Here is a 257,752-nt window from a genome sequence, read left to right on the forward strand (position 1 = left end):
TAACAAAGGGGGCGTTACAAATGATTTTGATTTTCTCACTCCATCATTCCTTCTACATTTATTATTTGGTGTAATGGAATTGGAAACCCTGGTGGCATAGTGGCTAAGTGTTATGGCTGCTAACCAAGAGGTCAGCAGTTTGAATCCACCAGGCGCTCCTTAGAAACTCTATGGTGTGGTTCTACTCTGTCCTATAGGGTCGCTATGAGTCGGAATCAACTCGACGGTAGTGGGTTTGGTTTTTTTGGTTTGGTAATGAAATTAGAAAAATAACCAAAACCCATTGCCGTTCAGTCATTTCCGACTCATAGCCACCCTATAGGACAGAGTAGAACTGTCCCACAGGGTTTCCAAGGAGCAGCTGGTGCATTCGAACTGCTGACCTTTTGGTTGGCAGCCAAGCTCTTAACCACCGTGCCACCAGGGATCCAGAAGAATCACAGTGTATGCTAATCCTACTGGATGAAAATTTTATGAGAAATTTACGTAAATCCTAAAGCATCTCCACACAAATTTTTATTGATTGAAGAGAGGGAACGCAGTAACTACAGTGGAAAAGCCTGGCAAACACCACCGTAACCAAGTGGTCAAGGTTAGAAAAATATTATGTATATAATATTCATATATACATATATATACACGTAACGTGTGTGTGTGTGTATATGTATGGAGCCCTGGTAGTGCAGCGGTTAAAGCAGTTGACTGCTAACCAAAAGGTCAGCGGTTCAAAACCACCAGCCGCTCCATGGGAGAAAGATGTGGCATTCCTCTTCTGTAGAGATTTATGGCCTCGGAAACCCTATGGGGTTGATATGAATCAGAATCGACTGGATGGCAGTGGGTATATATACATATATTCAGTAAAACCTGCAAGAGCCAGAACCTGTGTAAGGCAGAAATCTGTCAGAGAAGGAAAACTCAAATATTTTCCACTAATAGAGAGCAATGGAGAAGTGGTAAGACTGCACCCTGTCAAAGGTGGAAAACTTGCAAGACCTAGAAAAGCAAGGTAGTCCAGGCAAGTTCCAGCTCTCACAGGTTTCACTGTGTGCGTGTGTGTGTGCGCGCGCACGCGTGTGCGTATAAAATGTATGTATTTTATGTATGTAGAGAGAGAGAGAGAAGCAATTTCTCCACCCGTAAAGTAAAAATGAGAATTAAAGTTTGAAAGACCTGAAGTAACAATGTGAGCTATTAAATTTTTTAAATAAATACTTCATGCGTAAGTCCTTTCAGGGTGGATTCATTTTATGTAAATAATACCGTTACTTACCATTTCACATGCGTAGACAGACTCATGGAAATATCTAAGAAGATAGTAATGATGGGAGAAGCTGATAGTGTGAAAGAAGAAAGGGAACAACACAAATTTAGTAAGATTCACTATTTAAAAAAAAAAAATGTGTAAGAACATACATTGATGTGTATATGTAACTTTATCCCAGTTTATAAAACATTTCTTTTGTGACTCGAACAAGAGATTCGAACATAAAAGAATTTGGTAGACTTTTTATACCAAACAAGCAAACAAAACCAACGACCACAAAAACCCACCGAACTCTAACCCTATTCCAGTCCAACACAGTGGATTCTCCCAACCTACTAAATGCAGTTTTTTCATAAGGGCCCGCGCTGCAATCCGTCGAGCTGCCTCTCCAATCATATTCTCCCAAGTACAAAATTTTAAATAAATGATTAATCTACCAAAGAATTTTTTAGAAAGATAGGCAGGTTATCAATTGCAAAGCTGCCCAAATCATCCTTCTGAGCCCAAACTTGCCCACATTGCAGAAGATGGAGCCTAAGGAGGGTGTTTCCCTTTCCTAGAGGAGTGAAGCTACTTGCCCAGCCCACAGCTTTCTATTCCCCAGCTACTGGGGTAGGCTCTTAATGCTGCAGAGCGAGCAGGAAAGGGTTTTCTCCTTTGCAAGCAGTTGTCTTTTTCCTGGCAAACAAACCAGGTGCCAGAAACTTTACCCAGACTGGGAGGGAAAGAGATTAGAGGAAGCAGAAGAGGGAGGGCAACTAATGAAGAAAATAGAATCAGAGGGAAAAGTGCAAGATGGTGTCAAAATGGCTACAATTCGAAACAATTTCAGGAAATCTACTTGTTTTTCAAAGCATGTAAAGCCTCTCCAAATTCTGAAAAGGCGTAAGCCTGCGTGGAAGTGTATTTCCTCAGTATTGTAGTTCTCTCATCCAACTGTGGAAAAACAGAAAAGAGATCTTCCCACTCAGGAGTCACAAAAGTATGCGCACTGTGTGCACACAGTGGACTGCTGGGTTTAATTTATTTGTACTAAACAGAAACCATTCTCTCAAGTTACCACCAAACCCCAGGGACTCCTCACCGGCGTGTTTCCCAGCACTTACGTCATTTCGTGCTTTCATTGCACCTGCTTCTTTCTATTTGTCCCACATTCCTCTCCCTTTCACCTGAGCAACTGATGGACCTCCCCCAAGTTCCTTAATTAACCCTGATTTTATCTTGCAGCTATCAGAAAAGAACAAAGTCAGTTGGGGTCATCCCTTCAAGGTTGAGAAGCCTGAGCCGCCCACCTGCTCCTGCTCGTCAAAATAAGATCTGCCAAGTGCTGAGTTGCTTGAAAATGTCCTGTTAAGTCATTTAAAGATGTAGTTCTGCGTGTATCTAGCAAAGCATAGCCTTAATTTGAGACATACTCCTTGTCACAATGACAGAACCTCTCCATATAGTCTTTTTCTTTACTAGAAAATAAACTCCCATCTGAAAATGTCATTATTATCCATATTTCTTATGGATATTTCCATATTTCTTACTTCCTTAACAAACAGAGAATTCTTTCATGCAACCAACCATGGAATCTTGTGCTTAGTAAGGGCTGTTTTAAAGTGAACAGGTCACTTGGACCTGCAGCGTCTTATACCAGTTGCCCCTGAGTCAACTACAACCATGGCAACCCCATGTCTGTCAAAGTAGAACTGTGCTCCATAGGGTTTTAAATGGCTGATTATTCAAAAGTAGATTGCCTGCTCTGTCTTTCTTCTGTGTGGACTCGAACTTCCAACTTTTTGGTTAGCAGGCAAATGCATTACCATTTGTATTACTCAGGGACCTCCAGTGCCTTATGACAAGTTTCTATCCTCTCCTTCCTCGGTAAGCAGCTGGGATTACAGAATGAGTGTTTTAAGAGTTTCAGGTCCAAGAACTAGGCTGTCAATCTATACCAAACACCAAAAAACCAAACTGGTTGCTGTCAAGTCAATTCTGACTCATAGAGACCCTATAGGACAGAGTAGAAGTGCCACATAGGGTTTCCAAGGAGTGGCTGGTGGATTCCAACTGCCGACCTTTTGGTTAGCAGCCAAGCTCTTACCTACTGTACCACCAGGGCTGCTCATCAATCTATACATGTCCAATGACTTCTCCGGACATTTCCATCTAATCTATTTGCCTTAAAATCCCATACCACTTATCTGTCAGTTTGTTGTACTCTGGTGGCTTGCATGTTGCTATGATGCTGGAAGCTATGCCACCAGTATTTCAAATACCAACAGGGTCACCCATATTGGACAGGTTTCAGCAGAGCTTCCAGACTAAGACAGACTAGGAAGAAAGCCCTAATAATCTACTTCTAAAAATCAACCAACGAAAACCCTATGGATCACAACAGAATATTGTCTGATTTAGTGTTGGAAGTCACTAGTGGAAGGCACTCAAAATACACAGTGGTCACAGCAATGGGCTTAAGCATACCAGCAATCGTGACAATGCAGCAGGACTGGACAAGGTTTTGTTATATGGTACATAGGGCTGCCATGAGTTAGAGCCGACTTGATAGCAACTAACAACAACATCTTTTGAATAATCTAGGACACAATATTACCCTAAATTTAAGGCCTGAATAAATGCCTTAGTAAATGGTGCCTTTGCCTTACACCAGTCTCCGGTTGTTAAAAATTTTTATCACATTCTTCAAAATAAACTCCAGAGAATCATTTTCATGAAATGAGTTTAACATCATTTATAAAGTTCTTACTGTGTCTCTGAGAATTGCCCTGCACTTACGACAGTGAGCTCAGTTTGGCCGGTGTCTGCAGAGGCAGAAACATTCCAAGTGTCTTGCTCCCTGGGGCCCTTTGTTGTGTCCAGCTCAGTAAGGACAGACACAGGCTTCCACGGTGGGTCCACTTGATTCAGACGAGGCAGGTAAGTCACAACTTCTTTTGGCCTCAGTTTCCTTGTATGAAATTTAGAGAGTTCACTACATGATCCCTTAATTCCCTAAGGGTCTAAATCCTCCAGATCTGTGACTATGACCAGGACGCTGCAAGATGACTTGATAACAGTTGGCCCAGTTCACACTCTTAGACACTTTGTAGCTCACAGAGCCTTCTCACACAGCCTACCTCCTAGAAGTTTCATGACACCCCATGAGGTAGCCAGCACAGAAATGTTATCCTCATTTTGCTAATATTGACACTGAGGCCCAAGGTGTCACAATCAGTAATAAGCAAGACCAAAACTCAAACCCCAACCTCAGGTTGTTTTGTTTTGTTTTCTTACTGTACTTTAGATGAAAGTTTACAGAGCAAACTAGTTTCTCATTAAACAACATACACATCGTTTTGTGACATTCGTTGCTGACCCCACGACATGTCAACACTCTCCCCTTCTTGACCTTGGGTTCCCCGTTACCAGCTTTCCTGTCCCTTCCTGCCTTCTTGTCCTTACTCCTGGGCTGGTGTGCCCCTTTAGTTCTCGTTTTTCTTTCTTTCTTTTTTTTTAACGGGCCTGTCTAACCTTTGACTGAGGGGTGAACCTCCAGGGTGACCTCATTACTGAGCTATAAGTGTAGCTGGGGGCCATACTCTCAGGGTTTCTCCAGTCTCTGTCAGACCAGTAAGTCTGGTCTTTTGTGTATGAGTTAGAGTTTTGTTCTACATTTATCTGCAGCTCTGCCCCAGACCCTCTATTGTGATCTCTGTCAGAGCAGTCAGTGCCAACGTCAGGTTTTTAGATTTCCATTCTGGTGCCCTTTCTACTCTACAGTGATGCTCCTCATAAAGTTTCTAAATATAATCACCAAACTGATTGTATGAGAAATTCTCATTCTCTATCCATGCTTCCACTTAAGTTCACCCAGACAGACTCACACGCAGGTGCCCTCGCTCCAGCACTGTGTCCTGGGCAGAAGTGAATATTATTTCCCTTAGGGAATGTGACGGTCTGGCAATGAGTGTTCATCCACTTAAGAAATGTTTGTGAACCACAAACACTGCAATATTCAGGGCTCTGTGATAGGTACTTCATTGGCTCATAGATTCCCCTCCCACCTCCGGGAGTTGAAGTCCTAGTGGAACAATGGGGTATACTTAAATAAGCTACTCTAGAGGATGGAAAGTCTAAGGATGAGGCACAAAGTCCCATGGGAACTTTCTCCGGGAGAATCAGAAGAGCCTTCACAGAGGAGATGTCATTTTAACAGAGCCTTGAAAATGAGCTAAAACTCTGACATGAGCAGCAGAGAGCAAAGCCATTCTAAGAGGATTCTTGAGCAGTGGCATGGGAGCAGACAATCAGGGGCACCCTGGTGGCATAATGGTTAGGACCTGTGGCTGCTAAGCAAAGGTTAGCAGTTTGAATCCACCAGCTGCTCCTTAGAAACCTTACGGGACAGCTCTACTCTGTCCTTATAGAGTCACTATGAGTCAGATTCCACGGCAGCAAGTTTGGTTTTTGTTTTTTTAGGAGACGGGAGTCCCTCGGTAGGGCAAATGGTTACAAGCTTGGCATGGTGGAATTTGGAGGTTCGATCCCATCCAGAGGTGACTTAGAAAAAAGGCCTGGTGACCCACCTCTGAAAAATCAGTCACTGAAAACCCTATGGAGCACAATTCTAGTCTGATGCACATGGGATCGCCGTGAGTCAGGATCACCAGGAGTCGGGATTGAATCTACACCAACTGGTTAGAAGGACAGAAACATGCCTGAGGGCAACAGTAAGAAATAAAGTTGGAAGGATAATTTGAGGCCAAGTCAAGATGGGTCATGAATATGAACAAGGCCAAGGAGGTTGACCTCGGTTTTGTCAATGGTAAGGAGATGCTGGAAATCTTGCTAGTGCTTATCAAAATGTTTTTTAAAAGAAACCACACCCTTTTCAGTTTCCTGGTTTAGAAAATAAGAGCTATTTCTAGGAGGCCTTCCTTACTAACAGCAAGTGATTACTGACTGCATTTCAAAAGATTAATCTCTTAGAATTTCTTGTTCTCTCTGATATAAAACCTATGAGAAAATTATCTCACCAAAAGAGAGATAATTCTTAAAGGTCATTGTTTTTATTCTAAAAGTGTTTATGATTAAGACAAGTAGCTTCCACCAAGAGCACCAGAATCCTGCTAGTTCTTAGAGGGTGCCATCAAATAGACATTAAAACAAAATAAGACATACCCATGAGATTTAAAAAAAATACTAAAGTCCAACAATTTTCTCGTGGTTAGCTTGTGTATAGAGGGTATTATTTAGGAACATTTCTCCAAGGCCTTATTCATATTCGGTTTCCAAATAAAATTCTGGTCTATTTAACAATCTACTCAAGTTAAATGGGAACTGATGAGCAGCATTGAATCGTAAGGAGCCTCTGGGTGGTACAAACAGATAATGCACTCACCTGCTAAGTGAAAGATTGTAGGTTCAAGTCCATGCAGAGGTGCTTTGGAAGAAAGGCCTGGTGAACCACTTCCAAAAAAAAATCAGCCATTGAAAACTCTGTGGAGTGTAGTTCTACTCTGGTGCACACAGAGTCACCATGAATCTGAATTGACTCGATGGCAACTGGTCTATTGAACCCTGAAGAGCCAGAGCTGGGAGAATACTGCAGAAAGTATTCATTTCCAACTCTTTCAATTCACAGACAAGGAAGCTGAAGCCCAGAGACGTGCAGTGATTGGTCTGAGGCTCGACAGCTACTTATTAGAACAGAAATAAGTTTCAGAGGTCTGATTCATGAAGAAATACATAGTATTTGATATGTGCCAGGCACTGCTTTAATTCCATGTTTCTCAAACAAGGTGCACAGGAAGTACCTGGAGATCTTGTCAAAGTGCAGATTCCGATTCAGAAAGTCTCGGGTGGGGCCTGAGATTCTGCATTTCTGATAAGTTCCCAAGTATAGCTGATGGTACTGGTCTGAAGATAATACTTTGAGTAGTAGGGTTCTAAGAGTGTGTAAAACCTTAACACTTTTATTCTCCAAAATAACCTTGTGATACAGGTACTGCAACTATCCCAGTTTTACAGAGGAGGAAACTAAAGCACAGAAAAGTTAAGTGATTTCCCTAAGGTCACGCAGCCAAGATTTGCACCCAGATGGCCTAATGCTTAGCCTGTGCCCCTAACAGTTACTCTACCTTGGATTCTTGAAAACAAAGAAAACAAAACAAAATCCGTTGTCGTCGAGTCGGTTCTGACTCATAGCGATCCTACAGGACAGACTAGAACTGCCCCATAGGACTTCCAAGGAGCAGCTGATGGATTCGAACTGCCAACCTTTTGGTTAGCAGCCAAGCTCTTAACCTCTGAGCCACAAAGGCTCCTCTTAAAAACAATCCATGATAATCTCCATGCTTAGCCATCTCAGTTTTCAAGGAAGTTTTCAATGACCATTAAGTATGCATTTTACTGACTGCATGTTCAATACATAGTCATTAAAATAATAATCTTGTAAAAAATTTGGAAAAGTGCTTATGGAATAGTATTAAGTAAAAATATCAGAATATTTTGCCACATATACATACAGAATATACCTGCCGACCAGGCCAGGACTTCTGAATCAACCAGCTTCATCGCTCAAGTAGGAACAAACCAACTGAGCACCCCAATAGCAGGACAGGTTTGCTTTTCTCTTTTTCTTCCCTCTCACCAGAAACCATTCCAAGGAAAACCTCACAACAAACATTTTAGAAAGTAGAGTCTTGATGGAGCAAAGGCCTGGGAGAGAACAAGTCACAGTACTTGGGAGCAGCCAGCCTGCAGCCCTCAGCATTCACAGCTCTTGTTCGTTCATTCAGCAAGTGTTTACTGGGAACCTACCGTGTGCCATGTACCATACTAGGTCCTAGAATACAAAACAGACAAAAGCCCCTGCCCTTGTGAAGATTACATTCTAGTGGGGAAAGGCTGACAATAAAAAAATAAGCATAATAAATAATTGTATGGTATAGTGCTTTACTAGATGATCAGTGTTACAGGAAAAGATTAGAGCAAGGCAGGGGGATCAGAAAAGCTGGCAGGATGAGAAGGGCAGATTGCTGTGTTAAGCAGGGTCATGAGGGTGGCCTCACCAAGGAGGGAACATTGGAGAAAGGCCTTGAAGTAAGGGAGTTAATTACACACATGTCTGAGAAAGAACATTCCAGGCAGATAGGACATTGGATGAAAAGGCCCTAAAATGGAAATACATCTGGAATGTTTAAGGAACAGCAAAGAGACCATTTTACTTGAAGGGGGTGAGTGATGGGGAAAGTAATAGGAGAGGAAGTCAGATGGGTAATGGGTGGGGAAGGGATGGATTGTGTACAGCCTTACAGACGTGAGAAGGGCTTTGGCCTTTATTCTGCGGGAAATAGGGAGCCACTGAAGTGCTTAGAGCAGAGAAGTGACAAAATCTGACTGATACATTAAAGAACCTGTCTCGCTAACCTATGGAGAAAATACTGTAGAAGAGCAAGGATAGAAGCTTGGAGACCAGTTAAAAGGCAATTACAGAGATCACAATAGAGAGTCCCCAACAGAGTGGGAGAAAAAATATAGAAAGAAAATCAAATTCATGAAAAAAGACCAGACTTACTGGCCTGATAGAGATCGTGGCCCTCAGACACCCCCTCTGACTTGCAACTGCAGCCATCGTGGAAGCCACCTTCCAGCCAAGCAATAGACAGGCCTATAAAATAAACACTAACATCCGAAAAGAACACGCTTCATAGAACAAACAATTATATAAGACCAAAAGGGCAACATTTGCCCAAAAGTAAAGATGAGAAGGCAGGACGGGGTAGGAAAACTAGACAAGAGGGAACGGGGAACCCAGGGTGGAAATGGGGACAGTGCTGACAGTGTGGGGATTGTAACCCATGACATGGAACACTTTGTGTACAATTTGTTGAATGGGAAACTAATTTGCTCTGCAAACTTTCACCTAAGACACAATAAAATATTTTTTTAAAGATTGTTATTATAATCCACGCAGAGGATGTCGGTGTCAGACTAATGTGGTAGCCATGGACATGATGAAAAGTGCTGAAATTCTTGGTATCAGGGTTCCTCAAAGGATTAGATGTGGAGTGAGAGAGAAAGAGAGGAGTCTGGGATGTCTCCAAGGTATTTGGTCTGAGCACCTGGAATAATGAAGCTGTCCTAACTGAGATGTAAAAGACTGCAAGGGAAGTCCATTTGGGAGAAAGATCCAGTCAGTTTTAGACATGTTAAGGTGGAAATGCAGAGATGTAGACTAGATGGTTGGATAAATGAGTCTGGAATGTAGGGACAGGAATGAGCTGGAGATCTACATATGGGAGCCATCAGCATATGAAGCAGGAGACCAGATGAGATTTCCAAGGGAGTGCTTAAGGTAGAGAAAAACAGGAGCTCTAAGATCTGAGCCCTAGAGGTGTCAGTGAAAAAGGAAGGAACCAGTAAGTGTCTGGGAAGAAGCAGCCAGTAAGGTAGTAGAAAAGGGTGGTGCCATGGATGTCTAGATAAGAAAGTGTTAGGCTGAGGAGGAAGTGATCAGTTGTGTCAAATGCTGCTGAAAGGTCAAACAAATGAAGACTGCGACTGAGCATCGGATTTAGCAAGGTGGAGGTAGGTCATGGGTCACCCTAACAAATGTCGGGTTTAGCTAGGTGGAGGTAGGTCATGGGTCACCCTAACGAATGTCGGGTTTAGCTAGGTGGAGGTAGGTCATGGGTCACCCTAACAAATGTTGGGTTTAGCTAGGTGGAGGTCATGGGTGACCTTAACGACTATTGGATTTAGGGAGGTGAAGGTCATAGGTGATCCAGGGAGTGAGGAAAGGAATTTCTTTACCTAACGGGAAGAAAAGGAAAACCTCAGTGATAAAAAGAGGAAAGGAGTACAGTGCCTGGCGTTAAACCTTTAGGAAAAGGCGTAGAGGAAGCAACAGCGCCATTGGCATTTAAGGGACAAACTTATGTAAAGCAGGCATAGATGTTTCTGAGTGTGTACATAAGCCTTGATTTTCTTGTGACTCAACAGATTATGCTGCTAACTTACTAACTCTTTGTTCTCTTTCAACTCTGCCCTAAATAAAGCTTAATCTTTTAAGTGGAAGAAAAAAATAAAAGGTCACCTACGAGCTGTTAAGCCATCGCTCAATATGAAACCTGGACTCAATTCATTACATGAAAGGGATGCTTGCAACATTCTTCTTCCATTTGAGATTCATTGCTCCAACAGTGGATTTTGTTTTTGATATTGTTGCCACACCTTTGGAACAATATTGGGAAATTCACACTGTCCTTTCTCAGTATTCAGCCCAAAGAGGACAAACTTCTGCATTCAAGGCCAAACTTGCTCTTTCTATCATCACACACTCCATCTCCCGTAAAATCTTCTCCCATCACCAGCATTCCTGCCAAGCCACCCATTTAGAACTGTCTCTTTCTTTTTCACAGAAAGCCATATGTGGAATGCAGATGAGATGATATTCTTAAACCCATCAGAATAATTCATCTTTTTTATTTCAAAAATGGATGATCTGCCTCAAAAATTCCTGGACAGTACCCTCTAACTCATTAACAATTTACCAAATGCTGATTTCTCTACTTAAACCAGAAAATAAAATATATTTGGGGGGAAGCCTCTATTTATATCATTTATCTTCTGCTTTGGTACAACTTGATGGGAAGAACTATCATTAACTTTCATGATTAAAAATAGGAAATTTTCAGTAAGACCTCTTTATTTCAAATCCTGTTCCTTTGAAGATAATGGTAATTCGACCTTGACTGAAGATTACCTTTGCAGCATGTTTGAAAAAGGGGCATTGCAAAGCAAATTAATAACATTAATAATGCTCAGGAAGGATATTTAACCCATTCAAAACATACAGTGTTTCAAATATTATCTGTTTGTTAAAGGAGACCCGTCTGTGACACTATTAGTATAGAAAGGCAGGATATAGTTTATGGATAATGGCTATCCATTTATAAGTTCACTATATCATTCCCACTGTTTTTCTAAACTTAGGAGGTTTTGTCATAATCACTTATCTACACATACATAGTCACCTACAGCCATGCAAGTATACACAAACAACCTACCAACCCACTTACTGTATTTGCCAACACCCACAGCCCACCAGCAAGTCAAAGTTTCCCAGGTGAGAAGAAAAAGCAGAAATCCTGGGTCCTTTCTTTTCGGGCACAATAACAGTTCCCTCTAAACTTGAGTGGTAAATGGACCACACCCCAAACTGCTTTTACCTAATTATGTAATTACAATTTCAGCCATGTAAAATTAAAAGAAAAAAAATGTTATTTCTTGGGTTGACTAAGGAGTAACCTATAAAAGAGATTTGCCTCTTTTCCATGTCTGTAGAATTCATCACAGAGCAGAAAAGATCAGAATCTGTGCTTCACTGAGGACAATACACGAAGATTCATTTACTAAACTCAAAATAAATAATATGCTTTCTTAAAATACTATTTTTTAGATGTTGGGTTGTATAAGAAACCAGCAGAAAATGAAATTTGAAGGCAGCTTCTCACAAGATATAAGTATGTGAGGCATATATTAAGAATCTTACCGGCCCAGGACCAGCAGATGATAAAATATGACAGATTGGCTGGCATTATCTTCCCCCATTCTGGGTGCTTGTCTCATGCAATCTGCTCCCACGGGGCTGAGCCATTGCCTTGTTCTAAAAACATCAACCACACACACACCACCTCCGATCCTGGAAACTAAAGAACTCTGCACTGTGGTAAACATTTGTTCTCTGAAGTTTTCTTAACTAAACTTTCAGTATTCATCTTTATCACATGTTAAGAATGTACTCAATATACAACATTCAGAAAATTTCCTCCATTGCTATCCACGATAGTTCAAAAATATTTGTTCAACAAACATCTATTGAGCACCTGCTATGTGCCTTGCACTGCAGCAGCTATTAAAGATGTAAAGCTGAATCAGAGACTGATCTTCTCCTAAATGAGATGGGCATGTACATTAAAAAAAACAACGTTGCGTCAACAAACTATGGCTTATGAGCCAAATCCATTCTGCCATCTGTTTTTGTAAATAAAGTTTTATTGGAACACAATATAGGTCACAAATATGATACTAACAGCACAATAGGAGAAAAGAAGGAAACGTGATTCATTCTGAGATTGAGGAAAGTCATGTTAAACAGGTTATGTTTGATCTGGGCTCTTAAGGATGAAAAGGAATTCACTGAGGAAGAAGGGCAGAAAGAACAGTCCAGACACAACAAAGCACTGAGACCTATTTGGGAAACCGAAAGCCTAGATTGACAAAGGTGTGAACACAGAGAAAATCAGACTAGAATGATGAGTTGGGCAGGAAAGGTCTTGGATGCCATGCTTTTATTTTATACTAAAAACAATAAGGAACCATGAAATATTTTTAATGAATGAGGAACAATCAAATCCACGCTGTATAAAAATAAGTAGGGCAGTTTGTAGGATGGATTGAAACAGCAAGAAAATGAAGACTTGAAGTAGAGCTGTGGCAGCACGAAGAGAGAGAGTACAAGAGCTATCCCAGAGATAAGAGGAGCAGGACTCAGAGACTTTTGGGTATGAGAAGTGAAGAGAGAGGAGCATAGGACAAATCCAGTGATTCCAATTACAATGAGAGGGAAAGATACTTCTGTGATCTGAAAATGGGAGTAGAGAAGGAGGAGCAAACTTGAGTGAAGAAATGAGCTCAGCATTGGCGATTTTGTGGGTTGCCTAAGAGAAGTAGAGGAGAGGGCTGGTGGTGGAGGTCAAGAAATGCTAAGGCCACGAATCATCAAAGCTGAAGTTAACGTCAGCAGCATGATATCAGGAAACAGAGACAGGAGAGAAACAGTGGCCTGGGAGTCAATGGATGTGACAGAGAGACCTGGATATTGATATGCTATGACAACTTGTGTGGAAAAGCATAATCCAGCTTAAAGGAATATACCTCGGGGCAGGTGTTTTTACTTAACTAACTGAAGAGCCATCCCCAACCCTTCTCCCTAAAGCCAGACACTAGTATTTCCAGTGTTCCTATTAGCTAGAGGTAGCAATGGTGGCAATGGAGATAATGGGAACTCTGCTGGGAGCCTTCTGTGAAAACGCTTGCTTCTCTAATAAAAGGAAGAGACGTAGTTGGTGAGTTCTCCTTCTTTCTGCCTTCAATGCAAAGATGATTGCCTAGAGCTTCTTGGAGCCAGCTTGTCACCCACGAGGTAACAAAAAGCTAATACATTAATGATGGTAAGGTGGAAAGATAGAAAGCCTCACTTTCAAGCCCTGGGCTAAGGGGAGCTTTTAGACAAGGCTCAAAGAAACGCAGGATCATCAGAGGAAACTCAGGCTTCAAACGAATCAAGGAGGAGAAGGTTTATTCTAGGGGAAGGTTGAGGATGTGACGGTTCCCTGCTGTTTTCCACACCCAGCACAATGCCTGGTACATAGTAGATACACACCACTCATTTGCAGAACCAATAAGCACTGAGTAGATGGCATAGTAGAAAGGTTTGAAGAAAGGCCAGAGGGTGGACTTTGTCAAAGGAAAGAGCTGAGCAGGCTGGGGATATGGCAGAGCACTTTGTCCCCTACACAGAGGTCTCTGACCACAGTGAGGAGGGCAGAAGGTGCTACCTCGAGAGGAAAAGGGAAAGGCAGGCTAATTCTGTGCTCTCTGCAATTTAAGGCCCAAGATCTCGGAGAAGAAAAGACACAAATATTGCTTGAACAGAAAACAATCTTAAGTCAATATATTGGCCTGGGCACTTTTTTCAGGTCCACTGGTAGCGGCGGTTTTCAATGCCTACATTTCTGGAGATCTACATCGTAGGTGTTTCAGTGGTAGAATTCTCACCTTCCATACGGGAGACCCAGGTTCGATTCCCACCAATGCACCCCATGTGCAGCTACCACCTGTCCATCAGTGGAGGCTTGCATGTTGGTAAGATGCTGAGCAGGTTTCAGGGGAGCTTTCAGACTAAGACAGATTAGCAAGAAAGGCCTGGCAATCTACTTCTGAAAATTAGCCAATGAAAATCCTGTGGATCACAGTGGTCCCATCCCCAACAAATCATGGGGATGGCATAGGACTGGGCACCATTTTGCTCCATCGTGCAAGGGGTTGCCATGAGTCAGGGACCTGCTCAGCGGCAGCTAACAACAACATCATTAATACCGTGAAAGAGCACAGACTCAACCTCAGAAACCCACACCTCTAAAGCCCACCCAGGACCTCTTCAGAGGACACAAGTCATCTCATAAAGCAATGTTTATTCAGGCTGACTCATTGGAAAGCCATGAATTCACCCCAGAACATCTGACCTCCTGTTCTTCAGGCCTGGCAGTACGGAAATCTCAGAATGCCTGACTGTGGCTGTGTTTAATCTATAAGAACCTATTCTAATGGCAGGGAGCTGGGCACTGGACAAGAAGAAACCAGCCAGCTGCAGGGTTCTGGGCAAGCAGTCATTAAGGAAGTGGTGCTGCTTTCTGGGTAGAGAAAGATGGCCCAGCAGCGGGAGAAGGCTCGTGGTTGGAGAAACTCTGCCACCTGAAAAGCATTCGTAGAATTTCCCACAAAACGCACAACCTCTGAAACTTTACTGCAGCTTCATTTCCCCCTTGCATAGCCTCCTCCCTGCATGGTTCCTTCCTGAACTTCCACCTCCCTGAACAAATTCAATACAGAAAATAAATCCAATGATACCTTATGTGGTCTTTGTACAAATAGCAGCCAAAACATATATATTGAAAATACATGCATAAACCAGGATCACACAGAGAAGGAAATAAAGGAAATTTGTCATCAGGTGTTTAAGGCATCTGCACCATGTGGGCTCTGCTCTGTTTCCAGTATTGAGACTATATTCTATCATTTAGATAATATCTTAATGCTCCGCTTAAGGAAGAACGGCGTTTTCAAATGTTACTTTCTTACATACAATTCCAAGAAAATCCTGTGAAATTACTAGAGGAATTTATCTAATTTTCAATAAAACAAGTATATACTCCAGTCAAGCCGCATTTAACACTTTGGTCTACTTTAGTGAGCCTCCTCACACTTAGCCTAGTGGGAATGAAGCCCTAACAAGATACAGCACCACCTATTGACCTCACTCTAAAAATACAGTCGGGTGGTCCATCTTAGCACATTGAGGCTTACAGGCTGTAATGACCTTCAGATTCATAGTTTATTTCATATCAACTGATCTTTAACATCTTAACAGATTTAATAGAAGCAAGATGGGGCCTATATAAAACAACTATAAATAGAAGAAAAGTGAGGACTACATAAAACAACTATAAAACACTATCAAGGCATTCTGCCTTACCCAATTCCTTTAGTGCGATTTCTTACATCTGGATTGCATGAAATCTTGTTATATATTGTGTTCACCCACTGGCTTATTAAATTCATATTTACTGAGCACCTACATGTGCCAGTCCATGTATGTAGAACTAGAACTACAGTGATAAACAAGACTGACCTGGCCCCTTGCTCCCTGGAACTTACAACTTTTCCAGATTCTGACCATTTCCCATCACCTCCACCATGAAAACCTTCATCAAAGCCATGGTGACCCTCCCTTCACTCTAACTCCTCCCCAATCTCTTCTCCACAGAGACCTAGAGCAAGTCCTTTAAAACATAAGGGAAGACCCTATCCCCTCTACTTTGGCACCCTAAACCTCCTTGACCTGTTTTATTTTTCTCCCTAGCATGTATCATCACCGTGCTTCTGTCAGTTTGTCATACTACGATGGCTTGTGTGTGGCTGTGATGCTGGAAGCTATGCCACCAGTATTTCAAATACCAGCAAGGTCATCCATGCTGGACAGGTTTCCATGGAGCTTCCAGACTAAGACAGACTAGGAAGAAGGACCTGAAAACATTGGCCAGTGAAAACCTTATGAATAGCAGTGCAACACTCTCTGACATAGTGCTGGAAGATGAGCCCCTTAGGTTGGTAGGCACTCAAAATATGACTGGGGAAGAGCTGCCTCCTCATAATAGAGTCAACCTTAATGACATGGATGGAGTAAAGCTTTTGGGACCTTCATTTGCTGGTGTGGTAAGACTCAAAATGAGAAGAAACCGCTTCAAACATCAATTAATAATTGCAACATGGAATGTACAAAGTATGAATCTAGGAAAATTGGAAGTTGTCAAAAATTAAATGGAAGACATAAAGGTCAATATCCTAGGCATTAAAAAAGTGAGCTGCAATTGACTGGTACTGGCCCTTTTGAATCAAACATGTGGTCTATTATGCTGGGAATAACAAGTTGAAGAGGAATGGCATTATATTCATTGTCAAAAAGAACATTTCAAGGTCTATCCTGAGGTACAGTGCTGTTGGTGATAATATCCATATACCTACAAGAAAGACCAGTTACTACGATTATTATTTGAATTTATACACCAACCACTAACGCCAAAGACAAGGAAACTGAAGATTTTTACCAACTTCTGCAGTCTGAAATTGATCAAACATGGAATTATGATGCCTCAATAACTACTGATGATTGGAATGTAAAAGTTGTAAACAAAGAATAAGGATCTGTAGTTGGAAAATATGGCCTTGGTGATAGAAACGATGCTGGAGATAGCATGATAGAATTTTGCGAGACCAGCGACTTCTTCATTGTAAATACCTTTTTTCAACAACATAAACGGCCACTATACACTAGGCTTCACTGAATGGAAAACACAGGAATGAAATCAACTACGTGTGTGGAAAGAGACAATGGAAAACTCAATATCTTCAGTCAGAACAAGATCGGGGGCCAACCACGGAACAGACCATCAATTGCTCCTACGCAGGTTTAAGCTGAAGCTGAAGGAAATTCAAACAAGTCCACGAGAACCAAAATATAACCTTGAGTATATGCCACCTGAATTTAGAGACCATCTCGAGAATAGATTTGACGCACTGAACACTAATAACCGAAGACCAGAGGAGTTGTTGGATGACATCAAGGACATCATACACGAAGAAAACAGAAGGTTGTTAAAAAGACAAGAAAGAAAAGAAAAGGCCAAAATGGATTTCAGAAGAGTGTCTGAAGTTGGCTTTTGGATGTAGAGTAGCTAAAGCAACACCGAAAGATTCTATCGGCAAAATATTGAGGGGCACAGGAAGTATCAAAAGAAGATATAAGGAATACACAGAGTCACTGTACCAAAAAAATTGGTCAGTGTTCAACTTTTCAAGAGGTAGCATATGACCAAGAACCGATGGTATTAAAGGAATAAGTCTAAGCTGTATTGAAGACATGGGCAAAAAAAAAAGGCTCTAGGAATTGAAGGAATACCAACTGAGATGTTTCAAAAAACAGATGCAGTGCAGGAGGTGCTCACTCATCCAGGTCAAGAAATTTGGGAGACAGCTACTAGGCCAACCAGCTGGAAGAGGGCCAAGGAAGGTGATCCAACAGAATTAATGCCTTTGAATTATGGTGTTGGCAAAGAATATTGACTATATCATGGGCTGCCAGAAAAAACAACAAATCTGTCTAGGAAGAAGTACAGCGAGAATGTTCATTGGAAATACAGATGGAGAGACTTCGTCTCACTTACTTTGAACATGTTATCAGGAAGGACTAGTCCCTAGAGAAGGACACCATGCTTGGTAAAGTAGAGGGTCAGCAAAAAAGAGGAGGACTCTCAATGTGATGGCTTGACACCATGGCTGCAACAGTGGGCTCACACATGGCAATGATTGTGACTACGGCACAGGAACGGGACAGAGTTTCATTCTGTTGTACATAGGGTTGCTATGAGTTGGAGCCAACTGACTCAACAACACCTAGTAACAACAACAGCACATATCCCCATCTGACATATTATATGTAGGTATATGCCTGTTTGTTGTTGTCTTCACCCACTAGAATGCAAGTTCCAAGAGGACAGGGGCTGTGTTTTGTTTACTCTAGAATCTGCAGAGCCTAGAAGAGTGCATGGCACATATTTGTCAAATAAAATCTCACTTGCTTCTCCTGTGGATCTCTCTCACTTTCCAGAGTCCTGGATCCTGCGGACGGGGAAGGAATAAGATATGAGAAACCGTCACATCAATCCCCTGGTCTAAAACAAAGAAGAGCATGTCCCATGTACGTTTGGGGGCAGGGTCTGCTCCATAGGTGTACAACTTGTGCAATCACACAGAGCTCTCCACTCAGCAGGGCCCATGCTGGGTTTAATGCTGTGCAGTCACCAACTTGAAATTCTTACTAATTTTTGAACAAAAGGCCCTGCATTTTCCACTGGGCCCCATAAATTATGAAGCTGATGTCGGGAGTGAGGGGGATTGTGGTAAGAGATGTGTGAGTAAAATAGCCTATTGAGAACATCCACTGAAAGATGGACCATTTTCACAGCCACCAACTATTCCATCACTCATAACTGAAGGAAGGGAGCTTAGCCCCAAGGCACATAAGATTTTACTACCTTCAGACTAGGATGGAGTCCCTGGATGGTGCAAATGGTTAACGCGCCCAGGTGATTACTGAAAGGCTGGAGGTTCAAGTTCACCCAAAGGAGCATGGGAAGAAAGGCCTGGAGATCTACTTCCGAAAACTCAGCCATTGAAAACTCTGTGAAGCACAGTTCAGCTCTGACACACTGGGGTTGCGGTGAGTCAGAGATGACTCTATGGACACCGGTATTTTTCTTTTTTTTTTTTTTTCAGACTAGGACAACGTAACCCATTAGTGAGTCATGGGGTCCTTCCTGACAGTTCTTTCCTCTGCACCTCCTCTCAACTCATATCCCCCTTTCCCCAGGCCACGTGCTGAAATTCCCCACTAGCAGACTCAAGGTCAACACGTGCCCGCAGAGAGAAGCAGTATCACATTAACATGGATAAAACTGCAACATTAACTACTGTCTACCTCAAATTTAAAATAAACTGCAGAGCGGGAAGAGAAGAAAATGGTTTGTGATTTTAGCATCTGATGTTGATGAGCGGGAAGAGAAGGTACTTGGCCCAGGAAAAAGTGAATATTTAGGCGTGTGTGATGCAAAAGCAAGAAGCAGAGGGAAATGGTAGGGAGGAGAAGTAAAACATCTGAAGCCTTAAATGACTGCTTTGTCCCAGCTCAGGATACCAACAAATGGCTGCTTGTGCTTTCCTGGGCGTAGGCGAGAGGCGTGGTAAACAGAAAGGACAAGTAAGTTCAGTGAGTGTTCCAGACGCCCCCTGCTGGCTCTTGACAGACATGTCCTCCGTGCATAGTGCTAGCAAGACTTCTGAGGGTTTTTGCAGAATGATGAGTACACACCCAAATGTGCACGATTCCTGGGAGTAGGGAGAACGGCAACATGTAGGTAAGGATCACTTTCTAAATTATTTCTCTCAACAGTGTAATTACTGGTGATCCACATAAAAACGTCAAGGGAAAAAGCTCAGCTCCTGTTTTCAGAGAAAGGTTAGAATGACGTCATAAAAGGCATCATCTCTTGAGATTCTTAAATACATACCGACTAGACACCAGCAGTCTACAGTCATGGAACAGAAAAACGTGGAACTCTTAAGATGTCTGCCACTCTGTTTCTCCTCTCCCTCCCTGAGTGAAGGCAGTTATGAGAGGTTGGCAGACAAAAACCTACCTTCTACTACGTTCAGAGGAGCTGCCAGTAAAGTCGCTAGTCACCCCTCCTTCAGTTCTATTATGCATAAGGTAAAAACGACATTTCATTTTCATTAGATCCAAGGAAACTATCTGGAGAGAATTTTGCAGAAAACTGTTTAAAACCCCTTAAGATGGAACCAGAAAAAGATACATAGACTTTTACATGACACAGGGATTCATTTTCATTTCCTTCCTCAAGTTTTCTAGAACTTCTGGAAAAAAAAATGTTTCATTTGCTTACTTTTCTCTCTAAAAAGCATAGTTTTATAAACCCAAAGTGGTATTGCCTCACTACAAAACTTGAGGAAATAAAGGCATAAAGAGACGATGCTTCTAGAACAAGACCAGTTTTTAAATATATAGGTAGACTGACAAGTCTATAGCTGCCAAAAAGCCCTCCTCCCATTGCTAGCATAAAAATATCAAGAAACTAGGTAAAACTGCCTTTGAAATGTTCGCTTTTGAACTTCACTCCTTCCTGAGCCGTAATCATCCCAGCTGCATCCATCCCAATTCTTCTGCAATACTGACCTAACCATCTAGTCAATCAATCAATCAATCAACCTGAATTTATCAGATGTTTACCAGGCACCCAAAAAAGGTATCATTCAGGCTCCTTGTCTTCAAATTTATACCACAGAGAAAGCACAATTAAGTACTAAACAATATGTACAACTGCTTTGGGGATCCAAAGGAGGGAAAAGTCCAAGGTAGGTGGGAGTTTACTAGATAAAGACAGACTTGAATTTGATCTTGAAGGATAGGAAGGATTCAGCAAGTGGGGGAGGAGGGAATTAGAAGGGGGAGAAAAGCGTTCTGAGAAAGACACACAGAGACAAGGACAGATACAGAAGAGAGATGTTTGAGCCCAGCTAACACTTTGAATACTGAAGAGACATTGTTTGTATCAACAGTGAGCACAAACTATGCCTTTCCCAGGCAAAAATATAAAGGTAACATCTAAAAGAGTAAAGAAATTTCTACTGACAGGGCACCATCTAGAAAGTTTGGAGATATGTTTTATTAGACTTGTTAATCTGGAAGTCTCAATTTTCACACCCCAGTGAAGTAGAAAGCAGGCAGGCCACAAGCAAAAACCCCCAGGTGAAGCTATGTGATCAAAGCTCTTTAAAGCAATACAGGCAGTCCCCAGGTTATGAACATCAGATGTAAAGAGCTGGTAGTTACCAACCAACCCCAGTAAAACCCATTATATTAAAAATTCAAGGGACATACAAAGATTCGTAACAAAAAACAGGCACTGTTTTGCAATGCACATCAAAATATTATTGTTATTATAACTGTATTTTCATGTTAAAGATGTTTTAGTGAATGTGGGACTATTTCTTTAATGTTTTTTATGCATAGAAAGGTACAGTATATACTATATACTAAGACAAACAATTGACTGACGTTAGATATGAACCGTACCTAACTGTCCTGGCTTACATACAAATTCAACTTAAAGACAGATTTAGGAACAGAACTCACTCATAATCCAGGGACTGCCTGTGGTTACTTTTATTATTATTGTATTATTAGTATGAACTATATTGTTATGTTTAAGATGTTTTAGTGTGTTTGAAAGTATTTTTAAGTGTTTTTTATGCATAAAAAAAATACTATGTACTAAGACAAACATTTGACTAACTGATGCTAAATAAAAACCATATGTACCCATTTCAACTCACCTACAAATTTGACTTAAAGGCAAACTTACGAATGGATCTCATTCGTAACCCGGGGACTGCCTAAGGTTCTCAACCTTAGCTACTCCTAAGTTTGCAAAACTCCCGATGTCCAGATACACCAAGACTAATTGCATCAGAACCTTTGGGGGTGGGACTCGGGCATCTGAATTTTTTTTTAATTCCAGCAGTGAGCAAAACAAAAGTCTTTAATTTTGATGAAGTTCAATTTATCTAATTTGTCTTTTGTTACTCGTGCTTTTGGTGTCTTATCTAAGAACCAACTTTGAAAAACTAAATCCCAAAGCTTTACCTCTATGTTTTCTTATAAGAATTTTATGGTTTTAGTTCTCATATTTAGGTCATTGATCTATTTGAGTTAATTTTCATAAACAGTGTACAGTATGGGTCCATTGTCATTCTTTTGCATGTGGAGACCCTGTTGTCCCAGCACCATTTGTTGAATAGACTTGGCACCCTTAACAAATATCAGTTGACCAGAGATGTATGGGTTTATTTCTGGACTCTCAATTCTATTGCCTTGGTCTATATGTCTATCCTTATTCCACTACCACACTGCCTTGATTGCTGTAGTTTTATAATAGGTTTTGAAATTGGGATATGTGAGTCCTCCTACTTTGTTCTTCTTTTTTCAAGATTGCTTTGTCTATTTGGGGCCCCTTGAAATTCCATATGAATTTGAGAATTGGCTTTCCCATTTCTGCAAAAAAGGCTGTTGGGATTTTGACAGGGATCGCGTTGAATCTATAGATCACTTTGGGTAGTACTGAGGCGTAGGAGCTTTGCTATCCAACTTTGGAAGAGTGCCTGAGATTCTTTCAGTTCTGTCATGATTTTCTTTTACTCAGAGGAATTCAATATTCACCCCAAGAAGGGAGAATTTGAGAGACTCACCATTTCAAAACTGAGGAGTGGTTTATCGCTAGGGAAAGTAGTGTAAAAACATCTTCCTCTGCCTCTTTCCTTTTCCCATCACAATCAAACTACTTCTGAACTAAATCACTCTCATATCAGGGGAGACAGACTAAGCTTGAGTAAACAAGTTTTAGTTAGAATATGAATCATCTTGGACCTCAGCCTAATTCCTAACCAAAACAAAGAGGAGAAAACTAGGTAGGGAAGGAGGGTTTAACCCCTGAAATCTTTGCACTATTTGGGAACAAATTTATTCTTTATTATCTATTAATAAGGGGAAAGAATCCTGTACAAACTGCATTTCAGGGTAACCAAAGGTGCATGGGAGGAAGTTTCTCTTTATAAAAATGTATACTAGCTAACCCATAAGAATCAATGATAGAATTGGAATATGACCATTTAGCAACTTCTAATGAATTAATGGAGCCCTGGTGGCACAGTGGTTAAGAGTTTGGCTACTAACCAAAAGACTGGCAGTTCAAATCCACCAGCTGCTCCTTGGAAACCCTATGGGGCAGTTCTACTCTGTCCTACAGGGTCACTATGAGTCAGAATTGACTTGACAGCAATGGATTTGGTTTTGATTTTTAGAATGAACTGATGAATCAAGGCAATGATCATCAAGGGCTGCTTGCATGACAAAAAGAGAGAAGAACTAGACGTTTTGTTTCCCCGGATGGAAGTATACACCACCACCTATGCAGTACTTATGCCGAAAACTCAAGCCTAAATCTTTAGATATAACCATCAGTTTTAAGGAAATACAAAGAACAGAGGAACATGTTCGATATCACAGGGAAGCAATCAACAAAATCCAGCCTGTGGGAAATTCTACCAGATAAACCGCCCAGCTTCTTCAATAGATAAATTGCAAGGAAAAATAATGTACAGAGAAACCTACAGATTAAAAAAAATTTAAGAGACACCCCAACCAACTATAACATATGGACCTGCTGAAGATTCTGATTGAAACAAATCAAGTATAAGTTTTAATTTTTATGATTAAAATCAGGGAAATCGGACTGGATACTCGATAACATCAAGGAATTGATGGTACATATTTAGATGTGATTATGGTATTGTGGTTTTTTGGTTTTTTTTTTTAGGATTCCTTATCTTTTAAAGATATATACTGGAATGTTTATAAATATTTATATATGATATATATATGTATACTCTGTCCTATAGGGTCGCTATGAGTCAGAATCGACTCGATGGCACTGGGTTTTTTGGGTTATTTGTAGATATTTATAAATATCTATGAATATATATATTTATATATAAAGATGGAGCCCTGGTGATGCAGTGGTTAAAGAGCTATGGCTGCTAACCAAAAGACTGGCAGTTCAAATCCACCAGTGGCTCTTTGGGAACCCTATGAAGCAGTTCTAGTCTGTCCTGTAGGGTTGCTATGAGTCAGAATCGGCTCGATGGCAATGGGTTTTAGATACATAAAGATACGTGTACCAATTTTTATATACTATCTGTGATTTGCATCAAATTAATTCAGTGGAGGGAGAGGGGAATGAGGGCTTTATTTTTAAGAATAGCACAACCATATTTTTAAAAAAATAAATAAAATCAAAAAATATTTTTAAAAATATCTTCATGGTTTTCCTTATGGTTAGTGCTTCCTATACACATTATCACTGAGTACTGGTATCCAAAGGCCTACTCAGAGTAGGAAGCATTTAAAAGCCCTTGACAGTGGGTGTAGTAACAGTGATGGTGATGATAACTAACATCTATTGACAACCTATACATTTGACTACAGCCAATCAGGAAAATGCTCAACCAGAAGAAAACTGGTGCCATCATACTGGAAAGAACAGAAAGATGAGAAAAGAGTCACTTGCTATTAGTTACTCACATTTGTCTCCCTCAGTTCACTGTAAGCAGCTAAAGACGAGAGGGCCAGATTCTGGCACAATGCCTAGTACATAGCAGCATCATGGAACCTAAGTGAGAAAGGACAGAAAAAATAGAAATACAGAGGGAGAGGGTGCTCCCGGTATCTGAAGCGGGAAGAAGAAAGCTAAGGTAAATCTACTGGCCTAGGTGGGGAAGGGTAAGGGTAAAAGGCACCGCTCCATCTACACCAAGCCAGATGAAAACCAACCAGAGAAAACCAAGTGGATAGGAAGGGGTTCTACCACCCATCTGTCAGTTTGTCATACTGTGGTGGTTTACATGTTTCTACGATGCTTGAAGCTATGCCACCAGCATTTCAAATACCAGCAGGGTCAACCATGGAGGACAAGTTCCAGAGGAGCTTCCAGACTAAGACAGACTGGGAGGAAAGGCCTGGCAATCTACCTCCAAAAATTAGTCAATGAAAACCATAAACCCTATGAATCATAACAGAATATTGTCTGATACAGTGCTGAAAGATGAGCCCCTTGGATTGGAAGGAGCTGCACTGTAACTACAACAGCCTCAAACATACCAGTGATCGTGAAGTTGACACAGGACCTGACTTTTCATTCTGTTATACATGGGGCCGCCGTGAGTCAGAGCGGACTCAATGGCAACTAACAACAACAGTGGGAAAGGGATTAGGAAATCAACAGGAATTAGGTGATGTCATTTGTGACTTTAAGCTAATTTAGTCTCTCTCCGTGCAAGCATCGCGCGTCCCCCCCCAGGCTGAGTCTGGGAATCTTTGAGCCTTGAAGAAAACCAAGCTCTTATCCGCCAGGGCCAACAAGGAGCTAGAGATCCTAAGAGGTCTTGAAACCAGTCAACCAAAGAGAGGACTCTGGCATTTCCTGCTGGGAACTTCCAATCTCTGCATCAATGTTTACTTCTCACCGGGCAAGAAAAAAGTACATAAGGAGCTTTTGGGAGGGAGGGTGAAAACAGGCAATCAGTAGCAGTGTGGGAAGAATAAACATTGCTGTGACAAAGTGATAGTGGAAAAGGTAGAGCATATCAAGCAGAAAGGTTTCCATATACACGTCCTGAAAACCTGCATGTATCTAAACCTCAGTTCCAAATCGTTCTGCAACAATTCAGTGCATGAGCGCAGCCATATAACAACTTCACAAAGCCTGATTCCTAGCACCTCCACAACTCAGCCATGAAGCAAAATCATCTGAAACCACTTTAAGCTTCAGTTCATTACTGGCATTCTTACCCCTGGATTCCTTGTTGCTCTCTCCAACCGTGGCCATAAGCACCAAAAAGAGCTTCTGATGAGACACTGGGGCTTTGGGGATAAATCACAGTCAACTGGGCTGAACACACAGCCACAGTGCACAGATTTTCTTGCAGCTTGTTTTCAAGACCTGCCGAACACCCCAGACAAACCTGCAATTGGCACCCCTGCTTGGGAAGAGCTTGGCTATGTTTCAACTGTCTTGTTTTCACACAGATAAAGGGATCTTGAACAATGCTTCCAATGTCATCTGCAGAAATATACTTTCCCTTTAGTTCAAGGGCAGAATTCTCCATCCTCTTCTCATTGCAAATGGTGTTGGATGTGAACTTGAAAAAGAAATATTCCCTCCCTGTTTTTTTTCCTTCTCTCCATTCTCATTGCAATATCCCACAGAAATGATCAGGCCTTCCCCGATCTCTGCTACACACACACGTACATTTTGTTAGGGTCCATCTTTGAGAACCACCACTCATCTGTCAGTTTGTCATATTGTGGTGGCTTGTGTGTTGCTGTGATGCTGAAGGCCATGTCATTGGTATTTCAAATACCAGCAGGGTCAGTGTCATGGATTGAATCGTGTCCCCAAAAAATGTATGTCAACTTGATAAGGCCATGATTCCCAAGATTGTGTGGTTGTCCTCCATTTTGTGATTGATGTAATTTACCTGTGTGTTGTAAATCCTCATCTCTGCCTGTCGTTAAAGAGGCAAGATTAGATTATGTTAAAGAGGATTAGGGTGGGATGTAACACCCCTACTTAGGTCACATCCCTGATCCAATGTAAAGGGAGTTTCCCTGGGGTGTGGCCTGCATCACCTTTAATCTTAGAAGAGATGAAAGAGAAGTGACCAGTGAGTTGGGGACCTCGGACCAGCAAGAAAGCAGCACCAGGATCAGAGAAGATCATTTGGACCCAGGGTTCCTGCTCAGAGAAGCCCTAGCACAATGAAGACTGATAACAAGGACCTTCCTCCAGAACTGACAGAGAGAGAAAGCCTTCCCCTAAGTGCTGGGGTCTGAATTTGGACTTCTAGCCTCCTAAACTGTGAGAGAATACATCTGTGTTTGTTAAGGCCGTCCACTTGTGGTATTTCTGTTATAGCGGCACTAGATAACTCAGACAGTCACCCATGGTGGATATGTTTCAGCAGAGCTTCCAGACTAAGACTAGAAAGAAAGATCTGAGATCTATTTCCAAAAATTAGCCAATGAAAACATTATAGAGCACAACAGATCATTGTCCAACTAATTTTGAACACATCATTAAAAAAAAAAAAAAAAACCCTGTTGCCATTGAGTCAATTCTGACTGATAGTGACCTTATAGGACAGGGTAGAACTTGTCCCCTAAGGTTTCCAAAGCTGTCAATCTTTATGGAAGCAGACTGCTACATCTTTCTCCTGTGGAACGGCTGGTTGGTTTGAACCACCAACACTTCCGTTAGCAGCCAAGTGTTTAACCACTTCACCACCACAGCTGCTTTTCTTTTTTTTTTTTAAGAGAGAATCAATCACTAGAGAAGGACATCATGTTTGGTGAAGTAGAGGGCCAGCGAAGGCAAAGGAAACCTTCAGTGAGATGGATTGGTACAATAGCCTCAATGATGGCTCGAACATGCCAGCAATCATGAGGATGATGCAGAACCAGGCAGCATTTTCTTTTGTTGTACATAAGGTCGCCGTGAGTCGGAAATGGACTCAACGGCAACCAACAACAACAGCTTTGAGAATCCACAGAGACCTCCTAACAAAACTCTCTCATGACTTCTCGCGGTGTTGTTACACAGGTTTTATTGGAGAATGAGATGTATTGGATTTAGGCAGACAACAAATTACAAAGGGCATCAGCAGAAGATGTGCAGATGAGTGAACAGAAAATAAGTACCATTAAAAGGGAAACCTCAGCACTTACTAAGATTCAGAATTAGCATCTTTCTGTCTTTTTTTTTTTTTTTTTAGGTTCAGGAATTGAGGCAAACCTGGTGGAACTCTCTGGAGAAAATGTTGTTCATCAGAGTTGTCCTTCATCAGGCCAAAAAGCTGGACCTTTGTACCCCTGCTTTGCTCAATCGCTGAGTGTAGGCTGCCAGGGGAGACATGATCTCAGGCGAGGTGAGGCAGCTCTCACACATGAATCCGTAGGAACTGAGTGCCAAAGGCCATCTGCTGACCTCACACTCCCAGCTGGGCAGCAGGTTCCCCCTGAGGGGGGGTGGGATACAGGTGGTGCACAACTGTGGCTACCCCAGAAACCGTTATAGATTAAAAGAGACTAAAGAGACATCAACCAAAGGTATATATAGGACTCCTGATTCTAACAAGCAACCATAAAAAAACACTTTTGAGATAAGTGGGGGAAATGAATATAGATGAGGCATTAAATAATATTAAGGAATTATTCATAATTTTGTTGGGTGTGATAATAGTGTAGTTATGTTAGAAAATGTCTTTATCTGTTAGCAATACATCCTGAAGTTTTTATAGTGATTGTTATGGATTGAATTGTGCCCCCCCCAAAAAAGATATATTGAAGTCCTAGCCCCTGTACCTGTCAATGTGACCTGTTTGTAAATAGGATCTTTGAAGATGTTATCAGCTAGGTTAACATGAGGTCATACTGGAGCAGGGTGGGTTCGAATCCAATGAGAGTGGTGTCCTTATAAAAGAGGAGAAGAGACACAAAGACAGAGAGACAGGAAATACAGTCATGTGTTGATGAAAACAGATGTAGCTGTAAGCCAAAGAATGCCAGAAGCTAGGAGAGGGCCACCTTGAGCAACCACATGCTGTGGGGAAACTGCATGGATTAGAACCCAAAACCTATTCTAGAATACCTGATCATATAAATGGAAAATTAGCTGATCCAAAGAGGTCCTACCTCCATCCTTCCTTGACTACACGACTCCAGCAAGTTGCCTTCCCTCTAGAATCTCATTTTTCTCATCCATAAGTTAGAAATGATTACACCTCCCACTTCACAAGCTGTTGTGAGGACTGAACAAGATTGTGGGTGAGAAAGCACCTTGTACGCTATTAAACGTCAACACCTGTAAATCCTTTCCTTCTCTCTGGGCAGCTTCTTTCCCATTCCTCACAGGGACCCCTGCAAATGTAGGCTATTCACCTTAGGATACTTGTCCAGTTCCCACACCCCTCTCTCTGCAGAGACCCTGGCTCCAACTTCTTTGAGAAATAGGAGCTATCAAGCCCCCTCAACTTCCCCACTGTGATGTCTTTGCCATGTGTCAACTTGGCTACATGTCCTGGTGACAGTGAGCCACAGAGAGTTAAGTGGGAGGTTTTGGAGGGTAGCAGGGAAGAGGGAACCGTTTTGTAGCTCTCACACACATCACAGTTGCTGATCTGCTGACTCGCCTAGGTGAGAAGCCGCAGCTGGAGCCACAATTGTCCCACCTTCCCCTGGCTCCTCCTTCCGCTTCTCTGACTCCCAGGCCAGGTGTGTGTTTAGCTCCATGACGGAGGGACCAGGCTTCTGCAGAGCACCTACACCATCAAGGTCAGAGGCAACCAGAACCAACATGGGATTCAGTCTGTTCTTGTGGGCTTCAGCCCATGCTTGTGAGGTCCAGCCCACTCTCGCTCTCCCCCACTTTCCATCCGTCTTCCATTCATGACTGTGTGCTCTCTGACTTCAAGCTCCAGCCTCAGACAGACACGGGACCACAGCTTTACAGAGCCTGCTGAACCAGCTCCCACATTGGCATAAGACCAAATCCCTTTATATATAGCTGCTAGTGGTTCTGCTACCCTGGTTGAACCCTGGTGAATACACCCACACACTCACCTCCATCTCATGCATATTTCTAACTTTTCTCAGAAGAGCCATCCAGAGCATGACCTCATTCTCTTCCAGTTCTTCCCAGGATTTGCCCATACCTTCTTCCTTTTATTCTAACTTGGTCAAAAGCCACAAAGCTGCCTAGGTTTCTCACAAGTTTAAAAGAAAGTCCCCTTCCTTAAAGATTGCCATCTTTTCTGAAGGCCAGTGTAGCAGGGTGTACCAAAGCCTTTCTAAAATGAGCATATCCACCACCTTTCCCTACTCCCTTTCTACGATTTATTGAAAGAAATGATCTTGGATGTATACAAAGGACTGTTATGTCAGTTTTACTTATAATAGCAAAATATTTAGAAAGAAAAAAAATGCCCAGCAATAAGGGACTGATTAAATTGTATTATAGCCATATAGTGGATTTTTATGCAGCTGTTAGAAATGGTACAGGAAAGGACAAATTGCAAGGAGCAGGCCTGTCACGAGAGAAAGAAAACACTCATGAAAAAAAAGGCTTAATTAATGTGTGTAATTATGAGAATATGAATGTCAAAAAGAATAACAATTACAATTGAATGACATGCATTGAATCTACAAAAACCCAACCAACCAATCAGTTGCCATGAAGCCCATTCCAACTCATGGAGTAGAACTGGGCTTCACAGGGTTTTCCATGGCTGAGTATTTTCAGAAGTAGATAACCAGGCCTTTCTTTTGAAGTACCTCTGGGTGGACTCCAACTTCCAACCTTTCGGTTAGCAGCTGAGTGTATTAACCATTTGCACCCCCCAAACCAATCTATAAAAAATCCAAAACATACTGTTGAAAAAAGATAAAGCCAGGTGTCGGGGGGACTCATTTGTCACCATCTGAAGAAGCTATTAAACCAAATTATTATTTTTTTAATTGATAAAAGGAAAGAATTAAGCATTTATCTTGTCTTTCTAGTATAAAATATAGGACAGCATAGTCAAATGGCCCTAGTTGATGACGGGAAGCTCTGCTTTGAGGAGAATGCTAGCTGATTAATACAGAAGGGATAATAGAATAAATTATGGCTAGGAGCTAACCAATAGGTCCACAGTTCAGATCCACCAGCGGCTTCTTAGAAACCCTACAGGGCAGTTCTACTCTGTGCTGTAAGGCCACTATAAGTTGGAATCGACTCGATGGCAACAGGTTTGGTTTTTGGTTTAGTGAAATTATTGATTCATTTTTTAACAAATGAATGAATTGGTTGACCGTTGAGTAATGGAGTTAAAAACATTAGTTGAATGGTTGATGAGGGACTTGACATTCCTCTGGTGCTGGAGGAATACCACGTAGGTTCTTCCTGGCCATAGCTGGGGAATATCACTGTCCATCAGAGCCATCAGGCTTCTGTTCCCCCAATGTCTCTTCATGGCATGTATATGACGTGCACAACAGCACTTCTGACATATAAAAAAAAAAAACATATGCTAGCCAAAAATCCTCTCTCCACACCTTTAATTCAAAATAAATTCCAGACCTAAACATAAAACAATAAAACTTCTGGAAGAAAACACTGGGGAAAATCTTCATAACCTTGGGTAAGGCAAAAAAAGTGTGAACCATTAAAAATAATAATGATAAATTGGACTTCATGAAAATTAAAAATTTATCCTCTTCATATGACATTATTTTAAAAAAAAAGAAAAGGCTGGGAGAAAATATTCACAATACATGTTTCAGACAAAGGACTTACATACAGAATATCTGAAGAATCCTTACAACTCAGCAGCAAGAAAATAAACAACCCAATTTTTTAAATAGGCAAAAGTTTTGAAAACACTTTTATAAAAGAAGACATATGAATGGCCAATAAGTACATGAAAGATGTTCAACATCATTGCAAATTAAAACCACAATGAGATACCACAGTACACCCACTAATGGTTAAAATTAAAAAGACTGGCAATATCAAATGTTAGGATGTGGAGTAACTGGAACTCTCATACTTTGCTGGTGGGAATGTAAAATGGTACAGCTACTTTGGAAAACATTTTGGCAGTTTCTTAAAAAGTTAAACATATACTAACCATGTGAACCAGTAATTCTATTCCTAGGTATCTACCTAAGAGAAATAATTTGTTCACACAAAGATAAGCATATAAATATCTATAGCAGCTTTATTCATAATAGCTAAAACCTAAAACAACTCAAGTGTTCCTCAAAAGGTCAATGGTTAACAAATTGTAGTATATCTTTAAAACTGAAAACTATCCCAAAATAAAAAGAACCAAACTCCTGATACACATAATAATATGGATGAATCTCAAAAACATACTGAATAAAAGAGTACCTTCTCTATGATTCCATTTGTCTGATCTCTAGAAAAGGAAAAGCTAATTTATGGTGACAGTAAATAGACCAGGGATTTCCTGGACCAAGGATGGGAGATACTGACTGAAAAGAGAACAAGGAAATTTTGGATGGGAATGTTATACATCTTGATGTTGTGGCAAGTACAAAGATACTCTTTTTTAAAATATTTTATTGATTTTTGGTAAAAGTTTACACAAGTTAGATCCCTATTTGACAATTTCTGCTCAGTATTGAGTTCTGTTTGTTCCATTTCTAGTACTCTAGTATCCCTGCCCCTTATCTTCTCATCTTTGCTTTTGAGAACTTATTGCCCCTTGGTCTCATACTGATGGGTTTTGGTTTTTTGGGTTTTTTTGGAGTGCAGACAGCCCATTTTATTTTTCATAAAGGAAGAAATGCCCAAAGGTGAATGATGGATGAGTCTTAAAACTTTTTCAAACTTTTTACACAGTTTTATATTGACAGATACTAGTCAGAACTTACCAAAATATATGCATAAAATGGGTATATTTTATTGTATGTAAACTATTCCTAATTAAAGCCGATTAAAAAAAAAAACTCACTAAATAACAAACCAGAACAAAAAACGCTCATGACCTAGTCTTATTCTATGAATAAGGATGGATTTAGCATTAGGTGGACAATTAGTATAGCTTACCACATTTTTTTTTTTACCACATTAACAAAGGAGAAAAATATATGATCATCTTTAGAAAAATCATTTGATAAAAATTCAGCAATCATTTTTTTTTTTTAAATTAACAATCTAGAGCTTAAAGGGAATATCCTTATCCTGATAAAAGGGATTCACAAAAAACCTGCAGTAAGTTTTTAGTTAGTATTAGCTGTGTTATACACATACAGGTGCTATCAGTTTATGGCTAATGTGACTTGCTGTACAATTCAGAAGATGTTCGTTAAGCCCCCTAGATGCCAGCTCTGGGCTGTAAAATGATATAATTCATAGATCCTGACCACACAGATAATAAAAACCCAGTTCAGAAGTTTCAAACATAGTCACTAAAGAAACAAACTCAGTTTGTAAGTAGGACTACATGATTCAGCACAGAGTACAAGGCACAGAGCAGAAACTTAATAAAGGTTTGTTTAATGGAGAAAAAAAAAAGAATCATACTCATTTTAAATGCAAAGCAATATGATTAATACCAAATGAACGATGTCTTTAATTCATTAACAAATATTTAAAGAGTGCAAATCATTATGATTGTTCCTGGGATTGTTACAATAAACAAGAGAGCTAAGAAGGCTATATTTTTTTTAATGAAATCATGTAATGTTCCAAAGATTTAATTTGCCATACAAGAGAGATAAAATTGTCTCTTTAATTATGTTTTATTCTCTATATTTTACTTTTCTCATTCAAGAATTATATTATTAAGCAGGTTTTCCCAAAAGTACAGTCTTGTGAAAAATTCAGCACTTTATTAAGGACTGAGAATCTTCACAGCAAAAGAAGAAAACATCTTCTTTTTGATTTAGGATATCAAATAAATTATTAAGACCCATAAAAATATTTTCTCAGAAGAACAACAAAAAGGGTAAAACAGAAAGCAATTGATCTTGCAACAAAATGGGGGTAAATTGGCAACATATAAGTCAGCCTCTCATACCAGAGCACAGCTTAAATCAAAGCAAATTGACAGCTTGGGTATGTTGCAAATGAAACCAGACTTGAGTAATCGTGTTGTTAATCCTCTCCAGCATCTCCGTCCTTTGAGTCTCTCCTCTCTTAGTATAGCATAACTACCGGGCTCCGATCATTTTGCGTTTATCTTTCCTTCTGGCTGCTGCCTCTCAGCACTTGGTGAAACTGCTCTCTGTAAGGTCACCAACAGTCCCATAACTGGCCAGCGGCCTTTTTTTGGCCTAACCCGTAAGTTGTTTCATAGCTGACACTCCTAATACCCTTCTCCTCATTTAGCTTTTGTGATACTTGTATTTTTTACTACTCCTTCTTCTTCTAACATGACAATCCCCCTCAGTCTCCTTCTCTCTCCCAGAAGGAACCTCAAGGCACCCCATGGCTGCAGTCATCTTAGACAACAATGGCACAAACTCTGAGCCAACCCATCTTGATTCAAATCCAGGCTCCGCCACATACTAGCCATGTGACTATGAGCAGTGACTAGCCATGTGACTACCTCAGTTGACTCACCTGTAAAGTGGAGATAATAACAATATACCACACAGGATCATGGTGAGAATTAAGTAGTCAATACAAGTAAATGACCTAGAAGAGGACCTGGCACATAGGAAACATCTGAGAAGTGTTGGCTGCTCTTATTAACTCACAAAAGAGGAAATCTGAACGGTCATTCTGCTTACAGCTGCAGAGACAGCTTGTAGAACATGTCTGACATGCTGAGCACTCAGCTACATGCCTCTGAAAAGAAGGGTGCCTGGAAGAAGCAGTATTCAGGATTCAAAAACGATGAAGGACTCAAAACCTGGAAAGGAATTAAGAATAAGTTAGACAAGAGGCCCTGGTGGCACAGACATTAAGCGCTCGGCTGCTAACCGAAAGGTTAGCAGTTCAAACTTCTCATTTCGAAGCGGCTCTGCAGGAGAAAACACCTGGCCATCTGCTTCCATAAAGACTACAGCCTAGGAAACCCTAAAGGGCAGTTCTACTCTGTCACAGAAGGTTGCTGAGAGTCGGAATCAACTCCATTGCACCAAACAACAATGATGCTGAAGCTGAAAGAGATTTCAGTTTAACGAATATATTTGTAGGAAGGTAAGAAACAGTCTAACGGTAAATCATGTATTAAATTTTATGTTAATAAATTTATTTTTAAAAAAGAATGAGTCAGATAAAGGCAGTGAAGAGTGGAAGAGGTTATTGTCTTACAATTAATCCAGTAGTTCTGACAGATAAAAGTAAAATCTCCCTCCTAAAGTTATAAGGAAACCATATGAACTATCTAAAATCATTTAACCCATGCCCAGGTAGCATAGTGGTTAAAGCATTCGGCTGCTAACCAAAAGGTCTGTGGTTCAAACCCACCAGCCACTCCACAGGAGAAAGATGTAGCAGTCTGCTATCAAGATTTACAGCCTTGGAAACCCCACGGGGCAGTTCTACTCTGTCCTATAGGGTCACTGTGAGTTGGAATCAACTTGACAGCACTGGGTTTGGTAAAATCATTTAAAAGAAAATTAAAAGAAACAGCCATAAAGAGAAATGAAATCCTGATAGATGCAACAACATGGATGAACCTGAAAACACTATGCTGAGTGAAATAAGCCAGTCACAAAAGGACAAATATTACATTTTTTTTTATATGAAATGTCTAGAATAGGCAAATGTATAGAGACCAAAGTTTGTTAGTGGTTACCAGGGTCAGAAGGGGGCGGAAAGTGAGAGTCGTTGTTTGGAAAACACTGAGTTTCTGTTAATGGTGATGGAATAATCGGAAACAGATAGTAGTGATGATTGCAAAACTTGATGGATATAATCAATGTCGCTGAATTGTCCAGGAGCCCTGAGAGTGTAGTGGGTAAGCGCTATCTATGGCTGCTAACCAGAAGATCAGCAGTTAGAATCCACCAGCCATTCCTTGAAAACCCTGTGGGGCAATTCTACTCTGCCTTATAGGGTCACCATGAGTTGGAATCAACTCAATGGCAATGGGTTTGGGTTTGGGTTTTGAATTGTACATGTAAAAACTTGACAAATGTTTTGTTATATATTTTTTACCCCAATAAAACAATTAGAAAAAAATAAAATAGGAAGTTAAAAACAGAGTGAAATGTCTGAGAACCTTCTAGTCTCCATATGCTATCTCCTGACTGAATACTTGTGTTGGGTCAGCAGCAGTGAATACATATGCTCCAGTGACAGCCACACTTGTAGGAAGACTAAATGGGAAAAGTCACTCATAAAAACCATTTGAAAAAAAAAAGCTTGGACACCACTGCCTGATAGCCAGTCCACATGTCATCCAAAGTCTTTTGGCTTTGGTAACGTTTGAAAGATCATTTGATTTGAATAAGATGCACTTAGAATTTTGTCTTTTTGTTTATTAGCTGCCATTGATCCGGCCCTGACTCATGGGGACACCATACACAATGTAATGAAACATTGTCGGTCCTATACCATCCCCATGATCGATTGCAGTTTGGGCTGTTGTGATCCATAGAATTTTTTCATTGGCTGATTTTTGGAAGTAGATAGCCAGTCCTTTCTTCTCAGTTCAGAACCTCCCCTGAAATCTGTTTAGCATCACCGCAACCCACATCCCTCCACTGACAGATAGTTGCTGCAAATGAGGTAAATTGGCCAGGAGTCTAACCCAGGTCTCAAGCATGGGGGTGAGAATTCTACCACTGAATTACCAGTGCCTCACATTTGAAATAGGTAATTATTTTTATTTCAAGAATCGAATGACCCAACCAGAGCCCTATCCTAATTTCTAGAAAGTAGCACAGAAATGTGTTTAAATAAAACTTGCTAACCACAAGAGTCAAAGCAGCATAGTGAGAGTAGCACTGCTAAGTCAGAAGACTCAGCTCTTTTCAGGGTCCCCTACGACTGTGTAAGCCTCAGTTCCCTCGTTTGTAAAAAGACGTAGGGGTAATACATAGAAGAATTGCTCTGAACAAACCATGGTACATTCACACAATAGAATACCATGCAACGGTAATGAACAATGATGAATCTGTGAAGCATCTCACAACATGGAAGAATCTGGAGGGCATTATGCTGAGTGAAATAAGTCAATCACAAAAGGACAACTACTGTATAAGGCCGCAATTACAAAAACTCAAGGAAAGGTTTACACACAGAAAGAAACAATCTTTGATGGTTATGAGGGAGGGCAAGGGTAAGAAGGGAAAAACACTAACTAGATAGTAGATAAGTGGTAACTTCAGTGAAGGGTAAGACAGTACATAATACTGGGAAAGTCAACACAACTTAACCAAATCAAAGTCATAGAAGCTTCACAGACACATCCAAACCCCCTGAGGGACTGTTACTGGTCTGAGGGCTAGGGACCATGGTCTCAGGGGACATCTAGCTCAATTGGCATAACACAGTTTGTAAAGAAAATGTTCTACATCTGACTGTGGTATTGTCTGGGGTCATGAAAAGCCTTCGAGAAGCCATCTAAGATATATCTGCTGGTCCCAGCCCAGTTGGAGCAAAGGAGAATGAAGAAAACCAAAGACACAAGAGAAAGATTAGTCCAAAGGAATAATGGACCACCACCACCACAACCTCCGCCAGTCTGAGCCCAGAACAACTAAATGGTGCTTGGCTACCAGCACTGATGACTCTGTCAGGGATCACAATAGAGGGTCCTGGACAGAACTAGAGAAAAATGTAGAACAAAATTCAAATTCACCAAAAAAAAAGACCAGACTTGCTGTTCTGACAGAGACTGGAGAAACCCCAAGAATATGGCCCCCGGACACCTTTTTAACTCAGTACTGAAGTCACTCCTGAGGTTCACCCTTCAGCCAAAGATTAGACAGGTCTACAGGGCAAACAATAACACAGGTGAGGAATGCACCTCATAGTTCAATCATGTATATGTGACTAAATGAGCACACCAGCCCAAAAGCAAAGATGAGAAGGCAGGAAGGGACAGGAAAACTGAATGAATGGAAACAGGGAACCCGAGGTGAAGGGGAAAGTGTTGACACATCACAGGGTTGGTAATCGATGTCACAAAACAATTTGTGTGTTAATTGTTTAATGAGAAACTAAGTTGCTTTGTAAACTACCACCTAAAGCTCAATTTAAAAAAAAGCAAAAAATAAATAAATCTGTGCTCTGCCTTACACACACACACACATCTCATTGTTAAGAACAAATGTTTTAGAGCTCTACATAGTAGGAGAGGAACTGCCTTATTAAGCTAAACAAAATATTCTGTTACACCCTTTAAAAAGACCTGGGTGCCTCTCTGACAGTGTTGCCCAGTGTGGTCTGCACTCCCCCCCTTAGTGACACCACTGCATTGGGGCTACAGAAGCTGAGATAAGGCTCTTCCCCTAGAGCCAACAGACAGACAGCCTTCCTCAAGAACTACTGCTCTGAATTTGGACTTCTAGCTTCCTAAAACAAGCCCATGACAGCCAAAGTACAACCTTGAATATATCCCGCTTGAATTTAGAGACCATCTCAAGAATAGATTTGATGCACAGAACACTAATGACCGAACTCCAGAAGAGTCGTGGGATGACATGAAAGACATCATACATGAAGAAAGGAAAACGTTATTAAAAAGACAGGAAAGAAAGAAAAGACCAAAATGGTTGTCAGAAGAGACTCTGAAACTTGCTCTTGAGTGCAGAGTAACTAAAGCAAATGGAAGAAATGATGAAGTACAAGAGCTGAATAGAAGATTTCAAAGGGCAGCTCAAAAAAGCAAAGCGAAGTATTATGAAACATGCAAAGACCTAAAGTTAGAAAAACAAAAGGGAAAAGCATGCTTGGTATTCCTGAAGCAGAAAGAACTGAAGAGGAAATTCAAGCCTCGAGTTGTAATACTGAAGGATTCTGTGGGCAAAATATGTAATGACACAGGAAGCATCAAATAAAGATGGGAGGAATACACAGAGTCTCTGTACCAGAAAGACTTTGTCAATGTTCAACTATTTCAGGAGGTGGCATATAATCAGAATCAGTGGTACTGAAGGAAGAAGTCGAAGCTGCACTGAAGGCATTGGTGAAAAACAAGCCTCCAAGAATTGAGGCGATACCAGTTGAGATGCTTCAACAAACAGATGCACCCTGGAAATGGTTGTTCATCTATGCCGGAAAATTTGAAAGAGAGCTACCTGGCCACCTGACGACTGGAAGAGATCTATATCTGTGCCCATTACAAAGAAAAGCAATCCAATGGAATGCGGAAATTATTGAACAATATCATTAATACCACGTGCAAGCAAAATTCTGCTGAAGATAATTCAAAAACAGCTGCAACCATACGTCAACAGGAAACTACCAGAAATTAAACCTGGATTTAGAAGAGGACATGAAACAAGAGATATCATTGCTAATGCCAGATGGATCTTGGCCAAAAGCAGAGAATGCCAGAAAGAATTTCCTGTTTTTTGTAAATGCATTCAACTGTGTAGATCATAAAAAATTATGAATAACATTTCAAAGAATGGGAATTCCAGAACAATTGTGCTCATGCGAAACCTGTACATAGACCAAGAGGCAGTCATTCAAACAAAACAATGGGACACTGCATGGTTTAAAATCAGAAAGGTGTGCGTAGAGGTTGTATCTTTTAACCATACTTATTAAATCTGTATGCTGAGCAAATAATCAGAGAAGTTGGACTACACAAAGAAGAACGAGGCATCAGAATTGGAGGAAGATTCATTAAATCTGTATGCTGAGCAAATAAAGAAGTTGGACTACACAAAGAAGAATGAGGCATCAGAATTGGAGGAAGATTCAATATGCAGATCACACAACCTTGCTTGCTGAATGTAAAGAGGACTTGAAACACTGTTGAAGATCAAAGACTACAGCCTTCAGTATGGATTACATCTCAACATAAAGAAAACAAAAATCCTCAAAACTGGAACAATAAGCAACATCATGATAAACAGAGAAAAGATTGAAGTTGTCAAGGATTTCATTTTACTTGGATCCACAATCAATGTCCATAGGAGCAGCAGTTAAGAAATCAAATAATGTATTGCATTGGGCAAATCTGCTGCAAACCTCTTTAAAATCTTAAAAAGCAAAAATTTCACTTTGATGACTAAGGTGCAACTGACTCAAACCATGGTATTTTCAATCACCTCACATGCACACAAAAGCTGGACAATGAAAAAGGAAGACAAAGAAGAGCTGACACATTTAGTTTATGGCGTTGGTGAAGAACATTGAATATACTGTGAACTGCCAGAAGAATGAACAAATCTATCCTGGAGGAAGTACAACTAGAATGCTCCTTAGAAACCAGAATGGTGAGACTTCATCTCCCTTACTTTGGATGTTATCAAGAGATACCAATCCCTGGAGAAGGACATCATGCCTGGTAAAGTAGAAGGTCAGCAAAAAAGAGGAAGGCCCTCAATGAGAAAGACTGACACAGTGGCTCCAACAATGGACTCATAGTAACGGTTGTGGGGATTGCTCAGGAATGGGCAGTGTTTCATTTTGTTATACATGGGGTAGCTATGAGTCAGAGCCATCTCGAGGGCACCGAACAACCCAACAACAAACTGCGAGCAAATAAATTCCTATTCTTTAAAGCTACCCACTTGTGGTATTTCTGTTACAGCAGCACAAAGAAACTAAGACACTGGCGCTTTATTGGACTAACCCAAAAATCCCCATCAATGAACAAAAAATTAGTTTTTAGTTTACATTAATCGACTACCAAATGATCAATATTTTTCACTATGTACCTACCCAAGTTAGCTGTGATTACACACTTGGCTTCTCTGGGTTTTTTTTTTTTTTTTCCTCACCTGTACTTAGATCTCTAAGGTCCTTTTTGACTTCAGGTTTCTGTGATGATATGGTTACAATACTAGCTGTGGAAATGAAAAAAAAAAAAAAAATCAAGGACAAGAGAAGAAAGAGAGGTGTGTATATAGTGCCAAGAAGGAGCCAAGAGCATATTTCTCATGTGTATAATTTTCTACTTTCTCCATGAATCTTCTTTAGATTTTGGGAGTGCAAGTAATATGTGCCACAAAATCCAGCCCTTCATTATGTTTTAGGCCACACTGTTACCTCTAACTGTAGCATATATGTAGGTTCTCACTTGCCTCCACGCATCCTCATCTGGCCACAAGCTCCTAAGAGTAGAACTATATATTTCTGCATCAGCGCTGCCAAAGCCCAATATGTTCTCACAGATATTCAATATATGTTTATGAGTTGAAATGGTGAACACTGATTTCCATATACTTCTGCCAAGAAATTTTTCCACACACTTTTATTTTCATCTGTTTTTTTGTTTGTTTAGTATGTTTTGTAGGAGGAAAAAAGTAGTGGCATTTTGGGGCTTGAATTATTTTCTCCCAGTTTGGAAATATTTATATTTAGAAAACTGGTATATTAAGGTAAACTACCCAAAACTAGGATAGGGTGATAAATAGACCCAAAATTTTAGTGGCTTAACCCACCCAGAGGCACCTCGGAAGACAGGCCTCGTGATCTACTCCCAAAAGGTCACAGCTTTGAAAACTCTATGGAGCAGTTCTGCTCTGTACACATGGGGTCATCACGAGTCACAGAAACTAACAACTCCAGGACCCTTTTGTTTGCCTTGCATCTACTAGGTAGAAAGAGAAGGATTGTAGAGGGGGCAACGCCCATCTCTCCTGAGCCCCAGCCCAGAACTAACTCCACTGGTGAAAACATGGTCACATGGCCACGCCTAAATGCGAAGGAGGCTGGTGTCTTAGTTGCATAATGCTGCTGTAACAGAAATATCACAACTGGTGACTTTAACAAACAGAGATCTATTTTCTCAAAGTTTAGGAGGCTATTGTTTTAGGTGCCATCAAGTTGGTTCTGACTCAAAGCGACCCTTTGTACAACAGAACAAAACACTGCCCCATCCTGTACCACCCTCAGTTGGTATTTCGTCAGTTCCTGGAACCTTGTTTTCTTCCTGTGCCCTCAGTGCAGCTTGGACCTCTTCCTTCAGTACCATTGGCTCCTGCTCATATGCTACCTCCTGAAATCACTGAACATTGACCAATTCTTTTTGGTATCGTGATTCTGTATAGTCCCTCCATCTTCTTTTGATGCTTCCTGCATTGTTTGATATTTTCCCCATAGAATCCTTCAATATTGCAACCTGAGACTTGAATTTTTTCTTTAGTTTTCAGCTTGAGAAATGCCAAGCGTGTTCTTCTCATTTGATTTCCTAACTCCAGGTCTTTGCACACGTCATTATAATATTTTACTTTGTCTTCTCAAGCTGCCCTTTGAAATCTTCTGTTTAGCCCTTTTACTTCCTCATTTCTTCCATTTATTTTAGCTACTCGACATTCAAAAGAAAGTTTCAGAGGCTACAAGTCCAAATCTGTGATGCCAGCTCTGGGGGAAGGCTCTCTGTCTGCTTTGGTTTCTTGACTCTTTTCTGTTTCTATTCCTAGGTTTCTTAGAGATCACTTTGTGCGTATCTTCCCCTTTGGGCTTCCTGCTTGCTGCTTAATCTACTCCTTTATATCTGAAAATAGATTGAATTAGAACACACCCTACCCTAATACTGCCTCATGAACATGACAAAGAGAACTCATTCCCAAAAGGAATTGTAACCACAGGTATGGGGATTAAGATTTACAACACATAATTTGGGGGGACACAATTCAGTCTGTAACAGCTGTAGCCACGTGGCCAGCTACAGCATCACTAACATGGAACAAAGAATAGATTTCGTTAGACAGATAGTAGTCTGTGCCAGAAATGGGCAGTAAAAATTGAAGTAGCCTAAATCAGCTTCTTTGAAGAGTGCTGTTGTGTGTCATAGAGTCCATTCTGACCCACAGCAACCCTAAAGGAGAGAGTAGAACTACCCCTACAGGGTTTCCTAGGCTGAAATCTTTATGGGAGCAGATCACCAAGTCTTTTCTCCCATGGAGCAGCTGGTAAGTTCAAACCACAGATCTTTTGGTTAGCAGTGGACAGCTTAACTATTGCGCCGCCAAGGCTCCATTCTTGAAAGAGTAAATTACATTAATTCCTCTCCTTCCACTTATTGTTAATTGGGGAATTTTTTAAATACAGAAAAATACAAAGAATAGTATAATCAACACCTATAGTCCCACAACCAAAAAATGATTATTAACTTTTTGTCATGTTTGCTTTATATCAACTTTATAGATAAATGTGAAGTGCCCTTCCGTCTCCACTCCCTGCCCCAATTCCTGTATAGCCTTTCAATCCATTTTCTATGCTTTACATAAGACGTGGTGTATATCCATAAACACTATATATTATAGCTTCACATTGTGTGTTCTTTGAACTTATCTAACTGATATTATACCATAAATATCATTCTGCAACATGTTTTATTCTGAACCTTTTCTTGTTGGTATCTAGTCATATAAATACACGTAGATTCTATTGTGTGATTATTTCTCTGTTTCCTTTTCGTTTCCATCTTTTCACTGTTTCAAACAACGAACAGGCTTATCCATTTCCCCTGAGTGCGCTGTACAAGGGTTTCCTCAGACTATACACTAAAAGTAGAACTCTGGGTGGTAAAGTATACATATTTTCAACTCAACAGGGTATTAGACAGATTAGACAAACTGCTGTGAGAAACAATCCCAGTATTTTAATACAATGTTAAGTTTATTTCTCACCAATGTCACTGTTCATTGAGGCTTGAATTATTCTCCAGTAGTTTTCTTCCAAGTCATTACTAAGGGATCCAGTTCCCTTTAGCTTCACCATTCCCGAGACCCTCTTCGGAGCCTTCCCCTGGGTCTCCTGAATTCAGCTGGCCAAAGAGCAAGAGACAGATGGAGGCGTTGTCTATTATGTTAATATTTTACTGACCACAACCAAGCTGTATGATCTCCAACCTAGCTGGCAGAGGAGAACTGCCATCTCTCTGTGAATTCTAGAACAGAAGAGAGTTTTGGTGAGCATCTAGTCTTGTTTTTCTCAAGTTTGGCAACATTAGAATCAACTGGGAAACTTTTTTCTAAATTTGCATTCCCAGTAGGCACCCAGGAACAATTAAATCAGAATTGAGAGGACAAACCCAGGTATCAGTTTTTTTAAAGCTTTCCAGGTAATTTCAATATGCAGCTAAAGTTGAGACTAACTGATCTACATGCTACCAAAATGTTTCCCCTAAAGCGTCTAAACCAATTTGCATTGTCATCAGCAGTTTATACCGATATATTTTTCCCGTATCATCGATAATCAAATTTCTCTATTTTTGCCAGGATAAGAAGTATAATGTGTCATTGTTTTAATTATCATCTCTCTGATGTTATGATTGAGAATCATTTTACATTTATTGATCATTTGCATTTTCTCTTCAGTGAATGTCCTGCCATACCCTGTCTATTGTTTTATTAGATTTTTTAACTTTGCTAATTTACTTACTGACTTTTTAAAAATGTGCTCTAGATAACAAGCTTTTGTTAACAGTAACTGAAAACATCTCCCTGACTGACTCTTAACTTTTATCTTTGTTAATGGTGTCTTTTGACAGTAAAATTTTAAATTTTTTGGTATAACCAAATTTACCTTTTTTTTTTTTTCCTTTATAGTTTTGACCTTTGTGTCTTTGGTAAATACTTCCCTACCCTTAGATATTCTCCTAATAGCTTTAAATAGATTTTCTTGTAATAGTTTTAAAGTTTTGTTTTTCACATTTAGATCTTTAATTCATCTGGAATTTAGTTTTTAAATAATGTGAAATAGATTTTTTTCCCCCCATGGGAAAGCCAATTTGCCAATGGCATTTACTGATAGTTCATCCTTTCCTCATTGATATGTGATGGCCTGATATTTAGGAGCCCTGGTGATAGACTGGAAACCCTGGTGCCGTAGGGGTTAAGAGCTATGGCTGCTAACCAAAAGGTTGGCAGTTTGAACACACCAGGTGCTCCTTGGAAACCCTATGAGGCAGTTCTACTCTGTCCTATAGGGTCGCTATGAGTTGGGATCGACTTGATGGCAATGGGTTTGGTTTTTTTGTTTTGGTGGTACAGTGGTTAAAGCACTCAGCTGCTAACTGAAAGGTTAGTGGTTCGAACCCACCAGCCGCTCCTCAGGAGAAAGACGTGGCAGTCAGCTTCCGTAAAGATTACAGCCTAGAAAACCCTATGGGGCAGTTCTATTCTGACACGTGGGGTTGCTATGAGTTGGAATTGACTTGATGGCAATGGGTTTTTGGTAAGCCAAATTCCTATCAAAATGATCTATTTCTAGATCTAGTCTATTCTTCACCAATAACATGCTGTGTTATTTACGTAGCTTTTATTTTTAGTAATAAGTAGTCATATCTGATAAATTCCCATCTCCTTCCTCTTTTCCAGAATTGTCTTAGCTAAAGCCAAAGTTTTTAGAATCGGTTTATCAAGTTCCACACAAATCATAGTGGGATTTTGATTGGAATTGAGTCGTACTTATAATTTAACTTATAGAGAATTGGCATGTTTTTATCAAGCATTCCTTTCCATAAATACTTTACATCCCTTCACTTCTTCAGCTTTTCTTATACGTCCTTCAATAAATTTTTCAAATGTTCCCCATAAAGGTTTTGCAATGGAAGATATTTTGTGAAGCTAAAGCTAACGAGTAACAGGTTTAAGGTAGAAATTGAGATTTCCTCTGGATCATCTCAACACGAATAAAACTATCTTGACTATTTAAACTGGAAATTCATTTTAATGGACCACTCTAGAAGACAACGGATATGTGCAGTATAATCTGTGCAGTAATATTTAGTATTTTTTTTTTTCACTCGTATAAGGGATCCCTGGCGGCACAGTAGTTAAGAGCCCGGCTGCTAACCAAAAAGTCTGCAGTTTGAATCCACCAGCCACTCCTTGGAAACCCTATGGGGCAGTTCTACTCTGTCCTATAGGGTAGCTATGAGTTGGTTTAAAGGATCAAAATGCAGGCTACCCTACTGTTCATTGAAACTCAATAGGCTAGAGTCATAGGAGTCTGAAAGGCATGCTTTGTAAAAAGTTGCTCAACACTATACCAGTTGCATTGAGTCAATTCTGACTCATGGCAACCCCATAAGCGTTAGAGTAGAACTGTTATCCATAGGATTTTCAATGGTTGATGTTTTGGAAGTAAATCACCAGGCCTTTCTTCCAAGGTATCTCTGGGTAGACTTGAACCTCTAATCTTTCAGTTAGCAGTTGAGCATGTTTATTGTTTGCACTACCCAGGGACTCCTGCTCAACCCTAGGTCTGGGAAAGTATCCTTTTCAAATAGACTGCTGGTTGTTTACTGCCTGAAAAAGTGACTATGGGCACTTGGACTCCAGAAAGTGACTACGTGATCTTACCCGTCTCTGGAACTCCTTTGCGCTCCTCTCAGGTACGTACTGTCCACTTCTCCCGTCTCCATTTTCTTCCAATTCCACACATTCACACTAAGGTATAACTAACTAGGTTAACACCTCATCCCATGGCTTGTTTTATTTCAACTGAGATAGAAACAAAAAGTAAGCTACTGAAGAATGAAATGGCAGATAAAAGCCAGACCACCAACTCACCGTATTAGTGAGTTCAGGCCACTAAAATTAAAACTGATCTATATCAATGACCTAAAAGTAACCATAGCAGGATGAGGGAAATTTGTGTGTGAGAGTGTGAAGAAATGACCGAAAATAATGATTTCCGTGTGGCAGGGGACAGTGAAATTGGGGTCACCTACTCTAGAGGTCCTCTGAAATGTGAATCAGCCACATGAGATAAAGGGGAGTTTACTGTCCTAAGGGCCACTCAGGAAGGATTTCTTAGAAGGGAGTCATTATATAGATTCTCCGAAGGAGAGAAAGACCTTCCAGTTACCTTCTAAGAAGGAAGACAATACAAGTTAAGGTAGTGCTTGTAAGAGCACTATGAAGTGTCCTGAACTACAATGTCTGTGTATTTGCCATCTGTGTTAAAGTACTGTAATCCTTAGAAGTGGTCAGCAGTAAAATCCTGAAAATTAAAAAAGTCTGCAGGCTGCCTTTGAAGACATCAGGGAAGATAGGAGAGCTCCCCGACATAGTCTTAGAAAATGAGAATTGGTGAAGAGGAAACACCCATATTAAATTCTTTATTGTTGCAGGAGAAAAAGTGCACTATGGAAAATTACTGTCTGCATGAAGAGTGTGATTTAATCTTCAGGAAGCCAAACCGCATAATAATAAGATGTTTCCCAAGACAGCCTTCCTACATACAAGGCCTCTCCTTTTAAGCTCTGCCATTTTAGTTGGCTAGGAGTCTATGTTTGGGCAAATTGAATTAATGATGGTGCTAATAATGCTTTTTTTTACATAGCGTATGAGCTTCCTATTGCTGCCATAACAAATTACCACAAAATTAGCAACTTAACACAAAACAAATTTATTATCTCATCGTTCTGTAGGTCAGAAGTCTGATGGGCTTAGCTGATTCTCTGCTGCGTATCTCACAAGACCAAAATCAAAGTATCACCTGGCCTGGACTCTTATCTGGAGACTCTGGGGAACAATCTGTTGCCAAGCTTGTTCAGGTCTCTATTGTCTGGCTGGCCAGCTGCAGGAGCCACCTTTACCTCCTAGAGGCCTCTCGCAGTCCTTATGCACGAACACCTGGCAGTCCTTATGCACGAACACCTGGCTCTCTACATCTCAGAATCAGCAGTGGGGCATCAAATCCTTTGTACACTTGGAATCTCTCTGAATTCTCCTTTTGCTACATCTCTTTTGCCTCCAGCAGAGAACATCCTCTGCTTTTAAGGGCTCATGTTATTAGATTGGTCCCACTCAGACAATCCAGGCTAATCGTCCTATTTTAAGGTCTATTCATTTAATTACAGCTGCAAAGTCTCTTTTGCCATATAACATAACATTTACGAATTCTAAACATTTGGGCGTGGACATATTTGGAGAGCCATTCTGCCTACTGTTGTTGTGGTGATGGTGGTGGTGGTTAGTTGCCATGGGGTTGATTCAGACTCATGCTGACCCCATGTGTGCAGAGTAGAACTGCTCTATAGGGCTTTCAAGGCTGTGACCTTTTGGAAGCAGATTGCCAGGCCTGTCTTCCAAGTAGCCTCTGGGTGGGTTCGAACTGCCAACCTTTTGTCTGGTATGGAGTGCTTAACAATTTGTGCCACCCAGGGACTATTCTGCTTACTACATGGTATGTTTTATTTATGTACTGGACCCTGTCTCGGGTTCTTTATATACATGAGTTGACCTAATCCTCACAAAAACCCTATAATTTGTCACTGTTAATATCATAACCAACCAATCACAACCAAGGATGGGGAAACCAAGGCAAAAAAGGTTAAATAACTTGCCCAGTATCACACAGTTAGCAAGGGGCACTGCTGAGCTTCAGACCCAGGAAGCCTTGCTCCCAAGTCTGTACTCTTTCCCACCACAGGCCCCCCACCCCATATGACTGCTTCTGCCACCAAGAGCACGTGTTCTCACCATGTGTCAGAGGACCCAAGGATGGTTCTGATTGCTGAAACCATTTTGGGCTCAGCCAATACAAATTCATCACTGGTTTTTTCTTTTTATGGAGTCCCTGGGTGGTGCAAACAGATAACATGTTTGGCTGCTAATCAAAAGATTGGAAGTTCAAAACCACCGAGAGGCACCTCAGAAGAAAGACCTGACAATCTACTTCAGAAAAATCAACCATTGAAAGCCCTATGGAGCACAGCTGTACTCTGACACACATGGGGTCACCATGAGTCAGAATTGACTCGACAGCAGCACACAGAAGAAATCCCTGGCAATCTGCTTCGGTAAAGATTATAGCCAAGAAAACTCTATTGCGTTGCCATGAGTCAGAATCAACTCAATGGCAATGGGTTTGGTTTTGGTTTGGTTTTAAGGCTGGAGGAGTTGGGGAGAAAGGGGAGTAGTGACTGCTAATGGGTATGGAGTTTCTTTTGGGGGATGATGAAAATGCTCTAAAATTGATTGTGGCAATGATTGCACAACTCTGTGACTATACTAAAAACCACTCAATTATACATTTTAAACAGGCTCATTGTATGGTATATGAATTATATCTCAATAAAGTTGCCTTTAAAAAGAGAGAGAAGGAGACTACAATGTCTCATATGCCCTAGTCTCAGAAATCACACACTATCACTTCCTGCACATTCTGCTTGTTAGAAGTAAATCTCAACAGGGAATCATTCTCTGGGAAGTAGTGAATTTTTGTCTATGATGATGGGAAAATTGGCATTAATGAAGGATAATGGTCACATAACTTGACTAATGTAACTGATATCACTAAGCTGTACACCATAAAAAAAAAAAAGGAGGTAGGCAAAATGACAAATATAGTGTTATATATAATTTTACAACAGCAGCAGCCAAAAAAAAAAAAAGATTGTATTTGTTGTTACTACTTAGGTACAACTAAATACCTCTTGGGATTAGTTTTCTTGATTTGAAGGTTTAAGGTAATGGCTTCATGGGTCTCTCCTGTCAGCTGGCCTAATGTTGTTTTAGAGTTTTTGTTCTACCTCCTAGTTTGGTGAATAGTGCCTGGGGTTTTAAAAGCTTGCCCGCAGCCACCCAAGGCACAACAATTGGCCTCTGCTTACTCAGAGCAGCACAGGAAGAAGACCCAGAAATCAGAGAAGGAAATAGACTACAGGTGTAATTGCCTCCATGAACTACTACCTCCTTTGCCATGAGAGCAGAAGAAATGGTAGTGCCCAGCTACCATTACCAAACGTTTTGATCAAGGAGCGAATAGATGGATCTTGATCAAAAGGAAGAAAAATGTGGAACAGAACATCTAATTCTGATGGAAACCAGACTTACTGGACCCATTGAGACTGGGGGAATCCCAAATCTATTGCTCTGAAATAATCTTTAAGCCTCAAACTGAAACTATCCCACAAAGTCATCTTTAAACTACACTTCAGCTCAATGAATAATGTCTCCTTGGAACATTGCCCTCTTTTGAAGAATTAAATATATGAGATCAAATTGTCAACAGTAACCCTGAAGCACAGATGAGAACTTTAAGGGGCAGAGAGTCTAAGTTAAAGGTGGTGAAACAACATGGGTAGAGATAATGAGAATGGTGACAAAATGTGAAGAATGCAACCAATGTCAATGAACTATACATGTAGAAATTGTTGAATGGGTGTATGTTTTGTTGCGTATATTTTCACTAAAAAAAAAAAAAGTGAGTCTCTAAGTTCAGCCTACCCTCAAGGGGAGGAAAATCAAGCTCCACCTCTTGAAAGAAGGAGTATCAAATAATTTGTGGACATATTTTGAAACTACCACATGTTTCTCCAGACACTATCTAATTTTCTATAGGATTATCTACCTATCGACTAGGCTATTTTACAACTTCATCGAGATGATCAGGAGCTGATGGTACTGAAGGAAGAGGCTCAAGCTGCACTTAATGCACTGGTGAAAAACAAGGCTCCAGAAATTGACAGAATACCAATTGGAAGTGCTCACTCATCTATGCTAAGAAATTTTGGAAGACAGCTACCTGGCCAACCAACTGGAAGATATTCATGTTTATGCCTATTCCCAAGAAAGGCAATCCAACTGAATTCGGAAGTATCATTAATACCACACGCAAATAAAATTTTGCTGAAGATCATTCAAAGTAGCTGCAGCAGTATATCAACAGGGAATGCCCAGAAATTCAAGCCGGATTAAGAAGAGGGCATGGAACCAGGGGTATCATTGCTGATGTCAGATGGATCCTGGGTGAAAGCAGAGAATACCAGAAGGATGTTTACCTGTGTTTTATTAACTATGCAAAGGCATCCCACTGTATAGATCATAACAAATTATGGATAACATTGAGAAGAATGGAAATTTCAGAACACTTAATTGTGCTCATGAGGAACCTGTACATAGATCAAGAGGCAACTATTTGAACAGAACAAGGGGATATTGCATGGTTTAAAATCAGGAAAGGTGTGTGTCAGGGTTGCATCCTTTCCCCAATTTATTCAATCTGTATGCTAAGCAAATAATCCGAGAAGCTGGACTATATGAAGAAGAACAGGGCATCAGGATTGGAGGAAGACTCATTAACAACCTGCATTATGCAGATGACACAACCTTGCTTACTGAAAGTGAAGAGGACTTGAAGCACTTACTGATGAAGATCAAAGACCACAGCCTTCCGTATGGATTACACCTCAACATAAAAAAAAAAAAAAATCCTCACACCTGGACCAATAAGCAACATCACGACGAACAGAGAAAAGATTGACGTTGTCAAAGATTTCATTCTACTTGGATCCACAATCAACACCCATGGAAGCAGCAGTCAAGAAATCAAAAGACATGTTGCATTGGGAAAATCTGCTGCAAAAGACCTCTTTAAAGTGTTAAACAGCAAAGATGTCACCTTGAAAAATAAGGTGCACCTGACCCAAGCCATGGTGTTTTCAATCACTTCATATGCATTTGAAAGCTGGACAATAAATAAGGAAGAACTGAGAAGAATTTACGCCTTTGAATTGTGGTATTGATGACGAATATTGAATATAACATGGACTGACAAAAGAATGAACAAACTACGTCTCGGCTACTTTGGACAGAGTATCAGGATGGATCGGTCCCCAGAGAAGGACATCATGCTTGGTAATGTCTAGCATCAGCGAAAAAGAGGAAGACCCTCAATGAGATGGATTGGCACAGTGGCTGCAATGACGGACTCAAGCATAACGATTGTGAGGACAACGCAGGACCCGGCAGTGTTTCGTTCTGTTGTACATAGGGTTGCTATGAGTCAGAACCAACTTGATGGCACCTAACAACAACAACATGGGGGTAAAAGTTAAGTTGTAAAAAGCTGTTAGTAAGGCAACTGTTCCTGTTGTAGCAATTCAGATGAATTTGTTCATAGAGATACAATTAATTCTACCCTGTAGAAAGGATAACCCCAAATATTACATTTTGTTGCCCTGTAGGATGCTAACCAGTTTTACCTCTATTGATAACTTAATTTCAGCATTCCTGATTGCCTATATATCTCTATTCTTCCCATTCTTCTTTGAATTGGTTGTAACACTTTACTGGTTCTTTCATAAATTAATGAATTGAACACAATCCCTGATACATATTCATTTTATATTTGCATAATTCTTTCAACTTTTTAAAAATTATACTTTAGCATTATGATTCATGCATCTACACTGCTTTCTGTTAAAATGAGAAGATAAATACTCTCAGTACAGTGTTACATAGAATATCAGAATGATCAACCCAATAAAACAACCCACTACCATTAAGTGCATTCCGTCTCATATCGACCCCATAGCGTTTCCAAGGCTGTAGATCTTTACTGAAGCAGACTGCCATATATTTCTCCCACAGAGTCGGTGGTGGTTTCAAACCACCGACCTCTTGTTTAGCAGCGATCACTTTAACCACTGAGCCACCAGGGCTCCTTAACATGACCAAGAGGTCACAAATTACCAAGTTCTTCTATTCCTAAACTCTATACAATGTGTAGCACATATTTTAGAGTCAAGCATAATATGAGAGTTCATCAGATGTTTGGGATGGTGGAGCTGATGATTAAAAATATATATATATGACACCCATGTCAGGATCTCAAGCTCTGAAAGAAAAGGTGACTTACCCGAATTGTTGTGATACCTATAATTTACTTTAAAATGCTTCAGCATAAACAGGGTGAGACATTTGTGCGTACATGTGTTAGCTTTCGCCTATATTCAAGAAGCAACTGGTTGCCCCAGTCAGGCATGTGTACTCCAGGTGTGGTAAGCAAACATTTAAGCAAAAGGATACACTGACAGTGACGGTATAAGAGCTTTTGTTATATTTATCTCTGAGAAACTACAGAGATTTGGCTTATCAGAAAATGCGGTTATAAACGGTCTTTTAGCAGTGAAACTAGTTGTTCAAGAACTAGAAAAAATTGTTTCCACCTATTCATGAACAAGGTATGGAAATCCAGCTAGCCCCATATCTGCACACCTAATGATAGTGCTTGATTTTTAAATGGTCCCAAGTTTAGCCACTGGGCAAAGATTTTTGGACACCTGACTTCAATTAGCTGATGAGCTGGATCCTGAATGTTGCTTCATTTGCCTCAGGTAAAACTTTTACACAAGGTGCTGTTGGCACACCTAAAAGGACAAAGAACTGATGGAACGACTGTTTTGTGCCCACTGATTAATAAATCCCTGTGTGTGTGGTTGAAATTGGTCTAAGACTTGCTATCATTGTAAAGTGACAGAAATATAGTAGGGAGGAGACCTGGAGCCATCACTACCAGTAATTATTGGAGGCTACCACTATTTATCACATACACATCTGGTAAGTGGCAAGAACGATTCAAAATCGTGTTCATCTGACATCAGAGTCTGTGTTCATTTCCCTACCTACACTGCCTTTCAGAATTATTGTTATTAGATTGTTTTATTATTGCTATTAACTATTATTACCTATTATTAATGAGTCTTTCTATATCTTTATTTTGTGCAAGGTCAATATATGAAAATCTAGATTTTTCCAAAAGAGAAATAATACAGTAAGATTTTGGGATTCTTATTTTGAAAAAGGCCTTGTAAAAGCTGATCCCTTTCAAAAGAAAGCTCTTTGGGTTCACATAAATGTGATCGAACTTATGAAAAATTAATACACAGAGAAAATGAGCAAAGGCAAAGAAGTAAGGAAAGACAGTGTGTTCAAAGAAGAATGAGTTATCCAATTTGTAAGGTACATATAGGCAAGTGCCAGAGATTAGACAGGAAAGGTAATTACAGTTGTTTATGTATGAAACTCATGTATGACTGTCTCATTAAGCCACATCTGTTTAGTCTCAGAAGTATCTAATCAAAAGCACAGAGGCAAATCCAATTAAGAAAGTATTGATGAGTAATGAAGTTTTTTTAAATACTTTTCATTGTTCTAACTCGCTATAAACAGCAAAAAATCTGAATTTACAGCTCAAAATATTTAAAAAATATTTTTACAAGTTTGTAGCTACTACCTAGATCAAAATATAGAACATTCCCAGCAACCCAAAAGGCTTCTTCACGTCCCTCAGTTAGTACTCCCCACCAAAAGGAAACCCACCATTCTGACTTCTGTCGTCACAGGTTGTGTTTGCCTGTTTGTTCCTGAACTCCGTATAGATGGAATCACACAGTATGTATTGTTTTGTTTCTCCCTTCATTCAATCACTCAACAATATGTCTGTCAGATTCATCTATGTTGCTTCAAGTAGCAGTAGTTTATTTTTTTAGTATTCTTCCATCCAGCTGCTGATGGACATAAGGGTTGTTTCCAGTTTGGAACTACAGTGAAACCTGTGAGAGCTGGAACTCAGCTGGACTGCCTTGGTTTTTTCCAAGTCTCACAGGTTTTTTGCCTTTGACAGGATGCAGCCTTACTACTTTTCTATCCTCATTTTAGTGGTGATTTAGGAAACAATGCTGGAATCATTATTGCCTGTCCTTGAGCATAGAGAACATGACCCAGCTACAGCTGGATTCGCAAGGACTCACAAGGACACATCAACTGGGCCCTGAGGTATTAAGGCAATTGCTAGGATAACCTTGGAAAATATCTTCTAGGGAACTTTTCACATAAGGCAATCAAACAGAACACAAAAGATTTTCCACAGTTATCTTTTTCTATTAGGGTTTAGTGAATAGAAAATTTGTGGGACTAACAAAGACCCTCCTGACTGTTGTTATTGAAACCTATACCAATGATTCTTAGTGGAACAGGCTGCCCGGCCATGGCATGAACAGGACCTACACCATTTTTCTGTATTTTAAACTTATCCTTGATTGTTCAGTTCCTTTTTCCTTGTTGAAATTTTCCTAATGACTACTGTGCTTTTCAGACTGTGAAAACAAATTATATAAGAAAGTCTTAGGACTACCGAAACCATCCCAGGAGGACAGTCACCCCCCGGGCAGATGAGATAATACCTTGGGACCATGAACCCCTGAACCACCCCAGGAGAGAATGACATTCCACAAATTCCTGAAACCCATGATTTTGCCCTACAAACCTTTCAGCCTATCTCCAGTATGGGGAGACAGGCTTTGGAAGAGATCATTGCCCCCTGTCCCCTGTGTATCGATGCACGTTAAAGTTCTTGCTACTCACCTCACCCCGTCTCAGGAATTGGCTATCTGCGGCAGGCTGCTCTGACCCGCGAAATTGCAGTACCATTAGGAAAGACAATTCAAAATGTAGAACCGCAGTTTCTAGCCAATCTGTGAAAAGGTAAAGCTTTTAATGGTTTTGCCCACTTGGAATGCGAATATCGAAGCCCTGGTGGCCCAGTGGTTAAGAGTTTGGCAGCTAACCAAAAGGTCAGCAGTTCAAATTCACCAACCGCTCCTTGGAAACCCTATGAGGCAGTTCTAGGCTGTCCTATAGGGTCGCTATGAGTCGGAAGCAACTCGATGTCAATGGGCTTGGTTTGGTTTAATGTTAATATATACTGATGACTGTCAGTTTTCCCGTTCTTGCCTATTCTGTAATATTCCTTGGACTCGGGCAGACACGGCTCTAGCAGCATGCTTGTCAGATTTCCCACATTCGTCTGTTCTGTAACATTTCCTTGGAAACCCTGATGGCGTAGTGGTTAAGTGCTACGGCTGCTAACCAAAATGTCAGCAGTTCAAATCCACCAGGCACTCCTTGGAAACTCCATGGAGCAGTGCCACTCTATTCTGTAGGGTCGCTGTGAGTCGGAATCAACTCGAGGGCAAAGAGTTTTTTTGGTTTGGGTAACATTTCCTAGGATTTGGGCAGACATTAGCTCTGGCAGCATGCTTGTCAGTGTCCCACTTTTGCCTTTTTGAATATACGTGGAATAAAACTTTCTTGTTGCTTTACTAAACTTTGTGATGTTTTTACCCTACAACAGTGGAATATTTGAGTTTTCCTTCTCTGACAGGTTTCCACCTTACACAGTTTCCAGCTGTCACAGATTTTACTGTATTACAAGTAAAGCTGCAACGACATTCTTTTACACGGCTTTTACTGATAAGCAGTGATTTCTTATACGGTAAAACCTGTGTCAGTCTTTTTCATTTTAACCATTCTGGTGGGGATGTAGTGGTATCTCATTTTGGTTTCCATTTGCATTTACCTGATGATGCTGAATAGTTTTTCAAGTGCTTGCTGGATATTTAAATATCTTCTTATGTGAAATGTCTGTTCAGGTAATTATTGAAGGCTGTTTATATTTATCAAAAATAACTGAATTGACTCACAGCATTGGTTTACTGCGTTAAAAGGATTGAGACCATAGTCTCAGGGGACAACTTAGTCAACTGATATAACATAGTTCACAAAGATAATATTCTCCATCCTAATTTCGTGTGTAGCGTCTCAAGCCTTAAAAGTTTACAAGCGGCCATCTAAGATACAACTACTGGTCTCTACTCATATGGAGCAAAAGAGAATAAAGGAAATCAAAGGTTCAGAACTAGTCCACAGGACAGACTAATAACCCATATAGACCACAGCCTCCTCTAACATGAGACCAGAAGCATTCGATGGTGTCTGGCTACCACTACCAACGGTTCTGACCAGGGACACAATAGAAGTTCCCATATAGAATGGAAGAAAAATATAGAACAAAACTCAGATTTCTAAAAAAGGCCAGACCTACTAGAGGAACCCCCAAGACTCTCACCCTAAGATACCCTGTGTATTTGGAATAGAAGTTGTTTCTTCAGGTCACATTTCGGCCAAATAATAGATTGGCTTATAAAATAGGTGATATCACCATGAGGAACATGTTCCCTTAAATAATTAACTGTATGAGACCAAATGGTCAACATTTACCCGGAAGCAAAGATGAGAAGTCAAGGAAGGGAAGGGAAGCTAGGTCAATGGAAACAGAACAAACAGAATGGAAATCATGAGAATGCTGACACATTGTAAAAATTGTAACCAATGGCATGGAAAAAAAAAAGAAACTAATTGATCTAGGTGAGTTCATAACACACATCTAGTAAGTGGCAAAAACAATTCAAATCAAGTCCATTTGACATAAAAATCTAGGCTTATTCCTCTACCTTACACTGCCTCTCAGAATTGCTGTTTTTATTATTGCGATTAACTATTATAGGTAGCCCTGGTGGCACAACATTTAAAACGCTTGGCTGCTAATGTAAGGTTGACAGCTCTCCCTGGAGAGGCTGCGGGGCGATCAGAACTCTTATGCTGGTGGGAATGCAAAATGATACTACCATTTGGGAAAACGATATATGTATCTATATATATGTATATTATATATATATACCCATGTTCATTGCAGCATTATACACAATAGCAAAAAGATGGAAACAACCTAGATGCCTATCAACAGATGAATGCATAAACAAACTGTGGCACATGCATACAATGGAGTATTACACAATGATAAAGAAGCACCTCATAACGTGGATGAATCTGGAGGGCATTATGGAATGCCTATGGTTATAATCCCATTTGGGAATGGGTTGTCTTTGTTATGTTAATGAGGCAGGATTAGTGTATAGTATGTCTTAAATCAATCTCTTTTGAGATATAAAAGAGATTAAACAATGTAGAGAAGCAGAGATGGGGAAGAGTCATGCCAAGTCACGTGAAGATCGGAAGAGATAAGGATGTTCCTCTAGAGTCAACAAAGAGAGAAAGACTCCCCCTAGAGCCAGCACGCTGAATTCGGACTTCTACCCTCTCCTAAACTGTGAGAAAATAGATTTCTGTTTGTGAAAGGCACCCACTTATGCTATTTCTATTTTAGCAGCACTAGATAACTTTTTTTTATAACTGGAGCAAATATAAATGACTAAAGAGATATTTTGGTTGCTGGGTGAGGCATGAGGAGACCTTTCTCCATGACCCCAAATTTTCAGTAAAAGCGGTACTACACCCTTCTCCTTGATTTCTTAATTACTTTGATGGGGAGGATCAAGGAAAAGAACAACTGTGTCCTACTTTTGGTCCATGCAAGAGGGAATTTTACGAAACAGCTGCAAGAGAAAAAGCAGAAAATAAGTTTCAGACAGAAATCAGAGCCAGAGGTACCATGAGATCATAAGATTTCAAAAATTGCCTAGAATTTTGAAGGTGAGCTTTAGACTTAAGTATGGGGTGGGGGAAGCAGAAGAGGCCAAATTCACCTAGATCTCAAATGTTAGGGATTCCCCAGTTGACATGGATTGTTGTTGTCATTAGGAGCCATTAAGTCAGTTCCGACTCATAGCGACCCTATGTACAACAGAATGAAATACTGCCCAGTCCTGAGTTATTCTCACAATTTGTATGCTTGAGCCCATTGTTGCAGGTACTGTGTCAATACATCTTGTTGAGGGTCTTCCTCTTTTTCTCTGACCCTCTAATTTGCCAAGCATGATGTCCTTCTCCAGGGATTGATCCCTCCTGAGAACATGTCCAAACTAGGGGAAATGAAATCTCCCCATCCTTGCTTCTAATGAGCATTCTGGTTGTACTTCTTCCAAGACAGGTTTGTTAGTTCTTTTGGCAGTCCGTGGTATAGTCAATATTCTTTGCCAACACCATAATTCAAAGGTGTCAGCTCTTCAGTCTTCTTTATCATCCAGCTTTCAGATATGTATGAGGGGATTGAAAACACCATGGCTTGGGTCAGGCGCACCCTAGGCTTCAAGGTGACGTCGTTGCTGTTTAACACTTTAAAGAGGTCTTTTGCAATAGATTTGCCGAGTGTAACACGTCTTTCAATTTCTTTGATCTTCATGAGTAAGTGCTTCAAGTCCTCTTCACTTTCGGCAAAGTATGCCATCTGCATAATGCAGGTTGTTAATAAGCCTTCCTCCAATCCTGATTCCCCATTTTTCTTCACACAGTCGAGTTTCTCAGATTATTTGCTCAGTTTACAGATTGTGTAGGTATGGTGAAAGGATGCAACCCTGATGCACACCTTTCTTGACATTAAACCATGCAGTATCCCCTTGTTCTCTTCTCTTGATCTACATACAGGTTCCTCATGAGCACAATGAAGTGTTCTGGAATTCCCATTCTTTTCAATGTTATCCATGGATTAAAAAAAAATGATAATTAGATAAAACAGCACTCATTGCCATTTTGTCAAACAATTAAAGACAATTGGAGCTAAATTTTTTTAATAAATTAATAAATATTTTTAAAAGCTGACTACAGTGTAATGGGTCACTTTTGTGTGGCCTTTCTAGCTGTAGTCTTGTAACTCCCACCCAAGCGATTGGGCAGGACTGTGTGATAGAGTAATTGTGGCCCGCCAAAGGGTTTGGTCAGCTTTGGCATCCTGCTGGGCTTGAAATGAGCCACCCCAGAGGCAAGAAAGGGAGAATCCCACCATCAACAAGGAAGAATAGCCAGGAGCAGAGAGCACATCCGTTGGACCCAGGATCACTGCTCTGAGGTGCCCCCGGAATAAGGAGGCTGAGAGAAAAAGTGAGCTGTAACCCTGAAGACAGTGAGAAGTGGTGGCAGGATAGACTGAACGAAAAAGCTGAGTGCCTGGGGGTGCCTCTGGGGACTTACTGGCAGGGGCTAAAAGAGCTTAGTAACGCTTGCCTGAGCAGGGCAGAGGCCTAGGGCCAGAGAGAGGTGTATCTACAAGCACAGCTGAAAAGAGGCTGTCCTGATGAAAGAACTGTATCCTGAGCATTCCTGAACCTGAATTGTAACCTGTTACTCCCCTAACAAACCCCACAATCTTGAGTATTGTCTGTGAGTTCTGTGTGGCCATTGCAATGAATTATTAAACCCAGCAGAGAAGTAGAGAGTGCCGTGTGAGGGACGGTTGGTGTCAGAATTGGTAAAGATGTTGGGGAGAGGAGACATGTCTGACTTCTGCCTCATAGGAATCAGTCTCGGGCTGTTGATCTTGATTCTGCTTCCCTCTCGTGAAGTTAGAGGAGGTCAGACTCTGCCCCCACACTGTTTTTACACTGTGTTTATACACTTACCAGGCAAAAGAACACATATTAGTGAAGAAATTTAGAGTAGTCCACTAAGGAGAAAAATGCAATACTTTTTTGAGTGTTGGGAAGGGTTTTCATGGTGGTGATGCTAAGCATTAAAAACTAGCACTCTGTATAGGATGGAATGACTACATAGGTCTGTGTGTGGTTGCTTAAGGTCTGGTTTCTCAAGATTACACAAAGTTTATTGTCATTTATTAGCCTCAGCTAATCAGAACCAGTCATAATGAAACACAACATTCATTTTTTATATCTCCTAGACAGATGCTGTTGTAAGTGGAAAATTTTCCTTTTACAGTGTCAATATGTTGCCACTCCAAATATTAAAATCATTTAACTCAGTCAAAATGTGTGCCTTCGAACTGGACTAATCCAAAAACTAAGAAGTTTCCTGAACACAACCAAACACTTTGAGTGACAGAGTAGCAGGGGCGGGGGTCTGGGAACCATGGTTCCAGGGGACATCTTGGTCAATTGGCATAACAAAGTGTATTAAGAAAACATCCTGTATCCCACTTTGGTGAGTGGCATCTGGGGTCTTAGAAGCTACCAAGTGGCCATCTAAGATGCATCAATTTGTCTCAACCCACCTGGAGCAAAGGAGAATGAAGAACACCAAAGACACAAGGAAAATATGAGCCCAAAAGAAAGAAAGGGCCACATAAACCAGAGACTCCATCAGCCTGAGACCGGAAGAACTAGATGGTGCCTGACTACCACCAATGACTGCCCTGACAGGGAACACAACAGAGAATCCCTGACAGAGCAGGAGGGATGCAGGTCTGGGATGCAGACCTCAAATTCTAGTAAAAAGACCAGACTTAATGGTCTGACTAAGACTGGAGGAACCCCAGAGGTCATGGACCCCAGACTCTCTGTTAGTCCAAAACTAAAACTATTCCCAAAGCCAACTGTTCAGACAAAGATTAGACTGCGCTATAAGACATTCTGCAAGGAAACCCTGGTGGCGTAGAGGTTAAGAGCCACGGCTGCTAACCAAAGGGTCAGCAGTTCAAATCTGCCAGGCACTCCTTGGAAACTCTATGGGGCAGTTCTACTCTGTCCTGTAGGGTCGCTATGAGTCGGAATTGACTCGAAGGCACTGGGTGTTTTGGGTTTATAAGACATTAAATGATACTGATAAGGAGTGTGCTTCTTAGCTCAAGTAGACACAGGTGGGCAGCTTCTGTCTGAAGACGAGATGAGAAAGCAGAGGGGGACAGGAGCTGGTTGAATGGACATGGGAAAACAGGGTGGAGAGAAGGAGTGTAATGTCACATTGTAGGGAGAGCAGCTAGGCTCACATAACAACTGACTTAATTGTAAACTTTCACTTAAAGCACTATCTGTATATATACACACACACACGTGTGTGTGTGTGTGTGTGTGTGCCTCCCACCACGCAGCACACCAATTGCCTCTGTGAGGCCTATCTGTCATATTCCCTGACCTTGAACCCTTCCTCTAACTTGCCTTCTGGGTAGACTTCCACGTGCACTTCTCCAGTACCAGGCACAAAAACAATTCCTGGTTTAACAGTTGGTAGATTTAAGTAACTTAGCAACAGGTCTACCTAACGTGAATACCACTCTGTTCCTGTATACCAATTCTTGTGATTAGACTTCATTCATTCAACACACACCAACAGAGTTCCCGCTCTTCATGAAGCAGTGTGCCAGGCATTGGGGATTCAACAGAAAACAAGATATGTTTCCTGGCCTCATGAATCTCAGTCAGGTGGGGGAGACAGACAAGTAAACAAAAAACAAAATCATTTAATGGGGATCGTAATGGGCACTGTTGTTGTTCTGTGTCATCATTCCTACTCATAGTGACCCTATAGGACAAAGTAGAACTGCCCCACAGAGTTTCCTAGGCTGAAATCTTCGCAAGAGCAGATTGCCAGGTCTTTTATCCTGCTGAGCAGCTGGTAGGTTTGAACCACGAACTTTTAGGTTAACAGCCGAGCACTTAACAACTGTGCCACCAGGGCTCCTTATAATGGGCATGTTGTTGTTGTGGTGTGCCGTCAAGTCGATTCTGATTCATATTGCATAGGGGATGACAAAGCTGGGCGTGGTCAAATCTAGCAAGTGAGATTAAGAAATGCTCAGAGAGGAGGTGATCCTTGAGTATAGTGTTGAAACTACTTACCCCCCACACAGTCAGGCTACAAACCTAGATATGATCCTTGATTCCTTCCTTCTCTCGTATCTCTCCCTCTCCACTCTCACCCCTCATACACAGACATCCAAACCATCAGCAACCTTTGTTGTCTCTACCTCTAATATCCGTATCTCTCCATCCCCTACGCTACAACACTAATTAAGATGTATCTGTTCTCGCCTGGACTATGGCAACAGCCTCCCAAATGATCTTCTGATTACATTCTTACCTATTTACCTACCTACCTATCAGTTTCTGAGTCAATTCTGACTCCGGGCAACTTCATGTGTTGCAGGGTAGAACTGCTCCATAGGGTATAAAAGGCTGTGACCTTTCAGGTGCCTCTGGATGGGTTTGAACCACCCTTTCAGTTTGTAGTTGAGTGCTTAACCATTTGCACCACCCAGGGACTCCTGATTACATACTTATCCACCTAAAACTCTGTTCTTTACATTGCTGCCGAAGTGAAGTTTTAAAATCATAAATTTGATCATGTCACTTCTGTGCTTTAAACTTTTCAATGACTTCCCATTACTATTTGAAAAACCCGGATCTCTTATAGTGACCAACAAGGTCTACATAATCCTGCCCCTTCCTGTTCCATGTTGCTCATCCATCACTCACTATTCTCTGCTGGCCTTGTCTACGTTCCTCACACATTTTGAGTTCACTCCTGCCTCAGGGCCATCATACTGTCTGTTCCCTCTACCTGGAACACTCGTCCTTAAATCTTCACATACCTGGCTCCTTCTCGTCTTTTAGCTCTCAGGTCTTCAGAAAGGCCTTCCCTGTACACCCATCTAAAGAAGCTCTCTTTACCCTTTGTCATGTACTCTGTTCCTGTCTTCATAGCACTTATTCACTATCTCAGATTATCTTGTTTATGAATTAATTTACTTTTTTAATTTCTGTTTGTCCTCAGTAGAAGCAAGTGCTTCGTCTGTTTCATTCACTGTTGAATTCTTAGTCCCTGGAAGAGTGTCTGGCCCGTGGTAAGTGCTCAGTAAACATTTGTAAATATGTGTTGAGTAAAGAAGGAAAGATGAAAAAGAAAGTACTGAGGACATTGTAATTGCCTGCCCAACATTCATTCCCCTTCTCTTGAGGGCCAACCCAATTTCAGAATGAATATCCACATCTACCCAAGAATGCCTGTGTACTTTCAGAGCATCTAATTCCATCCCTGACTCTAAGGGTGAGCCAGGTAGCTCAGGCCTAATCTAAACTGTGTAATCCTATCTTCTGACCGAAGTTATTGAACCTAATTTCAGCCCATGAGATTGAGGGTTACGCTTGCAGGGGGATTCTCAGAAAGAGATTGTCTTGTTCTTCTGAGAGACTTACTGACAACCACCTCTCCTACCCACACACCCCACCACCCCCCAATGTGGACCAGGAAGCAGGTAACCCAGAGGTTGTCAGCAGCCATCTTGTAACACAACAGAGAGCCAGCTTTAGGATGAAGGTGATACAAGGGAAGACAGAAAAGAAAGAATCTGGATCTTCAGTGATGTCACTGAGCCACAGAATCAGAAAGCCCTGAAGCCTGCTCCACCATTTATATAAGTCAATAAATTCCCTTTATGAGTTAAGGCAGTTTGAGTTGGGCTTTGTGTAACTTACAACTGACCACATCCCAATAAAGAAAGGAAAAGGCATTCTAGGTAAAAGGAGCAGTGTGAGCAAAGGTAGAGAAAAATGGAACAGTGTGAACCTTCGCAGAGCTGCAGGCCATTCACTATTCTGTAGACAGTGGGGCAAGGTGGGCGTCAACTTGCTTCCATTCTTATTTTAGACAGGGCACTAGAAGATTAGAAATGCGTGAGGCAAAAGACAGAGAAATGAGTCAGAAGACCAGGAAAGGAATTGTGAGAACCTGAACAAAGACATTGAGAATAAGGACTTAAAAAAAAAATAATTCACTGAAATAGGGGATACAAATTAATGAGTTCCATTTCTGACAGGTTGGGATTCAGGGGCGTGGGATGTACAACTGTTGTCTGGCAGACACAATAATAGCCCACACAGTGCTTTTAAACTCTTTAAATTAACTGATTTTTTGTGATTAAATATTTCACATAAAAATCCAAATTTACCCCTCTCAAAAAAAAAAAAAAATTTTTTTTTTTTTCTTTAGAAATCAGATCTGACCTCAGTGGGTATTCCCATATAGTAAATTTAAATTGTTCATGTCCCCTTCTGTTCACCATAATCACACCTCTCCCTATTATCCTACACCCAGCCTGCTCTATCTGGCCCCCTCAAGTACCTGAGTTTGCAACCCCTCATATTTATACAATTGATGTCATGGAGTAAGTAACACCACCTGAAACAAGTTTCCATCACTCCCATGTATCTCATTTTCTAGGTAGATTTTTAGTAGCATCTGGAGCTATCTTTTATCACCCTGTTAGTGTACTCCCCAACACCAAACTCTCTGGTTACCATGCTCCACCACCTGGCCACACTTCCCTTCTTCTATAGCAGGTCTTGCTGCTGAGTCCCTATCCCAAAAGGAGTGGCTCCATTCCAGGTCCCACCGCCTATAAGCTCTGAGCTCTCATCTAGCATTTTTCCTTTCCTTTATCTCTTCTCCTCCTCCTCCTTCCAATAGGAGAGAAGTAGGCTCTAGGAAAGGATAGGTCAGAAGCAGGTCAGCCTAGGCAGAGCAAAGTTGGTTAAACTGGGGGAAGCTGAAGTTTACAGCCTTCCAGATCCATCTGCTTATACAAGGGCTGCCCTTCGGTGTTTTAAGTGAAATTGTACAGTAGGCAGTCTTATCACATTTCCACTTTCCTTTCTTAATCTCTGTCACTTCCACCTCCACCACCACCACAAAACACATACACACAGGGCACCCTCCTATCGGCCAAACTTTCCCATCCACCAAAACCTCCTCCCCTTCTCCAAAATGGCCTCTTTTTCTTTCCCCAACCATATTGCCAAGTGTCATGGATTGAATCGTGTCCCCCAAAAATATGTGTATCAATTTGGCCAGGCCATGATTCCCAGTATTGTGCGATTGTCTATTTGGTGACTAATATAATTTTCCTATGTGTTGTAAATCCTACCTCTATGATGTTAATAAGGTGGCAGTTATGTGAACAAGATTGGATTGTGTCTTGAACCAATCTCTTTTGAGATATAAAAGAGATAAGAGGGCAGAGAGACAAGGGGACCTCATACCACCAAGAAAGCAGGCGCAGGACCCGGGGTTCCTGTGTGGAGAAGTTCCTAGTCCAGGAAAACATTGATGGCAAGGACCTTCCTCCAGAGCCAACAGAGAAAGCCTTCCCCTAGAGCTAACGCCCTGAATTTGGACTTCTGGCCTACTAGACTGTGAGAGAATAAACTTTGATTTATTGAAGCCATCCATTTGCGGTATTTCTGTTAAACAGGCACTAGACAACTAAGACACCAAGTATTTTCCTTTTATTATTTTTCTCTCTTTTTTGAGTGTTCAACACCACTAAGCTTAACACCTAAAGAAGTAAACTTCACTCACGCAACAGTTAAGCTTGAAAACTCAGTACAGGAGTCCCCCCCTTTTCCACAGGGGATACATTCAGATCCCTATGGATGCCTGAAACCAAGGATAGTAGTGAAATATATATACTATGTTTTGTCCTATACGTACATACCTATGATAAGGTTTAATTTGTAAATTGGCACAGTAAGAGATTAACAACAATAACTAATAATAAAATAGAACAATTATAACAATATACTGTAATAAAAGTTACATGAATGTGGTCCCTGCGTGAGATGGAGCAAGAAGGCACCGGATTTCGTTACTACTCATTTAACATTCTCAGACCGCGGTTGACTGAGGGAAGGTGAAACCAAGAATAAAGGGGTGCAGGGGGGCCCTACTGTAAAGTAATTTGAAATGAAAAGTGAGTAAAATTGAGCCCTGTCAAGGAATCTGGCATTTTGAAAGAGAAGCTTGTTAAACCAGATGATTAATAGAAAATGTGTGCTTTTGGAGACTTACATTCAAATGCATTTCTGAGCAGTCACTGAACAACTTACTAAGGGGCCACTCTCAGCCTTTTATCTCATGCCCAACTTGTTTCAAGAAGAAAAATGACTTCTCTGATTGCTGGAGTTGTGCTCGCCCTAGATTATCTGCACAGAGAGGCTGATGTATCTTTTTCATCTGAAAACGTGCTGTTCTCATTAGCAATAATGTCCGTTTCAGGCCTGCTCATGAACACGAAGGAAACAGAAGCTCTTCACTTCCTTTCCCTTCACTTTCCCTTGAGTTATTGCTTCCTCTTCTGGCTTTCAGAGTTATAATTGAGTCTTATAAAGCAAAATGTGTCTTCCGCACACTGGCCACAATCGTGCTTATATTTAGAACAGCTTTCTCTTTCTTCGTCTATTACCTATAATATCTTATGAGTCTTATTGATTTTTAAAAGGGCATTGCCAACAGGATTGTTTTGGTGATGGTAGTATAATTAGAGACAACATGACAACATTAAAGAAAAAATGTTAAAATAATAATAATAAAATCTAAATCCCAACACCCTCACATACTATCTCCATTTTTTCATATGACTTCACTCTAAGTAAACATATTATTTTGTATTCTCTTATTATCACTTACTACAATAAGAAAAATATCTCTACATGGTGCAGGGTGACTAAAGGTGGCCAGAATTCATACCAAGACCTATTTAAACTTCATTCATTTATCAATACAACATCAAGCTTTATGGAATTCGAAAAATCATAGCTATTCCTTTAATTGGCAACTTATTCATATTCGAAACATTAAAAAGACAGGAAAGAAAGAAAGGACCCAAATGGATATCAGAAGGGACTCTGAAACTTGCTCTTGAACGTCGAGTTGTTGTTGTTGTTAGGTGCAGTTGAATTGGTTCCGACTGATAGCGACCCTATGTACCACAGAACAAAACGCTGCCCGGTCCCGCGCCATCCTTAATCGTTGTTATGCTTGACCCCATTGTTGCAACCACTGTGTCAATCCATCTCATTGAGGGTCTTCCTCTTTTCCACTGACCCTGTACTTCACCAAGCATGATGTCCTTCTCCAGGAACTGATCTCTCCTGACAAAATGTCCAAAATATGTAAGATGCAGTCTCGCCATCCTTGATTCTAAGGAGCATTCTGGCCGCACTTCTTCCAAGACAGATTTGTTTGTTGTTTTGGCAGTCCATGGTATATTCAATATTCTTCCCGACACCACAATACAAAGGCATCAATTCTTCTTCAGTCTTCCTTATTCATTGTTCAGCTTTCGCATACATATGATGTGGTTGAAAATACCATGGCTCGGGTCAAGTACACCTTAGTCTTCAAAGTGACATCTTTGCTTTTCAGCACTTTAAAGAGGTTCTTTGCAGCAGATTTGCTCAATGCAATGTATCTTTTGATTTTTTGACTGCTGCTTCCACGGGTGTTGACAGTGGATCCAAGTAAAATGAAATCCTTGACAACCTCAATCTTTTCTTCATTTATCATGATGTTCCTTATGGGTCCAATTGTGAAGATTTTTGCTTTTTATGTTGTGATGTAATCCATACTGAAGGCTTTGGTCTTTGATCTTCATCAGTAAGTGCTTAAAGTCCTCTTCACTTTCAGCAAAAAAGGCTGTGTCATCTGCATAACGCAGGTTGTTAATGAGTCTTTCTCCAATCCTGATGTCCCATTCTTCTTCATATAGCCCAGCTTCTCGGATTATTTGCTCAATATACAGACTGAATAGATTGAACGTTGAGTAGCTAAAGTGAAAGGAAGAAAGGATGAAGTAAAAGAGCAGAACAGATTTCAAAGGGCAGTTCCAGCAATCAAACTAAAGTATTATAATGACACGTGCTAAGACCTGGAGATAGAAAACCAAAAGAGAAGAAAACATTTGGCATTTCTCAAGATGAAAGAACCGAAGAAAAAATTCAAGCCTCTAGTCCCAAAATTGAAGAATTCTACAAGGAAAGTATTAAACGACTCAGGAAGCATCAAAAGAAGATGAAAGGACTACACGGAGTAACAATACCAAAAAGAATTGGTCAATATTCAACCATTTCAGGAGGTAGCATATGATCAGGAACCAATGGTACTGATGGAAGAAGCTCAAACTGCACTGAAGGCATTGGTGAAAAACAAGGCTCCAGAAATTGACAGAATACCAATTGAGATGTTTCAACAAACTGATGCAGCACTGGAAGTGCTCACTTGTCTATGCCAAAAATTTGGAAGAGAGTTACCTGGCCAAATGACTGGAAGAGATCCATGTTTATGCCTATTCCCAAGAAAGGTGATCCAACCAAATGTAGAAATTATCAAACAATATCATTAATATCACTCGCAAGTAAAATTTTGCTGAAGATCATTCAAAAGCAATTGCAACAGTTTATCAACAGGGAACTGCCAGAAATTCAAGCCAGATTCAGAAGAGGGTGTGGAACCAGAGATATCATTCCTGATGCCAGATGGATCCTGGCTGAAAGCATAGAATACCAGAAAGATGCTTACCTGAGTTTTATTGACTATGTAAAGGCATTCGACTGTGTGGATCATAACAAATTACAGGTAACATTTCCAAGAATGGGAATTCCTGAACACTTAAAACTGTGCTTATGAGGAACCTGTACATAGATCAAGAGGCAGTCGTTTGAGCCGAACAAGGCGTTTAAAGTAAGGAAATGTGTATATCAGGGTTGTATCCTTTCAACATACCTATTCAATCTGTATGCTAAACAAATAATGTGAGAAGCTGGACTCTATGAAGAAGAACGGGGCCTTGGGATTGGAGAAAGGTTCATTAACAATGTGCATCATGCAGATGACACAACCTTGTTTGCTGAAAGTGAAGAAGACTTGAAACACTGATGAAGATCAAAGACCAGAGCCTTCAGTATGGATTACATCACAACATAAAAAGCAAAAATCTTCACAACTGGACCCATAAGGAACATCATGATAAATGAGGAAAATATTGAGTTTGTCAAGGATTTCATTTTACTTGGATGCACTGTCAGCACCCATGGAAGCAGCAGTCAAGAAATCAAAAGACGCATTGCATTGGGAAAATCTTTTGCAAAAGACCTCTTTAAAGTGTTGAAAAGCAAAGATGTCACCTTGAAGACTAAGGTGTGCTTGACCCAAGCCATGGTGTTTTCAATCACCTCATATGCATGAGAAAGCTGCACAGTGAATAAAGAAGACCAAAGAAGAATTGACGCCTTCAAATTGTGGTGTCCGTGAAGAATATTGAACACAACTATTGACTGCCAAAAGAACAAACAAATCTGTCTTGGAAGAAGTACAACCAGAATGCTCCTTAGAATCAAGGATGGAGAGACTTCTTCTCACATACTTTGGTTATGTTATCGGGAGAGTTCAGTCCCTGGAGAAGGAGGACATCATGCTTCGTAAAGAATAGGGCCATGGAAAAAGAGGAAGACCCTCGACGAGATGGGATGACGGTGGCTGCAACAATGGGCTCAACCATAACAATGACTGAGAGCTTGGCACAGGACCAGGCAGTGTTTTGTTCTGTTGTATGTAGGGCTGCTAAGAGTCAGAACCCCCTGGACTGCATCTAACAACAACAAAGAGAGAATGTAACCTTTAACTCTTTGCTTTCCAACTCTTGTAGAAAGCTCAGGCTTTAGACATAGTTCAAGAATGACTCTATATTCTACCCGTCATCAAGCAAGTCCCTGAGTTATGCTGCCTAACTTGGATCTTACTGCTTTCACCGAAATTTGCTCTGTGTTAAGCGCTTGGTATACATCACGGAATGCTGTTAGAATTGGCCATATAGTTTAAATGGCGATATATGAAAATACGTGTAACTTCAAAAGTCAACTCACTGTGAGATGACTCTTTTTTGCTTACAAGAAAAGATTTTTAGTTGCTAACGAATATACTATTAGGAAACCACAAATGGTTTAGTCTGAGTGGATTGTCAAGCCTGAGACAGAAAACATACTAGAAATCATGAGTTTATGCTTTAAAAAAAAACTGCCATTGATCCCAACTGATAGCGACCCTATAGGACAGAGAAGAACTACTCCATAGGGTTTCCAAGGCTGTAATCTTTACAGATTCCTCAGAGCAGCTGGCGGATTTGAAATGCTAACCTTGCGGTTAGCAGCCACGTGCTTTAACTACTGTGCCAACAGGGTTCCTGAGTTTATACTAATACCTTCAGTTCTAATACAATTCCACAGGTTGTTGCCTGCCTTCCCACTGTCCGTATTGGAACCTTTCCATATTTGTATCTCCATTCTTACATAGTCAACAGCAATGGGTTTGGTTTTGGTTTTAGTCTTACATAGTGAGAACACTAGCTCCCAACAAAATGAATTGACAGTATTTACTCCTTTGCTCAATTCTAAAATATACACAAAATTGCTTTAGAATTCCTATTCCCATACTACTATTAAAAAAAATTACTAAGAGAAACTTAAGATTTGTTCGCAGTTCTTTTTTTCTTTACACTCAGAGTATATAGTCAATCTATTGTATTCAAAAGTTACTTGGATTTGTTCTTTTTTTTCCACCTTCAATGTGCTCATGATAGTAATTTAAAAATGTAGTAGGATTTATTTGCTTCTATTTACTTCCAGTCTTTGGGATTTCTTTATCCCCATCCTTGCTGATATATTTTTATTTTGAAATATGTAGAACATTAACATAATCCCAAAATCAAAATTACATTAAAAGGTATGATCAGAGAAATATTACTCCCCTCTTGATATTTTCCACCCAGTTTCCTGCCTCCTCCCCATACACTTCTTGTAGGTAATCAATTTCACTAGGATTTGATTTGTGAAAATAAGCAGATATATGCATGATTTCTATTTCTCCTTCTCACTTACACAAAGGTAGCATACTATTTATACACTTTTGCAAACTTCTCTTTTCACTTAACAATATATCCTAGAAATCACTCCATGTCAGGTCATAGATAACCTCCTTGTTCTTTTATACAACTGTACAGAAGTCCCTGTGTGTATGTACCAAAGCCTATTCAACCAGTCTTCTGTGTCTGGGTATTGAAGAAGCTTCCAATACTTGCAGTTAGAGATAATTCTGCAATGCATCATCTTGTGCATGTATTTTTGTATTGTTTAAGGCATTTTTTCATGGTGGGTTTCTAGAAGTGGATTGGCCAGTTAGTTAGATACTGTGAAATTCCTCTTTATAAAGGTTGTGGCGTTTACCTTCCCAGGAGCAATGTTTCTGAGGAAACAGAAACACTGTGAGCAGCCTCGCGAACAGAGTGTATGATCAAGCTTTCCAATCTTTGCCGATTGAAGGACAAATGGTGTCTCAATGTATTTTTAATTTGTATTTTTTTAATGAGTGAGGGTGAACATCCTTTCATATTTTTAGAGGCTATTTTCATGAGTAGATTCTCCTCATAAAAACTTGAAACACTATGGATAAAGCGTAAGTCCCTTCTAACCATCACCCACAATTTGGTCCCCTTTCCCCATAGCCACATATAACTACTCTGATAGCTTTGGCGTACATTCTTCCAGTTTTTACCTAATGGCTTTACATAGGAATATATGTCCCTGTAGAAAACACACTGTATCCTTTTGTAGGTTTTAAGTTTTTTCCCTTACTATTTCAATATATCATACTGTAAATGTCTACCTTCAGCTTAACTTTTAACTCAGTAATATTCTCTGTAGATTTATTTACATTAGTACATGTAACATCTACTTCATTTTTTTCAAATGCTGTATAATATGACAGACAGCACCACTATTTACTTTGGATATTATCCAAAATGGTTGTCACTTATGTTGTTTCACTGCTTTTGATCGGAATTATTTAAATGTTTCTTTAATTTTAAATAAGTAAATGGACTTAGGTGATTAGTAATAAACCTTTGTTTTTTAATGTCATTTTAGCTGATAGATAAAAATCGATATTTATTGTAGAAAAGTTGGTGTAAAATACAAGGACAAAAAGGTTAAAACACCCATAACCCCACCAAAATGACTAAAAAAAAAAAAAAAAAAATGTAGCAAAGATTTTGGTGACTTATAGATACTTCTTTGCTACTTACTACTGGGTGACTTTAGGCAAGTTAGTTAACCTCTCTAAGCTTTAGGTTCCTCACCTATAAAATAGAGATAATAAACCTACCTTCCAGAGGTTTTGTAAAATTAAGTGAACCAATATTTAGCTTAATGTTTAGCACTATATTCTACAACTGTTGTTGTTGTTCTTAGGTGTCATTCAGTCAGTTTCGACTCACAGCGACTGTATATACAACAGAACAAAACACTGACTGGTCCTGTGCCAGCCTCACAATCGTTGCTGTGTTTGAGCCTCACAATCGTTGCTATGTTTGAGCCACTGTGTCAATCCAACTTGTTGAAGGTCTTCCTCTTTTTCACTGATGCTCTACTTTACCAAGCATGATGTCCTTCTCCAGGAACTGGTTCCTCCTGATAACATGCCCAAAGTACATGAGACAAAGTCCCGTCATCCTCACTTCTAGGGAGCATTCTGGCTCTACTTCTTTCAAGACAGATTTGTTCATTCTTCTGGCAGTCCATAGTATATTCAACGTTCCTCTCCCGCATCATACTTCAAAGGCATCAATTCTTCTTCCATTTTCCTTATTCATACAGTCTATATCTATACTATATCCTGTATCATGGGGAAATGGATAACCAAATTATGGTATATCCAAAGAACGGGAATTTATGCAGCCCTTAAAAATAACAACTATACAAGCAAAAATTTAGAGATTAAATTTTAATAGTGATTACCAGAGGCTGGTGGGAGGGGGGAAGGAGCAATCATTGTTTAGGAAGCATTGAGTTTCTGTTGACGGTAATGGAAAATTTGGGAATGGACATTGGTGGTGGTTGCACGAAATGAGTGATGTAACTGATGTCACTGAACTGTACATGTGAAAAACATTGAAATGCCAAATGTATTATATATATTTTTACAACAATACAAAATAAATAATGAGGTAGACTTACACGTAATGGCTTGGAAATATTTTCAGATTCAAATTAAAAATGGCACATAGTATTTTCATGTTTTTAAAATGTACACACATATATATGTTGTGTGCATAAAAACAGTGTATATAGTGTGATACATATATGTAGCAAAAGTCTGGAAAGCTATCTACCTGAAAAGCCAACCAAAGTGTTAAGTATGGTTTGAGAAGACTGTACAGAAAGAAATGAAAAAGGGGATTCTACTTGTTACTCTTTGTACTTCTGTACTTTGTGAATTTGTTACAGAGAAATGCATTATTTTGCAATTAAGAAGCCAGCAAATAGTTTTCTAATCTAAAGAAAAATGATCATTTTTAATAGACTTTATTTTTTAGAGAAGTTTTAGGTTAACTGAAAAACTGTGCAGAAACTAGAGTTACCATATACTACTCCCTCTCCCCCCCGCACACTGTTTCTCTTATTATTAATACCTTACACTCCTTGGTATATTTGTTACAATTGATGAACTAATATTGATACATTATTATTAAGTAAAGTCCATTCAAGTTCACTATGTTGTACAGTCCAATGGGTTTTGACGAAAGCATAAGGTCCTATGTCCACCATCACGGTATCACACAGAATAGTTTCATTGCTAAATTCAAAAATCAGTGCTAAGTCATCATCTTATTTTAACATAGCAGTAGATTGACACAGTTGACACTGTGTCTTCGCCTGGCTTCCAAAACACCAACACTCCAGGCTTTCCTCTTCTCCCCAGGGTCACTCCTTCTCAGACACTTTGACTGGCTCCTCCTCAGCCCCCCGCCTTTTGGTGATGGAGTACTCCAGGCTCAGTCTTTGGACCTCTTATTTTCTCTATCTACCCTCATTCCCTCTATCTGTTGACAACTTGCCAATTTTATCTCCAGCCCAAAACTGTCTCCTGAACTTTAGATCCATATATCTAACAATCTTTTTTATGTTTCATTTTGTTTCAAAATTTAATGGTTTTTTTGGCCTTATTTGGTAAAAATTATTACAACACAACATTTGGCAACTCAACATTTTTTAGGTGTACAATTTAGTGATATTTGTTACATTAGTCATGTTGTGGAACCCTCACCCTACCCAACTGCCTTTTCAAAGTCTCTACTTGGGTATCTAATAGATATCTCAATATGTCCAAAACCAAGTCCTTGATTTTCTTCCTAAAACTTAATCCTCCCTGACGTCCTCCATCTCAATAAACGGCAACTCTATTCTTCCATTTGCTCAGACAAAAAAAACTTGACTCTCTTTGTCCCATATCCTACATCTAATCTATCATCAAATACTGTTGGCTCTACCTTCAAAATATATCCAGAATGGATCACTTCCCACCACCTCCTCTATCATCTTACACCTGGATAACTACAAAAGCCTCCTAACTTCTTTCCTTTCTTACCTAGATTACTGCCCAGAGTCATCTCATGCCTATGCAAATGGATGCCAGCATAAGCCTTTTTTAAATGTCAGCTGACGTCATTCTTCTACTCAGAACCTTCCAGTGACTTTTCATGTCACTCACAGCAAAAGCCAAAGTCCTAACAATGGTTTATCAGATTCTACAGCACCTGTCTGCACCACCCCACACCTATCCCGCCTCATCTCCCCTCATTCACTTCACTTGAACAGCTCCCTGCTCTTCCTCAAACAAACTTCTGCCTCAGGGCCTTGGCACCAGCTGTTCCCTCAGCCTGCAATGCCCTCCCCTGAGAAGGCCACATGACTTGCTGTCTCAACTCTTTCAAACATCACCTTCTCAGTGAGGCCTTTCCTGACATCTTCTTTAAAACTACAACCATGACCATCACCTCCAATTGCTATCTCCTTTCCCTGCTTTATTGTTCTTCATAGCACTTATCATAGTGTGTATGCCTCTAAAGAACTATGTAATTTACTTATTTATGACATTTATCAGTCTCTCTGTCATGGATTAAATTGTGTCCCCCAAAATATGTGTTGTAAATGCTAAACCCTTATATACGTGGATGTAATCCCATCTGGGAATAGGGTTTTCTTTATGTTAATAAGGCTATATCAATGTAGGTTGTGTCTGAAGCCAACCATTTTTGAGATATAAAAGTAGCAGCTTAGGCACAGAAGCAAGCACAGATGGAGGGGACGCTACATCCCACATAAAGATGGCCAAGGCATAGAAGCTGAAAAGAGACAAGGACCTTCCCCTAGAGCAAAAAGAGAGAGAAAGCCTTCTGCTAGAGCCAGTGCCCTGAATTCAGACTTCCAGCCTCTTAAACGGTGAAAAAATAGATTTCTGTTTGTTAAAGCCACCCACTTGTGCTATTTCTGTTATAGCAGCACCAAGAAACTAAGGCACCCCCCTCATGAAAATGTAAGCTCCATGAGGACAGGACTTTATTTTTGGGGGGGGGGGGTCTGGGTTGTTAAATGCTGGATTCCCAGCGTGTGGAACAGGGTCTGACATATAGGAGGCAGCAGCTGCTGAGATGCAGGGGAGCCCAGAGTAGCGGCAGGCAAATGAACTCAAGAGATTTCTTTATCCATGCAAAAAAAATTTTAATAAAGAACAAAACCTTTGAAAAATCAAAATACACTCAACTTATTCTATTTGAATTCGGATCAGTGTATCAAAGTAAAATTCAAACAAAAGAGCATCTCTTCAGGACTCCCAGTCATGGCTTCTGCAACACATCTGTATTGTCCCTGAAACAGGGAAAAAGGAATACAAGTAATAGAAAAGGTTAGATGCTTCTATTTTAAAGGCTTTTGTAAGAGTTTTGTTTTACTAAGAGGAAGCCATTTCAGTTGAATTGATTGCAGTTTCTCAGTTTTCTATTGAGATGAAATTTCCCAGGCCTTTGAATTCAGTGCACATAAAACCCATCTGTTTTTATGAGCTGGTGGGGTTTTTTTGCAGTTTTTAAAACTAGCCTATGCGGTTTTCAAACATTACATATCATTTGTAAAAAAAAATGATAATAGTAAGCAAAGAATACGCATTGCTAAAGTTTATTTTAAGCCCCTAAAAAGTGAAACGTGGAAAATTTCATTGCTAGATATGTAATGCAACGATCTAAATTTACGTCTGTGTTTTTCATTGAGGCATTCATTATTTGTACAAAGGCCTGGATGTCCAAGCTAAGTTTTCAAGAAAGATCTTGGACAAAAACAGATCTATAATTTCTGTGATTTTTATTCTCCTAAATAATTTTTACCATATATTTTATATATTATATAAATTGTATATATATAGTACATATATATTTACTACATATCTATACATTTAGTATGTATATATATATGTATATTTAGTATATTATATAGGGAGTTGGAAACCGTGGTGGCCTACTGGTTAAGTGCCATGGCAGCTAACCAAGAGGTCAGCGGTTCGAATCCACCAGTCGCTCCTTGGAAACTCTATGGGGCAGTTCTGCTCTGTCCTATAGGGTCGCTATGGGTCGGAATTGACTCGACGGCAGTGGGTTTTTTGGGTTTGGTGTAGGGAGTTACTGAGTTATACACAGTGGTTGTCCAGTGTTTTGATCTGAATGAAAATCATTCCACATATTAATCCTGAGCATTTGCATTACTTTCAGCAAAGTAAGTTAGAGGGAAAAAGGAAATAAAAAGGAAATTTCTTTTGTGTAACGTTTTCATATTCTGCCGAAAGAAGAAATACCAAAATATCCGGTACCGAAAAAAAATCTTGAACTTCTTAATCTTTAACTTCTATTTTTAAAAGTTGTGAATTGCTTGTTTCAAATTCCAAAGGTTGAGAAAGCACAAAATAAATCTTGAACGATACCTTAGAAAATTTTATTCCCTTGAAGGAGAATGGTATTGTTGCAGTCACAGTTTCTGAAAAATACAAAAAGTTATTAGTCATTATTAGGTGATTTTTCTTTGGTTTTTGTTTATTTATTCATTCATTCATTCATTTTTGGTAGCATGGAGTACACCTTTCACACTTTTCCTGCTGGCAGAGACAGAGCTGGTGAATCTTTTACCCTGGCTACTAACTCTCATGGAAACCCTGGTGGCGTAGTAATTAAGTACTACAGCTGCTAACCAAAGGGTCAGCAGTTTGAATCCACCAGTCACTCATTGGAAACTCTGTGGAGTAGTTCTACTCTGTCCTATAGGGTCGCTATAAGTCGGAATCGACTTGCCAGCACTGGGTTTGTTTGTTTTTGTTTTTTGCTAACTCTCATGTGCTTCCTCAGGCCTTCAGAGACTTTCTCTACCAGCCTGTACCTCCCTATTATGGTCTGTCTTATAGATGCCCATTGCTGTCGAGTGGATTCCAACTCATAGCAACCGCATAGGACAGAGCAGAACTGCCCCCAAAGGGTTTCCAAGGCTGTAATTTTTACAGAAGCAGTCTGCCACATCTTTCTCCTGTGGAGTGGCTGGGGGCTTCTAGCCAAGCGCTGAACCACTGGGCCACCAGGGCTTCTGATGTCTCCTAGATTGACCTGCTGATTTCCTTGACAGCATGTGTCACAATCTGAATCTATCTTATTCATTACTTAGTTATGATTTGTTTTCTCCACTAGTCTGTGAGCTCCGTGAGGGCAGGGGTTTTGCTTTGGTAACACTTGGCTCCAGGACCAGTTGCATAATTTGCAAGGCCCCATGCAAAACCAAAATGTGGGGCCCTGCAAAACGAAAATGTGAGGCCCCTTGTTCAAAAAGCAGGGGACCCAGTCAAAAACTGCGCAAAGAACTTAAATAGACATTTCACCAAGAAGGTTATTCAAATGGTCAACAAGCACATGAAAAGATGCTCAAAGTCATTAGAGAGATGCAAATCAAAACCACAAGGAGATAAAATCTCATCCCCATTAGAATGGCAATGATAAAAAAAAAAAAAAAAACTAGGTGTTGGTGAGGTTGTGGAAAAACAGGAACCCTCATCCTGCTGGGGGATTAAATATTGTAGGTAGAATTATAAATTGGTACAGCCGTTGTGTAAAACTGTATGGTGGTTTCTCAAAAAGTTGAACATATTACTTAGCAATTCCACTCTTAGGTATATACTGAAAAGACCTGAAAGCAGAGATTCAAACAGATACTTATACACCAGTGTTCATTGCAGCACTGTTCACAATTGCCTAAAGGTGAAAACAACTAAAATGCCCATCAACTGATGTGATATATATATATATACAATGGAATATTACTCAGCCATAAAGAGGAACGAAGTCCTACTGCATGCAACAACATGGATGAACCTAGAGGACCTTATGCTGAGTGAAATGCATGAGACACAAAAGGACAAATATTATACGTCATCACTCATATAAAATAAGCAAATACATAGAAACCACAAGTAGTGGTTACCAGGGACAGGAAGGAAGGGGAAAATGGGGTTTTTTGCTTAGAATGCATTGAACGTATGTTAAGGATGGTGGGATGATTTTGGAAAAAGATATCAAGAACGGTTGCACAAGTTGAAGAAGTTAATGTCACTGAAGTGTGCATGTAGAAATTGATGAAATGGTGTATGTTGTGTTGTGTGTATCACTATAACAAAAAAAAGCAGGAGAAAAGTTACATTAAATGTACTAAACAATACCCAGTTTCTTTTCTTCCACATGGTGTTTTTTATTCACTATTTAATATAATTCTAAGTAAAGAAAAATTAAAACTAAAATATCAGTAAGAATTTTACCATTTATATATTGTTCATACTATGCAATATAAACATAGGCAGTAGCCCCGTCTCCCCCCATCTGTGGTTTCGCTTTCCGAGGTTTCAGTTACTGCAATCAACCGTAGCCTGAAAATCCCACTCCTTCCTGCTCCGTCTCACCGGGGAACCACATTCACATAACTTTTATTACAGTATATTGTTATAATTGTTCTGTTTTATTACAGTTATTACTGTTGATCTCTTACTGTGCCTAACTTATAAATTAAAGTTTATCATGGGTATGTATGTATAGGTCAAAATATAGTATATATAGGGTTCTGTACTATCCAAGGTTTCAGGCATCCATGGGGATCTTGGAATGTATCCCTTGTGGATAAGGGGAGACTACTGTATCAGAATTGACTCGACGGCAACCGGTTTGGTTTTGGTTTACCGTATGTTTATATTATGTAATGCCCATTTTAAATGCAAATATTAGAGCATATAATTCTTATATGCAGAATCAGTAATATCACACAATTTGTATTTTGTGGCTCATCCCCAGAGGGTACCTTGAGCGAGCCAGAAAAGATTAACACAAGCCAGACTCAGGAAGTTTCAAAGGAAGAAGAGAGAATGCCTGTTATGGAGAAAATTGTGTCCACCAAAAATATGTGTTGTAAATCCTGACCCCTGTACCTGTGGTTATGATCCCATTTGGGAATAGGTTTTCTTTGCTATATTAATGAGACCATATTAGTGTAGGGTGTGTCTTAAATCAATCTCTTTTGAGATAAAAAAAAAAGCAGATTAAGCAAGCAAACACAGTTGGGAGGAAGATAGATGCCACACCACATGAGATCTCCAAGGAACCAACAAACAGAAGCTGAAAAGAGACAAGGACCTTCCCCCAGAGCCAGCAGAGACAGAAAGCCTTCCCCTAGAACCAGAGCCCTGAATTCGAACTTTAGCCCCTAAAAAGTGAGAAAATTAATTTCTGTTTGTTAAAGCCACCCACTTGTGGTATTTCTATTATAGCAGCACTAGGTAACTAAGACAGGGCCCCAGGCATAGAATAGCCAGAGGCTATTCCTATGTCCTTGGACATAAGGATGATCACAAGGTGAGTGAAGACAGTAATAGGTCACCTCACTACTTGGTGCATCTGTGCAAGGTGGAACCTGACAGCTGCCAGGTTCCCTCTCTCACCAGCTGCCCTGTCAGGGAGAAGGGAAGTCAAATCAGGCATCTCCCCTTCCCAAAGGCCGCCTCCCATGGGTGACCCTCAAAGGTATTACAACCTCTGTGCTAGGATGTGTTAGGTACCTATCTCAGAGGTGAGGGAGAATCTGCCTTCATCTAGTCACCTGGGTGCTGCCAGCCTGGGGTGGGGATGGCAACTACCATGCCCCACCTCAGACACTGCAGGACACCCACCCCTGACCCCAGCTCTCCCAGCAGAAGACAACAGGGCTTGCTGGACAGGGGTGGGGAGGGGGATGCCAGGCAGAGCCCACGGCATTAGGGAGTTGATGAGTGAGCAGCCAAGAACCTATCCAAGGTAGGGAAGTGATAGGAGACGAGACTGTGGGTAAACTGAGGCTCCAAGACCCTGGTGCATGCCCCATTGTCCCTTCAGATTTCACTGACAAAACACAAGTTCAAAGATAAAATTATTAAGAATTTCAGGACAGGGAGGCACAGCCAAGATGGCGGAATAGACAGATGCTTCCGGGGAGCCCTCTTTACAACAAAGACCTGAAAAAACAAGTGAAACAAGTATATTTGCAACAAGCTGGGAGCCCTGAGCATCAAAGACAGGCTTAGACAACGAACTGAGGGGCAGGAGGAGGAAGAGGCCGTTCAGAAGTGGAGAGGAGTTACAGGACCTGAATCGTGGGGAGCCCTCAGGCACCATTCCTGGAGCGGCCGCAGCAGCTGTGGTGGGCTGGGACTAGCATTCGGCCGTACTTTCCTCAGGGAGAAGCAGCCAGCCACACAGCCCACTCACACCTCCGGAACCTGAGGAGAATGGTGCTCTCAGCAAAAGCTAAGTACTTGCGTATATTTTACTGTACCCCCCTCACCCCCAAGCCAGCTTCAGTGGCTGAATCCCTAGGCCTGAGATAGACCCTGGTGAACACCTACAGCCATCCTCCTAGCCTTGGAGAAGGAAAAAATTTGCAATAGGGGGGGAAAGATAATTTGCTAGCTCCATTAACTGGGGGAGCTCAGGACGGAAGCAGCTCCTGTCCAGGCACGAACTGTCCGTGGACCTTGAGTGCCTTTCCCTTCTGCATGAACCTGTGTGGGCCTATTTCGGGAAACTAGGCCCTTGTTGGCAAACTCCAACCGTTTCAGCTGTGCTGTGGAGAGGTGGGCGTTTGGTGTTTGACATTGCATTGCCTATTAAACAAGGTCCTCACCTGCCCACATCAGGGACCTAAGGACTGGTAGTTCCACTCAGGTCACCCAGCCACCCGTGACAGGGGTTCAAAGATAACTGGTACCTCCCAGTCCTTACAACCAAAAACTTTGGGTGCCCATGATCCCTCTGTAGAATCCACCCACCAGCATGCTCTAGGAAACAGAGATGTGATTTCCTCTGAGACACTTGGGGGTCAGTTCTCAGCCCCCTGCCTTGTTCAGAGCATAACCCCCTGATGCAATCAGATACGGGTATATACGCCAATCACCCCTGCCCCTCTAAGACTGTAGGACAGAGCCTGTACCACACACTTGATATCAGATACCTGGAAACCTGAGCTGAATTCATACAAGAAAACTGAATGGACTCCTAGACTGATATACCTGATAACAGCTCTAGCCAGCTGGGGACAGGACACCAGAGCTCCAAAGGCAAAAACAATCAAGCTAGCTCACTCAAGCAACCCACAAGGGTATATGAAAACAAAACAAACCAAGCAGCTATGACACAGTAAGCAAGTATAAATTAATACAATAAGTTATAGATAGCTCAGAGACAACAGTCAATATCAAGTCACATAAAGAAACAGGCCATGATCACCTCAAAAGACTCTCAAAACAAAGAATCCAGGGATCTTCTAGATGAAAGTGCATTCCTGGAATTACCAGATGCAGAATACAATGTTTAATATACAGAACCCTTCAAGACATCAGGAAGGAAATGAGGCAATACACAGAACAAGCCAAGGAACACACAAAAGCAACTGAAAAAATTAGAAAGATTATTCAGGAACATAATGAAAAGTTTAATAAGCTGGAAAATCCATAGACAGCAATCAGAAATTCAGAAGATTAACAATAAAATTACAGAATTAGACAATTCAATGGAAAGTCAGAGGAGCAGAATTGAGCAAGTAGAAGCTAGAATTTCTGAATCTGAAGATAAATCGCTTGGCACTAATATACTTGAAGAAAAATCAGGTAAAAGAATTTTAAAAAATGAAGAAACCTTAAGAATCATGTGGGACTCTATCAAGAGAAATAACCTATGAGTGATTGGAGTACCAGAACAGGGAGGGATAACAGAAAATACAGAGAAAATTGTTGAAGATTTGTTGGCAGAAAACTTCCCTAATATTGTGAAAGATGAGAAGATATCTATCCAAGATGCTCATCGAACTCCACATAAGGTAGATATTAAAAGAAAGTCACCAAGACATATTATAATCAAACGCGCCAAAACCAAAGATAAAGAGAGAATTATAAGAGCAGCGAGGGATAAACGAAAAGTCACCTACAAAGGAGAACCAATAAGAATAAACTCAGACTACTCGGCAGAAACCATGCAGGCAAGAAGGCAATGGGATGACATATTTAAAAAATTGAAGAAAAAAAATTGCTTGCCAAGAATTATATATCCATCTAAACTGTCTCTTAAATATGAAGGTGAAATTAAGACATGTCCAGATAAAAACAAGTTTAGGGAATTCGTAAAAACCAAACCAAAACTACAAGAAATACTAAAGGGAGTTCTTTGGTCAGAAAATCAATAATATCAGGTATCAACCCAAGACTAGAACACTGGGCAGAGCAACCAGAAGTCAACCCAGACAGGGAAATCCAAAAAAAAGCAAAGCAAGATTATAAAAAAAAAAAAGCCCAAAACAAGGTAACAGCGATGTTATTATATATGACAACATTAAAATAATAAAGAGGGACTAAGAAATGTAATCATACACCTTCAATATGGAGAGGAAGATACGGCGATACAAAGAAATAAAAGTTAGTTTTAAATTTAGAAAAATAGGGGTAAATAATAAGGTAACCACAAAGGAGACAAACTATTCTACTCATCAAAATAAAATACAAGGGAAAAATACAGACTCAGCAGAAACAAAATCAACAACAACAAATATGAGGAAAGGGCAATATATAAAGAAAATCTACTCAGCACATAAAATCAAGTGGGAAAAAGAAACTGTCAACACACAAAAAAAGACATCAAAATGATAGCACTAAATTCATACCTATGCATAATTACCCTGAATGTAAATCGACTAAATGCACCAATAAAGAGACAGAGTGGCAGAATGGATTAGAAAACAAGATCCATTTATATGCTGCCTACAAGAGACACACCTTAGACTTAGAGACACAAACAAACTAAAACTCAAAGGATGGAAAAAATACATCAAGCAAACAACAATCAAAAAAGAGCAGGAGTGGCAATATTAATTTCTGACAAAATAGACTTTAAAGTTAAATCCATCAGAACGGATAAGGAAGGACACTATATAATGATTAAAGGGACAACACACCAAGAAGATATAACCATATTAAATATTTATGCACCCAATGGCAGGGCTGCAATATACATAAAACAAACTCTATCAGCATTGAAAAGTGAGATAGACAGCTCCGCAATACTAGGACGAGACTTCAACACACCACTTTCAGTGAAGGACAGGACATCCAGAAAGAAGCTCAATAAAGACACGGAAGATCTAAATGCCACAATCAACCAACTTGACCTCGTAGACACATACAGAACACTCCACCCAAAAGCAACCAACTATACTTTCTTTTCTAGTGCACATGGAACATTCTCTAGAATAGACCACATATTAGGTCATAAAGCAAGCCTTAGCAGAATCCAAAATATTGAAATATTACAAAGCATCTTCTCTGACCGTAAGGCCATAAAAGTGGAAACCAATAACAGGAAAAGCAGGAAAAAGAAATCAAACACTTGGGAACTGAACAATACCCTGCTCAAAAAAAGACTGATTATAGAAGACATGAAGGATGGAATAAAGAAATTCAGAGAATCCAATAAGAATGAAAACACTCCCTATCAGAACCTTTGGGACACAGCAAAAGCTGTGCTCAGAGGCCAACTTATATCAATAAATGCACACATCCAAAAAGAAGAAAGGGCCAAAATCAAAGAATTATCCCTACAACTTGAACAAATAGAAAGAGAGCAACAAAAGAAACCCACAGGCACCAGAAGAAAACAAATAATAAAAATTAGAGCTGAACTAAATGAAATAGAAAACAGAAAAACAATTCAAAGAATTAACAAGACCAAAAACTGATTTTTTGAAAAAAATCAACAAAATTGATAAACCACTGGCCAAACTGACAAAAGAAAAACAGGAGAGGAAGCAAATAACCCAAATAAGAAATGAGACAGGCAATATTACAACAGACCCAACTGAAATTAAAAGAATCATATCAGATTACTATGAAAAGCTATACTCAAACAAATTTGAAAACCTAGAAGAAATGGATGAATTCCTAGAAACACACTACCTACCTAAACTAACACAAACAGAGGTAGAACAACTAAATAGACCCATAACAAAAGAAGAGATTGAAAAGGTAAACGAAAAACTCCCAACAAAAAAAAGCCCTGGCCCACACGGCTTCACTGCAGAGTTCTACCAAACTTTCAGAGAAGAGTTAACACCACTACTACTAAAGGCATTTCAGAGCATAGAAAAGGACGGACTACTACCAAACTCATTCTATGAAGCCACCATCTCCCTGATACCAAAACCAGGTAAAGACACCACAAGAAAAGAAAATTATAGACCTATATCCCTCATGAATGTAGATGCAAAGATCCTCAACAAAATTCTAGCCAATAGAATTAAAGAGCATATCAAAAAAATAATTCACCATGACCAAGTGGGATTCATACCAGGTATGCAGGGATGGTTCAACATTAGAAAAACAATTAATGTAACCCACCACATAAATAAAACAAAAGACAAGAATCACATGATTTTATCAATTGATGCAGAAAAAGCATTTGACAAAGTTAAACACTCATTCATGATAAAAACTCTCAGCAAAATAGCAATAGAAGGAAAATTCCTCAACATAATAAAAGGCATCTTTATACAAAGCCAACAGCCAACATCACCCTAAATGGAGAGAACCTGAAAACATTCCTACTGAGATCAGGAACCAGACAAGGATGCCCTTTATCACCGCTCTTATTCCACATTGTGCTGGAAGTCCTAGCCAGAGCAATTAGGCTAGATAAAGAAATAAAGGGCATCCACATTGGCAAGGAAGAAGCAAAAGTATCTCTATTTGCAGATAACATGATCTTATACACAGAAAACTCTAAGGAATCCTCCAAAAACCTACTGAAACTAATAGAAGAGTTCAGCAGAGTATTCGGATACAAGATAAACATACAAAAATCAGTTGGACTCCTCTACACCAACAAAAAGAACATCCAAGAGGAAATCACCAAATCAACGCCATTTACAGCAGCCCCCAAGAAGATAAAATACTTAGGAATAAATCTTACCAGAGATGTAAAAGACTTATACAAAAAAAACTACAGTACACTTCTACAAGAAACCAAAAGAGACTTACATAAGTGGAGAAACATACCTTGCTCATGGATAGGAAGACTTAACATTATAAAAATGTCTATTCTACCAAAAGCGATCTATACATTTAATGCAATTCTGATCCAAATCCCAACGAGATTCTTTAATGAGATGGAGAAACAAATTACCAACTTCATATGGAAGGGAAAGAGGCCCTGGATAAATAAGGCATTGCTGAAAAAGAACAAAGTGGGAGGCCTTACTTTACCTGATTTTAGAACCTATCATACCTCCACGGTAGTCAAAATAGCCTGGTACTGGTACAACAACAGATCTATGGACCAATGGAACAGAATTGAGAATCCAGATATAAATCCATCCACATATAAGCAGTTGATATTTGACGAAGGCCCCAAAAGAGTTAAATGGGGAAAAGACAGTCTTTTTAACAAATGGTGCTGGCATAACTGGATATCCATCTGCCAAAAACAAGACCCATACCTCACTCCATGCACAAAAACTAACTCAAAATGGATCAAAGACCTAAGTATAAAATCTAAAACGATAAAGATCACGGAAGAAAAAATACGGACAACGTTAGGAGCCCTAATACATGCCATAAACAGTATATAAAACATTATAAAGAATGTAGAAGAAAAACTAGATAACTGGGAGCTCCTAAAAATCAAACACCTATGCTCATCCAAAGATTTCACCAAAAGAGTAAAAAGACTACCTGCAGACTGAGAAAAAGTTTTTAGCTATGACGTTTCTGATCAGCGCCTGATCTCTAAAATCTACATGATACTGCAAAATCTCAACTGCAAAAAGACCAAGAACCCAATTAAAAAATGGGCAAAAGATATGAATAGACACTTCACTAAAGAAGACATTCAGGTAGCTAACAGATACATGAGGAAATGTTCACAATCATGAGCCATTAGAGAAATGTAGATCAATACTAAAATGAGATTTCATCTCACTCCAACAAGGCTGGCATTAATCCAAAAAACACAAAATAATAAATGTTTGGAGAGGCTGTGGAGAGATTGGAACACTTATACACTGCTGGTAGTAATGTAAAATGGTACAACCACTTTGGAAATCGATTTGGCACTTCCTTAAAAAGCTAGAAATAGAACTACCATACGATCCAGCAATCCCACTTCTTGGAATATATCCTAGAGAAATAACAGCCTTTACATGAACAATAAGTGTGTGCCCATGTTTGTTGCAGCACTGTTTACAATAGCAGGGAGATGGAGGCAGCCAGAGTGCCCATCGACAGATGAATGGATGGATGGATTGTGGTATATCCACACGATGGAACTCTATGCGTCGGTGAAGAACAATGAGGAGTCTGTGGGGCATTTCATGGCATGGAGGAACCTGGAGGGCATTGTGCTGGGTGGGATTGGTCGGTTGCAGGAGGACAGGTGTTTTATAGGACCACTATTGTAAAAGCTTGGGAAATAGTTTAAACTGAGAGGGGAACATTCTTTTGTGGTTGCGGGGGCGGGGGAGGGTGGGTGAGGGGCATTCGCTGATTGGATTGTGGATAGGAACTGCTTTGGGTAAGGGGAGGGATAGCATGCAGTGCAGGGGAGGTCAGCATAATTGGACTGAACCAGGAGCAGGGAAGTTTCCTGAATGAGCTGAGTGCTTCGAGGGCCAGCGTAGCAGGGGCAGGGGTCTGGGGACCATGGTTTCAGGGGACATCTAAGTCAACTGGCATAATAAAATCTATTAAGAATGCATTCTGCATCCCACTTTGAAGAGTGGCGTCTGGGGTCTTAAATGCTGGCAAGCAGCCATCTAAGATGCATCAATTGGTCTCAACCCACCCGGATCAAAGGAGAATGAAGAACACCAAGGACACAAGGTGATTGCAGGCCCGGGAGACAGAGGGGGCCACGGGAACCAGAGACTGTATCATCCTGAGACTGGAGGAACTCGATGGTGCCTGGCTGCAACCGATGGCTACCCTGACAGGGAACACAACAGAGAACCCCTGGGGGAGCAGAAGAGCATGGGATGCAGACCCCAAATTCTCATATGACCAGACTTAATGGTCTGACTGAGACTGGAGGGACCCCTGTGGTCGTGGGCCCCAGACCTTCTGTTGGCCCAGGACGGGAGCCATTCCCAAGGCCAGCTCTTCGGACACGGACTGGACTGGACAGTGGGTTGGAGGCGGATGTTGGTGGGGAGTGAGCTTCTTGGAACAGTGGACACTTGAGACTATGTTGGCACCTCCTGCCTGGAGGGGAGATGAGAGAGGGTGGAGGGGGTTAGAAGCTGGCGAAATGGACATGAAAAGAGAGAGTGGACGGAGAGAGCGGGCTGTCTCATTAGGGGGAGAGTAACTGGGAGTGTGTAGCAAGGTGTATATGGGTTTTTGTGTGAGAGAATGACTTGATTTGTAAACTTTCACTTAAAGCACAATAAAAATTATTTAAAAAAAAAATGAAGAATTTCAGGACAGCAGTCACAGAGCATTAAACCCAAGTGTGGGGCCCTTCTGAGTATGGGGCCTTATGTGACTGCACTGGTCAAATGCCCCTGAAGCCAACCCTGTCGACTTAGTGAGAGGGATAGAGATGGGTGAGACTGGAGGGCCTGAGAAAGAAACAAGGGTAACTCCCAGGTTTCTACTTTGAGAGACTGCCCAACTGCTTGGTTGAGTGGGAAGAAAGCACTCTAACTTCTTCTGTAAAGGATACTTTTTTTCAATTGTTTTATCTCTCTTGGAAAGTTCATATTTTTGTCACTTATCCCATTCTGTTCTTAGAGGCATTTCAGGAAAACAAGAGGGAACCAAGGCAGGACCAGGGAAAAGGAGAACTGAACAATTTCTTATGCCATTCCCTGCTCTTCCCAAAGTGCATCCTTATGGTTCACTTGTGGTCCAGTCCAGTTCTCCTGATAACTATGAGGGATGCAAGACGTAGGCCTCAGATGGCCTCAAAATGGGCATTTGCTGGCAAGTTATCCATACATACAGGAGCAACATGTAGTAAAGAGAGGTAGTTAGGTGGAGTTTGAGATCTTGGAAGGAGGACTAACAGGCTTGGTAAGTTTTAGAGGCCTTTGATATATTCATAAATGTAGGAGGGAGTAGTGGTTCAGTGGTAAAATTCTTGCCTTCCATGTGGGAGACCCAGGTTCAATTACTGGCCAATACACTTCAAGTGCAGCCGCCACCCATCTGTCTACTTGAGACTTGTGTGTTGCTATGATCCTAAGACAGACTAGGAAGAAAGGCCTGGCAATCCACTCCCAAAAAATCAGCCAATGAAAACCCTATAGATCACAATGGTCCAGTCTTGTTGTGCATGGGGTCACCATGAGCTGGGGACCAACTCAATGGCAGTTAGCAATAATGACATTCATAAATGTGGTTTTGAAGGGAAAAAATATATATATATATGTGTGTAAGAAGTGATAAGATTATGTGTGATTTTTATTTGTTCGTATTTCCTAATATTATATCCTAAAGATGCATTACTTTTGTAACAACAAAAAAAGGACAGTTATTTTTAAAATAGCAAGGTATGGTATTTCCAAGTTTGTCTCCCAAATATCAGGGGTCTTTTGGTACAGTACATCAATGATTCTTAAATAGGAATGTCACCTGGACATTTTCTCCTAAGCTCTGGGCCCACATACAACTCTCCACCGAACATATTTATTTGAATGTCTCAATATTACGTTGAACTCAACGTGCCTAATCTCAGAGAATGGTGCTTCGATACATCCAGTCACCGTCCCTTAAGTGGTTCTTGTTTTAATCTAGTCCTTGCCTGTCAAATCCAATTACTCAACATGTCCACCAATTCTATCTCCCAATATACTCTCCTCCTTCCTCCCTTCTACTCCCAGGGCCACCATCTTAGTTCAGTTCTCTCAGTCTCTCACACAGCCTCCTCACTATTCTCCTCCTTCCTCCCCAGTTTCCTGCCTCAGCCCACCCTGCCTCTTTTTATATGAACACTAACCCAAAACCAAACCCACTGCCGTGGAGTCCATCGAACAAAAAGGAACCCTATAGGGCAGAGTAGAACTGCTCCATAGGGTTTCCAAGGCTATAAATCTTTATGGGGAGCCATGGTGGCACAGTGGTAAAGAGCTTGGCTGCTAACCAACAAAAAGACTGGCAGTTTGAATTCACCAGCTGCTCCCTGGAAACCCTATGGAGCAGTTCTACACTGTTCTAGGGTCACTATAAGTCAGAATCGACCAGAGGGCAACAGGTCTGGGTGGTTCTTTTTGGAAATCTTTACAGCAGCAGACTGCCACATCTTTGTCCTGTGGAGCAGCTGGTGGGTTCAAGCTGCCAATCTTTCGGTTAGCAACCCAGTGCTTTAACCACTCGGTTAACAGGGCTTGTTGGTAAGGACGACAACCAAAAAAACCAAACCCGTTGCCATGGAGTCGATTCCCAGTCATAGCGACCGTACAGAACAGAGTAGAACTCCCCCATAGGGTTTCCAAGAAGCAGCTGGTAGATTTGAATTGCCAACCTTTGGTTAGCAGCCGAGCTCTTAACCACCGCGACACCAGGGCTCCGCTATGAACACTAGTTATCAGTAAAAAATAGAAATCTCACTTGGCCCTCCCTGCCCACTGGCTACAGGAGGGATCCCAAGGTTTTGCAGCAAAACTCACATGCTTGTCCCTGCTCCCTTTTCTAAGCTCGTCTCCAGCAATTTCCCACAAGCACATTCTGCTCCAGCTACAAAAAAAAAAAATACCCTCCAAATAAACCATGCTCTTTCATGACTAGATGGTTGTGCATATGCTGTTTCCTCTCACGGGAATGCCCTTCCTCCTCACTCTCTGTCTGATGTTCTCAGATTCAAGGCTGTAATAAAATACCCTCTGCAGTCTTATCTGAGTTTTCCTGTCAGTCAGTTGATAACTACGTAATTAAAAGGGACGATGGTGCTTGGTGGTAGAATTCTCACCTTCTATTTATGCAGGAGATCCAGATTCAATTTCCAGCCAATGCGCCTCATGCGCAGCCACCGCCCCCTGTCAGTGGAAGCTTGCGTGTTGCTATGATGTTAAACAGGTTTCAGCAGAGCTACCAGACAAAGACAGACTAGAAAGAAAGGCCTGGCAATCTATTTCTGAAAATCAGCCAGTGAAAGCCCTTTGTATCACAACTAATCAGATCTGCAGTTGATCATGGGGATAGTGCAGGACCGGGCACTCTTTTCTTCCATTGTGCATGGGGTCACCATGAGTCAGGGGTGACTCCGTGGCAGCTAACAACATGTTATTACTCATAACAGTAAAAAGAATCAGAAGGAAATTAAATGTCCAGTAGGAGAATGGTTAAGTAAACCAGAACATACTCGTTAAATGAAATAGGGAAGATAAAAATGAAGGTTAATAAAATATAAAGCAACACAAATATGCTTAATAGTTAACCAAATCTATTGACTGTTCTGAACAGGGACACGATAGAAGAACTTGGATAGAATGGAAGAAAAATGTAGAACAAGACTCAAATTCCTAAAAAAGGCCAGACTTACTGGACCGATAGACACTAGAAGAACCCCTGAGACTATCACCCTAAGATACCCTTTGAACTTAGAACTGAAGCTATTTCTGGAGGTCACCTTTCAGCCAAATAAAAGATTGGCTTATAAAATAAACAATACTACCCATGAGTAATGCCCTCCCTTAAACAGTCAACTGTATGAGATCAAACTGTCAACATTTATCCAAAAGCAAAGATGAGAAGGCAAGAAGGAGAGGGGAAACTAAATTGATGGAAACAAAACAAACAGATGGAAATAATGAGAATGTTGACACATTGTGAAAATTGTATCCAATGGCGTGGAACACAATAAATTTTTTTAAATAGTTAACCAATAAAGCAAGATTCAAAAATAGATTATTTAGAAAGATTTTTAAAATATTGGTAAAAAAAATTAAGTGAAAAAAGTCAAGGTGTGGGATAGAGTGTAAAACATGCTAACTCCTCTGTAAAAAGTGGGGGAAAATAAGGCTTTGTACCCATATTTACTACATATGCATAAAGAAACTCTGGAAAGATATCTTAACAACTACTGACAAAGGTTGGATATTAGGCAGACGAGAGGAAGAAGATGTTACACTGTGCACTGTTTATGCTCCGATTTTTAACCACATGGATTAGCTCTTCAAATAATTAAACAAATTAATTTTTTTTAATTGTAGTATAGTATATTTATAACTACATAAACAATATTTATACATAAAACATACCAAAAGGTTTTAGAAGGAAATATACCAAAATGGTTTTAGAAATATGATTCTATGACTTTTTATGGCCTACAGTTTCCAGCTTTTGGTAATGTGATAGTATGATATTTATAATCTTTTTAAACTATTTAAAATTACTAGTTTCAAAATTATTTAAGACTTTAAACCAAAAATATCCCCTGAAGTCTTCCTAAAACCAAGCAATAGTTTAGCTTAACCAGTAAAGAATATCTGCCTTGGGCATTATCCTCTTAAGATCTATTGACAATAGTAATTGGAAAGATTAGATAGAAACCTTAGGGGGCAGCGAGTTTGCATTAAGGGGGGAAAATAACTCAGAAAAGAAGGGTGAGAATGGTTGCACAACTTGAAGAATGTAATCAATGTCAATGAATTTTACGTGTATGTCATGGATTGAACTGTGTCCCCCCAAAATATGTGTCAACTTGTTTAGGCCATGATTCCCAGTATTGTGTGATAGTCTTCCATTTTGTGATTGTAAGTTTATGTTAAAGACAATTAGGGTGGGATTGTAACACCCTTACTAAGGTCACATCCCTGATCCAGTGTAAAGGAAGGTTCGCTGGAGTATGGCCTGCACCACCTTTTATCTTACAAAAGATAAAAGGAAAGGGAAGAGAGCAGAGAGGGAAGACCTCATACCACCAAGAAAGAAGCACCAGGAGCACAATGAGTCCTTTGGACCAAGAGTTCCTGTGAGGAGAAGCTCCTCGTCTAGGGGAAAATTGATGAGAAGGACCATCCTCCAGAGCCAACAAAGAGAGGAAGCCTTGCCCTGGAGCTGACACCCTGAATTTAGACTTCTGGCCTACTAGACTGTGAGAAAATAAATTACTCTTTATTAAAGCCATCCACTTGCGGTATTTCTGTTATACCGGCACTAGATAACTGAGACAATGTAGAAACTTGAATTGGTATATGTTTTTGCTGTATACAGTCTCAACAAAAACAAAAAATAAAATAAATTATTTTTTTAATAGAAAAAGTATGTTTAAGAAAAAAATTCATGGGTCTGGAACAAGTGATCTTTAAAGTCCTAAACTCTGAAATTTTATGATTCTGTGGGAATAATTACAATGTGGAGTGAAAAAAATGGGAAGTTGTTGGAAGAAACCAATATACCTGCATAGAAATATTTGGTGAGTTTTAATAAAAAGTAATTAATGTAATATTTAGAAAAAGAGACCTATAAGCAAGGGTAAATGTAAAATACTAATCTGAACAATATAAAAAATTTAATATCCCTTCAAACACACTCAAATAAGTGTCATCTTAATAACAACTTAATAACATAATTGTAAAATATTGTATAAGCTGCTGAAAGTCCTAAAAACTTTGGTTGGAATGAAGAATTATTATCAGAAAAGGAACTTCACATTTTCAGTGTATTTAAATTTCATAACATTCTCTTAAGGAATTATGTTACGTTTGAAGAGTAACATGAATGCTTACCTCCCTTCAGAGCTCTGCAAAAAGAATAATCATCCTCAGATCCTCGACAAACAACTTCTTTGCGCTTTGGTAAGCTTATGGAGTTGAAAGATATGTAGAGATTGAAATACAATTTTTTTATGTCTCTCCCTCAAAAAGAAAAAAAAAGTTCCATTAGCCCCTCAAATAAGAGATTTTTTTATGCATAATACTAATATGTATTGGAATCGACTCGACGGCACTGGATTTTATTGTACACTTAAAATGTGCCATGTGTAAGGGTAAATATAAACTGAAAAGAAGAAAAAATATTAATTTTCCCTGATGCACAAAAGGAAAGAAGTCTCCCCTCCCCCTTCCCTTTTCCTTAGAGCATTTACTTCAGAAATCTTGTAATCGTAAATTTTTTCTTTGCCTGTTTTGGGGAATCCTCTTGAAAGAGTTAAATAAGCTTCTTGCCAGTTGTACAATCCAGGAGTGTTTCCTCAAGACCTGGGAGCCATCTCTTTAAAATGTAATCAGTGAGAAAGACAGCTTTCCTATCTCCCAGTCTCTGTGAGAGGGTCAGTTGTACTCCAAGCTGTAAAACCACCTCCCTTCGTAAAGGTATGAAGAGTTTTTTTTTTTTTTATGGGTAAAAGCAATTAACAAACACTGGAGGCTTCCCCAACAACCAGGTGTATTTAAGGTAAACAATGTTTAGCAAATGGTGCTATCAAGTCCCTTTATCTCAGGACTAGGTTTTGGTTGAAGAGTCCGTGGATAGCACAAAAGATTAAGCACTCAACTACTAACTGAGCAGTTGGTGGTTTGAACGCACGCAGAGATACCTCAGAAGAAATACCTGGTAATTTGCTTCCGAAAGGTCATAGCCTTGAAAATCTTATGGAGCGCATTTCTACTCTGCGATACATAAGTTACCATGAGTCAGAATCAACTCATTTACCTGGGGAACATCTATGAAATGGGTTGCATCTACTTGGCTGTATAAAGGGTGATATTTCTTTCTGTCTTTGCAATCTCTTTAGCAGATTTTCTGTGATGCATCACACTCTGGTTCGATACTTACTCAATAATTGTTTTCAGTCTCTTCTACTTTTGTGGAGAGATTTTCTGGGTTGGGAACAGATTTGGTTTTTAGCTGTAGAAGCAGAAGGAAGAAAGAAGAGAGAAGAAGCAAAGAGAGGAGGCAGGGAACCTCCTGAAAGAACTATAATTCGAGTCAAGAACTCTTACAGTGAAGACAGTGAAAAGCCCAGAAGGGGTCTGGAGGCAGAGGCAGTAGTGACAGCAGAAACCTGCTGCTAGGAATGCAGCTAAGAGAGCTGAACGAAACTGCTACACTGGCTATGACCTGGGTCAGTTAGCAATGGAGAGTCCGACAGCAGGGAAGCCAAAGGCAGAGAGACCTGTCCTGAGAGACCTGAGAGGAGACTTATCCTCAGCGGGTTTAGAGAAGGCCTGCACCACTGAGAGCGGGTGTGAATGGCAGAGAGAAGGGCCTGCTTGCTTGCACAGCCAAGACAAGCTGAGAAAGTTGTCCCGCACTGAAGAAGGGAGACCTGTGCTTTCTCCTTCAGGGGAGCCTTCCAGGCTTTGCCTACATGCTTCCTGATCCTGATCCTGGGTTACTGTATCCTGTTACTTCCTTAATAAACTACTGAACTCTAAGTATGGTATATAGCTCTATGTGGCCATTGCAACAAATTATCAAACCCAGGAGAAGTAGAGACTGCCATGGGGAGGACAGCTAGTGTCAGAATTGGTAAAAAGTTTGGAGAGTGGAGGTATGTCTGACCTCCACCTCACAGGAATCGGCTTTGTGCTGATGGCAATTTTCATTATTCCCCCTGAAGTTAGACAAGTTCTGTCTCTACTCACACCATTTTACAACATTCTCCCTGGCTTTAAGTACCACATACGGTGTGTTATAGATTGAGTTGTTTCCTTCAAAACTTTATGTTGAAGTCCTAACTCCTGGTACCTGTGCATGTGACCTTGTTTGGAAGTAGAGTCTTTGAAGATGTTATCTATTAACGTGAGATCATATTGGAGTAGGGTGGGTCTGATTCATTCTGAGTTGTGTCTTATAAAAGAGAAGAGTTACAGACAGAGAAAGGAGAGCCATGTGAAGATGCACCTACAAGCCAAGGAACTCCTGGGGCTACCAGAAGCTGGGAGAGACAAGACAGGATCTTCCCCTAAAGCCATCAGAGGAAACATGGTCCTGCCAACACTCTGAATTCTGACTACTAGCCTCCAGAACTGTGGGACAATAAATTTATGTTCTTATAAGCCACCTAGTTTGTGGCATTTTCATATGGCAGCCCTAGGTAACTAATTAAAAAAAAGGTAACTAACATGGTGATAATTTCCAAAGTCCTTTAGTCCTGATTTTCTCCTGATCATCTGTCCCATTTGTCATTCAACATCTCTACACAATGTTGTTCAATTACCTTACCCAGCATTTCCAAAACTGATTTCCTCCTCTTCATCACAAATCTGCAGGTCTTCATTACTCTGAACCTGAAGTACTACGAAAGTTCCTAACTTGTCTCCACTTCTCTACCTTCAGGGTGGAGTGTGGAGAAGAAGTCATGGGGTCTATTTCAAACAGTAGTCCCATGGCCCACCCCACAACTTCTGCCTGAACTTCTCCGAAAGTATAGAAGTTGAAGGAACTGTTTTCACAAAGAATTTCTTGACACATAGGGTCCCAAGACAGCACTGTGGTGGTGTCCATCTGATGCATGACAAGGGACCTTCTTTCCATTTTTCATGAAGCTCAAATATAGTTAAGTACATTTTAAATTATATAAAGTGTTTCAAACGTGGCAGGCCAACTCTAAGGTGGCCCGCATTGACCCCTGCCTCTTGGTATTCAAAATGTACAATCCACTCTTCTTGAGGGTGGTCTGGACATTAGTAGCTTGCTTCCAACCAATAGAATATGGCAAAGGTAATAGAAGGTCTCTTCCGTGATTAGGCTACGTAAAATAATTATTTCCATCTTGCTAACAGACTCTCTCTCTTGCTGGCTTTAATGAAGCAAGCAGCCATATTGGAAAGGCCCACATGGTAAGGAACTGAGTGAGGGTTGGCTAACAACCAGCAAGGAACTGGATTCTGCCAACAACCACATAAGCATAAAAGCAAATCATTCCCCAGTTGAGCATCCAGAAGAGACCCCAGCCCTGCGCAACACCTTGATTACAGTAGTGGGAGACCCTGAAGCAGATCCATCTGGGCCAGCCCCAGACTACTGACCTACAGAAATTAAGAGATAATAAATGTCTTGTTTTATGCCATTAAGATTCTGATAATTTGCTACCTAACAATAAATAACTATTACAAGTACTTTTGGAACAGAATTATCGCGAATATTTCTTGAACTCTTTTAGGTGATCTACAAAATCAAAAATTGGACTTACTTGGAACGTAGTAAACATGCAAATGTCCTTTGCTTGCCTTCAATGTTATACAGGGTGTAAGATTCAGTAAAATAGGGTATTTCAGGTTATCTAAATAAGATAAAGATAATGTCAATAAATCATTATAAAGCATTTCTAATAAGCACAGTATTCTGAATATCAGTCCCCAAAAGACACCTTTAGTGACTGTAATGAGAAAAATTAAAAATGGTTAAAAATATCTCTCCAAAACATATTTTAATAGAATTGCTTGCTTCATTTTGGGACATTTAACCTATCTTTTTCTCCACTGAAGGAGTCACAGTAACACAGTGATTAAGCTCTCAGCTGCTAACCAAAAGGTCAGTGATTCTAACCCACCAGCCACTCCATGGAAGAAAGACATGGCAGTTTACTTCCGTAAAGACTTACAGCCTTGGAAACCCTATGGGGCAGTTCTACTCTGTTCTGTAGCGCTACAGTGAGTTGGAATCAATCCAATGACAATGGTTTTGGTTTGATTCCTCCACTGCACCCCTTTTCTCCACTCTTTTTTACCTTTCTTGTATGTTCCATTGGTCCAAAATAGAAAATACACATTGAATAATCAGAGATCCAGTTGGAATATATGGCCTTGGTGATAGAAGTGATGCCAGAGATTGAATGATAGAATTTTGCAAGACCAAGGACTTCTTCATTACAAATACATTTTTCAACAACGTAAACAGTGACTATACACATGGACCTCGACAGATGGAACATACTGGAACCAAATCAACTACATCTGTGTAAAGAGACAATGGAAAAGCTCAATATCATTGGTTAGAACAAGGCCAGGGGCTGACTGAAACAGACCATCAATTGCTCATATGCAACTTCAAGGTGAAGCTGAAGAAAATTAGAACGAGTCCACAAAAGCCAAAGTACGACCTTGAGTATATCCCACCTGAATTTAGAGATCATTTCAAGAATAGATTTGACCCATTGAACACTAATGACAGAAGACCAGACGAGTTGTAGAATGACAACAAGGACATCATACGTAAAGAAAGCAAGAGGTCATAAAAAGATAGGGAAGAAAGAAAAGACCAAAATGGATGTCAGAAGAGACTCTGAAACTTGCTCTTGAATGTCAAGTAGCTAAAGCTAAAGGAAGATATGATGAAGTAAAAGAGCTAAACAGAGGACTTCAAAGGGTGGCTCAAGAAAACAAAGTATTATAACATGTGCCAACACCTGGAGTTAGAAAACCAAAGGGAAGAACACACTTGGCATTTCTCAAGCTGGAAGAACTGAAGAAAAAACTCAAGCCTCAAGTTGAAACACTGAAGTACTCTACAGGGAAAATATTACACTACCCAAGAAGCATCAAAAGCAGATGGAAAGAATACACAGTCACTGTAACAAAAAGAATTGGTCGATGTTCAACCATTTCAAGAGGTAGCATATGATAAGGAACTGATGGTACTGAAGGAAGAGGTCCAAGCTGCACTGAAGGCATTGGCGAAAAACAAGGTTCCAGAAATTGACAGAATACCAATCGAGATGTTTCAACAAACAGATGCAGTGCTGGAATCGCTCACTTGTCTATGCCACTAAATTTGGAAGATAGTTATCTGGCGAAACAACTGGAAGAGATCCATATTTGTGCCCATTCCAAAGAAAGGTGATCCAACAGAATGTGGAAATTATCAAACAATATCATTAATATCACATGCAAGTAAAATTTTGCTGAAGATCATTCAAAAATGGCTGCAACAGTATGTTGACATGGAACTGCCAGAAATTCAAGCTGGATTCAGAAGAGGATGTGGAACCAGGGATATCATTGCTGATGTCAGATGGATCCTGGCTGAAAGCAGAGAATACCAGAAGGATGTTTACCTGTGTTTTATTGACTATGCAAAGCATTCGACTGTGTGGATCATAACAAATTATGGATAACATTGCAAAGAATGTGAATTCCAAAACAATTGTGCTCATGAGGAACCTGTATGTAAATTAAGATGCAGTTGTTCGAACAGGACAAGGGGATGCTGTGTGGTTTAAAGTCGGGAGAGGTGTGTGTCGGAGTTATATCCTTTTGCAATACCTGTTCAATCTGTATGCTGAGCAGATAATCTGAGAGGCTGGACTGTATGAAGAAGAATGGGGCATCAGGATTGGAGGAAGACTCATTAACAACCTGAGTTATGCAGATGAGACTACCTTGCTTTCTGAAAGTGAGGAGAACTTGAAGCACTTACTAATGAAGATTAAAGACTACAGCCTTCAGTATGGATTACACCTCAGTATAAAGAAGACAAAAATCCTCACAACTGGACCAATAAGCCACATTGTGATGAATGGAGAAAAGATTGAAGTTGTCAAGGATTTCATTTTACTTGGATCCACAATCAACACCCATGGTAGCAGCAGTCAGGAAATCAAGAGATGCACTGAATTGGTCAAAAGACCTGCAAAAGACCTCTCTAAAGTTTTTAAAAGCAAAGATGTCAACTTGAAGACTAAGGTTTGCCTGACTCAAGCCATGGTGTTTTCAATTGCCTCATACGCACGTGAAAACTGGACAACGAATTAGGGAGACCGAAGAAAAATCGATGTCTTGAATCCTGGTATTGTTGAAGAATATTGAATATACTGTGGACTGCCAAAAGAACAAACAAATCTGTCTTGGAAGAAGTACAGCCAGAATGTTCCTTAGAAGCCAGGATGGCACGACTACATCTCACATGCTTTGGACATGTTATCAGGAGGGATCAGTCCCCGGAGAAGGATATCATGCTGGTAAAGTAGAAAGTCATCAAAAAAGAGGAAGACCCTCAACAAGATGGATTGACACAGTGGCTGCAACAATGGTCTCAAGCATAACGATCGTGAAGACGGCACAGAATCAGGCAGTGTTCCATTCTCTTGTACAAGGGGTTGCTATGAGTCGGAACCGACTTGATCACTTCATAGTTTATGACCAAAAAAAGTGGGAGGGGGGAGAATAAAAACAAAAACCTTAAATGTCCAAAAGTAATTAAATAAACAAGTTACGGCACACCTATTTATTGAAGTAATATGCAGTCATTAAGAAAGAATTTTTCAGATTTGTCCAGAGGACTAATGGACCACAACTACCACAGCCTCCACCAACCTGAGCCTGGAAGAACTAGATGGTGCCTGGCTACCACCACGGACTGCTCTGACGGGGATCACAATAGAGGGTCCCAGGCAGGGCTGGAGAAAATTTAGAACAAAATTCTAACTCACAAAAGAAGACCAGGCTTACGGGTCTGACAGAGACTGGAGAAAGCCTGAGAGTATGGCACCTGCACACCCTTTTAACTCAGTACTGAAGTGACTCCTGAGGTTCACCCTTCAACCAAAGATTAGACAGGCCTATAAAACAAACAATAATACATGTAGTTCAACCATGTATACAAAAATAAATGGGCACACCAGCCCAGGGGCAAGGACAAGAAGGTAGGAGAGGACAGGAAAACTGGATGAATGGAAATGGGGAACCCAGTGTCAAGAAGGGAGGGTGTTGACATGAAGCAGGGTTGGCAACCAATGTTATACAACAGCATGTGGATGAGTTGTTTAATGAGAAACTGATTTGCTCTGAGAACTTTCACCTAAAACACAATTAACAAAAAAAAGAGAGAATAATTTTAGGATATTTAGTTACACAGATGTTCACGGTGTATTATTAAGTTTTTAAAAGCTGGTCACCCAACCCAAAAACATCCAGTGCCGACGAGTTGATTCCAGCTAATGGCGACCCTATAGGACAGAGTAGAACTGCCTAATAGAGTTTCCAAGGAGTGCCTGGTGGATTTGAACTGCCAACCTTTTGGCTAGCAGCTGTAGCACTTAACCACTACGCCACCCACCCAGAGGCACCTCTGAAAAAAGACCTCACAATCTGCTTCCAAAAGATCACAGCCTTGAAAACCCTACGGAGCAGTTCGACTTTGCACACGTGGGGTTGCTATAAGTTGGAATTGACTCAATGACGACTCATTTGGTTTGGTTTTTTATGGGTGGCCAGTGTTGGGCCAGGCACCAGAATAAATCATGCTGGTGTAGGGATAGGGAGTAGGGAATAGAAGTATAAGACTTGGGCCTTGCGTTAGGAAGCCTGTGATTTTTCTGGGTAGACAAGAACAACACACATAAAATAATTAGACGTAAGATCCAAAACAGTATATGACAATGTACGGCATGTAATTTTAAGTAACATCGTTCATTTGCAGGGGGTAGGGAGCTCATGGAAAATAGTTTTATTACTTTGAAGCTATCATGAATACAGTAAGGTTCTAGTTTTGTTTTATTAAATACAGAAGATGGTGACCAGGTTCTGCAAATGCACAGAACAATAGCCTCCAATTTCTCCTGCAGTCACAAAGATCATCATCGCTAATCCATCATGGCACTTTTTCCCACTGAGCTCAGCCTTGGAATCCTTCTTAACCCAACATTGAAGGCAACTGCAGATGGCACTGGAAATAACACCACTGCCACACTGAGTATGGGCAGTGAATGCTGCCGGATGTCAAGAGGGGAAAAGATGAGCGTTGGCTAGAGTTGAACCATCATAACACCGCATTAATTATAACACCTCTTTAATGGAGTTTTCTTCACATAAATATGTAATTCCTTCTGACAGGAACATCCTTGCCTTCATCAGTTTGGAAACTCCTCCTCCTTCAAAATGTGTTCAACGGAGACATGGTCTCGGGAACATCTAGCTCAACTGGCGTAATATAGTTTATAAAGGAAATGTTCTACATCCTAACTTGGTGAGTAGCTTCTGGGGTCTTAAAAGCTTGTGAGCGGCCATGAAGACACTCCACTGGTCTCACCCTGCCTGGAGCAAGAGAGAATGAAGAAAACCAAAGACACAAGGGAAAGATTAGCCCAAAGGACTAATGGACTACAGCTACCACAGCCTCCACCAGACTGAGTTCAGCACAACTAGATGATGCCCAGCTGCCACCACCGACTGCTCTAACACGGATCCCAATAGAGGGTCCCAGACAGAGCTGGAGGAGAATGTAGAACAAAATCCTAACTCACAAAATTGAGAAGACCAGACTTACTGGTCTGACAGAGACTAGAGAAATTCTGAGAGTATGGTCCCTGGACTGCCTTTTAACTCAGTACTGAAGTCACTACTGAGGTTCACCCTTCAGCCAAAGATGAGACAGGCCCATAGAACAAATCAAGACTAAATGGGTAGACCAGCTCAGGCGCAGGGACAAGAAGGCAGGAGGGGACAGGAAAGCTGGTAACAGAGAACCCAAGGTCGAGAAAGGGAGAGTATTGACATGTCAGGGGAGTGGCAACCAATGTCACAAAACAATATGTGTATTAATTGTTTTATGAGAAACTAATTTGCTCTGTAACCTTCGTCTAAAATACAAAAGAAAAAAAAAATGTGTTCAAATATCATCAGCTCTGGTAGGCCTTCCCTGAATCCTTCACAACTCCCCATCCCCACAGTCACAAACACGCTATCGTTCATAGTACTTGTTCATTCTTTATTATAATAAATCTTTATTTATAAATCTTTATTATAGTTGTTTTCAAGTCTGTCTTTTTCATAAGAATATAACATGCCTCCAGGGCAGGAAGCATGTCTTATTAATTCTTTCACAGTACTGGGCACAAGGTGGATAATTAAAGTGGGTTCATTCATTTGCATCTGGTATCTGTTGTTGTTAGCTGCCATGGAGTCTGCCCCTGACTCGTGGCAACCCGAATCACAACAGGATCAGACGGTTATGATCCATGGGGTTTACACAGACTAGTTTTTTTGGAAGTAGATCACCAGGCCTTTCTTCCCAGTCCGTCTTATACTGAAAGCTCTACTGACCTGTTCAGCATCATAGCAATGCACAAGCCTCCACTGACAGACGGGTATTGGCTGACCATGAGATGCACTGGCCAGGAATTGAACCCAGGTCACCTGCATGGAAGGCGAGAATTCTACCACTGAACCACCACTGCCCCCAATCTGGCATTTACTAGGTGCCTTTAAACTTTGTTTTAGGCACTAGAGAAACAATAAGCAAGACAGTCGTGGGACCTACCCTTGAGAAATATACTCTCTAGTGAGGAAATAAACTAGGATAATGGGATAAAGCATGAGTGTGTGATGGGGAGGGAGGAGCAGGGAGAAGGTAGAGACAGTTCACCTGTTACTCGGTAAGTGAGTGAGGGGGGAAAAAACAGGCTTGAAGATGTTGGGGGAAGAGCATTTAAATCAGAAAAACTAGTCGTAGGTGCAAAGGCTCAGAGGTGAGAATGACTTTGATGTGTTCAAGAAAAAAAAAATGCCAGTGGGAATGGAAAATAATGAGTTGGGGGAGAATCACAGGTACCAGACAGGTAAGCAGGTGGGCAGGTAGTCAGGGCCATAGCATGAGGGGCATGGAGGCCTTGGTATAAAGTTGGGGTTTTTCCCTACTAGCAGTGAAAAGCCACTGGAGGGTTTTAAGCATAGGGGGCCACACTATCTGATTTATGTACATTTTGAAAAGACCACTCTGGCCTCTCTGCGGAGTACACATTGTATGGAGTCAAGAATTGAAGCAGAGAGAGGCAATTCAAGAGGCTGTTGCAGAAACCAGGAGCCCTGGTGGCACAGTGATCAAGAGTTCAGCAGCTAACGGAAAGGTTGGCAGTTTGAATCCATCAGCTGCTCCTTGAAAACCCTATGGGGCAGTTCTACTCTGTCCTATAGGGTCATTATGTGTCAGAATTGACTCAACAGCAACGGGTTTGGTTTGGTTTTGCAGAAACCAGAGGAGAGATTAAGGTATGATCAATAACAGACATAGATGGATTCTATCAACAACACTCTGGAGATAATGAAAACAGGAATTACTGATAATTGGATGTAGGGGGCTGAGGAAAAGAGATCATTAAAGGAGATGGGGCCTGGCTTGGGGCCTGAGAAATTAGGTGGAAGATGAGATGGAAAAGACTGAGGCAGGAATAGGCTTGAAAAGGTATAGATCAAGAGTTCAAGCTCAAGATGGCTATTAGACCCCTCCACGGCCACAGAGAGCTTGTACAATAAATGAATGAATCCTAGCAATTTGTAGTTATGCCTCCTGCTCCACATATATAAAACGAAAGCTAGAGTTTCTGAGGGTACGGACTGTATCTTACTAAACCTTCGCATTCTCAGCATTCCTTAGCATAATGATTAAACATAATGTCCATTCAATAAAAACTTGTTAAACTGAGTTAAATTGAACAGACTTGACCATGCTCCATGATGCAGAGAGAACTTTTGACCGGCCTCCAAGGGTTTGCAAGAAACAGAAGGAAGGGTAAGGATGTTTCAGGTTAGAGGAAATATAAGTACAATAGAGAGGCGGGTAAAGAGGCTGGCCTGCTTGTAGTGGAGGGACATGCCACATCCTAAGATAAACAGGCACAGGAGGGAAGACTAAGGGCAGTGGTGGTTCAGTGGTAGAATTCTTGCCTTCCTTGCGGGAGATCCGGGTTCAATTCCAGCCCGTGCACCTCAAGCACAGCTACCACTCGTCTTATCGGTGGAGGCCTGTGTGTTGCTATGATGCTGAACAGGCTTCAGCGGAGCTTTCAGACTAATACAGAGGAGGAGAAAAAGGCCCGGCGATCTACTTGTGAAAATCAGTCAGTGATAACCCTAGCGATAGCAGCAGTCCAGCCCCTTTGTGCATGAAACCACCATGACTTGAGGACAGCTAACACCAATAAAAGGGATGACCATGCTGATACCTCACATCCAGTCTATCAGCAAATCCTGTCAGCTCCGTGTCCACCATAGTTCCAGAATTTACTCCTTCTTATCACCTCCATCACTATCACTCTGGTCCAAGCCACCATGATCTCTCACCCGGATTACTGCAATAGCCTCCCAAGAAGTCTCCCGCTTCCACTCTTGCCACCTTACAGATTATTATCAACACAGGGACCAGACCAAGCTTCGCCCACAGCAAAAGACGAGTCCTCACCCTGACCTGCAAGGCCCTCATGCCCTTCTCCATTGCTTCTATGACCTCATCTTCTCCTGACCTCTCCTCACTCACTCCACTGCAGGCACCCTGGCCTCCTTGCTATTCTTCCAACACGCCAGAGATGTTCCTGCCTAAGGCCTTTTGGGCTTACTTTTTCCTATGCTCCTTCCCCCCGATTATCATCAGCACGACTCACTTCCTCAACCATTCCTGGTCCTCGCAAATGTTTCCTTCTTGGTGAAACCTTCCCAGACCATCCTAATTCAAAATGCAACCACCATCTCCTCCATCTCTGGACTTGTATGCCCTCCTCTTCTTTATTTTTCTCTCAGTCTTTACCAACATCTGACATGCTGAATATTTTGCTATTATGTAATATTATACAAACTTCACAAGGACATGGACTTTTGTTTTTGTTGTTCACTGTTGTATCCTCCGTGCCTAGAATAGGCAAATACTAGGTGTTCAGTAAATATTGGTTTACATAATTAATCCATTAGTTCCTGGGGTTTATGGGCTATCTACGGAAAAAAAAAAAAAATCAAAACTGAGTCTGCCTACTCTGGAATGCCGCAAGGCACTGTAGACTGACTCACACACCCACATTTTCAGCCTTTTCAAAGTTGGGGAATCAAAACAGCCAAGTCTTGCCGTTTCTGTACATGCCCAGTAGCTTGGCCAAATGGAAATTTACCTCTCCTTTTTAATGGAAATCATCCTCACCCTCAGGATTGAGTAAGGGGTTGCTGTTGTGCTTCCCACGCTGGGTGCCTTTCGGCTGGGCCAGACGGTATTCTCCAAGGTGCAGAAGCAGTGATACGGCCATGGGGATGGCAGCGAGCAGAGGTTTGCTGCAGCCAGGTATTCCATCTGCTCCCGCCGTCCCCAGCTCAGCGAGGCAGCAGCAAAGAACCACCAGGATTTCTCCGCGTCAGACAGAAAATGTAAGATTCTCCTCCAGAAAATCAACTCAAAAGACAAATCGAGTTACGGTTACTAAAGGATTAAAAAAAAAAAACAAAAAAAAACAAAACCCGTTGCTGTTGAGTCAATTCCGACTCATAGCGACCCTATAGGACAGAGCAGAACTGCCCCATAGAGTTTCCAAGAGGCGCCTGCCGGATTCGAACTGCCGACTCTTTGATTAGCAGCCGTAGCACTTAACCACTATGCCACCAGGGTTCCCAAAGGATTCAAAGCTAAGTAATAATATGAAGTATTATGTCAAGAAAGGCCAAACGAACAGTGTAGCACCAAGCAAGTGGTCTAATCAACACATGGTAGGTAAGGGCTAAAGAAGGAGAGAGAACCGTAGCCTGTCTGGACTGAAGGGTCTTTCTCAAAAAGGAGGACTATAAGCTTATCTTGTTGGATGGAAAGGTCCCTGGGTGGCGCACACAGTTGCCCTCAACTATTGACATAAAGGTTGGAAGTCTGAACCCACCCAGTGGTGCCCTGGAAGAAAGGCCTCCTGATCTGCTTTCGGTAAAGACTAAAGCCAAAAAAAAAAAAAGCACCCTATCAAGCAGTTCTACTCTGTAACACATGGGGTCACCATGAGCTAGGAGCAACTTGCCGGCAACAGGTTTGGTTTGGTTTTTGTCTGAGAGATAGACAAATTGAGAGGGAATTTAGCGCAAGCCACAAAGAAAACTACAGGTGTGGAATTGGTCACACACCTAAGCCTTGTTCTCACACCCATGTAATTACACTAATCCCCCAGAAGTAACTTTTTACCAGTATTTCCCAGAGTGTGTTCTGTAGGAGAGGCAACACACCACATATACACACAAAAATTTAATAAATTGGAATTTTGGGGGGTTAATAGATTTCTCTGGAGCCCTAGTTAAGTGGTTAAGAGCTGGGCTGCTAACCAAAAGTTGGCAGTTCAAATCCACCAGCTGCTCCTTGGAAACCCAATGGGGAAGTTCTACTCTGTCCTATAGGGCCTCTACAAGTCAGAATCACTCCACGGCAACAGTTTTGTGTGTGTGTGTGTCTGTGTGTCTGTGTGTGTCTGTGTGAATAAGTCTCTTTATTGCAGAATTTTTCAGAACTCAAGAGTACATTTGTAAATCTATCCCAAATACTTAGGCCATGGATCCTTTTTTCCCAAGAGTATCAAATAACTAGTATTTTGAGAAGCATCAGTTTAAACCTTCCTGGTATTGCTAGTGGATAGAAAAGGCCAGCCAACCCATGGAGAGCAACTCAGTGGAAATTACCCAACTAAAACAATGGTCAGGCCCTGAAACTGTACCTTCAGACCAGCCAAAATCTGATGCTGACAAGGGGGAAAACAGTGATACAAACAGTTAAAAGCTAGGTATGGCTAATTAAAAAAAAAAAAAAAAAAAAAGCCACTATTTGTTGTTTCTGTATGTCCTGTGCTAAAACTTCACCTCCCTCCAATCATTACAAAGGCAGTTCTAAAATCATTTTCATTTTACAGCTAAGAAAGCTGAGGCATAAAGAGACACTTTGCTCAAGGTCACACAGCCATTAGATCACACATCAGCTTACATCTGATACACAGGTAAATTAGTAACAGACATCTTATGTTGATTTAAGAAAAAAAAAAACCTGTTGCCGTCGAGTCAGTTCTGACTCATAATAACCCTATAGAACAGAGTAGAACTGTCCCACAGGGTTTCCAAGGAGAGGCTGGTGGATTTGAACTGTTGACCTTTTGGTTAGCAGCCAAGCTCTTAACCACTGCATCGCTATACAGGAAACCAAATATTAACCATAAAAAGCCTGACCCAAACTGCAAAAGCCTGCCAGAAACTGCTCTACAGCAATGTAAATTTGTCTTATCCTGCTAGAAAACGATAATCGTCAAACCCTTACCTCCTAATTTAAATCTCAGAAAGCCTCATGACTGCAGGTGGGTACCAAACCCAGTGCTGTCGAATCGATTCCGACTCATGGTGACCCTATAGGACAGAGTAGAACTGCCCCCTAGAGTTTCCAAGGAGTGCCTGGCGGATTCGAACCGCTAACCCTTTGGGTAGCAGCCGTAGCACTTAACAACTACGCCACCAGAGGGCCTAATTACTAACAGCAGGCCAGAAGTAAATTGATGTCAGTTGACCCCAATAAAAGTGGGAAGGCAGAGTTTATGAAAACACATTAACATTAGCCAATAGTTGCTATTCTATATATCTCTTTATAAGCCTCTTTGTGCCTAGCTTCTTCGAACCATTTCCTTTTTCTAGAATCAAAATGGTCTCCCTATAATGCATATAGAATAACTGTTCAGAATAAGCCTGATGTTCAAATTTGAGGGAGTTTTGATTATTTTTAACATATCCAATTAGGAATATAACTCCAAGAGTCCTAAAAAAAAATCGCAGCCCGGAGCAGAAACCAATCCCAGGAGGTGGCTAGGATTTGATTTTATTTACTCAAAAGGAAGAACCAATAAGTCTTGGGGCTTGGGCAAAAACTCAGAAGCAGGCAGTTCTACTGAAACTAGGAAAAATCCGAAACCGGGCTGAAGGTAGAGCTAGCTAACCACAGGAAACAACAGAAGCATTTGAAGGTCAACACAACACAGTTTAGAGACAGTTACCAACCATGACTTTTCCTGTCAGCAGCAGCTGGAACGCGCGGTTGTTTCCTGTGTCTGGCCAACAGCAAACTCCGGTTCCTGTGAAAACTCACCGTTGAAATAGCTGAAACCATTTGTTGCTGCTGGTTTACTTACCACAGTAGGTGTACCAAACACTTAAATCGGAGGAGTTGCAGACCCAACGTTGCTCCCCGGGTTCGGGAAAGATGGAAGAAAAGAGGGTGGAAAAAAGCACAAATGGGAACATGACTGAATTATCTCCAAAACTTTAAAAGTGAAAGGAAGATTGGTAACTAATCATCAGACTCTTCTCTTGCTGTAAGCGGAGAAGATTTAGTCATCAGTCATGTGATTTCTGAGTTCCTATTTGACCATTTCCTCTTTTTGTGTGTGTGCACATGTGTGTTTTAATTATTTGAGCACTTCCTGTGGTGGAAGAAATGAAAGCTTATTAGAATTTGCTCTTTTTGAACACTTGATGCAAATGAAAGTGACTGGAGCTTTAAAACAAAACAAAACATTTCCCAGTCAACAGTAACAAAACCAGTCCTAGGTCTCCTGTAGAGTCTCAACGGTGCTCCTTTTCCAATTGCAATACTATTCTCTCCAAGAATTCTTTATACAACAACTTCTCACGGTCCAGAAACCTGGATCTAGAGAGCTGAACTGAACAGTCTCATGCAAACTATTTCTGCTCAGCAACAGGTTTAGCCACAGGGCAGGGTAAGGCTGGATAAGACCCCAGACATGGGACACTTGCTGTAGTGTGCTCTGAGGGTGTGGAATTTATCAGTCGTCTGCCCCTATAGGGTCACTACGAGTCGGAATCGGAATCCGCTTGACGGCTGCCCCTACCAGCTTTAAGAATGTACTCATCTACAGCAAATACAGCCCAAGGCAATGTTTTGAGTCCTCATAATGGCCATTATTTTGTATGCAATATGCATTTCATTTCAAACCTTTCACTCCATTTTAGAAAAGTAGCTGATCCTTTATATGCTTTGCTACTTGAAATTCCTTTATAGGATATAGTTTTGAGGTTAAAAAAATTAGTAGCCAAAAATGGCATAACTCTATATCTAGTTGGGGCCTAAAAATCGAAAGTTAAGAGGAAATTAATCATATGATGGTAAAAGGTACAGATCTGTGCCAGCCACTCTTCCATTTCTAAAAAAGGCAAAAACCTAGAATGTAGTCTCAAAATATCATTGCCAACTAAAAGGAACCAGGACTCCTTGGGGAAACAGCTGATTCCATGTCTGGGGCAGAATATGTATAAGATGAGCCTAGAACATTTTATCATATTAGATAGCCAATTCGAAGAGGGCCCCATTGACCAAAGATGGGTGTATCAGTTTCCTATTGCTGCTGTAACAAACTTAGTGGCTTAGTACAATGCAAATATATTCTCTTATCAAGTCCCCGAGAGCCAAAATACGACCTTTAGTATATCCCACCTGAATTTAGACGTCAACTCAAGAATAGATTTGACGCATTGAACACTAATGACCGAAGACCAAACAAGAAATGACATCAAGGATATCAGACGTGAAGAAAGCAAGAGGTAATTGAAAAGAAAGAAAAGACCAAGACGGGTGTCAGAGGAGACTCTGAAACTTGCTCTCGAACGTTGAGCAGCTAAAGCAAAAGGAAGAAATGATGAAGTAAAATAACTGAACACAAGATTTCAAAGGGTGGCTTGAGAAGACAAAGTAAAGTATTATAAGGACATGTGCAAAGAGCTGGAGATGGAAAACCAAAAGGGAAGAACACGCTCAGCGTTTCTCAAGCTAAAAGAACTGAAGAAAAAATTCAAGCCTCAAGTTTCGATAGTGAAGGATTCCACGGGGAAAATATTAAATGACACAGGAAGCATCAAAAGAAGATGGAAGGAATACACAGGGTCATTATACCAAAAAGAATTAGTCGAGGTTCAACCATTTCAAGAGGTAGCATATGATCAGGATCCGATGGTACTGAAGGAAGAAGTCCAAGCTGCACTGAAGGCTTTGGCAAAAACAAGGCTCTAGGAATTGACAGAATATTAATTGAGGTGTTTCACCAAAAGGATGCAGTGCTGGAAGTGCTCACTCGTCTATGCCAAGAAATTTGAAAGACAGCTACCTGGCCAACGGACTGGAAGAGATCCATATTTATGCCTATTCCCAAGAAAGGTGATCCAACTGAATGCAGAACTTATAGGACAATATCATTAATACCACACACAAGCAAAATTTTGCTGAAGATCATTCAAAAGCGGCTGTAGCAGTATATTGACAGGGAACTGCCAGAAATTCAAGCCGGATACAGAAGAGGACGTGGAACCAGGGATATCATTGCTGATGTCAGATGGATCCTGGCTGAAAGCAGAGAATACCAGAAGGATGTTTATCTGTGTCTTATTGACTACAAGGCATGCAACTGTGGGGATCATAACAAATTATGGATAACATTGCGAAGAATGCGAATTCCAAAACAATTGTGCTCATGAGGAACCTGCACATAGATCAAGAGGCAGATGTTCAGACAGAACAAGGGGATGCCGAGTGGTTTAAAGTCAGGAAAGGTGTGCATCAAGGTTATATCCTTTCACCACGCCTACTCAATCTGTTTTGGAATCGACTTGATTGCAGTGGGTTTGGTTTTGGGTCTTATTCAACCTGTATGCTGAGCAAATAATCCAAAAGGCTAGACTATATGAAGAAGAACCGGGCATCAGGATTGGAGGAAAACTCATTAACAACCTGCGTTATACAGATGACACAACCTTGCTTGCTGGAAGTGAAGAGGACTTGAAGCACTTACTAATAAAGATTAAAGACCACAGCCTTCAGCATGGATTACACCTCAACATAAAGAAAACAAAAGTCCTCACAACTGGACCAATAAGCAACATCATGATAAACAGAGAAAAGATTGAAGTTGTCCAGGATTTCATTGTACTTGGCTCCACAATCAACACCCTTGGAAGCAGAAGTCAAGAAATCAAAAGACGCATTGCATTGGGTAAATCTGCTGCAAAATACCTCTTTAAAGTGCTGAAAAACAAAGATGTCACCTTGAAGACTAAGGTGCACCTGACCCAAGCCATGGTATTTTCAATTGCATCATATGCATGTGAAAGCTGGACAATGAATACAGAAGACCAAAGAAGAACTGATGCCTTTGAATTGTGGTGCTGGCAAAGAATATTGAATATACCATGGACTGCCAAAAGAATGAACTAATCTGTCTTGGAAGAAGTACAACCAGAATGCTCCTTAGAATCAAGGATGGTGAGACTGCGTCTTACATACTTCGGACATGTTGTCGGGAGGGATAGTCCGTGGAGAAGGACATCAGGGTCAGTGGAAAAGAGGAAGACCCTCAACGAGATGGATTGACGCAGTGGCTGCAACAATAGGCTAAAGCATAAGAACAATTGTAAGAATGGCGCAGGACTGGGCAGTGTTTCGTTCTGTGGTACGTAGGGTCGCTATGAGTCAGAATCAACTCAGTTGCGCCTAACAACAACAAATTCTTTTATACCTCTGGAGGTCAGAAGTCAAAAATGAGTTTCACTAAAGTTATCAGAGCTGGTTACTTCTAGAGACTCAGGGGAGAATTTTTTCCTTTCCTTTATCAGCTTTTAGTGGCCACCTACATTCCTTGTCTTATAGTCCGTTCCTCCTTCTTCAAGGCACATCATTCCAATCTCTACTTCCACCATCCTATCACCTTTTCCTCTAATCTCTTGTCTCCCTCTTACGAGGACTCCTGTAATTAATTACACTGATCTACTAGTATAATCCAGGATAATCTTCCCACCTCAAGATCCTTAACTTAATCACATCTGCAAAGTTCCTTTTGCCATATAAGGGGCCAGAGATTTAAACACGAACATCTTGGGGGGCCATTATCCAGCCTACCACAGTGGTGGTGCGGTGGTTAAGAGCTATGGCCGCTAACCAAAAGATCGGCAGTTCAAATCCACCAGCTACTCCTTGGAAACCCTGTGGGGCAGTTCTACTCTGTCCTATAGGGTCACTATTCGGAATCTACTCAACAGCAATGGGTTAATAATAACTGCAATGAATTAAGACACACCGAATACGTTTAAATTCACAAGCGCACAGTAATTTTTTAAAAGTCTAATTGGTCATTGTCAGATGATCTTAGGAAACCTATCCTATTTTGAAAACTGATAAATAAAGGGAGAGAATCAAGCATTTATCCTGACTTTTCTACACAAATTGAACTATTAAGCAATCAAACAGTAGAGAGGGGAAAGTTTTTCTTACTTTCTTGTACTCTTCTACCTATAGAAGTATTCCACCTGATAAATAAAAAAGGGATAATAGAATACAACCATTTTGCAACACCTAGTGAATTAACTAAAAAAAAAACAAAAATTTTTTTTTTGTTGTTTTTAGTGAATCAGGCAATCTAGGCATTGAGCCTCCAGGGTTGCTATCATCACAAAGAGAAAGATAAAAAGACCTCTGAACCTCCCGATGGAGGAACATCGTGGTAGCTCGTCTCCAAGATACTCCCAATGATCCTTAAAAAAAATTGTGTAGTCCCCTCCCACAGTGAATGAAGCTGACTGTGTAACCAATAAAATATTGTATGATAACAGGGTAGTCATAAAATGTATTGTGGCTTTCAGCTTGCTCTCCTTTGGATCACCTGCTCTGGGAGAAACAAGCAGCCCTAAAGAGTGATCCACATAGTGAGAAACTGAGGCCTCCAGCCAAAAGCCAGCACCAACTTGGCTGTTGTGACCCCTCTTGGAAGCATGTCCTCCTGCCTCAGTCAAGCCTTTAGATAGCAGCAACACAAGCATCTTGGCTACTGCCTCATCCGATACCCTGAGCTAGAACCTCCCAGCTAAGCCACTCCTGAATACCTCACCTATACTCATTGTGCAATACTATAAGTGTTTATTGTTGTTTTAAACCTCTAAGTTCTTAGGGTAATTTGTTATTAAGCAATAGGTAGCTAAAACAAACAATATCATCTATGAAGTAGCCTTGTCCAGAGTAATCAAGCCTGAATCTCAGAAAGCCTCAAGATACAACTACAAATTTACTGGAGATACAGAAGTCAGAGGAACACGTTAAACAATACCATAGGAATGCAATCAGAAAAGTCTAGATCATAAGATCTAAAGAACAAACAACTCAAGTTTCTTCATTTGCGAGGAAAACACACACACACAGAGTAAAGAAATAGAGGGCCCATAGATCGGAAGAGTCTTAAAAGACATTTCAAAATCGCAATGCGTAAACCATATTTGGATGGTGAAATGGTTGTGTGTCAGTGGTCTGGCTGTTATGATGTAGTTTGGCAGCTATGTAATGATATAATCATCTGTATGATGAGCTCTGATATAATCACCTCCATGGTAAGATTGGCTATGAAGCAGCCAATCCGCTGAAAAGGAGTTTCCTTGGAGGTGTGGCCTGCATCCAATATATCTGGACTTTCTGGCAAAGCTTGCTGGCTTTTGCTCTGCTTTGGATCCTGCATTCAGCTTGTCATCATCTGACCTCCGGTTCTTGAAACTTGAGCCTGCGGCTTGCTGTCTTACCTGATGATCTTGGAGTCATCAGCCTCTGCAGCCTGTGAGCCAGAAGCCTGCCATCTGACCTGCCAATTTGGGGTTTGTCAGCCCCTCCAGGTACATGAGTGAGGAGAAGCCTCCAGCCTGGCACCTGACCTGCAGACTTGGAACTTTCCAGGCTCTACAACCATGTGAGCCAATTCCTTGATGGAAATCTGTCTCTCTCTCTCTAAATATACATATATATACATACACATATATATATATACACACACACACTGTGATGGTTAAGATTGTGTGTCAGCTTGGTTGGGCCATGATTCTCAGTGTTTATATGTGATCACTCCCATGATGGGATCTGCTGTGAGTAGCCAATCAGTTGAAAGGGAGTTTTCTTGGGGGTGTGGCCTCCATCCGAATATAAGCAGACGTTCTGCCTTTTTGCTCACTCTGGATCCTGCAGCTGCCTCCTGTTCACCTGACCTCAGGTTCTTGGGACTTGAGCTATCAGCTTATCTGCTGATCTTAGGATTCATCCATTTTCACAGCCTGCGAGCAAAGCCCTGCTCTCCAACCTGCTGATCTTGGGTTCCCCAGCTCCTACAGCTATGTGAATCAGGAGAAGCCTCTATCCTTATGCACAGACTTGGGATGTTCCAGCCTCTACAATCCCATGAGCCATTTCTTTGATATAAATCTCTCAGTATATATTTATACAATTTACTGGTTTTGCTTCTCTAGAGACCCAGCCTAATATATATATATATATGTTAAAAAAAAAAAAAAAAAAAAAACCCGTTGCTGTCGAGTTGATTTCAACTCATAGTGACCCTATAGCTGCCTCATAGAGTTTCCAAGGAGCACCTGGTAGAGCAATGGACTGCTTTTGTGTGGCCATTCTCTCCATGGTCTTGTAACTCCTACCCAAGTGACTGGGTGGGACTGTGCAAATAGGATAATTGTGGCCCACCAAAGGGACTGGCCAGTTTTGCCATTCCAGACGTGGGAAAAAGAGGATCCTACCACCATCAAGGAAGAACAGCCAGGAGCAGAAAGCACATCCTTTGGACCTGAGATCCCTACCCTGAGAAGTTCCTGAAACCAGGAGACAGAGAGAGAACTGTAACCCTGAAAACAGGAAGTGGCAGGAGAGACCGGCAGATCACACAGTGGGCTTCCTGGCCCAAGAAGCTAGAAAGCTGAGTGCCCGGGGTGCCTCAGGGCACTTACTGGCAGGGGCTAAAAGAGCTTTGTAACACTTGCCTGAGCAGGGCTGAGGCCCAGGGACAGAGAGAGAGGTACGCTTGCAAGCATAGCTGAAAATGGGCTGTCCTGATGGAAGAACTGTATCCCAAGTGTCCCAACCTGAATTGGAACCTATTACTTCCCTAATAAACCCCATTAACCATGAGTATTATCTGTGAGTTCTGTGTGGCCATTGTAATGAGTTATTAAGCCCAACAGAGAAATAGAGAGCACTGTGGGAGGTGCGGTTGGTTTCAGAATTGGTAAAGATGGTGGAGAGAGAAGGCATGTCTGATCTCCACCTCACAGGAATCAGCCTTGGGCTATTGATCTTCATTCTCCTTCTCCCTTGTGAAGTTAGGTCAGATGCCGCCCCTACGCCATTTGTACAGTAGAACCCAGCCTAAGACAGACCTTGACCCAAAATATTTTTAAAAATTATGTAACGATTGAAAATTTGAACATATTGAATATTTGATAACATCAGGAATGTTTTTAGGATATAATGGATGATACTGTGGTTATGTTTTTTAAGATGTCCTTATCTTGAACAGTTACAAAATTAGATATTTAAGAAAGGATTGTTAGGATGTCTGCATTACTTAGGAGGAACAGGCAGGGAGGGCGGGACATGAGGTCAGAGTCAGCACTCAAGGAATAAGGGAGGGACTTCTGAGAGTCTATTTGGCTTTTTTTAAGGAAGGGTGGGCTCTAAGTCTCAGGTTAAAGGAGGCTGATGGCAAACACTTTTCTGCTTCAAGCTGTGCCCTGTGAATAAGCTTCTAGCAGCCTCAGACTCAAACGATCCTTCCCTACAAACTAGTGATGCCCTGCAGCTTCCCCGGCACCCTCCCTCATACACACACGAGATGTGAAGATTAAGTTCGCCATCATGGCTGGCCATAGGAGACGTCAGGCAGCTCCATAAACACTGGGTGTTTTTTTCTTAACCGTGACTCTGGCAAGCAGCACAGTACCTGACACACTGTTGTTGTTAGGTGCTGTTGAGTCGATTCCGACTCATAGCGACCCTATGCACAACAGAACAAAACAATGCCCAGTCCTGCACCATCCTTAAAATTGTTGTTATGCTTGAGCTCATTGTTGCAGCCACCGTGTCAATCCACCTCATTCAGGGTCTTCCTCTTTTCCGCTAGCCCTGTACTTTGCCAAGCATGACATCCTTCTCCAGGGACTGATCCCTCCTGACAACATGTCCGAAGTATGTAAGACGCAGTCTCACTATCCTTGCTTCTAAGGAGCATTCGGTCGGAAGAAGTACAACCAGAATGGCACGCTCCAGGCACTCAAAAAAAAAAAAAAACCTAATGATATAAATAGCACAGTTTGTCGCCTATTCCTTCCAAATGGCTGAAAATCTTTCACAAGAATAAACTTTCCGTTTACAATTAGAGGTGCAAAGCTTAAAATCCAAGTGCTTGGCAAAGTTCGAATAGAAATTACTGTTTTATAAAGGTACTGTCCATCTATTTAGTACAAACGACTTTTCTACTCTGATAGGGAACACCAAGAAGAGGGCAAATAGAGGGACAAATGGGACCACTGACACTACTTAGATCACCATTTCCCCTAACCACACGTTCAATTGCACGTGAACATTCTTACTATTCAGACAGAGCCCCTACAGTGCTGTATTAAAAATCATGTTTTCTTGCCTAGCTTCCTCTTCCACAGTGCTGTATTGAAAAATTCTGTTTCCTTTGTTAGGCTTGTCCCTTCCCCCCTGCTTTGCATTTGAATCCTGCTTTTCCTTGGAGGTAATTTGTAAACCCTGTTGCACCAACATTTTTTTTGGTGTTGTTGAACTCACATAGTAAGATTAAGACTGTTGCTGATTTAACTTGTATGATGTCCCTACTTGTAAACCCCTTTAAAAGTAACTTGCCTGCCCACCCTTGGCCAGCAGTCTTGGCAGCAGCTGCTCCAACTGACTCTTTTTTCTTATACAACAAAATAAAGGTACCTTTCCTGTTCTCCTACCTCAAGGTCTTGTTTATTGGCCAATACGAGTCATGTCACGCAAGAACCTGGAGTTTCCACCTGGTAACACTATGGGCAACCGTGCCAGAGGAATTAGGCAAAAACTTGTATTGTGAACCAAAGCAGACAGATTAATATTACTTCCCGTAATTTGTAAATTAAAAAAAATGTTTTTTAATGTGGGAAAAGATAGTATCTATAGTTAGAAAAAATCCAAACACTAAGAAAAAGCTAACTCTCCAGTTTACTTCTGACTTACGATCCCCTGGCTTAGAGGCAACCACGCTTACTATATACAGCGTTTATAAAATTATCCAGGTATACACCAGCATGTACATACATATTCATGTACTTTTTTAAAAAGAAATAGAATAACGTATGCTTTGCTTTTCAAATACAGCCTATTTTATTGTAAACGATCATCATTCACTGAAAATTAATTCTAAGGTCTGTTTGATACAGTTTCCAAGTGTTTTAGCAATCAGACACTGACAGATACAAAAGTAATGGCAATTTTATTATTGTACATTGAAAGATAAATCACAGGTAAGCACAGACATACAAATGATAGACTCACTTCTCATCTCTTAGCTGTTCCTTTTCACTAGCTTCTTCCATACCGAAAGTGAACGGGTTTGTCATAACCCATTAGATGGTTATAGTCTTCAGGGTTTGGAAAGAGCGCTGGATTAACAAATAATGATTTTGTTTTAGCATAAAATGTGGTAAACGCATCTGTGCTGTTTAAAATCTTTACATCATTCCGGTGAAACTCTGTACTTGTTTCTGACAGCACAAAATTATAAGTAATGGCTTTATAAGTGTCTGTTGTGGCCTCATGATACAACCGGATGACGTAGACGCTTGTAATCAAGTAAGACAGCACTGGAATGATTGCTGCAAGACCTATGATGCCACAACATAAGATTTGCAAAGGCCGACTTCCAAGTACAATATTACTTTGTGTCAAAATATATGACAGAGAAACAACAATGAACGTATTTGTAAAATAAGAGAAACACGTCACACCTAAACGGGAGGAAAAAAAAAAAGAAGGAGGTTAATACTTTTACACATTTTATAAGAGAATCAACCTGTTCTACTAGCTTTTCTGCCTTTTTTCTTACTATATTGTCATCAAAAAACAATAAAACCAAAACACATATACAGTTCTTATTACAGGCTGTTTTAGGCACTTCACACTTTTATTCATCAGAAAAAGCCTGATGAGGCATATATGTAATTATCATTACCATCGCACCCATCTAACAGATGAGAAAAATGAGGCACTCATCCAACATCCTAACAAATGACAGAAAGGGGACTCAAGCCCAGGCAACTTGGCTCTAAAGCCCATGACACTGCCCATTACAAAGCACTGCCTCTCTAGGCAGGAAACTGCTTTAGGGTTAAATGGCTCCTAGCTCAGTTCCCCCAATAAAAGATTTTATTCAAAGACCTTTATTAATACCATAAAGATGATTCATCCGCAGACCATCAAATAAAACTTCCTATTAACAAGCACTTCCACATATCTAACATACAATAATCAAACATGGGAACTTTATCAGGCTAAGTGCCAAGGACTGAAACAACAAATCCCCACAAAAATACCACCAGTGGCTAAAAAATATATGGGAAAAGTATTCGGTGTCTCTAGCAAGGAACAACACTCAATTTAAAATTAGAAAGATTAAAAATAAATGAATTAAAATTTAATTTTCCTTAGTTTTAACTTACAATTTTAACATGATCCCCCAAAAAATATATGTATTTTTTTACACAGACAAGTTGAGTATAAAACTTATTTAGAAGAAAAAGCAAAAACAAAAAGAGAGCAACAAGGGGGTAGTTAGCCCTCCCAAATATTAAAACATAACATAAAGCCTTTATTATTAAAACAATATGGTACCATTATACAAATAAAACAGACAGATCAATGGAACAAAATCCAACTGCAATAAACTCAATTGCATATGGAAATTTAGTATGTGATAAAAGTAAAATGTAAAACCAGTGGGGAAAGATAGACTTTTTAATACTTGATGTTGGGACAACTGGGTAGCCATATAGAAAAAGATGAAATTTATTTCATCCATCACACCATAAACTAGAAATATTCCAAATAGCCTAGAGATTTAAATGTAAAAAGCGAGATCACAGAGCTACCAGAAGAAAATATTCATGAAGTCCTTTACAATCTGGGAGTGGAAACTTTTCAATTTATGATTCAAAATACAGAAGCAATTACATAGAAAGGCTGATAAATCTGACATTAAAAATATGCACAAAGACATCATAAAGTAAAAAGACAAATGAGAAACTAGAAAAAAAATTGGCAACTCCTATCACAAAAGGTTCATATCCCAAATATATAAAACGTTTCTAGAATATGAGAGAAAAAGACTAACCACTCTTTTAAGAAAAAAAAAAATGAAACCCACAGCCGTCGAATGGATTCCAACTCATAGCAACCCTATAGGACAGAAGAGAACTGCCCGATGGAGTTTCCAAGAAGTGCCTGGTGGATTCGAACTGCTGACCTCTCGGTTAGCAGCCGTAGCACTTAACTACTACGCCACCAGTGTTTCCAAACCACTCTATACATATTCACGAACATATGACAGCTATGAGCAGATAGTTCATAGAAATAGAAATGCACACGGCCCTTAAAGAGATGAAATAATGCTAAACCTCCTTTATAAAAAGCGTTAAGAGTAAAACTACAATAAGTGTTGTAGGTTGATTTGTATCCCCCAAAAGGATAGGTTCGATTGAGTCCTAGCCCTGGTTTATCAGTGAATTTGACAGTATTTGGAAATAGCATATTTGCAGATGTAATTAAGTTCACAAGAGGTCATACTGGCATAGGGTGGCCCTAATTTGAGATGACTGGTGTTCTTCTAAGGAAGAGACAACAGGATGGAGACACAGAAAGGGAAGACAGCCATGTACAAATGGAGGCAGAGATTGGAGTTAGGAGGGAAAAGCCAAGGAATGCATGGGCTACCAGAAGCTGGAAGAAACAAGGAAGGATCTTCCCCTTGAGCCTTCAGAGCGAGCATGGCCCTGCTAATATACTGAATTCTGACTTCTAGTCTCCAGAATTATGAGAGACTAGAAATTTCTGTTGTTTTTAGCCACCCACGTTGTGGTACTTTGTTATGGCAGCTGTATGAAAATCATAGTTAGGTACTGTTTTTCACACAAATTGGCAAAAACTCAGAAGTCTGATAACATATTCTGTTGGTGAGATTATGGCAAAGCAGACAGTAACAGAAAATACTATAACTGCTAAGGAGGAAAAATTTGGCTACATCTAGCAAAACTACATCTGTATTTATGCTCTAACCCCAGCAATCCTACCTCTAAGAATCTATATCAAAGATACGCAGGTAAAAATATGAAATGACGTATGGGTGAAAATATTCATTACAGCACTACTCCTACTGAAAACTACCCAGATGGCCATCGATTAAGGACTAGATGAATAAATTATGGCAGGTGTACACAATGGAATACTGTGAAGCTGTTAAAAGGGACAAGAAAGAGCTTTCTGTATTGTTATGGAGTCATCTCCAGAGTATGATGTTAAGTGAAAAGTGAAGGTGCAGAGCAGTGTATATAGTATGTTACCATTTACCTAAGAAAGAGCAGTAAGGAATAAACACATTCTCTCTCATATTCTCTCTCTCACACACACACATCCCAAAATAAAAACAGTAATCCATAGAAACATAAGGTAGAGGGTAAGCGAAGGAGAAGGAACTTTATTAAAACTGATTTTTTTAAAAAATCAACCATTATTCTGCCTTTCTTATAAAACTCATATCCTGGAGTACCAAATAGTCGATGAGTGTTTTTTGTTTTTTTTTTTTTTAATAGAATTCCAGCTACAAAATGGAGAAGGAATGAGAGAAAATCACCATCTTGCAACCCTTTATGAAATAATGCACCTAGACAATGATCATCAATTGTTTAAACATTAGGTGAGAGGCTGATGGGTCAGGCCGACAATACCTGAAACCATGAGCAATTATGCAACCTGATGTGATGCACAGGAAGTACAACACACCATCCATGGACGATTCCTGCCCCAAAACTAGAATTACGCCCTTTGGCTCAGTAATCCCACTTCTGAGACTTTATCCTTAAAAAAAAAAAAAAAAAGTAACCATTTGTAGGTTAAAAGTTATTTATCATAATGTTTCTTATAATACTCAAATGCTAGGAATAGCTTAAATGTCCAACAATAGGGTAAATGATTAAATTTTAACATTTATATGCTGGAGTATTATATAACAATCAACAATGATGTGTAAAAAAACATTTTGAAAACACTGGGAAATACTTTTGATACAATGCTGAAAGGAAAAAGATCAATATACAGATTTATATGCTCAAAAAAAAAATGCAGAGAAAAAGAACTAGAAAGAAATAAGCCAAAGTATCTACCTCTGCATGGTAGAATTATGGACAATTTTTTTCCTGCCTATTTATACTTTTCTATTGTTTTTTAATCAAAAACCACATACTACTTTGCTAATTGGGCAGAAAAACATTTTAAGGTGTAATCTTATTCAACCAGGATAATAAATTATTTTAAGTAAATGCTGCACTAGAGTATATTTGAATACACTCAAATTAATAGAAAATGGCTAACATATGTGGTACCATTGGGGAATCAAAAAAGCTTCCAGGTTTAAGGTTTAATTCTCTACCTTGCATCAGTAATTTCAAAATATTTCCTTCCTTCCTCCCACAGGCAGTTGCTATGACACTGGAACTCATGGGTTACAATGAGGATCAAGTTGTCTCCTGTATAAAAAGCTGGAACTCCTCAGCCCTTCCATACTCCATCTTTTTTTCCCATTACTCTTGTTACCTTGTAGCGAGTTGAACTGTGTCCTCCCCAAAACTCGTACCTACCCCGAACCTCTGAATGTGGCCTTATTTGGAAACAGTGTCTTTGCAGATGCAATTAAGGTAAGGATGGAGATGAGATCATACTGGATTAGGGTGGGCCCTAAATCCAATGAGAGCCTTTATAAATAGAGACAAGGACACACAGAGACAGAGACAAAGGCCAGTGAACTCGGAGGCAGAGATTGGAATGATGCAGCTACAAGCCAAGAAACACCAAGAACTGCCAGAGCACCAGAAGCTGGGAGAAGAAAGGGAGGATTCTCCCCCAGGACCTTCAAAGGGAGCATGGCCTTTCGGCTACTAGCCTCCACAACTGTGAAAGAATCCATTTTTGCTGTTTTAAGCCACCAAATTTACGGTACTTTGTTACGGCAGCTCTTGGAAAATAATACGCACATATACTTTCATTTTGCCTAGAGCTACGTGCTATTTTCTAAACACATATTCTGGGCTTTCCCACCTTTTCATCTTTGCTCATGCTACTTCTGTGCCTGGGATGGCCTTCTTTCACATCTCTTCATGTTTAAATTCCACTCATCTTAAAACGATGAAATGCCATCCTGATGAAGACCTTTCTGTACTATCTCTTTCTTTCTTTAATCTGAAAATAATATGTCTTTTCTGAAATCAAATCCACTTTCTAATATTATAAATGATTTATTACGATTATTTTGATGTATTCATCTCATCTTTCCAACCAGACTCTAAGATCCTGAAGGGCAAGATCTGAAGGGCTTTATCTCTGAATAACATCTCTCCCCCAAAGCCCCTGGCACAATGCACAGCACTTATCAGGTAATTATTTGTTGTTGAATTAACAACGGCTATCAACTAAAAGGCCCTTCAATTGTCTTTAGGACCCATTTGATAGTTTAGAGAACTTTCAAGACTGATACCTCTATCTTAATGTCTCTCCCTCAGCTCTACATAGAAAAAGTGTAGGATAATCCCTGATATAGAATGATTTTCTACTAATTATAATATTGAAAGAATTCAAACATTAAATTCCTCTACAAATTACAATTATAGAATTTTGAATACCATGGACAGTTATACTCTTCCACAAATATTACATACTACCCATATCAAAATTACATGTACTCTTTTATATTTATATGCTTCTTCTGTCCAGATGAAGTCAAGTAAGAACAAGAAATAAATTGATTTAAGCCTTCCTTATATTTGAAGGAATGGTCTGTGTTCAGGTGGAAGGGTGCTTTGGGGGTCACCGTTAAAACACGTCTCAGTGGCATAAATCCAGGTAACCCAGGCCTGATACGGGACACCAAGTTCAACAGTCTGCTCGTATATTGTCTTCTGAAGAAATTTCTAAGCACCCAAAATCGGTTATTCCAATAACTCTACTCACTGGTGATTACAATGAGTCTTTATTCTTTAAGAACTTCTCAATTCGCTAAAATTGTACTTTAAACATACCTATTTAAACTTGAGAATTTACAGGCTTCCAGAGTAAATTTTAGATGATTGGTTAACATCAGCATCATCAAAAACACAAATGCAAACGTGGGTGCTGAAACCTTATGGCCATACTTGATTATAAAACAATCCTCCGTGTTTCAGGTTACTGTTTTTTTTAGATTATAAAAAGGAAACACAACCTCAGGGAACTTAACAAATCACATACCTCCCTAAGTTCTTCCGACCTTCCTTACTAAATTATTCCTTACCAAATACTAAATTGGAAACCCTGGTGGTGTAGCGGTTAGGGGCTACAGCTGCTAACCAAAAAGTCGGCAGTTCAAAACCACCAGGCGCTCCTTAGAAACCCTGTGGGGCAATTCTACTCTGTCCTATAGGGTCACTATGAGTCGGAATCAACTCCATGGCAATGGGCTTTTTTTTTTTTTTTAATACTAAATTACAATCTAAAAAAGTGCTTTAACTCGGAGATATTTAATATGCTATCTTTCTTTTCCATGATCTAACTCGATACCACCTGGAAAACCCACTAAAATGTTGAAAATTCTAAGATTACCTTAAAAATACATAAAACATATTTTGTTTAATTACAAAAATACTCCGCGCTCATTTTATTCCTCTACCCTACTTCCCAAAGATAACGACTCTTAAGAGGTGGTTTCTGTCCATTTTTTTCCTTTGCATATTCAAACATTACTGAAATATACAATTTTTTGGTTTTGTTTTGCTGTTCAACATTTCGACAGAGAGGTGACCACAGTATGGAAACTCATGGAAAATTTATGTGATCTTTGTGAATCCCCAACCATAAGCTCACAAAGTTATAACGAAGCCTTCAGAAATCTTTTTAAACCTCCAAAAAATGCAAAGGTCTCAATCTCTACATCTTACTAACAGGTACCAAGAATAAGAAATTATAATCTAATTTTTCCAGTGCCTTGTAATTGTTGTCGCTAAGCCTCATAATTAAGACAGGTTAAAAGTGGTTTTTGTTTTTTTTAAATAATACACTAATAGGTAACGTATGCTAAGTATATTTTTTACAATTAAAAGAAAAGTAGATACCCCTACTCCTGATTACTCACCAAATACTGCTCGGGCCTGATGCCCAGTGTAAATCAGCCTTCCATCTTCTGATTTTTCAAGTTGTGCATGTAAGCATCGAACGCATCCTTCCCAACAGACAGGTTTCTATTGAAACAGACACCGTTATAATGTGAGTACACAAGTAATTTGCATTTGAGACCAACCATAAAAATTTAAAAAAAAAATTTTTTTTTTTTTAAGGGAGAGTAGAAAACAGCTTGTCATATGAGGTGACACAGTTAATTCTCCCAAATAATCTATCCAAAACCCATAACCGTAGAGTCAGTTCTGACTCACTGGGATCCCATAGGGCTTCTGAGGCTGTAAATCTCTACAGGAGACTGCCACATCTTTATCCCACAGAGCCGCTGTGGTTTGGAACCACTGACCTTTCAGTTAGCAGTAGATCACTTAACCACTGCGTCATCAGGCCTCTTTAACTAATCTACCAAAACCCAAAACCAAACCCAGTGCTGCCAAGTCCATTCTGACTCATAGCGACCCTACAGCGAACGAAACAAATCACGGTGGCTAAGAGAACGGTTTTTCTCAATTCCAGCCACAAGTAGAAATGTGCTGAGTTGGAGTTTGAAGACCTAGGTTTGAATCCCAACTCTTCAGCTTTTTAGATCTAGTGTAATCTTAAATAATTTAATACTTTAAATAGTTCCCTCTATTCTGCTGTTAAATGAGGACACTGCTCTCATAGGATTGTTTTAAAGACTTAAATGCATTATCTTTTCAAAATAAAATAAAAATAAAAGAACACTCTGCAGAGTATTATTTACTTAAAGTCCAGACAATTTTCAATACTTCTAAAATAAATATATCATAACTAGTACTAAAAAAAAAGAAGAGCAACAAAAATTTCCCTATAGATCTTGTAAATACTTTACACCTTATTTCTCTTAATCGTTTACAAAAAAATCTTACTTGAGATCTCTTATCAAATTTCGCAAAGAGTTCCCAGAAAGTCAGAAAACGAATTTCACAGGGCACACTTCGAAATGTAAATGGCTTGATTAATTCCTTTATGCTGAAATTTAATTGCATTCCAATTTCATTTTATGCATTTCTTTCAACGTTCGATCAGGTTTGCCAATCCTGACATTTTACAGGGCAGGATCAGGAGATAATTTCTTCAAATTAAAGTGGATGGGTTAACGTTCACATCCCTTCCTTCCCAGAGGACAAAACCCAAAACAAATCAAACCCACTACGACCGCAGAGGAGAAACGATTCCTAAAAATAGACCCATCTAATAAAAAATATAATGGACTAAAAGTCTGTCTCCAGGTTCTACATGCAATTTCTTTGCAAATTAACCCTTCCCAACTTCTGCTCAAGGGTAGAAAAGGGGAATAAACCCGGCCATCATGAGCCCGCACTATTTGGAATCCACTGGGAAAGTCACCACGTTCCCACGTGCACTTCTAGACTCTAGACTCGCTGGCGCTGTGATCCCCGGAGTTGTTCAGACCTGTTCCCGGGGCCGAGGCCTGGTACTTCTGCGAGCAGGCAGAGTTGCTTCTGCACTGCGGCCATGGGGCAGGCGGGGGCAGAGACCGTAGGTTGCAGACAGCGGCGGGGTGTTCCCTCAGACTCGACGCTACGCCCCCCCGAGCCCACCCCCACCCCCGAGCCCACCCCCACCCCCGAGCCCACCCCCACCCCACGCCCGCCAAAAACACCACCCCGCCCCCGCCCCCACCCCCACCCCCACCCCGGCGCGCTCGCCCTCCGACCGCCAACCTGCGCTGGCGCCGGAAGCCCTGCGCGCCCGCAGCGAACCGGCGCCAAGGGACCGCTGCAGGACGCCACCCATAAAGCAGCCGCCTTGGGGTCTCGGAACGCAGCAGACGCCCACGGCGCCGCCCTCTTCCCAGCGAGCCGCAGACCAGTCGCCCACCGGCCACCCAATTGCAGAAGTAGCATCCCGCTCGTGAGAAGAGACCCCGGCGGCCGAGCAGCTGGAGCCCAGCCCTCCCCGCACCGCGCCCTGCGCTAGCCGCGCACGCCCCGCCCCCAGAGGCCCGCTAGGCGGGACTGGCGGCACGCGCGTGCGCAGGATATGTGGCCTTCCTGCAACCTTCCGTCTCCAAGTGCTGTCCCTGAAGGCTGAGAACGGGGCCGTCATGCAGTCACCCGAGAGCCTGAAAATGTCCAGACTACACGTGGCTCCCCTTCTCCGAGAATTTATTGCCCTTCGACCGTCCTACGAGGTCGCTATGAGTCGAAAATCAACTCGATGGTACCTAACAACAATAACTTGACATTGTATTGGGGACAAAGCCTTGACGCCAGGGTTAAATCATTCACTATTGTGGATGTCATTTTCTAGGCCCCTAAAAATCGTTTCCTTTGCGGAAAATGATTCTAGCCTTTTGGCACATAAAAAAAATCCATTGCCTTCGAGTCAATTCTGAGTAGAACTGCCCCACAGGGTTTCCAAGGAGCGCCTGGTGGATTCAAACTGCCAACCTTTTAGTTAGCAGCCATAGCACTTAACCACTATGCCACCAGGGTTTCCAAGCCTATTGGCACAGAAGGTGTAATACTTTTTTATGATACAATTTCAACAAAAACGCATGGCGAGTTATCCCATCGTCGGGTTGGTATAAGGAGGCCTGCTGGTGCCGTGGTTAAGCCTTCCGCTAACTAAATGATTTGTGTGCAACCTACCAGTGGCTCCACAGGAGAAAGATGTGGCAATCTCCAACTATCTGCTTCCGGAAAGATTACAGCCTCAGAAACTCTATGGGGCAGTTCTACTTTATCCTATAGGGTCAACAGATATCAGCATGACTCCACCTCGAGGGGTTGGGTTGGGTTGGGTTTGGGCTTGTAGAAAACAAATGGAAGTTGTTCATGTAATGTTGGTAACTCATAAACTCATTGCTGACTCCTAGAGACCCTATAGGACAGAGTAGAACTGCCCCCATAGGGTTTCCAAGGAGCAGCTGGTGGATTTGAACTGCCGGCGTTTTGGTTAGCAGCCAAGCTCTTAATCACTGGGCCACCAGGGCTTCATAATGTTGGTATCTGTTATCCAATCTGTCTTTGAGAATCATTCTTCAGTACACACGTTTGTTCATTTACTTCTTAAAGAGGTATTCAGCGCCTAATGCCAAGCACTATTCTCGGAGCTCAGCTGCTAACCAAATAGTTGGCAGTTTGAATCTACCAGCCGCTCCTCGGAAACGCTATGAGGCAGTTCTACTCTGTTCTACAGGGTAGCTATAGTCGGAATTGACTCGTCAGCAACCGGTTTGGTTTTTTTGGTTTTGGTATTCTAGGAGCAGAGGATACAAAGATGCTAGAAAAAAACTGGGAATCCACAGTGCTCGTTTTGTAATGGAGGAAATAAACCTAAAGGTAGAACATGATGCTGTAGTATATTTAAGATATACAAAATGCTACAGAAGTCTAAAGAGGGCATGATTAATTTGGCCACTAATGATGAAAAGATGTTACATTCAACTGAGTCTTGAAGGATAAGCATCCAAGTAGTGGGGACACACTTTTGTTTACTACTACTTCAGAGCTATGACTGTTTTTGACTTGGCACGTTATTTGTATAAGAGAGGAACACATTTATATCCTAACACAATTCCCTTGATAATGCCCAAATACTGTCTACTTTTTTCTGGATAAAATGAAATTACTTCTTTATAAATGGCTTTATTTTCTTGGAGTTATTTTCTACTTACATTTTTAAAACTTTTGTTTTTAAAAACTTGTGGCAATTCCCTGTGGATGGACTGCTGAAGCCATTTCAAATTCAGAAACATTTTACTTGCCTGTGATATTAATGATCTTGTTCAATAATTTCTGCATTCTGTTGAATCACCCCTCTTTGGAATAGGCACAGATATGGATCTCTTCCAATTAGCTGCCCGCGTAGCTGTCTTCCATTTCTTGGCATAGACAAGCGAGCTATTCCAGCACTGCATTCATTTGTTGAAACATCTCAGTTGGTATTCCGTCAATACCTGGAGCCTTGTTTGGTTTTTGTTTTTTTTTTTGCCAATGCCTTCAGTGCACTTTGGACTTCTTTAATACCATCAGTTCTTAAATGGCTATCCTAAAATGGTTGAATGTTGACCAGTTCTTTTGGTACAGTGACTCTATGTATTCCTTCTATCTTCTTTTGATGCTTCCTTGTATCTTGTCCATTAAAAAAACCAAACCTGTTGCCATGGAGCTGATTCCAACTCGTAAATTACCCTATAGGACAGAGCAGAACTGCCCGTGGGGTTTCCAAGGAGTGGCTGGTGGATTGGAACAGCTGACTTTGGTTAGCAGCCAAGCTCCTAACCACTGCACCACCATTTTCCCCATAGGATCCTTTAATATAGCTACTCGAGGCTTGAATTTTTCTTCAGTTCTTTCAGCTTGAGAAATGCGGAGCATGTTCTTCCATTTTGGTTTTCTAACTCCACATCTTTGCATATTTCAATACTTTGTCTTCTCAAGCCACCTTTTGAAATCTTCTGTTCAGCTCTTCTACTTTTCATTTCTTCCATTAACTTTTACTACTCCACGTTCAAGAGCAAGTTTCAGAGTCTCTTCTGACATCCATTTTGGTCTTTTGTTTCTTTCCTGTCTTCTTAATGACCTTTTGCTTTCTTCACGTATGATGTCCTTGATGTCATCCCACAAGTCTTCTGATCTTTGGTCATTAGTGTTCAATGTGTCAAAGCTATTCTTGAGATGTCTCTAAATTCAGGTGAGATATACCCTAGGTCATATTTTGGCTCTTGTAAATTTGTTTTAATGTTCTTCAGCTTCAGCTTAAACTTGCATATGAGCAATTGATGGTCTGTTCTGCAGTCAGCCTCTGGTCTCGTCCTGACTGATGATATTGAGCTTTTCCATCATCTCTTTCCACAGATGTAGTCGATTTGATTCCTGTGTATTACATCCGGCGAGGTCCACCTGTATAGTCGCTGCTTATGTTGTTGAAAAAGGCGTTTGCAATGAAAGACTCGTTGGTCTTGCACAGTTCCACCATGCGATATCAGGGCATTGTTCAGTAACGCAATGAGAAAAAGAGGAAGACAGAAAAGAAGAAAAAGTACTTTCTGAACTAAAAGGAGGAAGGATATGACTGGAAATGTTTCTGTAGCCTTGTCTTCTACACCCCACTGCCTTTCCTCCCACCAAACTGTAACTCTCAGATACCATTACAACCAAGCAACTTTGGTGATGATTTGTGCAAAGGCTTTGAAAGATTAACCCAAGACAGTTTGTTCCCTTTTTGCAATTGATTCTAAAAAAGCCATACATGTCATCTGCCACATCAACTAAAAACGCCTTTCAGACAAAAGTCATTTATTCCACAAACACTTGTTTGTCTGTATGATTTTGCCTTTGTTGATATGTTACAGTGCCTAATTGAACAACTTGTAATGGCGTTTGGGCCTTACATTCCCTTCGTGCCACAGTCCCCGAACACAGCAAAGGATGAACTTTATTTAGCTGTTTCAGCCTTTCTGGAAAGGCGCCTGAGTTTAACCACAAGAAAGCAAGTAAAAAGGAGGAAGGCAGGGTGAAGGCAGAGGAGGCTTGGAGTGAAAAAGATGACCCCAGAACTGAGTAGTGGTGGCAGTCGCCTGGACTTCTGTGAGTGAGCTCCGAATGGAGAACTGAGCCACTCCGGAGTTGGGAAGGAAGGGCCCCCACTGCGGGCGTGGAGGGCGTGGTTAGTTGTCAGTAAACACTTAACAGTACCGGGAAGAGAGGAAATGAGGCCAGGTGTTTGCGCGAGCAGTTCTGATGTTCTTGCACATCACTGCAACTTTTCACAAAGGACAGAGGCCACTTCATAAAGAGCACGATCTTCTTAGGATACAAACCGCACTTTTCAATTTTCCTCTGAAGACAGCTCCCCCATCTCCAGACGACCCACAAACCAGAGGCAGGGACGACCTCTAAAACCCCCGAAATCTTAACAGGGACGTGAGAAACGACAAGTCCCAGGATGCAGTGACGTCTCGAGCCAAACGCCCACACTACCGTCCGGTGAAACTACATGTCCCAGAATGCTGTGTTGCCTCAGGCCCCGAGCGCCTCCTCAATAAGGATGCTGTTTCTTCAGAAATCCGAGCCGGATCGGCGCTGCATGCCGGGACTCAGAAGACCCAGAATCGTATTGGCTGAGATTTGGCAGTGAATGCCATTCCCCTAGGCTTGTTTGAGGTGATGTGGGGGGAAGGGCAGGGACGCTGGGCACTTCCGCCAGACGGAAGCCAGCTACAGACTCACTGCCTCCCGCCTTAAAAACCAGGTACTAATCTCCCGCCCGTTGGCACAAGCGACTGTGCACTGGCGGAAGTAATTCCTCCAGCTGCCCCGGAACCCACGGCGGTAGGCTGCTGGGGTGGGGGGGCGGCCCTGGAATAGGGGCTGTGGCGGTGCGCGGGGGCCCGGCTGCGGTGGCTGCGGTGGCTACGTTGGCTACGGGACTGGCGAGTGAGTCTTGGGCTGGAATGGAAACGATGCTCCGGGACCACGTGGAGGAGGAGGGTGACTTGTACGGGACGCACTATCAACCCCACTTCCCACCCCTTCCCATTTGGGCGGGGAAGAAACGGAAGCTCTTAACCTCCCCAGGCCTTCCCAGCTCCTAGTTTGGGGGAGGGGAGAAGAGGGCGGCGGGACCTTTCCTGGCGCCTTTCGGTGGGCTTGGAAAGGGATGGAAGGAGGGGCTGTGGCCGACGAGACTGGCCCTTCTCTGGACTGAGCGCAGGGAGGGTGGAGTTAGGAGCACGGCAGCCCAGTCGCTTTCCCATTTTGCATTCCCGTGTGCACTCAGATTCCTTCTTTTCTTGGAATCACTCCCTGGTCCCAGAGAAGGGCCCTAGCTCCTTCCAGCTGAGGGATCACGAGAAGTTTACCTTCTGGGCAACTCGTTCCTTAGAAGCCAGGATGGTACGACTACATCTCACATGCTTTGGACATGTTATCAGGAGGGATCAGTCCCCGGAGAAGGATATCATGCTGGTAAAGTAGAAAGTTATCAAAAAAGAGGAAGACCCTCAACAAGATGGATTGACACAGTGGCTGCAACAATGGTCTCAAGCATAACGATTGTGAAGACGGCACGGAATCAGGCAGTGTTCCATTCTCTTCTACAAGCGGTTGCTATGAGTCGGAACCGACTTGATCACTTCATAGTTTATGACCAAAAAAAGTGGGAGGGGGGAGAATAAAAACAAAAACCTTAAATGTCCAAAAGTAATTAAATAAACAAGTTACGGCACACCTATTTATTGAAGTAATATGCAGTCATTAAGAAAGAATTTTTCAGATTTGTCCAGAGGACTAATGGACCACAACTACCACAGCCTCCACCAACCTGAGCCTGGAAGAACTAGATGGTGCCTGGCTACCACCACGGACTGCTCTGACGGGGATCACGATAGAGGGTCCCAGGCAGGGCTGGAGAAAATTTAGAACAAAATTCTAACTCACAAAAGAAGACCAGGCTTACGGGTCTGACAGAGACTGGAGAAAGCCTGAGAGTATGGCACCTGCACACCCTTTTAACTCAGTACTGAAGTGACTCCTGAGGTTCACCCTTCAACCAAAGATTAGACAGGCCTATAAAACAAACAATAATACATGTAGTTCAACCATGTATACGAAAATAAATGGGCACACCAGCCCAGGGGCAAGGACAAGAAGGTAGGAGAGGACAGGAAAACTGGATGAATGGAAATGGGGAACCCAGTGTCAAGAAGGGAGGGTGTTGACATGAAGCAGGGTTGGCAACCAATGTTATACAACAGCATGTGGATGAGTTGTTTAATGAGAAACTGATTTGCTCTGAGAACTTTCACCTAAAACACAATTAACAAAAAAAAGAGAGAATAATTTTAGGATATTTAGTTACACAGATGTTCACGGTGTATTATTAAGTTTTTAAAAGCTGGTCACCCAACCCAAAAACATCCAGTGCCGACGAGTTGATTCCAGCTAATGGCGACCCTATAGGACAGAGTAGAACTGCCTAATAGAGTTTCCAAGGAGTGCCTGGTGGATTTGAACTGCCAACCTTTTGGCTAGCAGCTGTAGCACTTAACCACTACGCCACCCACCCAGAGGCACCTCTGAAAAAAGACCTCACAATCTGCTTCCAAAAGATCACAGCCTTGAAAACCCTACGGAGCAGTTCGACTTTGCACACGTGGGGTTGCTATAAGTTGGAATTGACTCAATGACGACTCATTTGGTTTGGTTTTTTATGGGTGGCCAGTGTTGGGCCAGGCACCAGAATAAATCATGCTGGTGTAGGGATAGGGAGTAGGGAATAGAAGTATAAGACTTGGGCCTTGCGTTAGGAAGCCTGTGATTTTTCTGGGTAGACAAGAACAACACACATAAAATAATTAGACGTAAGATCCAAAACAGTATATGACAATGTACGGCATGTAATTTTAAGTAACATCGTTCATTTGCAGGGGGTAGGGAGCTCATGGAAAATAGTTTTATTACTTTGAAGCTATCATGAATACAGTAAGGTTCTAGTTTTGTTTTATTAAATACAGAAGATGGTGACCAGGTTCTGCAAATGCACAGAACAATAGCCTCCAATTTCTCCTGCAGTCACAAAGATCATCATCGCTAATCCATCATGGCACTTTTTCCCACTGAGCTCAGCCTTGGAATCCTTCTTAACCCAACATTGAAGGCAACTGCAGATGGCACTGGAAATAACACCACTGCCACACTGAGTATGGGCAGTGAATGCTGCCGGATGTCAAGAGGGGAAAAGATGAGCGTTGGCTAGAGTTGAACCATCATAACACCGCATTAATTATAACACCTCTTTAATGGAGTTTTCTTCACATAAATATGTAATTCCTTCTGACAGGAACATCCTTGCCTTCATCAGTTTGGAAACTCCTCCTCCTTCAAAATGTGTTCAACGGAGACATGGTCTCGGGAACATCTAGCTCAACTGGCGTAATATAGTTTATAAAGGAAATGTTCTACATCCTAACTTGGTGAGTAGCTTCTGGGGTCTTAAAAGCTTGTGAGCGGCCATGAAGACACTCCACTGGTCTCACCCTGCCTGGAGCAAGAGAGAATGAAGAAAACCAAAGACACAAGGGAAAGATTAGCCCAAAGGACTAATGGACTACAGCTACCACAGCCTCCACCAGACTGAGTTCAGCACAACTAGATGATGCCCAGCTGCCACCACCGACTGCTCTAACACGGATCCCAATAGAGGGTCCCAGACAGAGCTGGAGGAGAATGTAGAACAAAATCCTAACTCACAAAATTGAGAAGACCAGACTTACTGGTCTGACAGAGACTAGAGAAATTCTGAGAGTATGGTCCCTGGACTGCCTTTTAACTCAGTACTGAAGTCACTACTGAGGTTCACCCTTCAGCCAAAGATGAGACAGGCCCATAGAACAAATCAAGACTAAATGGGTAGACCAGCTCAGGCGCAGGGACAAGAAGGCAGGAGGGGACAGGAAAGCTGGTAACAGAGAACCCAAGGTCGAGAAAGGGAGAGTATTGACATGTCAGGGGAGTGGCAACCAATGTCACAAAACAATATGTGTATTAATTGTTTTATGAGAAACTAATTTGCTCTGTAACCTTCGTCTAAAATACAAAAGAAAAAAAAAATGTGTTCAAATATCATCAGCTCTGGTAGGCCTTCCCTGAATCCTTCACAACTCCCCATCCCCACAGTCACAAACACGCTATCGTTCATAGTACTTGTTCATTCTTTATTATAATAAATCTTTATTTATAAATCTTTATTATAGTTGTTTTCAAGTCTGTCTTTTTCATAAGAATATAACATGCCTCCAGGGCAGGAAGCATGTCTTATTAATTCTTTCACAGTACTGGGCACAAGGTGGATAATTAAAGTGGGTTCATTCATTTGCATCTGGTATCTGTTGTTGTTAGCTGCCATGGAGTCTGCCCCTGACTCGTGGCAACCCGAATCACAACAGGATCAGACGGTTATGATCCATGGGGTTTACACAGACTAGTTTTTTTGGAAGTAGATCACCAGGCCTTTCTTCCCAGTCCGTCTTATACTGAAAGCTCTACTGACCTGTTCAGCATCATAGCAATGCACAAGCCTCCACTGACAGACGGGTATTGGCTGACCATGAGATGCACTGGCCAGGAATTGAACCCAGGTCACCTGCATGGAAGGCGAGAATTCTACCACTGAACCACCACTGCCCCCAATCTGGCATTTACTAGGTGCCTTTAAACTTTGTTTTAGGCACTAGAGAAACAATAAGCAAGACAGTCGTGGGACCTACCCTTGAGAAATATACTCTCTAGTGAGGAAATAAACTAGGATAATGGGATAAAGCATGAGTGTGTGATGGGGAGGGAGGAGCAGGGAGAAGGTAGAGACAGTTCACCTGTTACTCGGTAAGTGAGTGAGGGGGGAAAAAACAGGCTTGAAGATGTTGGGGGAAGAGCATTTAAATCAGAAAAACTAGTCGTAGGTGCAAAGGCTCAGAGGTGAGAATGACTTTGATGTGTTCAAGAAAAAAAAAATGCCAGTGGGAATGGAAAATAATGAGTTGGGGGAGAATCACAGGTACCAGACAGGTAAGCAGGTGGGCAGGTAGTCAGGGCCATAGCATGAGGGGCATGGAGGCCTTGGTATAAAGTTGGGGTTTTTCCCTACTAGCAGTGAAAAGCCACTGGAGGGTTTTAAGCATAGGGGGCCACACTATCTGATTTATGTACATTTTGAAAAGACCACTCTGGCCTCTCTGCGGAGTACACATTGTATGGAGTCAAGAATTGAAGCAGAGAGAGGCAATTCAAGAGGCTGTTGCAGAAACCAGGAGCCCTGGTGGCACAGTGATCAAGAGTTCAGCAGCTAACGGAAAGGTTGGCAGTTTGAATCCATCAGCTGCTCCTTGAAAACCCTATGGGGCAGTTCTACTCTGTCCTATAGGGTCATTATGTGTCAGAATTGACTCAACAGCAACGGGTTTGGTTTGGTTTTGCAGAAACCAGAGGAGAGATTAAGGTATGATCAATAACAGACATAGATGGATTCTATCAACAACACTCTGGAGATAATGAAAACAGGAATTACTGATAATTGGATGTAGGGGGCTGAGGAAAAGAGATCATTAAAGGAGATGGGGCCTGGCTTGGGGCCTGAGAAATTAGGTGGAAGATGAGATGGAAAAGACTGAGGCAGGAATAGGCTTGAAAAGGTATAGATCAAGAGTTCAAGCTCAAGATGGCTATTAGACCCCTCCACGGCCACAGAGAGCTTGTACAATAAATGAATGAATCCTAGCAATTTGTAGTTATGCCTCCTGCTCCACATATATAAAACGAAAGCTAGAGTTTCTGAGGGTACGGACTGTATCTTACTAAACCTTCGCATTCTCAGCATTCCTTAGCATAATGATTAAACATAATGTCCATTCAATAAAAACTTGTTAAACTGAGTTAAATTGAACAGACTTGACCATGCTCCATGATGCAGAGAGAACTTTTGACCGGCCTCCAAGGGTTTGCAAGAAACAGAAGGAAGGGTAAGGATGTTTCAGGTTAGAGGAAATATAAGTACAATAGAGAGGCGGGTAAAGAGGCTGGCCTGCTTGTAGTGGAGGGACATGCCACATCCTAAGATAAACAGGCACAGGAGGGAAGACTAAGGGCAGTGGTGGTTCAGTGGTAGAATTCTTGCCTTCCTTGCGGGAGATCCGGGTTCAATTCCAGCCCGTGCACCTCAAGCACAGCTACCACTCGTCTTATCGGTGGAGGCCTGTGTGTTGCTATGATGCTGAACAGGCTTCAGCGGAGCTTTCAGACTAATACAGAGGAGGAGAAAAAGGCCCGGCGATCTACTTGTGAAAATCAGTCAGTGATAACCCTAGCGATAGCAGCAGTCCAGCCCCTTTGTGCATGAAACCACCATGACTTGAGGACAGCTAACACCAATAAAAGGGATGACCATGCTGATACCTCACATCCAGTCTATCAGCAAATCCTGTCAGCTCCGTGTCCACCATAGTTCCAGAATTTACTCCTTCTTATCACCTCCATCACTATCACTCTGGTCCAAGCCACCATGATCTCTCACCCGGATTACTGCAATAGCCTCCCAAGAAGTCTCCCGCTTCCACTCTTGCCACCTTACAGATTATTATCAACACAGGGACCAGACCAAGCTTCGCCCACAGCAAAAGACGAGTCCTCACCCTGACCTGCAAGGCCCTCATGCCCTTCTCCATTGCTTCTATGACCTCATCTTCTCCTGACCTCTCCTCACTCACTCCACTGCAGGCACCCTGGCCTCCTTGCTATTCTTCCAACACGCCAGAGATGTTCCTGCCTAAGGCCTTTTGGGCTTACTTTTTCCTATGCTCCTTCCCCCCGATTATCATCAGCACGACTCACTTCCTCAACCATTCCTGGTCCTCGCAAATGTTTCCTTCTTGGTGAAACCTTCCCAGACCATCCTAATTCAAAATGCAACCACCATCTCCTCCATCTCTGGACTTGTATGCCCTCCTCTTCTTTATTTTTCTCTCAGTCTTTACCAACATCTGACATGCTGAATATTTTGCTATTATGTAATATTATACAAACTTCACAAGGACATGGACTTTTGTTTTTGTTGTTCACTGTTGTATCCTCCGTGCCTAGAATAGGCAAATACTAGGTGTTCAGTAAATATTGGTTTACATAATTAATCCATTAGTTCCTGGGGTTTATGGGCTATCTACGGAAAAAAAAAAAAAAATCAAAACTGAGTCTGCCTACTCTGGAATGCCGCAAGGCACTGTAGACTGACTCACACACCCACATTTTCAGCCTTTTCAAAGTTGGGGAATCAAAACAGCCAAGTCTTGCCGTTTCTGTACATGCCCAGTAGCTTGGCCAAATGGAAATTTACCTCTCCTTTTTAATGGAAATCATCCTCACCCTCAGGATTGAGTAAGGGGTTGCTGTTGTGCTTCCCACGCTGGGTGCCTTTCGGCTGGGCCAGACGGTATTCTCCAAGGTGCAGAAGCAGTGATACGGCCATGGGGATGGCAGCGAGCAGAGGTTTGCTGCAGCCAGGTATTCCATCTGCTCCCGCCGTCCCCAGCTCAGCGAGGCAGCAGCAAAGAACCACCAGGATTTCTCCGCGTCAGACAGAAAATGTAAGATTCTCCTCCAGAAAATCAACTCAAAAGACAAATCGAGTTACGGTTACTAAAGGATTAAAAAAAAAAAACAAAAAAAAACAAAACCCGTTGCTGTTGAGTCAATTCCGACTCATAGCGACCCTATAGGACAGAGCAGAACTGCCCCATAGAGTTTCCAAGAGGCGCCTGCCGGATTCGAACTGCCGACTCTTTGATTAGCAGCCGTAGCACTTAACCACTATGCCACCAGGGTTCCCAAAGGATTCAAAGCTAAGTAATAATATGAAGTATTATGTCAAGAAAGGCCAAACGAACAGTGTAGCACCAAGCAAGTGGTCTAATCAACACATGGTAGGTAAGGGCTAAAGAAGGAGAGAGAACCGTAGCCTGTCTGGACTGAAGGGTCTTTCTCAAAAAGGAGGACTATAAGCTTATCTTGTTGGATGGAAAGGTCCCTGGGTGGCGCACACAGTTGCCCTCAACTATTGACATAAAGGTTGGAAGTCTGAACCCACCCAGTGGTGCCCTGGAAGAAAGGCCTCCTGATCTGCTTTCGGTAAAGACTAAAGCCAAAAAAAAAAAAAGCACCCTATCAAGCAGTTCTACTCTGTAACACATGGGGTCACCATGAGCTAGGAGCAACTTGCCGGCAACAGGTTTGGTTTGGTTTTTGTCTGAGAGATAGACAAATTGAGAGGGAATTTAGCGCAAGCCACAAAGAAAACTACAGGTGTGGAATTGGTCACACACCTAAGCCTTGTTCTCACACCCATGTAATTACACTAATCCCCCAGAAGTAACTTTTTACCAGTATTTCCCAGAGTGTGTTCTGTAGGAGAGGCAACACACCACATATACACACAAAAATTTAATAAATTGGAATTTTGGGGGGTTAATAGATTTCTCTGGAGCCCTAGTTAAGTGGTTAAGAGCTGGGCTGCTAACCAAAAGTTGGCAGTTCAAATCCACCAGCTGCTCCTTGGAAACCCAATGGGGAAGTTCTACTCTGTCCTATAGGGCCTCTACAAGTCAGAATCACTCCACGGCAACAGTTTTGTGTGTGTGTGTGTCTGTGTGTCTGTGTGTGTCTGTGTGAATAAGTCTCTTTATTGCAGAATTTTTCAGAACTCAAGAGTACATTTGTAAATCTATCCCAAATACTTAGGCCATGGATCCTTTTTTCCCAAGAGTATCAAATAACTAGTATTTTGAGAAGCATCAGTTTAAACCTTCCTGGTATTGCTAGTGGATAGAAAAGGCCAGCCAACCCATGGAGAGCAACTCAGTGGAAATTACCCAACTAAAACAATGGTCAGGCCCTGAAACTGTACCTTCAGACCAGCCAAAATCTGATGCTGACAAGGGGGAAAACAGTGATACAAACAGTTAAAAGCTAGGTATGGCTAATTAAAAAAAAAAAAAAAAAAAAGCCACTATTTGTTGTTTCTGTATGTCCTGTGCTAAAACTTCACCTCCCTCCAATCATTACAAAGGCAGTTCTAAAATCATTTTCATTTTACAGCTAAGAAAGCTGAGGCATAAAGAGACACTTTGCTCAAGGTCACACAGCCATTAGATCACACATCAGCTTACATCTGATACACAGGTAAATTAGTAACAGACATCTTATGTTGATTTAAGAAAAAAAAAAACCTGTTGCCGTCGAGTCAGTTCTGACTCATAATAACCCTATAGAACAGAGTAGAACTGTCCCACAGGGTTTCCAAGGAGAGGCTGGTGGATTTGAACTGTTGACCTTTTGGTTAGCAGCCAAGCTCTTAACCACTGCATCGCTATACAGGAAACCAAATATTAACCATAAAAAGCCTGACCCAAACTGCAAAAGCCTGCCAGAAACTGCTCTACAGCAATGTAAATTTGTCTTATCCTGCTAGAAAACGATAATCGTCAAACCCTTACCTCCTAATTTAAATCTCAGAAAGCCTCATGACTGCAGGTGGGTACCAAACCCAGTGCTGTCGAATCGATTCCGACTCATGGTGACCCTATAGGACAGAGTAGAACTGCCCCCTAGAGTTTCCAAGGAGTGCCTGGCGGATTCGAACCGCTAACCCTTTGGGTAGCAGCCGTAGCACTTAACAACTACGCCACCAGAGGGCCTAATTACTAACAGCAGGCCAGAAGTAAATTGATGTCAGTTGACCCCAATAAAAGTGGGAAGGCAGAGTTTATGAAAACACATTAACATTAGCCAATAGTTGCTATTCTATATATCTCTTTATAAGCCTCTTTGTGCCTAGCTTCTTCGAACCATTTCCTTTTTCTAGAATCAAAATGGTCTCCCTATAATGCATATAGAATAACTGTTCAGAATAAGCCTGATGTTCAAATTTGAGGGAGTTTTGATTATTTTTAACATATCCAATTAGGAATATAACTCCAAGAGTCCTAAAAAAAAATCGCAGCCCGGAGCAGAAACCAATCCCAGGAGGTGGCTAGGATTTGATTTTATTTACTCAAAAGGAAGAACCAATAAGTCTTGGGGCTTGGGCAAAAACTCAGAAGCAGGCAGTTCTACTGAAACTAGGAAAAATCCGAAACCGGGCTGAAGGTAGAGCTAGCTAACCACAGGAAACAACAGAAGCATTTGAAGGTCAACACAACACAGTTTAGAGACAGTTACCAACCATGACTTTTCCTGTCAGCAGCAGCTGGAACGCGCGGTTGTTTCCTGTGTCTGGCCAACAGCAAACTCCGGTTCCTGTGAAAACTCACCGTTGAAATAGCTGAAACCATTTGTTGCTGCTGGTTTACTTACCACAGTAGGTGTACCAAACACTTAAATCGGAGGAGTTGCAGACCCAACGTTGCTCCCCGGGTTCGGGAAAGATGGAAGAAAAGAGGGTGGAAAAAAGCACAAATGGGAACATGACTGAATTATCTCCAAAACTTTAAAAGTGAAAGGAAGATTGGTAACTAATCATCAGACTCTTCTCTTGCTGTAAGCGGAGAAGATTTAGTCATCAGTCATGTGATTTCTGAGTTCCTATTTGACCATTTCCTCTTTTTGTGTGTGTGCACATGTGTGTTTTAATTATTTGAGCACTTCCTGTGGTGGAAGAAATGAAAGCTTATTAGAATTTGCTCTTTTTGAACACTTGATGCAAATGAAAGTGACTGGAGCTTTAAAACAAAACAAAACATTTCCCAGTCAACAGTAACAAAACCAGTCCTAGGTCTCCTGTAGAGTCTCAACGGTGCTCCTTTTCCAATTGCAATACTATTCTCTCCAAGAATTCTTTATACAACAACTTCTCACGGTCCAGAAACCTGGATCTAGAGAGCTGAACTGAACAGTCTCATGCAAACTATTTCTGCTCAGCAACAGGTTTAGCCACAGGGCAGGGTAAGGCTGGATAAGACCCCAGACATGGGACACTTGCTGTAGTGTGCTCTGAGGGTGTGGAATTTATCAGTCGTCTGCCCCTATAGGGTCACTACGAGTCGGAATCGGAATCCGCTTGACGGCTGCCCCTACCAGCTTTAAGAATGTACTCATCTACAGCAAATACAGCCCAAGGCAATGTTTTGAGTCCTCATAATGGCCATTATTTTGTATGCAATATGCATTTCATTTCAAACCTTTCACTCCATTTTAGAAAAGTAGCTGATCCTTTATATGCTTTGCTACTTGAAATTCCTTTATAGGATATAGTTTTGAGGTTAAAAAAATTAGTAGCCAAAAATGGCATAACTCTATATCTAGTTGGGGCCTAAAAATCGAAAGTTAAGAGGAAATTAATCATATGATGGTAAAAGGTACAGATCTGTGCCAGCCACTCTTCCATTTCTAAAAAAGGCAAAAACCTAGAATGTAGTCTCAAAATATCATTGCCAACTAAAAGGAACCAGGACTCCTTGGGGAAACAGCTGATTCCATGTCTGGGGCAGAATATGTATAAGATGAGCCTAGAACATTTTATCATATTAGATAGCCAATTCGAAGAGGGCCCCATTGACCAAAGATGGGTGTATCAGTTTCCTATTGCTGCTGTAACAAACTTAGTGGCTTAGTACAATGCAAATATATTCTCTTATCAAGTCCCCGAGAGCCAAAATACGACCTTTAGTATATCCCACCTGAATTTAGACGTCAACTCAAGAATAGATTTGACGCATTGAACACTAATGACCGAAGACCAAACAAGAAATGACATCAAGGATATCAGACGTGAAGAAAGCAAGAGGTAATTGAAAAGAAAGAAAAGACCAAGACGGGTGTCAGAGGAGACTCTGAAACTTGCTCTCGAACGTTGAGCAGCTAAAGCAAAAGGAAGAAATGATGAAGTAAAATAACTGAACACAAGATTTCAAAGGGTGGCTTGAGAAGACAAAGTAAAGTATTATAAGGACATGTGCAAAGAGCTGGAGATGGAAAACCAAAAGGGAAGAACACGCTCAGCGTTTCTCAAGCTAAAAGAACTGAAGAAAAAATTCAAGCCTCAAGTTTCGATAGTGAAGGATTCCACGGGGAAAATATTAAATGACACAGGAAGCATCAAAAGAAGATGGAAGGAATACACAGGGTCATTATACCAAAAAGAATTAGTCAAGGTTCAACCATTTCAAGAGGTAGCATATGATCAGGATCCGATGGTACTGAAGGAAGAAGTCCAAGCTGCACTGAAGGCTTTGGCAAAAACAAGGCTCTAGGAATTGACAGAATATTAATTGAGGTGTTTCACCAAAAGGATGCAGCGCTGGAAGTGCTCACTCGTCTATGCCAAGAAATTTGAAAGACAGCTACCTGGCCAACGGACTGGAAGAGATCCATATTTATGCCTATTCCCAAGAAAGGTGATCCAACTGAATGCAGAACTTATAGGACAATATCATTAATACCACACACAAGCAAAATTTTGCTGAAGATCATTCAAAAGCGGCTGTAGCAGTATATTGACAGGGAACTGCCAGAAATTCAAGCCGGATACAGAAGAGGACGTGGAACCAGGGATATCATTGCTGATGTCAGATGGATCCTGGCTGAAAGCAGAGAATACCAGAAGGATGTTTATCTGTGTCTTATTGACTACAAGGCATGCAACTGTGGGGATCATAACAAATTATGGATAACATTGCGAAGAATGCGAATTCCAAAACAATTGTGCTCATGAGGAACCTGCACATAGATCAAGAGGCAGATGTTCAGACAGAACAAGGGGATGCCGAGTGGTTTAAAGTCAGGAAAGGTGTGCATCAAGGTTATATCCTTTCACCACGCCTACTCAATCTGTTTTGGAATCGACTTGATTGCAGTGGGTTTGGTTTTGGGTCTTATTCAACCTGTATGCTGAGCAAATAATCCAAAAGGCTAGACTATATGAAGAAGAACCGGGCATCAGGATTGGAGGAAAACTCATTAACAACCTGCGTTATACAGATGACACAACCTTGCTTGCTGGAAGTGAAGAGGACTTGAAGCACTTACTAATAAAGATTAAAGACCACAGCCTTCAGCATGGATTACACCTCAACATAAAGAAAACAAAAGTCCTCACAACTGGACCAATAAGCAACATCATGATAAACAGAGAAAAGATTGAAGTTGTCCAGGATTTCATTGTACTTGGCTCCACAATCAACACCCTTGGAAGCAGAAGTCAAGAAATCAAAAGACGCATTGCATTGGGTAAATCTGCTGCAAAATACCTCTTTAAAGTGCTGAAAAACAAAGATGTCACCTTGAAGACTAAGGTGCACCTGACCCAAGCCATGGTATTTTCAATTGCATCATATGCATGTGAAAGCTGGACAATGAATACAGAAGACCAAAGAAGAACTGATGCCTTTGAATTGTGGTGCTGGCAAAGAATATTGAATATACCATGGACTGCCAAAAGAATGAACTAATCTGTCTTGGAAGAAGTACAACCAGAATGCTCCTTAGAATCAAGGATGGTGAGACTGCGTCTTACATACTTCGGACATGTTGTCGGGAGGGATAGTCCGTGGAGAAGGACATCAGGGTCAGTGGAAAAGAGGAAGACCCTCAACGAGATGGATTGACGCAGTGGCTGCAACAATAGGCTAAAGCATAAGAACAATTGTAAGAATGGCGCAGGACTGGGCAGTGTTTCGTTCTGTGGTACGTAGGGTCGCTATGAGTCAGAATCAACTCAGTTGCGCCTAACAACAACAAATTCTTTTATACCTCTGGAGGTCAGAAGTCAAAAATGAGTTTCACTAAAGTTATCAGAGCTGGTTACTTCTAGAGACTCAGGGGAGAATTTTTTCCTTTCCTTTATCAGCTTTTAGTGGCCACCTACATTCCTTGTCTTATAGTCCGTTCCTCCTTCTTCAAGGCACATCATTCCAATCTCTACTTCCACCATCCTATCACCTTTTCCTCTAATCTCTTGTCTCCCTCTTACGAGGACTCCTGTAATTAATTACACTGATCTACTAGTATAATCCAGGATAATCTTCCCACCTCAAGATCCTTAACTTAATCACATCTGCAAAGTTCCTTTTGCCATATAAGGGGCCAGAGATTTAAACACGAACATCTTGGGGGGCCATTATCCAGCCTACCACAGTGGTGGTGCGGTGGTTAAGAGCTATGGCCGCTAACCAAAAGATCGGCAGTTCAAATCCACCAGCTACTCCTTGGAAACCCTGTGGGGCAGTTCTACTCTGTCCTATAGGGTCACTATTCGGAATCTACTCAACAGCAATGGGTTAATAATAACTGCAATGAATTAAGACACACCGAATACGTTTAAATTCACAAGCGCACAGTAATTTTTTAAAAGTCTAATTGGTCATTGTCAGATGATCTTAGGAAACCTATCCTATTTTGAAAACTGATAAATAAAGGGAGAGAATCAAGCATTTATCCTGACTTTTCTACACAAATTGAACTATTAAGCAATCAAACAGTAGAGAGGGGAAAGTTTTTCTTACTTTCTTGTACTCTTCTACCTATAGAAGTATTCCACCTGATAAATAAAAAAGGGATAATAGAATACAACCATTTTGCAACACCTAGTGAATTAACTAAAAAAAAAACAAAAATTTTTTTTTTGTTGTTTTTAGTGAATCAGGCAATCTAGGCATTGAGCCTCCAGGGTTGCTATCATCACAAAGAGAAAGATAAAAAGACCTCTGAACCTCCCGATGGAGGAACATCGTGGTAGCTCGTCTCCAAGATACTCCCAATGATCCTTAAAAAAAATTGTGTAGTCCCCTCCCACAGTGAATGAAGCTGACTGTGTAACCAATAAAATATTGTATGATAACAGGGTAGTCATAAAATGTATTGTGGCTTTCAGCTTGCTCTCCTTTGGATCACCTGCTCTGGGAGAAACAAGCAGCCCTAAAGAGTGATCCACATAGTGAGAAACTGAGGCCTCCAGCCAAAAGCCAGCACCAACTTGGCTGTTGTGACCCCTCTTGGAAGCATGTCCTCCTGCCTCAGTCAAGCCTTTAGATAGCAGCAACACAAGCATCTTGGCTACTGCCTCATCCGATACCCTGAGCTAGAACCTCCCAGCTAAGCCACTCCTGAATACCTCACCTATACTCATTGTGCAATACTATAAGTGTTTATTGTTGTTTTAAACCTCTAAGTTCTTAGGGTAATTTGTTATTAAGCAATAGGTAGCTAAAACAAACAATATCATCTATGAAGTAGCCTTGTCCAGAGTAATCAAGCCTGAATCTCAGAAAGCCTCAAGATACAACTACAAATTTACTGGAGATACAGAAGTCAGAGGAACACGTTAAACAATACCATAGGAATGCAATCAGAAAAGTCTAGATCATAAGATCTAAAGAACAAACAACTCAAGTTTCTTCATTTGCGAGGAAAACACACACACACAGAGTAAAGAAATAGAGGGCCCATAGATCGGAAGAGTCTTAAAAGACATTTCAAAATCGCAATGCGTAAACCATATTTGGATGGTGAAATGGTTGTGTGTCAGTGGTCTGGCTGTTATGATGTAGTTTGGCAGCTATGTAATGATATAATCATCTGTATGATGAGCTCTGATATAATCACCTCCATGGTAAGATTGGCTATGAAGCAGCCAATCCGCTGAAAAGGAGTTTCCTTGGAGGTGTGGCCTGCATCCAATATATCTGGACTTTCTGGCAAAGCTTGCTGGCTTTTGCTCTGCTTTGGATCCTGCATTCAGCTTGTCATCATCTGACCTCCGGTTCTTGAAACTTGAGCCTGCGGCTTGCTGTCTTACCTGATGATCTTGGAGTCATCAGCCTCTGCAGCCTGTGAGCCAGAAGCCTGCCATCTGACCTGCCAATTTGGGGTTTGTCAGCCCCTCCAGGTACATGAGTGAGGAGAAGCCTCCAGCCTGGCACCTGACCTGCAGACTTGGAACTTTCCAGGCTCTACAACCATGTGAGCCAATTCCTTGATGGAAATCTGTCTCTCTCTCTCTAAATATACATATATATACATACACATATATATATATACACACACACACTGTGATGGTTAAGATTGTGTGTCAGCTTGGTTGGGCCATGATTCTCAGTGTTTATATGTGATCACTCCCATGATGGGATCTGCTGTGAGTAGCCAATCAGTTGAAAGGGAGTTTTCTTGGGGGTGTGGCCTCCATCCGAATATAAGCAGACGTTCTGCCTTTTTGCTCACTCTGGATCCTGCAGCTGCCTCCTGTTCACCTGACCTCAGGTTCTTGGGACTTGAGCTATCAGCTTATCTGCTGATCTTAGGATTCATCCATTTTCACAGCCTGCGAGCAAAGCCCTGCTCTCCAACCTGCTGATCTTGGGTTCCCCAGCTCCTACAGCTATGTGAATCAGGAGAAGCCTCTATCCTTATGCACAGACTTGGGATGTTCCAGCCTCTACAATCCCATGAGCCATTTCTTTGATATAAATCTCTCAGTATATATTTATACAATTTACTGGTTTTGCTTCTCTAGAGACCCAGCCTAATATATATATATATATGTTAAAAAAAAAAAAAAAAAAACCCGTTGCTGTCGAGTTGATTTCAACTCATAGTGACCCTATAGCTGCCTCATAGAGTTTCCAAGGAGCACCTGGTAGAGCAATGGACTGCTTTTGTGTGGCCATTCTCTCCATGGTCTTGTAACTCCTACCCAAGTGACTGGGTGGGACTGTGCAAATAGGATAATTGTGGCCCACCAAAGGGACTGGCCAGTTTTGCCATTCCAGACGTGGGAAAAAGAGGATCCTACCACCATCAAGGAAGAACAGCCAGGAGCAGAAAGCACATCCTTTGGACCTGAGATCCCTACCCTGAGAAGTTCCTGAAACCAGGAGACAGAGAGAGAACTGTAACCCTGAAAACAGGAAGTGGCAGGAGAGACCGGCAGATCACACAGTGGGCTTCCTGGCCCAAGAAGCTAGAAAGCTGAGTGCCCGGGGTGCCTCAGGGCACTTACTGGCAGGGGCTAAAAGAGCTTTGTAACACTTGCCTGAGCAGGGCTGAGGCCCAGGGACAGAGAGAGAGGTACGCTTGCAAGCATAGCTGAAAATGGGCTGTCCTGATGGAAGAACTGTATCCCAAGTGTCCCAACCTGAATTGGAACCTATTACTTCCCTAATAAACCCCATTAACCATGAGTATTATCTGTGAGTTCTGTGTGGCCATTGTAATGAGTTATTAAGCCCAACAGAGAAATAGAGAGCACTGTGGGAGGTGCGGTTGGTTTCAGAATTGGTAAAGATGGTGGAGAGAGAAGGCATGTCTGATCTCCACCTCACAGGAATCAGCCTTGGGCTATTGATCTTCATTCTCCTTCTCCCTTGTGAAGTTAGGTCAGATGCCGCCCCTACGCCATTTGTACAGTAGAACCCAGCCTAAGACAGACCTTGACCCAAAATATTTTTAAAAATTATGTAACGATTGAAAATTTGAACATATTGAATATTTGATAACATCAGGAATGTTTTTAGGATATAATGGATGATACTGTGGTTATGTTTTTTAAGATGTCCTTATCTTGAACAGTTACAAAATTAGATATTTAAGAAAGGATTGTTAGGATGTCTGCATTACTTAGGAGGAACAGGCAGGGAGGGCGGGACATGAGGTCAGAGTCAGCACTCAAGGAATAAGGGAGGGACTTCTGAGAGTCTATTTGGCTTTTTTTAAGGAAGGGTGGGCTCTAAGTCTCAGGTTAAAGGAGGCTGATGGCAAACACTTTTCTGCTTCAAGCTGTGCCCTGTGAATAAGCTTCTAGCAGCCTCAGACTCAAACGATCCTTCCCTACAAACTAGTGATGCCCTGCAGCTTCCCCGGCACCCTCCCTCATACACACACGAGATGTGAAGATTAAGTTCGCCATCATGGCTGGCCATAGGAGACGTCAGGCAGCTCCATAAACACTGGGTGTTTTTTTCTTAACCGTGACTCTGGCAAGCAGCACAGTACCTGACACACTGTTGTTGTTAGGTGCTGTTGAGTCGATTCCGACTCATAGCGACCCTATGCACAACAGAACAAAACAATGCCCAGTCCTGCACCATCCTTAAAATTGTTGTTATGCTTGAGCTCATTGTTGCAGCCACCGTGTCAATCCACCTCATTCAGGGTCTTCCTCTTTTCCGCTAGCCCTGTACTTTGCCAAGCATGACATCCTTCTCCAGGGACTGATCCCTCCTGACAACATGTCCGAAGTATGTAAGACGCAGTCTCACTATCCTTGCTTCTAAGGAGCATTCGGTCGGAAGAAGTACAACCAGAATGGCACGCTCCAGGCACTCAAAAAAAAAAAAAAACCTAATGATATAAATAGCACAGTTTGTCGCCTATTCCTTCCAAATGGCTGAAAATCTTTCACAAGAATAAACTTTCCGTTTACAATTAGAGGTGCAAAGCTTAAAATCCAAGTGCTTGGCAAAGTTCGAATAGAAATTACTGTTTTATAAAGGTACTGTCCATCTATTTAGTACAAACGACTTTTCTACTCTGATAGGGAACACCAAGAAGAGGGCAAATAGAGGGACAAATGGGACCACTGACACTACTTAGATCACCATTTCCCCTAACCACACGTTCAATTGCACGTGAACATTCTTACTATTCAGACAGAGCCCCTACAGTGCTGTATTAAAAATCATGTTTTCTTGCCTAGCTTCCTCTTCCACAGTGCTGTATTGAAAAATTCTGTTTCCTTTGTTAGGCTTGTCCCTTCCCCCCTGCTTTGCATTTGAATCCTGCTTTTCCTTGGAGGTAATTTGTAAACCCTGTTGCACCAACATTTTTTTTGGTGTTGTTGCACTCACATAGTAAGATTAAGACTGTTGCTGATTTAACTTGTATGATGTCCCTACTTGTAAACCCCTTTAAAAGTAACTTGCCTGCCCACCCTTGGCCAGCAGTCTTGGCAGCAGCTGCTCCAACTGACTCTTTTTTCTTATACAACAAAATAAAGGTACCTTTCCTGTTCTCCTACCTCAAGGTCTTGTTTATTGGCCAATACGAGTCATGTCACGCAAGAACCTGGAGTTTCCACCTGGTAACACTATGGGCAACCGTGCCAGAGGAATTAGGCAAAAACTTGTATTGTGAACCAAAGCAGACAGATTAATATTACTTCCCGTAATTTGTAAATTAAAAAAAATGTTTTTTAATGTGGGAAAAGATAGTATCTATAGTTAGAAAAAATCCAAACACTAAGAAAAAGCTAACTCTCCAGTTTACTTCTGACTTACGATCCCCTGGCTTAGAGGCAACCACGCTTACTATATACAGCGTTTATAAAATTATCCAGGTATACACCAGCATGTACATACATATTCATGTACTTTTTTAAAAAGAAATAGAATAACGTATGCTTTGCTTTTCAAATACAGCCTATTTTATTGTAAACGATCATCATTCACTGAAAATTAATTCTAAGGTCTGTTTGATACAGTTTCCAAGTGTTTTAGCAATCAGACACTGACAGATACAAAAGTAATGGCAATTTTATTATTGTACATTGAAAGATAAATCACAGGTAAGCACAGACATACAAATGATAGACTCACTTCTCATCTCTTAGCTGTTCCTTTTCACTAGCTTCTTCCATACCGAAAGTGAACGGGTTTGTCATAACCCATTAGATGGTTATAGTCTTCAGGGTTTGGAAAGAGCGCTGGATTAACAAATAATGATTTTGTTTTAGCATAAAATGTGGTAAACGCATCTGTGCTGTTTAAAATCTTTACATCATTCCGGTGAAACTCTGTACTTGTTTCTGACAGCACAAAATTATAAGTAATGGCTTTATAAGTGTCTGTTGTGGCCTCATGATACAACCGGATGACGTAGACGCTTGTAATCAAGTAAGACAGCACTGGAATGATTGCTGCAAGACCTATGATGCCACAACATAAGATTTGCAAAGGCCGACTTCCAAGTACAATATTACTTTGTGTCAAAATATATGACAGAGAAACAACAATGAACGTATTTGTAAAATAAGAGAAACACGTCACACCTAAACGGGAGGAAAAAAAAAAAGAAGGAGGTTAATACTTTTACACATTTTATAAGAGAATCAACCTGTTCTACTAGCTTTTCTGCCTTTTTTCTTACTATATTGTCATCAAAAAACAATAAAACCAAAACACATATACAGTTCTTATTACAGGCTGTTTTAGGCACTTCACACTTTTATTCATCAGAAAAAGCCTGATGAGGCATATATGTAATTATCATTACCATCGCACCCATCTAACAGATGAGAAAAATGAGGCACTCATCCAACATCCTAACAAATGACAGAAAGGGGACTCAAGCCCAGGCAACTTGGCTCTAAAGCCCATGACACTGCCCATTACAAAGCACTGCCTCTCTAGGCAGGAAACTGCTTTAGGGTTAAATGGCTCCTAGCTCAGTTCCCCCAATAAAAGATTTTATTCAAAGACCTTTATTAATACCATAAAGATGATTCATCCGCAGACCATCAAATAAAACTTCCTATTAACAAGCACTTCCACATATCTAACATACAATAATCAAACATGGGAACTTTATCAGGCTAAGTGCCAAGGACTGAAACAACAAATCCCCACAAAAATACCACCAGTGGCTAAAAAATATATGGGAAAAGTATTCGGTGTCTCTAGCAAGGAACAACACTCAATTTAAAATTAGAAAGATTAAAAATAAATGAATTAAAATTTAATTTTCCTTAGTTTTAACTTACAATTTTAACATGATCCCCCAAAAAATATATGTATTTTTTTACACAGACAAGTTGAGTATAAAACTTATTTAGAAGAAAAAGCAAAAACAAAAAGAGAGCAACAAGGGGGTAGTTAGCCCTCCCAAATATTAAAACATAACATAAAGCCTTTATTATTAAAACAATATGGTACCATTATACAAATAAAACAGACAGATCAATGGAACAAAATCCAACTGCAATAAACTCAATTGCATATGGAAATTTAGTATGTGATAAAAGTAAAATGTAAAACCAGTGGGGAAAGATAGACTTTTTAATACTTGATGTTGGGACAACTGGGTAGCCATATAGAAAAAGATGAAATTTATTTCATCCATCACACCATAAACTAGAAATATTCCAAATAGCCTAGAGATTTAAATGTAAAAAGCGAGATCACAGAGCTACCAGAAGAAAATATTCATGAAGTCCTTTACAATCTGGGAGTGGAAACTTTTCAATTTATGATTCAAAATACAGAAGCAATTACATAGAAAGGCTGATAAATCTGACATTAAAAATATGCACAAAGACATCATAAAGTAAAAAGACAAATGAGAAACTAGAAAAAAAATTGGCAACTCCTATCACAAAAGGTTCATATCCCAAATATATAAAACGTTTCTAGAATATGAGAGAAAAAGACTAACCACTCTTTTAAGAAAAAAAAAAATGAAACCCACAGCCGTCGAATGGATTCCAACTCATAGCAACCCTATAGGACAGAAGAGAACTGCCCGATGGAGTTTCCAAGAAGTGCCTGGTGGATTCGAACTGCTGACCTCTCGGTTAGCAGCCGTAGCACTTAACTACTACGCCACCAGTGTTTCCAAACCACTCTATACATATTCACGAACATATGACAGCTATGAGCAGATAGTTCATAGAAATAGAAATGCACACGGCCCTTAAAGAGATGAAATAATGCTAAACCTCCTTTATAAAAAGCGTTAAGAGTAAAACTACAATAAGTGTTGTAGGTTGATTTGTATCCCCCAAAGGGATAGGTTCGATTGAGTCCTAGCCCTGGTTTATCAGTGAATTTGACAGTATTTGGAAATAGCATATTTGCAGATGTAATTAAGTTCACAAGAGGTCATACTGGCATAGGGTGGCCCTAATTTGAGATGACTGGTGTTCTTCTAAGGAAGAGACAACAGGATGGAGACACAGAAAGGGAAGACAGCCATGTACAAATGGAGGCAGAGATTGGAGTTAGGAGGGAAAAGCCAAGGAATGCATGGGCTACCAGAAGCTGGAAGAAACAAGGAAGGATCTTCCCCTTGAGCCTTCAGAGCGAGCATGGCCCTGCTAATATACTGAATTCTGACTTCTAGTCTCCAGAATTATGAGAGACTAGAAATTTCTGTTGTTTTTAGCCACCCACGTTGTGGTACTTTGTTATGGCAGCTGTATGAAAATCATAGTTAGGTACTGTTTTTCACACAAATTGGCAAAAACTCAGAAGTCTGATAACATATTCTGTTGGTGAGATTATGGCAAAGCAGACAGTAACAGAAAATACTATAACTGCTAAGGAGGAAAAATTTGGCTACATCTAGCAAAACTACATCTGTATTTATGCTCTAACCCCAGCAATCCTACCTCTAAGAATCTATATCAAAGATACGCAGGTAAAAATATGAAATGACGTATGGGTGAAAATATTCATTACAGCACTACTCCTACTGAAAACTACCCAGATGGCCATCGATTAAGGACTAGATGAATAAATTATGGCAGGTGTACACAATGGAATACTGTGAAGCTGTTAAAAGGGACAAGAAAGAGCTTTCTGTATTGTTATGGAGTCATCTCCAGAGTATGATGTTAAGTGAAAAGTGAAGGTGCAGAGCAGTGTATATAGTATGTTACCATTTACCTAAGAAAGAGCAGTAAGGAATAAACACATTCTCTCTCATATTCTCTCTCTCACACACACACATCCCAAAATAAAAACAGTAATCCATAGAAACATAAGGTAGAGGGTAAGCGAAGGAGAAGGAACTTTATTAAAACTGATTTTTTTAAAAAATCAACCATTATTCTGCCTTTCTTATAAAACTCATATCCTGGAGTACCAAATAGTCGATGAGTGTTTTTTGTTTTTTTTTTTTTTAATAGAATTCCAGCTACAAAATGGAGAAGGAATGAGAGAAAATCACCATCTTGCAACCCTTTATGAAATAATGCACCTAGACAATGATCATCAATTGTTTAAACATTAGGTGAGAGGCTGATGGGTCAGGCCGACAATACCTGAAACCATGAGCAATTATGCAACCTGATGTGATGCACAGGAAGTACAACACACCATCCATGGACGATTCCTGCCCCAAAACTAGAATTACGCCCTTTGGCTCAGTAATCCCACTTCTGAGACTTTATCCTTAAAAAAAAAAAAAAAAAGTAACCATTTGTAGGTTAAAAGTTATTTATCATAATGTTTCTTATAATACTCAAATGCTAGGAATAGCTTAAATGTCCAACAATAGGGTAAATGATTAAATTTTAACATTTATATGCTGGAGTATTATATAACAATCAACAATGATGTGTAAAAAAACATTTTGAAAACACTGGGAAATACTTTTGATACAATGCTGAAAGGAAAAAGATCAATATACAGATTTATATGCTCAAAAAAAAAATGCAGAGAAAAAGAACTAGAAAGAAATAAGCCAAAGTATCTACCTCTGCATGGTAGAATTATGGACAATTTTTTTCCTGCCTATTTATACTTTTCTATTGTTTTTTAATCAAAAACCACATACTACTTTGCTAATTGGGCAGAAAAACATTTTAAGGTGTAATCTTATTCAACCAGGATAATAAATTATTTTAAGTAAATGCTGCACTAGAGTATATTTGAATACACTCAAATTAATAGAAAATGGCTAACATATGTGGTACCATTGGGGAATCAAAAAAGCTTCCAGGTTTAAGGTTTAATTCTCTACCTTGCATCAGTAATTTCAAAATATTTCCTTCCTTCCTCCCACAGGCAGTTGCTATGACACTGGAACTCATGGGTTACAATGAGGATCAAGTTGTCTCCTGTATAAAAAGCTGGAACTCCTCAGCCCTTCCATACTCCATCTTTTTTTCCCATTACTCTTGTTACCTTGTAGCGAGTTGAACTGTGTCCTCCCCAAAACTCGTACCTACCCCGAACCTCTGAATGTGGCCTTATTTGGAAACAGTGTCTTTGCAGATGCAATTAAGGTAAGGATGGAGATGAGATCATACTGGATTAGGGTGGGCCCTAAATCCAATGAGAGCCTTTATAAATAGAGACAAGGACACACAGAGACAGAGACAAAGGCCAGTGAACTCGGAGGCAGAGATTGGAATGATGCAGCTACAAGCCAAGAAACACCAAGAACTGCCAGAGCACCAGAAGCTGGGAGAAGAAAGGGAGGATTCTCCCCCAGGACCTTCAAAGGGAGCATGGCCTTTCGGCTACTAGCCTCCACAACTGTGAAAGAATCCATTTTTGCTGTTTTAAGCCACCAAATTTACGGTACTTTGTTACGGCAGCTCTTGGAAAATAATACGCACATATACTTTCATTTTGCCTAGAGCTACGTGCTATTTTCTAAACACATATTCTGGGCTTTCCCACCTTTTCATCTTTGCTCATGCTACTTCTGTGCCTGGGATGGCCTTCTTTCACATCTCTTCATGTTTAAATTCCACTCATCTTAAAACGATGAAATGCCATCCTGATGAAGACCTTTCTGTACTATCTCTTTCTTTCTTTAATCTGAAAATAATATGTCTTTTCTGAAATCAAATCCACTTTCTAATATTATAAATGATTTATTACGATTATTTTGATGTATTCATCTCATCTTTCCAACCAGACTCTAAGATCCTGAAGGGCAAGATCTGAAGGGCTTTATCTCTGAATAACATCTCTCCCCCAAAGCCCCTGGCACAATGCACAGCACTTATCAGGTAATTATTTGTTGTTGAATTAACAACGGCTATCAACTAAAAGGCCCTTCAATTGTCTTTAGGACCCATTTGATAGTTTAGAGAACTTTCAAGACTGATACCTCTATCTTAATGTCTCTCCCTCAGCTCTACATAGAAAAAGTGTAGGATAATCCCTGATATAGAATGATTTTCTACTAATTATAATATTGAAAGAATTCAAACATTAAATTCCTCTACAAATTACAATTATAGAATTTTGAATACCATGGACAGTTATACTCTTCCACAAATATTACATACTACCCATATCAAAATTACATGTACTCTTTTATATTTATATGCTTCTTCTGTCCAGATGAAGTCAAGTAAGAACAAGAAATAAATTGATTTAAGCCTTCCTTATATTTGAAGGAATGGTCTGTGTTCAGGTGGAAGGGTGCTTTGGGGGTCACCGTTAAAACACGTCTCAGTGGCATAAATCCAGGTAACCCAGGCCTGATACGGGACACCAAGTTCAACAGTCTGCTCGTATATTGTCTTCTGAAGAAATTTCTAAGCACCCAAAATCGGTTATTCCAATAACTCTACTCACTGGTGATTACAATGAGTCTTTATTCTTTAAGAACTTCTCAATTCGCTAAAATTGTACTTTAAACATACCTATTTAAACTTGAGAATTTACAGGCTTCCAGAGTAAATTTTAGATGATTGGTTAACATCAGCATCATCAAAAACACAAATGCAAACGTGGGTGCTGAAACCTTATGGCCATACTTGATTATAAAACAATCCTCCGTGTTTCAGGTTACTGTTTTTTTTAGATTATAAAAAGGAAACACAACCTCAGGGAACTTAACAAATCACATACCTCCCTAAGTTCTTCCGACCTTCCTTACTAAATTATTCCTTACCAAATACTAAATTGGAAACCCTGGTGGTGTAGCGGTTAGGGGCTACAGCTGCTAACCAAAAAGTCGGCAGTTCAAAACCACCAGGCGCTCCTTAGAAACCCTGTGGGGCAATTCTACTCTGTCCTATAGGGTCACTATGAGTCGGAATCAACTCCATGGCAATGGGCTTTTTTTTTTTTTTTAATACTAAATTACAATCTAAAAAAGTGCTTTAACTCGGAGATATTTAATATGCTATCTTTCTTTTCCATGATCTAACTCGATACCACCTGGAAAACCCACTAAAATGTTGAAAATTCTAAGATTACCTTAAAAATACATAAAACATATTTTGTTTAATTACAAAAATACTCCGCGCTCATTTTATTCCTCTACCCTACTTCCCAAAGATAACGACTCTTAAGAGGTGGTTTCTGTCCATTTTTTTCCTTTGCATATTCAAACATTACTGAAATATACAATTTTTTGGTTTTGTTTTGCTGTTCAACATTTCGACAGAGAGGTGACCACAGTATGGAAACTCATGGAAAATTTATGTGATCTTTGTGAATCCCCAACCATAAGCTCACAAAGTTATAACGAAGCCTTCAGAAATCTTTTTAAACCTCCAAAAAATGCAAAGGTCTCAATCTCTACATCTTACTAACAGGTACCAAGAATAAGAAATTATAATCTAATTTTTCCAGTGCCTTGTAATTGTTGTCGCTAAGCCTCATAATTAAGACAGGTTAAAAGTGGTTTTTGTTTTTTTTAAATAATACACTAATAGGTAACGTATGCTAAGTATATTTTTTACAATTAAAAGAAAAGTAGATACCCCTACTCCTGATTACTCACCAAATACTGCTCGGGCCTGATGCCCAGTGTAAATCAGCCTTCCATCTTCTGATTTTTCAAGTTGTGCATGTAAGCATCGAACGCATCCTTCCCAACAGACAGGTTTCTATTGAAACAGACACCGTTATAATGTGAGTACACAAGTAATTTGCATTTGAGACCAACCATAAAAATTTAAAAAAAAAATTTTTTTTTTTTTAAGGGAGAGTAGAAAACAGCTTGTCATATGAGGTGACACAGTTAATTCTCCCAAATAATCTATCCAAAACCCATAACCGTAGAGTCAGTTCTGACTCACTGGGATCCCATAGGGCTTCTGAGGCTGTAAATCTCTACAGGAGACTGCCACATCTTTATCCCACAGAGCCGCTGTGGTTTGGAACCACTGACCTTTCAGTTAGCAGTAGATCACTTAACCACTGCGTCATCAGGCCTCTTTAACTAATCTACCAAAACCCAAAACCAAACCCAGTGCTGCCAAGTCCATTCTGACTCATAGCGACCCTACAGCGAACGAAACAAATCACGGTGGCTAAGAGAACGGTTTTTCTCAATTCCAGCCACAAGTAGAAATGTGCTGAGTTGGAGTTTGAAGACCTAGGTTTGAATCCCAACTCTTCAGCTTTTTAGATCTAGTGTAATCTTAAATAATTTAATACTTTAAATAGTTCCCTCTATTCTGCTGTTAAATGAGGACACTGCTCTCATAGGATTGTTTTAAAGACTTAAATGCATTATCTTTTCAAAATAAAATAAAAATAAAAGAACACTCTGCAGAGTATTATTTACTTAAAGTCCAGACAATTTTCAATACTTCTAAAATAAATATATCATAACTAGTACTAAAAAAAAAGAAGAGCAACAAAAATTTCCCTATAGATCTTGTAAATACTTTACACCTTATTTCTCTTAATCGTTTACAAAAAAATCTTACTTGAGATCTCTTATCAAATTTCGCAAAGAGTTCCCAGAAAGTCAGAAAACGAATTTCACAGGGCACACTTCGAAATGTAAATGGCTTGATTAATTCCTTTATGCTGAAATTTAATTGCATTCCAATTTCATTTTATGCATTTCTTTCAACGTTCGATCAGGTTTGCCAATCCTGACATTTTACAGGGCAGGATCAGGAGATAATTTCTTCAAATTAAAGTGGATGGGTTAACGTTCACATCCCTTCCTTCCCAGAGGACAAAACCCAAAACAAATCAAACCCACTACGACCGCAGAGGAGAAACGATTCCTAAAAATAGACCCATCTAATAAAAAATATAATGGACTAAAAGTCTGTCTCCAGGTTCTACATGCAATTTCTTTGCAAATTAACCCTTCCCAACTTCTGCTCAAGGGTAGAAAAGGGGAATAAACCCGGCCATCATGAGCCCGCACTATTTGGAATCCACTGGGAAAGTCACCACGTTCCCACGTGCACTTCTAGACTCTAGACTCGCTGGCGCTGTGATCCCCGGAGTTGTTCAGACCTGTTCCCGGGGCCGAGGCCTGCTACTTCTGCGAGCAGGCAGAGTTGCTTCTGCACTGCGGCCATGGGGCAGGCGGGGGCAGAGACCGTAGGTTGCAGACAGCGGCGGGGTGTTCCCTCAGACTCGACGCTACGCCCCCCCGAGCCCACCCCCACCCCCGAGCCCACCCCCACCCCCGAGCCCACCCCCACCCCACGCCCGCCAAAAACACCACCCCGCCCCCGCCCCCACCCCCACCCCCACCCCGGCGCGCTCGCCCTCCGACCGCCAACCTGCGCTGGCGCCGGAAGCCCTGCGCGCCCGCAGCGAACCGGCGCCAAGGGACCGCTGCAGGACGCCACCCATAAAGCAGCCGCCTTGGGGTCTCGGAACGCAGCAGACGCCCACGGCGCCGCCCTCTTCCCAGCGAGCCGCAGACCAGTCGCCCACCGGCCACCCAATTGCAGAAGTAGCATCCCGCTCGTGAGAAGAGACCCCGGCGGCCGAGCAGCTGGAGCCCAGCCCTCCCCGCACCGCGCCCTGCGCTAGCCGCGCACGCCCCGCCCCCAGAGGCCCGCTAGGCGGGACTGGCGGCACGCGCGTGCGCAGGATATGTGGCCTTCCTGCAACCTTCCGTCTCCAAGTGCTGTCCCTGAAGGCTGAGAACGGGGCCGTCATGCAGTCACCCGAGAGCCTGAAAATGTCCAGACTACACGTGGCTCCCCTTCTCCGAGAATTTATTGCCCTTCGACCGTCCTACGAGGTCGCTATGAGTCGAAAATCAACTCGATGGTACCTAACAACAATAACTTGACATTGTATTGGGGACAAAGCCTTGACGCCAGGGTTAAATCATTCACTATTGTGGATGTCATTTTCTAGGCCCCTAAAAATCGTTTCCTTTGCGGAAAATGATTCTAGCCTTTTGGCACATAAAAAAAATCCATTGCCTTCGAGTCAATTCTGAGTAGAACTGCCCCACAGGGTTTCCAAGGAGCGCCTGGTGGATTCAAACTGCCAACCTTTTAGTTAGCAGCCATAGCACTTAACCACTATGCCACCAGGGTTTCCAAGCCTATTGGCACAGAAGGTGTAATACTTTTTTATGATACAATTTCAACAAAAACGCATGGCGAGTTATCCCATCGTCGGGTTGGTATAAGGAGGCCTGCTGGTGCCGTGGTTAAGCCTTCCGCTAACTAAATGATTTGTGTGCAACCTACCAGTGGCTCCACAGGAGAAAGATGTGGCAATCTCCAACTATCTGCTTCCGGAAAGATTACAGCCTCAGAAACTCTATGGGGCAGTTCTACTTTATCCTATAGGGTCAACAGATATCAGCATGACTCCACCTCGAGGGGTTGGGTTGGGTTGGGTTTGGGCTTGTAGAAAACAAATGGAAGTTGTTCATGTAATGTTGGTAACTCATAAACTCATTGCTGACTCCTAGAGACCCTATAGGACAGAGTAGAACTGCCCCCATAGGGTTTCCAAGGAGCAGCTGGTGGATTTGAACTGCCGGCGTTTTGGTTAGCAGCCAAGCTCTTAATCACTGGGCCACCAGGGCTTCATAATGTTGGTATCTGTTATCCAATCTGTCTTTGAGAATCATTCTTCAGTACACACGTTTGTTCATTTACTTCTTAAAGAGGTATTCAGCGCCTAATGCCAAGCACTATTCTCGGAGCTCAGCTGCTAACCAAATAGTTGGCAGTTTGAATCTACCAGCCGCTCCTCGGAAACGCTATGAGGCAGTTCTACTCTGTTCTACAGGGTAGCTATAGTCGGAATTGACTCGTCAGCAACCGGTTTGGTTTTTTTGGTTTTGGTATTCTAGGAGCAGAGGATACAAAGATGCTAGAAAAAAACTGGGAATCCACAGTGCTCGTTTTGTAATGGAGGAAATAAACCTAAAGGTAGAACATGATGCTGTAGTATATTTAAGATATACAAAATGCTACAGAAGTCTAAAGAGGGCATGATTAATTTGGCCACTAATGATGAAAAGATGTTACATTCAACTGAGTCTTGAAGGATAAGCATCCAAGTAGTGGGGACACACTTTTGTTTACTACTACTTCAGAGCTATGACTGTTTTTGACTTGGCACGTTATTTGTATAAGAGAGGAACACATTTATATCCTAACACAATTCCCTTGATAATGCCCAAATACTGTCTACTTTTTTCTGGATAAAATGAAATTACTTCTTTATAAATGGCTTTATTTTCTTGGAGTTATTTTCTACTTACATTTTTAAAACTTTTGTTTTTAAAAACTTGTGGCAATTCCCTGTGGATGGACTGCTGAAGCCATTTCAAATTCAGAAACATTTTACTTGCCTGTGATATTAATGATCTTGTTCAATAATTTCTGCATTCTGTTGAATCACCCCTCTTTGGAATAGGCACAGATATGGATCTCTTCCAATTAGCTGCCCGCGTAGCTGTCTTCCATTTCTTGGCATAGACAAGCGAGCTATTCCAGCACTGCATTCATTTGTTGAAACATCTCAGTTGGTATTCCGTCAATACCTGGAGCCTTGTTTGGTTTTTGTTTTTTTTTTTGCCAATGCCTTCAGTGCACTTTGGACTTCTTTAATACCATCAGTTCTTAAATGGCTATCCTAAAATGGTTGAATGTTGACCAGTTCTTTTGGTACAGTGACTCTATGTATTCCTTCTATCTTCTTTTGATGCTTCCTTGTATCTTGTCCATTAAAAAAACCAAACCTGTTGCCATGGAGCTGATTCCAACTCATAAATTACCCTATAGGACAGAGCAGAACTGCCCGTGGGGTTTCCAAGGAGTGGCTGGTGGATTGGAACAGCTGACTTTGGTTAGCAGCCAAGCTCCTAACCACTGCACCACCATTTTCCCCATAGGATCCTTTAATATAGCTACTCGAGGCTTGAATTTTTCTTCAGTTCTTTCAGCTTGAGAAATGCGGAGCATGTTCTTCCATTTTGGTTTTCTAACTCCACATCTTTGCATATTTCAATACTTTGTCTTCTCAAGCCACCTTTTGAAATCTTCTGTTCAGCTCTTCTACTTTTCATTTCTTCCATTAACTTTTACTACTCCACGTTCAAGAGCAAGTTTCAGAGTCTCTTCTGACATCCATTTTGGTCTTTTGTTTCTTTCCTGTCTTCTTAATGACCTTTTGCTTTCTTCACGTATGATGTCCTTGATGTCATCCCACAAGTCTTCTGATCTTTGGTCATTAGTGTTCAATGTGTCAAAGCTATTCTTGAGATGTCTCTAAATTCAGGTGAGATATACCCTAGGTCATATTTTGGCTCTTGTAAATTTGTTTTAATGTTCTTCAGCTTCAGCTTAAACTTGCATATGAGCAATTGATGGTCTGTTCTGCAGTCAGCCTCTGGTCTCGTCCTGACTGATGATATTGAGCTTTTCCATCATCTCTTTCCACAGATGTAGTCGATTTGATTCCTGTGTATTACATCCGGCGAGGTCCACCTGTATAGTCGCTGCTTATGTTGTTGAAAAAGGCGTTTGCAATGAAAGACTCGTTGGTCTTGCACAGTTCCACCATGCGATATCAGGGCATTGTTCAGTAACGCAATGAGAAAAAGAGGAAGACAGAAAAGAAGAAAAAGTACTTTCTGAACTAAAAGGAGGAAGGATATGACTGGAAATGTTTCTGTAGCCTTGTCTTCTACACCCCACTGCCTTTCCTCCCACCAAACTGTAACTCTCAGATACCATTACAACCAAGCAACTTTGGTGATGATTTGTGCAAAGGCTTTGAAAGATTAACCCAAGACAGTTTGTTCCCTTTTTGCAATTGATTCTAAAAAAGCCATACATGTCATCTGCCACATCAACTAAAAACGCCTTTCAGACAAAAGTCATTTATTCCACAAACACTTGTTTGTCTGTATGATTTTGCCTTTGTTGATATGTTACAGTGCCTAATTGAACAACTTGTAATGGCGTTTGGGCCTTACATTCCCTTCGTGCCACAGTCCCCGAACACAGCAAAGGATGAACTTTATTTAGCTGTTTCAGCCTTTCTGGAAAGGCGCCTGAGTTTAACCACAAGAAAGCAAGTAAAAAGGAGGAAGGCAGGGTGAAGGCAGAGGAGGCTTGGAGTGAAAAAGATGACCCCAGAACTGAGTAGTGGTGGCAGTCGCCTGGACTTCTGTGAGTGAGCTCCGAATGGAGAACTGAGCCACTCCGGAGTTGGGAAGGAAGGGCCCCCACTGCGGGCGTGGAGGGCGTGGTTAGTTGTCAGTAAACACTTAACAGTACCGGGAAGAGAGGAAATGAGGCCAGGTGTTTGCGCGAGCAGTTCTGATGTTCTTGCACATCACTGCAACTTTTCACAAAGGACAGAGGCCACTTCATAAAGAGCACGATCTTCTTAGGATACAAACCGCACTTTTCAATTTTCCTCTGAAGACAGCTCCCCCATCTCCAGACGACCCACAAACCAGAGGCAGGGACGACCTCTAAAACCCCCGAAATCTTAACAGGGACGTGAGAAACGACAAGTCCCAGGATGCAGTGACGTCTCGAGCCAAACGCCCACACTACCGTCCGGTGAAACTACATGTCCCAGAATGCTGTGTTGCCTCAGGCCCCGAGCGCCTCCTCAATAAGGATGCTGTTTCTTCAGAAATCCGAGCCGGATCGGCGCTGCATGCCGGGACTCAGAAGACCCAGAATCGTATTGGCTGAGATTTGGCAGTGAATGCCATTCCCCTAGGCTTGTTTGAGGTGATGTGGGGGGAAGGGCAGGGACGCTGGGCACTTCCGCCAGACGGAAGCCAGCTACAGACTCACTGCCTCCCGCCTTACCAGGTACTAATCTCCCGCCCGTTGGCACAAGCGACTGTGCACTGGCGGAAGTAATTCCTCCAGCTGCCGCGGAACCCACGGCGGTAGGCTGCTGGGGTGGGGGGGCGGCCCTGGAATAGGGGCTGTGGCGGTGCGCGGGGGCCCGGCTGCGGTGGCTGCGGTGGCTACGTTGGCTACGGGACTGGCGAGTGAGTCTTGGGCTGGAATGGAAACGATGCTCCGGGACCACGTGGAGGAGGAGGGTGACTTGTACGGGACGCACTATCAACCCCACTTCCCACCCCTTCCCATTTGGGCGGGGAAGAAACGGAAGCTCTTAACCTCCCCAGGCCTTCCCAGCTCCTAGTTTGGGGGAGGGGAGAAGAGGGCGGCGGGACCTTTCCTGGCGCCTTTCGGTGGGCTTGGAAAGGGATGGAAGGAGGGGCTGTGGCCGACGAGACTGGCCCTTCTCTGGACTGAGCGCAGGGAGGGTGGAGTTAGGAGCACGGCAGCCCAGTCGCTTTCCCATTTTGCATTCCCGTGTGCACTCAGATTCCTTCTTTTCTTGGAATCACTCCCTGGTCCCAGAGAAGGGCCCTAGCTCCTTCCAGCTGAGGGATCACGAGAAGTTTACCTTCTGGGCAACTCGTTCCTTAGAAGCCAGGATGGTACGACTACATCTCACATGCTTTGGACATGTTATCAGGAGGGATCAGTCCCCGGAGAAGGATATCATGCTGGTAAAGTAGAAAGTTATCAAAAAAGAGGAAGACCCTCAACAAGATGGATTGACACAGTGGCTGCAACAATGGTCTCAAGCATAACGATCGTGAAGACGGCACGGAATCAGGCAGTGTTCCATTCTCTTCTACAAGCGGTTGCTATGAGTCGGAACCGACTTGATCACTTCATAGTTTATGACCAAAAAAAGTGGGAGGGGGGAGAATAAAAACAAAAACCTTAAATGTCCAAAAGTAATTAAATAAACAAGTTACGGCACACCTATTTATTGAAGTAATATGCAGTCATTAAGAAAGAATTTTTCAGATTTGTCCAGAGGACTAATGGACCACAACTACCACAGCCTCCACCAACCTGAGCCTGGAAGAACTAGATGGTGCCTGGCTACCACCACGGACTGCTCTGACGGGGATCACGATAGAGGGTCCCAGGCAGGGCTGGAGAAAATTTAGAACAAAATTCTAACTCACAAAAGAAGACCAGGCTTACGGGTCTGACAGAGACTGGAGAAAGCCTGAGAGTATGGCACCTGCACACCCTTTTAACTCAGTACTGAAGTGACTCCTGAGGTTCACCCTTCAACCAAAGATTAGACAGGCCTATAAAACAAACAATAATACATGTAGTTCAACCATGTATACGAAAATAAATGGGCACACCAGCCCAGGGGCAAGGACAAGAAGGTAGGAGAGGACAGGAAAACTGGATGAATGGAAATGGGGAACCCAGTGTCAAGAAGGGAGGGTGTTGACATGAAGCAGGGTTGGCAACCAATGTTATACAACAGCATGTGGATGAGTTGTTTAATGAGAAACTGATTTGCTCTGAGAACTTTCACCTAAAACACAATTAACAAAAAAAAGAGAGAATAATTTTAGGATATTTAGTTACACAGATGTTCACGGTGTATTATTAAGTTTTTAAAAGCTGGTCACCCAACCCAAAAACATCCAGTGCCGACGAGTTGATTCCAGCTAATGGCGACCCTATAGGACAGAGTAGAACTGCCTAATAGAGTTTCCAAGGAGTGCCTGGTGGATTTGAACTGCCAACCTTTTGGCTAGCAGCTGTAGCACTTAACCACTACGCCACCCACCCAGAGGCACCTCTGAAAAAAGACCTCACAATCTGCTTCCAAAAGATCACAGCCTTGAAAACCCTACGGAGCAGTTCGACTTTGCACACGTGGGGTTGCTATAAGTTGGAATTGACTCAATGACGACTCATTTGGTTTGGTTTTTTATGGGTGGCCAGTGTTGGGCCAGGCACCAGAATAAATCATGCTGGTGTAGGGATAGGGAGTAGGGAATAGAAGTATAAGACTTGGGCCTTGCGTTAGGAAGCCTGTGATTTTTCTGGGTAGACAAGAACAACACACATAAAATAATTAGACGTAAGATCCAAAACAGTATATGACAATGTACGGCATGTAATTTTAAGTAACATCGTTCATTTGCAGGGGGTAGGGAGCTCATGGAAAATAGTTTTATTACTTTGAAGCTATCATGAATACAGTAAGGTTCTAGTTTTGTTTTATTAAATACAGAAGATGGTGACCAGGTTCTGCAAATGCACAGAACAATAGCCTCCAATTTCTCCTGCAGTCACAAAGATCATCATCGCTAATCCATCATGGCACTTTTTCCCACTGAGCTCAGCCTTGGAATCCTTCTTAACCCAACATTGAAGGCAACTGCAGATGGCACTGGAAATAACACCACTGCCACACTGAGTATGGGCAGTGAATGCTGCCGGATGTCAAGAGGGGAAAAGATGAGCGTTGGCTAGAGTTGAACCATCATAACACCGCATTAATTATAACACCTCTTTAATGGAGTTTTCTTCACATAAATATGTAATTCCTTCTGACAGGAACATCCTTGCCTTCATCAGTTTGGAAACTCCTCCTCCTTCAAAATGTGTTCAACGGAGACATGGTCTCGGGAACATCTAGCTCAACTGGCGTAATATAGTTTATAAAGGAAATGTTCTACATCCTAACTTGGTGAGTAGCTTCTGGGGTCTTAAAAGCTTGTGAGCGGCCATGAAGACACTCCACTGGTCTCACCCTGCCTGGAGCAAGAGAGAATGAAGAAAACCAAAGACACAAGGGAAAGATTAGCCCAAAGGACTAATGGACTACAGCTACCACAGCCTCCACCAGACTGAGTTCAGCACAACTAGATGATGCCCAGCTGCCACCACCGACTGCTCTAACACGGATCCCAATAGAGGGTCCCAGACAGAGCTGGAGGAGAATGTAGAACAAAATCCTAACTCACAAAATTGAGAAGACCAGACTTACTGGTCTGACAGAGACTAGAGAAATTCTGAGAGTATGGTCCCTGGACTGCCTTTTAACTCAGTACTGAAGTCACTACTGAGGTTCACCCTTCAGCCAAAGATGAGACAGGCCCATAGAACAAATCAAGACTAAATGGGTAGACCAGCTCAGGCGCAGGGACAAGAAGGCAGGAGGGGACAGGAAAGCTGGTAACAGAGAACCCAAGGTCGAGAAAGGGAGAGTATTGACATGTCAGGGGAGTGGCAACCAATGTCACAAAACAATATGTGTATTAATTGTTTTATGAGAAACTAATTTGCTCTGTAACCTTCGTCTAAAATACAAAAGAAAAAAAAAATGTGTTCAAATATCATCAGCTCTGGTAGGCCTTCCCTGAATCCTTCACAACTCCCCATCCCCACAGTCACAAACACGCTATCGTTCATAGTACTTGTTCATTCTTTATTATAATAAATCTTTATTTATAAATCTTTATTATAGTTGTTTTCAAGTCTGTCTTTTTCATAAGAATATAACATGCCTCCAGGGCAGGAAGCATGTCTTATTAATTCTTTCACAGTACTGGGCACAAGGTGGATAATTAAAGTGGGTTCATTCATTTGCATCTGGTATCTGTTGTTGTTAGCTGCCATGGAGTCTGCCCCTGACTCGTGGCAACCCGAATCACAACAGGATCAGACGGTTATGATCCATGGGGTTTACACAGACTAGTTTTTTTGGAAGTAGATCACCAGGCCTTTCTTCCCAGTCCGTCTTATACTGAAAGCTCTACTGACCTGTTCAGCATCATAGCAATGCACAAGCCTCCACTGACAGACGGGTATTGGCTGACCATGAGATGCACTGGCCAGGAATTGAACCCAGGTCACCTGCATGGAAGGCGAGAATTCTACCACTGAACCACCACTGCCCCCAATCTGGCATTTACTAGGTGCCTTTAAACTTTGTTTTAGGCACTAGAGAAACAATAAGCAAGACAGTCGTGGGACCTACCCTTGAGAAATATACTCTCTAGTGAGGAAATAAACTAGGATAATGGGATAAAGCATGAGTGTGTGATGGGGAGGGAGGAGCAGGGAGAAGGTAGAGACAGTTCACCTGTTACTCGGTAAGTGAGTGAGGGGGGAAAAAACAGGCTTGAAGATGTTGGGGGAAGAGCATTTAAATCAGAAAAACTAGTCGTAGGTGCAAAGGCTCAGAGGTGAGAATGACTTTGATGTGTTCAAGAAAAAAAAAATGCCAGTGGGAATGGAAAATAATGAGTTGGGGGAGAATCACAGGTACCAGACAGGTAAGCAGGTGGGCAGGTAGTCAGGGCCATAGCATGAGGGGCATGGAGGCCTTGGTATAAAGTTGGGGTTTTTCCCTACTAGCAGTGAAAAGCCACTGGAGGGTTTTAAGCATAGGGGGCCACACTATCTGATTTATGTACATTTTGAAAAGACCACTCTGGCCTCTCTGCGGAGTACACATTGTATGGAGTCAAGAATTGAAGCAGAGAGAGGCAATTCAAGAGGCTGTTGCAGAAACCAGGAGCCCTGGTGGCACAGTGATCAAGAGTTCAGCAGCTAACGGAAAGGTTGGCAGTTTGAATCCATCAGCTGCTCCTTGAAAACCCTATGGGGCAGTTCTACTCTGTCCTATAGGGTCATTATGTGTCAGAATTGACTCAACAGCAACAGGTTTGGTTTGGTTTTGCAGAAACCAGAGGAGAGATTAAGGTATGATCAATAACAGACATAGATGGATTCTATCAACAACACTCTGGAGATAATGAAAACAGGAATTACTGATAATTGGATGTAGGGGGCTGAGGAAAAGAGATCATTAAAGGAGATGGGGCCTGGCTTGGGGCCTGAGAAATTAGGTGGAAGATGAGATGGAAAAGACTGAGGCAGGAATAGGCTTGAAAAGGTATAGATCAAGAGTTCAAGCTCAAGATGGCTATTAGACCCCTCCACGGCCACAGAGAGCTTGTACAATAAATGAATGAATCCTAGCAATTTGTAGTTATGCCTCCTGCTCCACATATATAAAACGAAAGCTAGAGTTTCTGAGGGTACGGACTGTATCTTACTAAACCTTCGCATTCTCAGCATTCCTTAGCATAATGATTAAACATAATGTCCATTCAATAAAAACTTGTTAAACTGAGTTAAATTGAACAGACTTGACCATGCTCCATGATGCAGAGAGAACTTTTGACCGGCCTCCAAGGGTTTGCAAGAAACAGAAGGAAGGGTAAGGATGTTTCAGGTTAGAGGAAATATAAGTACAATAGAGAGGCGGGTAAAGAGGCTGGCCTGCTTGTAGTGGAGGGACATGCCACATCCTAAGATAAACAGGCACAGGAGGGAAGACTAAGGGCAGTGGTGGTTCAGTGGTAGAATTCTTGCCTTCCTTGCGGGAGATCCGGGTTCAATTCCAGCCCGTGCACCTCAAGCACAGCTACCACTCGTCTTATCGGTGGAGGCCTGTGTGTTGCTATGATGCTGAACAGGCTTCAGCGGAGCTTTCAGACTAATACAGAGGAGGAGAAAAAGGCCCGGCGATCTACTTGTGAAAATCAGTCAGTGATAACCCTAGCGATAGCAGCAGTCCAGCCCCTTTGTGCATGAAACCACCATGACTTGAGGACAGCTAACACCAATAAAAGGGATGACCATGCTGATACCTCACATCCAGTCTATCAGCAAATCCTGTCAGCTCCGTGTCCACCATAGTTCCAGAATTTACTCCTTCTTATCACCTCCATCACTATCACTCTGGTCCAAGCCACCATGATCTCTCACCCGGATTACTGCAATAGCCTCCCAAGAAGTCTCCCGCTTCCACTCTTGCCACCTTACAGATTATTATCAACACAGGGACCAGACCAAGCTTCGCCCACAGCAAAAGACGAGTCCTCACCCTGACCTGCAAGGCCCTCATGCCCTTCTCCATTGCTTCTATGACCTCATCTTCTCCTGACCTCTCCTCACTCACTCCACTGCAGGCACCCTGGCCTCCTTGCTATTCTTCCAACACGCCAGAGATGTTCCTGCCTAAGGCCTTTTGGGCTTACTTTTTCCTATGCTCCTTCCCCCCGATTATCATCAGCACGACTCACTTCCTCAACCATTCCTGGTCCTCGCAAATGTTTCCTTCTTGGTGAAACCTTCCCAGACCATCCTAATTCAAAATGCAACCACCATCTCCTCCATCTCTGGACTTGTATGCCCTCCTCTTCTTTATTTTTCTCTCAGTCTTTACCAACATCTGACATGCTGAATATTTTGCTATTATGTAATATTATACAAACTTCACAAGGACATGGACTTTTGTTTTTGTTGTTCACTGTTGTATCCTCCGTGCCTAGAATAGGCAAATACTAGGTGTTCAGTAAATATTGGTTTACATAATTAATCCATTAGTTCCTGGGGTTTATGGGCTATCTACGGAAAAAAAAAAAAAAATCAAAACTGAGTCTGCCTACTCTGGAATGCCGCAAGGCACTGTAGACTGACTCACACACCCACATTTTCAGCCTTTTCAAAGTTGGGGAATCAAAACAGCCAAGTCTTGCCGTTTCTGTACATGCCCAGTAGCTTGGCCAAATGGAAATTTACCTCTCCTTTTTAATGGAAATCATCCTCACCCTCAGGATTGAGTAAGGGGTTGCTGTTGTGCTTCCCACGCTGGGTGCCTTTCGGCTGGGCCAGACGGTATTCTCCAAGGTGCAGAAGCAGTGATACGGCCATGGGGATGGCAGCGAGCAGAGGTTTGCTGCAGCCAGGTATTCCATCTGCTCCCGCCGTCCCCAGCTCAGCGAGGCAGCAGCAAAGAACCACCAGGATTTCTCCGCGTCAGACAGAAAATGTAAGATTCTCCTCCAGAAAATCAACTCAAAAGACAAATCGAGTTACGGTTACTAAAGGATTAAAAAAAAAAAACAAAACCCGTTGCTGTTGAGTCAATTCCGACTCATAGCGACCCTATAGGACAGAGCAGAACTGCCCCATAGAGTTTCCAAGAGGCGCCTGCCGGATTCGAACTGCCGACTCTTTGATTAGCAGCCGTAGCACTTAACCACTATGCCACCAGGGTTCCCAAAGGATTCAAAGCTAAGTAATAATATGAAGTATTATGTCAAGAAAGGCCAAACGAACAGTGTAGCACCAAGCAAGTGGTCTAATCAACACATGGTAGGTAAGGGCTAAAGAAGGAGAGAGAACCGTAGCCTGTCTGGACTGAAGGGTCTTTCTCAAAAAGGAGGACTATAAGCTTATCTTGTTGGATGGAAAGGTCCCTGGGTGGCGCACACAGTTGCCCTCAACTATTGACATAAAGGTTGGAAGTCTGAACCCACCCAGTGGTGCCCTGGAAGAAAGGCCTCCTGATCTGCTTTCGGTAAAGACTAAAGCCAAAAAAAAAAAAAGCACCCTATCAAGCAGTTCTACTCTGTAACACATGGGGTCACCATGAGCTAGGAGCAACTTGCCGGCAACAGGTTTGGTTTGGTTTTTGTCTGAGAGATAGACAAATTGAGAGGGAATTTAGCGCAAGCCACAAAGAAAACTACAGGTGTGGAATTGGTCACACACCTAAGCCTTGTTCTCACACCCATGTAATTACACTAATCCCCCAGAAGTAACTTTTTACCAGTATTTCCCAGAGTGTGTTCTGTAGGAGAGGCAACACACCACATATACACACAAAAATTTAATAAATTGGAATTTTGGGGGGTTAATAGATTTCTCTGGAGCCCTAGTTAAGTGGTTAAGAGCTGGGCTGCTAACCAAAAGTTGGCAGTTCAAATCCACCAGCTGCTCCTTGGAAACCCAATGGGGAAGTTCTACTCTGTCCTATAGGGCCTCTACAAGTCAGAATCACTCCACGGCAACAGTTTTGTGTGTGTGTGTGTCTGTGTGTCTGTGTGAATAAGTCTCTTTATTGCAGAATTTTTCAGAACTCAAGAGTACATTTGTAAATCTATCCCAAATACTTAGGCCATGGATCCTTTTTTCCCAAGAGTATCAAATAACTAGTATTTTGAGAAGCATCAGTTTAAACCTTCCTGGTATTGCTAGTGGATAGAAAAGGCCAGCCAACCCATGGAGAGCAACTCAGTGGAAATTACCCAACTAAAACAATGGTCAGGCCCTGAAACTGTACCTTCAGACCAGCCAAAATCTGATGCTGACAAGGGGGAAAACAGTGATACAAACAGTTAAAAGCTAGGTATGGCTAATTAAAAAAAAAAAAAAAAAAAAGCCACTATTTGTTGTTTCTGTATGTCCTGTGCTAAAACTTCACCTCCCTCCAATCATTACAAAGGCAGTTCTAAAATCATTTTCATTTTACAGCTAAGAAAGCTGAGGCATAAAGAGACACTTTGCTCAAGGTCACACAGCCATTAGATCACACATCAGCTTACATCTGATACACAGGTAAATTAGTAACAGACATCTTATGTTGATTTAAGAAAAAAAAAAACCTGTTGCCGTCGAGTCAGTTCTGACTCATAATAACCCTATAGAACAGAGTAGAACTGTCCCACAGGGTTTCCAAGGAGAGGCTGGTGGATTTGAACTGTTGACCTTTTGGTTAGCAGCCAAGCTCTTAACCACTGCATCGCTATACAGGAAACCAAATATTAACCATAAAAAGCCTGACCCAAACTGCAAAAGCCTGCCAGAAACTGCTCTACAGCAATGTAAATTTGTCTTATCCTGCTAGAAAACGATAATCGTCAAACCCTTACCTCCTAATTTAAATCTCAGAAAGCCTCATGACTGCAGGTGGGTACCAAACCCAGTGCTGTCGAATCGATTCCGACTCATGGTGACCCTATAGGACAGAGTAGAACTGCCCCCTAGAGTTTCCAAGGAGTGCCTGGCGGATTCGAACCGCTAACCCTTTGGGTAGCAGCCGTAGCACTTAACAACTACGCCACCAGAGGGCCTAATTACTAACAGCAGGCCAGAAGTAAATTGATGTCAGTTGACCCCAATAAAAGTGGGAAGGCAGAGTTTATGAAAACACATTAACATTAGCCAATAGTTGCTATTCTATATATCTCTTTATAAGCCTCTTTGTGCCTAGCTTCTTCGAACCATTTCCTTTTTCTAGAATCAAAATGGTCTCCCTATAATGCATATAGAATAACTGTTCAGAATAAGCCTGATGTTCAAATTTGAGGGAGTTTTGATTATTTTTAACATATCCAATTAGGAATATAACTCCAAGAGTCCTAAAAAAAAATCGCAGCCCGGAGCAGAAACCAATCCCAGGAGGTGGCTAGGATTTGATTTTATTTACTCAAAAGGAAGAACCAATAAGTCTTGGGGCTTGGGCAAAAACTCAGAAGCAGGCAGTTCTACTGAAACTAGGAAAAATCCGAAACCGGGCTGAAGGTAGAGCTAGCTAACCACAGGAAACAACAGAAGCATTTGAAGGTCAACACAACACAGTTTAGAGACAGTTACCAACCATGACTTTTCCTGTCAGCAGCAGCTGGAACGCGCGGTTGTTTCCTGTGTCTGGCCAACAGCAAACTCCGGTTCCTGTGAAAACTCACCGTTGAAATAGCTGAAACCATTTGTTGCTGCTGGTTTACTTACCACAGTAGGTGTACCAAACACTTAAATCGGAGGAGTTGCAGACCCAACGTTGCTCCCCGGGTTCGGGAAAGATGGAAGAAAAGAGGGTGGAAAAAAGCACAAATGGGAACATGACTGAATTATCTCCAAAACTTTAAAAGTGAAAGGAAGATTGGTAACTAATCATCAGACTCTTCTCTTGCTGTAAGCGGAGAAGATTTAGTCATCAGTCATGTGATTTCTGAGTTCCTATTTGACCATTTCCTCTTTTTGTGTGTGTGCACATGTGTGTTTTAATTATTTGAGCACTTCCTGTGGTGGAAGAAATGAAAGCTTATTAGAATTTGCTCTTTTTGAACACTTGATGCAAATGAAAGTGACTGGAGCTTTAAAACAAAACAAAACATTTCCCAGTCAACAGTAACAAAACCAGTCCTAGGTCTCCTGTAGAGTCTCAACGGTGCTCCTTTTCCAATTGCAATACTATTCTCTCCAAGAATTCTTTATACAACAACTTCTCACGGTCCAGAAACCTGGATCTAGAGAGCTGAACTGAACAGTCTCATGCAAACTATTTCTGCTCAGCAACAGGTTTAGCCACAGGGCAGGGTAAGGCTGGATAAGACCCCAGACATGGGACACTTGCTGTAGTGTGCTCTGAGGGTGTGGAATTTATCAGTCGTCTGCCCCTATAGGGTCACTACGAGTCGGAATCGGAATCCGCTTGACGGCTGCCCCTACCAGCTTTAAGAATGTACTCATCTACAGCAAATACAGCCCAAGGCAATGTTTTGAGTCCTCATAATGGCCATTATTTTGTATGCAATATGCATTTCATTTCAAACCTTTCACTCCATTTTAGAAAAGTAGCTGATCCTTTATATGCTTTGCTACTTGAAATTCCTTTATAGGATATAGTTTTGAGGTTAAAAAAATTAGTAGCCAAAAATGGCATAACTCTATATCTAGTTGGGGCCTAAAAATCGAAAGTTAAGAGGAAATTAATCATATGATGGTAAAAGGTACAGATCTGTGCCAGCCACTCTTCCATTTCTAAAAAAGGCAAAAACCTAGAATGTAGTCTCAAAATATCATTGCCAACTAAAAGGAACCAGGACTCCTTGGGGAAACAGCTGATTCCATGTCTGGGGCAGAATATGTATAAGATGAGCCTAGAACATTTTATCATATTAGATAGCCAATTCGAAGAGGGCCCCATTGACCAAAGATGGGTGTATCAGTTTCCTATTGCTGCTGTAACAAACTTAGTGGCTTAGTACAATGCAAATATATTCTCTTATCAAGTCCCCGAGAGCCAAAATACGACCTTTAGTATATCCCACCTGAATTTAGACGTCAACTCAAGAATAGATTTGACGCATTGAACACTAATGACCGAAGACCAAACAAGAAATGACATCAAGGATATCAGACGTGAAGAAAGCAAGAGGTAATTGAAAAGAAAGAAAAGACCAAGACGGGTGTCAGAGGAGACTCTGAAACTTGCTCTCGAACGTTGAGCAGCTAAAGCAAAAGGAAGAAATGATGAAGTAAAATAACTGAACACAAGATTTCAAAGGGTGGCTTGAGAAGACAAAGTAAAGTATTATAAGGACATGTGCAAAGAGCTGGAGATGGAAAACCAAAAGGGAAGAACACGCTCAGCGTTTCTCAAGCTAAAAGAACTGAAGAAAAAATTCAAGCCTCAAGTTTCGATAGTGAAGGATTCCACGGGGAAAATATTAAATGACACAGGAAGCATCAAAAGAAGATGGAAGGAATACACAGGGTCATTATACCAAAAAGAATTAGTCAAGGTTCAACCATTTCAAGAGGTAGCATATGATCAGGATCCGATGGTACTGAAGGAAGAAGTCCAAGCTGCACTGAAGGCTTTGGCAAAAACAAGGCTCTAGGAATTGACAGAATATTAATTGAGGTGTTTCACCAAAAGGATGCAGCGCTGGAAGTGCTCACTCGTCTATGCCAAGAAATTTGAAAGACAGCTACCTGGCCAACGGACTGGAAGAGATCCATATTTATGCCTATTCCCAAGAAAGGTGATCCAACTGAATGCAGAACTTATAGGACAATATCATTAATACCACACACAAGCAAAATTTTGCTGAAGATCATTCAAAAGCGGCTGTAGCAGTATATTGACAGGGAACTGCCAGAAATTCAAGCCGGATACAGAAGAGGACGTGGAACCAGGGATATCATTGCTGATGTCAGATGGATCCTGGCTGAAAGCAGAGAATACCAGAAGGATGTTTATCTGTGTCTTATTGACTACAAGGCATGCAACTGTGGGGATCATAACAAATTATGGATAACATTGCGAAGAATGCGAATTCCAAAACAATTGTGCTCATGAGGAACCTGCACATAGATCAAGAGGCAGATGTTCAGACAGAACAAGGGGATGCCGAGTGGTTTAAAGTCAGGAAAGGTGTGCATCAAGGTTATATCCTTTCACCACGCCTACTCAATCTGTTTTGGAATCGACTTGATTGCAGTGGGTTTGGTTTTGGGTCTTATTCAACCTGTATGCTGAGCAAATAATCCAAAAGGCTAGACTATATGAAGAAGAACCGGGCATCAGGATTGGAGGAAAACTCATTAACAACCTGCGTTATACAGATGACACAACCTTGCTTGCTGGAAGTGAAGAGGACTTGAAGCACTTACTAATAAAGATTAAAGACCACAGCCTTCAGCATGGATTACACCTCAACATAAAGAAAACAAAAGTCCTCACAACTGGACCAATAAGCAACATCATGATAAACAGAGAAAAGATTGAAGTTGTCCAGGATTTCATTGTACTTGGCTCCACAATCAACACCCTTGGAAGCAGAAGTCAAGAAATCAAAAGACGCATTGCATTGGGTAAATCTGCTGCAAAATACCTCTTTAAAGTGCTGAAAAACAAAGATGTCACCTTGAAGACTAAGGTGCACCTGACCCAAGCCATGGTATTTTCAATTGCATCATATGCATGTGAAAGCTGGACAATGAATACAGAAGACCAAAGAAGAACTGATGCCTTTGAATTGTGGTGCTGGCAAAGAATATTGAATATACCATGGACTGCCAAAAGAATGAACTAATCTGTCTTGGAAGAAGTACAACCAGAATGCTCCTTAGAATCAAGGATGGTGAGACTGCGTCTTACATACTTCGGACATGTTGTCGGGAGGGATAGTCCGTGGAGAAGGACATCAGGGTCAGTGGAAAAGAGGAAGACCCTCAACGAGATGGATTGACGCAGTGGCTGCAACAATAGGCTAAAGCATAAGAACAATTGTAAGAATGGCGCAGGACTGGGCAGTGTTTCGTTCTGTGGTACGTAGGGTCGCTATGAGTCAGAATCAACTCAGTTGCGCCTAACAACAACAAATTCTTTTATACCTCTGGAGGTCAGAAGTCAAAAATGAGTTTCACTAAAGTTATCAGAGCTGGTTACTTCTAGAGACTCAGGGGAGAATTTTTTCCTTTCCTTTATCAGCTTTTAGTGGCCACCTACATTCCTTGTCTTATAGTCCGTTCCTCCTTCTTCAAGGCACATCATTCCAATCTCTACTTCCACCATCCTATCACCTTTTCCTCTAATCTCTTGTCTCCCTCTTACGAGGACTCCTGTAATTAATTACACTGATCTACTAGTATAATCCAGGATAATCTTCCCACCTCAAGATCCTTAACTTAATCACATCTGCAAAGTTCCTTTTGCCATATAAGGGGCCAGAGATTTAAACACGAACATCTTGGGGGGCCATTATCCAGCCTACCACAGTGGTGGTGCGGTGGTTAAGAGCTATGGCCGCTAACCAAAAGATCGGCAGTTCAGATCCACCAGCTACTCCTTGGAAACCCTGTGGGGCAGTTCTACTCTGTCCTATAGGGTCACTATTCGGAATCTACTCAACAGCAATGGGTTAATAATAACTGCAATGAATTAAGACACACCGAATACGTTTAAATTCACAAGCGCACAGTAATTTTTTAAAAGTCTAATTGGTCATTGTCAGATGATCTTAGGAAACCTATCCTATTTTGAAAACTGATAAATAAAGGGAGAGAATCAAGCATTTATCCTGACTTTTCTACACAAATTGAACTATTAAGCAATCAAACAGTAGAGAGGGGAAAGTTTTTCTTACTTTCTTGTACTCTTCTACCTATAGAAGTATTCCACCTGATAAATAAAAAAGGGATAATAGAATACAACCATTTTGCAACACCTAGTGAATTAACTAAAAAAAAAACAAAAATTTTTTTTTTGTTGTTTTTAGTGAATCAGGCAATCTAGGCATTGAGCCTCCAGGGTTGCTATCATCACAAAGAGAAAGATAAAAAGACCTCTGAACCTCCCGATGGAGGAACATCGTGGTAGCTCGTCTCCAAGATACTCCCAATGATCCTTAAAAAAAATTGTGTAGTCCCCTCCCACAGTGAATGAAGCTGACTGTGTAACCAATAAAATATTGTATGATAACAGGGTAGTCATAAAATGTATTGTGGCTTTCAGCTTGCTCTCCTTTGGATCACCTGCTCTGGGAGAAACAAGCAGCCCTAAAGAGTGATCCACATAGTGAGAAACTGAGGCCTCCAGCCAAAAGCCAGCACCAACTTGGCTGTTGTGACCCCTCTTGGAAGCATGTCCTCCTGCCTCAGTCAAGCCTTTAGATAGCAGCAACACAAGCATCTTGGCTACTGCCTCATCCGATACCCTGAGCTAGAACCTCCCAGCTAAGCCACTCCTGAATACCTCACCTATACTCATTGTGCAATACTATAAGTGTTTATTGTTGTTTTAAACCTCTAAGTTCTTAGGGTAATTTGTTATTAAGCAATAGGTAGCTAAAACAAACAATATCATCTATGAAGTAGCCTTGTCCAGAGTAATCAAGCCTGAATCTCAGAAAGCCTCAAGATACAACTACAAATTTACTGGAGATACAGAAGTCAGAGGAACACGTTAAACAATACCATAGGAATGCAATCAGAAAAGTCTAGATCATAAGATCTAAAGAACAAACAACTCAAGTTTCTTCATTTGCGAGGAAAACACACACACACAGAGTAAAGAAATAGAGGGCCCATAGATCGGAAGAGTCTTAAAAGACATTTCAAAATCGCAATGCGTAAACCATATTTGGATGGTGAAATGGTTGTGTGTCAGTGGTCTGGCTGTTATGATGTAGTTTGGCAGCTATGTAATGATATAATCATCTGTATGATGAGCTCTGATATAATCACCTCCATGGTAAGATTGGCTATGAAGCAGCCAATCCGCTGAAAAGGAGTTTCCTTGGAGGTGTGGCCTGCATCCAATATATCTGGACTTTCTGGCAAAGCTTGCTGGCTTTTGCTCTGCTTTGGATCCTGCATTCAGCTTGTCATCATCTGACCTCCGGTTCTTGAAACTTGAGCCTGCGGCTTGCTGTCTTACCTGATGATCTTGGAGTCATCAGCCTCTGCAGCCTGTGAGCCAGAAGCCTGCCATCTGACCTGCCAATTTGGGGTTTGTCAGCCCCTCCAGGTACATGAGTGAGGAGAAGCCTCCAGCCTGGCACCTGACCTGCAGACTTGGAACTTTCCAGGCTCTACAACCATGTGAGCCAATTCCTTGATGGAAATCTGTCTCTCTCTCTCTAAATATACATATATATACATACACATATATATATATACACACACACACTGTGATGGTTAAGATTGTGTGTCAGCTTGGTTGGGCCATGATTCTCAGTGTTTATATGTGATCACTCCCATGATGGGATCTGCTGTGAGTAGCCAATCAGTTGAAAGGGAGTTTTCTTGGGGGTGTGGCCTCCATCCGAATATAAGCAGACGTTCTGCCTTTTTGCTCACTCTGGATCCTGCAGCTGCCTCCTGTTCACCTGACCTCAGGTTCTTGGGACTTGAGCTATCAGCTTATCTGCTGATCTTAGGATTCATCCATTTTCACAGCCTGCGAGCAAAGCCCTGCTCTCCAACCTGCTGATCTTGGGTTCCCCAGCTCCTACAGCTATGTGAATCAGGAGAAGCCTCTATCCTTATGCACAGACTTGGGATGTTCCAGCCTCTACAATCCCATGAGCCATTTCTTTGATATAAATCTCTCAGTATATATTTATACAATTTACTGGTTTTGCTTCTCTAGAGACCCAGCCTAATATATATATATATATGTTAAAAAAAAAAAAAAAAAAAAAAACCCGTTGCTGTCGAGTTGATTTCAACTCATAGTGACCCTATAGCTGCCTCATAGAGTTTCCAAGGAGCACCTGGTAGAGCAATGGACTGCTTTTGTGTGGCCATTCTCTCCATGGTCTTGTAACTCCTACCCAAGTGACTGGGTGGGACTGTGCAAATAGGATAATTGTGGCCCACCAAAGGGACTGGCCAGTTTTGCCATTCCAGACGTGGGAAAAAGAGGATCCTACCACCATCAAGGAAGAACAGCCAGGAGCAGAAAGCACATCCTTTGGACCTGAGATCCCTACCCTGAGAAGTTCCTGAAACCAGGAGACAGAGAGAGAACTGTAACCCTGAAAACAGGAAGTGGCAGGAGAGACCGGCAGATCACACAGTGGGCTTCCTGGCCCAAGAAGCTAGAAAGCTGAGTGCCCGGGGTGCCTCAGGGCACTTACTGGCAGGGGCTAAAAGAGCTTTGTAACACTTGCCTGAGCAGGGCTGAGGCCCAGGGACAGAGAGAGAGGTACGCTTGCAAGCATAGCTGAAAATGGGCTGTCCTGATGGAAGAACTGTATCCCAAGTGTCCCAACCTGAATTGGAACCTATTACTTCCCTAATAAACCCCATTAACCATGAGTATTATCTGTGAGTTCTGTGTGGCCATTGTAATGAGTTATTAAGCCCAACAGAGAAATAGAGAGCACTGTGGGAGGTGCGGTTGGTTTCAGAATTGGTAAAGATGGTGGAGAGAGAAGGCATGTCTGATCTCCACCTCACAGGAATCAGCCTTGGGCTATTGATCTTCATTCTCCTTCTCCCTTGTGAAGTTAGGTCAGATGCCGCCCCTACGCCATTTGTACAGTAGAACCCAGCCTAAGACAGACCTTGACCCAAAATATTTTTAAAAATTATGTAACGATTGAAAATTTGAACATATTGAATATTTGATAACATCAGGAATGTTTTTAGGATATAATGGATGATACTGTGGTTATGTTTTTTAAGATGTCCTTATCTTGAACAGTTACAAAATTAGATATTTAAGAAAGGATTGTTAGGATGTCTGCATTACTTAGGAGGAACAGGCAGGGAGGGCGGGACATGAGGTCAGAGTCAGCACTCAAGGAATAAGGGAGGGACTTCTGAGAGTCTATTTGGCTTTTTTTAAGGAAGGGTGGGCTCTAAGTCTCAGGTTAAAGGAGGCTGATGGCAAACACTTTTCTGCTTCAAGCTGTGCCCTGTGAATAAGCTTCTAGCAGCCTCAGACTCAAACGATCCTTCCCTACAAACTAGTGATGCCCTGCAGCTTCCCCGGCACCCTCCCTCATACACACACGAGATGTGAAGATTAAGTTCGCCATCATGGCTGGCCATAGGAGACGTCAGGCAGCTCCATAAACACTGGGTGTTTTTTTCTTAACCGTGACTCTGGCAAGCAGCACAGTACCTGACACACTGTTGTTGTTAGGTGCTGTTGAGTCGATTCCGACTCATAGCGACCCTATGCACAACAGAACAAAACAATGCCCAGTCCTGCACCATCCTTAAAATTGTTGTTATGCTTGAGCTCATTGTTGCAGCCACCGTGTCAATCCACCTCATTCAGGGTCTTCCTCTTTTCCGCTAGCCCTGTACTTTGCCAAGCATGACATCCTTCTCCAGGGACTGATCCCTCCTGACAACATGTCCGAAGTATGTAAGACGCAGTCTCACTATCCTTGCTTCTAAGGAGCATTCGGTCGGAAGAAGTACAACCAGAATGGCACGCTCCAGGCACTCAAAAAAAAAAAAAAACCTAATGATATAAATAGCACAGTTTGTCGCCTATTCCTTCCAAATGGCTGAAAATCTTTCACAAGAATAAACTTTCCGTTTACAATTAGAGGTGCAAAGCTTAAAATCCAAGTGCTTGGCAAAGTTCGAATAGAAATTACTGTTTTATAAAGGTACTGTCCATCTATTTAGTACAAACGACTTTTCTACTCTGATAGGGAACACCAAGAAGAGGGCAAATAGAGGGACAAATGGGACCACTGACACTACTTAGATCACCATTTCCCCTAACCACACGTTCAATTGCACGTGAACATTCTTACTATTCAGACAGAGCCCCTACAGTGCTGTATTAAAAATCATGTTTTCTTGCCTAGCTTCCTCTTCCACAGTGCTGTATTGAAAAATTCTGTTTCCTTTGTTAGGCTTGTCCCTTCCCCCCTGCTTTGCATTTGAATCCTGCTTTTCCTTGGAGGTAATTTGTAAACCCTGTTGCACCAACATTTTTTTTGGTGTTGTTGCACTCACATAGTAAGATTAAGACTGTTGCTGATTTAACTTGTATGATGTCCCTACTTGTAAACCCCTTTAAAAGTAACTTGCCTGCCCACCCTTGGCCAGCAGTCTTGGCAGCAGCTGCTCCAACTGACTCTTTTTTCTTATACAACAAAATAAAGGTACCTTTCCTGTTCTCCTACCTCAAGGTCTTGTTTATTGGCCAATACGAGTCATGTCACGCAAGAACCTGGAGTTTCCACCTGGTAACACTATGGGCAACCGTGCCAGAGGAATTAGGCAAAAACTTGTATTGTGAACCAAAGCAGACAGATTAATATTACTTCCCGTAATTTGTAAATTAAAAAAAATGTTTTTTAATGTGGGAAAAGATAGTATCTATAGTTAGAAAAAATCCAAACACTAAGAAAAAGCTAACTCTCCAGTTTACTTCTGACTTACGATCCCCTGGCTTAGAGGCAACCACGCTTACTATATACAGCGTTTATAAAATTATCCAGGTATACACCAGCATGTACATACATATTCATGTACTTTTTTAAAAAGAAATAGAATAACGTATGCTTTGCTTTTCAAATACAGCCTATTTTATTGTAAACGATCATCATTCACTGAAAATTAATTCTAAGGTCTGTTTGATACAGTTTCCAAGTGTTTTAGCAATCAGACACTGACAGATACAAAAGTAATGGCAATTTTATTATTGTACATTGAAAGATAAATCACAGGTAAGCACAGACATACAAATGATAGACTCACTTCTCATCTCTTAGCTGTTCCTTTTCACTAGCTTCTTCCATACCGAACGTGAACGGTTTGTCATAACCCATTAGATGGTTATAGTCTTCAGGGTTTGGAAAGAGCGCTGGATTAACAAATAATGATTTTGTTTTAGCATAAAATGTGGTAAACAAATGTGTGCTGTCTGGAATCTTCACATCATTCTGGTGAAACTCTGTACTTGTTTCTGACAGCACAAAATTATAAGTAATGGCTTTATAAGTGTCCGTTGTGGCCTCATGATACAACCGGATGACATAGCCTTTTGTAGCAAAGTGAAACAGCACTGGAGTGATTACTGTAAAACCTCCTATGATGCCATAAAATAAGATTTGCAAAGGCAGACTTCCAAATACAGTATTACTTTGTGCAAAAATGTATGATAGAGAAGCAAGACTGATCACACTTGTAGAATAAGAGAAACACTTCACACCTAAACGGGAGGAAAAAAAAAAGGAGGTTAATACTTTTACACATTTTATAAAAGAATCAACCTGTTCTACTAGCTTTTCTGCCTTTTTTCTTACTATATTGTCATCAAAAAACAATAAAACCAAAACACATATACAGTTCTTATTACAGGCTGTTTTAGGCACTTCACACTTTTATTCATCAGAAAAAGCCTGATGAGGCATATATGTAATTATCATTACCATCGCACCCATCTAACAGATGAGAAAAATGAGGCACTCATCCAACATCCTAACAAATGACAGAAAGGGGACTCAAGCCCAGGCAATTTGGCTCTAAAGCCCATGACACTGCCCATTACAAAGCACTGCCTCTCTAGGCAGGAAACTGCTTTAGGGTTAAATGGCTCCTAGCTCAGTTCCCCCAATAAAAGATTTTATTCAAAGACCTTTATTAATACCATAAAGATGATTCATCCGCAGACCATCAAATAAAACTTCCTATTAACAAGCACTTCCACATATCTAACATACAATAATCAAACATGGGAACTTTATCAGGCTAAGTGCCAAGGACTGAAACAACAAATCCCCACAAAAATACCACCAGTGGCTAAAAAATATATGGGAAAAGTATTCGGTGTCTCTAGCAAGGAACAACACTCAATTTAAAATTAGAAAGATTAAAAATAAATGAATTAAAATTTAATTTTCCTTAGTTTTAACTTACAATTTTAACATGATCCCCCAAAAAATGTATGTATTTTTTTACACAGACAAGTTGAGTATAAAACTTATTTAGAAGAAAAAGCAAAAACAAAAAGAGAGCAACAAGGGGGTAGTTAGCCCTCCCAAATATTAAAACATAACATAAAGCCTTTATTATTAAAACAATATGGTACCATTATACAAATAAAACAGACAGATCAATGGAACAAAATCCAACTGCAATAAACTCAATTGCATATGGAAATTTAGTATGTGATAAAAGTAAAATGTAAAACCAGTGGGGAAAGATAGACTTTTTAATACTTGATGTTGGGACAACTGGGTAGCCATATAGAAAAAGATGAAATTCATTTCATCCATCACACCATAAACTAGAAATATTCCAAATAGCCTAGAGATTTAAATGTAAAAAGCGAGATCACAGAGCTACCAGAAGAAAATATTCATGAAGTCCTTTACAATCTGGGAGTGGAAACTTTTCAATTTATGATTCAAAATACAGAAGCAATTACATAGAAAGGCTGATAAATCTGACATTAAAAATATGCACAAAGACATCATAAAGTAAAAAGACAAATGAGAAACTAGAAAAAAAATTGGCAACTCCTATCACAAAAGGTTCATATCCCAAATATATAAAACGTTTCTAGAATATGAGAGAAAAAGACTAACCACTCTTTTAAGAAAAAAAAAAAATGAAACCCACAGCCGTCGAATGGATTCCAACTCATAGCAACCCTATAGGACAGAAGAGAACTGCCCGATGGAGTTTCCAAGAAGTGCCTGGTGGATTCGAACTGCTGACCTCTCGGTTAGCAGCCGTAGCACTTAACTACTACGCCACCAGTGTTTCCAAACCACTCTATACATATTCACGAACATATGACAGCTATGAGCAGATAGTTCATAGAAATAGAAATGCACACGGCCCTTAAAGAGATGAAATAATGCTAAACCTCCTTTATAAAAAGCGTTAAGAGTAAAACTACAATAAGTGTTGTAGGTTGATTTGTATCCCCCAAAAGGATAGGTTCGATTGAGTCCTAGCCCTGGTTTATCAGTGAATTTGACAGTATTTGGAAATAGCATATTTGCAGATGTAATTAAGTTCACAAGAGGTCATACTGGCATAGGGTGGCCCTAATTTGAGATGACTGGTGTTCTTCTAAGGAAGAGACAACAGGATGGAGACACAGAAAGGGAAGACAGCCATGTACAAATGGAGGCAGAGATTGGAGTTAGGAGGGAAAAGCCAAGGAATGCATGGGCTACCAGAAGCTGGAAGAAACAAGGAAGGATCTTCCCCTTGAGCCTTCAGAGCGAGCATGGCCCTGCTAATATACTGAATTCTGACTTCTAGTCTCCAGAATTATGAGAGACTAGAAATTTCTGTTGTTTTTAGCCACCCACGTTGTGGTACTTTGTTATGGCAGCTGTATGAAAATCATAGTTAGGTACTGTTTTTCACACAAATTGGCAAAAACTCAGAAGTCTGATAACATATTCTGTTGGTGAGATTATGGCAAAGCAGACAGTAACAGAAAATACTGTAACTGCTAAGGAGGAAAAATTTGGCTACATCTAGCAAAACTACATCTGTATTTATGCTCTAACCCCAGCAATCCTACCTCTAAGAATCTATATCAAAGATACGCAGGTAAAAATATGAAATGACGTATGGGTGAAAATATTCATTACAGCACTACTCCTACTGAAAACTACCCAGATGGCCATCGATTAAGGACTAGATGAATAAATTATGGCAGGTGTACACAATGGAATACTGTGAAGCTGTTAAAAGGGACAAGAAAGAGCTTTCTGTATTGTTATGGAGTCATCTCCAGAGTATGATGTTAAGTGAAAAGTGAAGGTGCAGAGCAGTGTATATAGTATGTTACCATTTACCTAAGAAAGAGCAGTAAGGAATAAACACATTCTCTCTCATATTCTCTCTCTCACACACACACATCCCAAAATAAAAACAGTAATCCATAGAAACATAAGGTAGAGGGTAAGCGAAGGAGAAGGAACTTTATTAAAACTGATTTTTTTAAAAAATCAACCATTATTCTGCCTTTCTTATAAAACTCATATCCTGGAGTACCAAATAGTCGATGAGTGTTTTTTTTTTTTTTAATAGAATTCCAGCTACAAAATGGAGAAGGAATGAGAGAAAATCACCATCTTGCAACCCTTTATGAAATAATGCACCTAGACAATGATCATCAATTGTTTAAACATTAGGTGAGAGGCTGATGGGTCAGGCCGACAATACCTGAAACCATGAGCAATTATGCAACCTGATGTGATGCACAGGAAGTACAACACACCATCCATGGACGATTCCTGCCCCAAAACTAGAATTACGCCCTTGGGCTCAGTAATCCCACTTCTGAGACTTTATCCTTAAAAAAAAAAAGTAACCATTTGTAGGTTAAAAGTTATTTATCATAATGTTTCTTATAATACTCAAATGCTAGGAATAGCTTAAATGTCCAACAATAGGGTAAATGATTAAATTTTAACATTTATATGCTGGAGTATTATATAACAATCAACAATGATGTGTAAAAAAACATTTTGAAAACACTGGGAAATACTTTTGATATAATGCTGAAAGGAAAAAGATCAATATACAGATTTATATGCTCAAAAAAAAAAAATGCAGAGAAAAAGAACTAGAAAGAAATAAGCCAAAGTATCTACCTCTGCATGGTAGAATTATGGACAATTTTTTTCCTGCCTATTTATACTTTTCTATTGTTTTTTAAACAAAAACCACATACTACTTTGCTAATCGGGCAGAAAAACATTTTAAGGTGTAATCTTATTCAACCAGGATAATAAATTATTTTAAGTAAATGCTGCACTAGAGTATATTTGAATACACTCAATAGAAAATGGCTAACATATGTGGTATCATTGGGAAATCAAAAAAGCTTCCAGGTTTAAGGTTTAATTCTCTACCTTGCATCAGTAATTTCAAAATATTTCCTTCCTTCCTCCCACAGGCAGTTGCTATGACACTGGAACTCATGGGTTACAATGAGGATCAAGTTGTCTCCTGTATAAAAAGCTGGAACTCCTCAGCCCTTCCAAACTCCATCTTTTTTTCCCATTACTCTTGTTACCTTGTAGCGAGTTGAACTGTGTCCTCCCCAAAACTCGTACCTACCCCGAACCTCTGAATGTGGCCTTATTTGGAAACAGTGACTTTGCAGATGCAATTAAGGTAAGGATGGAGATGAGATCATACTGGATTAGGGTGGGCCCTAAATCCAATGAGAGTCTTTATAAATAGAGACAAGGACACACAGAGACAGAGACAAAGGCCAGTGAACTCGGAGGCAGAGATTGGAATGATGCAGCTACAAGCCAAGAAACACCAAGAACTGCCAGAGCACCAGAAGCTGGGAGAAGAAAGGGAGGATTCTCCCCCAGGACCTTCAAAGGGAGCATGGCCTTTCGGCTACTAGCCTCCACAACTGTGAAAGAATCCATTTTTGCTGTTTTAAGCCACCAAATTTACGGTACTTTGTTACGGCAGCCCTTGGAAAATAATACGCACATATACTTTCATTTTGCCTAGAGCTACGTGCTATTTTCTAAACACATATTCTGGGCTTTCCCACCTTTTCATCTTTGCTCATGCTACTTCTGTGCCTGGGATGGCCTTCTTTCACATCTCTTCATGTTTAAATTCTACTCATCTTAAAACGATGAAATGCCATCCTGATGAAGACCTTTCTGTACTATCTCTTTCTTTCTTTAATCTGAAAATAATATGTCTTTTCTGAAATCAAATCCACTTTCTAATATTATAAATGATTTATTACGATTATTTTGATGTATTCATCTCATCTTTCCAACCAGACTCTAAGATCCTGAAGGGCAAGATCTGAAGGGCTTTATCTCTGAATAACATCTCTCCCCCAAAGCCCCTGGCACAATGCACAGCACTTATCAGGTAATTATTTGTTGTTGAATTAACAACTGCTATCAACTAAAAGGCCCTTCAATTGTCTTTAGGACCCATTTGATAGTTTAGAGAACTTTCAAGACTGATACCTCTATCTTAATGTCTCTCCCTCAGCTCTACATAGAAAAAGTGTAGGATAATCCCTGATATAGAATGATTTTCTACTAATTATAATATTGAAAAAATTCAAACATTAAATTCCTCTACAAATTACAATTATAGAATTTTGAATACCATGGACAGTTATACTCTTCCACAAATATTACATACTACCCATATCAAAATTACATGTACTCTTTTATATTTATATGCTTCTTCTGTCCAGATGAAGTCAAGTAAGAACAAGAAATAAATTGATTTAAGCCTTCCTTATATTTGAAGGAATGGTCTGTGTTCAGGTGGAAGGGTGCCTTGGGGGTCACCGTTAAAACACGTCTCAGTGGCATAAATCCAGGTAACCCAGGCCTGATACGGGACACCAAGTTCAACAGTCTGCTCGTATATTGTCTTCTGAAGAAATTTCTAAGCACCCAAAATCGATTATTCCAATAACTCTACTCACTGGTGATTACAATGAGTCTTTATTCTTTAAGAACTTCTCAATTCGCTAAAATTGTACTTTAAACATACCTATTTAAACTTGAGAACTTACAGGCTTCCAGAGTAAATTTTAGATGATTGCTTAACATCAGCATCATCAAAAACACAAATGCAAACGTGGGTGCTGAAACCTTATGGCCATACTTGATTATAAAACAATCCTCCGTGTTTCAGGTTACTGTTTTTTTTAGATTATAAAAAGGAAACACAACCTCAGGGAACTTAACAAATCACATACCTCCCTAAGTTCTTCCGACCTTCCTTACTAAATTATTCCTTACCAAATACTAAATTGGAAACCCTGGTGGTGTAGTGGTTAGGGGCTACAGCTGCTAACCAAAAAGTCGGCAGTTCAAAACCACCAGGCGCTCCTTAGAAACCCTGTGGGGCAATTCTACTCTGTCCTATAGGGTCACTATGAGTCGGAATCAACTCCACGGCAATGGGCTTTTTTTTTTTTTTTTTAATACTAAATTACAATCTAAAAAAGTGCTTTAACTCGGAGATATTTAATATGCTACCTTTCTTTTCTATGATCTAACTCGATACCACCTGGAAAACCCACTAAAATGTTGAAAATTCTAAGATTACCTTAAAAATACATAAAACTATTTTGTTTAATTACAAAAATACTCCGCGCTCATTTTATTCCTCTACCCTACTTCCCAAAGATAACGACTCTTAAGAGGTGGTTTCTGTCCATTTTTTTCCTTTGCATATTCAAACATTACTGAAATATACAATTTTTTGGTTTTGTTTTGCTGTTCAACATTTCGACAGAGAGGTGACCACAGTATGGAAACTCATGGAAAATTTATGTGATCTTTGTGAATCCCCAACCATAAGCTCACAAAGTTATAACGAAGCCTTCAGAAATCTTTTTAAACCTCCAAAAAATGCAAAGGTCTCAATCTCTACATCTTACTAACAGGTACCAAGAATAAGAAATTATAATCTAATTTTTCCAGTGCCTTGTAATTGTTGTCGCTAAGCCTCATAATTAAGACAGGTTAAAAACGGTTTTTGTTTTTTTTTTTTTAAATAATACACTAATAGGTAACGTATGCTAAGTATATTTTTTACAATTAAAAGAAAAGTAGATACCCCTACTCCTGATTACTCACCAAATACTGCTCGGGCCAGATGCCCAGTGTAAATCAGCCTTCCATCTTCTGATTTTTCAAGTTGTGCATGTAAGCATCGAACGCATCCTTCCCAAGAGACAGGTTTCTATTGAAACAGACACCGTTATAATGTGAGTACACAAGTAATTTGCATTTGAGACCAACCATAAAATTAAAAAAAAAAAATTTTTTTTTTAACGCAGAGTAGAAAACAGCTTGTCATATGAGGTGACACAGTTAATTCTCTCAAATAATCTATCCAAAACCCATAACCGTAGAGTCAGTTCTGACTCACTGGGATCCCATAGGGCTTCTGAGGCTGTAAATCTCTACAGGAGACTGCCACATCTTTATCCCACAGAGCCGCTGTGGTTTGGAACCACTGACCTTTCAGTTAGCAGTAGATCACTTAACCACTGCGTCATCAGGCCTCTTTAACTAATCTACCAAAACCCAAAACCAAACCCAGTGCTGCCAAGTCCATTCTGACTCATAGCGACCCTATAGCGAACTAAACAAATCACGCTGGCTAAGAGAACGGTTTTTCTCAATTCCAGCCACAAGTAGAAATGTGCTGAGTTGGAGTTTGAAGACCTAGGTTTGAATCCCAACTCTTCAGCTTTTTAGATCTAGTGTAATCTTAAATAATTTAATACTTTAAATAGTTCCCTCTATTCTGCTGTTAAATGAGAACACTGCTCTCATAGGATTGTTTTTTTAAAGACTTAAATGCATTATCTTTTCAAAATAAAATAAAAATAAAAGAACACTCTGCAGAGTATTATTTACTTAAAGTCCAGACAATTTTCAATACTTCTAAAATAAATATACCATAACTAGTACTAAAAAAAAAGAAGAGCAACAAAAATTTCCCTATAGATCTTGTAAATACTTTACACCTTATTTCTCTTAATCGTTTACAAAAAAATCTTACTTGAGATCTCTTATCAAATTTCGCAAAGAGTTCCCAGAAAGTCAGAAAACGAATTTCACAGTGCACACTTCGAAATGTAAATGGCTTGATTAATTCCTTTATGCTGAAATTTAATTGCATTCCAATTTCATTTTATGCATTTCTTTCAACGTTCGATCAGGTTTGCCAATCCTGACATTTTACAGGGCAGGATCAGGAGATAATTTCTTCAAATTAAGGTGGATGGGTTAACGTTCACATCCCTTCCTTCCCAGAGGACAAAACCCAAAACAAATCAAACCCACTACGACCGCAGAGGAGAAACGATTCCTAAAAACAGACCCATCTAATAAAAAATATAATAGACTAAAAGTCTGTCTCCAGGTTCTACATGCAATTTCTTTGCAAATTAACCCTTCCCAACTTCTGCTCAAGGGTAGAAAAGGGGAATAAACCCGGCCATCATGAGCCCGCACTATTTGGAATCCACTGGGAAAGTCACCACGTTCCCACGTGCACTTCTAGACTCTAGACTCGCTGGCGCTGTGATCCCCGGAGTTGTTCAGACCTGTTCCCGGGGCCGAGGCCTGGTACTTCTGCGAGCAGGCAGAGTTGCTTCTGCACTGCGGCCATGGGGCAGGCGGGGGCAGAGACCGTAGGTTGCAGACAGCGGCGGGGTGTTCCCTCAGACTCGACGCTACGCCCCCCGACCCCACCCCCACCCCGACCCCACCCCCACCCCACGCCCGCCAAAAACACCACCCCGCCCCCGCCCCCACCCCCACCCCACCCCCACCCCCACCCCCACCCCCACCCCGGCGCGCTCGCCCTCCGACCGCCAACCTGCGCTGGCGCCGGAAGCCCTGCGCGCCCGCAGCGAACCGGCGCCAAGGGACCGCTGCAGGACGCCACCCATAAAGCAGCCGCCTTGGGGTCTCGGAACGCAGCAGACGCCCACGGCGCCGCCCTCTTCCCAGCGAGCCGCAGACCAGTCGCCCACCGGCCACCCAATTGCAGAAGTAGCATCCCGCTCGTGAGAAGAGACCCCGGCGGCCGAGCAGCTGGAGCCCAGCCCTCCCCGCACCGCGCCCTGCGCTAGCCGCGCACGCCCCGCCCCCAGAGGCCCGCTAGGCGGGACTGGCGGCACGCGCGTGCGCAGGATATGTGGCCTTCCTGCAACCTTCCGTCTCCAAGTGCTGTCCCTGAAGGCTGAGAACGGGGCCGTCATGCAGTCACCCGAGAGCCTGAAAATGTCCAGACTACACGTGGCTCCCCTTCTCCGAGAATTTATTGCCCTTCGACCGTCCTACGAGGTCGCTATGAGTCGAAAATCAACTCGATGGTACCTAACAACAATAACTTGACATTGTATTGGGGACAAAGCCTTGACGCCAGGGTTAAATCATTCACTATTGTGGATGTCATTTTCTAGGCCCCTAAAAATCGTTTCCTTTGCGGAAAATGATTCTAGCCTTTTGGCACATAAAAAAAATCCATTGCCTTCGAGTCAATTCTGAGTAGAACTGCCCCACAGGGTTTCCAAGGAGCGCCTGGTGGATTCAAACTGCCAACCTTTTAGTTAGCGGCCATAGCACTTAACCACTATGCCACCAGGGTTTCCAAGCCTATTGGCACAGAAGGTGTAATACTTTTTTATGATACAATTTCAACAAAAACGCATGGCGAGTTATCCCATCGTCGGGTTGGTATAAGGAGGCCTGCTGGTGCCGTGGTTAAGCCTTCCGCTAACTAAATGATTTGTGTGCAACCTACCAGTGGCTCCACAGGAGAAAGATGTGGCAATCTCCAACTATCTGCTTCCGGAAAGATTACAGCCTCAGAAACTCTATGGGGCAGTTCTACTTTATCCTATAGGGTCAACAGATATCAGCATGACTCCACCTCGAGGGGTTGGGTTGGGTTGGGTTTGGGCTTGTAGAAAACAAATGGAAGTTGTTCATGTAATGTTGGTAACTCATAAACTCATTGCTGACTCCTAGAGACCCTATAGGACAGAGTAGAACTGCCCCCATAGGGTTTCCAAGGAGCAGCTGGTGGATTTGAACTGCCGGCGTTTTGGTTAGCAGCCAAGCTCTTAATCACTGGGCCACCAGGGCTTCATAATGTTGGTATCTGTTATCCAATCTGTCTTTGAGAATCATTCTTCAGTACACACGTTTGTTCATTTACTTCTTAAAGAGGTATTCAGCGCCTAATGCCAAGCACTATTCTCGGAGCTCAGCTGCTAACCAAATAGTTGGCAGTTTGAATCTACCAGCCGCTCCTCGGAAACGCTATGAGGCAGTTCTACTCTGTTCTACAGGGTAGCTATAGTCGGAATTGACTCGTCAGCAACCGGTTTGGTTTTTTTGGTTTTGGTATTCTAGGAGCAGAGGATACAAAGATGCTAGAAAAAAACTGGGAATCCACAGTGCTCGTTTTGTAATGGAGGAAATAAACCTAAAGGTAGAACATGATGCTGTAGTATATTTAAGATATACAAAATGCTACAGAAGTCTAAAGAGGGCATGATTAATTTGGCCACTAATGATGAAAAGATGTTACATTCAACTGAGTCTTGAAGGATAAGCATCCAAGTAGTGGGGACACACTTTTGTTTACTACTACTTCAGAGCTATGACTGTTTTTGACTTGGCACGTTATTTGTATAAGAGAGGAACACATTTATATCCTAACACAATTCCCTTGATAATGCCCAAATACTGTCTACTTTTTTCTGGATAAAATGAAATTACTTCTTTATAAATGGCTTTATTTTCTTGGAGTTATTTTCTACTTACATTTTTAAAACTTTTGTTTTTAAAAACTTGTGGCAATTCCCTGTGGATGGACTGCTGAAGCCATTTCAAATTCAGAAACATTTTACTTGCCTGTGATATTAATGATCTTGTTCAATAATTTCTGCATTCTGTTGAATCACCCCTCTTTGGAATAGGCACAGATATGGATCTCTTCCAATTAGCTGCCCGCGTAGCTGTCTTCCATTTCTTGGCATAGACAAGCGAGCTATTCCAGCACTGCATTCATTTGTTGAAACATCTCAGTTGGTATTCCGTCAATACCTGGAGCCTTGTTTGGTTTTTGTTTTTTTTTTTGCCAATGCCTTCAGTGCACTTTGGACTTCTTTAATACCATCAGTTCTTAAATGGCTATCCTAAAATGGTTGAATGTTGACCAGTTCTTTTGGTACAGTGACTCTATGTATTCCTTCTATCTTCTTTTGATGCTTCCTTGTATCTTGTCCATTAAAAAAACCAAACCTGTTGCCATGGAGCTGATTCCAACTCGTAAATTACCCTATAGGACAGAGCAGAACTGCCCGTGGGGTTTCCAAGGAGTGGCTGGTGGATTGGAACAGCTGACTTTGGTTAGCAGCCAAGCTCCTAACCACTGCACCACCATTTTCCCCATAGGATCCTTTAATATAGCTACTCGAGGCTTGAATTTTTCTTCAGTTCTTTCAGCTTGAGAAATGCGGAGCATGTTCTTCCATTTTGGTTTTCTAACTCCACATCTTTGCATATTTCAATACTTTGTCTTCTCAAGCCACCTTTTGAAATCTTCTGTTCAGCTCTTCTACTTTTCATTTCTTCCATTAACTTTTACTACTCCACGTTCAAGAGCAAGTTTCAGAGTCTCTTCTGACATCCATTTTGGTCTTTTGTTTCTTTCCTGTCTTCTTAATGACCTTTTGCTTTCTTCACGTATGATGTCCTTGATGTCATCCCACAAGTCTTCTGATCTTTGGTCATTAGTGTTCAATGTGTCAAAGCTATTCTTGAGATGTCTCTAAATTCAGGTGAGATATACCCTAGGTCATATTTTGGCTCTTGTAAATTTGTTTTAATGTTCTTCAGCTTCAGCTTAAACTTGCATATGAGCAATTGATGGTCTGTTCTGCAGTCAGCCTCTGGTCTCGTCCTGACTGATGATATTGAGCTTTTCCATCATCTCTTTCCACAGATGTAGTCGATTTGATTCCTGTGTATTACATCCGGCGAGGTCCACCTGTATAGTCGCTGCTTATGTTGTTGAAAAAGGCGTTTGCAATGAAAGACTCGTTGGTCTTGCACAGTTCCACCATGCGATATCAGGGCATTGTTCAGTAACGCAATGAGAAAAAGAGGAAGACAGAAAAGAAGAAAAAGTACTTTCTGAACTAAAAGGAGGAAGGATATGACTGGAAATGTTTCTGTAGCCTTGTCTTCTACACCCCACTGCCTTTCCTCCCACCAAACTGTAACTCTCAGATACCATTACAACCAAGCAACTTTGGTGATGATTTGTGCAAAGGCTTTGAAAGATTAACCCAAGACAGTTTGTTCCCTTTTTGCAATTGATTCTAAAAAAGCCATACATGTCATCTGCCACATCAACTAAAAACGCCTTTCAGACAAAAGTCATTTATTCCACAAACACTTGTTTGTCTGTATGATTTTGCCTTTGTTGATATGTTACAGTGCCTAATTGAACAACTTGTAATGGCGTTTGGGCCTTACATTCCCTTCGTGCCACAGTCCCCGAACACAGCAAAGGATGAACTTTATTTAGCTGTTTCAGCCTTTCTGGAAAGGCGCCTGAGTTTAACCACAAGAAAGCAAGTAAAAAGGAGGAAGGCAGGGTGAAGGCAGAGGAGGCTTGGAGTGAAAAAGATGACCCCAGAACTGAGTAGTGGTGGCAGTCGCCTGGACTTCTGTGAGTGAGCTCCGAATGGAGAACTGAGCCACTCCGGAGTTGGGAAGGAAGGGCCCCCACTGCGGGCGTGGAGGGCGTGGTTAGTTGTCAGTAAACACTTAACAGTACCGGGAAGAGAGGAAATGAGGCCAGGTGTTTGCGCGAGCAGTTCTGATGTTCTTGCACATCACTGCAACTTTTCACAAAGGACAGAGGCCACTTCATAAAGAGCACGATCTTCTTAGGATACAAACCGCACTTTTCAATTTTCCTCTGAAGACAGCTCCCCCATCTCCAGACGACCCACAAACCAGAGGCAGGGACGACCTCTAAAACCCCCGAAATCTTAACAGGGGACGTGAGAAACGACAAGTCCCAGGATGCAGTGACGTCTCGAGCCAAACGCCCACACTACCGTCCGGTGAAACTACATGTCCCAGAATGCTGTGTTGCCTCGGGCCCCGAGCGCCTCCTTAATAAGGATGCTGTTCCTTCAGAAATCCGAGCCGGATCGGCGCTGCATGCCGGGACTCAGAAGACCCAGAATCGTATTGGCTGAGATTTGGCAGTGAATGCCATTCCCCTAGGCTTGTTTGAGGTGATGTGGGGGGAAGGGCAGGGACGCTGGGCACTTCCGCCAGACGGAAGCCAGCTACAGACTCACTGCCTCCCGCCTTACCAGGTACTAATCTCCCGCCCGTTGGCACAAGCGACTGTGCACTGGCGGAAGTAATTCCTCCAGCTGCCCCGGAACCCACGGCGGTAGGCTGCTGGGGTGGGGGGGCGGCCCTGGAATAGGGGCTGTGGCGGTGCGCGGGGGCCCGGCTGCGGTGGCTGCGGTGGCTACGTTGGCTACGGGACTGGCGAGTGAGTCTTGGGCTGGAATGGAAACGATGCTCCGGGACCACGTGGAGGAGGAGGGTGACTTGTACGGGACGCACTATCAACCCCACTTCCCACCCCTTCCCATTTGGGCGGGGAAGAAACGGAAGCTCTTAACCTCCCCAGGCCTTCCCAGCTCCTAGTTTGGGGGAGGGGAGAAGAGGGCGGCGGGACCTTTCCTGGCGCCTTTCGGTGGGCTTGGAAAGGGATGGAAGGAGGGGCTGTGGCCGACGAGACTGGCCTTCTCTGGACTGAGCGCAGAGAGGGTGGAGTTAGGAGCACGGCAGCCCAGTCGCTTTTCCATTTCGCATTCCCGTGTGCACTCAGATTCCTTCTTTTCTTGGAATCACTCCCTGGTCCCAGAGAAGGGCCCTAGCTCCTTCCAGCTGAGGGATCACGAGAAGTTTACCTTCTGGGCAACTTGTTGGTTGATTTCTACCTGACTTGGTGGGTTGGATCTTTTGTACATCTGCATCGCAGTTGTGTTTGAAAGGAGGTATTGGGTGTCAAGTACAGTGCCTATTGAGTTTGTTTGAGAAACTAAAACCTATTTAGTGATGTGACATAAAAAAAACCTATTTAGTGATGTAACATAGCTGTGGAATTTGTGACCTTATTAGTGTAAGCATTTTTACTCTGCATCACTTCCAGTGTAGAAACCATCTGAAATCCTCTAAAGTGTTAGAACTTCTCTTTCAAAGTGCCATATGTATGGGTTTTTTTTTTTGATCCCCGAATAGTTTTTCCCTTTTTTCTTAAATGAACTAAAGTGATAAATTTCTGATCGCGTGTATATATACTGTAATTCACTTTATTGAAACATCACAGTTCACATGTGGATTTATTTATTCCGGGAATACAATACCCACCCAGTGCTGTCGAGTCGATTCCCACTCATAGAAATAGCAAGGAAATAGCTATGGCCCCTGCCATCATGGATATTTATTAAATATTTATTTCCAGTTATGATTTGAAGCTTCTGTTAAATTTTTAAATGATTTTGCCTTTTCTCGTTAAGTGTAAAGTTTACCTAGTAACAACCATTTATTTAGTAACTATCAAATATGTATATAAATTTATTTCAAACAGAGGGAGCCAGTTTCAATACCAGATGGCCATATTATTATGCAATAGTTTGCAGTCAGAAGAAGTTATGGTCAGTCTTGTATGTCAAGTTCTAAAGTAATATTTAATTGTATCCTAAAATGCTTGTTTTTGTTCTGTTGTTAGATTTTTAAGTACTAGAAAATAATCAGGAAAACCTTTGAATTTACACTCATACATGTTAATGCATTTTGGCTAGCTTGTCCTAAGTGCTTTACTCTTCCAATAAAAAGCCCATCCTGTGATGCCTTAGGAAAGTGGTAGTACCATTCATTCAAGAAATATTCTTAAGCATCTGTTGTGTGCCAAACACATCTAGCTGCTGGAGCTGTGATAAACACTACGTCTCTGTTCTTGTGAGGCCTGAAGTAAGAGTATGTATATATATAATTAAATATAACTTTAGATAGTGATATGAAGAAAATACTGAGTGACTCGGGAGGGAGGTTGTCTAATTTGGATATGTTGGTCAAGGGAGGCCTTCCCGAGGAGTTCCTAAATGATGAGGAAGACTTGAGGGAAGAGTTTTTCAGCCAGCAGGAACCAAATGCAAAGATTCTGAAGTGAGAGGGAATTTTTACTAAGAAGCCCATTATGGCTGGAGTATACTGAAGGAAGAGCGATGGAAGATGAGATCAGAGTGGTTAAGCAAGGATTAAATAACATGGAACCTTATGTTGTGTGCCTTTGAGTCAATGCTGACTCATAGCAAGCCTGTATGACAGAGTAGAACTTCCCTGTAGGGTTTCCTAGACTGTAATCTTTATAGGAGCAGGTCTCCAGGTCTTTTCACCTGCAGAATGGCTGGTGGGTTCAAACCACTGACCTTTTCCTGTTAGCAGCAGGGTGCTTAATCATGGCACCACAAGGGCTCCTCTGGAACCTTATAGTCCTTAGTGAAGAATTTGGTTTTTGTTCTCGCTGTAATGAGAAGCTCTTATAGGATTTTGTGCATGAGTGTGACATCTAATTTATGCTTTAGATGACTGGTTGCTGGATGAATAGACCAGGTGAGAGGGAAATGAGGAAACCAGCTCATTAGAAAGCTTTTGTAGTAAAGTTGAAATATGGTAGCTTGACCTAGAGGTGTAGAGTTAGAAGTTAGTGAAAAATAGTCCAATTTGGAATGTAATTTGAAGATGGAGGCAGATAGGTCCTGTCTTCACCCATGGGATTTAATTTTTTTCTTTTTTTTAAGCAATCACTGTTTTGTCTGGGCACCTGCATAAAGTAGTGCCATTTACTGAAATGGGGAGAATGGGGAGGGAGCATCTTTCTGAGAAATAATCAGGAGTTCTTTATGGAACTTACTGAGTTTGATAACCATTAAGCAATGGAGTGAGTGTGCAGTTGGACATCTGTGACTGGAGCTCAAAGAAGTCAGGTGAGGGAGATAATCTTAAAGCCCTATTACAGATAAAAAAAAAAACAAAAACAAAAAACTATGGCCTGGAGGATATCAAGTAGAGAATGTTTTTGGAGATAGGGCAGAACAGTGGGAGCACTCCAGGCAGAAGGAGCTAAGAAGCAGAAAAGCAGAAGGGTGTGGCGTCAGGAATACTGAAGGAAAAGTTTCAAGAAGGAAGGAGTAGTCAACTTTGTAGAATGCTGCTAAGAGTAAGATGATTAAAAAGTGACCATTTGACAAAGCGAAATATTTGAAATTTTGTTAGAGTCCTTTTAGTGGACTGGTGGGGCAAAAGTCTAATTGGAGTGGGCTAAAGGAAGTGGGATGGGTGTTGGAGGGGGTGGTGGTGTTACATTTTGGTGCCTTGATGGGAATAATGGCAGGAGCAAAGTCCTTGGTTAGATTAGGGAGGGGGGTGGAGTAGGACTGGGTGCTTAAGCAGAAGGATTAACCTTGGGTAGGAAGGTCAGCTTTTATTCAACTTTTGAAACAAAGAGAGAACAGAGTGTGTAATGTACAGACCCTGGTAGACTGGAGGCAGAAAGACAAGGTAATTGAGGTGATTTGTTTCATTCTTAGTGAGATAAATGACTTTATCAGGGTGATGGGGAGAAGGGTGTTGGAGGTTTAGGAGGTATAGTTTTCTCAGAGTAGGAAAGCCAGTTTACTTGGGTGATTATAACCCCAAGTGCCTATGTAAAGTTTGTGGTCATAAATTTAAAGTTGAGGCCAGTCAAAACAGTTGTTTTTTCTCAATCCACATTCGGTTCCTTGGTTGAGGCCTGAACTAGGCAGAGAATTGAATTTAGCCAGAATTGGAATTTTGGCAGGTCGATAAAGCACAGGAGGAGAAGGCAGGGGAGAATTAAGGGTATAAGGCATTTGGTTTTTCTATTTTTAGCCTGTCATTCTAAAGGTTCTTTTCAGTTATTTTATGATAATGTGTAACACAATCTGTAATTGAATACGTACTATAAGTTGAGAATATTTGCTCATAGTTTTTTAAACTGAAACAAAGGAGTTTGCGTAATATAGTCTTATAGGGAGATTAGGCAGTTTACAGGGGTGAAGCAGGCTGACTCATTCAGGACACACGTAGCCCTTAAGTTTTTTGGGAGGAGAGGCGACTCTCCTTAATAAGCATACGAAGTTGGAAGTTATAGGCAGTTGTACGGGGAGGATGAATTCCATTTCAGAGGGATTTGGTCATAAAATGTTATAACTGGAAAGAACTTTTAGACATTTTAGACCAGTTCCCTCATTTTGCAGATGAGGAAGTGGAAGTCCTGTCACTTAACCTTTCTGGATCTCCAGAAAGGAATATCTAGCAGAGAGTAGAAATTCAGATGTAGAGATAGGTTTGGGTCAAAATAAAATAGCCAGTGAGATTCATTCGAGAGGACTACCGCCAGTTCTTAGCTTCTTTATGGCTGGAGACACCTTAGAAAATATAATAAAAGCTATGGACCCTTCCTTTCTCCCTCAAAGAAAAAAAAAAAAGAACAAACTCATATATACAAAAATGTACATATAAATTCAAGGATCCAGTATTCTTCTGCATCGTATCCACAATCCTTTAGGGATGGGGGTGACTCTAGGTGAAGAACCTATTAGAACCAGATCAGCAAACTAGCCCCACAGGCAAAATCTGCCCGCATCTGTTTTCATGCTACCCACAAGCTAATAATGTATTTTACATTTTTTAATGATTAAAAAATATTAAGACTACCATGTATTTCAACGTGTGAAAATTATGTGGGATTCAAATTTTTGTGCCCATAAAGTTTTGTTGAAACATAGTAGCCACATTGATTTGTCTTGTCTCTGACTGTTTTCATACTCCATTGGCAGAGTTGAGTAGTTGTGACAGAGATCTTATGGCCTATGAAGCATAGAAAGTTTAGTATCTGGTCCTTTACAGAAAGTTGGCTGACCCCTTCACTAAAATGTAAGTTCCAGGAGGGCAGAGTTCTTTGTTTTGCCCAAAAATTTAACCCAAGTATCTAGAACAGTGGCTGTCCATAGTAGGCACTCAGTGCATAATATGAATGAAGGCATGAACCTCTGGGTCATAAATAGAATCATAATGAGTAGTGTTTTAATGTGTTTACTGTGTGTCAGGCACTGTTCTAAATGCTTCATATATAAACTTTTATTTTTCAAAACAACCCTATGAGACCAGTTGCCATTGTGTTGACCTCCAACTCATGGCAACCCCATGTGTGTTACAGTAGAATTATGCTCCATAACCCTATGAAGTAGATGCTATATTATCCTCATTTTACAGTTGAGGAAGCTGAGGCACAGAAAGGTTAGATAACTTTCCCTAGATGACATGACTAGGAATTGGCAGAGGAAGATTCTAAAGCAGACTGATTTTAAGTACTACGGTATGTGGAAGACTGCATTCAAGTCTTAAGAAATGATAGGAAACAGAAAGAATGGTTAGGTAGGAGAGATGAAACAGAATAGTGTAGTAAAGAAGCAATATTTGCCTGTCCTGGTGGTGTATTGTGCATTCAAGACCCACATCTTGATCCATGTTTCAACCTGTCTTCCTTATCTATCACTGTTGCCCTGTCTGAGGCTTAAGCTCTCCAGTCTCTCACCTCTTTTCCTATACTCTCTCCTTGGTTCACTCCTCCAGCCAAACTGGTCTGTCTGCTGTTCTCCCTCTTTGGAAGGCTTTTCCCCTAGTTGTCGGTGACTGACTCCCTCACTTTCTTCGGATCTCTCTCTAATGTCAATGAGGCCTTCCCTCACCGTCCCATATAAAATAGCATCCCCACCTTGCTTCCCTTTCCTCGCTCCCTGTCTTCCTTACCCTGCTTTATTTTTCCCCATAGCACTTCCATCTCACATGTTGTATCTTGGTTTACTGTCCCTACTGTGCTCCCCATGAGGTTAGAATATTTGTTATGTTCGTTGCTGTGTCCCCAGTGCCTAGGATAGCACCTGCCGTACTAGCCTTCAGTACATATTTGTTGAATGAATGAATTTTAAGCTAAATTCCAACAAAGTGAAGCTACTTTGTGTGCCTCCAAGCTTTTTGACTTGGCTCATATTATTTACTTTGCCTGGAGTGCCTCTCCTTCCATCTCTGCCTGATAAAACACATCCATCAAGACCCAAATCCCAAGCTGCTTTCCTTTTGTGGCTGTTCACTTAACAGATTTGCTGTTGTAAATTTGTAATCCCAGATTTATTTCCTTTAGAACTATCAACCTCCCACTCCTACTCGTAGTGTGTGCATATCCAGGTGATTTGGATTAAATTTATTATGGGGTAAGTATCCTTTGAAAGGTTAATCACCAGAAAACCATTCTGGATTGATGATGTCTTTGGAATTAAGAATATCTAAACTTCAGAAATACCATCAATAAATTAAAAAAAAAATCCTTACACTAGACTTATTTTTTAAATGGAGTTATAATTTACATAGTCTGAAATGCTCAATGTACTAGTTTCGACAAATGCGTTTCAAGATTCAGAGCATTTCTGTTACCCCTCTACCAGAAGCAACCATGATACATCACCATAGCTTAGTTTTGTCTATTCAAGAATTCCATATAAATGGAATAACACAGAATGTACTTTTTAGTTTGGCCTTTTACACTCATTGTAATATTTTTAATCTTCAGCTGTGTTGTGTGAATCAGTAGACTATACCTCTTTTCATGTAAGTAGCATTCCTCTATATAAATATATCACAGCTTATTTATCCATTCTCTTCTGTGATGGACATTTACGTGGTTTCTCTTTTACTTACGAGCAAAGCTGCTATGAGCATTCATGTTTAAGACTTTTTGTGGACAAATGGTTTTATTTTTCTTGCATAAATACATAGGAAATAATTCCTAGGTGATAAAGTAGGTCATGTTTAACTTTTTAAAGAAGAAACTGCCAAACAGTTTTCTGAAAGGCGTGTACCATTTTACATTCTTATCAGCGACCTGTGAGGGTTCCCTTCACTTCATATTCTCTCCAACATCTGGTGCTGACAGTCTTTTTAATTTCAGCCATTCTGGTGAGTGTGTAGTAGTATTTCATTGTGGTTTTAATTTTCATTTCACTGATAACTGATGATGTTGAGCTTTTTTGCACGTACTAATTGACCATTGGGAGCCCTGGTGGTGCCGTAGTTAAGAGCTCGGCTGCTAGCCTAAAACTAAGGGTTGGCAGTTTGAATCCATCTGCCACTCCTTGGAAATGCTGTGGGTCAGTTCTCCTTTGTCCTGTAGAGTCTCCCTGAGTCAGAATCAACGTGACGGCAACAGGTTTGCTTTGGTATTATTGGCTTGCGGGAAATTTTTTTTATGTACTCTAGATACAAGTCTTTTGTCAGATATGTGTTGCAAATATTTTCTCCCCGCCTGTGGCTTGCCTTTTCATTTTCTTCATGATGTTTTCTGATGGGCAGACTTTGTTATTTTGATGGAATCCAATTACCCGTAACCCCGTGCCGTCGAGTCGATTCCGACTCATAGAGACCCTATAGGTTACCCATTTTTCTTTAATAGTTTCTGTTTTCTATATCTTCTCTGGGAAATCTTTACCCTAATATCACAAAAATAGTGTGCATTTTCTTCTAGCAGCTTTATCATATAATCTTTTAAGTTTAATTATGTAAATCCTCTCAAATTGATTTTTGTATATGGTTTGAGTAGTCAAGGTTCGTATTTTCTATGTGGATACCCAGTTATTCCATCTTTGTTTCTTGAGTGCATTTCCCTTTGTAGTTGTATGTTTTGATTCACTTTTTTTTCCCAGTATAAGGATTCAGGAAAATCATGTTTATAATTTTGCCATTTGTAATTTCATATAAAACAGCTATGACCTACCAAAACATAACCAGTACCCATCATTCACAGTGTGTCCAGAGACAACTTAATGTCACTGTGGTGGATCATTTGTGGCCAGTCTGAAATAGAGTTCTTAAGTATCAGAGAAACGTCTTCTAATCAAAATTCCTAAAGCTCCACAATTTGTGATAAGCACGTCACAACACTGGCATTTGTGAGGGTATGGTACTAGAAACCAAGACCCTGTTGATGAGATGTGATAATACAGGTGATTAGTGGGTATTATTAGATAAATCATTATTTTAATAGTAAAAGCTTGTCCATTTGGAACAACAATTAGGCTATTACTGATTGTTAGCTATCAGAAATGTTGAAAACTGAGGTCAGTGTTTTTACTTCAGATGACCTACTGGAATTTCTGAATAAAAGCAAAAAACTTCCCTCTTTGACCCACTGACTGCCACTGGGAACAAAATTTGTTTTGAAACTCAGGGAAGTTTTAGAGCAGGTTTTAATCCTAGGAGATCTGAGGGCATTATCAAATAATTAACATTTTCAGATAACTAAGTTAGAAAGCTAATGGAATTCCAGAAACTTATACAGGAATACATGTTATACATTTTCATTTATAATTAACAATGTATGGTAGTTGATATAAAATGTGAGACTGATGTTTTAGCTGTGGTTTGGTTATTATAATCTCATGAAACATGGATATGTCTTTAAATTTATAATTTAAACGTTAACAATTCATATTGATTAAATTCTGTCAGGAAAGATGGAATACCATCTCCTTTCTTAGTCTGCCTCTCCCCCAAAATATTCCAATAAACATAGATATTGTCTAAAAAGAATAATTTTAATTGTGGTTGTCTAAAAGTGCTAAGCTTATTAAATGCCAACACCAAGGAAAAAGATGAATCAATCTTAGTGAAAGCATTGTGCCATTGACTATCCTGTTAGAAAGCTCAAGATAACAGCATCTAAATATATTTGGCAGATACGAATGTGTGAAACTCCACCTTGTTAACATTACCATGTAACTACTCTGTGAAGGTCACTCCACCTTGTTAACATTACCATGTAACTACTCTGTGAAGGTTTTTGTGCTGAATTTCTGGGTCATAAATAGAGAACCTCCCTGCCTTGTGGAAATTTACTGCTAGTTAGGGAAACAAAATACCTCTACATATAAAAAGATACTAAGGCAGCTAGGAAACGTTTGTATCGGATAGTGAAGAAAACTAGAAATTGCACAGTGGAGGAACAAAAGGAGAACCAACAAAATAGGTAGAGTCAGTTCTGACTCACAGTGACCTTCTAGGACAGAGTAGAACTTGCCCCATTGGGTTTCCAAGGCTGTAATATTTATGGAAGCTGATTGCCAGTCTTTCTCCCATGGATCGGCTGGTGGGTTCAAACCACTGACCTTTCAGTTAGCAGCCAGCCTCTTAATCGCTGTACTACCAGAGCTCCATAAGCAAAAAGGGAATGGGGGACTAGATGCTAAAGCTGTTAAGACTACCTACACAAGAGGTAAAATATATATATATATATATATATGAGCATTGTTATAAATTGAATAGGCCAGAATGAGGATTTCAACGCTTCCTGAGACTCGTAAATTCAGCCACAGTGTAAGCATGTGCTGGAGGCAGGATATTTTGATATTATTATAACATGGGATTGCATGCATACTGATCTCTGTCAGTTTGTAGTATGTGGCCAAAGCCTCTCTTGCCTCTTCAATTAGATAATTTTGGGTTGATATAATTTATTTTGTCTTCTAAATTACTCACATTCTTACATGTGGTTAGGAACTAATCATCAGGCTGACCATTGTTTTGATCATGATTCTACACAATTATTAGTTTCTTTTAAAAAGATCTACTTTAAATCATAACTGGAGTATACAAATAGATTCTCCTTGTAGGAAAATGACAATATCTCATATAAGCCTACATTCTGTGGCTCTTCCTACCTTTCCCAGTTTCTACCCAGTGGTAAACATTACTATCCGTTTGAAGAGTATCTTTCAAGACCTTTTTTGGCCTGTTTACATTCTCAAACAAGTATTTTAAGTGCATTTTTATGCAATGTAGATATATAATCTACAGAAAATATAAGATTAATAGAAAGGCCACTTATTTTGCATAAATGGAGTCTAAACTACCTATCATTCTAATCTGCTTTTTTAAAAATTAACAGTTTCTCTTGGTCTTTCCTTTTCATTACATTTATAAATTTACCTTGTTTTTCACAGCCCCGTAGAATTTCATAAACATGAGTATGCTGTGTTTAGCATTCTCTAATTGGTAAACCTTTTAGGGTTTGTCCTACTTTCTAAGTGCTGCTATAACAGAAATACAAGTGGGTGGCTTTAACAAGCAGAAATTTAATTTCTCACAGTTTAAACCCATTGCCATCGAGTCAATTCCAACTCATAGGGACCCTATAGGGCAGTAGAGCTGCCCCATAGAGTTTCCAAGGAGCGCCTGGTGGATTCGAACTGCCATCCCTTTGGTTAGCATCCATAGCACTTGACTACTACACCGCTTTGAATTCAGGGTACCACTGGCTCTAGGGAAAGGCTGTCTCTCTCGCTCTCTTTCAGCTTCTGTTTCTCGGATCCTTGGCGTCATGTTGCCTGATCTGCCACCATCTGGGCTTCCTTTGTGTCTAATGTGCTCCTCTTATATGTCAGAAGTGATTGTTTTTAAAACACACCCTACACTGATACAGCTTCATTAACATAACAAGGAAACCCTACTCCCAGATGGGATTACATCCACGTGTATGAAAACCCGTTGTAGTCAAGTCCATTCCGACTCATAGCGACCCTGAAGGATACAGTAGAACCACCCCATAGGGTTCCCAAGGAGTGGCTGGTTGGTGCATTCAAACTGCTGACCTTTTGAATATCAGCCATAGCTCTTAACCACTGTGCCGCCAAGGCTTGACCATATAGGTTCTTTGCTCTATATGCTCATATCTGAACATATTTCAGATCTGAACACGCATAAGAGTTAGGATTTACAGCACATATTTTTAGGGCACACAGTTCAGTCCGTTACAGGTTTTTTTCAGTTTTTCGTTTGTGCACGTATTATGATAAATATCTTTCTACTTACTTGCCTTTGAGCACAATGCTAGTATTTCGGTATAGTAGATAAACAAACAAAATAAAACCCAAACCTGGTGCCATCGATTTAATTCTTACTCGTGGTGGTTACCAAGAAATAAAATTGCCAGCTTCCTGATGTGTGTTTAAGACTTTAATTGTTTCTGCTGCTGCACTTCAAACTGTTGTGCCACTTAGTGTTACCCATTCCCCTTTCTGCCAACCGTTTAGCAAGTTTTAACGTTTTTTTTTAAAATTATTATTGAGATCTTTTTTTTTTTTTAATTGAGATCAAGGAAACCCTGGTGCCATAGTGGTTAGGTGCTTTGCTGCTAACTAAGAGGTCGGCAGTTCGAATCCGCCAGGTGCTCCTTGGAAACTATGGGGCAGTTCTACTCTGTCGCTATGACTCGGAATCGACTTGACGGCATTGGGTTTCGTTTTGGTTATTGGGATCAAGCTTTTTTATACTTTTGTATAAGCTATTTGTGTATTTTCTTCTGCTATTTTTCCAGAGTTTGGTAGTTTTTAAATCCGTAATATATGTTTATGAGTGATGTCAGGGATCTTGCCTTATTTTTTCCCAAGTAAATAGCCAATTTAAAAAGGTACAAAGAATAAATTAGTAGCTGCTGCTATGATCTATTTAAAAAATCCAAGCAAATCAACCCAGAAACTAGTAGAACTAATGAGAAAGTTCTACAAAAATGATAGAATAAAAGTCAACTGATTCAAAACACCAGCAATCATCTTTCAGGAAGTATAATAGGAAAACAGGTCCCACTCACAGTAAGAGCTATAAACTAGAACCAAACATCAAACCTGTTGCCTTCGAGTCAATTCCAACTCATAGTAACCCTATAGAACACAGTAGAACTGCCCCATAGAGTTTCCAAGGAGCGCCTGGTAGATTCGAACTGCTGACCTTTTGGTTAGCAGCCATAGCTCTTAACCACTATGCTACCAGAGTACCTAGAAGTAGACCTAAAAAGAAATATATAAGAACAAAAGGGGGAACTTGTCCAACCATAGGGAGCCCTGGTAGCACAGTGGTTTACCTCTCAGCTGCTAACCGAAAGGTTGGCAATTAGAACCCACCAGCCGCACCAGAAGAGAAGTATGTGGTAGTCTGCTTCTGAAAAGATTTATAGCCTCGGAAACCCTATGGGGCAATTCTACTCTGTCCTCTAGGGTCGCTAAGAATCGGAATTGACTCGATGGCAACGGGAAAAACAATGCTCAACAATTTAGCAAAACATGTTTATCAAACTATTATAATTAAAACAGTGGGGATATTGGTCAGGTATAAATGAATCGATGCAACAGAGCAAAGTCTAGAAATCTACACAGCAATATAGTATATAACAAAGGTGACATTTCAAATTGGGAAAGGGATGGCCTATACAAAGATCTTTTCGGTATTCAATAATATATTCAAAACTGATTTCAATGTAAGGCCTAGGCTCACCTAGAATTCCTAACTTCTTTGTTGCTAAAAAACCATAGAAGAGTAATGTTTATATGTAATCCTCTAAAAGCACATGATGTATGACATCTTAGGCCTTTGCTCATGTAGTTTCTTCTAGAACTGTTCTTAGCCCATTCCTCCCTGACCATTGCTTTTACCTGCCTGATTCAGAATTCAGCTCATTCGTGAAATAGATGTTAGATGTTCAAACTGAAACCTTTGTTACCCCAAACTTAGATTTCTAGAATTAATTTTTAGATTAAGTCCAAATTTATATTTTTAACTTTCACTTGAGAATTGGGAAATTTCAACCCTAAATTTTATACCCTGGTCGTGGTGGGATATCTGCCTCGCGCCCCTTAACCTCTATTTTTATAAATGGTGGAATTGACTTACTGTATTAAGAACTTTGTAGAGAAGCCGTTGCTACCCAAAGGGCTTCTAGATGTGACATTGCATGGTTCCTTAGCTACTGCTAGTTAATAAACATCCTAAGATGTTTACTCAGGAGATTTTCCAGATAGAAACATTTACCCTTGATGTTCTTTTGTTTCTAGCTTTTCTGGCATTTTTTTTTCTTTTTTAAAAAAGAATGGTTGGAAACAGCATGAACAGAAGAAAATAATGACTTTGGAGAATTTTAAAATTTTTTAATTTATCATCATAAAATGGCATACCCAGTACCCATAGTACTCTTTAATTTTAGAGAGCTCTCTAACTTTGGACATGTTATCAGGAGGGACAAGTCCCTGGAGAAGGACATCATGCTTGGTAAAGTAGAGGGTCAGCGAAAAAGAGGAAGACCCTCAATGAGATGTATTGACACAGTGGCTACAACAGTAGGTTCAAACATAACAATTGTGGGGATGACGCAATGCCAGGCAGTGTTTTGTTCTGTTGTTCATAGGGTTGCTGTGAGTCAGAACTGACTTGATGACACCTAACAACAACAGGAATCTAAGGATTTATATCAGCAGCTTTCAGGAATAGTGGAAAAGAGGTTTTGGTAGAGTCGAAATTTTTACTGTAACTATATGGAAAAATGGAGTATCAGCCCTGAAGTCAAACCTTAAAAAAAAAAGCCTTTTGCCATCGAGTCAATTCCAACTCATAGTGATTGTATAGGACAGAGTAGAACTGCGCCAGAGAATTTCCAAGGTTACATCTCTTTAATAAGCAGACTGTCACATTTTCTTCTGCAGAGCTGCTAGTGGGTTTGAACCACCAGCCTTTCAGTTAGCATCTGATCACTTATGCACACTGCCACCAGGGCTCTTTAAACACTTCCAGGAGCAAGGAGCAGCCTCTGTGTTTCCTCATCTCTAAAATGGGGACAAAAGTTCCTCTGTGGAAGTGTGGTTTTTAAATAAATAATGTTGTAAGACATTTCATGTAATGCTTACCATTACCACTTGTTATGCACTCAGATTATTGCTAATATTACATCACTGTTGCTGCCGTCTTCTTTGCCTTATCTGACGTTAGGATTCGTTCTTTAAATATCTCCCTTCATGCCCTGTGAGTGTTCTACACTAAGAGATTTGATTTCTAAAATCCTACCCTATCACTTCCTGGAACATATTATTCATGATATTGTTTTTTAAGATGAAGGATTAGATTGATTATCTCCAAGTTCCTTTCCTGATCCAAAATGTAATCGTTCATTTTCTTGACCTGTCTTTTAAGGCCTTGAATTAAAATATTAGCTGGGATACTTAGGTAATGCTGTTTTCCTGATAGTGGCATAAAAAAGAGTGCTATACGAATACAGTCCTTCTCTGAAGAAATGCATTAATACGTTGTTAAAATACAAATAACAGAAAACATGAGATCTTTTCCTTTAGCAATTATCTTATTCTGTTTTAAAACTTAAGATTTCTCAAAAAATATTAATTTTTTTTTTCCCCAAATCATTGTTAAATTTCCAGACCTTGGTAGCCTGTCTGCAGAAGGACTGAAGAGTGATTTGTTACATTATAGATATGGACATCTACGTAGGAAGAGGGAAGCCTTGTCTTTTCATTCTCCTGAAAGCTACCTCATGTTCTTGGCTATATTATGTTGTCATCCATTCAACAAATATTTGGTTAGTGTCTACCAGTATCGAGTAGCTAAAGGATATAAGGTGATCTATCTTCAAGTCAGTTCAGAACTTAAGAAACAACACTATTTTGTTGTTGTTTGAGAGTATATATAGCAAAGCGTACACCAATTCAGCAGTTTCTACGTGTACAATTTAGTGACATTGATTATATTCTTCAAGTTGTGCAGGCATTCTTGTCCTCCTTTTCTGAGTTGCTCCTCCCTTGTTAACATAAACTCACTGGCCCCTAAGCTTCCTGTCTAATCTTTGGAGTTGCTTTTGACAGTTGGACCCCGTATAGATAGTTCTTAAAAGTGCATAATATTCAAGGCAGACATTTTTTACAAGTTAAGCTAAACTATTCTTTGATTATTAAAAGACTTCCGGGGATATTTTTGGTTTAAATTTTAAAGATTATCTCAGGGCAGTAGTTTCAGGGATTCAGCCAGCCTCCATGGCTCCAGAAAGGCAGTATTTCATGAGAATTTGAAATTCTGTTTTACATTTTCCCTTGTTTGATTAGAGTTCCTCTATAAAAACCCTTGATCAAAATGGAACAGTGCTTGTTTTAAAACTGTTGGACTTTTATGGGGGAAAAAACCCCCAAAATCTGTATCTACAACTTTATTTTCCTGGAGGTGATCATCTTTTCTCAAATGTTCAAAAACTTGAGACAGCTTTGTTTTGTTTTTCTGTGGGAGCAAGGGAATGAATTATTTTACCTCCTTCCATGGAGGTTCATAACTTGAGATCTGTCATTGAGCTTCAGAAGGTCTGGCCATCCCCCCAGTCGCCACCCATGTCACCCCTCCCTACCTTACCCCTGCTCCCCAGGAAATTCTATATAAAATGTGTATACTTTGTTTCTGGGAGAGGGCCCTTAGTTTTCTTCAGATTCTAGAAGATAGAGGACTTTTACCCAGATAAAGAATAAAGAACCACACTGCCTTAGAACATATTGGTGTGGCAGGGTTTTTTCCTTGACCATTATGTACATGTGTATATTTTAATGGATTATGCTGTTCTACGTGACTGTTTTAGTCTTTTAAATACTGTGTTTTTGTTGAAACTTTACACAGCAAATTAGGTTCCCATTTAACAATTTCTGCACAATTTGTTCGGTGACATTGGTTGCATTTTTCATAGTGTATCAACTCTCTTGTTACGTCCATTCTGGTTGTTCTGTTTCCAGTAACCTAGTTTCCCTTCCCCCTCACCTTCTCCGCTTTGCTTTTGAGTAAATGTTGTCTGTTTGGTCTCATACAGATGATTTTTTAAAGGAGCATAGTACTCATGGATGATATTGTTTATTTTATGAACCAGTCTGTTAGCTAAAAGATGATGTCATGGATCAAAAGGACCAGGATTTTCTCAAAAACAAAGATGAGAAGGCAGGAAGCGGTAGAAAATCCGGACAAAAGGAAATGGGGAACCCAGGGTAGAAATGGGGAGCATGGGGACACATGGTGGGGAATGAAGCCAAGGCCATGAAACACTTTATGTACAAACTATCAAATGGAAATCTAAGTTGCTTTGTAAACTTTCACCTACTGCAGAATTAAAAAAAGAAAGAAAGAAATTAAAACCCCCTAAAAAAGATGACCTCATGGACTAGTTTTGGTTCAGGGTTTAAAGAGTACCACAGGGCGATAGCCTCAGGGAGTCCTCCAGTCTCAACTGGTCCAGTAAGTCTGCACTTTTTAAGAATTTGAGTTCTGTCCTCTTATCCTTTTCCTAATCAGAGCAGTCAGTAGTGGTAGCCAGGCACCATCTAGTTCTTCTGGTCTGAGGGTAGATGAGGTCATGTTCCATGTAGACTCTTCGTCCTGTGGACTAGTTTCTTTTCTGAGTCTTTGGTTTTCTTCTTTCTCTTTTACCCTGGTCACGTAGAGACCAATAGTTGTACCTTAGATGGCCGCTTGCAAGCTTTTAAGACCCCAGATGCTATTCACCAAACTAGGATATAGAACTTAAACTTTACATACCATATTGTGCCAATTGACAGGGTTGTCCCCCAAGACTACAGTCTTAAGCCTTCAGACCCCATAGACTAATCCGACAAGGTGTTTGGTTAAGTCCAAGAAGCATCCATGTTTGTGCCCATGTGCTTTATTGTATATATGAATATATACGGATGTGTACACTTATATATATATATACATACTTCTGTATTAAAAAAAAAAAAAACTGGTTGTGATTGAGTCAATTCCGACTCATAGTGACCCTGTAGGACAGAGTAGAACTGCCCTGTAGGGTTTCTAAGGAGCACCTGGTGGATTTGAACTGCCAACCTTTTCGTTAGCAGCTGTAGCTCTTAACCACTATGCCACCAGGGTTTCCAGAAAACCCTGTATATATATTCATCTATATATGCCCATATATATACGCATGTATACATACCTGTAGAGTTGTATGCATATGTACATACACACATAATTACACTCCTATTTTTTAGTTGCTTTTGCACAGTTGTATATGTCAAAGCATTTACCAAACACATCCTTTTTTCTTGTGTACTTCTTAGTGACATCATTTACCTTCCTCACACTGTTCACACTTCACTCACATTTAATGTTATATTTCCCATGACCAGAAATAACAAGTGTCTGCTATCTTGAGAGCGGAACCCCCCCCCAACCTATCCCTGGTAACCACCAGGTATTGTTGGTTACAATACATGTACCTATTCTTGTCTTTTTATAATAGTGAGATCATACAGTATTTGTCTTGTTGTGATTGACTTGTTTCACTGAGCATAATATCGTCAAGATTCATCCACATTATATTTTGAGAACTCATCATTATTCTTTATAGCTGCATAGTATTCCATCGTATATTTGTACCACGTTTTGTTTATCCATTCATCCATTGACGCGTACTTAGGTTGTTTCTATCTTTTTGTGCTTGTGAGTAGTGCTGCATTGAACATAGGTGTGCATGTGCCTGATTGCGTCTTTAGTATTAGATCTCTAGGGCATACACCTAGAAGTGGGATTGCTGGATCATCAAAAAAAACAAAAAACCAAACCCACAGCTGTCAAGTGAATCCGACTCATAGTGACCCTATGCTGGATCATAAGGTAGTTCTAGTTTTAGTTTTTTGAGGAAGCGACATACCATCTTCTGTAGTGGTTGTAATTGACCGTTATTTTTAACGTGTCACATGCTTTACAAGCTCTACCTCAGCACCCCCACCCCCAATCAGTTTATAACGTTTTTATGTTTCCCTACCTATTGCAAAAAGCTTTAATAGGAAGAGAAACAAAATGAACTATTTTGCAGAATCATCAGTTTCTGAGCTTCTGTAGGGCTTTATTTTCCTTTGGTTCCAAAATGGAAGACCCTGGGGATAGTAAGGAGCTGCCAATTATTGAATGCCTGTTGTGTGTTAGGCATCAGAACTAGTAAATTGAAGAATAGTAATTTGAATTCATGTCTTCCTAACATTTATCATAACTCAGTACTTAATTGTCATAGAGGTGGTCTGAATATTGTGGTATGTTGTCCTGGGATGGAAAGAATTTTTATACTGTTAAGTATACAAACTATGAATTATTCTAAAGTAAAAATACATATGAATTGCCACCCAGGTCAACTAGTAGAACATTGTCAGCTTCCAGAAGTCCCCTCATTCCCCTTTCCAGCCTCTAGGCCGTCCCTTTTAGTGCAGAGGGTTTTAAAGCTTTATTTTAAGTAATCATCAATTCAAAAGCCCCAACTGATGAAGCATTTTGGAACTCTTCAGTTGATTGATAGAAATATGGTGCTTTTGCTGTGTTGCAGTTGTATACTCTTACAGAATAGGAGGGAGACAGTCCGTTATAACACCAAGGGCAGATTAAATAACAGTGGTAGAAATATCTCTGTAGCAGTATTAATCTTGATATTGCGTTGTTACATTTTCAGGAAGCTACTAAAGTTCCTGTGGAAGTGAAGTAGAGTTTCATAAGAGCATTATGGGTAAGTTATATAAAGGTTATTTTGTGTTTTGACTAAAGCTGTTTTTTCTTCTCAACTAAAGTTAGGCCTTTGAAATCAGTGAATGTAAGTAAGAAAATTGTCGGAGTAGACTGAAATTAGTTGTTGTTTAAATCAACAGCTTATGTTTACTATATATTCCTGAGAGGCAGATCAGTGATATTATTGTGCGAAGTCCAATTTGTGATTCCTAGTGAGAAATGGCACCTTATTAAGAAATTTAACTTTCACAGTAGACATATGAAACAGTGATTAAATATTTTTATTTTGCTTCGTTTTTAAAGCTTGGCCAAAACTGCTGAAATCTTTATGTTTGAGTAGTCTATAATTTAGAAGCTAAGATCTTTATGAGCTCCCCAGCTTTTTATTGTGAAAAGTTGAAAGAATAATACATTGAACGCTCAGATAGTTTTCACCAGTTGTTAACGTTTTGCCACATTTGCTTTTCCTGTGTGTGTGTGCTTTTTTCTTGGCCACATAGACCGCACCTGAGTACTTCGGGATGCGACGCCTAATTTAATCCATACGCAGAATCTCCCCGTTGCTGAATAGTGTTCTTTACAGCGGGGTTTGTTATTTTTAATCTAGGATCTAATCAAGGATCACTTAGTGTATTAACTTACCTCTTTATAGTTCTCCTTTAATCTAAAACATTTCCCTACTTTTTGGGGGGTAGGGAAGGGTCTGTAATGACTGACTTTTTTAAAAGAACAGGCCAGTTGTTTCAAAGACTGTCCCTCAATTTAGATTTGTCTGATTGTTTCCTTGTGTCTTAGTTATCTAGTGCTGCTAAATATCTAGTGCTTCGTTATTTAGTTATCTAATGCTGCTGCTATAACAGAAATACCACAAGTGGATGGTTTTAACAAACAGATTCATTCTCTCACAGATTAGGAGGCTAGAAGTCCAAAATTAGTGTGCTGGCACCAGAGGAAAGCTTTTTCCTTCTGGCCACTGTGAGGGAAGGTCCTCATCAATCTTCCCCTGGATCTAGGAGGTTCTTACTGCAGGGACCCTGGGTCCAAAGGATGCACCCTGCTCCTGGCTTTTCTTTCTTGGCGATAGTAGGTCTTCCTCCTGTCTATTCGACTCTCTCTCTCCTATCTCAAAAGAGATTGGTTCAAGATACAACCTAATCCTGTAGATGGCATCCTGCTTCATTAATATCATAGAGGTTAGGATTTACAACACATAGGTTAAATACATCAGATCACAAAATGAAGGACAACCACAGAATACTAGGAATCATGGTCTAGTCAAGTTGACACACGTTTTTGCAGGACATAATTCAATCTATACCATCTTGTAATTAATTCATATTAAACATTTTTGGTAGCAATAGTATATAGGTGATATTTATAAATCATAGATTTACAGATTTCTAAATTAAATGTTAACAAATGAATGAGTAGTAAATATATGTTTTTGGCTGACCAGTACTTAGCTCACCCTTCTCTATACTTCTCCTTTCCATGGCTTCCTAAGGTTTTAGAATAAGCCTCAGACCTTTCAGGCCATTGGTAACTATAAAAATTAAAATTGTGTCATAGTAAAAAACTGTGAGTTATATATGTGAGGAAAGATTTTAAGGAGTATACAAAAATATGTCGTTAGTTGCCTTCAAGTCAGTTCTTACTCGTGGCAACTCCATGTGTGCAGAGTAGAACTGTGCTCCACAGGGTTTTCAAAGCTGTGACCTTTTGGAAGCATATTGACCAGGCCTGTCTTCTGAGATGTGTCCGAGAGGATTTGAGCCACCAACCTATTGGCTAGTAGTCAAGGGCTTAACCATTTGTGCCACCCAAAGACTTCATATGAAAATAATGCCCCCAGCGCCCCCCCCCCAAAAAAAAAGTTACCTTGAACTAGCTGCTGTGGCTTCAGCAAGCATGGTGCAAGTGGGGGTGGCTGGTAACAGAGTAATACATATTTGCTCCATCTCTTCATCTCTCCTTGCAGTTGTTAAAGACTGATGTTTTGTCTGTATTCATTACTTTGTGCAATAATTTAAACTGGGCAGTAAATGGATTAATAATTATTTTTATGGATCCAAAAGTAGATTGCTGAGTAAAAGAAGTCTGTTAGACTTTGGGACTTGTCAAAAGAAGTTGAGCTCACATGGCATATAAAATTAATTTGTAAACACACTTATTTCTAAAAATGCGTATTTCGGGTTGTCTTAGCCATATCTAAAAAATATCTAGTGCTGCCATAACAGAGAAATTTATTTTCTCACAGTCTAGTAGGCTAGAAATCCAAATTCAGGGTGTCAGCTCCAGGGGAAGGCTTTCCCTCTCTGTCGGCTCTCGAGGCAGGTCCTTCTCATCGATCTTCCCCTGGACTAGGAGCTTCTCCACACAGGAACCCCAAGTCCAAAGGACACGCTCTGCTTCCAGCACTGCTTTCTTGGTAATATGAGGTCCCCATGACTCTTTACTTGCTTCTCTCTTTTATATCCCAAAGAGATTGGCTTAAGATACAATCTAATCTTGTAGAGCTCATGAATATAACTGCTGCTAATCCATCTCATTAACATCATAGTGACAGGATTTACAACACACAGGAAAATTGCATCAGATGACAAAATGGTGGACAGTCACACACAATACTGGGAATCACAGTCTAGCCAAATTGATACACATATTTTTGGGGGACACAATTCAATCCGTGACACAATTGATAGAATTATTAGTCTTACTGTTTGACTATCTTATTCAAATTTGAATATGCTGCTTTGGTAATACAAAATTGTTACTAATTTAAGATTATTTATTAAATAGATTGATTTCATTGTCTACAAATACTCCCTTTAAAATTGTCTCTATTGCTGTTATTTCAGCTCTTTTGTTAAGGCAACATTTGGTTTTTTTTTTCTCTTGAGTATGGCTGATGTTTGAGTTAAACATGTAACAGCATTTCATTTTGGCAGTTTCTTCTGATGATAAGCCATAGTAGCTTCACCAGTGAAATGGTTTGACCTCATGAATGAAAGAAAAAAATGAACTTATCTCACCTTAAATTGCCCCCATCACCTGCATACTTTTTTTTTTTAACCAATTTTTCCAATACTTTCAGACATTTCTCGTGTACAACCATAAAATCCCTAGTTAAAGCGTACGTGGAAATATCTGCATTTGGTGTCTCTTTAATTGCCAGTTGTCTATATCAAAAAAGCCCATTGCTGTCAAGGCAGTTCCACTTCTGTAGGAGATAGTAGAACTGCCCTTTAGGGTTCCCAAGGCTATAAATCTTTACGGAAGCAGACTGCCACATCTTTCTCCCAGAGAGGCTTGTGGGTTCATACCACAGACCTTTTGGTTAGCAGCCTAAGTGCTTAACTACTGCACTACCAGGGCTCCCCTATCTATTCTTGGCCTAGATTAACCAAATGACTAATAAAATTTGTATAGCATTTGTGTGTGTGTGTATAGATGGGTGGGTGGGTGGGTGGATGGACAGACGTCTGGGTGGGTGGGTGGGTGGATGGATGGATAGATGGATGCCAAGCATTGTTTTAAATGTTTGTTTAGTATTACCTAAATTTTAAAAGTGAGGAAATCAGACCCCAGAGAGGCAAAATAAGTTGCTCAGGGTCTGAGTGCAGATTTGAGTCCAAGCAGTTCCACTCCAGAGCCCATGCCCTTAGCTATCGCGTTGAAGACTAACCAGTTTACTAATGAGTTAGAGCATGATTTGAAGTTTTAAATGTTTAGAAGAAGTAGAAGGCAAATGGGAAACAAGAAAATCCAGAAGAGTCATTTATTATAGAGAATAACTTAAATGTTACTTCTATAGCTATAGTCAGGACCTTCAGTTTTCTATATCTAGAATTTTAAACCATTGAATCTGTTATTATCCTCCAGAAATGCTTCTGTTCTGAGTTCCTTAGATAGGAACTTTGGTAAATGTGTTTATTTATTATGATTTATTTTTGTTGTTGAGAACATACACAGCAGAACATACACATTTTCTACATGTACAGTTCACTGACATTGATTACCTTCTTGGAGTTGTGCAGTGATTCTCTCCCTCCTTTTCGTGTTAGTTCTTCCTCCATTAACATGAACCCACTGCCCGCTAAGGTTCCTGTCTAATCTTTTGAGTTGCTGTTTCAATTTGATCCCACTTAGGTAGATCTTAAAAGAGCATTATGCTCAGGACATTCTTTGCTAGTTAAGCTAAACTGCTGTTTGGTTTTCAGAAGACTTAGGGGATATTTTTGGTTTAAGGTTTGAAAATTATCTCAGGGCAATAGTTTCCAGCCTCCATGGCTCCAGAAAGCCTGGATTCCATGAGAATCTTAAATTCTGTTCTGCATTTTCCCCCCTTTGATCAAGATTGTCCTATAGAATGTTTGATCAAAATGTTCAGTAATGGTAGCTGGCACCATCCAGTCCTAACTGGTCTCATAGAGAAGGAGGCAATTATTCATGGAGACAGTTAGCCATGAATTCCATTTCCTCCTGCTATTTCTGACTCTCCTTCTTTCTCTGTTTTTCCAGGTGAATATAGATCAATTGTTGTGCCTTGGATGGCCAGTTGCAAGCTTTTAAGACCACAGGCATTACACAATGAACTAGGAGGTAGAATAGAAGCACTAAACATCTTATTAGGCCAGTTAACTGGGATATCCCCTGAAAGCATGACCCTAAACCTCCAACCAAGGAACCAAATCCCCTGAGGTGTTTGGTTGTACATAAGCAACCTCAGCAGCTACTCTTTTTTGTTGTTGTTGCTATTGCTGTAAGTGTATAAATGTATCACACAGTTTGTGTTTATTTTTAATAAGTTATGTGATTAAAAAATCGTTTCACTATTTTAGATGGAGAGGAGAAAACTTATGGTGGCTGTGAAGGCCCAGATGCCATGTATGTCAAATTGATATCTTCTGATGGTCATGAATTTATTGTAAAAAGAGAACATGCACTAACATCAGGAACAATAAAAGCCATGTTGAGTGGCCCAGGTAGGAACATTTTTTTATTTTATCTTCATATATCTTCAGTTTTAGTGTTTGATGAATGTATTTTTAACTTGAATTAAATAACTCATAACATTAAAAAAGAGAGAGAAGAGTAACTGTTCTACCACTACTGCACAATTATGTTAAATTGGAAAACACTGGTTTCTGTTATTTCTTTTTTTCAATTATTTTCCCTACATTAGTTTCAGTGGTTAACTTATTAACCACAGAAGGACCCTGATTAGTGATATGTGCTCCCGATTACATATCAAGTTTATTTATAGAAGTTACCACCTCCCAAATTTTTATTCTTAACATTTTCCTTTTTTTCCCTATTTTTTTTTAATGAGGTAAAATTCATGTAGCATAATATTAACTATTTTAAAGGTACAGTTCTGTGGCATTCAGTACATTTACAGTTTTTTGCAGCCACCCCCTCTGTCTAGTTCTAAAACATTTTTATCAGCCAGAAAGAAAAACCACACTCATTAAGCGGTCACTCCCCATTCCCTGGGTCCCACAGCCCCTGGCAACCACTGATGTGCTTTCCATCTCTATGGATTTGCCTATTCTGGATATTTCATATAAATGGCATCATGCAATACGTGGCCTTTCGTGTCTGGTTTCTTTGATTTAGCATAATGTTTTCAGGGTTCATCCACTTTGGAACATATATCAGTACTTCACACCTTTTTATGACTGAATCATATTACGTTGTGTGAATATACCACAGTTTATCAGTTCATCAGTTTTGGACACTTGGGCTATTTCTACCTTTTGGCTATTGCAGATTGTGCTGTTATGGTCATTCATACACAAGTATTTGTTTGAATACCTGTTTTAAATTCCTTTGGGCATATACATAGGAGTGGTAGTTGCTAGGTGTGAGGGTTCGGGGAGTGGGGACTCACTGATTAATGGGTATGGAGTTTTTTAGGGTGGGGTTAGAAAAGGGTTTTGTAACTGAATAAGAGGGAGTAGTTGCACAGCACTGTGAATGTATAAATGTTATTGAAATTGTGTACTTTAAAGTAGCTAATTTTATGTTATATGAATTTCACTTCAATAAAAAAGAAATACTAGTGTCTAGTATATCAATGACTTAGTAAGTGCCTGTTGGCAATACTTCATATATTTATTCAAGAAAGGGAGTTACAGTTAATTAGCAAACCAAATTTTACCTCAGTGTTGTGAATTATTTCCTGAGTCCCTATCTTCTTCTACCTCTCTACTCCACCTTCAACCAATAGACAGTTATTAGGAAACTTTAAAAAAATATATAGTGCATTCTCAGAAAGTTTATTTTTAGGTGTGAAATACCTTTTGTATTCAGTACATAGTGCTAGTGCTAGACAGCTAAGAAAAATTTTGTCCTTATGAGTAAAGGCTTAATGATAAAACGTTCATGTAGCTAAAGAAATTTTAGGAATGACTGAGAGGTAGTTTGTGAACTGTTATTGAACAAAGGGAAGTGGCTTATAATATCCCATAAACATGATCATATTTTTAAAAAGTAAAGGAGGAAACCATGAACAGTTTTTTTTTTTTTTTAATAGTATCTTTCTCCAAAAAACAAAAATTTTATTGTGTTTTATATATTCACTCACTGGTAGAAAAGCACAATCAGAAAATCAGTTATTTGTCCTAACTTTATTTAGGACAATTCAGTATAGCATAGGGCTCCTGATGACCATAAAGACATGATTCCCTGAACTGATTCTTATAAAAGAACAATTTGGCTTTTTCTGTTCTGCTCACCCTGAATAATCATGACACCTAGGGTCTCAGAAAAATTACTTAGTCCAACTCTCTGGGAAAGCATTAAAACCCGTTGCCATCGAGTCACTTCCGATTCATAGCAAACCTATAGGACAGAGTAGAACAGCCCCATAGAGTTTCCAAGGAGCGCCTGGTGGATTTGAACTGCCAGCCTTTTGGTTAACAGCCATAGCGCTTAACCACTATGCCACCAGGGTTTTCTGGGAAAGTATTAGAATTTAAAAATTCAGTCTTGATGAATCTCAATAAGGATTTTTTATGTTTATGGTCTGTAATTGAAGCTTAATATTTCATTTGTTGCTAGTTAGGTTTATTCTTTTAACAAATTCCTTTTGTTTTACAGGTCAGTTTGCTGAGAATGAAACCAATGAGGTCAATTTTAGAGAGATCCCTTCACATGTGCTATCAAAAGTATGCATGTATTTTACCTACAAGGTTCGCTACACTAACAGCTCCACCGAGATACCCGAATTCCCAATTGCACCTGAAATTGCACTGGAACTGCTGATGGCTGCGAACTTCTTAGATTGTTAAATAAAATAAATTATAATAAACTGTTAACTTTTTTCAGTATTTAATACCTGTAGTTCAGTTAGTAATTTTTTCATATAGCATGTTGCCTGTATGCAGTTTGCAAAGCAGATTATCTTCTCTTCTTTTTGCATAGCAATCAGAGTTGAAATTTGTTTGCTGCATCAACAAATTAAGGACATTTTCACAAACTGAGAAATAAACAGATATGCCAATTTGTAGGTGGTTTTGCCTTATCCTTTGGATGTGACTTTCAGAATTAGAGCAGTGATGATATGTTAAATGCTGAAATTTAGGCATAAATGAGCAAGTTCTACAGGTAAATAATGGGGCTCAATATTTTTATGTTTTTTAAAAAAACCTGATAGCTGTCATTAACATTACTGGAGTTCTGCAAATAATTGCATTATAGACTCATTTGTAACTTAGCCAAAACATTGATTTTTATAACTCCCAAAGGCATAAGGTTTGAAATTTTTTATGTGTCTTTTGATAAACTGCAGTATTGTTTAAGTGTATCTTGTCATTTTGTTTATTGCTACAATTTAAGAACTTTATTCAAAAGCAACTTTGGAAAGTTACTGGGTACAGCTTTCGGAGCAGTAGCTTTTTAAGATCTGTAGCCAGATGGTCAACAACTAAACTGCATTACTTTGATTTCTGAGCTGTGTGTTTTGGCCAATCCAAAGTACTGTATTTTCTTTGACTATAAAGCTTCCTTTGCAATTATTCTTATTACAATGTCCCTTGTGATTATAATACTTGCAATTATTTAAATACTTTAAAAGGCACACAGTGAACTTTATATCTTACAAGCTAGACTTTTCCGAACTATTCTGGTCTTCCTCCATCCAACTGTAATGTTAAAAAGTATGAAAAATGTGGAGAAATACAGTGAAAATTTGATTATAACACACCTTGATACAGTACATGAATTATCTCCTATTTAAGAAAATATGTCCCAATAAATATGATACCCATAATCTGTGGGTTTTCTACTGAAGTCAGACTCTTAAGGGGGTTGTTCAGCTTTTATATTAAGAAGACAAAAAACTTGAAAGACTGTGACAGAGCATCTCTCTGGTTAGGCATGAAAAAGAAGCATTGGGATTGGGTTTTTTAGTGTTACTATATTAATAATAGAACAAAGGTGTCATTATAGGGTCTATAAGTTTAAATCTTCCGCTTAGGTCTTCCAAGACTGGCTTAATATGGACGAGTTTTTCAGGAAACTGCAAAAGCCAAACATAAACAATCTATATCTATAAAGGTAATTTATGCTCTTAAACAACCTGAACATTGTGCTTTCCACCTTATTGAAAGTAGTTAAATATAAATGTTAGTTGTATATATTTTGGTAACTTCGTAAGACATACTGGTACATATTTTAGTACAGAAGTTTATTCTGCTACTTTGTGACAAATAATGCCAATTATAAACCTACATGATGATCTCAAAAGTCAAGGTGATAGAAATAAATTTTAACTGGTTTTAGTAGGTTTACTTTGTGTGTTAGATCCAGAAGTAGCTTAAGACATTAAATAGAACTGAAATAAAAATTAGGAAAACCTGTATATCTCATGGTAAATAGTGCATGTTAACAAAGTCTGTATTGACTAAAAGGTATGATGAACACTTGGTGTTTAATCTTTTTAGCCTTAACTCTCTCCTTTTTGAAGATGGATGAAACAACTTGGTTTAATACTTCTCAAAATGTGATTGAATAGTGGAAATTTTTATTTGGTTAAATTTAAGAGATAATTATTTTGTATAGCATTGAAGCAACTGTTTTCTTGCACTTGGTAGTTAACTTGCTAAATTTTGTTCAAATTCCTCCAGTATTCTGCACAGAAAATATTTCCACAAAATTCATTTTATTCAGTTAACGTTTCATTTTTGTGCTGTCTAGACTATTTTATGCTTTTTTAGATTGCTTATCTCTCATGCAGTTATTAATGATGGATAACAAACACCATGCTTTTGAAGAGTCCTGTTGATATTGAGAAATATAATTTATTATAAGCGGTAAGTTCAGCTGATCTTAACAGATAAATACTTTTAGAGACACATTGGCAATGTATGGAGCTGTCATCTTGGTGTGAATCATTACGCTAAACTTACCAATTCTTTCAAAATCATACAAGTATTCTGAGAAATAAGATGGCTGTCAAAGATGGAAGAGTATTTAAATTAACCCTCATGGTTCCTATCTATATGGAGGAAATTTCATACAAATTAACAAAGCTGAATGTATCCAGACTTAGCAGAGCTTAATTGAGCCTCTGATTGTTTATGTCCCAGTCTGATGAAATAATGTCTGGTAATCAACAGAAACCATTTATTTTATATATATGGTGTTTTATTTGCAATATGTAAATCTGACTTAATTCTAGGCCACTCATATTTATGCTAAGATTTTATATTCCTGTTAGGCATAAACACTTGAATATTGTTCCTGATAGCTTGTTGGTTTAAATAAATACTTAACTAGCCTGGAAGTATTTTGGTATTACATAAGACAGCACCAAACTGGGAGGTAGAACATATGGAATCTTGTGCTAATTAGCCTTGTGACCTTGAACAAGCCAGTGGGCCTCAATTTCACACCTATAAAAAAATTTGGGGTTAAGCATCTGTAGGGTTATGTTTATCGCCTTTGTTTTTTTAATGAACAAGGTTGTATTTGTGGATGTTGTGCAAATCCAGGATTTCAACATTACAGGTGATGAGATTTGAATTGTAAACTACAGAGTAAAGGGCTTTTAATAGTCTATAAATTTCAGTTTTTGATGCCTTCAAATTAGGCATTAAGTATTCCACATCAGTACTGAATAAATTAGACCAATTTAAGATCCTTGCAGTTGTTTTTTATTACCTGCTATATAAAGAAAATCAATTTTAGCTCTGGTTACCAGTAATCAGGGAGCCCTGGTGACACCGTGGTGAAAGCGTTTGGCTGCTAACCAAAAGGTCGGTGGTTTGAACCCACCAGCTGCTCCAAGAGAGAAAGATGTGGCAGTCTGCTTTTGTAAAGATTTATAGCCATGGAAACCCTATAAGGCAGTTGTACTCTGTTCTATAGGGTTGCCATGAGTTGGATATCAACTTGATGGCAGTGTGTCTGGTTTGGGTTTTAGCAGTAATCAATGATATAAAGGGGATTTATATTTTCATACCAGTATATATACAATGCCAGGTCAACCTGGAACTCATTTTTCATTCATGCTCTAGTAATTTATCATCAATTAGGTGTCTATATCATGTCTTTTTCTTCATATATCTCTAGCTGAAAACAGACTTATAGGAGTAGGTGAATCATAGGTACAGAATTTTTTTCTCTCTGTAGTATTGGATACTTGCAGCCCTTTTTAATATAAAAATATTTTATCACATTCGACTTAGATTTGTTTTATTAAGAACTTTAAGATAGATTATTATTTAGAGAAGAATGCATAAAACGACAGGATAAGAAAAATTCAAATTTGGTGACTATTCAATCAGAATTGTCTAAAAGCTTTGCATCAGAACCTTCTTTTACGTTACAAAATAAACCTGGTTAATCCTATCCATACCAGCTAACCCAGATCCACTGTCGGAGTTCTTATTTTAAATGTTTCAGTAGGATTTTTAACCATAAAAAAAATTTTTTTTTTCCTTTCCGCGTATAAAATTTTGATGCAGACTTTTCAAATATATTTTACTTTTGAATCAGTGTAGTATCACTTCTGCTCTAGAGAGGCCTGTATCAGTCTCAAGTGTAATTTCGAATTGGAAAGGACATTTCCTTCAGACTATCAAAGGCAATTTTTGGCTTTCCATAAGTTCAACTACTTTTGATAATAGGTTTCATTAATTTCTTCAGCTGTATTTGAGCTCAACCAATATGTACCTTTTTTTTAATGAGGATCTAAGATAAAACTTGTGATAATTCAGTGTCACAGGCTAGTTTGCTATGAGGTTCTGATGCAATTGTAGTTCAGATTGATTAGAACAAACATGGTGCTTAGATTCTAGAGACTGCATATGAATGAATTCTATACCCAGAAAAGGAAGTCATGTTTACTAAAGTGTTTAAATAATATACAGAATATTTAAGTGGTAGAATTGAGGTAGGAAGTTAATGCATGAGGTGTGCCTATAAAATAAATGCTTTAAAAATATGTATATAATATATCCAAATGAATACCATCCTTAGTAGGGCTGTTGTTGCTCAAAATGTCTATGGAACTGCCTTTAGAAAAAAAAAAGCTTGTAATAAATGTTCTTTTGAATAGCCTCCGTGGTGGGAGATGCTTTTCCTTAAATATGCAGCAGGCAATAAATGCTTTAGATCCAAACGTAAGGATGAATACCCATGTTGGGTCAGGAGGAAGGTCACAGAACCAAGTTTAAAGCCTCAAATTTACACTTGGAAATAAAAGTAGTTAAATTCTTTTTCATTGTGACTTCAAATATTCTTTTTCTAGTATATTTGTTGAAAACAATTTCATAGGGGAAACCTTATTCAATTTTCTTTGTTAAACCAATCACCAAACGTTTGCTTTTTTTTTTTTAGTAAGGAAAGTTAGTGCATCAAGGCTCAAATTCAAAAGGGTTTTTATAAAACTTCTGTCTTACAAACATCTAAGCTACTTTGCTCAAAGTAGATAGAGTTTGAGCATTGCGCTCTTGGCATGTTGGCTTCTTGGGCCGTCATAATGCAAAAGAGTTTTCCTGTTCTTGTGGAGGAGAGTAGTGTTTACCTGATAAATAGGTGCCACCCATCCTTAAATACTGAAGATCTGCTTCGGTGAGAACCTGTTCCTAAAGAGTTGGGTACATAAAGTAACATGGGCTGGTGAAATGGCTGTACTAGAGTCATAAAAAGCCAAAAGCTCATTAAACAGCTATTTAAGTTCTCAGACCTGTTCTCAAAAGCAACTCTTTTTATCATTCCAGTGGCAATTTTTGCTCTATGTGTATCTTCTAAAAACTAGATTGTGATCCAGAGAGCAGGAATTGGTTTTTGTTTTTTGAGGGGGGTGTTTATCTCATCTACTCCAGTGCTTAGCACAGTGCTTTACGCGTGGTAGGCATTCAACGAATGCTTACTGAGTTGAATCATACTGGTGTGAAAAGGCAGTGTCTTAATCACATTCCATTTAGTCTTTAAATTTTACGTGTTCACTCCAGATCTAAAAGCTGGAGAAAAACTAAATGTCCCATTTAATAAGTGATTCTAGTGGGAGATGAATTTGAGAGTAAATGTCTGCATGTCATCCAGTCACACACTTGGAAGAATACTGAATTGGAAGGCAGAAAGCTGGTTCTTGATCATTGGTTTCCTACTTAGATTCTTGTTCCCTCATGGAAATTAGTAGGGGTCTCTGAATAGACATTTCTCCGAAGAAAATACATGAATACCCAATAAGCATGTGAGAAGATGCTTTACGTCTTGAGTCACTGGGGAAATGCCAGTCAAAACCACATGAGATACCACTTCACAACTGCTAGCATGGCTATAATAAAAAGATGGTAAATAACAAGTGAGGAGGATGTAAAGAAATTGAAACCCCTGTCCATTGCTGATGGGAATGTAAAGTGGCACACCACTGTAGATAATAAGTTGGGCTCATCAATTTCTAGGTATACCCAAGAAAAACTAAAACATCACAAAAACTTGTACTCGAATGTTTATGGCAGCATTTTTCATAATAGCCAAAAAGTGGAAACAATCCAAATGTCCATCAACTGAAGAATGAGTAAACAAATCATGGTTCATATACATACAATGGGATATTATTCAGCCATAAAAAGAAATTAAGTACTGATAAATGCTGGAATATGGATGAACCCTGAAAATATGCTAAGTGAAGAAGCCATACATAAAGCCACATATGATTCCATTTATATGACGTATCCAGAACAGGTAAATGTATAGAGACAGCAAATCGGTGGCTGCCAGAAGCTGGGGGAATAGGGAATAATGGTTTAATGGATGTATCGTTTTAGTTTGGGGTAGTGAAAATATTTTTTAATTAGATACAGGTGATGAATGCACAACACTGTAATTGCGTTAAATGCCACTGAATTGTTCACTTTAAAATGGTTAATTTTATGTTATATTTCACCTCATTAAAAAAGTAGTGGTCTTTCCCCTGCCTATAAACAAAAAGTTAACAGGATTTACTTTTCCTTAAATTTTTTTTAACTTACTATTTTTTGTCTATAGGTGCAACTTGTTACATTGTTAGGTGCTGTCCAGTCATTTCCAATTCCGTAGTGACCCTATGTACTACGGAACGGAACACGACCTGGTCCTGTGCTGTCCTTATAAAAGTTGCTGTGTTTGAGCCCATCGTTGCAACCGCTGTATCAATGCATCTCATTAAGGATCTTCCTCTTTTTCGCTGACCCTTTACCAAGCATGATGTCCCTTCTCCAGTGACTGGTCCCTCTTGATAATGTGTCCAAAGTACATGAGACGAAGTCTTGTCATCCTTGCTTCTAAGGAACATTCTGGCTCTACTTCTTCCAAGAAAGATTTGTTCATTCTTCTGGTAGTCCGTGGTATATTCAGTATTCTTCACCAATACCATAATTCAAAGGCATCAATTATTTTTCGGTCTTCCTTATTCATTGTCCGACTTTCACATGCAAATGAGGCGCTAGACCTGTGCCTTGGCACCTTAGTCCTCAAAGTGACACCTTTGCTTTTTAACAATTTAAAGAGACGTTTTGCAGCATATCTGCCCAATGCAATATGTTTCATTTCTTGACTGCCGCTTCCATGGGCATTGATTATGGATCCAAGTAAAATGGAATCCTTGACAACTTCGATATTTTCTCCATTTATCTTGATATTGCTTATTGGTCCAATTGTGAGGAATTTGATTTTTTTTTTATGTTGACATGTAATCTGTACTGAAGGCTGTAGTCTTAATCTTCATCAGTAAGTGCTTCAAGTCCTCTTCACTCTCAACAAGCAAGGTTGTGTCATCTGCATATCACAGATTGTTAATGAGTTTTCCTCCAATCCTGACTCAGTGTTCTTCTTCATGTAGTCCAGGTTATTTGCTCACCATACCAATTGAATAGGTATGGTCAAAGGATACAGTCCTGACACACACCTTTCCTGACTTTAAACCTCATGGTATCCCCTTGTCCTATTCAAACAACGGCTTCTTAGTTTATGTACAGGCTCCACATGAGCATAACTTAAAAAAAAAAAAAAAAAAACCTGTTGCTGTCAAGTCAATTCCGACTGATAGCAACTTTATAGGACAGAGTAGAACTGTCCCATAGAGTTTCCAAGGAGCGCCTGGTGGATTTGAACTGCTGAACTTTTGGTTAGCAGCCATAGCACTTAACCACTATGCCACCAGGGCTTCTGAGCATAATTAAGTGTTCTGGAATTCCCTTCTTCACAATGTTATCTGTAATTTGTTACAATCCACACAGTTGAATGCCTTTGCTAGTCAATAAAACCCAGGTAAACATCCTTCTGGTATTCTCTGCTTTCAGCCAGGATCCGTCTGACATCAGCCATGATATTCCTCATTTCACATCCTCTTCTGAACCTGGCTTGAATTTCTGGCAGTTCCCTGTGAATATAACATTGCAACAATTTTTGAATGATCTTCAGCAAAATTTTACTTACATTTGATATTGTTCAATAATTTCTGCATTCTGTTGGGTCACCTTTCTTTGGAATGGGCACAAATATGGATCTTTTCCAGTCGGTTGGCCAGGTAGCTCTCATCCAAATTTTTTGGCATTGACAAGTGAGTGCTTCCAGTATTGCATCCATTTGTTGAAACATCTGAATTGGCATTCCATCAGCTCCTGGAGTCTTCTTATTTGCCAATGCCTTCAGTGCAGCTGAAAGAACTGAAGAAAAAATTGAAGCCTCGAGTTGCAATAGTGAAGATTCCATGGGGAAAATATTAAACGACGCAGGAAGCATCAAAAGAAGATGGAAGGAATACACAGAGTCATTATACCAAAAAGAATTAGTCGATATTCAACCATTTCAAGAGGTGGCATATGATCAGGAACCAATGGTACGGAAGGAAGAAGTCCAAGCTGCTCTGAAGACATTGGCGAAAAACAAAGCTCCAGGAATTGATGGAATACCAATTGAGATGTTTCAACAAACAGATGCAGCACTGGAGGTGCCCACGGGTCTATGCCAAGAAATATGGAAGACAGCTTCCTGGCCAATTGACTGGAAGAGATCCACATTTATGCCTATTCCCAAGAAAGGTGATCCAACCGAATGTGGGAATTATAGAACAATATCATTAATACCACATGCAAGCAAAATGTTGCTGGAGATCATTCAAAAATGGCTGCAGCAGTATATCAACAGGGAGCTGCCAGAAATTCAGGCTGGTTTCAGAAGAGGACGTGGAACCAGGGATATCATTGCTGATGTCAGATGGATCCTGGCTGAAAGCAGAGAATACCAGAAGGATGTTTACCTGTGTTTTATTGACTATGCAAAGGCATTCGACTGTGTGGACCATAACAAACGATGGATAACACTGCTAATAATGGGAATTCCAGAACACTTAATTGTGCTCATGAGGAACCTTTACATAGATCAAGAGACAGTTGTTCGCACAGAACAAGGGGATACTGATTGGTTTAAAGTCAGGAAAGGTGTGCACCAGGGTTGTATTCTTTCACCATACCTATTTAATCTGTATGCTGACCAAATAATCTGAGAAGCTGGACTATATGAAGAAGAACGGGGCATCAGGATTGGAGGAAGACTCATTAACAACCTGCATTATGCAGATGACACAACCTTGCTTGCTGAAAGTGAAGAGGGCTTACTAATGAAGATCAAAGACCTTCAGTATGGATTGCACCTCAACATAAAGAAAACAAAAATCCTCACAGCTGGACCAATGAGAAACGTCATGATAAATGGAGAAAAGATTGAAGTTGTCAAGGGTTTCATTTTACTTGGATCCACAATCAACGCCCATGGAAGCAGCAGTCAAGAAATCAAAAGACACATTGCATTGGGTAAATCTGCTGCAAAGGGCCTCTTCAAAGTGTTGAAGAGCACAGATGTCACCCTGAAGACTAAGGCGTGCCTGACCCAAGCCATGGTATTTTCAATCGCATCATATGCATGTGAAAGCCGGACAATGAATAAGGAAGACCGAAGAAGAGTTGACGCCTTTGAGTTGTGGCGTTGGCGAAGAATATTGAATGTACCATGGACTGCCAAAAGAACGAACAAATAAATCTGTCTTGGAAGAAGTGCAGCCAGAATGCTCCTTAGAGGCAAGGGTGGCAAGACTGCATCTTACATACTTTGGACATGTTGTCAGGAGGGATCAGTCCCTGGAGAAGAATATCATGCTTGGCAGAGTACACGGTCAGCGGAAAAAAGGAAGACCCTCAGTGAGGTGGATTGACACGGTGGCTGCCACAATGAGCTCAAGTATAACAAGGATTGTAAGGATGGGTCAGGACCGGGTAGTGTTGTTTCGTTCTGTTGTGAGTAGGGTCACTATGAGTCTGAACTGACTTGACGGCACCTGACAACAACAAGAACAACATCAGTGCAGCTTGGACCTCTTCCTTAAGTACCATCAGTTCCTGATCATATGCTACCTCCTGAGTTGGTTGAATATTGACCAATTCTTTTTGGTACAGTGATTCTGTGTGTTCCTTCCATCTTCTTTTGATGCCTTCTGTGTTGTTCAATATTTTGCACATAAATCTTCAATATTGAAACTCAAAGCTTGGATTTTTTTAAAGTTCTTTCAGCTTGAGAAATGCTGAGTATGTGCTTTCCTTTTGCTTTTCTAACTCTAGGTCTTTGCACATTTCATTATAATACTTGGTCTTCTTGAGCCACTCTTTGAAATCTTCTGTTCAGCTCTTTTACTTCATTGTTTCTTCCATTTGCTTTAGCTGCTCTATGTTTAAGAGTAAGTTTCAGAGCCTCTTTTGACATCCATTTTGGTCTTTTGCTTTCTTCATGTATGATGTCCTTGATGTCATCTCACAACTTGTCTGGTCTTCAGTCATTAGTCTTCAAATTTAATAACAACCAATTATGTTAAGTACTTTTCCTAGGTAAGTGTGTATATCACTAGTTGTGATTCATATTGCATACGTATAATACTGTCTGCTTGTAAAGTTTTCTACTCTTAAATTATCAGGTGTTTTATTATTCTACAAATCAGCGTGGTTTCCAGATCTTTGTCTACCTCCACAAATAGTGATCTACTGGTTACTAATAGACTTTCATCATGTTGAAATTCCATTGATTTGGTCCTTTGAGAAATGGGATTAGTAATATCTGCCTTACTTTCCAGAAGTGCTGTTGAAGCTCGAGTAAAGGCCCATGGGAAAAAAAGCAGCTTAAAAAATTAAAGGCCTGTAAATAGAAGGGCACAAAAGGCCTCCAATAAATGATAGTAGTGACCATTATGCCTCTCCACTGCCCCCCCCTCCTTTTTTTAGACAACCTACTTTCAAAGATTCAGAACAAACATGGTAGTGGAAAGAACTTTAGGGAAAAAGCCAGTATTTAAACCTTAGCCTGTGTGGTCATGGGCAAGTTACTACAATTTTTCAATGTAGATGATATTTATAGCCATATGCAGATGAAGAAACAGGCTTTGAGACATGAAGTACAGCATTTTGTTCTAGTAATGGAACTGGGATTAGGGCTCAAGTCTGTCTTCAAAGGCCACATTCTTTACTAAACTGATACATATGCTGATTATTGATCTTATTTTATGCACTACAATCCCAGGAGATAATGAAACTTCTTAAGAAAAAAACTGCTGGGTAAAGTTCCAGAACATGTGAGGTTTCATCCACTTGACAATAGAACCATTCTCCAAAATAGTTTTCACTCATTAAGACAGAAATTATATAAACTAACTTCTGTAAGCACGAAGTAATAATACTAGAAACTGATCAAAAAAGTTTTAATTTTTTAACTAATCCTTACCGAATTTTTAAATATCCAAATAACTGGTGAAAGAAAAAAAAAAAAAACCTTATGATTACGCATTACTCTAAAAAAGTGATTAAATATCAGTTTATGGGGTAAGATAATCCAATTTAGGCTAATTCATAGCCTTTATGATTACATATGATATAAGAATAAGATATAAGAATGACAAAAAATAGTAGAAACACTTAATTAGAAAATAAGAATTAGTAAAAAATCCAGAGTGTAGTCAAGGAACACTATATCATAAAAAAACATAATTAAAGTTTATTCTAGGAAAGCAAGGATGGTTTAAGGTAAGAAAATTTATTGATACAATTTACCAGAGAAAAAAGTAGGATCATCTCAATAGATGTTTAAAAAATTATTTGGCAAAATACAATCTCTGCTCCTGATTTTAAGCTCATACACTAGGAATAGAGGGATATTTCATATATGATTTTAAAATAGTCTCAAACCAACAGTTAACATAAACTTAACAAAAAAAAACAATTGTCAGAGACTTTCTATTAAAAATGAGGACCAACCAAAGACTGCCTATTATCAATATACCACTCAGTATTACTTGGAAATTTCCAGATAATATTACAATTTTTTTAAATTGACACCCAGCCAATGTGTCAATCCATCTCACTGAGGGTCTTCCTCTTTTTCATTGACCCTCTACTATTTAGTATTGCTTGGAAATTTTCAGATAATGTTACAATTTTTTAAATTAGGTATAAATATTGGTAAGAAACAAAAATGTCTGTGTCTTGGGTATCTAGTGCTGCTATAATAGAAATACCACACACGGATGCTTGAACAAAGAGAAATGTATTTTCTCACAGTCTAGTAGCTAGAAGTCCAAATTCAGGGCGTCAGCTCCAGGGGAAGGCTTTCTCTGTTGGCTCTGGAGGAAGGTTCTTGTCACCAGCCCTCCCCTGGACTAGGAGCTTCTCTGTGCAGGAACCCCAAGTCCAGAGGTACTAATTTCTTAGTGGTGTGAGGTACCCAAACCTCTGCTTGCTTCCCTTTCATTTCACCTCTTGTAGAATAAAAGGTGGTGCAGGCCACACCCCAGGGAAACTCCCTTTACATTGGACCGGGGATGTGAACTGAACAAGGGTGTTACATCCCACCCTAATCCGCTTTAACCACAGGCACAGGTTATGATTTATAACACATAGGAAAATCACAAAATGGAGGACAACCACACAATACTGGGAATCATGGCCTAACCAAGTGGACACGTATTTTGGGGGGACACAATTCAATCCATGACAGTCTGCAAGCACTATAGTGTTTTTCAGAAAAATTCCAAGTGTCAGCTGAAAAATTCTAAAATTTGAAAGAAAGCATAAAGTGGAAAATGTAATGGACATTTGTGGGGAGTTTTTGTTTGTCTTGTTTTGTTAAAAGCTCTCCAGCATAGAAATCCCCATGTTGGATTTGGGAAATCCCTGTCTTGGATTTAGGAAATCCCCATTATCTGAATCTAGATGAAGATGGGGTCCCAATGCCCAATTATTGAAGCCAAAACAGAGACTTCTCCCTGCCTCCTGACTACCAAGGCACAGGCAAATGACCAAAGAACCCTGTTCATCCTTCCAGCATTTGCCTTTTCTGCCTAGACAACTCTATTTGATTTCAATTGCTTCCAATTAAGAACCATGACTCTTATGGAAATTGATACCTAAGGACTAGCTTGCAAGTAACAAACCCTCAGGAAAATGGGGGGAGAGGTGATTTTGGTTATCTTGTCCAGCTAAGGCTGAAATGAGTGGCAATTCTATTAAAAAAAAAAAAAAAAGTTTTTTTTTTTATAGTATTCATAAATGGGAACCTGAAAGCCAGTAGCTCATGAAGATGAAATAGCTATTGAAATTATTTCTGAGAGTGTAGAGCCCATTGAAGGCAGGGCTTTGGGTGCTTGTAATACACCTACCAAAGAACAAGGTTAGGGTCCCATTTGACAATTTCCATACAAGCTGATCAGTGACATTAGTTATATTTTTCACAATGTGTCAACATTCTCTTTGTGTTCTGTTTATTCCATTTCCAGTACTCTACTTTCCCTGCCCCTTATCTTCTCATTTTTGCTTTAGATTAATGTTGACATTTGGAGTCATACAGATGGCTTCTTACAAATCTAACAGGTAATATTCTTCATTTTGAGTGTCACTCTGCTTTTATGCTAAAAGGTGATCTCAGGGGATAGTTTTGATTGGAGATTTAAAGGAAATGGTTGCTTTTAATGGTCCTGGATAGCTTAAGGAAAGAGGATGATCTCAAATTCCCAAGTCTCATTGCTAGGTACAACCAGAATCCTAGGGACTTTCTAGTACTCTATTCTTCAGCTAACAGACTGCTCTCCAATAATTGTAAAGACAAACTCAAAGTTTGACCCAGACTTGAAATAGGATGTTAGGGCACTGATTGAGAAAGGAGTGGGAATCAAAAAAATTAAACAGGGATAATTTTCCCAACCCCTGATGGCCCTCCCTTGACGGCTAGATCTGCCCGATCTTCTTGGAGTGAAGAAGCAGTGACTCCCTGCCGATTCTCACTTCCACCCATCATTGTTTTCAAACCTGTTACTAGAAGTATAAATGGAGCTCTGGGATTCCCTGGATCCAGCATCAAAGTTAATGGAAGATTACTGCAACTCCATGGAGGTAGGACCATCAGGAGCTCAGATCCCTCAGGAATAAAGGTTTAGGTAACTCCCCTGGGTAAAGAACTCCAGTCAGGTGGTTTACTGGCTGAAGCCAAAGGAAATACAGCAGTAGAAGAGAGACATCGTAAAAACCCTCTTCAGCCTTAAAGCAATTCTGTTCTCTCCCTGTATTCCTTCCCTGCAATGGCCTGTGTAAATTTACATGTGTTAACTACCTTCTCTTTTTTACCATTTTCTGTTTAAGGTGCACTGAGCTTCTGTTAAGGGTAATGGAAAAATATGGAAATGGATAGTGGTGATGGGTACACAACAAGGTGAACATAATGTCATTGAGCTGCACGGGTAAAGATGGCTAAACTGGCAAATGTTTTGTTTTATACATTTCATCACAATAAAAAAAGTTAATGATGTTTTCGTTTTCTTTGTTACATACTCTTGAAATCTTGGAATCATCTTCAACTCCTGGATCATTCCCACCCCTGTATCTAGTCAATTGCCAAATACTATCGATCCTACAAAAGGAGCCCTGGTGGCACAGTAGTTAACTGTTCAGCTGCTAACGGAAAGGTTGGCAGTTCAAACCCACTCAGGGGCTCCCAGGGAGAAAGATATGGCAGTCTGCTTCCATAAAGATTACAGCCAAGAAAACCTTATGGAATAGTTCTACTCTGTCACATGGGGTTGCTATGAGTCGATGGCACCTAACAAACAAACACTGATTCTACGTTAATAATACTTCTTGAATTGATACCCTGCTTCTCACACCAACTGTTATTACTCTACTTAGACTCTCATTACGTATTTCCTAGACTGTTTTGGGAGCTTTATAAAACCATTCTGCTGTTTGTAAAATATGGTAGCCTATTTAGAAAATAAGTATTTGTTTTGTTCCAGTTTTAATCCTCAGCACCTATCCCCCCACCAAATGAAATCTTATGTAAATGCTCGTCTTTCTCCTTTTTTACTTTTTTGAGGCAAACTTTTTACTGAAGTATAACATGCATACAGGAAAGCACTAAATACTAAATGCACAACTCAATTAATTTTTTTGCTAAGAGTGTACAACTATGTAACAGTACTCAGATCAAGGAATAAAACTTTGCCATCACCCAGAAACCTCTCTTGTGCCCCCTCCATAGTCACTGTTCCCCCAAAAGATAATCACTCCAGATGTCTGATACCTGTTTTTGAACTTTATATAAGTGGTATCCTACAGTATGCCTCACCCACGTGTCAGTTTTTCATACTGTGGGGGCTTGTGTGTTGCTGTGATGCTGGAAGCTATGCCACTGGTGTTCAGATACCAGCAGGGTCACCCATGGATGACAGGTTTCAGCTGAGCTTCCAGGCTAAGACAGACTAGGAAGAAGGACCCAGGAGCCTACTTCTGAAAAAGCATTAGCCAGTGAAAACCTTATGAATAGAAGCAGAACATTGTCTGATGTAGTGCTGTAAGATGAGCCCCCCAGGTTGGAAGGCACTCAGAAGATGACTGGGGAAGAGCTTCCTCCTCAAAGTAGAGTCGACCTTAATGACGTGGGTGGAGTAAAGCTTTCGGGACCTTCATCTGCTGATGTGGCACAACTCAAAACAAGAAGAAACAGCTGCAAACATCCATTAATAATAGGAACCTGGAATGTACGAAGTATGAATCTAGGAAAATTGGAAATCGTCAAAAATGAAATGGAACACATAAAGATCGATATCCTAGGCATTAGTGAGCTGAAATGGACTGGTATTGGCCATTTTGAATTGGACAATCATATAGTCTACTATGCTGGGAATGACAACTTGAAGAGGAAGGGTGTTGCATTCATTGTCAAAAAGAACGTTTCAAGATCTATGCTGAAGTACAACACTGTCAGTGATAGGATAATATCCATACGCCTACAAGGAAGACCAGTTAATACGACTATTATTCAAATTTACTCACCAACCACTAGGGCCAAAGATGAAGAAATAGAAGATTTTTATCAGCTGCTACAGTCTGAAATTGATCGAACATACAATCAAGATGTATTGATAATTACTGGCAATTGGAATGCGAAAGTTGGAAACAAAGAAGAAGGATCAGTAGTTGGAAAATATGGCCTTGGTGATAGAAACAATGCCGGAGATCAAATGATAGAATTTTGCAAGACCAACGACTTCTTCATTGCAAACACCTTCTTTCACCAACATAAACGGCGACTATACACATGGACCTCACCAGATGGAACACACAGAAATCAAATTGACTACATCTGTGGAAAGAGACAATGGAAAAGCTCAATATCATCAGTCAGAAAAAGGCCAGAGGCCACCTGTGGAACAGACCATCAATTGCTCATATGCAAGTTCAAGCTGAAACTGAAGAAAATCAGAGCAAGTCCACGAGAGCCAAAATATGACCTTGAGTATATGCCACCTGAATTTAGAGTCCATCTGAAGAATAGATTTGACACATTGAACACTAGTGACTGCAGACCAGACGAGTTCTGGAACGACATCAAGGACATCATCCATGAAGAAAGCAAGAGGTCACTGAAAAGATAGGAAAGAAAGAAAAGACCAAGATGGATGTCAGAGGAGACGCTGAAACTTGCTCTTGAGTGTCGAGCAGCTAAAGCAAAAGGAAGAATTGATGAAGTAAAGGAACTGAACAGAAGATTTCAAAGATTTCAAGAATACAAAGTAAAGTATTAAGTATTATAATGACATGTGCAAAGAGCTGAAGATGGAAAACCAAAAGGGAAGAACACGTTCAGCTTTTCTCAAGCTGAAAGAACCGAGGAAAAAATTCAAGCCTCGAGTTGCAATAGTGAAGGATTCCATGGGGAAAATATTAAACGACGCAGGAAGCATCAAAAGAAGATGGAAGGAATACACAGAGTCATTATACCAAAAAGAATTAGTCGATATTCAACCATTTCAAGAGGTGGCATATGATCAGGAACCAATGGTACGGAAGGAAGAAGTCCAAGCTGCTCTGAAGGCATTGGCGAAAAACAAAGCTCCAGGAATTGATGGAATACCAATTGAGATGTTTCAACAAACAGATGCAGCGCTGGAGGTGCCCACTGGTCTATGCCAAGAAATATGGAAGACAGCTTCCTGGCCAATTGACTGGAAGAGATCCACATTTATGCCTATTCCCAAGAAAGGTGATCCAACCGAATGTGGGAATTATAGAACAATATCATTAATACCACATGCAAGCAAAATGTTGCTGGAGATCATTCAAAAATGGCTGCAGCAGTATATCAACAGGGAGCTGCCAGAAATTCAGGCTGGTTTCAGAAGAGGACGTGGAACCAGGGATATCATTGCTGATGTCAGATGGATCCTGGCTGAAAGCAGAGAATACCAGAAGGATGTTTACCTGTGTTTTATTGACTATGCAAAGGCATTCGACTGTGTGGACCATAACAAACGATGGATAACACTGCTAATAATGGGAATTCCAGAACACTTAATTGTGCTCATGAGGAACCTTTACATAGATCAAGAGACAGTTGTTCGCACAGAACAAGGGGATACTGATTGGTTTAAAGTCAGGAAAGGTGTGCACCAGGGTTGTATTCTTTCACCATACCTATTTAATCTGTATGCTGACCAAATAATCTGAGAAGCTGGACTATATGAAGAAGAACGGGGCATCAGGATTGGAGGAAGACTCATTAACAACCTGCATTATGCAGATGACACAACCTTGCTTGCTGAAAGTGAAGAGGGCTTACTAATGAAGATCAAAGACCTTCAGTATGGATTGCACCTCAACATAAAGAAAACAAAAATCCTCACAGCTGGACCAATGAGAAACGTCATGATAAATGGAGAAAAGATTGAAGTTGTCAAGGGTTTCATTTTACTTGGATCCACAATCAACGCCCATGGAAGCAGCAGTCAAGAAATCAAAAGACACATTGCATTGGGTAAATCTGCTGCAAAGGGCCTCTTCAAAGTGTTGAAGAGCACAGATGTCACCCTGAAGACTAAGGCGTGCCTGACCCAAGCCATGGTATTTTCAATCGCATCATATGCATGTGAAAGCCGGACAATGAATAAGGAAGACCGAAGAAGAGTTGACGCCTTTGAGTTGTGGCGTTGGCGAAGAATATTGAATGTACCATGGACTGCCAAAAGAACGAACAAATAAATCTGTCTTGGAAGAAGTGCAGCCAGAATGCTCCTTAGAGGCAAGGGTGGCAAGACTGCATCTTACATACTTTGGACATGTTGTCAGGAGGGATCAGTCCCTGGAGAAGAATATCATGCTTGGCAGAGTACACGGTCAGCGGAAAAAAGGAAGACCCTCAGTGAGGTGGATTGACACGGTGGCTGCCACAATGAGCTCAAGTATAACAAGGATTGTAAGGATGGGTCAGGACCGGGTAGTGTTGTTTCGTTCTGTTGTGAGTAGGGTCACTATGAGTCTGAACTGACTTGACGGCACCTGACAACAACAAGAACAACATCAGTGCAGCTTGGACCTCTTCCTTAAGTACCATCAGTTCCTGATCATATGCTACCTCCTGAGTTGGTTGAATATTGACCAATTCTTTTTGGTACAGTGATTCTGTGTGTTCCTTCCATCTTCTTTTGATGCCTTCTGTGTTGTTCAATATTTTGCACATAAATCTTCAATATTGAAACTCAAAGCTTGGATTTTTTTAAAGTTCTTTCAGCTTGAGAAATGCTGAGTATGTGCTTTCCTTTTGCTTTTCTAACTCTAGGTCTTTGCACATTTCATTATAATACTTGGTCTTCTTGAGCCACTCTTTGAAATCTTCTGTTCAGCTCTTTTACTTCATTGTTTCTTCCATTTGCTTTAGCTGCTCTATGTTTAAGAGTAAGTTTCAGAGCCTCTTTTGACATCCATTTTGGTCTTTTGCTTTCTTCATGTATGATGTCCTTGATGTCATCTCACAACTTGTCTGGTCTTCAGTCATTAGTCTTCAAATTTAATAACAACCAATTATGTTAAGTACTTTTCCTAGGTAAGTGTGTATATCACTAGTTGTGATTCATATTGCATACGTATAATACTGTCTGCTTGTAAAGTTTTCTACTCTTAAATTATCAGGTGTTTTATTATTCTACAAATCAGCGTGGTTTCCAGATCTTTGTCTACCTCCACAAATAGTGATCTACTGGTTACTAATAGACTTTCATCATGTTGAAATTCCATTGATTTGGTCCTTTGAGAAATGGGATTAGTAATATCTGCCTTACTTTCCAGAAGTGCTGTTGAAGCTCGAGTAAAGGCCCATGGGAAAAAAAGCAGCTTAAAAAATTAAAGGCCTGTAAATAGAAGGGCACAAAAGGCCTCCAATAAATGATAGTAGTGACCATTATGCCTCTCCACTGCCCCCCCCTCCTTTTTTTAGACAACCTACTTTCAAAGATTCAGAACAAACATGGTAGTGGAAAGAACTTTAGGGAAAAAGCCAGTATTTAAACCTTAGCCTGTGTGGTCATGGGCAAGTTACTACAATTTTTCAATGTAGATGATATTTATAGCCATATGCAGATGAAGAAACAGGCTTTGAGACATGAAGTACAGCATTTTGTTCTAGTAATGGAACTGGGATTAGGGCTCAAGTCTGTCTTCAAAGGCCACATTCTTTACTAAACTGATACATATGCTGATTATTGATCTTATTTTATGCACTACAATCCCAGGAGATAATGAAACTTCTTAAGAAAAAAACTGCTGGGTAAAGTTCCAGAACATGTGAGGTTTCATCCACTTGACAATAGAACCATTCTCCAAAATAGTTTTCACTCATTAAGACAGAAATTATATAAACTAACTTCTGTAAGCACGAAGTAATAATACTAGAAACTGATCAAAAAAGTTTTAATTTTTTAACTAATCCTTACCGAATTTTTAAATATCCAAATAACTGGTGAAAGAAAAAAAAAAAAAACCTTATGATTACGCATTACTCTAAAAAAGTGATTAAATATCAGTTTATGGGGTAAGATAATCCAATTTAGGCTAATTCATAGCCTTTATGATTACATATGATATAAGAATAAGATATAAGAATGACAAAAAATAGTAGAAACACTTAATTAGAAAATAAGAATTAGTAAAAAATCCAGAGTGTAGTCAAGGAACACTATATCATAAAAAAACATAATTAAAGTTTATTCTAGGAAAGCAAGGATGGTTTAAGGTAAGAAAATTTATTGATACAATTTACCAGAGAAAAAAGTAGGATCATCTCAATAGATGTTTAAAAAATTATTTGGCAAAATACAATCTCTGCTCCTGATTTTAAGCTCATACACTAGGAATAGAGGGATATTTCATATATGATTTTAAAATAGTCTCAAACCAACAGTTAACATAAACTTAACAAAAAAAAACAATTGTCAGAGACTTTCTATTAAAAATGAGGACCAACCAAAGACTGCCTATTATCAATATACCACTCAGTATTACTTGGAAATTTCCAGATAATATTACAATTTTTTTAAATTGACACCCAGCCAATGTGTCAATCCATCTCACTGAGGGTCTTCCTCTTTTTCATTGACCCTCTACTATTTAGTATTGCTTGGAAATTTTCAGATAATGTTACAATTTTTTAAATTAGGTATAAATATTGGTAAGAAACAAAAATGTCTGTGTCTTGGGTATCTAGTGCTGCTATAATAGAAATACCACACACGGATGCTTGAACAAAGAGAAATGTATTTTCTCACAGTCTAGTAGCTAGAAGTCCAAATTCAGGGCGTCAGCTCCAGGGGAAGGCTTTCTCTGTTGGCTCTGGAGGAAGGTTCTTGTCACCAGCCCTCCCCTGGACTAGGAGCTTCTCTGTGCAGGAACCCCAAGTCCAGAGGTACTAATTTCTTAGTGGTGTGAGGTACCCAAACCTCTGCTTGCTTCCCTTTCATTTCACCTCTTGTAGAATAAAAGGTGGTGCAGGCCACACCCCAGGGAAACTCCCTTTACATTGGACCGGGGATGTGAACTGAACAAGGGTGTTACATCCCACCCTAATCCGCTTTAACCACAGGCACAGGTTATGATTTATAACACATAGGAAAATCACAAAATGGAGGACAACCACACAATACTGGGAATCATGGCCTAACCAAGTGGACACGTATTTTGGGGGGACACAATTCAATCCATGACAGTCTGCAAGCACTATAGTGTTTTTCAGAAAAATTCCAAGTGTCAGCTGAAAAATTCTAAAATTTGAAAGAAAGCATAAAGTGGAAAATGTAATGGACATTTGTGGGGAGTTTTTGTTTGTCTTGTTTTGTTAAAAGCTCTCCAGCATAGAAATCCCCATGTTGGATTTGGGAAATCCCTGTCTTGGATTTAGGAAATCCCCATTATCTGAATCTAGATGAAGATGGGGTCCCAATGCCCAATTATTGAAGCCAAAACAGAGACTTCTCCCTGCCTCCTGACTACCAAGGCACAGGCAAATGACCAAAGAACCCTGTTCATCCTTCCAGCATTTGCCTTTTCTGCCTAGACAACTCTATTTGATTTCAATTGCTTCCAATTAAGAACCATGACTCTTATGGAAATTGATACCTAAGGACTAGCTTGCAAGTAACAAACCCTCAGGAAAATGGGGGGAGAGGTGATTTTGGTTATCTTGTCCAGCTAAGGCTGAAATGAGTGGCAATTCTATTAAAAAAAAAAAAAAAAGTTTTTTTTTTTATAGTATTCATAAATGGGAACCTGAAAGCCAGTAGCTCATGAAGATGAAATAGCTATTGAAATTATTTCTGAGAGTGTAGAGCCCATTGAAGGCAGGGCTTTGGGTGCTTGTAATACACCTACCAAAGAACAAGGTTAGGGTCCCATTTGACAATTTCCATACAAGCTGATCAGTGACATTAGTTATATTTTTCACAATGTGTCAACATTCTCTTTGTGTTCTGTTTATTCCATTTCCAGTACTCTACTTTCCCTGCCCCTTATCTTCTCATTTTTGCTTTAGATTAATGTTGACATTTGGAGTCATACAGATGGCTTCTTACAAATCTAACAGGTAATATTCTTCATTTTGAGTGTCACTCTGCTTTTATGCTAAAAGGTGATCTCAGGGGATAGTTTTGATTGGAGATTTAAAGGAAATGGTTGCTTTTAATGGTCCTGGATAGCTTAAGGAAAGAGGATGATCTCAAATTCCCAAGTCTCATTGCTAGGTACAACCAGAATCCTAGGGACTTTCTAGTACTCTATTCTTCAGCTAACAGACTGCTCTCCAATAATTGTAAAGACAAACTCAAAGTTTGACCCAGACTTGAAATAGGATGTTAGGGCACTGATTGAGAAAGGAGTGGGAATCAAAAAAATTAAACAGGGATAATTTTCCCAACCCCTGATGGCCCTCCCTTGACGGCTAGATCTGCCCGATCTTCTTGGAGTGAAGAAGCAGTGACTCCCTGCCGATTCTCACTTCCACCCATCATTGTTTTCAAACCTGTTACTAGAAGTATAAATGGAGCTCTGGGATTCCCTGGATCCAGCATCAAAGTTAATGGAAGATTACTGCAACTCCATGGAGGTAGGACCATCAGGAGCTCAGATCCCTCAGGAATAAAGGTTTAGGTAACTCCCCTGGGTAAAGAACTCCAGTCAGGTGGTTTACTGGCTGAAGCCAAAGGAAATACAGCAGTAGAAGAGAGACATCGTAAAAACCCTCTTCAGCCTTAAAGCAATTCTGTTCTCTCCCTGTATTCCTTCCCTGCAATGGCCTGTGTAAATTTACATGTGTTAACTACCTTCTCTTTTTTACCATTTTCTGTTTAAGGTGCACTGAGCTTCTGTTAAGGGTAATGGAAAAATATGGAAATGGATAGTGGTGATGGGTACACAACAAGGTGAACATAATGTCATTGAGCTGCACGGGTAAAGATGGCTAAACTGGCAAATGTTTTGTTTTATACATTTCATCACAATAAAAAAAGTTAATGATGTTTTCGTTTTCTTTGTTACATACTCTTGAAATCTTGGAATCATCTTCAACTCCTGGATCATTCCCACCCCTGTATCTAGTCAATTGCCAAATACTATCGATCCTACAAAAGGAGCCCTGGTGGCACAGTAGTTAACTGTTCAGCTGCTAACGGAAAGGTTGGCAGTTCAAACCCACTCAGGGGCTCCCAGGGAGAAAGATATGGCAGTCTGCTTCCATAAAGATTACAGCCAAGAAAACCTTATGGAATAGTTCTACTCTGTCACATGGGGTTGCTATGAGTCGATGGCACCTAACAAACAAACACTGATTCTACGTTAATAATACTTCTTGAATTGATACCCTGCTTCTCACACCAACTGTTATTACTCTACTTAGACTCTCATTACGTATTTCCTAGACTGTTTTGGGAGCTTTATAAAACCATTCTGCTGTTTGTAAAATATGGTAGCCTATTTAGAAAATAAGTATTTGTTTTGTTCCAGTTTTAATCCTCAGCACCTATCCCCCCACCAAATGAAATCTTATGTAAATGCTCGTCTTTCTCCTTTTTTACTTTTTTGAGGCAAACTTTTTACTGAAGTATAACATGCATACAGGAAAGCACTAAATACTAAATGCACAACTCAATTAATTTTTTTGCTAAGAGTGTACAACTATGTAACAGTACTCAGATCAAGGAATAAAACTTTGCCATCACCCAGAAACCTCTCTTGTGCCCCCTCCATAGTCACTGTTCCCCCAAAAGATAATCACTCCAGATGTCTGATACCTGTTTTTGAACTTTATATAAGTGGTATCCTACAGTATGCCTCACCCACGTGTCAGTTTTTCATACTGTGGGGGCTTGTGTGTTGCTGTGATGCTGGAAGCTATGCCACTGGTGTTCAGATACCAGCAGGGTCACCCATGGATGACAGGTTTCAGCTGAGCTTCCAGGCTAAGACAGACTAGGAAGAAGGACCCAGGAGCCTACTTCTGAAAAAGCATTAGCCAGTGAAAACCTTATGAATAGAAGCAGAACATTGTCTGATGTAGTGCTGTAAGATGAGCCCCCCAGGTTGGAAGGCACTCAGAAGATGACTGGGGAAGAGCTTCCTCCTCAAAGTAGAGTCGACCTTAATGACGTGGGTGGAGTAAAGCTTTCGGGACCTTCATCTGCTGATGTGGCACAACTCAAAACAAGAAGAAACAGCTGCAAACATCCATTAATAATAGGAACCTGGAATGTACGAAGTATGAATCTAGGAAAATTGGAAATCGTCAAAAATGAAATGGAACACATAAAGATCGATATCCTAGGCATTAGTGAGCTGAAATGGACTGGTATTGGCCATTTTGAATTGGACAATCATATAGTCTACTATGCTGGGAATGACAACTTGAAGAGGAAGGGTGTTGCATTCATTGTCAAAAAGAACGTTTCAAGATCTATGCTGAAGTACAACACTGTCAGTGATAGGATAATATCCATACGCCTACAAGGAAGACCAGTTAATACGACTATTATTCAAATTTACTCACCAACCACTAGGGCCAAAGATGAAGAAATAGAAGATTTTTATCAGCTGCTACAGTCTGAAATTGATCGAACATACAATCAAGATGTATTGATAATTACTGGCAATTGGAATGCGAAAGTTGGAAACAAAGAAGAAGGATCAGTAGTTGGAAAATATGGCCTTGGTGATAGAAACAATGCCGGAGATCAAATGATAGAATTTTGCAAGACCAACGACTTCTTCATTGCAAACACCTTCTTTCACCAACATAAACGGCGACTATACACATGGACCTCACCAGATGGAACACACAGAAATCAAATTGACTACATCTGTGGAAAGAGACAATGGAAAAGCTCAATATCATCAGTCAGAAAAAGGCCAGAGGCCACCTGTGGAACAGACCATCAATTGCTCATATGCAAGTTCAAGCTGAAACTGAAGAAAATCAGAGCAAGTCCACGAGAGCCAAAATATGACCTTGAGTATATGCCACCTGAATTTAGAGTCCATCTGAAGAATAGATTTGACACATTGAACACTAGTGACTGCAGACCAGACGAGTTCTGGAACGACATCAAGGACATCATCCATGAAGAAAGCAAGAGGTCACTGAAAAGATAGGAAAGAAAGAAAAGACCAAGATGGATGTCAGAGGAGACGCTGAAACTTGCTCTTGAGTGTCGAGCAGCTAAAGCAAAAGGAAGAATTGATGAAGTAAAGGAACTGAACAGAAGATTTCAAAGATTTCAAGAATACAAAGTAAAGTATTAAGTATTATAATGACATGTGCAAAGAGCTGAAGATGGAAAACCAAAAGGGAAGAACACGTTCAGCTTTTCTCAAGCTGAAAGAACCGAGGAAAAAATTCAAGCCTCGAGTTGCAATAGTGAAGGATTCCATGGGGAAAATATTAAACGACGCAGGAAGCATCAAAAGAAGATGGAAGGAATACACAGAGTCATTATACCAAAAAGAATTAGTCGATATTCAACCATTTCAAGAGGTGGCATATGATCAGGAACCAATGGTACGGAAGGAAGAAGTCCAAGCTGCTCTGAAGGCATTGGCGAAAAACAAAGCTCCAGGAATTGATGGAATACCAATTGAGATGTTTCAACAAACAGATGCAGCGCTGGAGGTGCCCACTGGTCTATGCCAAGAAATATGGAAGACAGCTTCCTGGCCAATTGACTGGAAGAGATCCACATTTATGCCTATTCCCAAGAAAGGTGATCCAACCGAATGTGGGAATTATAGAACAATATCATTAATACCACATGCAAGCAAAATGTTGCTGGAGATCATTCAAAAATGGCTGCAGCAGTATATCAACAGGGAGCTGCCAGAAATTCAGGCTGGTTTCAGAAGAGGACGTGGAACCAGGGATATCATTGCTGATGTCAGATGGATCCTGGCTGAAAGCAGAGAATACCAGAAGGATGTTTACCTGTGTTTTATTGACTATGCAAAGGCATTCGACTGTGTGGACCATAACAAACGATGGATAACACTGCTAATAATGGGAATTCCAGAACACTTAATTGTGCTCATGAGGAACCTTTACATAGATCAAGAGACAGTTGTTCGCACAGAACAAGGGGATACTGATTGGTTTAAAGTCAGGAAAGGTGTGCACCAGGGTTGTATTCTTTCACCATACCTATTTAATCTGTATGCTGACCAAATAATCTGAGAAGCTGGACTATATGAAGAAGAACGGGGCATCAGGATTGGAGGAAGACTCATTAACAACCTGCATTATGCAGATGACACAACCTTGCTTGCTGAAAGTGAAGAGGGCTTACTAATGAAGATCAAAGACCTTCAGTATGGATTGCACCTCAACATAAAGAAAACAAAAATCCTCACAGCTGGACCAATGAGAAACGTCATGATAAATGGAGAAAAGATTGAAGTTGTCAAGGGTTTCATTTTACTTGGATCCACAATCAACGCCCATGGAAGCAGCAGTCAAGAAATCAAAAGACACATTGCATTGGGTAAATCTGCTGCAAAGGGCCTCTTCAAAGTGTTGAAGAGCACAGATGTCACCCTGAAGACTAAGGCGTGCCTGACCCAAGCCATGGTATTTTCAATCGCATCATATGCATGTGAAAGCCGGACAATGAATAAGGAAGACCGAAGAAGAGTTGACGCCTTTGAGTTGTGGCGTTGGCGAAGAATATTGAATGTACCATGGACTGCCAAAAGAACGAACAAATAAATCTGTCTTGGAAGAAGTGCAGCCAGAATGCTCCTTAGAGGCAAGGGTGGCAAGACTGCATCTTACATACTTTGGACATGTTGTCAGGAGGGATCAGTCCCTGGAGAAGATTATCATGCTTGGCAGAGTACACGGTCAGCGGAAAAGAGGAAGACCCTCAGTGAGGTGGATTGACACGATGGCTGCCACAATGAGCTCAAGTATAACAAGGATTGTAAGGATGGGTCAGGACCGGGTAGTGTTGTTTCGTTCTGTTGTGAGTAGGGCCGCTATGAGTCGGAATCAACTTGACGGCATCTAACAACAACAACAGTATGCCTGGCTTTTTTTGCTCAGCATTGCTTGTGAGATTCATCTATGCTGCATTTAGAAATAGTTTGTTTATTCTTATTGCTGTGAAGTATTATATAGACTAGGAAGAAAGGCCTGGTGATCTACTTATGAAAATTATCTGGTGAAAACCCTGTGGATCACAGCAAAACTTTGTTTGACTCGCTTGGTTTGGACATGTCATCAGGAGAGATCAATCACTGGAGGAAGATATTACGTTTGTTGAAGTAGAAGGCCAGCAAGGGCAAGGGAGACACTTGGTGAGATATATTGGCACAAGAGCCACAAAGATGGATTCAAACATGCCAGTAATTGTGAGGATGACACAGAGCCTGCAAAGCTTGATTCTATTGTATAGTGAAACCTGTGTGAGCCAGAACTCAAGGGGACTGTCGTGTTTTTTCAAGTCTTACAAGTTTTCCACCTTTGACAGGGTGCAGCCTTACCACTTTTCTATCATCCCTTTTGGTGGGAAATATTTTCGTTTTCCTTCTCTGACAGATTTCTGCCTTACATGGGTTCTAGCTTACACAGGTTTTACTGTATTTCAGTTTTCCTTCTCTGAGAGGTTCCACTTTTGGCAGGTTGAACCGTACAGAAGGTCGACATGAGTTGGAGTGTCAGCTGTCCATCCAATTTTTATGTCTCTAACTTTCCTCTGGGAAACCCTGGTGGCGTAGTGGTTAAGTGCCACGGCTGCTAACCAAAGGGTCAGCAGTTCGAATCCACCAGGCACTCCTTGGAAACCCTATGGGGCAGTTCTACTCCGTCCTATAGCGTCGCTATGAGTCGGAATCGACTCGACGGCACTGGGTTTGGTTTTTTGGTTTGAACTTTCCTCTGATTTAATTGGCTAATACCTTGAAAACAATGTTAAATAGTAATGGAGATGGTGGTGTCCTTGATCTATCCCTGACCTTAGTGGAACTGCCTCTAGCATTTCCCCATTAACTTTGATGCTGGCTTTATGGCTGATGTATACCTATAGGACAGAGTATAACTGCCCCATAGAGTTTCCAGGGAGCACCTGGTAGATTCGAACTGCCAGCCTTTTGTTTAGCAGCCATAGCTCTTGACCACTACACTAGCAGGGTTTCCATATAATGTATGATGTTATCTTTTAATATTTTTTCTATGTCATTTGCTCTGGTTTTCCTCAGAAACTATTAAGTATGCCTATATATATATTATGACACTTCTATGTCTTCCATACCAATCATTTTTTTCTCTAATCTTTCTAAAAACTATTTTCAAAAACTAATATCTTGTCTGTGTTTAAATATCTAAAATTGTTACAAGTGTTTTTATGATTGAATCAGTTTCCAAACAAGACTAACAATGAATTTATTTAATATGTCTCAAAGTATTATAATCTATACTTATCGAATCTGTAACAGTTTCCATATACCTTTCTCTTAAGCCATTTATTGAAGAAACTGGGTCATTTTTCTTGTAGAACATCGTACAGTCTGACTTTTGTGGTTTGCAGCCTGATTATGTGGTTTAACAATTTCCTGTTTTGTGCCTCTCCCACCCCTGTATTTTCTACAAACTCATCATGAGACATAGTGTCTTGATTAGATTCTTTGGGCAAGAATACTTCACATATGGTGCTGAGCACTTCCTATTGTGCCACCTTCAGGAGGCACATAATGCTTGCTTGTCCCACTTTTAGTGATGTTAAAATTGATCAGTGGGTTCATGAGCGTCAGCATGATCCATCTATTATGAAGTTCCCTGGTGTGAAAACGTTTTGGATCAACAGGAAGCTGATTCTTATGAGGTGGAGGTAAAAGATACTTCTGCCCTCCAAACTTTTTTCCAATTCTGACACCAGCTGTCCTTTCTGTGGCACTCTCTACTTCTCTGCTGGGTTCAATAATTTGTTGCAATGGCCATGCAGAACTCATGGACCATACTCACATTTATGGGGTTTATTAGGGAAGTAACAAATCACAACTAGGGATCAGGATCAGGAAGAGCGAAGGCAAAGTCTCCGTTCTTCAGTGCAGGACAACTCAGCTCCTTTGGCCCACGCAAGACTCTTTTTGGCCCCTGGGGACAGGTTCCTTTCAGGCCCCTCAGGACAGGCCTTGGCTCTCAGTCCTTGGCCTGGCCTCTGCTCTGCTGAGGCAAGTGTTACAAAGCTCTTTTAGCTCTGCCGATAAGTGCCCAGAGCCATCCCACTTTGCCCCCAAGTGTCTCCTAGAAGGCACTCCACTCTCTCTCAGCATACGCACCATAGCCTCCTCGCTCAGTGAGCTAGGAAGCCCACTGCAGCTATCTTGTATCAGTCTCCTGGTTCTGCTGCTGCCATTTCTTTGCCACTGGATTCTGCCATGCTTACTGCTGTTTCTAGCCATCTCTGATGACAGCTCTCCCTGTCTCCTAGGTCTAGGAAGTTCCCAGCACAAGTACCCAAGGTCCAAAAGACCTGTGCTCCTGGCTCTTCTTCCTGGTGGTAGTGAGGTCCCCTCTTGCTGCCACTGGGATGGCTCATTTTAAGCCTAGCGGGATGGCAAAACTAACCAATCCCTCGTTAGGGTTCCATACATCTTATTTGCATGGTCCAACCCCACAATTTTTCTGTACACATTATTTGCATTATTAGCAAGCTGTCCAATCATCTTGGTGGGCCACAGACACCTGATTTGCATAATCCCACCCCATCATTATGTGGGAGTCACAAGACCACGCATGACTAGAAGGGCCATATTAAGTAATTCACTGCACCACACCCAGCAACTTTTCATCTAATTGTTTTAGCATTCATTGATGATCAATGCCTGGCTTCATTATTTCATTTGTTGCAGTGCTTCTTAGGTGCTGCTCAGTGGGTTCCGACTCCTAGCAACTCTTCGTACAACAGAACAAAATACTGCCTGAACCTGCGTCATCCTCACAATCCTTGCCGTGCTTGAACCCATCCTTGCAGCCACTGTGTCAATCCATCTTGTTGAGGGTCTTCCTCTCTTTCATTGACCCTCTACTTTACCAAGGATGACGTCCTTCCTCAGGGACTAGTCCCTCCAGAGAACACGCTGAAATATGTGAGACAAAGCCTCTTTATCCTCACTTCTAAGGAACATTCTAGCTGTACTTCTTCCAAGATAGATCTGTTCGTTCTTCTGGCAGTCCATGGTATATTCAATATTCTTCATCAGTGCCATAATTCAAAGGCATCAATTAATCTTCAATCTTCCTTATTCATTGTCCAGTTAAAAAAAAAAAATGCCTGTAAGGTGACTGAAAATACCATGCCTTGCGTCAGGAACACTTTAGTGCTCAAAGTGACATCTTTGCTTTTTAACACTTTAAAGAGGTCTTTTACAGCAGACTTGCCTAATGCAATGAGTCGTTTGATTTCTCGACTGCTGCTTCCATGAGCTTTCATTGTGAATCTAAGTAAGATGAAATTCTTAATGACTTCCATATTTTCTCCGTTGATCATGATATTGCTTATTGGTCCAGTTGTGAGGACTTTTATTTTCTTTATACTGAGGTATTTTTATAATCCATACTGAAGGCTGTAGCCTTTGATCTTCACCAGTAAATGCTTCAAGTCCTCTTCACTTTCAGCAAGCAAGGTTGTATCAATTGTGTTATGGATTGAATTGTGTCCCCCCCAAAATATGTGTCACTTTGGCTAGGCTGTGATTCCCTGTATTGTGTGATTGATTGTCCACCATTTTGTCATCTGATGTGATTTTCCTATGTGTTGTAAATTCTACCTCTATGATGCTAATGAGGTGGGATTAGCGACAGTTATGTTAATGAGGCAGGACTCAATCTACAAAATTAGGTTGTATGTTAAATCAATCTCTTTTGAGATATAAAAGAGAGAAGTGAGCAGAGAGACATAGGGACCTCGTACCAACAAGAAACAAGAGCCCGGAGAATAGTGCGTCCTGTGGACCCCAGGGTCCCTGCACTGAGAAGCTCCTCGACTGGGGAAGATTGATGACAAGGACCTTCCCCCAGAGCCGACATGGAGAAAAAGCCTTCCCCTGGAGCTGGCACCCTGAATTTGGACTTCTAACCTCCTAAACTTTGAGAGAATAAGTTTCACTTTGTTAAAGCCATCCACTTGTGGTATTTCTGTTATAGCAGCACTAGATAGCTAAGACGATCTGCATATCACAGGTTGTTAATAAGTCTTCCTCCAGTGCTGAAGCATGATGCCTTCATAGAGTCCACCCAGCTTCTCAGATTATTTGCTCAGCATACAGATTAAATAACTGTGATGAAAGGGTAAGTATGGTGAAACATTTCAATTCACCAGTGCCTTCAGTGCAGCTTGGACTTCTTCCTTCAATACCATCTGTTCTTGATCATATGCTACCTCCTGAAATAGTTGAATGTCGACCAATTATTTTTGGTACAATGACTCCATATTCTTTCCATCTTCTTTTGATGCTTCCTGTGTTGTTCAATATTTTGCCCATAAAATTCTTCAGTATTGCAACTCAAGTCTTGAATTTTCTCTTCAGTGCTTTCAGCTTGAGAAATGCAAAATGTGTTCTTCCCTTTTGGTTTTCTAAGTCCAGGTCTTTGCACATATCATTATACTTGACTTTGTCTTCTCAAGCCACCCTTTGAAATCTTCTGTTCAGCTCTTTTACTTCATCATTTCTTCCATTTACTTTAGCTTCTGTACATTGAAGAGCAAGTTTCAAAGTCTCTCCTGACATCCATTTTGGTCTTTTCTTTCTTACCTGTCTTTTAAATTACCTTTTACTGTCTTCATGTATGATGTCCTCAATGTCATCCTACAACTTGTCTGATCTCTGGTCATTAGCGTTCAATGTATCAAATCTATTCTTGAGATGGTCTCCAAATTCAGATAGAATATACTCAAGGTCATGTTTTTGCTCTCGTGGACTTGTTTTAATTTCTTCAGCTTCAACTTTAACTTGCATATGAGCAATTGATTTTTCCTCAGTTGATCCCTGGCTGTGTTCTTAGGGGTTGCAAAGTTACGATTTTGTAATTATTTTGAAGTTTCCATGTACAATAGCTGGAATACTTCTATAAAAATAACTCTTCCTCATCAACTATTTGGTTACCTTGAAATACAGTTTGTACAGGTCAGGTAGGAAAATGCTAATCTTTTCTTTTTTTCTACTATGTGTTGGTGACCTAGCAAACCCCATAAGTGACCAATGAGGTTTCTTTAGTTTCATTACATATTCATAAATATATGATTTTATGTATCTAAAATCATGTCAACTATGTTTCAACAATGCAGTCCTTTTTCTTCTGACCCTAGCCACCTGGAGTTAGGTCAGATCTCACAGGTTTAAGGACAGAGTCCTCCAGACTTCCAAGTCTGCCCAAGACTTCAGACACTAGTCTCAAGTTCAGGATTTCCCAGGCCATCCAAACTTCAGACCAACTGGCTACAAATTTGGTGGTTTCCACTACCTCCTCAGGTCACCAGCCACAAGATCAGGAGTCCCCAGGGTGTCCACCCTTCCAAACTGCTGGCTATAAATCCAGAGGTTCCCACTACTCCCTCATGTTCAATAATCTGCTAGACTGACTCACATAAATCAGGAAAATGCTATATTTACAGTTAGGGTTTTATTATAAAGGATACAAATTAGGATGAGCAAAAAGAAGAGACACATAGCACAAGGTCTAGAAGGGTCTCCAATTTGAAGATCCTGTGTCTCCAGGGACACATTTACCGTCCTGTGTATTGATGTCTATCACCAACCAGGAAGCTCAACCTGGAGTCAGTGTACAGAATTTTCACTGGGATTTCATTAAGTAGGCATGATTGATTGAATCATTGGTCATGTGATTGAAGTAAATCTCCAGCCTCCCCCCTTCACTGGGGAAAAAAAAAAAAAAAACTCAGTGTCGTTGAGTTGATTCCTACTCACAGTGACCCTACAGAAAAGAGTAGATCTGTCTCATAGGGTTTCCAAGAAGGTGCTGGTGGATTCAAAAAGCCAGCATTTTGGTTAGCAGCCTTAGCTCTTGCTGTAACTCTTAACAACTGCACCTGCTAATATCAAGTGGTGGGTTTTTTGGTGTGGCCAGTCCCCACCCAACATGAGTCACCTCATGTTAGCATAAACTCTCAGGTGTGGTTTGGAGTGCCTCAGGAATAACAAAGACACTCCAAACACTCTGGAAATTTCAAAGGTTTAGAGATTACCTCCCAGGAACAGAGGACAAAGGATGAAATTCTTTGGGTAAAGTAATTCTTCACCTCCCAATGTATGTGTGGGTGTACACAGTGAAAACTGTGAGAGCCAGAACTAGAAAAGACTGCCTTGTTTTTCTGGGTCTTACAAGTTTTCTGCATTTGAAAGTCTGCAGTCTTGCCACTTTTGTATCACTCTTTTTAGTGGAAAATATTAGCTTCTTTCTTTGACAGGTTTCTGCCTTAAACAGGTTCCAACTTTCACAGGTTTTACTATATACACATACGTATACACACACACACATATGTGTCTATATGTACAGTAAAACTTGCAAAAGCTGGGACCTGTGTAAGGTGAAAACCTGTCAGAGAAGGAAAACTCAAATATTTTCCACTAATAGAGAACGAAGACTGAAGAAGAATTGATGCCTTTGAATTACGATGTTGGTGAAGAATATTGAACATACCATGGACAACAAGAAGAGCAAACAAATCTGTCTTGGAAGAAGTATAGCCAGGATGCTCCTTAGAAGTGAGGATATCTAGAGTTCCTCTCACATACTTTGGACATATTATCAGGAGGGATCAGTCCCTGGAGAAGGACATCATGCTTGGTAAAGCACAGGGTCAGTGAAAAAGAGGAAGACCCTCAATGAGATGGACTGACACAGTGTCAGCAACAATGTGCCCAAACATAGCAATGATTGTGAGGATGGTGCAGGACCTTCAGTGTTTCATTCTGTTGTACACATCGTCGCTATGAGTAGGAAACAGCTGGAGGGCACCTAACAACAAGAGAAGAATAGAAAAGTGGTAAGCTGCACCCTGTCAAAAGACAAAAACTTGAGAGACCCAGAAAAATGAGGCAGGCCCATCAAGTTCCAGCTCTCACAGGTTTCACTGTATGTATGAGTACAGGTAGGCCCCTACTTACAATGGCCATGCATTAGGGTGACATCGTAAGTCAGTTCTGATTTAAGTTGAATGCCTCATTTTTTTTGTTTTGGTTTTCATTCTTACTGCCTTTTATTATCAGTATCTTTACAAATCATAACACTGAACACCTGTGAGTGAACATCTGAGAATAACATCAGCAAATTACGTGTAGTAGATATTATTAATAAGATGTACAAAAAATGTAGTTCATGGTAACTATGATACATCGTAAGTTGGGAACTACCTGTGTATATACAGTTATGCATCACTTAACATCCAAGATATGTTCTGCTAAATGGGACATTATGTGATTTGCGTGTTGTACAAACACCATATTGTTTTCTTATGGCAACTTTGAGATAGCGGAAATGTTCCTTACCAAGGGACAGGGAAGGCTGGGACTTCTGCTCGCTGCTGTCGGAACCGGGATCAGTGGATGCATCCCGGGAGGTAAGGACATGGCAAGGGTGTGAAATGAGCTGGTGGAACCCAGGGGCTGGGCCTTCAGGTGAGGCTCTGGGGAAATGAGGTAGGCAGGGGGCCCTTTGGAGGCTCAGACAGCCCTGCAGGCCCAGTTCTCTCAGGATGAGGTCTAAGGGTGCAGGGTAAACCCAGGGTAGGTTCCCTAAGGGGTGAAGGTGGTAGCTCCCTTCCGAGTCCAGTTATGTCCGCTATGTCTCACTCTTTGATAAGGATTTCTGAACTTATGAGACTGTAGGTGTATACGCAGTTGGACGTTGCCCAAGTGGATGTTATATTGTGCATGACTGTGTATATAAACCCCGTTGCCGTTGAGCGATTCTGACGCACAGCAACCCTATATGACAGAGTAGAACTGCCCCATAGGGTTTCCAAGGCTGTAATCTTTATAAAGGATCCCTGATGGCGCAGTAATTAAGCGCTTGCTGGAAACCAAAAGGTCAATGGTTCAAACCCACCAGCAGCTCCTTGGGAGAAAGATGTGCCAATCTATTTCTGCTTTTGTAAAGATTACAGCCTCTGTCCTATAGGTTTACTATGAGTCGGAATCGACTCAATGGCAATGAGGTTGGAATTTTTATGGATGCAGACTGCCACATCTTTCTCCCTTGGAACCACTGCACTGATGGATGGATGGATGGATGGATGGATGGATGGCTGGCTGGCTGGCTGGCTGGATGGATGGATGATAGATGGATGGGGGGTGGATGGGGGTGGATAGGGGATGAATAGGGGGACGGATGGGGGACGGATAGGGGGACGGATAGATGGACGGATAGATAGACAGATAGATAGATAGATCCTATATTGAATATATTCATGTATGCATATATATGATATTATGATTCAAGAAACTGTTAGGAGCTTTCCATTTTCCTCCACATCAAAACCAAATACACATAACCCACATAGCCTCCCCTCTTCAAACTCCTAGCTGCATCAATCTTCTCTCTATATCCTGTATCTTTGACATCCCTATTGATTCCCTTTTAACCTATGAAAATGCTCATATCTCTCACTCTGTAAGAGAAAAACCTCCTTTTTGTGGTTAAGGTTATATATCAACTTGGCTAGGCCATGATTCTCAGTGGTTTGGCAGATATTATGTTATCATCCTCAATTTTGTGATCTGATATGAGCAGTCAATCAGTTGGAAAGGGAGTTTCCCTGGGAGTTTGGTCTATATCCAATATATATGGATGTTCTGGCAAAGCCCGTGTGCTGTCTCTTGATCCTGCATTCATTTTGTCATCCTCTGACCTCCAGTTCTCGGGATGGGAGCCAGCAGCCTGTGGCCTGACCTGCAGGTTTTGGGTTCGTCAGCCCCTGCAATCATGTGAGTCAGGAGAAGCCTCCAGCCTGCTGTCTGACCCACAGATTTGGGACTTGCCAGTCTCCACAATTATGTGAGCCATTTCCTTGAAATTAATCTCTCTCTATATATTTATGTATACCTTTGCTGGTTTTGCTCCCCTAAGACATTCCTCCTACTCTTGGCCTTGGATTTGTCTCTGGAATTGTTTCATCTTTCTCTTTTTCTCTTCTCGACTAACTTCCTCGATATCTGTATTTCTTCAGTTACCCATTTACTCCACAATTCATTCCAACAAGAGTAATGATGAAGATCATTGATGGCCTCCATATTGCTGGTTCAATCCTCTTGGATGAATTTACATTACTAACTACTTCCTCCCTTCTTTTTTATATATATATAATTTTTATTGTGGTTTAATTGAAAGTTTACAAATCCAGTCAGTCTTTCACATAAAAACCTATATACACCTCGCTACACACTCCCAACTACTCTCCCCCTAATGAGACAGCCCTTTCCCTCCCTCTACCTTCTCCCTTCATGTCCATTTCACCAGCCTCCAACCCCCTCCACCCCCGCATCTACCCTCCAGGCAGGAGATGCCAACATAACTTACTCCCTTCTTGAGAAACTCTTCTCCTGGCTTCCAGGCCCCTCTCCTCCTCTTAAATGGTGGTGTTTCCTAGATGACCTCAGCATTCTGTTCTCACTCCTTAACATTCTTTTGAGGCAATCTCTGTAATTGTCATGGTTATAAATGAGACCTCAGGCTTATGCAATGAACTAAAAGGTAGAACAGAACCACTAAACAAGTTATAAGCCCAATTAACTGGGATGTCCTGTGAAAGCATAACCCTAAACCTCCTAACCAAGGAACCAAATCCCATGAGGTGTTTGGTTGTACGTAAGTAGCTTCAGTAGCTACTCTTTTTTTTTTTTTCCTTATTGTAAATATATCTAACACACAACTCTTGCCAATTCAACTTTTTACAGGTGGACAAATTATTGACAACAATTGCAATAATTGGCTGTGCAGCTCTGTCTTTAATCAGTGTGATTTTTTCATCATCTTTAACTCCCTTTTTCCCCCTCCCTCCCACCCCTTTGTTCTCTATACATTTACCTGTTCTTGTCTTGATATATAAACGAGGTCATACAATATTTGTCCTTTTGTGATTGGCTTATTTCGCCCAGCATAATGTCTTCAAGCTCCATCCATACTGTAGCATGTGTCAAGACTTAATTTCTTCTACTGGCTGAGTAGTAGTGCATTGTATATGTGTACCACATTTTGTTTATCCATCCATCTTTCGATGGGGATTTATAGGTTGTTTCCACCTTTTGGTGATTGCGAATCGTGCTGCAATGAATATTGGTTTACAAGTCTGTTTTTGAGTCTCCACTTTCAAGTCTTTTTGGTATATACCTAGGAGTGGAATTGCTGGGTCAAGTGGTAGTTCTATTTTTAGTTTTTTAAGGAACTGCCACACTGATTTCCACAATGGCTGTACCATTTTGGATTCCCACCAGCAGTAGATAAGAGTTCCAATTTCCCCACATCCTCATCAAAATTTGTTATTTTGTTTGTTTTATTTTTTAATCTTAGCCATCCTACTGTACCGTACCCGTTGCCATCAAGTTGATTCCGACTTACAGCAACCCTACAGGACAGAGTAGAACTGTCCTGTAGAGTTTTCAAGGAGCACCTGATAGATTCGAAACGCTGACCCTTTGGTTAGCAGCCATAGCACCTAGCCACTACGCCACTGGGGTTTCCTAGCCATCCTAGCGGGAGTGAAATGGTATCTTATTGTGGTTTTGATTTGCATCTCTCTAATGGCTAATGACGCTGAGCATCTTTTCAAGCTTTTGGTGGCCATTTGTTCTATTTGATGAAACGTCTGTTCAAGTTCTTTGTCCATTTTATGATTGGGTTGTCTTTTTGTTGTTAAGTTGTCAAAGTTTTATATATATATTGGTTACTAGATTCTTGTTGGATATATGGTTTCTGAAGATGTTCTGTCAGTCAATAGCTTGTCTTTTCACTTTTTTGGTAACGTATTTCGATGAACAAAAGTTTTTAATTTTTATTGAGTCCCATTTATTTATTTTGTCTTTTGCTGTTTGTGCTTTTGTTATTATATTAGGTAATCCACTGTTGAAAGCTAGGACTGGTAACATTGCCCCTGCTTGATCTTCTAGGAATTTTATGGTTTTAGTTTGCACATTTAGATCCTTAATCCATTTTGAATTTGTTTTCGTGTATGGTGTGAGGCATGGATCCTGTTTCATTTTTCTGCATGTGGAAATCCAATTTTTCCAGCACTATTCATTGAAGAGGCTCTTTTTTCCCCTTCAAATGGACTTAGCACCCTTGTCAAAAATCATTTGATTGTAGACGTGTGGGTTTATTTCTGGATTCTCAATTCTATTCCATTGGCCTATGTGTCTACTGTTCTACCAGTACAAGGCTGTTTTGATTACTGTTACTGTATAGTATATTTTAAAATCAGGAATTGTGTTCTTTTCTTTCAGCGTT

The 257,752-nt window shown here is 40.6% G+C and overlaps 3 protein-coding genes and 2 pseudogenes across 24 annotated transcripts; 1 reads left to right on the forward strand and 4 right to left on the reverse strand.

The window, feature by feature from the left end:
- Positions 1-75,113: 75,113 nt before the first annotated feature.
- On the reverse strand, positions 75,114-172,096 carry LY96 (lymphocyte antigen 96). Of its 9 annotated transcripts, none has more exons than XM_049853700.1 (6): positions 171,885-171,971; positions 104,844-105,089; positions 96,136-96,225; positions 92,726-92,854; positions 76,389-76,441; positions 75,114-75,286 (listed from the first exon to the last, which is right to left on the reverse strand). In XM_049853700.1, the coding sequence occupies exons 2-6, from the start codon at positions 104,944-104,946 to the stop codon at positions 75,203-75,205; spliced, it is 459 nt and encodes a 152-aa protein (XP_049709657.1). In that variant the 5' UTR covers positions 104,947-105,089; positions 171,885-171,971; the 3' UTR covers positions 75,114-75,202. The 9 variants fall into 9 exon arrangements, with proteins under 9 accessions (XP_049709657.1, XP_049709659.1, XP_049709656.1 ...); XM_049853702.1 differs by lacking the exon at positions 104,844-105,089 and adding an exon at positions 168,920-169,165; XM_049853699.1 differs by lacking the exon at positions 171,885-171,971 and adding an exon at positions 139,871-139,957.
- Positions 116,982-125,976, reverse strand: LOC126058544 (transmembrane protein 70, mitochondrial-like; annotated as a pseudogene).
- ELOC (elongin C) lies at positions 129,292-219,738 on the forward strand. 14 transcript variants are annotated; one of them, XM_049853715.1, is made up of 5 exons: positions 130,263-130,411; positions 200,199-200,268; positions 212,364-212,417; positions 217,258-217,401; positions 219,521-219,738. In XM_049853715.1, exons 3-5 carry the CDS (start codon positions 212,414-212,416, stop codon positions 219,709-219,711), a joined length of 339 nt encoding a protein of 112 aa, XP_049709672.1. In that variant the 5' UTR covers positions 130,263-130,411; positions 200,199-200,268; positions 212,364-212,413; the 3' UTR covers positions 219,712-219,738. The 14 variants fall into 14 exon arrangements, with proteins under 14 accessions (XP_049709675.1, XP_049709667.1, XP_049709672.1 ...); XM_049853714.1 differs by lacking the exon at positions 130,263-130,411 and adding an exon at positions 162,324-162,445; XM_049853713.1 differs by lacking the exon at positions 130,263-130,411 and adding an exon at positions 194,309-194,456.
- On the reverse strand, positions 149,020-158,018 carry LOC126058546 (transmembrane protein 70, mitochondrial-like; annotated as a pseudogene).
- Positions 181,038-190,420, reverse strand: TMEM70 (transmembrane protein 70). The gene is made up of 3 exons (XM_049853690.1): positions 189,738-190,420; positions 187,982-188,087; positions 181,038-181,572 (listed from the first exon to the last, which is right to left on the reverse strand). Exons 1-3 carry the CDS (start codon positions 189,918-189,920, stop codon positions 181,115-181,117), a joined length of 747 nt encoding a protein of 248 aa, XP_049709647.1. The 5' UTR covers positions 189,921-190,420; the 3' UTR covers positions 181,038-181,114.
- Positions 219,739-257,752: the final 38,014 nt, after the last annotated feature.

Source organism: Elephas maximus, chromosome 15, assembly GCF_024166365.1.
Source record: "Elephas maximus indicus isolate mEleMax1 chromosome 15, mEleMax1 primary haplotype, whole genome shotgun sequence".
Classification (NCBI taxonomy): Eukaryota; Metazoa; Chordata; class Mammalia; order Proboscidea; family Elephantidae; genus Elephas; species Elephas maximus.

Coding starts and splice junctions, on each gene's coding strand:
- LY96 (XM_049853697.1), bottom strand. CDS start 171,996: ATGTTCCCATTTGTGCTTTTTTCCACCCTCTTTTCTTCCATCTTTCCC. Junction 92,855..96,135: donor GCATGTTTACTACGTTCCAA/GTAAGTCCAATT, acceptor TTTCTTTTTGAG/GGAGAGACATAAAAAAATTG. Junction 76,442..92,725: donor TTGCAGAGCTCTGAAGGGAG/GTAAGCATTCAT, acceptor TGTATTTTTCAG/AAACTGTGACTGCAACAATA.
- TMEM70 (XM_049853690.1), bottom strand. CDS start 189,920: ATGCTACTTCTGCAATTGGGTGGCCGGTGGGCGACTGGTCTGCGGCTC. Junction 188,088..189,737: donor GGCTTCCGGCGCCAGCGCAG/GTTGGCGGTCGG, acceptor CTGTTTCAATAG/AAACCTGTCTCTTGGGAAGG. Junction 181,573..187,981: donor TCTGGCCCGAGCAGTATTTG/GTGAGTAATCAG, acceptor CCTCCCGTTTAG/GTGTGAAGTGTTTCTCTTAT.
- ELOC (XM_049853710.1), top strand. Junction 217,402..219,520: donor AGCCATGTTGAGTGGCCCAG/GTAGGAACATTT, acceptor TTTGTTTTACAG/GTCAGTTTGCTGAGAATGAA.